This window comes from Eleutherodactylus coqui, chromosome 5, assembly GCF_035609145.1.
Source record: "Eleutherodactylus coqui strain aEleCoq1 chromosome 5, aEleCoq1.hap1, whole genome shotgun sequence".
NCBI lineage: Eukaryota > Metazoa > Chordata > Amphibia > Anura > Eleutherodactylidae > Eleutherodactylus > Eleutherodactylus coqui.
This window is the reverse complement of record NC_089841.1, coordinates 68,876,740-69,132,495: the sequence shown is the minus strand read 5'-3', so window position 1 is coordinate 69,132,495 and position 255,756 is coordinate 68,876,740. Positions and strand designations below refer to the sequence as shown.

At 46.2% G+C, this 255,756-nt stretch overlaps 1 protein-coding gene across 1 annotated transcript; it reads left to right on the top strand.

The window, feature by feature from the left end:
* Nucleotides 1-51,419: 51,419 nt before the first annotated feature.
* On the top strand, nt 51,420-227,874 carry LOC136627523 (von Willebrand factor A domain-containing protein 5A-like). Its single transcript, XM_066602705.1, has 25 exons — nt 51,420-51,456; nt 60,812-60,888; nt 93,789-93,991; nt 105,704-105,926; nt 108,208-108,377; nt 113,470-113,605; nt 116,474-116,643; nt 116,810-116,898; nt 117,155-117,299; nt 118,670-118,749; nt 125,691-125,805; nt 127,466-127,624; nt 127,853-127,956; nt 130,665-130,873; nt 138,663-138,749; nt 143,030-143,047; nt 149,982-149,996; nt 179,382-179,414; nt 179,993-180,013; nt 202,312-202,353; nt 219,801-219,842; nt 220,425-220,445; nt 224,610-224,755; nt 225,484-225,610; nt 226,999-227,874. Exons 2-25 carry the CDS (start codon nt 60,825-60,827, stop codon nt 227,076-227,078), a joined length of 2,499 nt encoding a protein of 832 aa, XP_066458802.1. The 5' UTR covers nt 51,420-51,456; nt 60,812-60,824; the 3' UTR covers nt 227,079-227,874.
* The last annotated feature ends 27,882 nt before the right edge of the window (nt 227,875-255,756 follow it).

The window sequence follows — 255,756 nt, the reverse complement described above, 5'->3', positions numbered from 1 at the left end:
CAAAGTAACCAAACAGGCCTCTGCACCCAATACATAGATGTATGAGGCATCAGCATATAGTAAATGCAGTATTGCATGTGGCAATAAATGTACGCCACATATGGCAGTGGTGTTGTAGTCTTACCTTGCACTCTGCTTGCATACACAGCACTCATAGTAGTAAAGTGGTCACCGAAGATTACGTCACTTCTAGCACAGCCAGTTGACATATGTGCTCAAGGAGAGGTGTCCTGTGCAACCGGCATCACATAAAAGACGCTATACTAAGCAACAGTGAGTGCAGCAGCCACATGATGTGCCCCATATAGCAAAAAAGGAATATTCCATGGCTGCTTTCACCTCGCTGGAAAATCAAACATATTCAGGTGGTAGTCTCTTCTGAAATTCTCTAATGGTTTTCCCAACATATTGATGCCACATTTACAGGAGTCAAATAAACCACTGGAGAACTACTGATAAGGCCGAACAACGATTTTTAGGTTCTGAATTTAACAATCAGCTACTAGTGCACGATGGCTGCACGTTTAGAGGCATCGATGATCGCTTAAACGATTGCTTTTTAGCGATTTTTTAGTGATCATCACTCTGTGTAAATGGGCCTTTAGCAATAGATGGATGGGAGAGATAGATATGAGAGAGATAATTATGATAGATAGACAGGAGATAGATAGATAGATAGATAGATAGATAGATAGATAGATAGATAGATAGATAGATAGATAGATAGATAGATAGATAGATAGATAGATAGATAGATAGATAGATAGATAGATAGATAGATAGATAGATAGATAGATAGATAGATAGATAGATTAAGGACTGTGGATGTGGAACCACTGTATCAACCTACCGGGTAGATGAAAATCTGATCCAGCACGGCTAACAGCCAACTCCAGTGTGGGAGGTAAGATACCAGATGAACAGCCCCATATACGGATGGAAACTAGGGAAGGTTTCTTGCTCTGGAACTGATAACTAGGAGAGGAAAACCCCTGCCTATAAAAGGAGCACTTGCCCCAATAAGGACGGCCGCACAGTCTTCCTCTACGAAGAATATTTTTGCCTCTGGACCAACATTGTATGAAAATAGGCTAAACTATATATAATGTATTGCATAACTTTTGTTAAAAAAAATTGTAGGGAGATTGGGGGAAAAAAAATTCTGCAATTTGTTTTTTGCATTTCATTTTTATGGTGTTCAGCGTGCAGAATAAATAATGTGACAACATTATTTTCTGAGTCAGCACGATTCCGGTGATACCAAGTTTATACAGTTTTTTTAAGTTTTTGCTATTTTTGTACATTTAAAACATTTTTTTTTCTTAAAGGTTTGTTTTTGTGTCGCCACATTCCAAGAGCCATATTAATTAACAAAATCTGTAATTCCAGCATGTTTTTTATTTTTCACTGCATTCTCTGAGCAGTATGAATAATATATGAAAGTAATTCTACAGGCCAGTACGATTATGCCAATACCAAATTGTAATAGTTTTTTAATTTTTCGCTACTTTTTCACAGCTTCAGGGCATATACAGACATCCATATAGCGGCCAGGTTTTCACGTCCAGCCATACATGCTGTCCCTCTCTGTAGGGGGAGGAGTCGGGATGTTCCGGGAGCAGTGCACTGAGCTCCTGCCCCCTCTCCGCCCCTCGCCACTATTTTCAATGGGAGGGGTTAGGGCAGAACTTAGCTCAACCCCTGTCTTGCCTCTCCCATTGCAAACAGTGGTGAGGGTCAGAGAGGAGGTGGAGAGAGGGTGGAGAGAGGGCGGGAGCTCATTGAACTGCTCCCGGACCGACCTGCCTCCTCCCCCTGCAGAGAGGGACAGCGTATATTGGCCAGACGTGAAAACTTAGCCAATATACGGACATTTGAATAAGCCCTAAAAATAAAAAAGATTCTTTTTTTTATCGTTGCATTCAAAGACCCCTAGCATTTTTTTTTTTTTTGTCAATGGAGCTGTGTAAGGGCTCATGTCCACGGGGAAAATATGATTTAGGATCCGCAGCGGATCTCCCGCATGCGGATCCGCATCCCATAGGGATGCATTGACCACCCGCGGGTACATAAATACCCGCGGATCGTCAATAAAAGTGATTTTAAAAAAAATGGAGCATGAAAAAATCTGGACCATGCTCCATTTTCATGCGGGTCTCCCGCGGGGACGGCTCCCGCGGGCTTCTATTGAAGCCTATGGAAGCCGTCCGGATCCGCGGGAGACCTAAAATAGGAATTTAAAGCATTTACTCACCCGCAGCGGGCCGCGAAGCTCTGCTCTTCCTCACGGCCGCATCTCCCTTGCTTCGGCTCGGCGGATGTGCCCGGCGCATGCGCGCGGCACGTCGACGACGTGCCGGCGACGTGCCGCCGGCGTCAGGAATTCATCCGCCGGCCGAAAATGAAGATCCGGCCGTGAGGAACAGCTGACCTTCGCCGCCCGCGCCGGATAGGTAAATGCTTTTAAATTGCTATTTTCGGCGCTCATGTCCGCGGGGCAGGAGGGACCCGCTGCAGATTCTCCATTGAGAATCTGCAGCGGATCTGATTTTCCCCGTGGACATGAGCCCTAAGGGTTTTTACTTTGCGTGATGAGTTGTACTTTATATTAGTACAACTCATTCAAACACTCCATTATATCCCCTCTGCTTAAAAAACCAACCCTGGACCCGACTGATGCTGCCAACTACCGACTCGTCTCAAACCTCCATTTATCTCCAAATTACTGGAACGCCTGGTCTACTCCCGCCTTACTCGCTTTCTCTCTGACAACTCGCTCCTCGACCCCCTCCAGTCTGGTTTCCGCTCTCTACACTCGACCGAAACTGCCCTTACAAAAGTAACAAATGACCTGATGACTGCAAAGTCGAGAGGTGATTACTCCCTACTAATCCTCCTTGACCTGTCTGCTGCATTTGACACTGTCGACCACAATCTCCTTCTCACTATGCTCCACTCTATTGGTCTAAAGGATACTGCTCTCTCCTGGTTCTCTTCCTACCTCTCTGACCGCTCTTTCAGTGTTTCCTTTGCTGGTTCTATCTCTGCTCCACTTCCTCTCGCTGTTGAGATACCCCAGGGCTCGGTCCTTGGTCCCCTTCTTTTCTCTATCTATACTGCCCCAATTGGACAAACCATCCACAAATTTGGCCTCCAATACCATCTCTACGCTGATGACACCCAACTATACACCTCCTCTCGTGAGATCTCTGGACCATTCCTCCAAAATATCACCGACTGTCTGTCTGCTGTCTCTAACACTATGTCCTCCCTTTTTCTCAAACTAAACCTCTCTAAAACTGACCTCCTTGTCATTCCACCTTCTAACCGACCTCCCCTCAACATCTCCATTCCAGTGTCTGGCACCATCATAACCCCCAGACGGCATGCCCGATGCGTTGGGGTCACACTGGACTCTGACCTCTCCTTTGCCCCCCATATCCAATCTCTGGCCCAAACATGCCACATGCACCTCAGAAATATTGCTAAAATACGTCCGTTCCTAACCACGGATACGCTAAAGACGCTCGTGGTTGCCCTCATCCACTCCCGGCTTGACTACTGCAACTCGCTACTCAATGGCCTCCCCCGCACTAGACTCGCTCCACTCCAATCCATACTAAATGCAGCAGCTAGACTCATTTTTCTATCCAGTCGTTATTCAGACGCCTCTGCATTATGCCAGTCGCTGCATTGGCTGCCCATCCACTGCAGAACTAAATTTAAACTCCTCTACCTCACTCACAAAGCTCTGCATGGCGCTACACCACCATACATCGCCTCCCTACTGTCAGTACACCACCCAGCCTGCTCACTCCGATCGGCTAACACACTCAAATACCCCTGTAATACGAACCTCACATGCTCGCCTACAGGACTTCACCAGAGCAGCACCCATCCTCTGGAACGCTCTACCCCAAGGCATCCGGACAATTCCCGATGCACGATATTTTAGACGTGCCTTAAAAACGCACCTCTTCAGGGAAGCATACGAAATTTCCTGACCTAGTCCCTCGCCCCTCCCTATGGTGCCCCACCCTGTTTGCCTTCTAATAAATGATCTGTAGATGAAATTTCCTATTGCCTGTGTTCCCCAACCACTGCACCTCCTGTAACACCCTCAACCCATTTGTGTCTAACCCAATGTATCTCACATTGTAATTGTTGCAATTGTTGTATTGTTTTGCATTTATCCATGCCTGAAAGCGCTGCGGAATAAGTTGGCGCTATACAAATAAAGATTATTATTATTATTACCATTTGTTGATCTGTGCAGCATTTTGATTACTTTCTATTCCATTTTTTGTATGGTGAGATAAATTAGCTATTTTTGCCACATTTTAATTTTTTTTCCCATGCTGTGCACCCTGCAGATTAACCCCTTCCCACTCCAGGGCATAAATTTACGTCCTGCAGAGTCGGGGTATGTATGAAGAGAGATTGTGGTGTGACCTCTCTTCATACAGCGTGGGCGTCACCCGTGGGCAATAACTGCAATCGTACAGCATTGCATCATACTGCAGGAGCGATCAAAGCAACGCTAGTTATGGTCCCCCAGGGGGGCTTAAAAAAAAATAAAATCAATAAAGTTTTACTAATTGTTAAAAAAGAAAAAAGTAATAAAAGTTTATATCCCCCCTTTTGCCATATCTATAATACAAAAATCTGAAAGAAAAACACATATTTGGTATCGCCGCGTCTGTAAAAGTCCGATCTATCAAAGTAGTGCATTATTTATCCCAGATGGTGCATGTTCTCCGAAAAAAAAAATAAAGAAGGCCAGAAATGCACTTTTTCAGTTACCCAGTTTCCCAGAAAAAAAGCTATCAAAAAATCGTATGTATTCCGAATTGGCACTAATGTAAACTACAGGACATCCTGCAAAAAAATGAGCCCTCGCACAACTACGTCGACAGAACATAAAATAAAAAGTTATTGTGCGCAGAAGATGGCAAAATAATTTTTTAAAATTAAATATCTTTGAAAAAAAAATACCAGTACTACAGCAAAAACAACTATACATGTTTGGTATCATAGTAATCGTTCTGACCCATAGAATAAAGTTATCGTGTCATTTTTGCTGCAGTTTGTGCGCCGTAGAAACAAGACGCACTGAAAGATGCTGCAATGTCATTTTTTTTTTCATTTTACTCCACTTTTAAAAAGTTTTTCAGTACATTATATGGTACTTTAAATAGCACCATTGAAAAATACGATTCGTCCCGCAAAAAACAAGCTCTCATGCAACGACGTCGATGAATAAATAAAGGAGTTACGATTTTTTAAAAGGGGGGAGGAAAAAACGAAAAGGAAAAAAAGGGGCCGTGTAATTAAATGGTTAAATAATGTACTAACTTTCTTCTCTGGGTCATTACAAACGCAGGGATACAACATACGTAATTTTATTTTCAATTTTTGCGTTGTTATAATTTTTTTACTGTTTTTTTTTTTCTTTACTTTTTTAAAATTTTGGTCCCTTTAGGGGACTTGCATAATACTTTTTTTATTCTTCTAAGAGGCATAGCAGTGTATTAGACAGGCTATGATGTTCAAACAGAGTCTGAGCGTCATAGCCTAAGTTGGCAGACCCAGAGGCTGTATTAAATCCTTTTGGTGCCACAGAGGCCCATCAGGACCCCTAATCACATTGCGGGGGTCTGATGGTGACAGCCCTTTACATGCTGCGGCCGCGGCATGTAAAGGGTTAAAGAGCAGAGATTGGAGGTTTTCTCCGTTCTTTGCTGTAAGAGCTGGTGCCCGGCTATACTCTGACAGAGGGAGCCCCCTCCCTCTGTTAGCCCTTTACATGCTGCGGTTGCACAGACTGTGGCATGTAAAGGGTTAAACAGCAAAAATCTGAGATTTTCTCCATTCTGCGCTGTAAGAGCTGATGCCTGGCTATCCTCTGACAGCCGAGAACCAGCTCTCCCTACCACGGGGATTATCGGCTGGCTTTTGACAAGCCAATGGTCTCTGTGGCAACCTGTAAACAAAGCAGTGCAAGAGTTTAAAAAAAAGAAGCGGGAAGTTGCCGGCAGATCGGTTCTATCTTCCTGCTTCTTTTTTAAAGTCCTACACTGTTCTCTGTGGGTCTGTGCAGGCAGAGCATAATGCCACAGCTTATGGCATTGTGTTCTGCAGGTCCTATAGTGAAACATAGCCCGGAAATCTTCCGGGCTATATCACTATGGACAGTGGAGCTCGTCTCAGAAAATTTCCGGGCGTGCCACTGAAGGGGTTAGTGGAATTCTATAAAATAACGGTTCATGTTCACCAAGAAATCAATTGCAAGTTAATCCATGTAGACCCAAAATCAGACATAAGACCGCATCAACAGGTGGAATATTCACAATTATTTATAACTAGAGATGAGCGAACGTACTCGTTTTGAGTAATTACTCGATCGAGCACCGTGATTTTTGAGTACTTCCGTACTCGGGTGAAAAGATTCGGGGGGCGCCGGGGGGCGGGGGGAGGCGTGGCGGAGCGGGGGGTAGCAGCGGGGAACAGGGGGGAGCCCTCTTTCTCTCCCTCTCCCCTCCACTACCCGCTGCAACCCCCCACTCACCCACAGCGCCCCCCGAATCTTTTCGCCCGAGTACGGAAGTACTCGAAAATCGCGGCGCTCGGGTGAAAAAGGGGCGTGGCCGAGTAGGTTCGCTCATCTCTATTTATAACCCAATAATCGCTCGCTGCACATGTCATGTGTGAAGACACAGCTGCTTAGATAGTACTGTCACAGCTATGTTCACATATAGCATCCTTGAAGAGGAGTAAGGAGAGGAGAATAAGGAGGATAGCCTTGCAGCACTTGGGTCCTAGGTTCAAATCTGACCAAGGACAACATCTACATGAAGTTTGTGTGTTGTGTTTTTTCTTCTCCTTCTTCTGCTGAGGACAAGGAAGAAGGCAGAAGAAGCATGATGGCTCAGCAGTTAGCAGTGTTGCTTTGCAGCACTGAGGTCCTGGGTTCAAATCTGACCAATGACAATATTGGTGTGGAATTCGTTTTTCTTCTCTGAGGAAGAGGAAGATGGCTGTAGAAGCATTGCAGCTCACTAGTAAGTACTGTTGCCTTGCATTGCTGAGTCCAAATCAGATATTATTCTTAGTTGGATTTGAACCTAGGAGGCTGGGACCCCAGCACTGCAGAGCAACAGTGCTAACCACAAAGAAGAGAAGGTAGAGGAAATTTTAGTGGGCTTGGCTGAGATGAACTGCCTATGGTTTGGGTTCGCACAAACCGAGTATTTAGTATAGCAGCAAAGTACACAAGATTTTAACAAATCACATCCATACATTGTGAAAAAAGTCATGGCATGTTAGTTTCTCCTGTCGATTTTCACAATGCATGACTTTGCTCACTGCACACAGAGTCCCCAATCCTTACAGAGCACAGACGTACAGGGCATCCAGAGTCCACAGTCCCTGCAGATCTTTGCATCCTAGACCACCCACAGTTGGCCGTCCATACAGAGTATAGCATGCTCAGTCTGTGCAGAGTGTTGCATCTAATTACACTCAAAGTCCAAAGTTCAAGCAAAACACTGCATCCCAGTGCACCTAGAGACCAGAGATTGGAGCTCCCAGAAGGTAATTTGCATATTCCCAGTGCAATCTGGGAAGAACAAAGAGTCACTGTGAGTGGAACGATTGCTGGGTTCAGCTGCTCAGATGACATCGCCAGACCAAAGTTTGGAGCTTCTGGAAGAAGTTTGTAAGTGGACATAAACATGGAAGGTGAGTGGAGCCATATGGTCGCTGCAATGTATGCTATATGTTTACAGACCTACCAGAGGAAAAGTCAAACTTCACCTGCCAGAAATGCAAGCTTGTGTCTCTACTGGAGGAAAAGGTTCAAAATCTTCAGGAGTGAATAGCTATATTGAAACTCATTAAGTAAGGATTTCCTTGACAGAACAGAAATGCCTTTTCAGAAAATTAAAGGAGAAGAAATGTTCAGTGTACCTACAGAAGCAGAGGAATGGAAGCACTGGCGTAACTATAGGGGATGCAGTTGCACCCAGGCCCAGGGGGCTTATAAGGCTTCTCTTCTCCATATAGGGAGACCAGTACTATGAATAAAACATTGGGGGCCCTGTTACAGGTTTTGCTTTGGGGCCCAAGAGCTTCAAGTTACGCCTCTGAATTAGGTGGTTAGGAGACGTTGGAGGGCCACAAGATAAACTTTTGCACCCGGGCCCATGAGCCTTTAGCTACACCCCTGATATGGAAGCATGTGACCCAAAGAAGGAGGAGAACCAGGAGTCAGTCAACACCCATACTGCTCAGGAATCGGTACCAGGCTCTCACGCAGGAGAGCAATGAGGAGGAACAGCAAGAAATGACTGGCCAGGAACAAAACAACACACTTCTTCTATTTCCGTTTAGTCGGGCCGACTCTCGGACAACTTATGGAGCAGCCCTCTGCACACAGTTTAGTTTTGCACTACTTCTTTCAGTTCGATTATTTGCATGCTGGGATATCCTTGCCATCTTGGAACCATATTCAGTTAGGCACTCTTAGGGTCTGCGATTTACCTCAGACTCTTCGTCAGGCTACATTCACACAACTGATAGCTAGTTGCGCACTCTGTCCGTGAGCTGTGCGGGACGCCACACATTTCATTCTTGTGTGAGACTCCCGAAAATAGGACATGCAGTGATCTCTCAGCCCCGGACCATCTGTCTAAATGAAATGTGAATGAACTCACTCAGATGAATGGCTTCATATTCCATATGAGTTCTGACCGTGTCGGACACAGAAAAAACTGTTGGGGGAATATCGCACATATGAATGCACCCTTAGGACGCTTTCACGCGGCTCTGAAACACGCATGAGATTTGTGCATTGTGAGAACTCATGTGGGGTTCATATTCGTTGCAAGACGCACAAATCTCGCACAAATATGAACCGCATTCTTTTGAATGGAGTCATACACATGAGCGATGTTTTCCCGCACCGAAAAAAATTGCGGCATGTTCTATCTTTGCGCGTTCCTTGGAACGCATCGCCCAATGTTTTCAATGGGACAGTAAAACACATTGCACGGTGTGTGATATCAGGCGAGTGCGATGTGAGGTTTCCAATTCAAAATAATGGGAAACACTTGCCGATCTCCTGACATGGCTGAAAGTTGCACCGGAGGATCGCTACTTTACTGAAGTGATGGGAGGCGTTTGACAGGAAAACGCAAGCTGTGTTATCGTTCGCCGTGTGTAGGTAGATTTACTGTACACCTGTCTGGGATTCGCCATCTTACAGGAGTAAGCAATTCATCTCTCACGTCTTCTGATTTACGGCCCCCTTTATATACGGCTTTTTCACACAGGCGAGAATCCCGCATAAATTTTGTGCATTGTGAGAGACGCACAAAACTCGCGTGAATGTGAAATCCATTCTTTTGAATGAACTCATTCACATGAGCAACATTTTCCCTTACAGCGATGCTGCAAGGATTAAAATTCCAGCATTTTCTGTCTTTTGGTGTTCCATCGGAATAGCTCGCTTATTGTTTTCTATGGGACATTAGAAGACGTTACATCCCATGCGATGTGCATGTGAGTGCAATGTGAGGTTTCCCATTGAAATCAATGGGAAACACTTGCGATCCTCTGAGGCGTGTGAAACATGCGCAAGAGGATCGCAATCTTATAGAAGCGATGCAAGGAGCTTTTGAATTAAAAACACCTCGCATCAGCCTTAAAAACACGTGTTGGCAAGCGCAAAATCAGGCCGTTTCTTGGCCCAATATCATACTCGCCCATGTGAATGTAGCCTTAAGCAGCAATGAAGATGGAACTGGCCATCTGCTGTTATAGCCATCAGGGCTGCCTTGTGTGAATTTAGCCTCAGGACCCCCACACACAGGTGTTACGTAAACGCCTAAAAATAGAACATGCACCGCTCGAAAATTGTAGCGCTGAAAAGCGCGATCGAGCGGCTGTCTATGGCTGTGTGAGCAGTCCTATTGAAATGGGAGCGTCGTACCGCGAAAGTTCTGCACTAATCGCGGTAAAGAGCGCCTGTGTAAGACACATTCATCTTTCTCTTGTGCCATCTCCCTCTCCTTAGATGACACATAAATGGACCCTGCAGATGCATCACAAGAGACCACTTACAAAGTGACCAGATTTTCCCAGGGTCAAAGCAGGACAAAGGGGTGTGGTCAGGGGCGCGGCTTATCGCAACATGATTTTTTTTACCTTCGTCACTATAAAAAGTACAGGGCCTTTTCCAAAAAGACAGTAAATTTGCAGCATTTCTGTATCTGAAAAAACGTTAAAATACGTATCATTGCTGAGGATCCGCAGCCTATTTCCTATGATGCAGCGCTCGCCTCACCTCCTCCAAAGGCTTCCCACTGTCAGCGCTCCCCAGCTGCCAATTCCCAGTGGCCCATAAAGGCATCACCTGACCAGCGACACCTGACCAGTGACACCTGACCAGCCGCTGGGAATCGGAAGACGGGGAGCGCTGACAGCAGGAAGCCTACAGAGGAGGTGAGGGGGAGCGCCGCATAGGATGACATCAGCTGTGGGTACATGACTAATTTCCAGTCACAATCTGCACCAATCGTACAGATTTTGACTTGTTTTTTTTAGATGCAGAAGTTGCTGCAGACATTCGGAGGCATTTGCACCATTTACAAACATCTCCTAAGTCAGCTCAAGGTACGCTGCCACATGCAGAGTGGTCTAAGTAGTAATAGTGTCCCCTATATCAGCCCCAGCAATAATATTGACCCGCACAATGGTCCAGTAGTAATAGCGCTCCCCTAAATCAGCCCCAGCAATAATAGTGCCCCCAACAGTAGCCCCAAAATATTAGCGCTCCCCTAAGACCCATATACTTACCCTCCTCCTGGTCTTCACAACGCCATCGCTCCTCTCAGCGCAGCTGTCAGCTGAGGTGTGTGCGCCTGCAGCAGCGCCTCCTCCTCTCTCCTACCCTTTCTTGTGTAACCAAACATGAGAGGTGAGGGGAGGAAGATCCTGGAAGCACACACTGCCATCACTGTGTGTATCCGGCCCGCAGCGCTGCAGAGTGATTACCAGCTGGTAAGTCCGGAAAGTGGGACAAATGGCTGTCGCAGTGGAAAGTAGGAAACAGGGTTCCAATGCGGGACTGTCCTGCCTAAATCAGGACGCCTGGTCACCTTACTGCTTGTGATGTCACATCCCCCGGCCTAGTGTGGAAGGTGGAACCTCCAGCAGAGGGCCCTTTCCTGGAGCCTTGGCCTGCTTTCCCTCTCATCCCCCAGGCAGAGTAGAGGCTGCTGTCAGGAGCTCCTAACACACATCTACTCAGCAGGACCGTCACAGCACAGACGGCTTAGATACACTTATCATCATATTATACTGTAGGTTTAGAAACACTTGCCTTACAGATAGTATCACACATCATAGGATTAGATACTCAGCACAGTATCGCACATGACAGGATTAGATGCACAGGCTCACCAGCACAGTATCATACATGACAGGATTAGTTACACAGGCTCAGCAGCACAGTATCACACATGACAGGATTAGATACACAGGCTCAGCAGCACACTAGAGCACATTTATTACTGATGCTGTGCCAGATTCCTGGTGTAGTTTGCACCTTTTTGGTGCAATCATTGTAGACAAATTCACTATTGATTTGCCCCCAAAAGAACAGGGGGAAGGGGGAGAGGTGTGAGTGGAGCTAAGTTTTTAGAGAGTTGCAAAATCTGTTGCCATCTCGCCCCAGTAGCCGGCGGTGTACAAAGTGTCTCCACATCTAGACATGCGGTGTTTAATCATGCAACACATTTATCAGCATTGTGCGACATTTGTTGCATCTTTAACATGATTTAACTCTGTAGAGGCTAATGGCTGCATAATTTCATTATGGTAATTACTGGACAATGGCATGGTGAAAGATGTGTGTTTTATAACTTCAGCCTAATATAAAGTTCCACAGCAGCCTCTAAGAGTTAAAGTCACAATATTATATGTATACTTGTATTCATTATTGTGTGTTTCCCCAGCTCTACCACCCCTATACCGACCCCCCCCCCCCCCACACACACACACACACTGAAACTTCTCAAACAAAGACTGCCACCTACACTGAAATTCCTTCAGCTCGACCGCATGCTGAGAGGACAAAGTCCACACTACACTGGACTTGAGAGAAGGTGGGGAGGGAGGCGGGAAATTCTATATGACCCAGCGAATAAGAATATGTATACGTTACTGATGTAATCTGTTAAACGCCCATAAAGGGCAGGTATTATGTGTTTCAATAAAACCTGAGGCTCTGGGATTGTAACTTCAGGGAGAGCTGGTTGAGATTCAAGGCTGATGACTTGTGTCCAATTGGTTTCTTTCATTATGTGTGCACACTATACAATTAGGAAGCTACAGAATACCCCGAAACCTGCTGGAGGAAAATATGATCCAGTTCAATTGGCGTCTCCTGGGTGAGCGAGTAGGTTGTGATTTCTTCATTCTGGAATGATACAGAGATCGGCAGATAACACGCAGAACTCAGGGGCCCGAAAATCTACAGAACACGGTAAGATTGCTTTATGTTAATCTACCGATGTGAGCTAACTTCTAACTGTTAATCTGCCCATATCTAATCCAGAGTGATAAATCACTGAAAGGCAGGTAATATAGTTCTGTCTACTCGAAAAATATCACCTGTCTAGGGGTATTCTGTATGCTGTGATTGTTGTGTCTGAGACGGTTAAAGATTGTGTATACAAGACCAAGAGACAGATTCTGTGAGGGTTAATGTGTCAGAAGGGCGGACTTGGCTGTATAAACCTGAGGGAGCGCGCCCGGGGCACACTCTCCTATGTAATAGTGCACGATTTTGTGCTAATACACTTGGAGAGCGAGGCCAGGAAAATTTAAAATAGGCGCATGCACTTGTATGATCGAGCGTGTTATGTTCTCATATGTAAAAAGGGATACGCGGAGAATTATAGCCGTGGTGTGTGTCGGCTGGATACTCCAGAGGTCTTTATCACTGAATATAATAGTCAGTCTTTGTGTATAGTCAAAAGTCTTGTTTAAAGAATGTGCAGTGTTTGTTACTGGGGGGTTTTACTGATAAGAGAGTGGGCTGATGTTAAGCCACTGAGCATTCCCTGGTTAACCGGTCTGTTCCTTTTGTTTTGTGTTTATAGAGTTAATTTGCATTGTGATTTGCAAGCATTTGAAAAAGGCAGATTTTACAAGGGGACACTATTGTGTCCAGAAATTTCAAATAGGATAGAATAAGCAGGCAGAATAGAATATGGGATAGATCTAGGTTGTTTGGAGAATGGCGGGAAAAAAACGTAAGCAAAGATAAGGATCAGGAAAGTTGCTAAAAGAAAGAAATGTTGGGTTAAAGACAGATAAGCAGGAAGCCCTAGCAGAAAGAAAGGTGTTTTAGATTGCTAGGAGGTGGTATAATGTAGGAAAGGGATTCAAGAGGAGAGAGTGTAGTGGGGGATGTGTATTGCCTGTATCATGAACAATGTAATGCCTTTGTGTTGACTATAGCCCATCCCTATAATGGCGGCCGCACTTGCAATGTTTAAAACCCCCACATAGTGTGACTCTGCAGCAAGTGTGGTGAACCCTGCCCCCATCCTGAAATTACTTCCCTCCATGTGCTCACTTTCAGGGTGTGTGACATTACTTCCGGCCATTCCAATCCGGGACAGGACTGAGCCCCGCCCCTTCCTCCTCCAGCAGCCATCTTGCCTCACCTGGGAGATTTGTAGCCCCGCCCCTTTCTGCCTCTGGCGGCCATCTTGCTGCATATGGGAGGCCTACATTCCCCAATGCCACTGTATCCAGTGCTAACATCATGATTGTCTGAAGTAAGATCTTGTTTGACCAGACTTTGCTACACTCCAAAATGTGGCCACCTTGGATGTGTGATAAGTTCAGGGAAACAAACCTTTGCTCTTTGTGAAGATGCAGATTAGGGCATATTAGATGACTAAGCTGGTTTATAGTGTATAGAAGATTGGAGTTGATGCATGGGGGACAGAGGCCAGGGACCCATGAGCAGGGGACACCCTCTCATAGTGTGTTTCCAGGGGCTCTGTTTTCCGCTGCCTGCTTCTCCAATGGATGTTCAGACAGATGATGTTAAGGTAGGCTCCTACAGATGGAATAATTTCCCTACAGTCACCCAGCAAACCTTTTCACGCAATTTGCCAAAGTAGTCTTGGTTTTTATGTGAGAAAGAGGGACTTAATTGCTCAGAGTAGGATGTCAATTCATCCGCATTCTTTAGTTTTTTTCCTTATGTCTTTGTATATTCTAGTGTCAGTCTATACCAAAAATATAATTTTATTCAGACAGGATAGTGAAAGTTAAATGGTGAAATTCCCAGGATACTATTTCACTGGGTGACTGTAAATTTTGCTTGTTTTGCGCCCCCTTGTGTTAGAAATGCTAACTGCGACCTGAAAATAAAAAGATCTAAAGGATATTTTCGCTCAGACTTTGCTGCATACAATGTCACCTTGACCTACAAAGTGCTTGTTTTTGTGCCTCTTGGTTTCCTTTTTCAACGTTGTACTAGTTTGAACGCGACTACTCCTTTTTCAATTGAGTATTCTGGTTCAAAAGGGGGGAGGCATAGGTGATCTAGGTCATAGGTGATCTAGGTGTTGTAGATCAGCTATTGGGTTTTTAAAAAAAATAAATGAAATAAAATAAAAAGGAAATAAATGATTTTGTGCTACAAGATTCTGATCCATGTGAAATAGAACATCAACATGATTATTTAGTACTGATACAGTAAGAAACTGCAGGTATGCAAACAGTTACCGGAATCTCTGTTGATAATGCATATATTGAGCTTTTTGCAGATGATACCAGGGTGAGGATTGACGACTCCACATCGGATATGCAGTGGTCACACAACAAGATGTCCTAGAAGCAGAAGCTCTGCTTCCGCATGTCTCAGCACAAGAAGCGGAATTGAAGGCCCTCACTGAGGCGTGTAGAGTGGCGAAAGGTAACGCAGCAACCCTTTACACTGACTCCTGGTATGCATTTGGCATAGCTCATGATTACGGCCCAATATGGAAGGTGTGAGGGTTATGAACATATTAATTTATATATGTATGTATCTTTGATATACGTTTCCGGAGGCTGTAGGCCTAAATTGTACACTCTATTCTGTGTCCTATGAAAAGCTCTGCTAAATGCTTGTACATTTAGGTTAGTACTTAATTACATTAAGTAGAGGTGTAATCTTAAATGTCCATCATGTCTCCAAGAGCTTGTTTATCTCGTTACACTGATCAAAAGGTTGTATGGAATGCTTTGTTTTTGACTGCTGTCTAGGTAGGGCATGTGATTAAAATGTAGAGTGTGATGATAATCAGGGTACCAGACACGATATCTACATACAAACAAATAAAGCATAGTTTATAGAGAAGACACAATTATTTACCAGTAAAACAGGTCAACCTCTGTAACACTAGCCTACTGATACGCCTACTATTTTCTGTATAGGAATAAGACAATGTACACAATAAACTCAGATTGCTCTAAGACACGACCGTGATGCCTGTGTCTATTGCTTTCTCATGGTGGCCGCCATAACCACCTCTGATTTGGAGCCCCACAGCATATTAACGTAACATGGATTTATCCCTAACAGTAATTGGCGCCCAACGTGGGGCTTGATGGAACAAGAGGACCACCTACACCTCGAACCCCCCCGGACCCAGATGGGATAAGGAGCCACTCGGAACCACGGATTGACAAAAACTGCGCAGTAAGGTAAGGTTTTATCTTGCCACAATCTATCCGTGCTTCCTGGCTGCTCCTTTCCTGTCCGAGGGGTAAGAAGTGCATGCCTCTTATAAAATCTTCAAGCTTTTAAGAATCCATATGGTGGGCTGAATATGCTGTGCGGGTGTTTAACTGTTATTGTCTTTATTTGTTACTTTGCATGGTCAGTGTACAGAATATGAAACCCTCTTGCCGATCTCTGGAAGGCATGGTATAAATTGTACCAGGGAAGCCTAAAATTTTCAGGGGATAAAATCCCTGATGGGAGCCTCTTATAGGTATAAGAGAAGAAGTTGAGACGGGGGGGAAATAAGCAGGGTTGGGAAGTACCGACACTTTTAGACAAGTGAGGAAGTACTGACACTTAAAAAGTAGTAACTGACATGCAAATGTTTTTGTCTTTATAAATGGAAGGACCTGTATGAGAGTTAGACTGTGTTATATGGTGTATACTGTCCGGTAACCAGAAACGAAATGAAGCAAAAATGACCAAATGCTGAGCCAGACCACAGGGGGTGGAGCTAGGTGATGTAAGGAGATGGGAGGGAAGAACAATAGGAACAGGTCTTGCTCCACCCTACACACAGTCCAGCCTAGGTGAAAAGTGTGTCTCCATTTTAAGTGGATGTTGGTGTATATATATGTATATTGTGGTAATGTATAGAGTGAAGGTCACTCTTAGACTCCATGTTAAGTCTCTCACTTGAACAAATGGAGTGACCAAAGGAGGGGCATCTAATTTTATTCCTGAGACTAGTTGTTTGAGATAATAGCCCAGGATTACCACAGTGCATATATGTATATACAGATTCGTGGAATATGTGGAATTCAAAAATATTGAGTTGTGTTAATTTGAATATTATTGAATTTAGATATTAATATGAGATAATTGTGTACTTGAAACACCTGATAAGTACTTTAGTCAAATTAATAACAAAAGTTCTATTTAAAGTGTAATTCATTTTCAATGAACAACAGTATTTTATTTGAAGAGTGTATAAAGAAAATAATAATAATAATAAGCCTCTTGGTGTACATAAGCCGCCAGCCATTAGTGATACTGCTGGTAAAGAGGATAAGGTGTAAAAGAATGCACAGAAAATAGTGAAACAAACAATTGTTTTATGTGTGTGAAAGAATAAAAACAATAAGCCTCTTGGTGTACATAAACCGCCAGCCATGGGCAATACTGCTGGTAAAGAGGATAAGGTGTGAAAGATAGCTAAAGAAATTGGCAAATGAATATTGGTCCCCATCCCACTTATTAGGGTCCCAATCAACTACAGTATGAACCTTTTATAGTGTCTAACTCTCTTTAAAGCGTAATTTGAACTAAGTCTTGCTCCTTGCAGCAATACATAAATGGCGCTGTGAACAGGATTACGCAGAGAGTAATACACTAGTTTGTTTTAAAGGAAAATTTTGATAAACTGATAGTTGAAGAATTTCTTGTGATAATCGGGCTTAGTGTGAAAATGTCGCTGTTTAAGAAAATCCGCAATAGTACGAAAATGTCGGTAACTAAGAACAAAGAAGTGTCCGATGAATTGTTAATTATGCCAGGGTGGAATAAAGCCCCCTATAATATATTGGCCGCTGAGTGGTCGCAGTGTGGTGAATATCAGTATGTGGGTAGAAATGGGCATAAGTTGTATTGTGTTTGTCATTGGGTAGCCTATTCTGAGCGAATTGTGTAAAAACCGCGGTACTAAGAGTTTTTCTTATCTATACATAATTCGCTCATTATTGGAAGTCTGGTGTACAGTAAATACAATCCCAATTTCTACTTCACATATTATCAGTCCGTATAGGAATGAATAAAACCCCCCTTAGTGAGTGTGAATTTGCAGTTTTTGTAAGGTGGGGGCAAGTGTATTACACTCTAAGTTCATTTTGAATAGTCAGCCCAGGTTATTTGCACAATAGAAGATGCTTACAGGCAGTGGAACCAGTTATACAGCTATTTGTCTGGAGAAGTTTCTGTGTTCTATAGAAGATAAGATACATTTCAAAGGGTGGAGTACTGGGCTTTAGAAGACCTACTTGTCTTTGCAAAGAAATGTGAATTAAGAATTGGTTATATTTGGCTGCACAGGAAAAGCCCGTATGTTGTATTATATTAAATATATATATACTGTTCAATAGCTAAAAATGAAATGAGAAAAGAATTCAAAGATGTTCTCTCATTGTCGGGTCAGTTCCCTCTTCCATCTTCACCCCCTCCTTCATCTCAATTCCAACCGTCTCCTCCTCACCCTATGCCAAGTCATCCACTCCAAGGTCAAACATTGGACTGGAGGGATGGACCTGCTGGCATTGTCGACAACAGAACCCGGATTGGAGAGAGAGCTGCCCTGCTTGCGGAGCTCCTCGGCACAAACCGGTTATGCCTATGCTCACTAGATCCTAGGCTAGTGAGTGGAAGCATGAGGACAAGAAGGAGATGCAGGGAGCGGAGGGTGGAATAGGAGCAGATGTAAAACAGGGAAGGCAGTGGGAACGATAATCTAAAATTATGTGAAAAACTATTGTGGCACAGATTAGGATTAAATTAATCATAGAGAATTGAGAAGTGGTAAAATATTTTTAATTTGTCTGGAACATTGGGAAAAAGAAAAACAAAAATTTGAGAGAATCCTCCTTGTCTCTTTCTAATATCACACAAAGAGAAGGAAGAAAGTGTAAAACAATTCTATGCCCGCCTTCAACAACGTTTGTCAGATCTGGGGTATAGGGGCATAGAAAAGATGGGCAAACATGTACTTAGTATGGCCTTTGTAGAAGGTCTATTGGAATCCCTAAGGTCATAGATAATAAACCAGAGTGGAGACAGTCTGAATCTCCGGCCCTTTTTTTTTTTTTCAGACAAAAGGGCATTTATGTAAAGCTAAAAAAAAAATAAATAAAAATGCTTGGACAAGTTCTGGCACCAAGGGTGCGCAGAATTCTCCAAACATGTACAACCAGGCATTCCAGTCTGTCCTGCAGGCTTGGACTCCGTCTGAGGGGACTGTGCTGTTGCAATATGTTAATGACCTTCCGCTTTGTGCTGAGAATCTGAAACATGTCAATCTGCATCCATTTCTCTTCTAAAAAAAAAATTTTTTTTTTAGCAGAAAATGGCTGCAAGGCTTAAAAAGGAAAAATTACAGCTTTGTAAACAAAAGGTTGTTCTCTAGCTCAAGAAGGCAGACATCTCACAGAACGACGCAGGGCTGCAGTTCAAGCCATTTCTGTATCTTCTTCTGCTGCCAAAGCTTCGCACCTTTTTGGGACTTGTCTCATACTGCCGTCCCTGGCCTTTCATGCGACAGCAGTATTGACGCAAAAACATGGAGGACGTCCACGGTCACTTGGGTATTACTCCATGAGATTGGATCCGGTAGCCCGAGGAGCCCCCTCCTGTGTCTGTGCGGTGGCAGCAGTACAAGTAATGGTTGACAAGTCTTCTGAGTTGGTCCTGAACTACCCCCCCTAGTGGTTCTCACCCCTCATGACATCCAGAGTATACTCACTCAAGTGCAACCTAAACATCTGTCTCTAGCTCGTCAAATAAGGTTGCAATGTGCTTTGCTCATGCCCCCCCTTTAATATTTCTTTTCAATGGTGAACCCGGCTACTCTTCTTCCAATCGAGTATCCTGTTTCAAATGGGGGAGGGGGAGGCATAGGTGATCAAATGGGGGAGGGGGATGCATAGGTGATCTATGTATTACAGATCAGCTATTTTTAAAAATTTTTGCAAATAAGAACGTGATCTATTTGGAATAGAATATCAGCATGATTGTCTAGCATTGATGCAACAAGAAAGTTTAAGTTTTAAAGAGTTATTGAAACCCCTTGTTAATACATATTTTGAGTTGTTTTTTTTTATAGATGGTACCAGGGTGATTGACAACTCCACACCAGATATGCAGTGTTCACACAACAAGATCTCTAAAAGCAGAATGCCTCCGCATGTCTCAGCACAAGAAGCGGAACTGAAGGCCCTCACTGAGGCGTGTAGAGTGACAGAAGGTAACCATTTACACTGACTCCTGGTATGTATTCGGCATAGATCATGGTTACGGCCCAATATGGAAGGCCAGACATTTTTAAACTTCTGTAGGACAACCTATTGAGAATGGTGTAGCAGTACAGAACCTTATGAAAGCCCTACTCCTACCAGACAAAGTAGCAATCCTGAAGGTGAAAGCTCATACTAAAGCCAACAGTGCAGAAGCAAAAGGCAACGCCCTAGCAGACTTCAGCGCAGACAGCGGCCCTCAAGCCGTGGAAGAAAGAAGAAAAGAAGATACTGACCGCACAAGTCAGAGACTATGATTTGAACTTTGATAAAAATATGAACATTGATGTACTAAAGACATTACAGTCACAAGCCAGCAAAGAAGAAAAAGATAAATGGACTAATATGGGAGCAGTAGAACAGGGTGGCGTATGGCAAACAGTCAGTAACTTGCCTACCACGATCCCTGTACCCCATGATGGCCCAGCTGATCCATGGAAAGACTCACCTATCGAAGGCAGCTATGTTACCTACGCTTGAGAGAGAAAGGGTTGCCCCCTGGGTTCTTTGTAGCTGCTACATCATTTGTCCAGTTTTGCATGAGCTATGCCGTAAGCAACAGGGTAGAAGTAAATTGACCACAAAGGCACTTGCCAGGACCACTCTACCCATTTCAGGGATTGCAAATTGACGACATTCAGCTCCCACGTGTTGGGAAGTATGAATATGTGCTTGTTGTTGTTGATGTTTTTCAGGTTGGAGGCGTACCCTGTTACAAAAGTAAATGAGCAGGTAACCGAAAAGAAGCTCATGAATAAGGTAATCTGCAGATACGGGGTACCAGAGGTAATCGAGTCAGATAGAGGTACACATTTCACAGGTGAAATAATGCAACACTTCATGTCTGCCCTGGGTAACTCCCAGGCATTTGACACCCCCTTATCATCCACAAAGAGCCAGAAAACAATTGTGCATTATAATATTTCTCTTCAGGCAATGAAACCCTGCACCAGAGGAAAACGAAAATGGTATGATACCCTATTAGGGGGAATTGGTACAGGTGTAGGGGTTCTGAACTCTATAGATTTAGAGGTGATGAAGAATAAAATGGCTGGGGTAGGACAGGATGTTTCTAGATTGATAAATGTTCAGGCACAATGCATGCCTTCCTTGTTCCTCCCCCGATGTCTTGCATTAGGATATGATAAGGATGTATTAACGCTTTTTAATCTGGTTTTGCGGTTGAAAAGGATTTGTTTGTAAATATGAGTAAATTCATGAACTATACACAATGTAGCCTGCAATATGTATATATGATTCACGAGAGGGATAAAGCGGTCAGATGTGATGACAAATAATGAAAAATTGTGGAGAAATATTCTCAATAATGTAATTCCAGTAGCATCTTGGATACGGCCCGGGGCTGATGGTGTAGAATGCTCTGATGAGTATAGCACTGGGGAAATGATTTTATGATGTAAAGGACACAAGCCTGATGTGTAAGTTTGTAGTACTACCTGTGGTGTTCGGACCGCCTCTATATGCTTTACAATATTGGTTGCCCAAGTTCACAGGTATGATGATTTATAGTGAAAATAAAACCCATGGTATAGAGAACTGTGAAGAAACACTGGATGGCCTAGCATGCGGACGGAGTACAGCCGCATATATGCCATGTTTCCAGCAGCCTTCAATCAGCATATGTGATTGGACGGTGTTACCTGCTTCTTCTATATGCTGATAGAAGTTGGCCCCCAATATGTATATATTCTTTGTTGCCAACCGAACTGGAACCACCAGTATGTATAATCTCACCACTCCATTGTCTGGATGTATACAGAACATGTCGGTGATACATTGATTTACAGAAACTTACACATTTTTGCCAGATGCTGAAGCAACATTAAGGTACTACTGGTACCCAGATGCTATCCCTATGTCAACTCTGACTGTATCCTTGGGTAGAATTGTAAGACTAATGATAGATACTGAACACCTTTAAAAACATTTGGATGTTACTAACCTCTCCCTTTCGGAATTAGAAAAATATATGGGTAGGAGATAAGCTAGTCAGCCTAGGTACTAAGATCCAGGTAGACACAGAGTATAACTGGTATGATATTTTTTTTTACTGAATGGTCACCTATTGCAGGAAAGATGATGGATTTTATGTTTCACCCTTTACTAATACTGTTTCTTTTGTTCATTCTTTTGAGTGTTTGCAATTTATGGACATTCTGTGGGATACGGAGACAAGCAAATTATCTGGAATCGCTCCCTCTACGATATCGTTAAAACAGTCATACGTAAAAGAGCAACAACAGTGGGGATCCGGCGAAGAGGATAGAAAGACCGGCAGGGGTGACTTAGCACCCTTGATAGTACCACTACAAAGGCTCTTTTCAAGATGGACTGTTTCAAAATGGGGGATTGTGAGGGTTATGAACATATTAATTTATATATGTATGTATCTTTGATATACGTTTCCGGAGGCTGTAGGCCTAAATTGTACACTCTATTCTGTGTCCTATGAAAAGCTCTGCTAAATGCTTGTACATTTAGGTTAGTACTTAATTACATTAAGTAGAGGTGTAATCTTAAATGTCCATCATGTCTCCAAGAGCTTGTTTATCTCGTTACACTGATCAAAAGGTTGTATGGAATGCTTTGTTTTTGACTGCTGTCTAGGTAGGGCATGTGATTAAAATGTAGAGTTTGATGATAATCAGGGTACCAGACACGATGTCTACATACAAACAAATAAAGCATAGTTTATAGAGAAGACACAATTATTTACCAGTAAAACAGGTCAACCTCTGTAACACTAGCCTACTGATACGCCTACTATTTTCTGTATAAGAATAAGACAATGTACACAATAAACTCAGATTGCTCTAAGACACGACCGTGATGCCTGTGTCTATTGCTTTCTCATGGTGGCCGCCATAACCACCTCTGATTTGGAGCCCCACAGCATATTAACGTAACATGGATTTATCCCTAACAGAAGGCCAGACAGTTTTTTACCTTAGCAGGACAACCAATTGAGAATGGTGCAGCGGTGCAGAGTCTCATGGAGGCCCTACTACTACCTGACAATGGAGAGCTCACACCGATTCCTACACTAGAGAAGCGGGAGACGACACCCTCGCCGACAGCACAGCAAAGGCAGCGGCTCTCAAGCCGTGGAAGAAAGACGAAAAGATACTGACAGCATGAGTCAGAGACAAACTTTGGACATTGACAAAATTTGGACTTTGATATGCTAAAGACTTTACAGTTACAAGCTAGCAAGGAAAGAAAGGATAAATGGACTAAAATGGGAGCAGCAGAAACAGAACAGCGTATGGTAAACAGTCAACAGCACTTGCCTACCACAGTTCCTGTATCCCATGATGGCCCAGCTGACGCACGGAAAGACCCACCTAGTAAAGCAGCAATGACGTCAATGCTTGAAAGAGGACCAGCAACTCCTGGGTTCTCCGTAGCTGCTGCATCATTTGTCCAGTTTAGCATGATCTATGCCATAGGTGAGACAGGGCAGAAGTAAATTTGCCACATCACACTTGCCTAGACCACTCTACCCATTTCAGGGATTGCAAATTGACTACATTCAGCTCCCACTTGTTGGGAAGTATGAATATGTGCTTGTTGTTGTTGATGTTTTTGCAGGTTGGAGGCCTACCCTGTTACCAAGGCAAACAAGTAGGTAACCGCAAAGAAGCTCATGAACGAGGTAAACTGTGAATATGGGGTACCAGAAGTGATTCAGAGTCAGACAGAGGTACAAACTTAGCAGGTGAATGTAACATGTCATGTCTGCTCTGGGTGTATCCCAGGCCTTTTACACACTCTACCACCCTTAGAGTAGTGGAAAGGTGGAGAGACTTAGTGGCACGCTAAAAAACAGGTTCCCACAGGGCGGATTTGCCGCGGTTTTGACGCAAGAGACAAGGCCAGTGGTCAATATTGTATGCCCAAAATTTACCGGGTCCTCAGGCATCACTGCATTAAAAACAGTTATGCAAATCACTACATTGGCTCAGGAAAACTTCCAGAAATCATTGTCTGTGAACACAGTTCACTGTGCAATCAACAAATGAAAGTTAAAGCTATATCATGCAAAGAAGATGCCATATATCAAGAAGCACCAGCATCTTCTGTGGGCCAAAGCTAATTTAAAATGGACTGAGGCAAAATGGAAGACTGTTCTATGGTCAGATGAATCACAATTTAAAATTATTTCTGGAAACCATGGATGCTGTGTCCTACAGACTGAAAAGAAGAGGGACCATCCAGCTTATTAGCGCACAATTCAAAAGCCTGCATCTCTGATTGTACGGTGTTGCATTAGTGTCAATAGTGCATTATGGCATGGGCAGCTTACATATTTTGAAAGACACTATCAATGCTGAGCAGTATATAGAGGTATTGGAACACATATGCTCCTATCCAGACTTCTCTTCCAGGGAAGACCTTATATATTTCAGCAAGACAATGCTAAACCATATAATGCATCCATCACAACAGCATAGCTTTGTAGAAGAGTCTGGGTGCTAAACTGGCTTGACTGCATTCCAGACCTTTCACCAATAGAAAACATATGGCATTCTCTTTTCTTATTTTTTACTAGCTAATTACCCGGCATTGCCTGTGTATTTTTTTTTTTAGCTTGGCTCATTTCTGTGTGGTACATAGTGGCTCAGTGCTAGTGGTAAGCTGTGTGATAGTTGGAGCAGAGGAGGAGGTCGCCTGTGTAATAGATTAGTGTATGATGAGGTGGAGGTAGTCTGTGTAATATAAGAATGTGAAATTAAAACCATATGCTCAAGTGCTATTCCGCCATTCCACCCCCATCCCCCCAGGGGGTAGTGGGGCTGTGTTATCCCCACCAAATTTGTCCCCATGGGATGAGTTATATATGTACCAAGTTTGGTTGAAATTGCTCCAGGCGTTAATGCGTTATGGTGGCACATACACACATACATACATCCTTTTTTATATATATAGATTTACATTTTCCACAGTATCGCAGCTTTTATGGAATTGTGGTTGTGTATATGCATAGGTATGGTACAATACATGCAGTATACAGTATACTATATTCACGGAAGTAAGGTTCATGCAGTAATATATATATATATATATATATATATATATATATATATACGCAGGAACAGTAAATACAATCTATATTCACATTATATACAATAAGTACAGTATGTACTGGGAAGTATATTGTAGTATAGACATGGAAGTTTAGTCCACGCAATTTATAGTATCCTACATACAGAGGTATAGTATACACAGAATAGTATATACATTGCATTCTCAATCCCTCCTATGTCACCGTTAGGTTCAGTATTACTTTATTTGCTCACATGGGAGTATGTGTGATTCCTCTGACAATTCTCCTGTTAGAAACCGATGGGCATAGACAGGAAAAACTGTTTGCCTGTGGGTTAATATTGTCAATGACCCATTAAAGAAATGCAGGTGCTTTATGGTCAGTAAGTGCAGTAACCCACAAGAAACGCCCTTCAGTTACTATTATAGTGCCGCTCACCGCTCCTGCATTTCACTTATTTCATACATATGGAAAACCTTGTATACATTACCTACATAAATATTTGCATGCCTACTGCCATGAATAGTGCGGCCTACGTGTGTGCAGGTGGAGACATTCATGTATTTGGTCATTTAGCCTCACATGACGTCTCCATGATAACAGTACATCTTACGGGATGTGATCAGAATCTCTTGATAGTGCAGCCTCAGATCTCACAGTGAGGCTTTATTCACCCAAGTGTAAATCGGCCGCCATCTTCACAGCCAGCTCATATATGCTACCATCTGATGCATAGGATTCCAATGCATCTAATCAGACAGGCATATTCCCGCGGCGTAAAAGTGACCAGCCAGCCAATATAGAACGGAGCTCTTTTATGACGGCCAATAAAGATAGTCCTAGAACTATCTTTCTTGCCGGAATACGGCGGCGGCTGCATAGACTCCTATGGGAGCCTATAACAGCTGCCAGAGAATGAGGGTGAGAGGAAGTTTAGCAGTCATTGCCCACTTGTAGAGCCCTTGAGCAGCTAAGACCACAGAGAACCCCCACAAATGACCCCATTTTGAAAACTAGACAGGTTAACAAATTCATCTAGGGGTGTAATGCATATTTTGACCCCCACAGTTTTTGAATGAATCTAAGCAAAGCAAAAGGGAAAAATTACGATTTACATTTTTTTGGCAATCTTGTCATTTTAAAAACAGTTTTTTGTACAGCACACATATCAATGAAGACTTTCACCCCAAAATGGATACCCCCGTTTGTCCTGTGTTCAGAAACATACCCATTATGACCCTAATCTTCTATCTGTATGTGGGGCTCAAACCAAAAGGAGCAGCCGGTGGCTTTTTATAACAGACATTTTGCTTGAAGGAGTTTTAGGCCCCATAGCCAAGTTGAAGACCCCCTGAGCGGCCAAAACGATGAAGAACCCTACAAGTGACCCCATTGTGAACCTAATCTTCTGTTTGGCTGCACAACGGGGCGAAAACTGAAAGGAGCATTGAAGTTCAACTGTTTTTAACTTTTACATGATCACCATTATCCGTTGGATACCGGCAATCACGTGATCGGAGACCGCTCACCACAGCCCTCGGTTACTGCTCCAGGCTCTCAGCTAACTTTAGTAGTCAGGAGCAAGGAGATTTAAAAATTTTCCAGACCCTCCCTAGCTTCTGCGCTTGCATTCGCCATTTTGCCCACCTGTGCATGCAACGAAGTTGGGTAAAAGGTCAATGGATAAAGATCCCATTAGGGCACATCGTCGAGGGCGGACTCCACAATACAAATACGCCCATGTGCAGGAGGCTTTAGGCAAGTAATTTCACCTCCCTTCATGGATCCGATCCGTAACGGGAGGTGAAATTTTTACTTCTTTTTACTTCTACGTGATTGCAGTTATCCATTGGATAGCGGTGATCACATGACTGGGAACTGTGTACTGCGGCACCTCGTTAAATCTCCAGGCTCTCGGCTGCATTTGGTAGCCAGGAGCAGGGAATTTTTAAATTTCCACTGGCAATCTGCAGCGTTTGGGCATGCGTCTGCCACTTTGGCGACGGGCAAGTGCACAAAAGCCGGGGTAAGGTCTGCGGATAAATCCGGGGGCCTTAGATACGTAATTTCATCCTCCCTCACGGATATGATCCATGAGCGGATATGAAGCATAAGCTTTTTAAACTTTTTTTTTTCACTTTTTCTAAATTTTTTAACTTTTTTTTTAACTTTAAATGATCACTGTTGTCCATTGGATGACAGTGATTACGTCACCGGGAACCGCATACAGTAGTGACATCTCTATGCTCCCGGCTACATATGGTAGCCAGGAGCAGAGGGATTTTAAATTTGCCGGGGCACAAGCCCCTCTGGGCACGTCATACATCAGGCGCACATGCTTAGAAGGGGACTTCAGGTCCCAAAAGAGAGGGACATTGCGGAGGACCGGAGTGAGTATTTCACCTCCCCTCATGGATCGAATCCATGAGGGGAGGTGAAATACTCACTCCGGTCCTCCACGATGTCCCGTTTTTTTGGGACCTGAAGTCCCCTTCTAAGCATGCGTGCCTGAGGTGAAACTTTAACTTTATTTGACTTTTTCAAACATTTCAATGATCACCGCTATCCACTCAGTAACTAGGAGCCAGGCAATTTCAAATGTCCCACGTTTATCTCCTCTTCTGCGCATGCACTGCCATTTTTCCTTTGGCGCGCATGCGTAGAAGACCACAGAGGGTCTGTTGCGGACCAGATCGTGAGACATCATGGAGGAGGGAGGTGATAAGTTTCAGCTCCCCTCATGGATGCGATCCGTGAGGGGAGCTGAAACTCTAACTTTTAAAACTTTTTATTTACTTTAATCGGTGCTATTCGTTCGCATTGCCGGGGGGAGGGGGCTCCCCGCGGCCCCCCCATGACAGCTCCATGTTGTCAGGCACCTCAGAGAACCATCAGCGTGGAGCTGTCATGTCCACAGCCCACGTGGCTTTAATCCAAAGAGGATGCATGTTTTTACGTACTCTAGGATTAAAGCCCACTTAGCTAGGATGTAAAAACACTACCCGTCACTAAGGTGTTAAAGGGGTTTTCCGGGCAAAAACTTCTGACAACTTATGCTGAGCATAGGTTAGCAACAGTTAATCGCTAGGGACCTGCTGCATGGAATCCCCGAAGATCACCTGAAGATGCCAGGTGAACCTACAGCTCCTAATATGACCTGAACAATGGTAAGGATGTGCTGAGAGTTGTAGATTTGCAAACTAGGATGCTGCAGGCCTTACATGTGACTACAATACTGATGTGCTATCAGAGACAGAATATACATTGAGTGACTCACAGGTGAAGTCCTCTGGACTCATCCCTTTTCTTCTCCATCTGCTCCAGGCCTTCATGACTTCTCCCACTAATTCTTTGAAAGCAAGGTTTCCATTGAAAACAAAAGGTAAACAATTGCTGATCTTACTTAAAGATCGCTACTTTACTGAAGAGATGGGAGGTGTTTTTGCCTAAAAAACACCGTGCATCACCGTGAAAATGTACATTGGCCAGCACAATATCAATCCAAGTTTCTTGGCCCAATATCACGCTCGCCTGTGTAAAGCTGGCCTAAGTATATGGCCGCTTTCTGTGATTTTATTTATTTATTTTTTACTCCATATGTTCATCGTGTCAATAAAACAAGTTTAACCCCTTCTTACTGCAGCCCTTGTTTTATTTTTTTTCTACCCATGTTCAAAAAAAATCAGAGCTTTTCTATTTTACCGACAATATAGTCACAATGGTATGATTTAACATACCATATAATGTGTTGAGAAACTTAGAATATTTGAAGTGCATCCAACTGAAAAAAACATAGTTGCACAATTCTATGGTGGGGGTTGGTTTTTACATTGTTCATGGTTCAGTAAAAATGACATTGTTATCTTTATTCTGTGAGTCAGTACGATTACGGTGATACTAAGTTTATGTAGCTTTTATAAAATGTACTACTGTTTAAAAGAAAATACATTTATTAATTTCTGTAATTTTTTTCCTGATAACTTTCTTTTTTTTACATTGATGCTGCTGTGAGAGGGCCCATTTTTTGTGGACTGACCTGTCATTTTGATTGTTACCCTTTTGGGGTACATATGACTTTTTGATTACGTTTTAGATTTTTTTTTGAATTGTGATTGTTCCCAGCAAGAGAAACCAAGTAATCTTGTAGATATGATACCTTTTAAATACATGATGATAACGCCAGCTTTCGAACCAAGCAAGGTTCTGCTTCAGGCTAAAATGAAATAGATTCGAAGAGACATGTGTCAGGGATCTGGGGTCCCGGTACGGGAGTCCCTGAAAACAACCCGCAACCCCTGTCCTTACCTACTTGCCCCCCTGGGCTAAGTCCCAGGGCGACAACTTGGCGACAGTCCCTACACTTACTAGGGAAGCGGGGCACAGGGACCGATACAGACAAACACTGGAAACAAACAAACACAGAGGGGAGTCTGACAGTCTGAGTCTGCAACTGGAGGGTACGCGGTACAAAGGGGTCAGGCAAAGCAAGGTTAGGTCTGAAGTCCGAGGGTAAAGAGTCGGGAGCAAAATCCAAATATGCGGGTGTAGCCTGGAGAAAAACATACACTGGCAATGCTGGAAGGAAACAGACACGTGTAAATGCTGTCAGAACTCCCGCCCAGCAGCTGATTGGGACGGGAGCCTGGCAGCAGCAGAAGCTAATCCACAGTACAAGCGAGCCCGCCCCCAGCACTAGCTGGCTGGGTGGAGATAAAGGACGTGTGCCCGGCTGCCATGGCAACCGGCGGCAGCCTGGAGTGGTCACCAGCAGTGGGGTTCCCCTGCGCTGCAACCCAGCCGCCCAGGTGATAGGACCAGCGGTGCGGGCACGTAGGTCTCGGGAGCCACTGGTCCTGACAGCATGTGAATGTCCCCGAGATCTTTTAGTCCTGTTGTGTTGAAGATTTGTATCCTGTCCGCGGTCTGTACATGTGAGCAGGTCTTATAGATCCTTACATTATAGGGATAAGTTCCTTTTTGTGTTTCAGAGGGCCATGTACTCCTGACTATAAATTCCCTCAATTTTGGAGGTTGCCTATAACACAGAAGGGGAGTCTGGGAATATGGTTTTCAGATGGTCATCCTTGTGTAGGGCATGGTGGAGTTTTTTTTTTTGCTTTTTTTCCATCAGAATCCTGATCAGGACATTTAAGTGCCACTATCTGAATGAAGCTGAAACGGAATGATGAACAAGAAGCAACGTTCAGTCTGGGCATGCATTTACACTGAATGATAACACTGGCCGACAAAAAAAAATATTTTGAAATGCTTACATAACTTCATGAGTCAAATCTTACTAATTTTGGGATGAGAAAAACGAATATGACAAAGAAATTTTTTTATTAGCTCTAGTTTCTGATATACAATAGGTGGAACTATGTTATTTTAACCGATTAAGAGAAAATGAAACATTTTAATTTCATATGCAAACAACATTGAAAGTGCATTTGAAATTTTTTTTAATGACAGTTACATTCTAAAAGTTCTAAATAGAGATGAGCGAACGCGTTCGTCCGAGCTTGATATTCGTGCGAATATTAGGGTGTTCGGGATGTTCGTTATTCGTAACGAACACCATGCGGTGTTCTGGTTACTTTCACTTCCTTCCCTGAGACGTTAGCGCGCTTTTCTGGCCAATTGAAAGACAGGGAAGGCATTACAACTTCCCCCTGCAACGTTTAAGCCCTATACCACCCCCCTGCTGTGAGTGGCTGGCGAGATCAGGTGTTCGCCTAATATAAAAGTCGGCCCCTCCCGCGGCTCGCCTCAGATGCGGTGTGAGTTAGATGAGGGACAGTGCTGTTTATACCGGAGCTGCTGTAGGGAAAGAATTGGTAGTTAGTGTAGGCTTCAAGACCCCCCAAAGGTCCTTATTAGGGCCACTGATAGCTGTGTGTTGGCTGCTGTTAGCAGTGGCATTTTTTTTTTCTCAAAATCGGCTCTGCAGAGCGTTGCACCTGGCATTAGGGACAGAAGTGCTGCATAGGCAGGGAGAGTGTTAGGAGTGAGTGTAGCCTTCAAGAACCTCAACGGTCCTTTCTAGGGCCATATTTATCCGTGTGCAGTACTGTGCTGGCTGCTGTTAGCTGTGCTGCATTTTTTTTGGGCTTCTCAAAATCGCCTCTGCAGAGCATTCCACCCTCCATTGATACTGCAGGGAAAGAATTGTATAGGCAGGGCCACAACACAGTTATTATTCATAGAATATACGCAGTGCTGCCTTTTGGTGGAAAAACAAGTGGAAACAAATCTATTTGTCCAGCCTGTGTCCGTCCTAAGGGCGGTGGACACGTGTGAGCTGCGTGAAGAACAGTGCTAAATCATACGCACCCAGCTACGCTTTACTGCTGGCTTCGCCATTTGCTTTCCTTAATTGGGAAAAAAAATACCTGCTCTGCCAGAGTTATAATAACTCTGCTACCCTCACGTTCTGTGACACATAAGCAGGGACACAGCACAGTTATTAAACTTCTCATGTTCATTGAATATACGCAGTGCTGCCTTTTGGTGGGAAAAAACTGAAAACAAATCTATTTGTCCAGCCTCTGGCCGTCCTAACGCCTGTGGACACGTGTGAGCTGCGTGAAAAACATTGCTAAATCATACGCACCCAGCTACGCTTTACTGCTGGCTTCGCCATTTGCTTTCCTTAATTGGGAAAAAAAATACCTGCTCTGCCAGAGTTATAATAACTCTGCTACCCTCACGTTCTGTGACACATAAGCAGGAACACAGCACAGTTATTAAACTTCTCATGTTCATTGAATATACGCAGTGCTGCCTTTTGGTGGGAAAAAACTGAAAACAAATCTATTTGTCCAGCCTCTGGCCGTCCTAACGCCTGTGGACACGTGTGAGCTGCGTGAAAAACATTGCTAAATCATACGCACCCAGCTACGCTTTACTGCTGGCTTCGCCATTTGCTTTCCTTAATTGGGAAAAAAAATACCTGCTCTGCCAGAGTTATAATAACTCTGCTACCCTCACGTTCTGTGACACATAAGCAGGGACACAGCACAGTTATTAAACTTCTCATGTTCATTGAATATACGCAGTGCTGCCTTTTGGTGGGAAAAAACTGAAAACAAATCTATTTGTCCAGCCTCTGGCCGTCCTAACGCCTGTGGACACGTGTGAGCTGCGTGAAAAACATTGCTAAATCATACGCACCCAGCTACGCTTTACTGCTGGCTTCGCCATTTGCTTTCCTTAATTGGGAAAAAAAATACCTGCTCTGCCAGAGTTATAATAACTCTGCTACCCTCACGTTCTGTGACACATAAGCAGGGACACAGCACAGTTATTAAACTTCTCATGTTCATTGAATATACGCAGTGCTGCCTTTTGGTGGGAAAAAACTGAAAACAAATCTATTTGTCCAGCCTCTGGCCGTCCTAACGCCTGTGGACACGTGTGAGCTGCGTGAAAAACATTGCTAAATCATACGCACCCAGCTACGCTTTACTGCTGGCTTCGCCATTTGCTTTCCTTAATTGGGAAAAAAAATACCTGCTCTGCCAGAGTTATAATAACTCTGCTACCCTCACGTTCTGTGACACATTAGCAGGGACACAGCACAGTTATTAAACTTAGATTATTCATTCACTAGAGGCAGTGGGGCCTTTCGTTTTCCAAAAAGGGCAAAAATTATATTTGGCCTGCAGTCTTGCGCCAATTTATTTCCTGCCTGTGAAATCAAATCACTGGTAATACAGCATGCTGAGGGGTAGGGGTAGGCCTAGAGGACGTGGACGCGGCCGAGGACGCGGAGGGCCAAGTCAGGGTGTGGGCACAGGCCGAGCTCCTGATCCCGGTGTGTCGCAGCCGACTGCTGCGCGATTAGGAGAGAGGCACGTTTCTGGCGTCCCCACATTCATCGCCCAATTAATGGGTCCACGCGGGAGACGGTTATTAGAAAATGAGCAGTGTGAGCAGGTCCTGTCCTGGATGGCAGAAAGTGCTTCGAGCAACCTATCGTCAACACGCAGTTCTGCGCCGTCCACTGCTGCAAATCCGAATCCTCTGTCTGCTGCTCCTCCTTCCTCCCAGCCTCCTCACTCCACTACAATGACACCTGCTCAGGAGCGGGAACACTCCCAGGAACTGTTCTCGGGCCCCTGCTCAGATTGGGCAGCAGCGGTTCCTCTCCCACCAGAGGAGTTTATAGTCACTGATGCCCAACCATTCGAAAGTTCCCGGGGTCCGGGGGATGAGGCTGGGGACTTCCGCCAACTGTCTCAACAACTTTCTGTGGGTGAGGAGGACGATGACGATCAGACACAGTTGTCTTGCAGTGAGGTAGTAGTAAGGGCAGTAAGTCCGAGGGAGCAGCGCACAGAGGATTCGGAGGAAGAGCAGCAGGACGATGAGGTGACTGACCCCACCTGGTGTGCAACGCTTACTCAGGAGGACAGGTCTTCAGAGGGGGAGTCAAGGGCATCAGCAGGGCAGGTTGCAAGAGGCAGTGCGGTGGCCAGGGCCAGGGGTAGAGGCAGGGCCAGACCGAATAATCCACCAAGTGTTTCCCAAAGCGCCCCCTCGCGCCATGCCACCCTGCAGAGGCCGAGGTGCTCTAAGGTCTGGCAGTTTTTCACAGAGACGCCTGACGACCGACGAACAGTGGTGTGCAACCTTTGTTGCGCAAAGCTCAGCCGGGGAGCCAACACCAACAGCCTCACCACCACCACCATGCGCAGACATATGATGGCCAAGCACCCCACAAGGTGGGACGAAGGCCGTTCAGCGCCTCCGGTTTGCACCCCTGCCTCTCCCCCTGTGCCCCAACCTGCCACTGAGATGCAACCCCCCTCTCAGGACACAGGCACTACCGCCTCATGGCCTGCACCCACACCCTCATCTCCGCTGTCCTCGGCCCCATCCAGCAGTGTAGTTCAGCGCACCGTCCAGCCGTCGCTTGCGCAAGTGTTCGAGCGCAAGCGCAAGTACGCCGCCACGCACCCGCACGCTCAAACGTTAACCGTCCGCATCGCAAAATTCATCAGCCTTGAGATGCTGCCGTATAGGGTTGTGGAAACGGAGTCCTTCAAAAGTATCATGGAGGCGGCGGCCCCGCGCTACTCAGTTCCTAGTCACCACTACTTTTCCGATGTGCCGTCCCAGCCCTGCACGACCACGTCTCCCGCAACATTGTACGCGCCCTCACCAACGCGGTTACTGCCACGGTCCACTTAACTACGGACACGTGGACAAGCACAGGCGGGCAGGGCCACTACATCTCCCTGACGGCACATTGGGTGAATTTAGTGGAGGCTGGGACAGAGTCAGAGCCTGGGACCGCTCACGTCCTACCCACCCCCAGAATTGCGGGCCCCAGCTCGGTGCTGGTATCTGCGGAGGTGTATGCTTCCTCCACTAAAGCACCCTCCTCCTCCTCCTCTTCCTCTGTCTCGCAATCAAGATGTGTTAGCAGCAGCATGTCACCAGCAGTCGGTGTCGCGCGGTGTGGCAGCACAGCGGTGGGCAAGCGTCAGCAGGCCGTGCTGAAACTACTCAGCTTAGGCGATAAGAGGCACACGGCCCACGAACTGCTGCAGGGTCTGACACAGCAGACCGACCGCTGGCTTGCGCCGCTGAGCCTCCAACCGGGCATGGTCGTGTGTGACAACGGCCGTAACCTGGTGGCGGCTCTGCAGCTCGGCAGCCTCACGCACGTGCCATGCCTGGCCCACGTCTTTAATTTGGTGGTTCAGCGCTTTCTGAAAAGCTACCCACGCTTGTCAGACCTGCTCGTAAAGGCGCGCCGGCTCTGCGCACATTTCCGCAAGTCCCACACGGACGCTGCCACCCTGCGCACCCTGCAACATCACTTTAAGCTGCCAGTGCACCGACTGCTGTGCGACGTGCCCACACGGTGGAACTCTACGCTCCACATGTTGGCCAGGCTCTATGAACAACGGAGAGCTATAGTCGAATACCAACTCCAACATGGGCGGCGCAGTGGGAGTCAGCCTCCTCAATTCCTTTCAGAAGAGTGGGCCTGGTTGGCAGACATCTGCCATGTCCTTGGTAATTTTGAGGAGTCTACCCAGGTGGTGAGCGGCGATGCTACAATCATTAGCGTCACCATTCCTCTGCTATGCATCTTGAGAAATTCCCTGCAAACCATAAAGGCAGCTGCTTTGCGCTCGGAAACGGGGGCGGGGGAAGACAGTATGCCGCTGGATAGTCAGGGCACCCTCCTGTCTATTTCTCAGTGCGTACAGGAGGAGGAGGAGGAGCATGAGGAGGAGAAAGAGGAGGGGGAAGAGACAGCTTGGGCCGCTGCTGACGGTACACCGGCTGATTGCCTGTCATCCTTTCAGCGTGTATGGCCTGAGGAGGAGGAGGAGGAGGAGGAGGATCCTGAAAGTGATCTTCCTAGTGAAGACAGCCATGTGTTGCGTACAGGTACCCTGGCACACATGGCTGACTTCATGTTAGGATGCCTTTCTCGTGACCCTCGCGTTGCACGCATTCTGGCCACGACGGATTACTGGGTGTACACACTGCTCGATCCACGGTATAAGGAGAACCTGCCCACTCTGATTCCCGAAGAGGAAAGGGGTTCGAGAGTGTTGCTATACCACAGGACCCTTGCGGACAAGCTGATGGTAAAATTCCCAGCCGACAGCGCTAGTGGCAGAAGGCGCAGTACCGAGGGCAAGGTAGCAGGGGAGGTGCGGAGATCGAGCAGCATGTACATCCCAGGCAGTGCAACAGTCTTTAAGGGCCTGGCCAGCTTTATGGCTCCCCACCAAGACTATGTCACCGCTCCCCAGTCACGGCTGAGTCGGCGGGAGCACTGTAAAAGGATGGTGAGGGAGTACGTAGCGGATCGCACGACCATCCTTGGTGACGCCTCTGCCCCCTACAACTACTGGGTGTCGAAGCTGGACACGTGGCCTGAACTAGCGCTGTATGCCCTTGAGGTGCTTGCTTGTCCTGCGGCTAGTGTCTTGTCGGAAAGGGTGTTTAGTGCGGCTGGGGGAATCATCACAGATAAGCGTAGCCGCTTGTCAACCGACAGTGCCGACAGGCTAACACTCATCAAGATGAACAAAGGCTGGATTTCCCCCGACTTCTGTTCTCCACCAGCGGACAGCAGCGATACGTAAGCAATACGTAGGCTGCACCCGCGGATGGAAGCTACGTTCTCTCTCACCATCCAAAACGGGGACATTTCTGCTTCATCAATCTGTGTCTAATATTCCTCCTCCTCCTCCTGCTCCTCCTCCTGAAACCTCACGTAATCACGCTGAACGGGCAATTTTTCTTAGGGCCACAAGGCTCACTCAAATAATTTTTCTTAACAATTTTTATAAGTTTCAATGCGCTTAAAAGCGTTGGAACTTTAACTTGAACCAATTTTTCGTTACACTGGGCTGCCTACAGGCCTAGTTACCACTTAAGCCACATTAACCATTGCTTACATGGAACGAAGACTGCGCTCCCGCTATACTGCTGCTTCAGAATTGTTACTGGGGCCTGTCTTGAGTGCTACTATTGCTTACATGGAACGAAGACTGCGCTCCCGCTATACTGCTGCTTCAGAATTGTTACTGGGGCCTGTCTTGAGTGCTACTATTGCTTACATGGAACGAAGACTGCGCTCCCGCTATACTGCTGCTTCAGAATTGTTACTGGGGCCTGTCTTGAGTGCTACTATTGCTTACATGGAACGAAGACTGCGCTCCCGCTATACTGCTGCTTCAGAATTGTTACTGGGGCCTGTCTTGAGTGCTACTATTGCTTACATGGAACGAAGACTGCGCTCCCGCTATACTGCTGCTTCAGAATTGTTACTGGGGCCTGTCTTGAGTGCTACTATTGCTTACATGGAACGAAGACTGCGCTCCCGCTATACTGCTGCTTCAGAATTGTTACTGGGGCCTGTCTTGAGTGCTACTATTGCTTACATGGAACGAAGACTGCGCTCCCGCTATACTGCTGCTTCAGAATTGTTACTGGGGCCTGTCTTGAGTGCTACTATTGCTGACATGGAACGGACACGTGGAGAGGACACGTAGTGCCTCAAAAACATCCCCCTCCTCCTCCAACAGGGAAAACATTGTTGGCAAATGCCTTTGCATTGGTTCGTCTGGTGGCAGTCCAACAATTTCACCTTTACCGACACTACAAGAGAGCCCCCCCACCATCCCCCCGCCACGGCCTACTTAATCCTGGCCACATTCCGAAAACCAACAAAATACAACCGTGCTACTAGGTCCGCAGTCACCACCACATTACCACCAACGCGGTTACTGTTAAGGTGCATATTACCAGTCTGACTGGGGCATGCAGACACCTTGACAGAATGAATAGTGTGTGGCACATAGGTTCCCCATTGCTATGCCCACGTGTGCAGCTCCTGATGGCGGTGGCACAGGATTCTATTTCTCATTGCTTCTGTACAGCATTGTGGGCTATCGCTCCCCAACTTTTAAAGAGGGTCGCTGCCTAGCCGTGCCAACCTCTGCAGTGTGTGCCTGCGGTCCCTCGTCATGGCAGACGCAATTCTAAATAGACATGAGCGTGGTGTGGCATGAGGGCAGCTGAAGGCTGCCCAGGGACACTTTGGTGTGCGCTGTGGGGGGGAGGGGGGGCGGTTGGGCAGCATGTAACCCAGGAGAAGTGTCAGTGGAGTGTCATGCAGGCAGTGATTGTGCTTTGTTGGAGGTAGTGTGGTGCTTAGCTAAGGTATGCCATGCTAATGAGCGCTTTTCAGAAGTAAAAGTTGTTGGGAGGGGGGGGGCCCACTCTTGCCGCTATTGTGGCTTAATAGTGGGACCTGTGAACTTAGGATGCAGCCCAACATGTAGCCCCTCGCCTGCCCTATCCGTCACTGTGTCATTCCCATCACTTTCCTGAATTGCCCAGATTTTCACACATGAAAACCTTAGCGAGCATCGGCGAAATACAAAAATGTTCTGGTCGCCCATTGACTTCAATGGGGTTCGTTGTTCGAAACGAACCCTCGAGCATCACGGGAAGTTCGTTACGAATAACGAACACCCGAACATTTTGGTGTTCGCTCATCTCTAGTTCTAAATTGATGGAAGAATTCCTGGCAGGTGGTTCGGTGTGAAGAGAATCATGTGGTGATTTCTTTTGGCTTGCCTCTTGTAAGTGAGTTTCGGAGCATCCCTACACACAGACCAGCAGTAATCCGCAAGCATTGCTTCATTCCAACGGTCCTGATATCTTAGTTCCATTACTGAAATATCATGGTGGAATCTTTCTCCGTATTCATCACTGACAGCTGCACAACTAGGAGGGGAAAAAAGTCTAGGTGGGAGTGGAGAAAATGAATTTTAAGAGACATGTTGCATCCAAGTTGATGGTATTTTTCCAGAAGTACTGTCACCAACTGAGTGTAGTTATCATCTCTTCTGTTGTCTAAGAATCCATGAATAACTCCCTTTAAGGCTTGCCAAACTTCCTATTCTTTTCCCTCCAAAACTTGGTCAAACGCAGGATCCTTTACAAATTGTCGGCTTGGGGGCTCAACAAAAAAGCTTTCTTAACCTTTGCATCACTCAATCTAGGAAATTTGTCTCTTAAGTACTTAAATGCCTGTCCTTCCTGGTTCATACCTTTGATAACATTTTTCATTAAACCCAGTTTTATATGAAGGGGTGGAAAAAGAACGTCTTTTGGGCCCACAAGAAGCTCAGCAATGACATTTTTCTTGGTAGAGTCAAGATTTCTTGCAGGCCAGTCCGCTTGAATGTAATGTGATTTCCTATCCCTACTGTCCCACATACATAAAAAGCAATAGTAGTTAGTGTACCCAAGTTGCATTCCTAAGCGTACAGCGATGACTTTTAGATTACCACAGATTTTCCACTTGTGTTCAGCATATTTGATTGAGTCGAGGAGGGCTGGCATGTTTTCATAAGTCTCCTTCATGTGAACTGCATGACCAACAGGAACAGAAGGAAGACGGTTGTCGTTGTGAAGTAATACAGCTTTTAATCTAAGCTTGGAGGAGTCTATGAATGGCCTCCATTCAGTTAAATCATGGTTCAAATTCAAACATTTCATCAAGCCATTAAAGTCGCAGCAAACAACCAGATTGTTTTTCCTCTCAAAAAAGGCAGCAGATCCATCTGACGTTCTCTGTACTGTGAGACCCTGACATCAGGTTGGAGAAGAGTCCATTGCTGTAGTCTTGACCCCAGAAGTTGCACCTTCTCCTTTGACATGTCAAGGTCTCGAATGAGATCACTCAATTCCGCTTGACTTAGTCTGTGCGGTGTATCATCTTTTACCTCAAAGTCAGGGTCATTGGATGTGGAAGGCTTGTTGAGTTCTTCTTTTTCCACACTTTCTTGATTTTCTACTCTAAGCTCATAATGTTAGGATGGAGTAGGAACTGGTAAACTATCTGAATGTGGAATAGGACGAATAGCAGATGGAAGATTCGGGTATAGAACGGTCCCTGTTTTCTTCATTGACAATCCTGCCTTTATAGACAAAGTCAAGCAGAAATAGCAGTCATCTGTATGGTTTGTAGGCTCCCGCCAAACCATAGGCACAGCAAAAGCCGTAGATAGTATTTTTCAGCCATTCTCGTTGATTAACTAAACAAGAGTTGCAACATATATGTGGAGCCCATGACTCATCCTGGTCCCCTACTTTCATACCAAAATAACGATAATGGGCAGTCTTCACAAGAGGCACTCCAAAACCAGAAATTCTGAAAAAAAGAAACACTATGAAACTCAGTTATAGCAACATTTATTATGTTTATAACCTACAAACATATGGAGAACATTGTGTTATATCAGTTGAGAGGTGTGACAACTCCTCTTCCCCAAAAAATTCCCACAAAATAAAAATGTAAACTTTAAAAAATTACACGCCACTGTATCTCCAAAGCAAGTGCTCATCGGTCATTTTTATGGTGATTTTTGAATTCAGCAGATGGAAATACATAAGAATACGCTAATTTTGAGCACGAAACAAAATCATCGTTGGGCAGTGTAATCACTCCGATTCCGCATCTAGCGGGAATCTAAACAATTTATTGGCCCATGTAAAAGGGTCATAACTAGAGATGAGCGACCACCAAAATGCTCGGGTGCTCGTTGCTCGAGTCGAACTTTCCGCGATGCTCGAGAGTTTGTTTCGAGTAACAAACACCATTGAAGTCAATGGGCGACTCGAGGATTTTTGTATATGACTGGTGCTCTGCTTAGGTTTTCACTTGTGAAAATCTGGAAAACCTACGAAAGTGATGGAAACGCCACAGAAACGGATAGGGCAGGCCAGGGGCAACGTGCAGGGCTGCATCTCAGGTTCCCAGGTCTCACTATTAAGCCACAATAGCGGCAAGAGTGGGCTCCCCCCCTAACAATTTTTACTTCGGACAAACCCTCATTAGCAAGGCACACCTTAACTAAGCACCACACTACCTCCAACCAAGCACAATTACTGCCTGCGGGACACACCCCTGCCTCTTCTCCTGGGTTACATGCTGCCCAACCCCCCACATGACCCTGCGTCCGCAGCGCACACAAAAGTGTCCCTGCGCAGCCTTCAGCTGCCCTCATGCCACACGCTGGCCTCATAGCCACACCACCCTCATGTCTATTTATAAGTGCGTCTGCCATGAGGAGGAACCGGAGGCACACACTGCAGAGGGTTGGAAGGGCCAGGCAACGACCCTCTTTAAATGGGGGTGCGATAGCCCACAATGCTGTTGAGAATCGATGATAAATTGATGTATGATCATCATTCCAATCCCATGGCACCTCCGTCGCAAAATTGTCAGGAGCCGCAAACGTGGGCATAAAGGGGACTCAGGTGTCAGCCCAGCACTTCTACACATCTCCATAATACAGCAATACTCTGTGTGGGAAGCACGTGAGTGGGCCCAGGGTCAGGCTCGGTCCCAGCCTCCATCTTGTGTGACCCAAGGTGCCGCGAGTCACATAGCAATGGGGAATCTATGTGTCCACTCACTACTCATTCTGTTTGGGTGCCGGATACCTCATCGACAACGCAAGGGGAAAGCCATCTGCACTCTGCACCCTACCCAAGTCTGTCAGTGTTTTGGGGACAGACAGGTAAAACACCTCTATGGGAAGTCTGTGTGCACCTGCAGCATGGGTGGGTCCAAGGAACTTAAAAACAGTACACATAAAGAAAATCAGAGTGCCCAAACATGGCAGACTTTCACTGCGCCGAGGACATAGGCCTCTGCACAAACCCTCAGCAATCGCGGGCATAGAGCAGACTCCGATGCTAGCGTAGCTGTGAACGTCTCATTAGCGCTGTATCGCTCCTCTTGTTTGTCCCAATGCAGTGCCCCGGATAGCTGTGGTAACGTGAGAGAAAATACATGTTGGCTTCGGCCCACACTCCATGCCCTAGTCAGTCTATTTTTTTTTATAGTGCCAGGCAGGTACAACACCGCTATGGGAAGTCTGTGTGCACCCACAGCATGGGTGGGTCCCTGGAACCCACCGACGGTACATAAAGAAATCCCATTGCAGTGCCCCGGATAGCTGAGCTAACATGAGATTAAGTACAAGTTGGCTTCGGCCCACACTGCATGCCCTAGTCAGTCTGGGTTTTTTTCATAATGCCAGGCAAGTACAACTGCGCTATGGGAAGTCTGTGTGGACCCACAGCATGGGTGGGTCCCAGGAAGCCACTGACGGTACATAAATTAATCCCATTGCAGTGCCCCGGATAGCTGAGCTAACGTCAGATAAAATACAGGTTGGCTTCGGCCCACACTGCATGCCCTAGTCAGGCTGGGTTTTTTGGGGGGGCCAGATACGTAGAACACCGCGATGGGAAAACTTAGTGCACCCATACTATGCACAGACCCCTGTAATATTCCTGTAGCAAAGGTATAAGCTGACCCCACTAACAGTTATGTTGCAGAAGGCTAGGTAGACGCCAGTAACATTTCTGTAGTTACAGTATAGACAGACCCCAGTAACATTTCCGTAGCAGCAGTATAGGCAGAGCCCAGTATTAGTAACATTTCAGTAGTAACAGTATAGACAGACCCCAGTAACATTTCCGTAGCAGCAGTATAGGCAGAGCGCAGTATTAGTTACATTTCAGTAGTAACAGTATAGACAGACCCCAGTAACATTTTAATTGCAGAAGTATACACAGACCCCAGAAACATTTATGTAGCAGCAGTATTGGCAGACCCCTGTAACATTTCTGCAGCTGAAGTATAGGCAGACCCCTGTAACGTTAATGCAGTTACGCTCCTTTCCTTTGGCCCAAACAAGTTTCTCTGATAACTGTGGTAACACGAGAGAAAATACATGATGCGCATTGCTGATCCCCTGACCCCAAGCGGGAGGAGGTGGCATTACAAGGCCAAGACACCATGACCAAAGCGAAAGCATTTGCCAAGAATGTTTTCATTGTTGGAGGAGGAGGAGAGGGAGGGTTTAGAGGAGGTGGCATAGACCGCCGCAGATACCAGAGCCAAGCGGCGGTGGACGTACGCTGTGTGGGAAGTTGACGGGACGCACAGAGCGGTGTAAAAAATTACGCAATTATTGGCCTGCACTTGCAGTATCACAGCGGTACTGTAACGCACACTGTAGGCCCAAAAAATTATACGCTGGCCTGCAGCAAGGCCTAGCTGGCTAATAGTGAGCCACTACAAGTCACAGCAGCCAGAACAGTAATGCACACGGTGACAGGTAGCCGTAAGCAGGAGCTTTTTTGGGGTACTTGTTGACAGGATTCTACACTAGCACTGTCCCTGCCTCACCAGTACTGCCCCTATACTCTGCATAATTGGCTGCAGACTGAGAACGCAATAGTCTGCACAGCCGAAGATGAAAAAAAAAAAATTGGTGCAAAACTGCTCCCCGCAGCCACAACAGTAATGCACACGGTCATAGATAGCCCTAAGCAGGAGCTTTTTGGGGGTACTTGTTGACAGGATTCTACACGAGCACTGTCCCTGCCTCACCAATACTTCCCCTATACTCTGTATAATTGGCTGCAGACTGAGAACGCAATAGTCTGCAGAGCCCAAGATGAAAAAAAAAAAAATCATGCAAAACTGCTCCCAGCAGCCACAACAGTAATGCACACGGTAAGATGTGGCCCTTAGAAGGACCGTTGGGGTTCTTGCAGACGCAAACAGTAGCCTAACACTCTCCCTATAGCACCAGCAGGACTCTCCCTAATCTCTGCCAGTGTGTGTCTGAGGCGAGCAGCGGGTGGGACTGCCTTATATACTCGGCGGTCACTTGATCTCGCCAGCCACTCACTGAAGGTGGGTGGGATAGGGCTGGAATGTCACAGGAGGAAGTTGTAATGCCTTCCCTGCATGTCTATTGGCCAGAAAATGACGCAAAACATGCAGGGAAGGAAATGGAATTGACTCGAGTACCGTGTGGTGCTCGTCATGAGTAACGAGCGTCTTGAGTACCCTAATACTCGAGCGAGCATCAATCTCGGACGAGTGTGCTCGCTCATCTCTACTATTTATCTGTTTTGTTCTTTTTTCCTTTTTTTTTTCTCAACTTTTTCTTTCTTTCCCTCCTTCTTTCTGTTTCCTTTTTGTTTTCGGTTTGATTTATTTTCACAGTTTTTGTTTTTCATTTCCGTGTTACCTTTCCCTCCTTTTTTTAACCCTGGTGTCTTGGATGTGGAGCTTGGCTGTATATATTATAGTGTTAAAAGGGTTTGGCACTAGAGATGAGCGAACGTACTCGTCCGAGCTTGATATTCGTGCGAATATTAGGGTGTTCGGGATGCTCGTTACTCGTAACGAGTACCACGCGGTGTTCCGGTTACTTTCAGTTTCCTCTCTGAGACGTTAGCGCGCTTTTCTGGCCAATTGAAAGACAGGGAAGGCATTACAACTTCCCCCTGTGACGTTCAAGCCCTATACCACCCCCTGCTGTGAGTGGCTGGGGAGATCTGATGTCACCCGAGTATAAAAGTCGGCCCCTCCCGCGGCTCGCCACACATGCCTTGTGAGTTAGCTGAGGGAAAGTACAATTGTGCTGGTGCTGCTGTAGGGAGAGCGTTAGGAGTCAGTGTAGGCTTCAAGAACCCCAACGGTCCTTCTCAGGGCCACATCTACCTGTGTGCAGGCTGCTGCTAGCAGTGTTTTTTTTTTTTTTTTTCTCAAAATCGGTATTAGGGACAGAAGTGGTGCTTAGGCAGGGAGAGTGTTAGGAGTGAGTGTAGCCTTCAAGAACCTCAACGGTCCTTTCTAGGGCCAAATTTAACCGTGTGCAGTACTGTGCTGGCTGCTGTTAGCAGTGTTGCATTTTTTTTTTTTTCTAAAAATCGTCTGTGCAGAGCATTGCACCCTCCATTGATACTACAGGGACAGGATTGTGTAGGCAGGGCCACAACACAGTTACTGTTCATTGAATATACGCAGTGGGTCCTTCCCTTTGCAAAAAAGGACAAAAAATTATATTTGGCCAGCCTGTGTCAGTCCTAAGGTCTCCGTGTACGTGTGTGCTGCGTGGACAACGTACAAAAATCAGACGCAACCAGCTACGGTTTACTGCAGGCTTGCGCCATTGTCTTTCCTGACTGGCAAATACCTGCTCTGCTAGAGTTAATAACTCTGCTACACTATAGTTGTGTGACACTTTTTGAGGGCCACACCACAGATATTAAACTTCTTGTTCATTGAATATACGCAGTGGGGGCTTCCCTTTGCAAAAAAGGAAAAGAAATTATATTTGGCCTGCCTGTGTCAGTCCTAAGGTCTCCGTGTACGTGTGTGCTGCGCGGACAACGTACAAAAATCAGACGCAACCAGCTACGGTTGAGTGTAGCCTTGCGCCAATTTCTTTCCTGCCTGGGAAATCAAATCACTGGTAATACAGCATGCTGAGGGGTAGGGGTAGGCCTAGAGGATGTGTACGCGGCCGAGGACGCGGAGGGCCAAGTGAGGGTGTGGGCAAAGGCCGAGCCAGTGCGGTGGCCAGGGGTAGAGGCAGGGCCAGACCGAATAATACACCAACTGTTTCCCAAAGCTCCCCCTCGCGCCATGCCACCCTGCACAGGTCAAGGTGCTCTACGGTGTGGCAGTTTTTCACAGAGACGCCTGACGACCGACGAACAGTGGTGTGCAACCTTTGTCGCGCCAAGATCAGCTGGGGAGGCACCACCAACAGCATGCGCAGGCATATGATGGCCAAGCACCCCACAAGGTGGGACGATGCCCGTTCACCGCCTCCGGTTTGCACCACTGCCTCTCCCCCTGTGCCCCAACCTGCCACTGAGATCCAACCCCCCTCTGAGGACACAGGCACTACCGTCTCCTGGCCTGCACCCACACCCTCACCTCCGCTGTCCTCGGCCCCATCCAGCAATGTCTCTCAGCGCAGCGTCCAGACGTCGCTAGTGCCACAGTTTGAGCGCAAGCGCAACTACGACGCCACGCACCCGCACGCTCAAGCGTTAAACGTGCACATTGCAAAATTGATCAGCCTACAGATGCTGCCGTATAGGCTTGTGGAAACGGAGGCTTTCAAAAGCATGATGGCGGCGGCTGCCCCGCGCTACTCGGTTCCCAGTCGCCACTACTTTTCCCGATGTGCCGTCCCAGCCCTGCACGACCCCGTCTCCCGCAACATTGTACGCGCCCTCACCAAAGCGGTTACTGCCAAGGTCCACTTAACAACGGACACGTGGACAAGCACAGGCGGGCAGGGCCACTATATCTCCCTGACGGCACATTGGGTGAATTTAGTGGAGGCTGGGACAGAGTCAGAGCCTGGGACCGCTCACGTCCTACCCACCCCCAGAATTGCGTGCCCCAGCTCGGTGGTGGTATCTGCGGCGGTGTATGCTTCCTCCACTAAAGCACCTTCCTCCTCCTCCTCCTCCAACGCAACCTCTGTCTCGCAATCAAGATGTGTCAGCAGCACGTCGCCAGCAGTCGGTGTCACGCGGCGTGGCAGCACAGCGGTGGGCAAGCGTCAGCAGGCCGTGCTGAAACTACTCAGCTTAGGAGAGAAGAGGCACACGGCCCACGAACTGCTGCAGGGTCTGACAGAGCAGACCGACCACTGGCTTGCGCCGCTGAGCCTCCAACCGGGCATGGTCGTGTGTGACAACGGCCGTAAGCTGGTGGCGGCTCTGCAGCTCGGCAGCCTCACGCACGTGCCATGCCTGGCCCATGTCTTTAATTTGGTGGTTCAGCGCTTTCTGAAAAGCTACCCCCACTTGTCATACCTGCTCGGAAAGGTGCGCCAGCTCTGCGCACATTTCCGCAAATCCCACACGCACGCTGCCACCCTGCGGACACTGCAACATAGGTTTAATCTGCCAGTGCACCGACTGCTGTGCGACGTGCCCACACAGTGGAACTCTACGCTCCACATATTGGCCAGACTCTATGAGCAGCGTAGAGCTATAGTGGAATACCAACTCCAACTTGCGCGGCGCAGTGGGAGTCAGCCTCCTCAATTATTTACAGAAGAGTGGCCCTGGTTGGCAGCCATCTGCCAGGTCCTTGGAAAATTTGAGGAGTCTACCCAGGTGGTGAGCGGCGATGCTGCAATCATTAGCGTCACCATTCCTCTGCTATGCATCTTGAGAAGTTCCCTGCAAAGCATAAAGGCAGACGCTTTGCGCTCGGAAACAGAGCCGGGGGAAGACAGTATGTCGCTGGATAGTCAGAGCACCCGCCTGTCTATATCTCAGCGCGTTGAGGAGGAGGAGGAGGAGCATGAGGAGGATGAGGAGGAGGGGGAAGAGACAGCTTGGCCCACTGGTGAGGGTACACATGCTGCTGGGCTGTCATCCTTTCAGCGTGTATGGCCTGAGGAGGAGGAAGAGGAGGAGGAGGAGGATCCTGAAAGTGATCTTCCTAGTGAAGACAGCCATGTGTTGCGTACAGGTACCCTGGCACACATGGCTGACTTCATGTTAGGATGCCTTTCTCGTGACCCTCGCGTTACACGCATTCTGGCCACTACGGATTACTGGGTGTACACACTGCTCGACCCACGCTATAAGGAGAACCTTCCCACTCTCATTCCCGAAGAGGAAAGGGGTTCGAGAGTGTTGCTATACCACAGGGCGCTGGTGGACAAACTGATGGTAAACTTCCCATCCGACAGCGCTAGTGGCAGAAGGCGCAGTTCCGAGGGCCAGGTAGCAGGGGAGGCGCAGAGATCAGGCAGCATGTACAGCGCAGGCAGGGGAACATTCTCCAAGGCCTTTGCCAGCTTTATGGCTCCCCAGCAAGACTGTGTCACCGCTCCCCAGTCAAGGCTGAGTCGGCGGGAGCACTGTAAAAGGATGGTGAGGGAGTACGTAGCCGATCGCACGACCGTCCTCCGTGACGCCTCTGCCCCCTACAACTACTGGGTGTCGAAGCTGGACACGTGGCCTGAACTCGCGCTGTATGCCCTGGAGGTGCTTGCTTGTCCTGCGGCTAGCGTCTTGTCAGAGGGGGTGTTTAGTGTGGCTGGGGGAATCATCACGGATAAGCGTACCCACCTGTCAAACGACAGTGCCGACAGGCTAACACTCATCAAGATGAACAAAGCCTGGATTTCCCCAGACTTCTCTTCTCCACCAGCGGACAGCAGCGATACCTAAGCAATACGTAGGCTGCACCCGCGGATGGAAGCTACGTTCTCTCTCACCATCCAAAACGGGGACATTTCTGCTTCATCAATCTGTGTCTAATATTCCTCTTCCTCCTCCTGCTCCTCCTCCTGAAACCTCACGTAATCACGCTGAACGGGCAATTTTTCTTAGGGCCACAAGGCTCACTCATAATTTTTCTAAACAATTTTTATATGTTTCAATGCTCTTAAAAGCGTTGAAACTTTAACTTGAACCAATTTTTCGTTAAACTGGGCTGCCTCCAGGCCTAGTTACCACTTAAGCCACATTAACCAAAGCGATTAATGGGTTTCACCTGCCATCTTGGTTGGGCATGGCCAATTTTTTGGATGTACATTAGTACTGTTGATACAGCAATTTTTGTGGGCCCTCGCCTACAGTGTAATCAAATGAATTTTTAGCCCACCTGCATTACAGCTGACGTTTCATCCGCTGTGTTGGGCAATGCAATGGGATATTTTTGTGTATCGCCGGTGGGTTCCAGGGAGCCACCCATGCTGTAGGTGCACACGGAGTTTAACCTAAATCTGTCCACTTGTAAAGAACCCCAGTCTGACTGGGGCATGCAGTGTGGGCCGAAGCCCACCTGCATTAAGCACGACATTACTACCTCAGCTGTGTTGGGCAATGCAATGGGATATTTCTATGTACCGCCGGTGGCTTCCTGGCACCCACCCATGCTGTGGGTCCACAGGGAATTATAAATGCATCTGTTTCCACTTGTAAAGAACCCCAGTCTGACTGGGGCATGCAGTGTGGGCCGAAGCCCACCTGCATTAAGCACGACATTACTACCTCAGCTGTGTTAGGCAATGCAATGGGATATTTTTATGTACCGCCGGTGGGTTCCAGGGAGCCACCCATGCTGTGGGTCCACAGGGACTTCACAATAGGGAGTTGTACCTGCCTGTGTCTATGAATTAAAAACCGCGGTCTGACTGGGGCATGCAGACACCTTGACAGAATGAATAGTGTGTGGCACATAGGTTCCCCATTGCTATGCCCACGTGTGCAGCTCCTGATGGCGGTGGCCCAGGATTCTATTTCTCATTGCTTCTGTACAGCATTGTGGGCTATCGCCCTGCCCCTTTTAAAGAGGGTCGCTGCCTAGCCGTGCCAACCCTCTGCAGTGTGTGCCTGCGGTTCCTCGTCATGGCAGACGCACTTCTAAATAGACATGAGGGTGGTGTTGCATGAGGGCTGCTGAAGGCTGCGCAGGGACACTTTGGTGTGCGCTGTGGGGGGGAGGGGGGGGTTGGGCAGCATGTAACCCAGGAGAAGTGGCAGCGGAGTGTCATGCAGGCAGTGATTGTGCTTTGTTGTAGCTAGTGTGGTGCTTAGCTAAGGTATGCCATGCTAATGAGGGCTTTTCAGAAGTAAAAGTTTTTGGGAGGGGGGGGGGCCCACTCTTGCCGCTATTGTGGCTTAATAGTGGGACCTGTGAACTTGAGATGCAGCCCAACATGTAGCCCCTCGCCTGCCCTATCCGTTGCTGTGTCGTTCCCATCACTTTCTTGAATTGCCCAGATTTTCACACAAGGAAACCTTAGCGAGCATCGGCGAAATACAAAAATGCTCTGGTCGCCCATTGACTTCAATGGGGTTCGTTACTCGAAACGAACCCTCGAGCATCGCGAAAAGTTTGTCCCGAGTAACGAGCACCCGAGCATTTTGGTGCTCGCTCATCTCTATTTGGCACCCATTCATCACATTTAATTAACTGTATAGTGGGCTAGGTCAGGTAAAATGAGTAGCACTCGCCAAGATTTTTATGCCTTATAGTGGCAATCATGTTCGGCTTCTAGATTATGCTGGTCCTGTATATGGGATCGCGTTGTCTGACAAGCGCAAGTGCAGACAACCACTCATCACCATGACAATCTATGCTCAGGTTTGAGTGAGCGGACCAGCCTGCCGCGCAAGCGCAGACCGGACTCCTTTCGGAGAGTACTTCCTCCCTCATCTTCCTGCCTCTAACGTCACAGCCGCAGTGGCATTGCGGGAAGGTGGTTATTATTACAACACGTCACTGGGGGTTTGTCTCTCTTCACGCCCACATGAGACATCGCATGTATTAGGTTGTATCCCGCACAGACGCAGCAATGCTTGCTGCACGCCGGAGCGTCCTCAGATAACGCAGGGGGTTAATGAAATCATTTTGAAGGGGCAGTGAATACACCTGGAGCCCGATCCGGTCCCACCAATCGATGGGTCTACCTCATTTTGCTATGGTAATTATCTACGACCATGTGTTGTGTTTTGTCCTTGTCTATTGGTGAAGGGGGTGTAACTTTTTGCTATATATTGTTATGTGCGGATACCTGTCTCATTAACTTGACAAAGACCACAGCACAACAATGGTCGAAACGTTGTTGATGTGACTATGGGCAGAATAAAGGTTTGCATATAAAGAATTTCCCTGGATGCTGCTCCGTCTTCATTCCATTTGGTTTGTGTTGGCGTCCGGTCTTGTGGATCCAGATCCGGCATTAGGAGCGTGCATACTTCACCCTGCAATTTCCTCCCTCATTTGTTTTAAGAGGTACAGTGTGTGCTGTTGACCAACCATTTACGTAAACACTGTACACATGACAGGATTAGATACACAGGCTCAGTATCACACATAAGATGAGATACACTGGTTCAGTAGTACAGTATCACACATGACAGGATTAGATACGGAGACTCAGCAGCACAGTATCACACATGACAGGATTGGATACACAGGCTCACAGCACAGTATCACACATGACAGGATTAGATACACAGGCTCAGCAGCACAGTATCACACATGACAGGTTTAGATACACAGGCTCAGCAGCACAGTATCACACATGACAGGATTAGATACACAGGCTCAGCAGCACAGTATCACACATGACAGGATTAGATACACAGGCTCACAGCACAGTATCACACATGACAGGATTAGATACACAGGCTCAGCAGCACAGTATCGTACATGACAGGATTAGATACACAGGCTCAGCAGCACAGTATCGTACATGACAGGATTAGATACACAGGTTCAGTAGTCCAATAGAGCACATTTATTACTGATGCTGTGCCAGATTTCTGGTGTAATTTGCACTATTTATCTGCATCCAAAAGAACAGATGTTACGCCTGTTCACTTTTCAGAAGTGTCTGGGGAAGGGGGCGAGGTGTGAGCGGAGTGAAGTTTTTAGAGACATTTATCATCTGACTTTTTAAAAAGTTGCAAAATGTGCTGCCATCTCCCCCCAGTAGCCGGTGGTGTACAAAGTGTCTCCACATCTAGACATGCGATGTTTAATCATGCTACACATTTATCAGCATTGTGCGACATTTGATACATTTGTTGCATCTTTAACTTGAAGAAGGGAAGAAAAGCTGCCAGAAAGCGGGTGTAAAACATCTCCTGATGGTAAATACCCGCAGTATTCCTGCAGATTATCACAGTTCACGGCTCCGTACAGTATCATATTGTAGGATATGGTGTAAAACATCTCCTGATGATAAATACCCGCAGTATTCCTGCAGATTATCACAGTTCACGGCTCCGTACAGTATCATATTGTAGGATATGGTGTAAAACATCTCCTGATGATAAATACCCGCAGTATTCCTGCAGATTATCACAGTTCACGGCTCCATACAGTATCATATTGTAGGATATGGTGTAAAACATCTCCTGATGATAAATACCCGCAGTATTCCTGCAGATTATCACAGTTCACGGCTCCTTACAGTATCATATTGCTGGATATCCCGGTGATTGATGGCCGGCTGATGTGTTCTGTGCCCGCAGGCTGCAGAGCTGCTGGGAATCTGCCACCGACACTCCCATCATCTATGACAAGGCAGCCTCCTCCTATATACAAGCTTACGGGGAAGTAACAGAAACAAATCCGGAACGAATTACACAGAAGAGGCAGACGCACTGAGAAGACTGAGGTAATGTACATGTAACAGTATATGTATATATTGTATAGCGCATGTACTAGTATAGAGAATATATATAAATAAATACAGTACAAATAGTATACAGTACAAATATACAGGAAAATGTAGTATACAGTATAGTGTATATATAATAGGCATAGTACATGCAGCATACAGTAAATGTACACTCAGTGGACCCTTTATTTGAGTCCCGCCCTTTCATGATTGGAGCATTGCAAGATGAGATCACATGACAAGTTTTCTGTGGATCAGTTTCTGAAATCTTATTGATGAAAGTGGTCAGAGGAGGATGTTAAGAATGGTTCTGCTGAAGAGCCAGTGCACAGTCCAAGCAAACTACAGCCGTTTATAAGACTGGTCCACTTTTTAAAGCATCTTACACACAACTTGTCATTTCTTAGCACTGATGGCTATAACAGCAGACCAGTTCCATCTTCATTGCTGCCTCCGGCTAACTGCACGTGGTGAGCATGATATCAGGGTGAGAAACTTGGCCCAATATCACACTCGTTAACTTGTCTTATACCCACAGATAAGAGGCGATTTTTCAGGCAAAATCTCCTAGCATCCCTTCTGTGAAAAAATTGGCAGTGTTTCCCATTGATTTCAATTGGAAACCTCACATCGCACGGCATGCGAGAGCCATATAATGCATTTTAGGTCCCATTAACATCAATGGGTCTTGAGTTCCAAGGAATGTAGAAAAATAGAACATGCCACAATTTTTTACCTCGCTGCATCACAGTGAGGGAAAACATCGCTCATGTGTATGATCCATTCAGAAGTATGGAGTTCATATTCTCACGAGTTTTGTGTGTCTCACAACGCACAAAACTCATGCCTGATTCTCAGCTTTGTGAAGCCAGCCTAACCTTTTACAGCACAGCGCTAAACACTGTACAATGTTTTCATTCATCTCATAGGGGCTGTTCACACAAGGCTGAAAATGCAGAGTCTTCAACGTGGCACTTTGACAGTGTTGCATGTTATATTTTTGGCCGTTTTCAGCCCTGCGTTGCCGATTGAAATGAATGGGCAGCAGTTGAAAATGCAGCACAACTTGGTATCGTGCTTTTGGCAGCAATAAACACCCGAGCTGCACTTCATGAGTCAATAAAATCAATACTCACCTTACAGGTGATGTCACTGTCCCCGGCGGCACTCTCGGGACTTGTCAGCCGACAGGGGGACTTTCATAATGACAGGGATTCAAAATCCCCACCTCCAGCAAGAGATTGCTCTGATTGGCTGAGTGACAGCCGGCTGAGCCAATCAGAGCCAGCGCTGGATGCGTCCAATCACAGTCATTCATTCAGACGACCGTATACCGGCTGGGTTTGTATGCCCGGCCGATATACGGTGTCCCTCTGTGCAGGGGGAGGAGGCTAGAAGAGTCGAGAGCAGTGCACGGAGCCCCCCCCCCCCCGTCCTCCCTCCGCCCCCTGCCAATATTTGCAATGGGAGGGGCGGGACGGGGCATTTGCATTATGAATTCCTCTGATGTTCTGTATTACTTTATTTGCTCACATGGGAGGATGTGTGATTCCTCTGACAATTCTCCTGTTAGAAACTAATGGGCATAGACAGGAAAAACTGTTTGCCTGTGAGTTAATATTGTCAATGACCCATTAAAGAAATGCAGGTGATTTATAACCAGGAGGTGCCATAACCCACAACAAACGCCCTTCAGTTACTATCATAGTGCCGCTCACCGCTCCTGCATTTCACTTATTTCATACATATGGAAAACCTTGTGTACATTACCTACATAAATATTTGCAAGCTTACTGCCGTGAATAGTGCGGGCTCCGTGTGTGCAGGTGGAGACATTCATGTATTTGGTCATTTAGCCTCACATGACATCTCCATGATAACAGTACATCTTACGGGATGTGATCAGACTCTATTAGTAGTGCAGCCTCAGGCTTTGTGCGTGTAATATCAAGTGATCAAATCTCACAGTGATGGTCCATTCAGATGGGCAACAGAGTCGTGTCCTACATTCTCAGGCACAACTCACAAAGCACTCAAACACCCCACCCATGTGCTATGCGTGGTGCGAGAAATTGCATATCTGCATGTTCTATTGTGCGAGACTACCACAGAAATAGCACGCGCTGCGTTCTTCCCATTTTGCAGCATTGTTGCGAGAAAAAAATCCACCACATGAAAACACCCGTTGTAAATAATCAGCTGTATTTTTGTGAGTTCTTTGTGTATCTTGCAATGCACAAAGCTTGCACAATTTTTTCACCAATGTGAAGTCTCCCTAAGGCCCCTTTCGCACGACCGAGAAAAATTGCATGAGATTTGTGTGTTGTGAGATGCACAAATCTCGCACGAATATGAACCCCATATAAATTAACGTTTTTTTCTCTGCATTACAGTGCGGGGAAAAATTGTGGCATGTCCTATCTTTGGACGTTCCCTCGGAATGCCTCGTTCATTGTATTCAATAATAAAATACCTGATGGTTTTCCATGCTGTGCCTCACAGTTTGGATGATGACATGCCATTGGACGGCGTGTGAGAGAACGACATGGTGAACAAACACCTGAGTTCTCTATGGAATCGGCGGATGCAGAAGAACCCATGTAATTTGGCATCTGTGTCCAGTGATTCCAAGAGAGGAGGCAGAGTCTGATTTGGTGGACATTGTTTTCTGTCAGCCGAACGGACACTTTGTCCAGACTTGTCCACATTACAGATCTCGGTCTGAAAGGCTACGTGGCCTGGAGGTTGGAGGGAAGGTTCCCGTGGGCCTGTATGTCATCTGGATATCATCCTCCAGCCTGGACCTTCCATACGAGATCTTTTCTGCTTATGGAAAAAATTTTGTTACAGTGTTCTTAGATTGATGAGCTGGGATTAATTGATTCATCATGAAGTGGTCAAATGCATGAGTTTAGGGGTACCCAATTCTAGTGTCTGCTATTGACACCACTTCCTTGTCACAGAAAGTTTTGATATATTGTGTCCCAGATGTATGTATTAAAATTGGAGGATAGATACACCAACTGACCAACGGCGAAGGAATCCGAGATGGTGCGTTTATTATCATCACCCTTTAACATAACTCTCCTGGCCTGTTCTAAATTTTGTCGGACCTCACCCCAAACCTCTTGTAGCTTGGCAATTCTAGCATCAGCTGCGGGGTTCTCAGAAACAGAAGAACCCCGCAACGAACATCTGGGGTGATAACCCACATTACAGAAAAACGGCGAGGTACTGGATGTGGAATTGCAATGGTTATTAATAGCAAATTCTGCCAACGCCAAAAACTCTGCCCACTGCTGTTGCCGATCGCTCACGTAGAGCGATTTTGGTTCATGCGTTCTGTCTTTCCATTGGATTCAGGGGAAAAGGCCGTAGAGAATGATAACCCCACCCCCAAGTTCTAACAGAACGCACGCCAAAAACGGGCCACAAATTGTACCACCCGATCAGACACTACATCATTGGGGATGCCATGCAACCGTACCACTTCCTCAATGAAAATGGACGTCAATTCAGGAGCCGACGGTAATCTCTTCAATGGAACAAAATGAGCCATCTTAGAAAAACGGTCAACTACCACGCATATTACCGAATATCCTTGAGAAACAGGTAAGTCGTTAATAAAATCCATGGATAAGTGTGACCATGGTCTGGATGGAACAGGTAGTGGCAGTATAGGCCCCTCAGGGTGTCTCCTCCTACTCTTTCCACGAGCGCAGATGGTACAGGCCTCCACAAAACTCCTGACATCCTGGGCCATCCGTGGCCACCAGTACAAACGTCTGCATAATTCTAACATACTATGGATTTCCAGGTGACCCACTATGACGTATGTATGGACCTCCTCCAGTATCTGCAACTGCCAGGCACTGAGTACGAAAAGGTTCCCTTCTGGAAGAGAAACTGGGGCGTCAGCCTGAGCCGCCAAAATCTGGTTGGATATGTCTGACGTCAATGCCGCCACCACTATCCCAGGTGGCAAGATCCCCTCAGAGTGGGAATCTTCCTGCTCGGGAGCTCCAAAACTGTGAGATAAAGCATCAGTCCTGACGTTCTTAGACCCTGGGATATATGTAACGACAAAATTAAAGCATGAGAACAATAAGGCCCACCGGGCTTGTCGCGCATTAAGACGCTTGGTGGACTCTAGGTATATCAAATTTTTATGATCAGTAAATACTGTAACTTGATGCTTAGCTCCTTCCAGAAAATGTCTCCACTCCTCAAATGCCCATTTGATGGCCAATAATTCTCTATTGCCAATATCATAGTTTCTTTCCGCCGGACCGAATTTCCTGGAAGAGAAAGCACACAGCTGTTATTTGGCAAGAGAGCCTTGTGACAAAACCGCACCCACCCCATGTTCGGACGCGTCTACCTCCACCATGAAAGGCAGGTTAAGATTAGGTTTTATCAATACAGGGGTTCATGAGAATGCCGCCTTCAGACCTACAAAAGCCTCTATTGCCTGAGGTTACCAATTAACTAAATCAGCGCCCTTCTTGGTTAGGTCCATCAATGGTTTAGCCACCACGAAAAAATTCCTGATAAACTTACGGTAAAAATTTGCGAAACCGAGAAAGTGCTGCAGAGCCTTTAGACTGGTCGGTTGGCACCATTCAGTTATGGCGAGGTCCTTATCGGAATCCATCTAAATGGTGGAATGGTAGAACTGACACTTCTCCAATTTGGCAAATAATTTATTGTCTCGAAGACGGATTCTAATTAGCTTGTAAGCTTCCCTCAAATCGAGCATGGAGAACCATCTAGCCCCCATAACCTGATTAAGTAAATCGGGAATCAATGGAAGCGAATATTGATTCTTTACAGTAATCATATTTAACGCCCGATAATCAATACAAGGCCAAAGACTAACATCCTTCTCCTAGAAAAGGAACAGTCCGGCCCCAGCAGGAGACTCTGAATGGCGTATATGGCCCTCGCCCAAACTCTCAGTTAGATACTCTTTCATAGTGTCCCGTTCTGGCACAGTAACATTGTAAATACCCCCTTTAGGAATCTTACTTCCAGGAGGAGATCAATCTTGCAATCCCACTCCCTATGAGGGGGGAAAAACTTCTGAAAGTTGTTTGGAAAATACATCTGCGAATCCTTCTAAATACTTAGGTAGGCTGACCACCTCACAACCAGAGGAATGCAACTGGACAGTTGTCAAATGGTCTTGGCATCCGATACCCCACTGTATCAACTCGGAAGCTGCCCATTCGATAACGGAATTATGTAACTGCAACCATGTAGCCCCAAAACAACATCAACCGATAAATCTTCAATCACCAAAAATGTACAGATCTCTGTATGTAGAGCTCCCACCGAAAATCTTAGTTCCAGTGTAATCTTCTTTATCAAATCTGCGGCCAGCAGGGTGGCATCAATTCTAGAGACCTGTATATTGGGATTTAAATCTAGCAACTCAGAAGCTATTGACTTGACAAACTCGGAATTCATAAAATTAACTGCCGCCCCTGAGTCGACAAAAGCATGACCAGAAATGATGCAGGAGCCCAACAACATAGAGCAGGGGAGAAGCAACTTGGAAAAACCCGGAAGTACCTGAGCTCCTAGGCGATCCTTCTGGAGATTGTCTCGGAGCAGAAGTTTTCCTGCTACTGTCTCTGGTCACAGGTGGCGACACGATGTCCAGGGTCCCTGCAGTAGAAGCACAACCTGTTTCTTTGTCTGAAGGCCCGACGCTCAGATACTGACAGATATCCCAGTTCCATCTTCTCAATCTGGTTAGCAGGGGAACTGAGGTGTGGCTCTTTACAGGCCAAGGTGAGACTTTCCGATCTAGTGACCCCCTCTGGCCCTCAGCCGCCAGTCAGCTCGTACTGCTAACGTCATTGCTGTCTCTAACGTCTTAGGCTCCAGATGACCCAACAACAATTCTTTACTGACTCAGAGAGCCTGGTCAAAAAAATGTCCTTTAAGGCTCGATCATTTCACCCAGACTCTACACAAAGCTGTCGAAATTTCGAACAAAACTCCTCAGCCATCATTTTACCTTGAAGCAGGCTCAATAATTTAGAAACTGCATACCCTGCACGATCTGGCTCATCGTATACCTGACCTCAGGCAGAGAAGAAGGCATCCACCGACTGACGAGAGGGGGAATCTGATGGTAAAGAAAGTCCAATTCTGTGGGTCCCCTCTTAGTCTGGAAATAACAATTCCAACCCTCTGATGTTCTGACCCAGAGGATTGTGTCCGAAAACGAAAATATAGTCTGCATCCCTCACGGAACGCAAAGAATGCCTTATGGTCACCGGAAAAGAAGCCAGGTAAAGTCGCCTTGGGTTCACAAACAGACATGGGTCCCTGTGATACCATTGCCGGAGTCTTTGCCACCGCCTGCTCCTCGTGCGAGAGACAAGTCAACAAATCTTGTACTACCTTCGTTAATTTTATGCACCTGATTTATAACCACAGTAACTGCCTCCATGATGAACAGATACTCGGGGTCAATCTTCTACCCCAAATCTTTGTATGGCCAGTGGTTCTGTCAGGGCTGGTTAGGAATGAGTGACAGGAAGTCCCTACAACCAACCCTCTCCCCTGTCCCTACCTACTCGCCCCCTGGGCTTACACCCAGGGCGACAACTGGGTGGCAGTCCCTACTCTGCACTGAAGGAACCCCGGGAACAGGGACAGGAGAGACCAACTAACCAGAAGACAGAAAATAACAAAACTCCAAGTCAAAACTAAGAGAGTCAATAAGCACCAAAGAACTATCAAGGAATCCAGAGGGAGACAATAGGTCAGAGTAAACCGGGTCCGAGTACAGGAGCGAGCAACCTGAGTAAATGTTAGCTGGAGAACAATTAGCAACCACTCGCAGGGACTGACAGTGTCTGCAGAGATAAATACCCAAAACCCAGCCTAGGTCGGGGTGGAGCCTGGTTACGTACCAGCTGGTAATGCATGAAGTCAGGCCCTCCTCCAGCCATGCCCCCTAACAGGGGAACGCCGAGCCCGGCCGCCAAGGCCCCGCCCAGCAGCGCCGTGCACCCCACACCTGACATCGGCCCGGACACCAACCACCCCAAGCGACTCCCGGGCGGCAGTGCCGCGCACCACCACTGGCGACCACAAGTCCCCTCCTGACAACTTCCATGTATTAAAATTGGTTTATTTCACACCAAGACTATTAGGGATCTCATGGGATCCCTCCTGACACAAGTGGTGTTGGGCTTCCCTTGATTGCAGTTGCATAACCCAGTGGTGGATTGAGAAAAGGGGGATATTATTAAATGGAATCCTTCATGTAGTCGAGACTTTTTGTCCATGAAGGTATTTGCTGTTTAGGTGGTTGATGTACCTGCCTTCATACAGGAGTTTGTGAGGAGGGAGTGGACAGGGTACCACCTCATGGAGAAGGGGATTGTTCCATTGGGCTTATCCCAGGCTGTAGGTTACCCAAAAGCCGTAGGTACACTCTAACAGTTCCTTAAAGACAGTCCCTTAAAGATTATATCCAGGACAGTCTAAAAAACAGGGCATATTCGTCCTTCTCACTCTCTATTTGCCACTAGCTCTTCTTTGCAAAGAAAAAGGATGGGGGCTTGCGTCCTTTTTTGGATTTCAGGGAATTAAATAAAGATCCGTACCCATTGCCAATCATACTCAATCTTTTTAGTCGGCGAAGGGGTGCCAGTTGGTTTACTAAGTTAGATTTACATGGTGCTTATAATTTAATTAGGGTAGTGGGGGGGGGGGGGGGGGGATAAATGGAAAACTGCTTTTAACACACTCTAGAGGGACATTTTGAAAACTTGATTATGCCTTTTGGTCTGACTAATGCGCCTGTGGTATTTCACACTTTGATAAATGAAGTTCACTTTGTATTAGTGTATCTGGTCCATAGTCTTATTTTTCCTCCAGATTTTCATGTTGCATGTTCGTCTGGTACTTCAGGTGGGCTCATCCTCCGCTCATTTTCCTAATAGAGGGGCTGGTCTTTGTAGTGATGATGTGCCAGCCTAACTTGGGCGGGGGATGGTAAAGCCACCAACGTTAAGCCTCCAACAAGCCACCGCAAAATCGCACTGCCTGGAGGGCTCCAACATGGTGCTGGCAATGCATGTGTGGTCTCCTGTCTCCCTTCCTCGGCCATGGCTCTAGCTGGTGGAGAGGAAGCTTGTGCAGCAGTGCTACTACACTTTTCAGACAGTTGCTGGCGAGTGCCAGTCTCCTCTTACTCCCCTATCCTCCTTCTAGTCAGGTACCAAAGCAGGGCTTAAACTTCTGGCTGACAACTGCACTAACAGCGACTATATGCTGCTCCAATAAGTAAGGGGGTAATGCTACTAGTTGTATGAGGGCTTTGATTTTTTTCTTCAAGGACACCATTTTGGGATGCACATCCCTTAGTGTTTTTCTACTATTTGTTTTTCAGTGGGAGGGGCAATATTAGTAAATCTGCTATTTGCTTTTGGCTCTTATTTTATGTGTGTGTTTTATGGCATCCACCATGCCATATAAATAGCATAACTTTATTCTTCTGGTTGTTTTGATTACGGTAACTCAACTTCAAAAAAACTTCTGACATGTCATAGTGAATTGTCAGAACTGTTCAGTGTGGCGGTTTAGGTGGTGAGATCTTCACCAATTGCTAAAATAAATGGGCAGAAGCACTAAACCGAGTGCTTTGCCCAATCGGCTGTTATCAGCAACTGGTGTATGCACTCCATACACTCTCTCTGGAGCTTCTACATTACTCCAAGCAGGGCAGAGCACTACTGCCATACATTTTGGCAAACTGTGGGGTTTCAGCACCTTCACCCCCATTAATGAAGATTTCTAACATGTTAAAAGGTACATGCTATGTCAGAAGGTTTTTTACACAATGGTATGGCTAACAGGCCTCTGGGGGCCCTAGAACACTGATCTCAATTTTGTATCGTGGCCCTTGTAAGTGATAGAGAGAAAAACCAAATTGCAAATTCAATAGGGCCGCTGCTGTAACTGAAGTAAGGAAAGCATACTCGAAGTGGCCTTCTGCTACAATAGGGGCAGATCATCCCGAGAGTCAACCACTGGATCAGTATTTTTGACTACTCTGTAGAGGAAAATTAATGTATGCCAATACTTATGGGCCCAGCATGTACCAAAAAGACTTGTATAGTGAGTGTATGGGGCCTATGGATGTTTGGCGTGTTCGCCTGAAGTATTTTTTTGTTTTGATTAATACTTCTGGCTTTGTTGCACATAAGATGACCCACTGAATATATCATTTAAATTTTCCTCTGCTCATATCATGAAGCTCTAAGATAGTGAACTGATGAAGCACAGATAGATATCCTGATGACTGTTGTTTCATATCTCCTAATAGAACAAGAACAAAGATGTCATTCCCTCCATGTTGTCCTCCATGTTGTGGTCTCATCGTGGTTGAGTCCAAAAAGCCAGGTGAGATAATTGTTCCTGTTTTTGCTTATAAGCAAATTGTATAATATGTGAGTCAGCAGTCTTTGATGAACCAGCTCGCTAAGACCTAGTCTCTTCATGTATTCTATGTAATTAGGGGATTTATGGAGAGATCAGCTTATTTAGCCATTCATGTGCCATTTAAACTCCCACCCAGAATGCTTTGCTCAGAAGAATGTTGTAGAGCCTCACAATGCTGAAAGTAACTCTAAGAAGCCTGGGAGGAAGAGGTGAAGAGAATCCATACATGTCTTTTCAGTGGATATGGCCTTGGATAACATGTATCATTCTTTCATCATACAGTATCAACTCCTCTTCGTGAATCTCCCTTTCGGGAATACAAGTTTACCTTGAGGAAATCCAGTTGGTATAGGAAGTCCTGGGAAAAAGTATGCAAATTATTTCTTCTCCATAAAGAAGAAAACTGTCTCTCTAGTGTCAAGTATCTACTGTATAGGCCAAGGAGATGTCCCAGAGACCCTAACCTGTGCAAGGCCCCTCACACGGAAGAAGCTCTGTACAGGGCGTAAGTCTCTAGGTAGTGTACCCCAAAGCTAAGCTGAAGGTGTTCTAGCCTTAATTCATTCAGTATATAAGAAGCCTCTAATATCACTTTCTGATCATTATATAAATTTGGCAATTGCACTCAAGCCAAATGTTCATAAAGTTCTTCACAATCCAGACTTAACTTAGAAACATATAGGTTTTTAAAATTAGTAAAAAAAAAAAAAAAAGCACCTTCTTTATAACTGGAGAAATATCAGGCCTTCTCAATGATTTACTTTAATTCCAGAAGCCAAAACACAACCCTCTGCTTCCCTTTCCTCAAAGACCTTTCACTTCATAAAAAGACACTTTTTTTATGAAACACCTTTCAGATTATCCGCAAGTTGAGACTCCGCCCATTTCCCATTTATTTTTGGCTAATTAATGGGATAATATATATTTTTGATCTTCATCTAAAGCTTGTAGCTGAATTTGTCCTCATGACCTCTATTTAGAATTGTGTAAGCTAATCTTCTGTATATACTAGTATAAATGCCTTCATAGCATCCCATACTAGAGACACTGAGCAAGAGCCAATACTAATCTGAAAAAATTCCAAGAGAGCCTCCTCTGTTCTAGCATTACCATCAAGCAGGTTCAACCAAAACGGATTTAACCTCAACTCTATCAAACCCAAATCCCCCACCATTCATAATCAATGACAAAAGAATGCTCAGACACAGTCCATGGTAGATATTCTACTCTTTGAACCACCAGCGTACCACTAGAGGGAAAGCTTATGCAAAGGAGCTAGATTGTGTTTGTAAATTGATTTTGCAGCTGTATGCAGCACGGTTTAGGTATGTGTACGGAGGGGGGCGCCGCGAGTTGAACTTTTGCACCCAAGATCCTGAGCCTTTAGCTAGGCCCCTGCTATGACCAGAAGGAAGCATAGATGGAGTACCTATTGTGAGGTCTATTCTAGTAAGTGTATTATGTGAACTAGAATAACAAGAGTATTGTTGAACTTCTGGATTTCTCAACCTCCACAGATCACATAAACCTAATTCCACTAATAAATGCGTGAAAGTAGTTTTCACAGATGTAAACATTGAAGAGGCTGCAGCATTCACACAAACATGGCAGTTCCCTTCAATCAGCTGATTGGTGGAGGTCACCAATGGCATCCTCCCATCAACCAGATCTTGGAGGGTCGAATAGGTTGGCATCAGAGATGAGCGAGTGTACTTGGTAAGGACAGATACTCGAGCGAGTATCGTCTTTACCGAGTACCTGCCTGTTCGTCCGCAAAGATTCGGGTGCCGACGGGGGTGAGCGCTGTGTTGGGAGCGAGCAGGAGGGAGCGGGGGGGAGAGAGAGAGAGATTACCCCCGCCAGCACCCGAATCTTTGTGAGCCTGCAGGTACTCGGTAAGGACGATACTCGCTCGAGTATTTGTCTGTACCGAATACGCTCGCTCATCTCTAGTTGGCATGGTTTAGAAGTTGGATAACCACTGTAATATAACACTTTGCAGTTTTATATGTATCTGTACCTAACCAGCATATATTTACGTTATATTGCCAACTTTATGTATAATAATAATCTTTATTTATATAGCGCCAACATATTCCACAGCACTTACAATACAGGGAAAATACCACAAGACAACGGTTACATGAAGTAATCAATTGATGGAAGCAGTAGGGGTGAGGGTCCTGCTCCGACGAGCTTACACACTACAAATAATGGGGTGATACAGAAGGTAAAGAGGCTGGAGATGTGCACGGTATGGCGAGGCGGAGAGTAAGGGATGCTATACACATGTATATGTACTCTACGCAATTATAAACAAATAAACCGTTCAAGATTTCACTCTAACTTACTAGCTACACTACTACACATACAATCATTTACCCAGAAAAATATTCTAGCAACTGCAGCTCTTCCCTAGTAATTAGCAGCATTACTAGCCTTTAGCCTGCCGCACACTACAACTATGGCATTTTCCTATCACTAGCTAACACACTACACAATCTATCAAACTAGACCTTATCAAACATAGCAATTTTCCCAAATTTAGCAGGTTAACTGTGCCAACCCTTCTTATAAGGCATGGTGGCTGAGCCCAGGCCTCCTTGACTCAAACACTAATCAGGCTCCTCTACCACCTCACATGGTCACACCGCCAAACTCTCCTGTTTAATGCTTCTTTTATCCCCTTCCTAACAGGGTTCTGACACAATGCTCAGTGCCACAACATTCACTACCAGATTAGCGTCAGGCTCTGCATAGTGCTCGGTACCTCCTTCTCATGTAAACTGGAGGCCAGGAAAGTGTTTTTCTAGTGTCCAGCGATACTGGCAGCACGTAGTATAAATAAAGACAAATGGCTAGGTTGAATAAAGAAAAATAATGTTCTCGTCCCACTACCTCTTTTAACGACATCCAGTTCTCCTGCTCATGTGCATAGCCTTACATTAATGAATATTGAACTTCATTTGCCATTTTTCTACCCAAGCCCTCAGTGTATCTAGTTCCATTTGCAGCCATATATTGTCCTCTGTAGTATTAATTATCTTGTCTAATTTTTTATAGATTGCAAATATTGATATATTACTGTGCAGTCCCTCTATCAGGTCATTAATAAATATATTGAACAGAATGGGGCCCAAAACTGAACTCTTTGGCATCCCTCTAGCAGTGGTATGAACCATTTATTACCACCCTCTTCTTTCTATCGACAAGCCATTTATTTACCCAGCTACACATGTTTCCACCCAGAAACCCCTTGAATATTTTTTCAATTATTCAAGTGAGACTTACTGGCCTGTAGTTACCAGGCTCTCTTCCTGACCCCTTTTTGTATATTGGAACCATATTGGCAACACACTAATCTAGTGGTACAACCCTGGTCTCAATAGAGTCCCTAAACATAAGAAATAGCAGTCTGTCTATCACATCACTTAGTTCCCTTGGAACCCATGGGTGGATTCCATCTGGACCCGTCAATTTGACGTTTTTAATCTTTTTTTATGTTTCAAAAGTATTTATTGAAAGAAAATTTAGCTGCCCTAAATGGGTTCCAATGCTGTCACATGCCCTAAAGCACAGGTTGGAGTCCTCAGGGTAGATGGCATATATGCGAGCTGACACCATATAGGCTCTATGTAACACCTTTAAGGAAGTCTCAGTAAAGGCCATTTAGACACAATGATCATCTCTCAAAATTTGTTATAATGATCAAAAGCGAGCGATGGTTTTGCTTTTAAAGACGGACGTTTTACCCAACAAAAATCATTGGAAAATAGACATAGCGGCCGGCATTTCAGTCGTTAGATTATCGTTGTGTAGCGTTTGTGTTAAACGATATTGAGTGATAGTTTGTTTGAAAGGTGTGGGCATTTAGTGAAGGGGAAAAAAGAGCTTCTTTGTATCGACTCGTGAAAATCGTTGGCGCGCTTATCTTGTCTTTAAAAAAAGCCGAGCTGCTTAGCAGCGACAGAAAGAAACTAGATGTCTAATATAAAAGTAAAAAAAGACACCAATTATAGGTGATCTGTGTTAAGGAATTGTGAAAGAGTTATATGTAAAAGACCAGGTGGAACAAACTATAGTATTTTTGTCATTGGACTGTAAATAATCTCTTGGTCATCTATGTCAAAAATACATGTAGTTTTGTGTATTGATGTATTAGCGACCTTAAAGGATCTGTGGTTGTGTTTAGGGAAAAACATAGGTTTTGTAAATTGACCTTTAAAAAATTCTGTACATGTCAAGTTTGCTAATTAGAAAAAATAATTAAACAATGGCTAGTGTAGGGTTTTCCCAGCTATGGCATTGAAAAAAAGACAGCTGAATGTACACCCCGCCAAACAATTAACCCCTTAACGACGGCCCCATCGGGAAACTACGTCCTCAGAAAGTGGGCCTTAATCCTAGAGGACGTAGTTTTATGCATCCTCTTTGGATTGATGCCCACTGGCCTGAGGACGTGACAGCTCCATGCTGTCGGTGCCCGCAGGTAGCCGACAGCATGGAGCTGTCATCCCAGGATTCGGGCAGTCCCCCCCGGCATTGCGATCGGCGCTATGCAATGGATAGCGCCGATCGCAAAAAAGCAAAGAAAAGTGCGTAAAAAGTTAGATATTCAGCTGCTATGATGGATCGGATCCATCACGGCAGCTGAAAATACTCACACGGCTTGTCGGCGGTGTCCCCCGGAGATCTGGTCCTCCCGGACCCGCCGGCGGCCTTCTGCGCATGCGCGCCTGACGATGACGTCACGCGCACGCGCAGAAGCCCGGGTGTCCCCGGCAAATTTAAAATCTCCTGGCTCCCGGCTCCTGAAGGTAGCCGGGAACCAGGAGGTGTTACCGGGGACCACTGTGAGCGGTCCCCGGGCCCGCGATCACCGCTATCCATTGCGATAGCGGTGATCGCGAAAAAGTTTAAAAAGTAAAACAAAAGTAAAGTTTCACCTCCCCTCATGGATCGGATCCATGAGGGGAGGTGAAGATACTCACCCCCGGTCCTCTGCGATGTCCCGATGTCCCGGGACCCGAAATCCCCGTCTGCGCATGCGCGCCCGATGATTGACATCGGGCGCGTGCACAGAGGGGCTCGAGCCCCGGGAAATTCAAAATTGCTCTGCTCCTGGCTGCCATGTGTAGCCAAGAGCAGAGGGATGTCACCAGGGACATGATCACTGTCATCCAATGGATGACAGTGATCATGTAAAGTAAAAAAAAAAGTGCAAAAAGTAAAAAAAAAAAAAAAGTGCAAAAAGTAAAAAAAAAGTTTTAAAAAGTTAAAAAAAAGCTTGCGTTTCATCTCCCCCCACGGATCATATCCGTGAGGGAGGATGAAATGACGTACCTAAGGCCTGCGTATTTATCCGCGGACCTCAACCCAGCTTCTGCGCACGCGCCCGTCACCAATGTGGCAGGCGCATGCGCAAAAGCCGTGGTTTTTTTAAATCTCCCTGCTCCTGGCTACAAAACTTAGCCGAGAGCCTGGAGATTTCACGGGGGCCGCGGTGAGCAGTTCCTGATCACGTGTTCGCCGTTATCCAAAGAATAATGGCGATCACGTATAAAGTTAAAAAAAGGTGAAGCTTCATCTCCCCTCACTGATGCGATCGGTGAGAGGAGATAAAATTTTTTACCGGAGGCCTCCATATTTGCACCCCGACGCAATCTTCTTCCGTGAACTTTCCCGTATTCTGCGCATGCGACCGCTGGCAAAACACCGGACACATGCGCAGGAGTCGGGGAGCCCAGGAAACTTAATATCTCCTTGCTCTCGGCGACCAACGGTCACCGAGAGCCTGGAGCAGTGACGGGTGTCACGTGAAAAAATGGTAGCGATCTACCTTTGGCTGGTCTCACATGACCGGATAGGAATTACGGATTCCGCATGCGTTTGATTAGCGGTAATACGCAGATCAATCGCATTGGATTACACAATTCCGCTCACATTAGTGGGCTGGAATTGCGTAATCCACTCGCAGAAAAGAGAACGCAGCAGGTTCTATTTTACTGTGGATATCGGCAACATAGAGCCCATTGTGCTCCATGGTCATGGATATACCCGCAGCCCATACGCAACTACGTTGTATACGGGCTGCGGGTACCCGCGTCATCGCTAAGCGACGGTGCGGGAAATACAAACAACAACAAAAAAAAGGTGTACTGCGCATGACCGCCTGTGTGAGTAGGCAGTTATGCGCAGTACATTACGCGGCCGTACTCAGGGTCACAGCCGGGCTCACAGCCGGGATCCACCTACGGCTGTGTGAGCCCGGCGTTATTCAGACCGCTACCTGTAATACGCAATTTACAAGAAGCCCCGGGAACGCTCGCCTTCCTGCAGTTCCAGGAGCAGCTTGTTGAGCGCCTTCTGTGTGTGAGACCGCTGCACCTCATCAAGCTTATGGAGACTCACAGAGCGCCACTTTTTACACCCCATCCCCGCCACTGAGGTCAAAAAATGACTCCCAAAAAGCATGAGAGGAGGGGGGATACACGGTTTTATTGCCCCATGTGCCCATCCCAACCAGCCTCCATAATTACCCGTCTTTGGAAATACTACACAGTTCACATTATTACTTTTATCTAAGATTTGGGGAACGCCGAAAAGGGTGCGGAGGGGGGGGGGGATTTTAGGGAGTCAATTTTTATTCCGTACAAATGAGCAATGGGGCCTGGGATTTATTCAGTTATGCCCTGCAATCCAGCGGGCATTCCCTCCATTACAGGCCTTGCCATGTTTCCTGTAAGTAGATTAGGGCCACAATGGGTATGTTTTTGAACACGGGACAAACGGGGGTATCCATTTTGGGGTTAAGGTCTTCATTCCTATGTAAACTGTACAAAAAAAAAAGTTTTTAAATTGACAAAATTGCCAAAAAAATGAAAATTGTATTTTTTTTCTTCTGCTTTGCTGAAATTTATTCAAATACTGTGTGGTCAAAATACGCAGTACACCCCTAGATGAATTCGTTAAGGGGTCTAGTTTTTAAAATGGGGATATTTGTGGGGGTCTTTATAGTTTTGGACGCTCAATGACTCTATAAGTGGGCAATGGGGCCTGGAATTTATTCCGTTGTACCCTAAAATCCAACGGGTGCTCCTTCCATTATAGGCCTAGCCATGCGTCCTTTAAGTAGATTAGGGCCACAAGGGGTATGGTTCTGAACACGGGACAAACAGGGGTATCCATTTTGGGGTGAAAGTCTTCATCCCTATGTGTGCTGTACAAAAAAAACTGTTTTTAAATTGATACAACTGCCAAAAAAATGAAAATTGTAATTTTTTTCCTACTGCTTTGCTTAGATTTATTCAAAAATTGTAGGGTAAAAATACACAGTACACCCCTAGATAAATTCGTTAGGGGGTCTAGTTTTCAAAATGGGATCATTTGTGGGGGTTCTCTGTCGTTTTGGCCGCTCAAGGGCTCTACAAGTGTGCAATGGGGTCTAAATCACCTTCATGCTAAATTTCTGTTCTGAAAGCCACCGACTACTCCTTTCATTTTGCGCCCCATTGTGCATCCAGACAAAAGATTAGGGCCACAATGGGTATGTCTCTGAACACGGGACAAACAGGGGTATCCACTTTGGGGTGCAAGTCTTCATTCATGTGTGTGCTGTACCAAAAAAGCAGTTTTTAAAACGACAGAATTGCCAAAAAAACGAAAATCACAATTTTTTCCTTTTGCTTTGCTTCAATTCATTCAAAAACTGTGGGCTCAAAATGGTCAGTACACCCCTAGATAAATTCATTAAGGGGTCTAGTTTTTAAAATGGGGTCACTTGTGGAGGTTCTCTTTGATTTTGGCCGCTCAAGAGCTCTACAAAAGTGCTATGGGCCTAAAACTCCTTCAAGGAAAATCTATGTTCTTAAAGCCACCGACTACTCCTTTCGTTTTGGGCCCCATTGTGCATCCAGACATAAGATTAGGGCCACAATGGGTATGTCTCTGAACACGGGAGAAACAGGGGTATCCATTTTGGGATGAAAGGCTTCATTCATGCGTGTGCTGTACAAAAAAAGCTGTTTTTAAAATGACAGAATTGACAAAAAAATGAAAATCACAATTTTTTCCTTTTGCTTGGCTTGAATTCATTCAAAAACTGTGTGGTCAAAATGGTCAGTACACCCCTAGATTAATTCGTTAAGGGGTCTAGTTTTCAAAATGGGGTCACTTGTGGGGGTTCTCTTTGGTTTTGGCCACTCAAGAGCTCTACAAAAGTGCTATGGGGCCTAAAACGCCTTCAAGCAAAATTTATGTTCTGAAAGACACCGACTACTCCTTTCATTTTGGCTCCCGTTATGCATCCAGACATAAGATTAGGGCCACAATGGGTATGTTTCTGAACACGGGAGAAATGGGGGTATCCATTTTGGTGTGTAAATCCTCATTTTCATGGGCTCTATAGGAAAAAAATATGTCTTTAATATGACATATTTGCAAAAATATGAAATTTTATTTTTTGTCCCCTAAATTGAACTAATTCCTGAAAAGAACTGGTGGGGTCAAAATACTCATGACACCCCTCAGTGAATACACTAAGGGGTGTAGTTTTTAAAATGGGGTCATTTGTGGGTGTATCTATTATTCTGACACTTATGAGCCTCTGCAAACTTGGCTTGGTGCAGGAAAACAAAGTGCTCCTCAAAATGCTGAAAAGTAATGTTAAATTTGTACATCCTCTAAATGGTTAAAAAAAACACAAAAGTTTTTCAAGTGTGCATTCAGAATAAAGTAAACAGATGGAAATACATATCTTATCAAAAATTTGTACAGTATGTTTGGACATATTTGAGATATTACGGTTGAAAATGTGAAAAAATGACAATTTTTTCTAAATTTTTCCAATATTGGTACTTTTAATAAATATACACAAATTATATCGGTCTCTTTTTACAATCTAAATGAAGTACAACATGTGGCGAAAAAACAATGTCAGAATCACTGGGATATGTAAAGCCTTTACGGAGTTATGCCACGTTGAACGACGCATGTCAGATTTCCAAAATTTGGCTCCGTCACTAAGGCGCAAACAGGCTTCGTCACTAAGGGGTTAAACACTCCCATCAAATCGCTGAATGGCTGAACGAATGGCATTTAAACCAAACGAAAAGCGAACTGTCGAGCGATGGATTTTAAACAGACTGAAAAACAACGATGAACGAATAGGTAACGAAAAATGCACGATGGGCGCACATTTACACACAATGATTATCGCTCAAAAGACGGCTTTGTGCGAATCTTGAGCGATAATCGTTCTGTCTAAATGGGCTTTAAGACTAACTTGCCAGCTGTTTTTGCTTAGACTCTCTCTGCAATGACACCATCTTTCTACTGTTAAGGAGGCATTTAAATCTGATTCCCATTGAATCGTGTAAGGTAATTTGTCTTGTTCTGATTTATTCAGTGTGTTATAGAGATGTGACAACGTGCCTGGGTAAATTGGACAATATTTGCAGAGTGCCTCTAGTGGGTTCATTTCAACCTTAGTCTCTGGGGGAACCAAGGAGGACCAAAAGTTGAATACTTGGATAATTCTCCAGCACTCTGTTTGGGGTGGCTGGAAATGGTTTCTGAAGGCAGAAAGTGAAGTAGCCTACCATGGAGCAAGAATTCACTTAGTGTAGTTATTTTATTAAACTGCCACCAGGTGAAGCTTGAGGTATCAAATCCTAGAGGGAATGCTGGGTTTGACAGGAGTGAGGTCAGAGGAGATGGTCCTGAATGACAAGTCAACTTGAATCGCGCCCATAGCAAAATGGTGAAAAATAAAAGAGGAGCTGACATTCTGAGGCTAGTTGGGAGGATGGCCTTGGTCCAGAACAGGGTTGGCCAACTATGGGGACGTAATTGTATGTTTCTATGGCGACCCATAGAGGGTAGGTAGTCCCTGGCTGCATAAATTGGTGGGATTTGGGCTAAACCAGCTGCCTTATAGTAATTAAGGAGATTAGGAACAGATAGTCCACCTGATCTTTGTGGAGAAACATGATGTTCTTTGATATTCTAAATAGGTATAATATCCTAATAATGGTAAAAGCACAATTTTTATACTGTGAATCCGGCCTATCCAGGAGAGGTAAGGGCACCCCACTTTATTAGGTATTGTATAAGCTTTTGGAAAAGGGGTTCGTAATTCCATTTATAAATAGAAACTATATTGTTTGTTAATCTGATTTCAAGATAGGATCATTATTGTGGGCGGATGTGGAATTGGAAATTTATATCAATGAGTTTTTGAATGTGTGGCGGAACATTACAATGACATATGTCGGATTTTGATTGGTTTATTTTGACACCGGATGCCCTTTTAAAGCTCCCCAAAACTGACAACAGATTAGGGAGAGAGGTTAAGAGTTTTGTTGGTGTCAGGAAGAGGTCATTGGCAAAGAGACTGAGTTTTGAATTTTTAGAATCCACAGGGACCCCAAATATGTTAGGGTTTTCATGTATGGCTATAGCTAGGGGTTCTATTGCCAGCGCAAACATGACTGGAGAAAGTGGGCAACCTTGCCTAGTGCCTCTTCATATATTAACAGGAGTAGGCCTGGTAGAGGGGATTTTAAGAAAAGCTATAGGTTTAGGAAAGGCCCCCCCAAATCCCATTCGATGAAAGACAAGTTGTAGGTATGATCAAAATAGACTGTCAAATGCTTTCTCAATGTTGAGTGTGAGAACTGTTAACAGTGTTTTTTGGAGATTTGCTATGTGGATTAGTTTCAGTATTTTGCAAACATTATCGAGTGCCTGTCTGCCTGGGATAAACCCCACTTGATCACGGTGTATAAGTGAAGGGAGGAGTTTATTAAGTCTGAAAGCCATGATGGATGTGAGGAGTTTGAGGTCAATATTAAGAAGGGATATGGGCCTATAATTAAATGGGATTGTAGGGTCCTTCCCAGGTTTTGGTATAATCGTTATGAGAGCTTGTAATAAATTTGGGTGAATTTGGCCTTGTTGTAGAATATGATTGTATAATTCAACCAGATGTGGGATTAATATAGGAGCAAATTTCTTGAAGTACAAGCTAGTGTAGCCGTCCGGTCCAGGGGCTTTACCTCTTGAGTCGTTTAATCAACTTCTTCTATAGGGACATCCAAGTTAAGGTCTGAAAGGGCAGAGTCTGATGGTCTAGGGAGGTTAAGTTAGGAAAGAAAGGTGTTTGTCAGGGCATCATAGGCAGACTTGTGTGCTGTGTAGAGTTTCTGATAATATTGGTGTAAATTTGAGTACATTTTGTCTGGGTTGGAGATGAGAGCGCCTGCTCGGGTTCGGATCTTATGTATAGTATTGAGTGTTTGCCTCTTCCTTAGTTTACGCGCTAAAAGGCGGTCCGGCTTGTTTGCATATTGGTAGTACATAGATTGTGTCCAGGCTAATGCCTTTTCTGTTTTGTGAGTTAAGATGACATTTAACTCTAACCAGAATAATCCGAAAGAGGAAGCTGACTGTGAGAAACGTTTTTAGCCTTTATTTATTACGTGCCATATATCAGTAAAACTTCAGATGCAACCAGTACCTTGGTTACCTTGCTACTGCAAAAAAAACCACTTCCTTAAAAGACGTGCAACTAAAAACCACTGACAGTTAACTCTACTCTATTCTTTATTGTGCATACATATCAACCCTTCTCCTTCTAAATAAAAAGCACCTACATAACAGCCCTAATCCAAAACTACGTATGATACTTTGATAGAAAAATATTAATAAAAAGTAAATACTGTATATACTCGAGTATAAGCCTAGTTTTTCAGCACATTTTTTTTTGTGCTGAAAAAGCCCCCCTTGGCTTATACTCGAGTCAGTGAAGGCTTTAAAAAAAACAAACTCCATACTTCCCTCCCAGCCGGCGTCTGTGTCTCCGGCGGCGGTGCGGCAGGCTGCTTGAATTCTCTCCGCTGTCATCTTCCGCCGTCCTCTTTGCTCGGCACAGTCATCCCCCGCCGTCAGCACTGCGTAAGTAGGAGCTGTGATTGGATTGAGCACTGGCCAATCACAGCCGGTGCTCAATCATTCACAGCCAATCCAGCTGCTTTAGAATTCTCCCTGCTCAGCTTTCAAATCCCCTGCTGTCAGTGTTGTGTAAGTAAGCGCTGTGATTGGATCGAGCGCCAGCTGTGATTGGCTGACGCTCAATCCAATTACAGCGCTTGCTTACACAGCATTAACAGAGCCAAGCAGAGAGGACAGTGGGGGATTACAGCAGGGAGAACTCAGGCAGCTTGTCACACAGACGGCGGCTGGGAGGGGAGTATGGAGGGTATTTTTTTTACCTAGTATATACTCGAGTATAGCTCAGCTTATACTCGAGTCAATAAGTTTTCCCAGTTTTTTGTGGGGAAATTTATTGTCTTGGCTTATACTCGGGTCGGCTAATACTCGAGTATATACGGTAAATATGGATGAATAAATAAATCTATAATTAACATCAAATTCCATATTTGTAATCAAATAGAGTATATAATAAGTATAAAGTGAACACAGATAAATAGGAATAAATAAACACATTATTGATGTCATAATTAATTAATAGTATATGGTAAAGTATGAAATAAATGCAAAAATAGATAAAACTTCACATTCATATCACACTCATAAATATGAATATATGATTTTATAATAATTCATCATAGAATAATTCTGAAATTATCAAAATAGAAAAAATGTCTACATATATTTAGCAAAAAAAAACCCAAACATATATCATTAATAAATCCGATTTCATATATAAACCTTTTGGGAACCGTGTGTCTAATGTGAGTATCCAAAAGGCTTCCTGTTTAAGAAACTGATCTTGACCGATTCTCAATTTCCTGATATTCCGTGCTTTTTCGATTCCGTAAAAGGAGAAATTATCCACATTGCCCTCATGCTCTTCAACGAAATACTTAACTGCACCTGAGCTACAATATATTTAAGTTTGCATATGGTACACTCGATGACATAGATTACATTAGACGAATCGCAATTAATAAAATCTCTTATCAAAACGTTATTTGTATTATTACTATAACTAAAGCTGAGTGTTTTATGTGCCTTATTGCATGCCCCACAACTCTGTCTGCCATATTTAAAAAACTTTGAAATCAAACCACTGTGAATTAAATTTTGGGGGGTTTTAACCCCTTTCCGCTCCAGGGCATAAGTTTACGTCCTGGCAGCAGGGTACTTCATAAGTGATCTCACGCTATTCCGCAGCGGGAGTCGGCTGTCAGTGATAGCTGCAACAATGGGGGTGCATCGGAGATGTGCCCCCCGCTGTTAACCTCTTCCCTGCCACGATCTATGTAGATGGCGGCATGGGAAGGGTTCACAGAGGGAGTACGCTCTCTTTGAAGATGCCGGGCTCTCTCGATATAATCGCAGAGAGCCCGGCTGGTTGCCATGGCAACAGGATGCCAGATACCGGCATCCTGTATTACCATAGCCTGTAATCGCTGTATAAGCGATAAGGCATTTGCAGGGCAGTAGCCCTGCAAATGCCTTATCACAGCGATCATCAGTGCTGTGCTGTACGTCCCCCAGAGGGACACAAATAGTGTAACAAAAACGATAATAAAAATGAACAAAAAAGAAAAATGTAAAAACCAACCTTTTTTTTGCTTTTTCTCATATTAGCATAAAAAATTTTTTTTTTAATTAAAATCCCACATATTTGGTATTGTCGCATCCATAACGATGCGTACAATAAGTTGCACATGCTTTTGACTCTACACGGAAAAAATTGTTAAAAAAAATGCTAAAAACTGAGGCAAAATGCTAATTTGTAGCGTTTTGCCTCCCTAAGAACGCAATAAAAGTGATCAAAAAAGCCGTATGTACCCCAGCATGGTACCAATAAAAACTACAGCTCGTCTTGCAAAAAATAAGCCCTCACATAGCTCCGTACATAGAAAAATAAAAAATTTACAGGAATTTTGGTATCATTGTAATCGTACCGACCAACAGAAAAAAAATTATTATGTCATTTATGCTGCATGATTAACACTGTAAAAAAAAATCTATGGCAGAATTGATGCGTTTTCTCTCCCTGTTATCATAAAAAAATAATAAAAGTTTTACAATATAGTCAATGTACCCAAAAATCCAAAAATAACACCATCAAAAACTACAGTTCGCTACGCAAAAAACAAGCCCCTATACGGCCGGGTTGACGGAAAAATAAAAAAGCTATGGCTTTTGAAAAATGGAGATGAAAAGCCGCCAAAAACCGTTGTGTCCTTAAGCCCAAAATAGGCCATGTCCTTAAGGGGTTAAATAGACTGGGTGATAAAATATTACCCAAATTTTTATTCTTTCTTGCAAAGCAAAGGACTCCCTTTTCTAGTATATTATTGAGAGTATCGTCCTGCTTAAGAGTAGGTAGACATTGTAAAAACTGTTTTTTGATTTCATAAGGCCTCGGTCACACAGACGTTTTAGGTCCGATTTGCAGACGCGCTTGCGATCTGCAGATTTATAGACCCAATGCAAAGCAATGGGATCGGTCACATGTCCGTTTTTGATGCGGATGTGCCGATAATTTTAGGACACACCGATTCGCAGAACGAATGTAACTGCATTCTGCGCAAATCGGTGCTTGTATATGCGCTCAATGGGGCCGGCGGCAGCAGCGCCGACCCCATTGAGAACATATACTATGGCAGAGAAGAACAATGTTCTCCCATTGAAGTCAATGGAGCCGCGAATACAGACGGCTCCATTGAAAGCAATGGGCTGCCGGCAAGCGCTGGAGGAATTTTCGGGGAAGGGCTTAAAATATAAGCCCTTCCCTGAAAACCATCCTGAAAATGTGTAAAAATAAAAAAAAAAGTATACTCACCTTTTTCCTGCAGCTGGAGTTCAGCCGCGTCCGGCCGGCAGTTCTCCTGAACTGCTCACTGTAGTATTCAGCAGACGGGGATTTAAAATTCCCGCCTGCTGAATGGACTGCCTCTGATTGGTCACAGTCCTCACCAATCAGAGGCAGCTCTCACTCACCCATTCATGAATTTATGAAGCCCTTAAATGCCCCAGTCAGTTCTGACAACGGCATTTAAATCCCCCGAACAATGTTTGGGGGTACCGTATGGCCCTCCCGTAGTGAGATCAGGAGGCTGGAATCGGCACATGTGACGGGGGCGGAGCTACGCGATGACGCGTACAAGGGGGCGGAGCCAGAATGCCGCTCGTGCCGGGCCGAAGAGATGGGAGAAGACCCTTCTGCGCAAGCGCATCTAATCAGGAGATTAGACGCTGAAATTAGACGGAGCCATGGAGACGGGGACGCCAGCGCAGGGAAGGTAAGTGAATAACTTCTGTATGGCTAATATTTAATGCATGATGTATATTACAAAATGCATTAATATGGCCATACAGAAGTACTTAACCCCACTTGCTTTCGCGAGACAACCCCTTTAAGTTGAAAATATTTTTCTATTTCCTGTTTAATAGAGGTAGTTAGTTATGGGTTAGTTAGTTGAGATTAATTGAGCCTCCAACTATTTGGAATGCAAGTGTGAGGAGTAAAAAGAAATTCCGAGAGCACTGCATCGTCGTCAGACCACACACACATTATATGGCAGAGAAGGACAAAAGTGGCAATAATATGGAATGTGTAAGAATCCAATCCAATCTGGAGTGATGCCTGTGAGCTGGGGAAAAATACATAAAACCTTTACTCCGTGGGTTGAACTCTCGCCAGGTATCAGCTAATGTGAGCGTCTGAAATGCTGTAGTCAATACTATAGTTTGGGCTTTAGCTCTGGACAGTGGGGTAACGGATGTAGAATCAATAGTTGGATTAATGGGGAAATTAATGTCCCTACACCAGATCAGCCTGCAATATTCTAGTGGTAACAATTTCTCACACATGGTCAGGAAAAACTCAATGGGTGATACGTTAGGGGCATACGTATTGACTAGAGATGAGCGAACGTGTTCGTCCGAGCTTGATATTCGTGCGAATATTAGGGTGTTCGGGATGTTCGTTATTCGTAACGAACACCATGCGGTGTTCGGGTTACTTTCATTTCCTTCCCTGAGACGTTAGCGCGCTTTTCTGGCCAATTGAAAGACAGGGAAGGCATTACAACTTCCTCCTGTGTTGTTCCAGCCCTATACCACCCCCCTGCTGTGAGTGGCTGGGGTGATCAGGTGTCCGCCGAATATAAAAGTCGGCCCTTCCCGCAGCTCGCCTCAGATGCCTTGTGAGTTAGATGAGGGACAGTGCTGTTTGTACCGGAGCTGCTGTAGGGAAAGAATTGGCAGTTAGTGTAGGCTTCAAGACCCCCAAAGGTCCTTATTAGGGCCACTGATAGCTGTGTGTTGGCTGCTGTTAGCAGTGGCAATTTTTTTTTTTCTCAAAATCGCCTCTGCAGAGCGTTGCACCCGGCATTAGGGACAGAAGTGTTGCATAGGCAGGGAGAGTGTTAGGAGTGAGTGTAGCCTTCAAGAACCTCAACGGTCCTTTCTAGGGCCATATTTAACCGTGTGCAGTACTGTGCTGGCTGCTGTTAGCTGTGCTGCATATTTTTTTTCTTCAGACGCACCCAGCTACGTTTTACTCCTGGCTTTGCCATTTGCTTTCCTTAATTGGGAAAAAAAATACCTGCTCTGCCAGAGTTATAATAACTCTGCTACCCTCAAGTTCTGTGCCACATTAGCAGGGCCACAGCACAGTTATTAAACTTCTCATGTTCATTGAATATACGCAGTGCTGCCTTTTGGTGGAAAAAAACTGAAAAAAATTCTATTTGTCCTGCCTCTGTCCGTCCTAAGGGCTGTGGACACGTGTCGGCTGCGTGTGCAACGTTTAAAAATCTGACGCACCCAGCTACGTTTTACTGCTGGCTTCGCCATTTGCTTTCCTTAATTGGGAAAAAAATACCTGCTCTGCCAGAGTTATAATAACTCTGCTACCCTCAAGTTCTGTGCCACATTAGCAGGGCCACAGCACAGTTATTAAACTTCTCATGTTCATTGAATATACGCAGTGCTGCTTTTTGGTGGAAAAAAACTGAAAAAAATTCTATTTGTCCTGCCTCTGTCCGTCCTAAGGGCTGTGGACACGTGTCGGCTGCATGTGCAACGTTTAAAAATCTGACGCACCCAGCTACGTTTTACTGCTGGCTTCGCCATTTGCTTTCCTTAATTGGGAAAAAAAATACCTGCTCTGCCAGAGTTATAATAACTCTGCTACCCTCAAGTTCTGTGCCACATTAGCAGGGCCACAGCACAGTTATTAAACTTCTCATGTTCATTGAATATACGCAGTGCTGCCTTTTGGTGGAAAAAAACTGAAAAAAATTCTATTTGTCCTGCCTCTGTCCGTCCTAAGGGCGGTGGACACGTGTCGGCTGCGTGTGCAACGTTTAAAAATCAGACGCACCCAGCTACGTTTTACTCCTGGCTTCGCCATTTCCTTTCCTTAATTGGGAAAAAAATACCTGCTCTGCCAGAGTTATAATAACTCTGCTACCCTCACGTTCTGTGACACATTAGCAGGGCCACAGCACAGTTATTAAACTTCTCATGTTCATTGAATATACGCAGTGCTGCCTTTTGGTGGAAAAAAACTGAAAAAAATTCTATTTGTCCTGCCTCTGTCCGTCCTAAGGGCGGTGGACACGTGTCGGCTGCGTGTGCAACGTTTAAAAATCTGACGCACCCAGCTACGTTTTACTGCTGGCTCCGCCATTTGCTTTCCTTAATTGGGAAAAAAATACCTGCTCTGCCAGAGTTATAATAACTCTGCTACCCTCAAGTTCTGTGACACATTAGCAGGGCCACAGCACAGTTATTAAACTTAGATTATTCATTCACTAGAGGCAGTGGGGCCTTTCGTTTTCAAAAAAGGGAAAAAATTATATTTGGCCTGCAGTCTTGCGCCAATTTATTTCCTGCCTGTGAAATCAAATCACTGGTAATACAGCATGCTGAGGGGTAGGGGTAGGCCTAGAGGACGTGGACGCGGCCGAGGACGCGGAGGGCCAAGTCAGGGTGTGGGCACAGGCCGAGCTCCTGATCCAGGTGTGTCGCAGCCGACTGCTGCGCGATTAGGAGAGAGGCACGTTTCTGGCGTCCCCACATTCATCGCCCAATTAATGGGTCCACGCGGGAGACGGTTATTAGAAAATGAGTAGTGTGAGCAGGTCCTGTCCTGGATGGCAGAAAGTGCTTCGAGCAACCTATCGTCAACCCGCAGTTCTGCGCCGTCCACTGCTGCAAATCCGAATCCTCTGTCTGCTGCTCCTCCTTCCTCCCAGCCTCCTCACTCCACTACAATGACACCTGCTCAGGAGCGGGAACACTCCCAGGAACTGTTCTCGGGCCCCTGCTTAGATTGGGCAGCAGCGGTTCCTCTCCCACCAGAGGAGTTTATCGTCACTGATGCCCAACCATTCGAAAGTTCCCGGGGTCCGGGGGAAGAGGCTGGGGACTTCCGCCAACTGTCTCAACAACTTTCTGTGGGTGAGGAGGACGATGACGATCAGACACAGTTGTCTTGCAGTGAGGTAGTAGTAAGGGCAGTAAGTCCAAGGGAGCAGCGCACAGAGGATTCGGAGGAAGAGCAGCAGGACGATGAGGTGACTGACCCCACCTGGTGTGCAACGCTTACTCAGGAGGACAGGTCTTCAGAGGGGGAGTCAAGGGCATCAGCAGGGCAGGTTGCAAGAGGCAGTGCGGTGGCCAGGGGTAGAGGCAGGGCCAGACCGAATAATCCACCAACTGTTTCCCAAAGCGCCCCCTCGCGCCATGCCACCCTGCAGAGGCCGAGGTGCTCTAAGGTCTGGCAGTTTTTCACAGAGACGCCTGACGACCGACGAACAGTGGTGTGCAACCTTTCTCGCGCAAAGCTCAGCCGGGGAGCCAACACCAACAGCCTCACCACCACCACCATGCGCAGACATATGATGGCCAAGCACCCCACAAGGTGGGACGAAGGCCGTTCAGCGCCTCCGGTTTGCACCCCTGCCTCTCCCCCTGTGCCCCAACCTGCCACTGAGATGCAACCCCCCTCTCAGGACACAGGCACTACCGCCTCATGGCCTGCACCCACACCCTCATCTCCGCTGTCCTCGGCCCCATCCAGCAGTGTAGTTCAGCGCACCGTCCAGCCGTCGCTTGCGCAACTGTTGGAGCGCAAGCGCAAGTATGCCGCCACGCACCCGCACGCTCAAACGTTAACCTTCCGCATAGCAAAATTCATCAGCCTTGAGATGCTGCCGTATAGGGTTGTGGAAACTGAGTCCTTCAAAAGTATCATGGAGGCGGCGGCCCCGCGCTACTCAGTTCCCAGTCGCCACTACTTTTCCCGATGTGCCGTCCCAGCCCTGCACGACCACGTCTCCCGCAACATTGTACGCGCCCTCACCAACGCGGTTACTGCCAAGGTCCACTTAACAACGGACACGTGGACAAGCACAGGCGGGCAGGGCCACTACATCTCCCTGACGGCACATTGGGTGAATTTAGTGGAGGCTGGGACAGAGTCAGAGCCTGGGACCGCTCACGTCCTACCCATCCCCAGAATTGCGGGCCCCAGCTCGGTGGTGGTATCTGCGAAGGTGTATGCTTCCTCCACTAAAGCACCCTCCTCCTCCTCCTCTGTCTCGCAATCAAGATGTGTTAGCAGCAGCATGTCGCCAGCAGTCGGTGTCGCGCGGTGTGGCAGCACAGCGGTGGGCAAGCGTCAGCAGGCCGTGCTGAAACTACTCAGCTTAGGCGATAAGAGGCACACGGCCCACGAACTGCTGCAGGGTCTGACACAGCAGACCGACCGCTGGCTTGCGCCGCTGAGCCTCCAACCGGGCATGGTCGTGTGTGACAACGGCCGTAACCTGGTGGCGGCTCTGCAGCTCGGCAGCCTCAGGCACGTGCCATGCCTGGCCCACGTCTTTAATTTGGTGGTTTAGCGCTTTCTGAAAAGCTACCCACGCTTGTCAGACCTGCTCGTAAAGGCGCGCCGGCTCTGCGCACATTTCCGCAAGTCCCACACGGACGCTGCCACCCTGCGCACCCTGCAACATCACTTTAAGCTGCCAGTGCACTCCAACATGGGCGGCGCAGTGGGAGTCAGCCTCCTCAATTCCTTTCAGAAGAGTGGGCCTGGTTGGCAGACATCTGCCATGTCCTTGGTAATTTTGAGGAGTCTACCCAGGTGGTGAGCGGCGATGCTACAATCATTAGCGTCACCATTCCTCTGCTATGCATCTTGAGAAATTCCCTGCAAACCATAAAGGCAGGTGCTTTGCGCTCGGAAACGGGGGCGGGGGAAGACAGTATGCCGCTGGATAGTCAGGGCACCCTCCTGTCTATTTCTCAGCGCGTACAGGAGGAGGAGCATGAGGAGGATGAGGAGGAGGGGGAAGAGACAGCTTGGCCCGCTGCTGACGGTACACCGGCTGATTGCCTGTCATCCTTTCAGCGTGTATGGCCTGAGGAGGAGGAGGAGGAGGAGGAGGATCCTGAAAGTGATCTTCCTAGTGAAGACAGCCATGTGTTGCGTACAGGTACCCTGGCACACATGGCTGACTTCATGTTAGGATGCCTTTCTCGTGACCCTCGCGTTGCACGCATTCTGGCCACGACGGATTACTGGGTGTACACACTGCTCGACCCACGCTATAAGGAGAACCTGCCCACTCTCATTCCCGAAGAGGAAAGGGGTTCGAGAGTGTTGCTATACCACAGGACCCTTGCGGACAAGCTGATGGTAAAATTCCCAGCCGACAGCGCTAGTGGCAGAAGGCGCAGTACCGAGGGCAAGGTAGCAGGGGAGGTGCGGAGATCGAGCAGCATGTACATCCCAGGCAGTGCAACAGTCTTTAAGGGCCTGGACAGCTTTATGGCTCCCCACCAAGACTGTGTCACCGCTCCCCAGTCAAGGCTGAGTCGGCGGGAGCACTGTAAAAGGATGGTGAGGGAGTACGTAGCCGATCGCACGACCGTCCTCCGTGACGCCTCTGCCACCTACAACTACTGGGTGTCGAAGCTGGACACATGGCCTGAACTAGCGCTGTATGCCCTGGAGGTGCTTGCTTGTCCTGCGGCTAGCGTCTTGTCGGAGAGGGTGTTTAGTGCGGCTGGGGGAATCATCACAGATAAGCGTAGCCGCTTGTCAACCGACAGTGCCGACAGGCTAACACTCATCAAGATGAACAAAGGCTGGATTTCCCCAGACTTCTGTTCTCCACCAGCGGACAGCAGCGATACGTAAGCAATACGTAGGCTGCACCCGCGGATGGAAGCTACGTTCTCTCTCACCATCCAAAACGGGGACATTTCTGCTTCATCAATCTGTGTCTAATATTCCTCCTCCTCCTCCTGCTCCTCCTCCTGAAACCTCACGTAATCACGCTGAACGGGCAATTTTTATTAGGGCCACAAGGCTCACTCAAATAATTTTTCTGAACAATTTTTATAAGTTTCAATGCGCTTAAAAGCGTTGGAACTTTAACTTGAACCAATTTTTCGTTACACTGGGCTGCCTCCAGGCCTAGTTACCACTTAAGCCACATTAACCAAAGCGATTAATGGGTTTCACCTGCCATCTTGGTTGGGCATGGCCAATTTTTACTGAGGTACATTAGTACTGTTGGTACACCAATTTTTTGGGGCCCTCACCTACAGTGTAATCATAGCAATTTGTATGTTCTTCGCCTGCACTCATGGTACAGAAAGGTGTGTGGGGTTGGCCTACACTTTAGCTACATAAATGTAACTTGGGCCTTGGCTATACTAAGGCTACTGAAATGGAACTAAGACTGCGCTCCCACTATACTGCTGCTTCAGAATTGTTACTGGGGCCTATCTTGAGTGCTACTATTGCTGACATGGAACGAAGACTGCGCTCCCGCTATACTGCTGCTTCGGAATTGTTACTGGGGCCTATCTTGAGTGCTACTATTGCTGACATGGAACGAAGACTGCGCTCCCGCTATACTGCTGCTTCGGAATTGTTACTGGGGCCTGTCTTGAGTGCTACTATTGCTGACATGGAACGAAGACTGCGCTCCTCCTATAATGCTGCTAGTGATATGTTAGTGGGGCCTGTCCTAATGCTACGGCTGAAATGTTACGAATTCTGGGCTCTGCCTATACCGCTGCTAATGGTATGTCTCTGGGGTGTGGAAACAGAGGCTTCACAAAGACATGATGGCGGCGAGGCCATTTCCCACCAACGCGGTTACTGTTAAGGTGCATATAACCACGGACACGTGGAGAGGACACGTAGTGCCTCAAAAACATCCCCCTCCTCCTCCAACAGGGAAAACATTCTTGGCAAATGCCTTTGCATTGGTTCGTCTGGTGGCAGTCCAAGAATTTCACCTTTACCGACACAACAAGAGAGCCCCCCCAACATCCCCCCGCCACGGCCCACTTAATCCTGGCCGCATTCCGAAAACCAACAAAATACAACCGTGCTACTAGGTCCGCAGTCACCACCACATTACCACCAACGCGGTTACTGTTAAGGTGCATATAACCACGGACACGTGGAGAGGACACGTAGTGCCTCAAAAACATCCCCCTCCTCCTCCAACAGGGAAAACATTATTGGCAAATGCCTTTGCATTGGTTCGTCTGGTGGCAGTCCAAGAATTTCACCTTTACCGACACAACAAGAGAGCCCCCCCACCATCCCCCCGCCACGGCCCACTTAATCCTGGCCGCATTCCGAAAACCAACAAAATACAACCGTGCTACTAGGTCCGCAGTCACCACCACATTACCACCAACGCGGTTACTGTTAAGGTACATATTACCATTCTGACTGGGGCATGCAGACACCTTGACAGAATGAATAGTGTGTGGCACATAGGTTCCCCATTGCTATGCCCACGTGTGCAGCTCCTGATGGCGGTGGCACAGGATTCTATTTCTCATTGCTTCTGTACAGCATTGTGGGCTATCGCCCCGCCCCTTTTAAAGAGGGTCGCTGCCTAGCCGTGCCAACCCTCTGCAGTGTGTGCCTGCGGTTCCTCCTCATGGCAGACGCACTTCTAAATAGACATGAGGGTGGTGTGGCATGAGGGCAGCTGAAGGCTGCGCAGGGACACTTTGGTGTGCGCTGTGGGGGGGAGGGGGGGGGCGGTTGGTCAGCATGTAACCCAGGAGAAGTGGCAGCGGAGTGTCATCCAGGCAGTGATTGTGCTTTGTTGTAGCTAGTGTGGTGCTTAGCAAAGGTATGCCATGCTAATGAGGGCTTTTCAGAAGTAAAAGTTGTTGGGAGGGGGGGGGCCCACTCTTGCCCGTATTGTGGCTTAATAGTGGGACCTGTGAACTTGAGATGCAGCCCAACATGTAGCCCCTCGCCTGCCCTATCCGTTTCTGTGTCATTCCCATCACTTTCTTGAATTGCCCAGATTTTCACACATGAAAACCTTAGCGAGCATCGGCGAAATACAAAAATGCTCTGGTCGCCCATTGACTTCAATGGGGTTCGTTATTCGAAACGAACCCTCGAACATCGCGGGAAGTTCGTTTCGAATAACGAACACCCGAACATTTTGGTGTTCGCTCATCTCTAGTATTGACTATACATAGTTTTTCGTTATATAGGTCACCTATTAGTATTAAGTATCGACCCTATTCAACCGTTATGACCCTGTTCAACTGTTACATTGTATAGTGGGGGGTTGTGAACAAATATTGACCCTCCCCTTTAACTTGTGACAAACTGAGAATCATAGTGGGATTGGTACTGGGAGTTAAAGGGTTTTGGGGCGGGAATCTTGCGAGAAGTGCGACTCTTGTATACAAATGATGTCAGGTATGTGCTTCTCATAATCAAGGAAGGCCTTCCTACGCTTGATCGGGGAGTTAAATCACATCACTTATAATTCTACACATGGGGACTATTTAGGGTGACCATTCTAAATTTTGGATCAGGAGGGTTTAGAATACAAACCTGCTCTACATGACTATGTTCTTTTCTAGACAAAACCAGCACTGGCTCTTCAATGGATTGTAACTAACACAGGCAAATGGGCAAAAAACTGTTATGGGAGCAAAAAAACTAAAGGTTAATAGGGTGCAAAGTGGACCTATCTAGAGGGCCAAGTTAAATTGCATTTGTGTGGAGAGCAACATGGTGTACATATTGGTGATCATAATCTTAAACACAACATATTTAGAATTTTTTTCAGTGCATAAGGGTACTATAACCCTCAATTATAACAGGTACATTCAGTACCAATCAGAGAAGAATGATCATATCTTGCCTTAGACGGGACCTCTCATACTGGACACAGAGTTGAACCCCTGGCTCTGTCCCAGGGAGAGGGGAAAAGTTCCTGGCTGCAGATAGAATCATATCCCTTGACTTTGGGTAGTGGAGCTTGAGGATAATGTCTGTCTAGATTTGTGTTGCAGGGTTTGGTCAAGGCTCTATGGATGTGGTCCATTCGGAATAAGTTGATGTCCGTCTGTGGGAGGAAGGCTTGGAATAAATTTAATGCTGCGTCTTTTAGTGCGGTAAAGCATTCGACAAGGCCTCTTATTCTCATGTTAGCTCTCCTAGAATGGTTCTCTAGATCCTCCAGTTTTAGCTCCAGTAACTCCATTTTAGATTGGTTCTCATTGATTCAGGCCTGATCTGCATCTAGAGTAGCAATAACCTCATCAGTCTTTGTCTCGATAAAGATAAGTTGAGATAAATCCCGTACTTCTTTTGAGATTTCGGGCATGCCTGATGAAGTTCCTTTTTGAAAAACAAACTGATATTCTCATATAAGGTTTTCACATCAAGACTTTGGGCAGGGTCCGCATTGTCCTGTAAGTTCGATGGTGTCTCATAATGAGCTGGTGTGGGGGAGGAAGGATCTTGTTCCATCATATTTGTTAGTGACTGTGAACGGAATATGTCTCGATAGTCTGTGTAGAACTGTGAGATGAGGAGTCCCTCTGTTTTCAGTTTTTTGGCATATTTGGGCATCTTCTCCCCCAGCTCAGCTGTACCCTCCCCATTGAGATGCAGCCTGTCCCTATGGTAGAGCATGAAGCCGACAGCAAACTTAGCCCAGTTCTTCAGGAACCTAAACCCCTCTTGCTTATACTGACTCTGGATCCACTTGTTTACCTCCCTAATCTCCTCCTACCTTTCTGGTGTGGCTTAAGGTACAGGTAGTATTTCCGAGAAATGGCAGAGCTTTACCACACAGCCTCTATCCTCCTTAGACTGTTTGACTGGCACTTCCATGGAAAGTCTAAACAATGTATTAAACTAGAAATGGACTTTGTTGGAACTTTTCTAAAATTGCTGCCTTGGATTTCGCCCTCAGCCAGACCACACAATAATGTTAAATGTTCCCTCCTCACCCCTGATCTCCTCATCAAATGGGATAAGATTACTGCAAAAAACATCTTATTCAGAAATAAAGGCCCTCTAACTCCATGAGGGATTAACGGGGTGGTCTGAGTCAGACGACACTAGAATCCACCAGATTTTGAACAGAAATAGGACCCCTTCCTTCACTGAACTTAAAAACCTGCACCCAGAAGTCTCACTCTCATGGTTCTCATACATGCAACTTTCACATTTTCTCAACACCAACATATCCAACTCTGCATTTATAGCTCCACTGATTCCATTTGCGACTCTATTCTCTAAAAATTTGCCTCTGATCAGATGCCTCTCACAAACTTATAGCTGCTTGATCGAGGGTCTATCCTCTCAGGACCCGGTCTTTAGGAATGCATGGGAAGATGGGCTTGCTACAACCATAACATCAGAAGAGTGAAGAAAAGCATTTATACTGTTTCAAAAGTTGCCCATGGCCTGTAAAGTCCAGGAAAAGAATTATAAGCTAATAACAAGGTGGTCTCCATGCACTGCTACATCATGTATATCCATCTATCTCACCAAGCTGCTGGAACTATGCTGCACATGTGGTGGGACTGTCCTTCACTTGGACCATTCTAGAACATAGTGTTCTCCACCAGAACAAAAGTTACCAGACGATCTATTATAGCATCCCCTCAGATTGCCCTCCTCTCCATCCTTCCATGATTCACCCCATCAATAAACAGCATGTGCTGTTATCCCCAGATATTGGAAGACTCCACAAACACCCAGTACCCTTGAATGGATCCAAATAGGTTATCAGTAGAGATGAGCGAGTATACTCGGTAAAGGCAATTGCTCGAGCGAGCATTGCCTTTATCGAGTACCTGCCCGCTCGAGATGAAACGTTCGGGTGCCGGTGCGGGGGAGCGGTGAGCAGCTCCCTGCCCGCTGCTGGCACCCGAACATTTCATCTCGAGCGGGCAGGTACTCGATAAAGGCAATGCTCGCTCGAGCAATTGCCTTTACCGAGTATACTCGCTCATTTATAGTTATCAGGACAGCGCCTCTGCCAATGGTATAAGATAGATTTTGTGAAACGTAAATTTACGGGAAAAGGACTCACCTGGCGTCAATGGCGCAACCTGCCTGAAATGATTAGCTATTACGCCTCAGGTCCAAGTGAACAAGAAGGAGGAGCCAGTGATCAAAGACACACCGTGTTTTGGAGCCATCCAAAGGAGTGTGTTGCAAGTAGAATTCTGAGCTATCTAATATCTCGGGCAAGAACAAGAGAAGTAGTGGTTTAACCTCTTAGTGACGAAGCCTGTTTGCGCCTTAGTGACGGAGCCAAATTTTGGAAATCTGACATGCGTCGTTAAACGTAGCATAACTCCGTAAAGGCTTTACATATCCAAGGGATTCTGACATTGTTTTTTCGCAGCATGTTGTACTTCATTTTGGTTGTAAAAAAAGACCAATATAATTTGTGTATATTTATTAAAAGCGCCAAAATTGGGAAAATTTTGAAAAAATTGTCATTTTTTTTTACATTTTCAACTGTAATATCTCAAATATGTCCAAACATACTGTACAAATTTTTGATAAGATATATATTTCCATCTGTTTACTTTGTTCTGAATGCACATTTGAAAAACTTGTGTTTTTTTTAACCATTTAGATGACGTACAAATTTAACATTACTTTTCAGCATTTTGAGGAACACTTTGTTTTCCTGCACCAAGCCAAGTTTGCAAAGGCTCATGAGTGTCAGAATAATAGATACCCCCCCAAATGACCCCATTTTAAAAACTACACCCCTTAATGTATCCACTGAGGGGTGACATGAGTATTTTGACCCCACCGTTTTTCTTCAGGAATTAATTAAATTTAGAGGAGAAAAAATAAAATTTCATATTTTTGCAAATATGTCATTTTAAAGACATATATTTTTTTCCTATAGTGCCCATGAAAATGAGGATTTATACCCCAAAATGGATACCCCCGTTTCTCCCATGTTCAGAAACATACCCATTGTGGCCCTAATCTTATGTCTGGATGCACAACGGGGCCAAAAATTAAAGGAGTAGTCAGTGTCTTTCAGAACTGAAATTTTGCTTGAAGGCGTTTTAGGCCCCATAGCACTTTTGTAGAGCTCTTGAGCGGCCAAAACCAAAGAGAACCCCCACAAATGACCCCATTTTAAAAACTAGACCCCTTAACGAATTTATCTAGGGGTGTACTACCTATTTTGACCCCACAGTTTTTGAATGAATTCTAGCAAAGCAAAAGGAAAAAATTGTGATTTTCGTTTTTTTGTCAATTCTGTCATTTAAAAACAGCTTTTTTTGTACAGCACACATATGAATGAAGACTTGCACCCCAAAATGGATACCCCTATTTCTCCCGTGTTCAGAGACATACCCATTGTGGCCCTAATCTTATGTCTGGATGCACAATGGGGCCCAAAATGAAAGGAGTAGTCGGTGCTTTTCAGAACATAAATTTTCCTTGAAGGCGTTTTAGGCCCCATAGCACATTTGTAGGCCTCTTGAGCGGCCAAAACCAAAGAGAAGCCCCACAAGTGACCCCATTTTGAAAACTAGACCCATTAACGAATTTATCTAGGGGTGTACTGTGTATTTTTACCCCACAGTTTTTGAATGAATTCAAGCAAAGCAAAGGGGGAAAAAATGTGATTTTCGTTTCTTTGGCAATTCAATCATTTTAAAAACTGCTTTTTTTGTACAGCACACACATGAATGAAGACTTGCACCCCAAAATAAATACCCCTGTTTCTCCCGTGTTTAGAGACATACCCATTGTGGCCCTAATCTTTTGTCTGGATGCACAACGGGGCCCAAAATAAAAGGAGTAATCGGTGGCTTTCAGAACTGAAATTTAGCATGAAAGTGATTTAGGCCCCATTGCCCACTTGTAGAGCCCTTGAACGGCCAAAACCAAAGAGAACCCAAACAAATGATCCCATTTTAAAAACTAGACCCCTTATCGAATTTATCTAGGGGTGTACTGTGTATTTTTACCCTACAATTTTTGAATAAATCTAAACAAAGCAGTAGGAAAAAAATTACAATTTTCATTTTTTTGGCAGTTGTATCAATTTATAAACTTTTTTTTTTGTACAGCACACATAGGAATGAAGACTTTCACCCCAAAATAGATACCCCTGTTTGTATCGTGTTCAGAACCATACCCTTGTGGCCCTAATCTACTTAAAGGACACATGGCTAGGCCTATAATGGAAGGAGCACCTGTTGGATTTCAGGGTACAACGGAATAAATTCCAGGCCCCATCGCCCACTTATAGAGCCATTGAGCATCTAAAACGATAAAGAACCCCCTCAAATGACCCCATTTTAAAAACTAGACCCCTTAACGAATTCATCTAGGGGTGTACTGCGTATTTTGACCCCACAGTATTTGAATGAATCTAAGCAAAGCAGAAGGAAAAAATTACAATTTTCATTTTTTTGGCAATTTTGTCAATTTAAAAACCGTTTTTTTTGTACAGTGTACATATGAATGAAGACATTCACCCCAAAATGGATACCCCCATTTGTCCCGTGTTCAGAAACATTCCCGTTGTGGCCCTAATCTAATTATAGGACACATGGCAAGGCCTATAATGGAGGGAACACCCGTTGGATTGCAGGGCACAACTGAATAAATTCCGGGCCCCATTGCCCACTTGTACGGAATAAAAATTGACACCTTAAAAAATCCTCCCCCCCACACACTCAGACACTCCGCACCCTTTTCGGCGTTCCCCAAATCTTAGATAAAAGTAATAATGTGAACTGTGTAGTATTTCCGAAGACAGAGGTAACTACGGAGGCTGGCTGGGATGGGCCCATGGGGCAATAAAACCGTATATCCCCCCCTCCTCTCATGCTTTTTGGGGGTATTTCGTGACCTCAGTAGCGGGTATGGGGTGTAAAAAGTGGCACTCTGTGAGTCTCCGTAAGCCTGCTGAGGTGCGGCGGTCTCGTACAGAAGATGCTCAACAAGCTGCTCTTGGAACTGTAGGAAGGCAAGCATTCCAGGGGCTTCTTGTAAATTACGTATTACAGGTAGCGATCTGAATAACGCCAGGCTCACACGGCCGTAGGTGGAATCCGCTTGCGGAGGCCCACAGCGGATTTCAGCTGTGAGCCGGCCATGACCCTGCGTACGGCCATGTAATGTACTGCGCATAACTGCCTACTCACACAGGCGGTCATGCGCAGTACATTTTTTTTTGTTGTTTGTATTTCCCGCACCGTCACTTAGCGATGACGTGGGTACCCGCAGCCCGTATACAACGTAGTTGCGTATGGGCAGCGAGTATATCCGCGACCACGGAGCACAATGGGCTCTATGCTGCGGATATCCGCGGTAAAATAGAACATGATGCGTTCTCTTTTCTGCGAGTGGATTACACAATTCCGACCCACTAATGTGAGCAGAACTGTGTAATCCAATGCGATTGATCTGCATATTACCGCGGATCAGACGCATGCAGAATCCGTAATTCCTATCCGGTCATGTGAGACCGGCCAAAGCTAGATCGCTACCTTTTTTCACGTGACCGGGGACCGCTCAACGAGGCCACTCGTCACTGCTCCAGGCTCTCGGCGACCGTTGGTCGCTGGGAGCAAGGAGATTTTAAATTTCATGTGCTCCCTGACTCCTGCGCATGTGTCCGGTATTTTGCTGGCGGTCGCATGCGCAGAATACAGGAAAGTTCACGCATGAGGATCGCGTCGGGGTGCAAATACGGAAGCCTCCGTTAAAAAGATCGCATCGGTGAGGGGAGATGAAGCTTCACCTTTTTTTTTAACTTTTACGTGATCGCCATTATCCATTGAATAACGGCGAACACGTGACCAGGAACCGCTCACCGCGGCCCCCCGTGAAATCTCCAGGCTCTCGGCTAAATTTTGTAGCCAGGAGCAGGGAGATTTTAAATTACGCTGGCAATCCACAGCTTTTGCGCATGCGTCCGCCACTTTGGCGACGGGCGCGTGCACAGAAGCTGGGGTAAGGTCCGCGTATAAATCCGCGGGCCTTAGGTACGTCATTTCATCCTCCCTCACGGATATGATCCGTGGGGGGTGATGAGATGTAAGATTTTTTAACTTTTTTAAAACTTTTTAAAACTTTTTTTTTTTTTACACTTTTTTTTTACTTTACATGATCACTGTCATCCATTGGATGACAGTGATCATGTCCCTGGTGACATCCCTCTGCTCCGGGCTACACATGGCAGCCTGGAGCAGAGGAATTTTAAATTTCCCGGTGCTCGAGCCCCTCTGTGCACGCGCCCGATGTCAATCATCGGGCGCACATGCGCAGAGGGGGACTTCGGGTCCCAGAACATCGGGACACCACTGAGGACCGGGGGTGAATATTTTCACCTCCCCTCATGGATCTGATCCATGAGGGGAGGTGAAACGGACACTTTTTTAAAAACTTTTTTAAACTTTTTCGCGATCGCCGCTATCCAATGAATAGCATCGATCGCGGGCCCGGTAACACCTCCTGGCTCCCGGCTACCTTCAGGAGCCGGGAGCCAGGAGATTTTGAACTTGCCGGGGGCTCCCGGGCTTCTGCGCATGCGAGTGACGTCATCGTCTGGCGCGCATGCGCAGAAGACTGCCGGCGGGTCCGGGGGGGATCAGATTCATCGGGGGCAGCGCGGAGAAGGCAGGTGAGCATTTTCAGCTGCCCTGATGGATCCAATCCATCAGGGCAGCTCAATCTTTACTTTTTTTCACACTTTTATTTACTTTTTTGCCATCGGCGCTACCCATTGGATAGTGCCGATCGCAATGCCAGGGGGACTGCCCGCATCCTGGGATGACAGCTCCATGCTGTCGGCTACCTGCGGGCACCGACAGCATGGAGCTGTCACGTCCTCAGGCAAGTGGGCATTAATCCAAAGAGGACGCATAAAACTACGTCCTCTAGGATTAAAGACCACTTTCTGAGGACGTAGTTTCCCGATGGGGCAGTCGTTAAGAGGTTAAGAAAAGTTCTCCTGTGCTCAGGGTTCAAATTGACCAGTATTATGACGTTGAAGTGACACTTACTTAAGAGAGGGGGTCCGGGTGGATACTCATAGACACCCCCCTTACAAAGTCTAAAGTGACGGTGATATAAATAGATAGTGGAGGAGTCCAGACAAAAAAGGATATGAATAAAATCAAATTTATTGGTAAAACCAGCACATAGTTGCAGACACATAGAGATAAAAAGGTCAGACGCAACATGTTTCGGAGTCTATAATAACTCCTTTCTAGGGTACCTCCCAATTCCATCCTCTGATAGGTGTCTGCTATTTTTTGTTACATTTTATTTATTTATTTTATTCCTCTCCCTCAACCACGCTCTCCTCACTCTTTCTTTCTCTGGCTACTTTCTGATAAATTTTACTTCTAAGTTAACAATACTAAACCTACTTAGAGTTCAATATGGTTACTTTAAAATCTGGAAGTAAGTTACTAACTCCTTTTAGGATGTTAACGGGATGCTTAGTTATCTCTCTAATTTTAATAACCACCGAAAAAACGATCCATAGATCATGCAATGTGAAAGTTAAAATTGCTGATTTCATAAGTTCTAGGAAATTTTTCCCATCCTTTGGCAGTATCATGAAAAAATTAATAAGAAATGTATAAAATATGTTTTGAAATTACATAAGAAAATGTTAAGGTTACCGTTTTTACACATTTATATGGTCCTGCAAGACCGTTCTGCTATTGCTTATTTTATAATATTCGCAAAACATTTATAAAAACTGATTAAACATAAAATAACACATAACATGTGAACAGAAGCAATTAAAGTAGAACACCCTCCACTTTGAAAGTATATAAGAAAGTTGAAGAACTTTTATATTCTCCAATAATTAAGCTTTATTCACATAAAACCAAACACCCCTTTCACAGATTAAACATTATTATTGTAGTAAAAGTGAACATCTGTAAAAAAAAAAAAAAGTTTCCGTCTAAAAGAGTCCCAAGTAGCTATGCATAGACCTACCTCGGCTTTGAATAGAACAAAAATGTACAAATCCAACAACAATGCAGTAATTTAATACAATGCACAACGTGTATAATGAGGGTGACTATAGTAAATAACACAGCATGAAGGCCAAGACAAACAAACAAACTTAACTCAGTTTGGACCTATCTTTCTAGTGGATTTGCGCGTGCACCGATGTATTTAAGCCCTAACAAAAAAAAAGCTAAACCATTGATGGGTCAGAATGAAACCATCTAATCTGAAGACCCCATACATTTCATTAGCGATACAAATGAGGTCTTCACAGGGTCAGCCAGGGCTCTTGGACTACAGAGTCATAGTAAGCTCTATATCTGCCCCACCCATGATTTAACTAATTCGGGACACTTCTCACACACAAACAATTTTATGGGGAATGCAATATATACGTACATGTGAACTTGCCCTTTTTGTATATGTAACATGTACTCGATCCCATCAAGAACATCATTGACCAGATGTAAACATGCGAGGTTTGTTCAGGTGGATGAAGCACATCTAATTTCTTCACTTTCTTTGGAACAATTAGTTCCTCTCAAAGGGATCTCCGTTGATGTCCAGGTGAAAGGCTTCGTGGCTGATGTTTCTGCGACGCTCAAGTACAAGAATGAGGAGGAGAAGGCACTGGAGGCCATCTTTGTGTTCCCCATGGATGAAGACTCCGCTGTCTACACCTTTGAGGCCACAGTGGGGGGAAAGACCATCGTAGCCGATCTCCAGGAAAAGAAAAAGGTAAATTCTTGGTGTTTCTGAACTTATAACCTTGACAAACAAAGCTCATGTTTGAACTAGAGCCCTATGGTTCTGAGAAGCATGGTGTAGGCTTAAAGTAAACCATGAAAATTGCTTTGCAAATGAAATTAATTGTCAAGGACTCGTATGTTATCAGGGATCTAGGCTGCAAATAAATTGGTCAGTATTTAAGTTCAGACTGCTGCTATTGATGAAATTGTTTCATGCACAAGGTGAACAATTGGGCAGAAAATCATGTACTGGTTGATCCTCACACGGTTATACCACGTAGAGAGAAAATATCTGCTTTCTGCTGAACCACATGACCCGGGTATAACGGAGTTGTCGCTGCTATGACCTTCCCTTACCATTTCCCCACCTACCATTCGCCGCACAAACCACCGACACCATCTGTTGGATAAATTTGGCCACAGCAGCCATTTTATTATCACAAACAACATTAATACATTTAAACTTATTTCACCCCCCAACCTCAATAATAACAATATCCCTCAAATGTAAACCTGGAAGAGGACCTTGGAGCCCACCCCCTGTCTCTACCACATCCTGCCGCCTCACACCAACAAGCGGATAGCTGTCCCGGCCACCCGCCGCAACTTGGCTGACTCAGGCGACGCTATCCCCGAACCTTTTCTAACTTTTCCTCCCGCCGCAGGTCGGCAGACTCGGGAGACCGACGACACTCTCCCTTAACCTCCGGCCGCCGTCTCTTACCGACCCCGAGGCCGGCTAGCCACCCCTGGCTAGCCTCTCCCCCCGACTATCAGGGCTCCGCCCTGTAACCCCAGAGGCGACAGGCCACAAATTACGGCAAAGGAGGGGAAAAGGGGGCTATGTAGCCCCTGCCATTCCCCCACTACCTTCTATACGGGCTCCAAGGATCCCTCTCCCTCCCCCGCTGTTATGACAAGATCTCCTTCTCCTGACCCCCACCTCCCCCCTCTTGCTTCCTCTAGGGCGGGCGGGCGGGTGGGACTCTTTTGCTTGCTTCTCCTCTTCTTTTCGCTGCTCTGGGCCTCTCCCGTGCTTCTGCTCCTTTTATAGTACCTCCCGGTTGAGGCCCCGCCCCCTCCCAGAAACCACTGCGCCCGATGACGCCTCTCCTCCCCGTTAACCCTTTCATGCCTGCCTACCGCCCTGCGGGCTTCCGGCTCCGGCGGTTCTTGACCCGGGTATAACGGAGTTGTCGCTGCTATGACCTTCCCTTACCATTTCCCCACCTACCATTCGCCGCACAAACCACCGACACCATCTGTTGGATAAATTTGGCCACAGCAGCCATTTTATTATCACAAACAACATTAATACATTTAAACTTATTTCACCCCCCAACCTCAATAATAACAATATCCCTCAAATGTAAACCTGGAAGAGGACCTTGGAGCCCACCCCCTGTCTCTACCACATCCTGCCGCCTCACACCAACAAGGGGATAGCTGTCCCGGCCACCCGCCGCAACTTGGCTGACTCAGGCGACGCTATCCCCGAACCTTTTCTAACTTTTCCTCCCGCCGCAGGTCGGCAGACTCGGGAGACCGACGACACTCTCCCTTAACCTCCGGCCGCCGTTTCTTACCGACCCCGAGGCCGGCTAGCCACCCCTGGCTAGCCTCTCCCCCCGACTATCAGGGCTCCGCCCTGTAACCCCGGAGGCGACAGGCCACAAATTACGGCAAAGGAGGGGAAAAGGGGGCTATGTAGCCCCTGCCATTCCCCCACTACCTTCTATACGGGCTCCAAGGATCCCTCTCCCTCCCCCGCCACAGCAAGCGAGGCTCGACCCCCTTGAGCCTGCGCCGCCCTCCACACCAACAGCGCGCGCTCAATGCCCTCTTGCAAGCCCTCCATCCATAAGTCCATCCCGATCTCATTCAGATGGACGCCATCTGGCCTCCAATAGTTGCCAATACCTTTCTCCAGGTCTATGTGCCGCACCGATATTCCCCCTTTTTCCCCCACAAATCGCGAGACTTCTTTATTTAGCTTCACTCTCGCTCTGTTTTGGCCCTTTTCTGAAAGCGCCCCCCTCCACACTTTCCTCGGCACCACTTCGGACCAAACCACCACTACACCCGGGTATGACGCTTGTAACCTAAGGAAGTCATACCGAATGTCCCTCGATAGGTCCCTAAATCTCCTCTTTCCCAAGTCATTCCCCCCCGCATGTATCACCAATACGTCCGGTGCCCTATCCCATCTCACCCTCCTTTCCACCTCCTCTAAAACAGTGCCCCACGACAAGCCTCTAATCCCCAACCACCTAATTAGTGCTTCACTCTTCGGGAACCTTAATTGTCTACCGTTGGCCCGCACCCCCGCTCTCTCCGCCCCCCAGAATACATATGAATGGCCCAAGATCCATACTAAGGCTGGGTGACCATCTGCAAAACAAAAACAACGATACAATTTGTTAACAACTGCCCCTATATGTCCCCCCCCCCCCCCCCCACCCCTAGGCTTAAAGCAGGTGGGGGCGTACATAGGATTCAAAACGTCCTGACTCCCAACGACCTATTCTCTTTATCGCCTCCACTCCCATGCCCCTTACTGACGCCTCCGTTGCTGCTCCCACCCTAAATGAGTGTGTCCCAAACTGCTCTTTGTCAAACCCCGCTACCCCCAATGCCTGCTTAAATATTGCTATGAATTGAAAACGGGATAAGAATTGGCCATTCTCATGGCGCAACAAGGGGCCTGACCGAGATTCTAACCCTCCACTATACTGCTCCCATGTCCTCCTAGGGCACATAAAGGCCCCTGGCACCTCGCCTAGCTGGATTACCTGTCCCCGGCCCTGCTGGTCCGTCTTAGATCGACGAATCCGCAACTCCAACCTCCCTTCTATCACCCTTACGTCCCCTACCTGCAACCCGTCCCCGGAAGTCCTGCTGGGAGACACCAACTCATTTATCCTAAATGCCCCGAAAAATGCCAGTGAAAAGGCTACCCTGAACAACCGCCTCTCAGACTCACTCCCGCACACAATGTCCAATGCTCTACCCAATTTCTCCAAGACGTCAAAGGAAACCGGCCGCCTAGTGTCTAAACTCCCCCTACCTTTCCTTAAACCCTTTACTGCCTGTTTTACCAAAAAATTTTTTGTCACATCCCCCACCCCCCTTAACTTAAAACCAAATGCTATACCCGCTATAAATTGATTAACTTGTGCCACTGACCTCCCCAATTCCGCGCTTCTCCCCAACCAGCTCAACAGCAGGCCTACTGTATCGTCCTCTGAATGTGCCCCCCCCCTTTCCTCAACCATTCCTCCCACTCCCGCCATGCTGCGCCATACGCTGCCCTAGTTCGCCGAGCCAGTGACCGCTCTATCAGGCCCCCCACTGCTCGCTTACCACGTTCCAGATTTGATCCGGGCATTCTCTCCCCACCAGCTGTGCACCCGGCGCCAGTGTCCGGAACCGCTCCCACTGAAACCGAGAGAGAGCATCCGCAATTGAATTTTCGACACCTGGAACGTGAGCCGCCACTACCCACATATTCAATGACAATGCTTGGAGCACTAACTGACGCAGCAAGTTTACCACAGGGGGGGATGATGCCGAAAGGCTGTTAATTACCTGCACCACCCCCATGTTATCGCAGTGGAATTTTACTTTTTTATCACGGAAGTGGTCACCCCACAGCGTGATGGCCACCACTATTGGGAATAGCTCCAATAGCACTAAGTTCCGTACCAATCCTTGTTGCTTCCACCGCTCCGGCCATTCCCCCGCGCACCATCTACCCTGAAAATAGGCCCCGAACCCTGCACTCCCTGCCGCATCAGTATATAGCTCCCAGTCCACATTATTGCTGACCTCACCTATGATTACCGACCTGCCATTATATTTTTCAAGGAAGGTGGACCACACTGCAAGATCTGCCTTGTGACTGGCCCCCAAACGGATAAAATGGTGTGGTGCGCGAATCCCCGCCATTGCTGACGCCAACCGTCTACAAAACACCCGGCCCATGGGCATGATCCTGCAGGCAAAGTTCAGCTTGCCTAACAGTGACTGCAGCCCCCTTAGCGTGATCTTTTTTCCTCTCTGCGCCGCGCGTACTTACTCTCGTAAGTCACACAACTTATTTTCTGGTAAACGACACACCATTGCCACTGAATCAATGGTGATGCCCAGAAAACTTAGACATGTAGTGGGCCCCTCCGTCTTGTCGGGTGCTAACGGCACCCCGAACCGCCTCGCCACCCACTGTAAGGTGCCCAGCAAGTTCGCACAAACAGGCGATCCCCCGGGCCCCACACACAAAAAATCATCCAGGTAATGAATGATCGACTGCACAGCCGCCGTATCCTTCACCACCCATTCTACAAATGAACTAAATGCTTCGAAGTATGCACATGAGATGGAACATCCCATGGGTAAACAACGATCTGCAAAATAACTCCCTTCCCAAAAAACACCCCAACAACCTAACGCTTTCCTGTGCTACCGGGAGCAGGCGAAAAGCCGACTCAACGTCAGCCTTCGCCATCAATGCTCCTTTCCCGTACTTTCTAATCCACTGAAGCGCCGCATCGAACGACGTATACACCACCGAACATAGCTCAGGGTCTATTCCGTCGTTCACTGATGCGCCCCTTGGATACGATAAGTGGTGAATCAGCCGGAATTTATTCGGCTCCTTCTTTGGAACCACTCCCAAAGGAGACACCACGAAATCTTGCACCGGCGGTTCTTTAAACGGCCCCGCCATGCGCCCCAAACTCACTTCCTTTTTTAACTTCTCCGTCACCACCCCAGGATAATCTAACGCCGATCGCAAGTTTTTCAACGAAAAGGGGACCCCATGTAACGGGGGCGGGATGTGAAAACCATCCCTAAAACCCCTAAAAAGCAACTCCGCCTTCTCTCTATCAGGGTATCTATTTAGATGAGGTACCATCTCTTCCAGAATCACCGGGGTCATCCCTTTTTGTAAAACCGCCGGGACCCTTTCCTTTCCCTTTTTTGAAACATTTCGACGCCCCGTGGGACCCTGCGCTACAATGGGAGCAGGCATGGCGAAACTTGCAGGTTGCACCGAACTTGCACTGCCCCTCATTGTATTGCCAACAGTACCCAGGCCTACTTCCCCCCGCTGAGCTCCCCTGACCCCCTGCCGAACTAGAGGCCAGGCCGAACGACCCGGCACCGCCCTGAAAGGGCTGTCCAAATCGCGCGGGGGCCATTACTCTCAACCATAATCCAATGTCTTTGTGCTCCCATCTGATAGATGGGCGCACCGCCTTACGCTGCCTGAACTGCTCATCATAGCGCAGCCAGGTCTGCCCCCCGTATACCCTATATGCCTCACCTATTGAGTCCATATAGCAAAAAAGGCCGGAACAATTTTCCGGCGCTTTTTCGCCTATCACGCTCGCTAAAATGGCAAACGCCTGCAGCCAATTAGCGAACGTCTGGGGGATCAGGCGCCATCTCCTCTTCTCCTCCTCCTCTTTCTTAAACTCCGTTCTTTTCCCCTTGTCCAAATTGAATTTTTCCAAGGGGAGGAGGGAGAATATCTCAACATATTCATCCTTCCAAATCTTTTCCCTCACCTCTTTTTTGAGATGGGCCCCCAGCGGTCCCTCAAAGCAGACGTATACTTCGCCTTTTGCTTTGTCATCTAGCCGTATACCCTCCCCATCCTTTTCTGTCTGTACCGCCACTGTAACCCCTGCTGCTGCCCCTACCTCCGTGGTACCCCCCATGGCCCCCGCTTGGAGGCTTTCCCCGGTGACTTGTGAGGCCCCTACGGGCCCCCGCTCCGCCAACGGGGGGGTTGCATGGATCCCATCGCCTGTCCTACCCCAGTCCCCCCAGCAAGCGGTCCTACCATGCTGGATGACGCACTGCACGGCGAGCTCCATGCTGCGACAGGCGACGGGTTGTGGCCCCCCCCCCCTGCCTTCTCAAGAAATCTAACATAAGCCCCAGCAATGCACCTGCCTCGCCGCCTACCCCCGGTGTGGTTCCTGTCGCTGCGCTACCCCCCGCCACTTGCGCAACGCTATTCCCCACATGCGCTGCGCGGCTAACATTGCTGGACATACTGTACAAAGAGCTTAACTCACCTGGCTGCGTAGGGGCTGTGAACCCACCAGCCGCCGAACCTCCCGATTGATCTCCTTCGCCGTGCTGCGACCGTTCTGCCGGAACCGCAACCGCCTCCGTTCTTCTTGGCCCCGCTTGACCGTGGGTCACCTCTGTCGATGTCCACCACCTTCCTGATGCGCTCGCCGTCAGACCCAGAGATGTTCCAGGCCGCCCCACACCTGACCCGCTGCAAGGCTGCTCTCGTCCTGCAGAGCCGCCACCTCCTCTCCCTCTGCTCTTTGCATTCAGGTTAGCGTTTGGCCCCGCCCCCCTCTCAGCACGGGGCCTCACGCTGTCTGCCGCACTCCTCCGTTTCACGGGAGTTCTCCCCGCCTTGCTCCCCCTGCCTGTCGGTGTTGCCGGGGGGAGCCTACTACGCGGGGGGGCCGGGGAGAGACTCCGCATCCTCTGCCTGCGTGAGGGACCGTGCTCGGGGCTCAATCTCTCTGGCGCACGGGCCCTCCGCGGCCTAAGCTCTTTTGCGTGCCCCGCTGGTGCTGCCGCCGCCGGCCCCGCACCCCTGGTTGACCTCCTTCCTTCCACCCGATCTGCTTCCGCCATCTCCGCGTTTCCTGCCGCCACTTCTTGTGTTGCTGCCGCTGCCACGTTGGTATCAATCGCTGAGGATCCTGCCGCTGCACCGAGCGCTTCGTCCGAAAGCTCTAAGAGCCACTCCAGACCCCTTTCTTCTGCCGCTGCCCGGATTCTGGAAAGGACCGCCTCCATCTCTTCAGGTACTGCGATCTTCGGGCGCTTCCTTGCTGCTTTCGCTGCTGGCTCTCCTCTTCTTCCTGCTTCACTGCTCAGGACGGAGTCTTCCTGCTCTGCCGCTGTCCGGGGTCCCACGTGACTTCCGGTGCTTCGGGTAAGCCGCGCGTCCTCTGCCCTCTTCGCCGTCTGCCGATCGCCGCCCCGGCTTGCTCTTCTCACCGCTCTTCACCCGCCGCCTTCAGCCGCTGATCCCGCTTCTCCGTCACTCCTTCCGCACCTGCCGTTCCTGCTGCCGACTCGCCGCTCCTGCTTCAGCGCTCGCCGACCCTCTTCCGCGCTCGCCGCTCCTCTTCAGCGCTCGCCGCTCCACTTCAGCGCTCGCCGCCCTTCTTCAGCGCTTGCCGCTTCCCTTTCGCACTCGCCGCTCCTCTTCAGCGCACGCCGCTCCTCTTCAGCGCTCGCCGCTCCTCTTCAGCGCTCGCCGCTCCTCTTCAGCGCTCCCGATGCTCGCTCTTTGCTTCGTGCTCTTTTGCTTGCTTCTCCTCTTCTTTTCGCCGCTCTGGGCCTCTCCCGTGCTTCTGCTCCTTTTATAGTACCTCCCGGTTGAGGCCCCGCCCCCTCCCAGAAACCACTGCACCCGATGACGCCTCTCCTCCCCGTTAACCCTTTCATGCCTGCCTCCCGCCTACCGCCCTGCGGGCTTCCGGCTCCGGCGGTTCTTAAGGTAAGGCCTCATGTCCACAGGCGGATTGGTTTCCACATGCAGATTTCTGTAGCGGAAGACCTCTGGAAACTATTTGCAGGAGATCACGGATATAATGGTTTTTCCACATGGAGATACTCGAAAGCACTGCGCAACCCCACCTCCCAGCCTTTTCCCCACCTCCCTAATTCATTTTAACCTTCAAATCTGCAGTGCATTCGCAATTGTATTTGTGTATGTACTGCGGATTGTCCGCACCCATTGACTTTTATTGAGCCTGTCCACACGGAATCCGCACTGAAATGGAGCATGCTGCGATTTGTTTCCTGCACCAAACAGTCCGCAAATCAAATCTGCATGCTTAAGTTCAATGCTTCCCTATGGGCACTTTGAATTGCGGATCTTTGCACTCTGCAAATCAAATCCACCCGTGAACATTCGACCTAAGTCTGATTCTGCACAAGGTGAAATTGCTGCGGAATTTCCATGTCATTTACAGTAGCAGCAAAGTGTATGAGATTTTGAAAATCTAGTCTACATGTTGCAGAAAACTTCTGCACAAAACCCACACGGAAATTGACATGTAGTGCGGAATTTAATTTTGCAGCATGTCGATTGTATCGTCATTTACTCTGCAAAATTCACTTCTTGTCAATGAAGGGCGGATTCTCCATAAATACTCAATAAACCCTGCAGCAAAATCCGACTCAAATGGTTTGGGTTTTGGGGCAGACTTCCTGATGCTGATTTGCTGCAGAATCTCCGCTGCGGACCTGCCATAAATGTGAACAAGATGCTATATGTCATGGAGAGGGTTGGGTACAACAGGGGGTTAGTACTGTAATTGTGTGACAGGTGTAAATATGCCTTCCCTGTATGTTTGCAGTCTATTCTAGTAGCTGTGTAACCTGTACTGTACTTCTGTATAATTGTAGTGTTACAGTTCTCTGTTTAGATATAAGGAATATACTGTATTAGGGTGACCATATTTTCCCAGGGTCAAAGCGGGCTAGATGGGTGTGGTCAGGGGGCGGGGCTTATCACTCCATATGATTTTACATTTGCAGTTATAAAAAGTACAGGACCGCTTCAAAAAAGACGGAGCAAATTCTGCAGCATTTCTGCATCCAAAAAACAGTCAAAATTCATACCGTCGGTGCAGATTTTGACTGGAAATCAGCCGCGTACCCACAACTGACTTCATACTATGCAGCGCTCCCCTTCACCTTCTCTGAAGGCTTCCCGCTGTCAGCACTCACCGACTTTCGGTTCCCAGCAGCGTGTAGTGGCCTCACCTGACTAGCAGCGCCACACCTGACCAGGCCGCTGGGAACTGGAAATTGAGAAGCGCTGACAGTGGGAAGCCTACAGAGGAAGTAAGGGGAGTGCCACATAGTATGAAATAAGCTGTGGATATTGACCCCCACAGTAGGCCATCTATGACGAATATACTTACCTCCTCGTCATCAACTTGCAGAACCAAGGAGGAAAGGTCAGGGAATATGGGATGAAAGATCCCATATGCACACACTGCCATCAGTGTGTGCATCCAGCCTCAGTGCCACTGAGTGATTACCAGTCGGGGAGCTGGGGCACCCCGGCTGGTGATCACTTTAATGTTGACCTTTGCATCCAGAAAGTGGAAAAAATGGCTGTTCTGCTTGGGACCCTGGGGAAGGCAGGGACACAGAGTCCCAAAGCGGGACCGTCCCACCTAAATTAGGACATCTGATTACCTTATATTAGTACATGATACATATGACTGTGTGTACTGAGCATGCTCCCACAGCCCAACATGGAAGAATGATCCAGAACTCAGGGGAAGGAAGGGCTTGGTGTTCACAGGAAGGAGCGGCTGTGAGGAGCTGCTCTGGAGATGACAGTTGGTGTGGACCCCATGAGTGTTACCACGGTAGCCTGCTCCAGGCAGGAGTAAGGAATAGGCCCAAGTAGGTAGTAAGAATTTCCTCCAAGAAGCGCTGTGAATGTGCAAGATAGTGAGTGATTGTCTGCCCTCGGGCCTAGTGAGAGGCCTGGAAATACAGTTCAGCAGAGTGAGGTGCAGTACAGGTGCTGCACTGTATATTACAACCATATAACCAACAAAGGGGTTGTCTGGTTACTATTAATGTTTTAAAATTAGGGCCCAATGGATTAAAACATTAAAATAAATGGTACTTGCCTGTCCCCAGCCCTGGCAAAACAGCACTGTAGCCCTGTGATCTCCTGGTCTCTATTAACAGCATAAGTCGGGTGATCCCTATCTGCCGATCAGAGGCCGCAGCATCACTGCCTGTTCTTCTGATCTACAGCGCTCACACCCTGGGCGTCATGGTGCCAGGAGTTACGAACATACAGGCTCCATATCTTATCCTGTGGCACATTTGCCCACAGATATTGCAACTGAGCCTCTCGTTCCTGCACAGTCATAGGCTGCCAAAGCTGCCAAAGCTGGCGTTCCAGTGAGTCCCATTAATACTCAATGAGCAATTAAATGTGTTGACCAGGCAGGCCAAGAAAGCATAGCAACATGACAGAGGAATTTTTATGGAACCCTTGCTTTACGTAAGAGTATTATCCTGCTGAAAAATGCCAGTTGGAAGCCCTACCGTGAAGGCAACACATGTAGCAGCAGGATTTCCAGCACATTTCATTGAGCTGTTATTGTCACTGGACTGCAATGGCTCCCCAGATCATCACACCAGCAGTCAGGGCAGTGTGTCACTCCACAGCTAAGCAGGATTGATGTTCTTACCACGAGGTCTCCATATTTGAACATTTCCGTCGTTGGATACCCAAAAGAACCTGGAATCATTACTAAAGACGATATGGTTGCAGTCCACAGTAGTCTGAGTTACGCATTCATGACACCACTGCAAAGGAAGGTGATGGTGTGGGAGTGCAGATGGCAGGACACATAATGGACACAATGACATCAAATGTCCTTCTGCTAAGTGGCTGGAAATGGTCTGGGTAGAGACAGGGTTCTGAGATCAGTAATTGGTAATCTATAAGTACTACTAAACGTAGTCCAGATTTACATATAAATATATGTTTTTAAGATTAAATAAAGTAAAACAAATAAAAAGTTCTAAGACAAAGTCCTTATTTAGTCATCTGTCTGGCTACTCACTTCTGTGTGAAGGTCATTTGCAGCTTTTGCTCATTCTTTAGGCCTTGTAATCTTCTGAACAAAATATGTGCTTTATGTAAGAAGATTAAGGCAATACAAACAAGAGAGACAAGATGGTGTTCAACTGATAATATAGTTTCTCTTACATAACGATGATGTCACCTGTCTGTGGATGGTGGGCAACAAAACAGTTGGAGCAGCTGTTTCTTGCTAGGTGATCGGACAATCCTTTCCATTGGTGGTCTTTCGAGGGCATCCTGAGCCCTTTTGCCTTATGTGCATGCTTGCACACATCCACTATTCCCAACACCTCCTAAGAGTCTGGACAGAACGGCCCGGGTTGCGAGCAATTTGTTGATACAACTATCCAACTACTCATATTCCAATAATGCACTCCCTCTCTCAAACTGTTAACTGAGGAAACTCCTCTCTGTGTCGTAGAGGTGTCTAGAGGTCAACAAGCTCTGCAGAAGCAGAAAAAGAGGTTCACTACACACAAGTAGCCTCTGTGAGCCTTTCTATAGGCCAGAGGTGGAACTATTTTAAGGCCTCAGGTGATAAGACCGTTCACCTAATCACGCCACAAATCTAATCATTTGCATATCTGCCTGAGATGTAACTGCATACCTAGTTTTGCAGCAAAATGACAACTCCTTCTAGGTACTTGATTTTCTTTATGACAAGGAGTGTATGTGTACTCTACTGTACATAAATAGTTGAGTCGCTTTGAAAATATATTGTGTTACTTGAACTGATTTGGAGTTAAGCTCTGTATTTTAACTTGAAGCCAAAGTTACAATTCTGCTGTTTGCTATTGGAAACAAGACACACCCCAAATGGCTCATCTGAGCTTCCATAATGTGGAACATTTCCTTCATTACGTAACTGGTATAAAGAAACCACTTCCCATAGTGCAAATCTCCAAACAATATCTGTGCAGACACTGAACCAGCAGGGATTGCCACATTCAGCAATCATTATTTAATATATCCTGGATAACAGATCCTGATGTTTTATCTCATAGCCCTCCTTTTCTCTTTCTCTAGGCTCACAAGACCTATGATGAGGCCATCAAACAAGGCCAGCAGGCTTTTCTGCTGGAAGAAGATGAGAGCTCAGCTGATGTTTTCAGCTGCAACGTTGGGAACCTACCGCCTGGTCAAGAGGCTGCAGTGACCTTAAAATATGTGCGGGAGCTTCCAGTCGAGGCAGATGGAGCTGTTCGTTTTGTACTTCCTGCTATACTGAACCCTAGGTACACCCCAAAAGGTAACGCTGTCAAATATCAACTAGGGTTCGAAAAAAGGTTCATGCTTTTTGTTATCCTAGACATACATGCCAATACCATTCAAATGTATCCTGTTTATCACCGAGGCAATAAGTTCCCAATGGGACTGAATATGGATCACCGGTGGGAACCAATAAAGATAAAACATAACTTTCATTAATAAAAGATATTAAAAGAACTGCGTAAATGGATCTATATTATGATTTACTATGCACTAGTATGGAGGTTGGTAGTCGTGGACATATGGAAACTGTAGCGTTACAAGACAGTTGAGCTATAGGCTCTATGAATGCTCGCTATACGCTTATCATAGTCTGCCACTTTAATATAAAGTGTAGTGATTGTGTCACACTATTACACTCAGCGCTGAGTCAAAGCTAGCGGCAGAGAGTGTTCATTAGTTGCACAGAGTTGTCTCGTCTTCTGATAGATATGGCAACCATTCAATACAACTAGATTATATACTAGCTGGCCAGAGCTGTGGGTATAACCACACTCCACTGCTCCTAGGCTAATGATAAGGAAGCCACACACTATTCAAGAGAGGTATATGAATGGTTAATATTCCCCTCGATTGATGTGCTAGTCCACTAAAAAAAAAACAACCAAACACCACTGAAGATAGATAATGTTATTTGTATGGGTCACTGCAATTGTTTGCTATCTTGTGACCTTTTCATACAGATCTTGCTCAATAGGTAGACCTAGTCCATGCAATTGATAATAACGCATGAAGGGTCACTCCTAATAGAAGGGAGGAATGAACAAGTATAGTTTTAAATGTTCATTCTTTCCCCTTTTCCTGACACCACCAACGCGTTTCTGCAATGGGGTAAAGTCACTGCTTCATCAGGGTGGTTTAAACGTACGAGCAGATGCAAGAGCAGCATGGACTAGGTCTACCTATTGAGCAAGATCTGTATGAAAAGGTCACAAGATAGCAAACAATTGCAGTGACCCATACAAATAACATTATCTATCTTCAGTGGTGTTTGGTTTTTTTTTTTTTTTAGTGGACTAGCACATCAATCGAGGGGAATATTAACCATTCATATACCTCTCTTGAATAGTGTGTGGCTTCCTTATCATTAGCCTAGGAGCAGTGGAGTGTGGTTATACCCACAGCTCTGGCCAGCTAGTATATAATCTAGTTGTATTAAATGGTTGCCATATCTATCAGAAGACGAGACAACTCTGTGCAACTAATGAACACTCTCTGCCGCTAGCTTTGACTCAGCGCTGAGTGTAATAGTGTGACACAATCACTACACTTTATATTAAAGTGGCAGACTATGATAAGCGTATAGCGAGCATTCATAGAGCCTATAGCTCAACTGTCTTGTAACGCTACAGTTTCCATATGTCCACGACTACCAACCTCCATACTAGTGCATATTAAATCATAATATAGATCCATTTACGCAGTTCTTTTAATATCTTTTATTAATAAAAGTTACGTTTTATCTTTATTGGTTCCCACCGGTGATCCACAAATGTATCCTGTGAACCATATGACTTTGTCCTAAAAGGATTAGTGAAGATGTGTCAAGGATGATGAAAAATGAGGATTATCAATGCTGACAAAACTCAGTGGTGAATGATCACAAGGATGATGATGATGATGATGATGATAGAAACCAATGATGAGAGGAAGGATGATTGATTTCAGCAATGATGGATGAGTAGGATGATGGTAGTAAATGATGGTGTAAGTATGATCATAGAGGATTATAAATTATGTTGATGGATGATAGAAAATGACAATTAGGAGAGCAGATGATGATACATAAGAAGGATAATTAATTATGGTAATGGTGGATAAATTAGGCATAATACAGTAGATGATGGTCTAAGAATGTCCAAAGATGGTGAAGTTGGATGGTAATATGTGATGGTCCTTGGTGAAACGTATAATAGAAAAGCAGGGTGAAGGCTGGGGAGGCTAGATAATAGTGATGGATGATGATAGATGAGGGGGATAATTGATTTAATCAATCGTGGACAATAGTGATGGAGTAGGTGATGTGCATAGGTGATGATGATGGATGATATGTGGTCTACTGGATGAACGGGGTAATAAAAATGACAATGAACATGGAAAATGAGGCTAGAAGGTAACAATGGTTGATTGCATACAGATGTCATAGTGAATGATGGGTGATGATGGTGGATGATGATACATAGCAATAATCACATTATCTTCTGGTCTATCAGACCAATTTACTTTTCCTGGTTTTCTCCTTTTTCATCATTCCCAAACAGAACATGATGTGAGTGTGACTGCCACCCGTCCACAGGTGCCTATTGAAGAGATCCCATACAGCCTGAGTCTGAGCGCTCATTTCCAGTCTGCTTACGGCATTGCCAAGATAGTATCCAACTGTGATATCAGCCCTGTGGAGTACACTAATGAGGACAAGACCACAGCCAAGGTGTGGACTGGATAAATCTTTAGCAAATGTGTGGCATGATACAAAAAGTAATGCTGTTTTACATTTTTGTTTGTGCTACTATAACCTTAAACTAGGGAAGGGGGAAAGGGCAACAAGAGAGATGAGGGGGGGAGACAGTGGAGATAGAGTTCTGGGATCAAGAAAGGAAAATGGGGGTCGAGTGGAGGGAGGTGTTAGTACAGATAGAACTAACAAAACAGCTAATAGAATCATAAGTAGCATAATGAATACAAAACCGCAACCATATAAACTGTATGGCAATGAATGCAAGAAATCTAATCAGTAAAGTTGGTGAGCTTGAAGTGAGAATGTCTGAAGTAAACTACGATATAGTAGGCATATCGGAAACATGGCTTGATGAAGAATGCGATTGGGCGATGAATTTACAGGGTTGCAACCTCTGGGGACCATGGAAGGGTCCATGGAAAACTGAAAAGGGGAGGTGTATGTCTTTATGTTAAATACTACTTAATCCTGAGACAACAAGAAGATATAAGTGTAGAAGATGAACACATAGAATCTTTATGCATAGAAGTGCAGGGAGGGAAGACTTATAAAATCCTTATGGGAGTTTTTTACAGGCCACATAATATAACAGAAGAAGCTGAATACTTATTACTAAGAGAAATAGAAGAGGTGTCAAACTGAAATGAAGTAATTACTATAGTTTAATAATTACCTAGATATAATTTGGGAAAATGAAACCTGCAGATCTCACAATGGTGATAAGTTCTTGAGAATAATTAAAGATAACTACCTTGCCCAACTTAGGGTGCATTCACACGAACGTATATCGGCTCGGTTTTCACGCCGAGCCGATATACGTCCTCCTCATCTGCAGCAGGGAGGAGCCTGGAAGAGCCAGAAGCAGGAACTGAGGCTCCCGCCCCCTCTCTGCCTCCTCTCCGCCCCTCTGCACTATTTTCAATGAGAGGAGGCGGGACGGGGGCGGGGCTAAGGTCCGTGAATTAGCCCCGCCCCTGCCCCGCCTCTCCCCATTGCAAATAGTGCAGAGAGGTGGAGAGCAGGCAGAGAGGGGGCGGGAGCTCAGTTCTTGCTCCTGGCTCTTCCAGCCCCCCCCCCCCCCGTGCACATGAGGTTGACTTATATCGGCTCGACGTGAAAACCGAGCCGATATACATTCGTGTGAATGCACCCTTATATGGGAGCCAGCTAGAGGAAGGGCCCTTCTGGACTTATTACCCAAAAGAAAGAACAGAATCATGGGGGTGCAGGTTGAGGTACACTTGGGAAATAGTGACCACAATATCATTAACTTCCAGTTGTCATGCAATAGGAAACCTTATCAGCGAGCGACAAAAGAACTGGACTATAGTAAAGCAAAATTTGATCAGCTTAGAATTACTCTCGGCAACATTAAATCGGACAATGTCCTCAAAAATAACAGTACACATGACAAATTGAAGAAGTTAAAAACATCCTAAATACCTCAAGTGAGCAGGTTATACCCTTCAAAAATAAAGAAAACTACGAATAAAAGGAAACCAATGTGGCTCAGAAACACTGTAAGGGTGCCTTTCCACTAGCGTTTTTTTAACGTTGCGTTTTTTTCACGCGATTGTCAATGGGACTTTCTAATGTTAAAAACGCATTGCATAAAAATTGCAAGTTGGTGCTTTGCGATTTTTGTGCAATGCGTTTTTAACTTAGAAAGTCCCATTGACAATCGCGTGAAAAATATCGCTGCGTTAAAAAAATGCTAGTGGAAAGGCACCCTAAGCGTGCCTACCCACTACAGTTCTTTTTCACTGCGAAATTTGCAGCGTTTTTTTTTTCCAGGGATCTATGGGACTTCTTAATGTTAAAATTGCGATCGCGCAAAATCGCAATTTACCATGAAATCGCATGAAAAAGAAAGCATTTAAATTACTAAAACAAGAAGGCAGTAGAGAAGCGCTAAAAACAAATGGGGAAAAAAACAACATATGTAAGGAAAAGATCACAGCTGCCAAGGAGGAGGCAGTGAGACTGATTTCCAAAGAGAGCAAAAATAACCCTAAATAATTTCAATTATATAAATGGTAAAAGGATTTGTACTGAGAGCACTGGCCCTTTAACAAATAATGCAGGAGAAACCAATGAGGATGATGGGGGGGAAGGTGAATCTATTAAGTAGTTTATTCTCAAGTATATTCATGTGAGAAATGTAAAAAGGAACCCCACTAAATATCACCTGCTTAATGCAGGAGGAAGTACACAGCCGGCTAAAAAAGATTAAAATCAACAAATCGCCGTGCCTAGATAGAATCCACCCAAGGGCTCTAAGAGAGTTAAATGACGTGACAGACAAACCGCTATTTCTTATATTTAAAGGGGTTGTCTCACGCCGAAACGTGTTTTTTTTTTTTCAATAGGCCCCCCGTTCGGCGCGAGACAAACACAAGGGATGGGTTAAAAAAAAAAAACGTTTAGTACTTACCCGAATCCCCGCTCTGCGGCGACTTCTTACTTACCTTACCAAGATGGCCACCGGGATCTTCACCCACGATGCACCGCGGGTCTTCTGTGCGGTCCATTGCCGATTCCAGACTCCTGATTGGCTGGAATCGGCACACGTGACGGGGCGGAGCTACGAGGACCAGCTCTCCGGCACGAGCGGCCTCATTCACCACAGAGAAGACCGCACAGCGCAAGCGCGTCTAAAAAAGCAAGAAGACATCAGAATTAGACGGATCCATGGCGACGGGGACGCTAGCAACGGAGCAGGTAAGTGAATAACTTCTGTATGGCTCACAATTAATGCACGATGTATATTACAAAGTGTATTAATATGGCCATACAGAAGTGTATGACCCCACTTGATTTCATGAGACAACCCCTTTAAGATCAGGGTTGTACCACTGGATTGGCGCATTGCCAATGTGGTTCCAATATACAAAAAGGGGTCAAGAAGAGAGCCTGGTAACTACAGGCCAGTAAGTCTCACTTCAATAATTGGAAAAATATTTGAGGGATTTCTGAGAGACGCCACCCTAGAATACCTCAAGGAAAATAATGGTATACCTCCTCATCAGCATGGGTTCATGAGGGATTGATCATGTGAAACCAACTTGTTGAAGTAAGTTCTAGGCTGGGCCTTGGAGAGTCTATTGATCTGGTACATCTAGATTTTTGTAAAGTATTTGACACCATGCTGCATAAAAGGTTAATATGTAAAATGAGACAGCTCGGTCTGGGCGGAAACATGCAGCTGGGTAAACAACTGGCTTGGATATAGAAAACAGAGGGTGGTAATAAATGGTTCGTACTTTGATTGGGCCACCATTGCTAGTGGGGTGCTAGAGTGTTCAGTACTAGGCCCATTCTGTCCAATATATTTATCAATGACCTGATAGAGGGACTGCACAGTAAAATATCAATATTTGCAGACGATACAAAATAATACAAGATAATTAATACAACGGAGGACAATATACGGCTGCAAATGGACCTAGATACTCTGGGGGCTTGGGTATAAAAATGGCAAATGAAGTTCAACGTCGATAAATGTAAGGTTATGCACATGGGCAGGAGAAAGGGATGTCACCAATATACACTAAATGGGGTGCTGCTAGGGAAAAATGATATGGAAAAAGACCTGGGGGTACAAGTTGACTGTAGACTTAATTGGAGCAACCAATGCCAGTCAGCTGCTGTAAAGGCAAATAAAGTTTTGGGGTGCATTAAGAGGTATAGGGGCGAGGGATGAGAATACTGTTCTTCCACTATATAAGGCACTTGTCAGGCCCCACATTGAATACTGTGTACTGTTCTGGACACTGATGCTCAGGGAAGACATTGCAGTGCTTGAGGGGGTTCAAAGAAGGGCAACTAAATTAATCAATGGAATGGGGTGACTGGAATACCCAGAGAGGCAATTGCGATTATTCACCCTAAAAAAAAAAAGATACTTGAGGGGTGACCAAATAACCATGTATAAATACACTAGGGGACAATACAAGGATCTCTCCCATGATCTGTTTATTCCCAGGACTGCAACGGTAACAAGAGGGCATCCTCTACGTTTAGAGGAAAGCAGGTTTCATCACCAACACAGAAGGGGGTTCTTTACTATAAGAGTAGTCAGACTGTGGAATTCTCTGCCTGAGGGCGTGGTAATGGCAAAATCGATGAGTACATGGATTTATACAGCTCTCACTAAACTTAGTCTTCAGATCACTCCTAAGCTCCCTGTAGTGGTGGCTGAAGGCTGATATAAGTTTATCATGCAACTCAGCATCCTACTGATGGCAGCAGGAACACCGAATTCTGTCATGTAATGATATGACTGTGAAGGAAAACAGAATTATAGATCTATTTACTCTAGTTACTGCCAAAAGAATAGAAACACTTTATGAATGAGATTCCAAAATTAAAATCTCAACATCTTCCGACTTATTAAACTGATATACATTTGTAATTTTTTTCTCTGCTCATAAAAGTGCAGAGGAGTCTTACAAGTAAGCAAGTACTAACTATTAAGCTGCAGTGTGTCCAGGCAGATACTGAACTCATTCTTTATGTTACCAGGATAGTGATTACTCTGGGATAAACTGACCCAGCATGGACCATGGCTGCAGTTATATGGACACTATGGCAGGCTCCTAGTTAAACTTGAGTGGGTTCAAAGGTGGAGCGGACTACAATATCCACAGCAGTTATCAAAATTACAGTGATATAGATTAGAAAAGAGACGGCCAAGGGGCGACCTAATAACTATGTATAAGTATACTGTATCTGGGATCAATACAAAGATCTCTCCCGTCACCATTTCTACTCAGGACTGTAGCTATAAGGCTTCATTTAGAATGCATCTTGCAGCCCGTCTATGGCGTTCATCCCAGGGTTCTGTCTGAAATGCTAAAATCGCATTCAGATGGAACCACAGGTTTACATAACTAAAGAGAGTTTTTGTATGTGTTTTAGCAGGTTTCTGTTAGTTTCCAGCATTCGGTAGCTACTGTAGTTGGCTTTATCATAGGAACATTATAACATGTAATATTATAAGAGAACTGCATATCTCTAGTAGTGAATGTGATTTATTTTATGGTGTGTCTTCAAATATTTCCAGGTATCACTGGCTGAGGGACACAAGTTTCAGCGTGACGTTGAGCTCCTTGCTTATTACTCAGGGATAAACAAACCAAGTGTGACTGTGGAGGCCGGGCAGGTATCTTCTGATGCTGCCAAGGAGCCAGAACCATCAGGTGACTCATATGCATTGTACCATGACCCTATTCTGCCCTAAATGCTATTTTCTACGAGGGTGAAATTCTGTTCCAGATGTCGGTCGAGATCCCTGAAAATGAGATTCGGATGGAACCCTGGGAAAAAAACCATATACTTGCATTTGTCACACGAAGACCAATAAGATCCACTTTTGATAAAGTTCCCATTATATTAAAATATGTTGTATTTAAAGGATAGAACAGCATAGCTGATTACATTATTCAATCCTCCAAATATAATGCAAACAAATGGAAACATTGTGAAATGGAGACCTAATTGGTTGTCTTCGTTGGACAAATGAAATTCTTTGGTTCTTTCCAGGGATTCTATCTGAATCCTGTTTTCAGGAATTTAGAAGAAAGCCAGAGACAAAACCTCTGGACATGACGAGAGCCCAGGATTAGAAACACAAGTTAATATTCGTGTAGATATGATAGCTTTTACTGGATAACAAAATAAAAGGAATGATGATACTATCATCAGCTGGTTTGGCAAACTTTCTAGCAAGGTAAACAATTGTTGCTCCTCAGTCCAAGTGCTGAAAGTAGCAGATTGTCATTTATCGTATCTAAAATTCCTAAAACGATGACATCAGCCAATCAAATCTCCCTTCAGAGCATCCAATGCATGATGTAGGAGTACTAAGTTGCTGAAACAAGTTTTTAATTCTATTTTCAGGATGAAGGGTGTACTGTACAGACAGATCTTCTACAGCTAGATTGGGATGTGTTATTAGTGCTAAACCCAGTCATCACTTAGGGAATTGTATTGATCTTGATCTCCTTTATGGACAAAAGCTATGTTCTTTCGTGAACCACAAATCCAAGTCATACCTTTAACATCAACCATTGCACCCTCACTATTTGGTTGTGGCACTAGCTCAGTGCTAGCAAACCCGTAACTAGCTTTTGGTGGAAAGGGACATTGCCTTATATAGTCTCTGCCACCAGGTCCAGCTAAGTAACACTACAAACCTATGCCTATGTATTCGTATGCTGTTGTGAAGCAATCAACATGAAACTCCTCACCAATAAGGGCATCTGAGGCTCGACCTCCTCAGCACCATATTGGTTGGGCATAGCCATTGCACCAGAGAACCTCAAAGGCATTACAAATGATCAGTAATCAAGCACAGGATGTCAGCACAGAACAGTATTGTCTTACTCTCTTGACCTGCAGAGAATTGCCATGCGACCAGAGGTCCTGCAGCAGTACAGATCCTGGCAAATATACAATCATGAAACAAGATAGTTTAATAATAATAATCTTTATTTGTATAGCACCAACTTATTCCGCAGCGTTTTCAGGCATGGGATAAATGCAAAACAATACAACAATTACAATGTGAGGTACATTTGGTTTGAAACAAATGGGTCGGCGGTGGTACATGAGGTGCAAGGAGGTGAGGGGGGTGGGTAGGAGCGAGGCATGGGGAACACAGGCAGTAGGGAATTTCATGTGGAAATCAGTTATTAGAAGGCAAACGGGGAAGAGGCGGTAAGGAGGTGCTAGGGTAGAGGTCGTATGCGATAGGCAGGGTGGAAGGTGTGGGGAGCCATAGGGAGGGGTGGGGGACTAGGTCAGGGGATTCAGTATGCTTCCCTGAAGAGGTGCGTTTTTAAGGCACGTCTGAAATTTCATCGGAAATTATCCGGATGCCTTGGGGTAGAGTGTTCAAGAGGATGGGTGCTGCTCTGGTGAAGTTCGTATTACAGGGGTGTTTAGTCTGAGTGTGTTAGCTGATCGGAGTGAGCGGGGTGGGTGGTGTACTGACAGGAGGGAGGCGATGTATGGTGGCGCGGCGCCATGTAGAGCTTTGTGAGTGAGGTAGAGGAATTTAAATTTAGTTCTGCAGTGGATGAGCAGCCAATGCAGTAACTGGCATAGTGCAGAGGCGGCTGAGTAACGGCTGGATAGAAAAATGAGCCTAACTGCCGCATTTAGTATAGATTGGAGTTGAGCAAGTCTAGAGTGGGGGAGGCCGATGAGTAGCGAGTTGCAGTGGTCAAGCCTGGAGTGGATGAGGGCAACCACGAGTGTCTTTAGCGTGTCTGTGGTGAGGAACGGCCGTATTTTAGCAATATTTCTGAGGTGCATGTGGCATGTTTGGGCCAGAGATTGGATATGGGGGATAAAGGAGAGGTCAGAGTCCAGTGTGACCCCAAGGCAGCGGGCATGCCGTTGGGAGGTTGTTTTATTCAAATGGTGGCTTTTATGCCAATTACAACTTTTATAATGAAGAAAGCCTGGAAACAATCAGTATGCCAACAAATATCCCTACAACAACCTATCACAGATGTCCTCAACTTTACAGACTGAACTTTTTTTCACAGAAAGCATGAGATGTTCAAGGAGCTGTTTTGAAATGTTTTCCCTTATTAATGTGGTTTCTGAAAGAGACTGTCGTTTTTCAAAACTAACTTTCATATACTTTAATGGAGAATGACTACAAAGAGGATCTCTCACTCGGGAGGACCCGTCCTGCCTTGTATTACATGGACAACTCAATGATGTGAACATATACTGTATAATGCTTAGTTCCCATAAGGTGGCGCTGTAGCAAAAGTGAACACCAATTGCCAGGTTTCCACTTAGATTTCAGTTAATTGTTGGAGGTCACAGGAGCAGGAGACTTTGTGATTAGCTTGTTGTCATAGGTTCCTTCAAACTTGTAAAGATTGCCCAAAGCAGGCTACTTTAATTTTAATGGTTTTATTGACAGGACATGCCAAAACACATGACATTCCTCCTATATTTCCGCATTTGAATATGTCCATACATGAAGACTGTGCCTTGTTTCTTCTGTTGTACGCAACTAATTGATTTCTTGTTTCCCTATTCTGTAGGATCTTTGATCACCGAGTCTGTTGCCATGTTGAACTTTTATCCCAGTTTCCCAGCTGGACAGGAACAGACAAACTGTGGGGAATTTATCTTTGTGGTGGACCGGTCTGGGAGTATGGAGTGTCCAATGAACTCAGAGCCAAATGCGCCACAACGTATTCAAAGTGCTAAGGTTGGTGAGCTGATTCCAGGGGACCAATGGGAGAGAACACCTACTTAGTAGCCATTTTGAATGGTTTATCATATAATCCACACGCTTTATTTACTAGAGGGGACATACAGTGTTCTATTCCTTTAATCTATCAAGTCACCCAGTTTTCTCTGTGTTTCTTATGCAGGAGACCCTGGTCCTTCTATTGAAGAGTTTGCCTCTCGGTTGTTACTTTAATATCTTTGGCTTTGGTTCAGATTTTGAATCCATCTTCATGTAAGTTTAATATGAATGTTTTTAGTATCACATTTGTGCATTTATACATTTTTGTAAACTTTTGGGGAAATGTTAAATTGTGCTTTTTATCACTTTTATACAGTAACACTGATCTTGGTAGCTTTTCATCATGCGAATTCTCATTTTGATGCTCCACCCATAAATTCTTGAGCCATAAGACAATCTAGTGCTTCAAATTTTGCTCTGTTATTTCATTATTTATCAGTTTATTACTTCGCTTATTTTTGTTCTTCAGGGAGAGTAAGGAGTATACACAACAATCCATGGAAGAAGCTGTTAAAAAGGTCAATGAGATGAAAGCTGACTTGGGAGGAACAGAAATCCTGCAACCCTTAAAGAAAATCTATAAAACTGCTGGGATGCCAGACCACCCAAGACAGGTTAGTCATTCAAACAATCTGAGAACCTGTTTGGGTTTTATATGTGAGTGCTGGAACTGCTGTATTACACTTTGTCTACTCAATAACCAGGTATCTGTATAGGTTACATTTAATATGTACAGCTGTACAGGGACCCAACAGACAAGACAGTCCACCAGTATCTTCAAAAATGTATAATAGTGTGTCCTAGTGTCTGTTATGTTACATTATGATATTAGGGTCTACAAACCTTCCCATTGATCTCAATCTATAATTGAGATCTTTACTAGAGATGAGCGAACGTACTCGTTTAGGGCAATTACTTGATCGAGCATCGCTTTTTTCGAGTAACTGCCTAATCGGGCGAAAAGATTCGGGGGGCGCCGGGGGTGAGCGGTGGGGTTGCGCGGGGGAGTGGGGGAAGGGGGAAGAGAGAGAGCCAACTCCCCCCTGTTCCCCATTGCTAACCACTGCTCCACCTCCCACCCTCCCCCCGGCGCCCCCCCCCCGAATCTTTTCGCCCGAGTAGGCAGTTACTCGAAAAAAGCGATGCTCGATCGAGTAATTGCCCTAAACGAGCACGTTCGCTCATCTCTAATCTGTACGTATAGAGTAAAACCATCTTTCTGCACGGCCAAGCAGCTCTTTTGGACTCTGTGAATACAACAGTATTCCTTTGAAGAAGCAGTGATTACAAGGGAGATTACTTCTGTATATATGACATCTGATGGAGCATGTAATTATTTCTCTCTGTTAGATTGTTTGTATGAAATTTAGGGCATAGAGAGGTCTCATAGCAGCCTCATTTTGGCTCCATACAAAATGAAGCCATAATACAGCTGTGTGCCTAACCTCTTAGATTGTGGGTCTTTAGACCCTTCCTGATATCCCTGCAACCTCTTAGATGCTGTGGTCAAAGCTGACCATGGAATGCAAGTGGCTATACAGAGGAGGGGACAAGGTGTTATGGGATGACACAATATATTACAATACAAATGGATTGCTGAGTATTGTACAAGCCATCAAGAGATCACATGTTCAAACTCCTTTTGTATATGTAATGAAAAGTTTATTTTAAAAAAAACCCAACTTTTTTTTTTTTTTTAAACATAAAAAAGTATGAATAATCCTCCACCCAAATCAAAATAATACAAAGGCTATGTTCACATTACATGAATGGAACCTTACTTGGATGGGGAAAAGGGATTTCTCACTTGTTTTTTCCCTCCGTTTTTTAATTTAGCATTACAAGGAACTTCTAGTCAGTATACAATAGGGAAGAATTTCTAATTTTATTGGGGTAATTTAAAAAAAAGAATTGAACAACATACAGATTAATTTTGCCATTCTATGATAACTTTTCACTATTTTTTTATTTATGATTTTTTAAGGTTTTTCTTTTCACGGATGGAGAGGTTGGAAACACAAAAGAAGTGGTCAATGAAGTCCAGAAAAATTCTGATAACCACCGGTAATACTAACGACCCTCTCATGTTACTGTTTCAATCTGCATGCCTTTTCTCCCAAATGCAGTGACTGCCAACCTTTTTTCAAACATTAAAGGAATTGTCCGAGTTATAACATCTCAGTAAAATCCCTTCCCCACTGAGTAACATAACTAATAATGATATACTCACCTCTCGCCGCTCCCACTGTGTCCTGCACCAGTGCACAATCCCACCATCTGGTCTGTTTACACCTGCAGTCCTGTCCCATTCATGGGACATCACAGGGGCTTCAATAATTAACACAGCTCAGCAATCAATCGGGAGACGGGAGAGGTGAGTATATCACTATCTGTTACTCAGTGAGAAAGCGGTTTTACCGAGATGTTAAAACTCGAACAACTCCCTTAATTAACCCTGGAATCTTTTTTTTCTTTTCCTCCCAACTCATTGGACCAATAGCCTTAATCCCACCTCAAAGAAGACTTGTAAAATAACAACCATTATTATAGCCTCACAAAGATTGTGCTGTGACTGACCCACCATCAAGTATCTTTGTACAGGCAGAAATCCTACATTTCTTAAGACAAAGATGACAGCTCATGTGGATGCTGTCTTCCGACAAACACCTGACCAGGTCCACACTATTATTCATCTTGCTGTTTCTTTGCTGTAATCACTATATAGCTCCTGGTGTTCAACCCGCTACCTGGTGGTGGATAGGTTGATTAAACAGCTGATTCTAGAGGTGTACATTATATAACTATAATGGCCCATGCATATTTCTCTAGTGAAACAATACATGACAAATCAATGGATAATGTAGTGCATTATCCACGAAGGCCCAATGATTTTATACAGTTTCCTTATTATTTCATCCCTAGTTGATTACCTGTAACCAAATATTTCTGGTCCTTCAATGGTGAATAAAAGAAAATTATTTCCAGAGGCCAGTTACCTGGCAACTAAAACCACAAGAAATTGGGCCAAATACAGGCCGATCAGCTAACATTGCTCTTGGTTGGTCATGGTTTTGAGGTCAGAGTGGAGCACAAACACTAAAATAGATGAAAAATGATTGATAAATTCATGATCATCACTAGAGATGAGCGAGCACCAAAATGCTCGGGTGCTCGTTACTCGGGACGAAAATTTTGCGATGCTCGAGGGTTCGTTTCAAGTAACGAACCCCATTGAAGCCAATGGGCGACCCGAGCATTTTTGTATATCGCCGATGCTCGCTAAGGTTTCCTTGTGTGAAAATCTGGGCAATTCAAGAAAGTGATGGGAACGACACAGCAACGGATAGGGCAGGCGAGGGGCTACATGTTGGGCTGCATCTCAAGTTCCCAGGTCCCACTATTAAGCCACAATAGCGGCAAGAGTGCCCCCCCCCCTCTCCCAACAATTTTTACTTCTGAAAAGCCCTCATTAGCAATGCATACCTTACCTTAGCTAAGCACCACACTACCTCCAACAAAGCACAATCACTGCCTGCATGACACTCCGCTGCCACTTCTCCTGGGTTACATGCTGCCCAACCGCCCCCCCGCATGACCCAGTGTCCGCAGCGCACACCAAAGTGTCCCTGCGCAGCCTTCAGCTGCCCTGATGCCACACCACCCTCATGTCTATTTATAAGTGCGTCTGCCATGAGGAGGAACCGCAGGCACACACTGCAGAGGGTTGGCACGGCTAGACAGCGACCCTCTTTAAAAGGGGCAGGACGATAGCCCACAATGCTGTACAGAAGCAATGAGAAATATAATCGTGTGCCACCGCCATCAGGAGCTGCACACGTGGGCATAGCAATGGGGAACCTATGTGCCACACACTATTCATTCTGTCAAGGTGTCTGCCCCAGTCAGACCGCGTTTTTTTATAAATAGTCACAGGTAGGTACAACTCCGCAATGGGAATTCCGTGTGTACCACAGCATGGGTGGCTCCCTGGAACCCACCCGCTGTACATAAATGTATCCTATTGCAGTGCCCTGGACAGCAGAGCTAACGTCAGATTAAATGCAGGTGGGCTTCGGCCCACACTGCATGCCCCAACCTGACCGGGGTTTTTAATTCATAGACACAGGCAGGTACAACTCCCTATTGTGAAGTCCCTGTGGACCGACAGCATGGGTGGGTGCCAGGAAGCCACCGGTGGCACATAAATATATCCCATTGCATTGCCCATCACAGCTGAGGTAATGTCATGTTTAATGCAGGTGGGCTTCGGCCCGCACTGCATGCCCCAGTCAGACTGGGGTTCTTTAGAAGTGGACACATGCAGTTACAACTCCGTGTGGACCGACAGCATGGGTGGGTGCCAGGAAGCCACCGGCGGTACATAAATATATCCCATTGCATTGCCCATCACAGCTGAGGTAATGTCATGTTTAATGCAGGTGGGCTTCGGCCCACACTGCATGCCCCAGTCAGACTGGGGTTCTTTAGAAGTGGACACATGCAGTTACAACTCCGTGTGGACCGACAGCATGGGTGGGTACCAGGAAGCCACCGGCGGTACATAAATATATCCCATTGCAGTGCCCAGCACAGCTGAGGTAACTTCAGCTTTAATGCAGGTGGGCAAAAAATTAATTGGATTACACTGTAGGCGAGGGCCCCAAAAAATTGGTGTGCCAACAGTACTAATGTACCTCAGAAAAATTGCCCATGCCCAACCAAGAGGGCAGGTGAAACCCATTAATCGCTTTGGTTAATGTGGCTTAATTTGTAACTAGGCCTGGAGGCAGCCCAGTTAAAATAAAAATTGGTTCAGGTGCAAGTTTCAACGCTTTAATGAGCATTGAAACGTATAAACATTGTTTACAAAAATTATATGACTGAGCCTTGTGGGCCTAAGAAAAATTGCCCGTTCGGCGTGATTACGTGAGGTTTCAGGAGGAGGAGCAGGAGGAGGAGGAGGAGGATGAATAGAATACACAGATTGATGAAGCAAAAGGTCCCTGTTTTTGATGGTGATAGAGAACGATGCCTCCATCCGCAGGTGCAGCCTACGTATTGCTTAGGTATCGCTTCTGCCCGCTGGTGGAGAAGAGAAGTCTGGGGAACTCCAGGCTTTGTACATCTTGATGAGTGTAAGCCTGTCGGCACTGTCGGTTGACAGGCGGGTACGCTTATCCGTGATGATTCCCCCAGCCGCACTAAACACCCTCTCTGACAAGACGCTAGCCGCAGGACAAGCAAGCACCTCCAGGGCATACAGCACGAGTTCAGGCCACGTGTCCAGCTTCGACACCCAGTAGTTGTAGGGGGCAGAGGCGTCACCGAGGACGGTCGTGCGATCAGCTACGTACTCCCTCACCATCCTTTTACAGTGCTCCCGCCAACTCAGCCTTGACTGGGGACCGGTGACACAGTCTTCCTGGGGAGCCAGAAAGCTGGCAAAGGCCTTGGATAATGGTCCCCTGCCTGCGCTGTACATGCTGCCTGATCTCTGCGCATCCCCTGCTACCTGGCCCTCGGAACTGCGCCTTCTGCCACTAGCGCTGTCGGATGGGAATGTTACCATCAGTTTGTCCGCCAGGGTCCTGTGGTATAGCATCACTCTCGAACCCCTTTCCTCTTCGGATATGAGAGTGGAAAGGTTCTCCTTATACCGTGGGTCGAGCAGTGTGTACACCCAGTAATCCGTAGTGGCCAGAATGCGTGTAACGCGAGGGTCTCGAGAAAGGCATCCTAACATGAAGTCAGCCATGTGTGCCAGGGTACCTGTACGCAACACATGGCTGTCCTCACTAGGAAGATCACTTTCAGGGTCCTCCTCCTCCTCCTCCTCAGGCCATACACGCTGAAAAAATGACAGGCAAGCAGCATGGGTACCGTCAGCAGTGGGCCAAGCTGTCTCTTCCCCCTCCTCCTCATGCTCCTCCCCCTCCTCCTCCTCCTCAACACGCTGAGATATAGACAGGAGGGTGCGCTGACTATCCAGCGACATACTGTCTTCCCCCGCCTCCGTTTCCGAGTGCAAAGCGTCTGCCTTTACGCTTTGCAGGGAACTTCTCAAGAGGCATAGCAGAGGAATGGTGACGGTAATGATTGCAGCATCCCCGCTCACCATCTGGGTAGACTCCTCAAAGTTTCCAAGGATCTGGCAGATGGCTGCCAACCAGGCCCACTCTTCTGTAAAGAATTGAGGAGGCTGACTCCCACTACGCCGCCCATGTTGGAGTTGGTATTCCACTATAGCTCTATGCTGCTCATAGAGCCTGGCCAACATGTGGAGCGTAGAGTTCCACCGTGTGGGCACGTCGCACAGCAGTCGGTAAACTGGCAGATGAAACCGATGTTGCAGGGTCCGCAGGGTGGCAGCGTCCGTCTTGGACTTGCGGAAATGTGCGCCGACCTGGCGCACCTTTCCGAGCAGGTATGACAAGTGTGGGTAGCTTTTCAGAAAGCGCTGAACCACCAAATTAAACACATGGGCCAGGCATGGCACGTGCGTGAGGCTGCCGAGCTGCAGAGCCGCCACCAGGTTACGGCCATTGTCACACACGACCATGCCCGGTTGGAGGCTCAGCGGCGAAAGCCAGCGGTCGGTCTGCTCTGTCAGACCCTGCAGCAGTTTGTGGGCCGTGTGTCTCTTCTCTCCTAAGCTGAGTAGTTTCAGCACGGCCTGCTGACGCTTGCCCACCGCTGTGCTGCCACGCCGCGCGACACCGACTGCTGGCGACGTGCTGCTGCTGCTGACACATCTTGATTGCGAGACAGAGGTTGCGTTGGAGGAGGAGGAGGAGGGTGGTTTAGTGGAGGAAGCATACACCGCCGCAGATACCAGCACCGAGCTGGGGCCCGCAATTCTGGGGGTGGGTAGGACGTGAGTGGTCTCAGGCTCTGACTCAGTCCCAGCCTCCACTAAATTCACCCAATGTGCCGTCAGGGAGATATAGTGGCCCTGCCCGCCTGTGCTTGTCCACGTGTCCGTTGTTAAGTGGACCTTGGCAGTAACCGCGTTGGTGAGGGCGCGTACAATGTTGCGGGAGACGTGGTCGTGCAGGGCTGGGACGGCACATCGGGAAAAGTAGTGGCGACTGGGAACCGAGTAGCGCGGGGCCGCCGCCGCCATCATGCTTTTGAAAGCCTCCGTTTCCACAAGCCTATACGGCAGCATCTCCAGGCTGATCAATTTGGTTATGTGCACATTTAACGCTTGAGCGTGCGGGTGCGTGGCGGCGTACTTGCGCTTGCGCTCAAACAGTTGCGCTAGCGACGCCTGGACGCTGCGCTGAGAGACATTGCTGGATGGGGCCGAGGACAGCGGAGGTGAGGGTGTGGGTGCAGGCCAGGAGACGGTAGTGCCTGTGTCCTCAGAGGGGGGTTGGATCTCAGTGGCAGGTTGGGGCACAGGGGGAGAGGCAGTGGTGCAAACCGGAGGCGGTGAACGGCCTTTGTCCCACCTTGTTGGGTTCTTGGCCATCATATGCCTGCGCATGCTGGTGGTGGTGAGGCTGGGGGTGGTGGCTCCCCAGCTGATCTTGGCGCGACAAAGGTTGCACACCACTGTTCGTCGGTCGTCAGGCGTCTCTGTGAAAAACTGCCACACCGTAGAGCACCTTGGCCTCTGCAGGGTGGCATGGCGCGAGGGGGCGCTTTGGGAAACAGTTGGTGGATTATTCGGTCTGGCCCTGCCTCTACCCCTGGCTACCGCACTGGCTCGGCCTGTGCCCACACCCTGACGTGGGCCTCCACGTCCCCGTCCACGTCCTCTAGGCCTACCCCTACCCCTCAGCATGCTGTATTACCAGTAGTGCAGAAACAGAACGCTGTAATTAAATGTGCCGCTTATTGGCCTGTGGTTGGAGGCTGACTTCGCTTACGGAACGCACAGCAGAGCCAGGAAAGAATTTTGCGCAAGCCTGCTGTAACACTTAGCTGGCTGCGTATGAATTAGGACAACTATCCCCAGCAGAGACCCAGTACACTGAGGACGGTCACAGGCAGCCCAAATAGATTTTTTTCCCCAAATGTTTTTGGAAAGGCCCACTGCCTATATACACTAAATATGTCTTCTGTCCCTGCCTCACCACTACTGGCCCTGGACTATGTGAAATTACCGCAGAGTCAGACAGTATCACTGTGGACAGGAATACAGCGGTGATGTAACAGGCAACACAGAGCCAGGAAATAATTTTGCGGAAGCCTGCTGTAACACTTAGCTGGCTGCGTATGAATTAGGACAACTACCCCCAGCAGAGACCCAGTACACTGAGGACGGTCACAGGCAGCCCAAATAGATTTTTTTTCCCAAATGTTTTTGGAAAGGCCCACTGCCTATATACACTAAATATGTCTTCTGTCCCTGCCTCACCACTACTGGCCCTGGACTATGTAAAATTACAGCAGGACGCAATGCTCTGCACGGCCGATATACAAAAAAAGTGCAACACTGCAAAAAGCAGCCTCCACACTACTGCACACGGTTAGATGTGGCCCTAAGAAGGACCGTTGGGGTTCTTGAAGCCTACAATAACTCCTAACGCTCTCCCTATAGCAGCTCCAGCAAGACAGCACTTTCCCTGATCTCTGTCAGAATGCATCTGTGGCGAGCCGCGGGAGGGGCCGATTTATATATTCAGGTGACACCTGATTTTGCCAGCCACTCACTGCAGGGGGGTGGTATAGGGCTCGAACGTCACAGGGGGAAGTTGTAATGCCTTCCCTGTCTTTCTATTGGCCAGAAAAGCGCGCTAACGTCTCAGAGATGAAAGTGAAAGTAACTCGAACATCGCGTGGTGCTCGCCTCTAGTAACGAGCATTTCGAACACGCTAATACTCGAACGAGCATCAAGCTTGGACGAGTACGTTCGCTCATCTCTAATCATCACCATTATACACTTTGCATTGCATTTTACAATAACATACTAAAGTCCCGGGGTAAATTCCTTTTTGTATGGGTCAATTATATGATTTATTACATTGTGACCTTCATATTCTTGATTTCTGTGTAGATGCTTCACATTTGGGATTGGTGAAGGAGCCTCCACATCCCTCATCAAGGGCATGGCCAGAGCAGGAGGTGGAATATTTGAGTTCATCACTGGCAAAGACAGAATGCAGACCAAGGTGAGTGTCGGTCTTCTCTGTTGGACTCTTTCCTCCTTGACTTTCTGGTATTGTTGTCATTAACATGAACACTCTGTTTGATCCTAATCAGGATTGTATCTGGTACAAAAGGCATTAGGGATGAGCGAGTATACTTGGTAAAGCACTACTCGCTCGAGTAATGTGCTTTAGACGAGTATCTCCCTGCTCGTCCCTGAAGATTAGGGAGCCGCCGCAGCTGACAGGTGAGTTGCGGCGGGGAGCAGGGGAGAGCGGGCGGGAGAGAGAGATCTTCCCGCTCTCCCCCGCAGCTCCCCGCCCCGTGGCGGCCCCTGAATCTTCAGGGACGAGCAGGGAGATACTCATCTAAAGCACATTACTCGAACGAGTAGTGCTTTAGCGAGTATATTCGCTCATCCCTAAAAGGCATCTCTTCGGTATTTGTTCACATATGCCCTTTTACTGATGAACATCCCAATAATAAAAGATATGGTTGTACAGATAAACCCAACCAATAGAGCGGTAATGACATCTTGGATATGGAAATCCAATTGTTTTAAGAAATAAATTACAAAACTTTTTTAATCTACTAGGTTCTTTGGGATCGGAAATGTTCCAAATAAGGATTGCATCTGATACAACAGGCATCTTTTTACTATTTGTCCACATATCCCTTTTTACTGATTAACCCGTTAAGAACCAGGGCGTTTTGGGATTTTTTTTTCCATCAGCTACCAAAATTATTTTAGCTACATACTTTTTTATGTGATACATAGGGCTATTTTTTTTCTTTTTTCGCTGAATTTTTTTTCCTTTTTTTTTTTTTTTTTTTTTAAATTTGGCATAAAAAGCTAAAAAATGTTGGTTTTCTTTTAAAATTTATAGTTTTTTTTTTAAATTAGTAAATGTAAGCTGAAATGAATGGGAATGAGTTCCTCATTTTGTTTTGGATGTTTTTGATATATAATTTGTATAGTTCTGGATTACAGGCCGCATGTGGCGACGGTTTTGATTAGAGTCAGCGGTGGGTCATTTTCTTTTTTTATGTATTTTTATTTTATTCTGTAATTTACTCATTTTTGTAACTATTCTTTTTACCATCTATATTCCCCATGAAGTCATATAAGATCTTTGGGAGTCGTTTATTGGGGTTTTTTTTACGTTTCCATTATAGCTGGAGCATACATAGGAACCCAAGTTACAGGGAAAAACATTCTCCTGTAGTGACCATAATCACTAACAGAGCTTATCTGGGTCTGTTAGGACCCCGCAGCTCTTCTGTGACAAAAGGCACCCAGCGGTCACGCAATACTTTCACTTTCATTCTTTAGTACATAGCGCTCATTGAGCATGATGTAGCTTTGAAAAGAGAAGATAGAAGCAGTCAAGAACTGCTTCTCCCTTCTCCTCTGGGTCCTTGGCTGTGTCTGACAGCTGAAGACCCAACCTCCTCCTGATTGCAGGTGCAGAGGCTTTAATCCCACACCATACTTATGCGGGGATTAAAGCTCAGGACCAAGTGCTGTATATTTACCGCACTTAGTCCTTAAGAGGTTAAGATCCCAACAACATAAAATATGGTCGTACAGATTAACCCAACTAACAAAGCGGTAATGACATTTTGGATATGGAAGTCCAATTGTTTTAAGAAATAAATTACAAAACTTTTTTCTTCTACTAGGTTCTTCGGGCTCTGAAATGTTCTTTACAGCCCATTGTGAAGAATGTCTCACTGACTTGGTCCCTTCCTTCTGGCATGGAAGCCATTCTCCTGTCTAAAGTCCCTACCGCCATCTTCCACGGTCAAAAGGTCATTATCTATGCCCAACTGAAAGGAAAGGTACGTATTATCAAGTCCAAGAGTCCAAACCCCAAACACTCCACTCATAAAACCTCACCATTATCTCAACTTACTTATCCCTAAGCCTTATCTCCCCCCCCCCCCTCCCCTTTTATATCTGTTGGGCCTATAAATAGTGTTCACAGCCTCTTGTCCACTTGACTATGTTCATGTTTTATTGCATAACACCATTGGCAAGTCATTAAAGCTTACCTTTCCATTTCCTAGGTTGAGACTGAAGCGGAGGGGGAGGTTTGCCTGCAGTACAATTTTAAGGATGAACTTTTAAAAAACACCATTTGTTTCCCTCTTAAAGTTGAGAAAGTTGAAAGGTAATTTATTTATATGGAACAGTTCACATGGAATCGCAAGAAACCTAGATAGTAATGGGGTAATGGGGCAACATAAAGAATTAAATCCAGCAGTGCATTTTGGGGGAAAATAACGTGAACATTAACAACCTGACTTACAGATTTAACATCCCCGCTGTGTGTTCGGCTAGGGTTGTTAAGGGTGTCCGTAATACTGTATTACAGCTCTCATTCTTCATCAGTTTGATCATACAGTGCCTCCATCCGAACCTTCTGCAGGCTTGTGACCATGGTGCAGGTTAGACTCCTCCACTTGTGATCAATTTGGGAAAACTCCTAAAACTTATCTAAACTTTTTAGTAGAAAATGATTGTCAATCAAAGCAAACTGCGACTTTATGGTTTCCCCTCTTCTTGGTAAATGTACTAACAGATGAAAACAGTTTGGCAAGTTATGTAACATTCACCATGTGCATAAGATAAACTGTAAGCTCCTTTAAACCCCCAGATAACCTGTACCCTATATAGCGGGGCTTATCAGCTTCATGCAATCAGTTATAAAGGGATGTGGAGGATCCCTGGCTTTAAGGTTGGTTTAACCCATAAATTTATACAAAATCTTTTATTCAGGTGATCCACGTTGTCAGTGGACAGGTAGATGCGTCTGTCAGTTATCTCAGCCCCAGCTGCGCTGAACACCCTTTCTGATAGCACATGGGCAGCGGGGCAGGCAAGCACCTCAGAAGCATGTTGTGCAAGCTCTGGCCACTTGTTTTTTTAAAATCTTATCCACAAGCTGCAGAAATAATCCGCACAAACCCTGTGCGGTAACTGTCATGTGGTGTGTTATTCCTTCCTTCCTGCAGCATGTCAATTTTATCGCAGTTTCCGATGCAGAATTGTCTTCTTAATGAGGGGATGAATTCCGCACAGAAATATGCGTTAAAATCCGCTTTAAAACCACCAAATGGTATGGGTTTTAAGGCAGGCTTTCCAATCCTGATCTGCAGTGGAATGCTTGCTGCAGGCTTTGTGTTGCAAACCAGCCCTTGTGCTGCAAATCAGCCCCATGTGGACCCAGCTTCCAGGCCTCCCCTACCTTCTCCTTCTCTTCACTCACTCCTCCTCCTCCTTGACATGTCACAAACCAGCAGATCTCAGCAGCAGGTGTTCATACTCCGCACAAGATAAGCCTGAAAGTCTGTTCATTCATCTGAATCTAGATGTTCCTGCAACAGCACATGGACTTCCGAAAGCCCCATTCAGATGAATCAGGCAGTTGCAGTAATTTCTATATTACATCTGTCATGTTTGAATATAACCAAACAGTGAATTGTTGACTGATAAAATTAATAACTCTTTGTTGTCCTGCCTCTTGATAGTAAGCCTGGTTTCTTTCTGGAAGAATTATATATAATGTCCATGCTGACAACAAACCAAGACACAGATTTACCCAACTTCTAAGGCCTTAGTCACACGGGCGTTTTTTCCCGCGATTTGCGGATCGCATGACGGATGCGCATCCGCAAGTCGCGTGACCGGGGCCGAAAAATCGCCCGAAAATACTGCTCCTAGCCGCGTTTCAATAGAAACGGGCCAGAGCTGTCCAGCACATTGAATTCAATGGAGCCGGCAATACAGCCGGCTCCATTGAAAGCAATGCGCTGCGGGCGATCGCGGGATGAATTGTCGGGAACGGCTTAAATATATAAGCCCTTCCCTGCAATTCATCCAGAAATGTGTAAAAAAAAATAAAAAAAAATATATATATATATATATATATATATATACTCACCTTGTCCCGGCAGACGGAGTTCAGTCGCGGCCAGCGGCAGTTCTCCTGAACTGCTCTCTCTAGTATTCAGCAGCCGGGGATTTAAAATCCCCGCCTGCTGAATGAGCTGCCTCTGATTGGTCAGGCTGTGACCAATCAGAGGCAGCTCTCACTCACACCAATTCATGAATAGGTGACTGAGAGCTGCCCCTGATTGGCCCTGCGCTGAGCCAATCAGAGGCAGCACTCACTCACCCATTCATGAATTCATGAATGGGTGTGAGTGAGAGCTGCCTCTGATTGGTCAGGCTGTGACCAATCAGAGGCAGCTCATTCAGCAGGCGGGGATTTTAAATCCCCGGCTGCTGAATACTAGAGAGAGCAGTTCAGGAGAACTGCCGCCGGCCGCGGCTGAACTCCGTCTGCCGGGACCAGGTGAGTATATATATATATATATATATATATATATATATATATTTATATTATATATATATAATATATATTTTATTTTTACACATTTCTGGATGAATTGCAGGGAAGGGCTTATATATTTAAGCCCTTCCCGACAATTCATTCCGCGATCGCCGGCAGCCCATTGCTTTCAATGGAGCCGGCTGTATTGCCGGCTCCATTGAATTCAATGGGCAAACATTGTTCTTCTCTGCCACAGCTGTTACAGCTGTGGAAGAGAAGAATGATTTGTCTACTATATGTTCTCAATGGGGTCGGCGCTGCTGCTGCCGGCCCCATTGAGCGCATATAGAGAAGAGAACAGGAATCGCAGATAGGTGCGATCTGCGATTTCTGTTCTATAATTTATCGGACGAGCGCATAAAAAGCGCTCATGTGTCCGATACCATTGCAAAGCAATGGTTTTATAAAATTAGCAGACACATGCGCAAATCGCGGCAAAAAACGCCCGTGTGACTAAGGCCTAATTCCCTTTCTTCCCCCAGACCCACCATCCATAGGCTGGCAGCCAAGTCTCTGATCTCAGAGCTGGAAAGTGGAACGGACTCAAAGTCTGAGGAGGTGAAGAAGAAAATCGTGGAGACCAGTCTGCAGTCTAGGGTCATCTCCTCGCTCACTGCCTTTGTAGCTGTTAATAAGGACACCAAGACTCCAGTGGAAGGTCCTCCAATCCAAAGAGACATCCCCACTCCAGGTACTGAACTGTTTACTGTCTAACTTACACCAGGATCTGTAGTAATGATGCCATGTAAAAATATTAATTATAACATACAGTAAATCCTCATAATATGATGGCATGGTGCATGGTATATTTTCAACTGTAATATGTCATATGTGCAAACATACTGTACAAATTTTTCATAAGACATATATTTCCATTTGTTTATTTTATTCTGGAAGCACATTTGAAAAACTTGTTACTTTTCTTTTAACTATTTAGGAGACGTACAAATTTAACATTAATTATTACAATTTTGAGGAACATTTTGTTTACCTACAACAAGCCAAGATTGCAAAGGCTCATAAGTATCAGAATGATAGATACCCCCACAAATGACTCCATTTTCAAAAATACACTCCTAAATGTATTCACTGAGGGCTGTCATGAGTAAAAATGAGGATTTGCACCCAAAATGGATACCCCTGTCTCTCCTGTGTTCAGAAATCTTGGCCCTAATCTTATCTCTTTATGCACAACAGGGCCCAAACCGAAAGGAGCAGCCGGTGGCATCCAGAACAGAAATTTTGCTTGAAGGCGTTTCAGGGCCTATTGCACACTTGTAGTGCCCTTGAGCGGCCAAAATGATAGAGAACCCCTAAAATTACCCCATTTTAAAAATTAGACACTTGACAAATTCATCTAGGGGTGTACTGCATATTTTGACCCCACAATTTTTGAATTAATCTAAGCAAAGCAGAAGGAAAAAAAATATGATTTTAATTTTTTTGGCAATTGTGTCATTTTAAAAAGAGTTTTTTCTACAGCACACATATGAATGAAGTCTTGCACCCCAAAATGGATATCCCTATTTCTCCTGTGTTCAGAAACATACTCATTGTATCCCTAATCCGCTGACTGGACACATGGCTTGGCCTATAATGGATGCAGCACCCTATTAGGCATTCCCTAAATCTTAGATAAAAGTATTAATATTAAACTGTGGTACTTACGGAGGCCTAGTTGGAATGGGTACAAGAGGCAATAAAACCCAGGATCCCTCCTCCTCCCATGCTTGCTGCAAACCCAACACTTTTTACGGGGGTATTTTTTTGACCTCAGTGGCAGGGATGGGATGTAACAAGTAGCGCTCTGTGAACCTTCACACCTCCTTAGACTGCTGAGGTGCGGCGGTCTCACACAGAAGGCGCTCAACAAGCTACTCCTGGAACGGCAGGGGACTTTTTGTAAATTACGTAGGCATTACAGGTAGCAATCTGAATAAGGTAGATCACTACCTTTTTATACCACTTTACGATCACTGCTTCAGGCTCTCGGCTACCTTTGGTAGCTGGGAGCAAGGAGCTGTCATGCTCCCTGAAACCGCAGCTTTATGCTACAGGGCCGAACTGTTTTCACAGCCCTGTAGAATAAAGCCAAGACACTTAGGACTTATCAGTCTTTGCATAATAGGAGCAGCCATGGCAGTGCTTACTATATATTAGAAATGAACAAAATTGATATTCAAAATCTGCACCGCAGGTTAGTTTTGCTATGGATTTTGTTTCGATTTTTTTTCTGCAGCATGTGGATGAGATTTGTTTAACCCTTAGCTGCCCAGAAACAGTTCCTGCAAATGGGTGTACATTTGTGTCGTGGGGTTGGCACGGGCTCATAAGCTGCAACAGTGGGGATCCATGAGACACTGTTCCCCATTGTTAACACCTTACATACTGCACTCAATATTGATCACAGCATGTAAAGGGTTCACACAGAGGGAGGGTGCTTCTTCTGTGATGTCATCAGCCCTCTGCCATGTAATTGCTGAGGACAGAGGGGTGTGGCCATGGCAACCAGTCAAAAGTCAATGGTGTGCAGATTTGTCATGGCCTGTGATAGCTATTGTAAGCAGTAGTGCATCGCAGTAAAGAAGTACTGCAATGCATTATCAGAGAGGTCATAGGATCACAGGTTTGAGTTCCGTACAGGGACATAAAAAAATTAAAGGAAAAAAACTGAAAAAAGTCACTTGTTTTACTCACGCTTCCCTCTTTCTTTAACAAAATATATATAAAAACTAGAGATAAGCGAATGTACCCGTTTAGGGCGATTTCGCAATCGAGCATCGCTTTTTTCGAGTAACTGACTACTCGGGCGATAAGATTCGAGGGGCCCGGGGGGGAACGGGGGGTTGAAGGGGGGGGGGGGTGAGAGAGAGAGAGCTCCCCCCCTGTTCCCCATTGCTACCCCCCACTCCACCGCGCCGCCCTCCGAATCTTTTCACCCGAGTAGTCAGTTACTCGAAATAAGCAATGCTCGATTGCGAAATCGCCCTGAACGAGTACGTTCGCTCATCTCTAATAAAAACCTGTTTGGTATGATCGCATCTGTAATGACCTGTACGATATATTGAACATGCTTTTTACCATGCACCGCAAAAAAAAGGCTAAAAATTGAGCCAAAGAGTTTTTTTGTTTTGCTCTTTGTCTCCCAAAGAAACTTAATAGAAGTGATACAAAAGCCATATGTACCCCAAAATACCACTAATAGAAACTACAGCTCATTACAAAGCACACAGATCTCTGTCAATGGAAAAATGAAAGTTATGAGACTTTGAATCCAGCGATTCAAAAAAAATTCTATATATATTTTCCAAATGTTTTATGCAAACTAGAAAAACCTACATACATATAATATAGGTATCATTGTAATCCTACCAACCCCGTAGAAAAAATGCATTCTATCATTTATGCTGCTTGATTAGCTCTGTAAAAAATGGCAGAATTAGTTGTTTTTTTTCCTGCTCTGAAAAAAAATTAATAAGTTATGCTATTAGTATACGTACCCCCAAAATGGTGCCAATTAAAACTACAGCTTGTTATACAAAAAGCAAGCCTTCATTTGGTCACGTCGACGGAAAAATAAAAACGTTATAGCTTTTGAAATGTGAAGATAAAAATCCCCCAAAAATCGTTGCATACTTATGGCCACAATAGGCTGTGTCCCTAAGGGGTTAATCTCACCCATTTCCCTGCTACGGTACTATAAATGCTGCAGATCTTCCATGTGGAATTTACTCATGGAAAATCTGCAGCTGACCCACGTTAACATAGTAGGCTGAAAAACGAATTGTGGCCGTCCAGTTTAGCCTCTTATCCTGCAATGTTGATCAGAGAAAGACAAAAAAAATCCTCATGAGGTAGAAGTCAATTTTTCTCATTTTAGGGGAGGGAAAATTTCTTCATGACTCCAATCTGGCAATCAGAAAAATCCCTGACTTACCGACCTCTCTACAGTAATCAGTAACTATAACATGTAGTATTGTAACGCTCAAGAAAAGCATCCAGGCCCTCTATAGTGAGTTCACCATCACCACATCCTCAGGCAGATAGTGTTAGGTATAGGGTTACCGCTGGGGGCGCTGGCAGCCGGCGGTCGCGCTCTGCTCCTCCTAGCACCGCGGGTGTCAGGGCGGCTCTGGACGAGGTTCCCCCATGTTGGTGGTTGCCCATTCCCGGCGGCGCGTGCCCCTCCATGCTCGGGGATGCACTCACTCTTGCCAGCTGTGTGGCTCTCTGTATAGTACACAGCCCATGGAGAGCCAGTCTTATCATCTCTCCTATAGGCGTGTCACCTTTCCCCGCCCTGTCTGGGCGGGGACTTTCACATATAAGGCTGCTGAGTGCTAGCAGAGGTTGACAGGGTTTAGTTAGACTTAGCTCTGCTAGCACCCGCATATACTGTTCTCATCTGTTCTGTGCTTTGACCCATTTATGCCTTTGACTCTGTTCCTGTCTTGCTCCTTTTGTACTGCGCATGTGCCTCCCTGGTTTGACTCTGTTTTCCCTGACTACTCTCTGTGTTACCCTCTGTTGTTTTGCTCTTGGTAGGTTTTGACCCGGCTTGTTTGACCATTTGTCTTCTGTCCCTCACTCTTGGGATCCCTGTCATTAGGTCAGAGCAGGGACTGCCACCCAATTGTTGCCCTGGGGCTTAGCCCAGGGGGACAAATGGATAAGGATACGGGAGTGGACTGATTGTTGGGACCCCCTTCTGGTCGGCTGCTCCCTACCAGCCGTAACAGAAACACTGGCCCAAACGATTTTGGGTTTTTCTCTCAGACCTGCCCTGTTGAGTCCAGATATGGAGGCTGTATCCGCTCTGGCAAACCAGGTGCAAGCCCTAACTGGTTTGGTGCAGGATCTGTCAGCTCGACTTCAGCAGCAGGAACAAACCGCTACCAGAGCTCCACCGGCTGCCCTTGTGGTTCCAGGAGCATGTTGTGAGCGTAAGGCCACCATGCCAGACTTCTTTTCAGATGACCGCAGAGCCTTCTTTTCTTTCCGGGAGGGTTGCAAGTTATACTTTAGTTTGCGACCCCACTCGTCTGGGTCTGAACACCAGAGAATGGGCTTGATTATCTCACGGTTGAGGGGTGATCCTCAAAATTGGGCGTTTTCGTTGCCTCTCGACTCACCACCCTGTCAGTCCGTCAAAGTTTTTTTTTCGGCCCCTGGTCAAATATATGATGAACCCGATAGGGCAGGGTATCCTGTCAGTAAGCTGTTAAAGCTTCGCCAGGATAGATGCTCAACGGAAGAATATTGTTCACAGTTCCGTCAGTTTTGCGTTGAGTCCTGGTGGAATGACAGTGCTTTAAATGATTTGTTTCTGACTGGATTGTCTGAGGCGGTACAAGATTTGTTGTTGTCACATCCAGAACCGGAGACGTTAGATCAAGCTATGACCTTGTCAGTTAGGGCGGACCGACGACTTAGAGCCAGACGCAACCCTCAGCACAGAGTACCTGCTGCTCCTCCAGGGAACCAGGCCCAGGCCTCACCTACCAAAGACGCAGAACCTATGGAACTAGGCTCCATGTCCCCACAGGAGCGTAAGGAGTATCGGCTCAAGCATCGGTTATACCTTTACTGTGGAGATCCAGGTCACCGGGTCGCCACCTGCCACAAGAGACAGCTGCAGGAAAACTCCTAAGTGATGACCGGAGTGATCACCTAGGAGCTCAGGTACTTCCGGTACATGGTTTCGGTTCCGGTTCATTCAGTTAGTGAGGAGGTTGTGTTACCTAACTATATTGAGGGTTTTGAGGACGTGTTTTCTAAACAACTGTCTGAAGCGTTACCCCCAACGGAAGTGGGATTGAAAGATAGACCGAACGGGAGGCTATGAAGGAATACATCACTTCAGATGTCGCCTGCGGGGGCAGGTTTGTTTTTCGTGGAAAAAAAGGATGGTGGTCTCCGGCCATGTGTTGATTATAGGGCCCTGAATAAGATTACTATCAAGAACCAATGCTCTCTACTCTTGATCCCGGATCTCCTAAATCAGATTGTGGGGGCCAAGAGGTTCTCCAAACTCGCCCTCAAGGGAGCCTATAATCTGATTTGCGTCAGAGAGGGAGACGAGTGGAAGACTGCTTTTAATACATCGCTAGGAAACATTTCGAATGTTTAGTCATGCCGTTTGGGTTATGTAATGTCCTAACAGTTTTTCAGGGCTTTATGAACACCATTCTTCATGATTTGTTGGGAAGGTTCATAGTCATATATCTCGACGACATTTTGGTCTTTTCTCCTGATTGGGAGTCCCATGTCGAGTATTTGTGTACTGACTTGTCACGTCTCCAGGAACATCACTTGTTTGCTAAGCTGGAGAAATGTCTGTTTGGGGTACAGGAGATCTCGTTTTTAGGTTATGTCATTTCTCCTTCAGCCATACGTATGGATTCGGACAAGGTTAGGGCCATTACCGAATGGGTGCAGCCCACCAATTTAAAGGCTTGCAATGCTTTTTGGGCTTTGCTAATTTTTATCGAAAATTTATCAAGAATTTTTCGATAGTGGCCAAACCCTTGACCGACCTTACTAAGAAGGGAGCAGAGATTGACTCCTGGTCTCTGGAGGCTGTAGAAGCTTGCGTACTTCTCAAGAGGGCCTTCTCTACAGTGCCGATTCTGGTTCAGCCTGATCTGAACCACCCATTCATCACTGAGGTCGATGCCTCGGAACAAGGAGTAGGGGCGGTTCTCTCCCAGGAATCATCAGGTCGGGCCGGTCTCCAACCTTGTGCCTTTTTTTTCTAAGAAACTTAACCAGGCAGAACGCAATTATGATATTGGTAATAGGGAATTGTTAGCTATAAAATGGGCTTTCGAAGAAGGGAGATACCTCCTTGGGGGGGGCCTGGCACCCTATTACGGTCCTTACGGACCATAAGAATTTGGTTTATTTGGAATCTGCTAAGCGCCTTAACGCCCGGCAGGCACGCTCAGCTCTGTTTTTCACGCATTTCAATTTTGTTGTTACTTATGTGCCTAGATCTAAGAACGTGAAGGCAGATGACCTGTCGTGCAGTTTGGGGGCCCTGAGGTGGACGATTTTCAGCCAGAGTGTATTTTGCTCCGGGTGCTGTGGTTGCAGCTCTGACATCTGACTTCTCCACTTAACTCCTGGCAGCCCAACAGGCAGTTCCCGAGGATCTCCCAGAAGGGAGGTTGTTCGTTTCTAGTGTACTACGTCTCCTTGTGGTGGAGGAAATCTATTCGTCTGTTCTGGCTGGTCATCCAGGGGTCCGAGGGACATTTGAACTGTGTGCCCGGTTGTATTGGTGGCCGCAGATGTCTCAGGATGTCAAGGAGTTTGTTAGGTCATGCTCCACTTGCGCCCGGAGTAAGAGTGTACGTAGACGGTCTGATGGGCCGCTTCTCCCTCTTACTGTTCCAGATAGACCATAGTCCCATCTGTCAATGGACTTTATTACGGATTTACCCATGTCTCAGGGCTGTTCTGTTATTCTGGTGGTGGTTGACAGGTTTTCTAAAATGGGCCATTTTATACCCTTGAAGAAGCTTCCCTCAGCACCAGAGTTAGCCATCATATTTATCAAGGAGATTGTATGTCTTCATGGTGTTCGGATTGAAATAGTTTCTGACCAAGGAGTGCAATTTGTTGCCCGGTTCTGGCAGGCTTTCTGTAGGTGCTTGGGAATCGGGTTGTCTTACTCCTCTGCCTTTGACCCCGAAACCAATGGACAGACCGAACGTATGAACCAGGAGATTGTGCAATATCTCAGAATGTATGTAAGTGACCAGCAGAATCTTTGGGCTGACTATTTGGCGCTGCCCGCGTTTGCCATAAACAATTGCACTAGTTCTGCGTCGGGTGTTTCTCCTTTCTTCTGCAATTCTGGGCGCCACCCCTGTTTTTCTGTCTCGTTCCCCCTCCTCTTCCAACAATCCGTCAGCAGACACGCTTGTGCAGAACTTGCAGGAGGTGTGGGGCAAGGTGCGTAGTAACTTGGAGCATTCGCGGGTGGTGAAGCAGGGAAGGAGCATGAGCCAACATATAGTTTCAGAACCATTTGCCGTGGGCCAGTTGGTGTATCTGTCTTTTAAGAATTTGAAATTAAAAGTACCCTCACTAAAGCTAGTTCCTCGGCTCGTGGGGCCGTTTTCAGTCACCTGAGTTATTAACCCCATGGCATATGAGTTGGCCCTGCCAGACTCGTGGAAGGTCCATAGGATTTTTTACAAGTCGCTGCTTAAGAGATACGTCCCTCTAGTGTTAATCCTTGTTCAACAGCCTGATGCTTAACTACAATGTTTGGGATCTGTCAGTCACAGAAACCTATTACAAGGAATGGCTGAATCTTGTGACGATCTTTAAGCTTTGGCAGTATTGTCTCAACACAGGGATCTTCTGAGAGTTCTGCAAAGTGGTAGTGATACTGTATACCCTGCACTCCTGTGAGACTGGTGCTGAGGAGTTTGACAATTTTTAACATTGTTTTCCTTCTATTTCCCCAGGTTTCATGTATGGCGCTGCAATGCCAGCAATGTTTCATGGCCCAGTAGGTATGGCCTGTTATATGTCCCAGCCACAAATGATCATGGGTAAGTTGTCACTTCTATGAATTGCTTTCTAGAATGTCTTTATCACTGACATCTACTATGGTGCCCACTACAGGGAAATTGAGTGACTGTTCTTCAGCCTGCTACATCTGTAATTCATTATCAAGAAGTTACACCAAAATGTCTGAAAATGATGAGAAAATAGTGTAGCGGTGGGTTTCACTATTTATACAAGCAGTATTTTCAGCATCGCAGAGCAGGGATGCACCTACCTTTTATGCTGCCTGAACAGTGACATGGCATTGCACCACTATAAGGTAGTCATGAGGGGATTTGGAACATTCACAGATAGCAAAGAAAAAACTGTTTAACTTTTATGTTTGTATGTTAAGGAAATCTGTATAATACAATTTCAGCGTCCGAGGAGTGGGCCCACAGCGGGGTAGAGAAAGCCTTGTCACGAGGCCCTACCATGTCCTCCCCTGGGGGTATCCAAGTTACTGCTGGGGGAGTTTCACAGGGTAACCCAATACACGGCTTACTTTAAGCCCTTTTGTCACTCGTGACACCACCGTTCCATTCTCTGCTGTGAATCAAGAAAGTTGGAAAAAAGTAGTCCACACACAGGGATAATGTTATGAGCAAAATCGGGAATGGTCGGTCAAGCTCCTTTACTTGCAGAAAAACTATTTGCAGTCCACACTTTACAAAAGCCAGCAGGGTAATGGTGCAAAACACAACAGTGGTGTGTGAGGGAGGATTCACAGGTTGACAGACGAGTCCACAGTCCTAGTTATCTGTGGGGTTCTATTCCCAGCCACTCTCCTTTTCTCTCCAGCTCTCTACCGCACACGCACATTTGGAAAAGGGCATTCAGTGCTACATGGCGGCTCCTCTCTCTCTTACTAAGAGAGCACTGGCACATCCAGGGTAGGTTGGTCCCAGGCCAAGCAGAAGGGAATCATTCAGCTTCTTCCATTCTGTCCACACACAGACCTATCTGTGTCTTTGGGGTTCACTCCCTTACAGACTAGGCTCCCTCGTGCTGGCTCTCAGCCATCTGCTAGACTGCTTACTCACGAACTCCTGCCAGAAGATTAGCAGACTAACTTGCTAACTTCCTTGCACTCAATTTGCAAACACATATAGGAATCATAGAATGGTAGCGTTAGAAGAGATCTCCAGGATCATTGGGTTCAACCCCCTGCTCAATGCAGGAGTCACTAAATCATCCCAGACAGATGTCTGTCTAGCCTCTGTTTGAAAACTTCCATTGAAGTTGAACTCACCACCTCCCGTGGTAACCTGTTCCACTCATTGATCGCCCTCACTGTCAGAAAGTTTTTGTCTAATCTGTGTCTCCTCCCTTTCTGTTTCATTCCATTACTTCTAGTCTTTCCTTGTGCAAATGAGAATAGGGAATAGGGCTGACCCCTCTGCACTGTGACAGCCCTTCAGATATTTGTAGGCAGCTATTAAGTCTCCTCTCAGTCTTTTTTTTGGCAAACCAAACCTTCTCAGATCCTTTAACCGTTCCTTATAGGACATGATTTGCAGACCGCTCTCCATCTTGGTAACTCTTCTCTGAACTTGCTGCAGTTTGTCTGTCTTTTTTAAATTGGGGTGCCCAGAACTGGATACAGTATTCCAGATGAGGTCTGACTACGGAAGAGTAGAGGGGATAATGACCTCACGTGATTTAGACTCTATGCTTCTCTTAATACATCCCAGAATTGTTTGCCTTTTTTGCTGCTACATCACACTGTTGACTCATATTCAGCCTGTGATCTATTAGTATACCCAAGTCTTTTTCACATGTGCTGCTGCTTAGCCCAATTCCTCCCATTCTGTATGTGCTTTTTTCATTTTTCTTGCCCATATGTAGGAACTTGTATTTCTCCTTGTTGAATACCATTCTGTTAGTCTCCGCCTACTGTTCAAGCTTTTCTAGATCTTTTTGAATCTTCTCTCCCTTCTCTAGTGTTAACTATCCCTCCTAGCTTTGTGTCATCTGCAAATTTGAACAGCTTCTTCTCAATTCCCTGCTCCAGATCATTTATAAAAATGTTGAAAAACACTGAGCCCAGGACAGAGCCTTATAGTACCTCACTTATGGTACCTCACATGATAGTCTTCCAATTGGATGTGCAGCCATTTATGACTACTCTTTGAGTATGATCACTCAACCAGTTGCGAATCCACCTAACAGTTGCCTTGTCAATCCCATATTTGGTCATTTTCTTAAATAAGGATGGTATGAGATACTTTGTCACATGCTTTACTAAAGTCAAGATATACTATATCTACCGCATTTCCCTGATCAGCCCAGTCCGTGATTCTGTCATGGAAGGAAATTAGAGTAGTCTGAAATGACTTGTTTGTTACAAACCCATACTTGCTCTGGTTAATTGCTCCATTTTCATCCAAGTACTTGCATACATGCTGTTTAATAATTTGTTCAAGGATCTTTCCCAGTATGGAAGTCAGGCTCACAGGACTGTAGTTTCCTGGATCCACCTTCTTCCCTTTTTTGAAGATGGGGACAACATTTGCCCTTTTCCAATCTTCTGGGACCCTTCCTGTACTGCAGGAATTTTCAAAGATTATGGCGAGTGGTTCAGCAATTACTTCTGCTGCTTCCTTCAGTATCCTAGGATGTACTTCATCTGGACTAGAGATGAGCGAACGTGTTCGGCCCCGCCCCTTTTCGCCCGAACACCGAACTTTGCGAGGACTTCCGTGCTCGGGCGAAAAAAGTTCGGGGGTCGCCGTGGCAGCGCGGGGGGGGTGCGGCGGGGAGTGGGGGGGGAGAGGGAGAGAGAGAGGGCTCCCCCCTGTTCCCCGCTGCTGCCGCCCGCGCCGCCGCGCCTCTCCCCGCCCCCCGGCGCCCCCCGAATCTTTACGCGCGAACACTGAAGTCCTCGGAAAAGCCGGTGTTCGGGTGCGTAAGTACTCGTTAAGAACACGTTCGCTCATCTCTAATCTGGACCTTGAGACTTGAATTTATTTAAGTTAGCTAAGTTTCCTGAGTCCATCCCCTTTCTTTTTTTGAAAATAGGAACAACATTTGCCCTCAGTTGATGTTACATTAACAAACTGAGAGAAAACAGATACAAAATAGGAATTTAAAAGTTCGGCCTTCTGAACATCATGTTTAACCAATTCACATTTTCATCCTTCAAACTTCCTATAGCATCTTTATCCTTTCTTTTGCTTTTGACATACCCCTAAAATCATTTTTTATTGCTTTTGGCCTCTATTGCAAGCCTCAATTCATTATTAGCTTTTCTGACACTTGCCCTACAGTTTCTGTAGACCGCGTTATATTCTTCTTTAGATTTTCCCCCCCTCTTTCCATTTGATAAACATATTTTTCGTCCTTTTTAACATGTGTGCAAGTTCTGTGTTCATCCATCCTGGTTTCATTAAATGCTTCCCATTCTTCCTTCTTTTAGGGATTGTTAATGATTGTGCTTCGAGAATCTCATTTTGCAATATTTCCCATCCTTCTTGGACATTTCTGTCCTTAAAAACATCCAGCCTTTAGATCTTTCCTAGCCTCTTTCAGAGTTCATTAAAAGCTGTTTTTCAATGAATGACAGCTGAGCGCTGTCTCTGATTGGTCATAGTGCTAAGTCAAACAGAGGCAGTGCTTTCAGTGGGCGGGAATTTTTAAATCCCCGGCCAGAAGAAATGCTTCAGAAGAGTGCCAGGGAGCCAGGGAGAAGACGCATTGGAGCCCCAATAGCGCAGCTAGGTGACGTATATATATTTTTCTATTTTTTTACAGCAGCTAGAGCTTATTTTCAGGGAAGGGCTTATATTTCAAGCCATTCCCCAAAAAATCCTGTGTGGGCTGCCTGCATCCTATTGCTTTTAATGGGGTGGCAGCAGCGCAGGCCCCATTTAAAGCAATTGGAGACCATTGCGGTTCCCTGCCATAGCTGTGACAGCTGTGGCAGGGAATTCCTTCATCCAAAACTGCTGGAAGTTAATATGCTACAACTACAGGTCTAGTCTATTGTACAAATATGGGTATAATCTTTTCTATTTGGACTTAGGTGGGTTTCAATATTTCCAAAAATGTTATCCAGGATCAAATTGATCATAACATTGAAGACAGATGTAGCAGAGCTGAATTTGTCATCTGGCTGTATTTTTTATGCATTGCAATAATCCATTCACTTCCACTCTTATTTTTATTTTATATACCTGAATTTACTCTGCAGTTCTTCCTTGTGATTGTTCCTAGAATGGACATTAATAACTGGTGTATTGACTCTTGTTCTCCAACTTCTCATCATTTGCTTTTCTGTTCACAGCTTCAAGGCCCACTCCAGGTACAGTATAGTTCCATATATTCTGCTCAGGTTATCCTCTTGAATCCCTTCTTCTGTGTGAATTCAGCATACTGTAAGATATGCTTTAACCCCTTGAGTGGCACGCCTGGAAATTTTCCGGGACGAGCTCCTCTGCCCATAGTGACATAGCCTGGAAGATTTCCGGGCTATGTATCACTATGGGAGCTGCAGAGCACAATGCCACAAGCTGTGACAGTGTGCTCTGCCTGCACAGACCCACAGAGAACAAAGCAAGGGCTTTGAAAAACCAGCAGAAGATATTGCCGATATGTCGGCAACCTCCTGCTTTGTTTACAGGTTGCCATAGAGACCATCGGCTTGTCAGAAGCAAGCTGATGGTCTCTGTGGCAGGGAGAGCTGGTGCTTGGCTGTCAGAGGACAGCTAGGTACTAGCTCTTATAGCAGAGATCAGAGAAAACCTCCGATCTCTGCTGTGTTAACCCTTTACATGCTGCAGTCTATGTGACTTCAGCATGTAAAGGGCTGTCACTACAGCATGTAAAGGGCTGTCACCATCGGACCCCGGAATGTGATCAGGGGGTCCTGATGGGTCCCTGTGGAAGTCCCCTAAAGGGACAAAAAATTAAAATAAAAATAAAAAATTTAAAAAAAAAAAAAGTTAAAAAATTATAAAAAGAAATAAAAACACTTGTCTCCCTTTACTTTGTAAAAAATCAAAAATACAATCACACATGTGGTATCCATGTGCGTCGTAATGACCAAGAGAAGGAAGCTAATACATTATTTAACCCCTTACTGACATGGCCCCTTTTTTTCTTTTTTCCCCATTTCTTTTTTTCCTCCCCCGTTTAAAAAAATCACAACTTGTCCCGCAAAAAACAAGCCCTTATACGGCCATGTCAATGGAAAAATGAAAAAGTTATGGCTCTTGAGACGCAACTGCAAAATTAGTTGAAATTCAATGATTAGACCATTTTAAAAAACCTGCCCTGGTGGGCACGACAGGGTGGTAGGAAACCCGCCACTCAAGGGGTTAATACAGAGGTGGTACAGCTCCGACTTCTGGGGTCCCCACAGATCATAAAATGGATACCCTGCAATATCACAGTTAACATAGGTATGAGCAGGTGTAGTATAGCCAGGCAAAGAAAGCTCTTGGATGAGCAGTATAGCTTATTTAAAAGAGGTTTTCCAGGAAGAATACTATTGATGACCTATCATCAGAATAGGTCATTAATAGTTGATTGGCTGGGGTCCATCGCTCGGGATTTTGACCAATCGGCTAATCTGTACTCCAACCTCTGTGAAGTGTCCAGCGCTTGTAATTGCAAGTGCGACTCTCATTGAAATCAATGCGAGCCGTGTCTGCAGTTACAAGCGTCGGCCAGTACAGAGGTCAGAGCAGTGACTTTCACTGCTCCACTTCGACTTCTATGTAATTGTGGCGCTGTCAGCGGGCGCACAGTCAGCTGATTGGTCAGGGTCCTGAGCAACGGATCCCAGCCGATCAAGTATTGATCTCATCAATAGTGTTCTCTCTGAAAACCCCTTTAAGCTTTTGGGATGGGTTGCAAAGTTATATCTCTGCTTACTATACAATCTGTAAGTGCAGTAATTGTGCACCCACTGTTGTATGTGCCACCATAGTTGTGTCATGACATCTGTGCATCTACCTGTTGCAGAAACGTTGTCTGGATAAATTTATATCTACGGATGTGATTATTGTATAATTCTGAACGTAAGCACAGGCGAGTAACTAAAGTTGTAGTGCAGTCAGGGACCAAGTGAGAAAATAGGTGCATCATGATGTGCAGCTCAGTGCAGTCCTATGGATGTGTCCATCACTCAATTGTTGTCCAGGACTAAGATAAGAACCTCCATCACATCAGGAATCACCAGATTTTCTTTTTGGATTCCAAGAGAAGTGATTACAGGAAGGACTACAGGTCCCTCCCGTTATCATCTCTTTTCATACTGTAAGAAATTAAAATCCATTCCTGCTGCAGCGCGCCCAGCAGCACGCCAGTGAGGGGCATCCTCAGCTCTTATTCATCACTGGGAGCATACTATGGGCATAAGTGGGCAAAGATCACTCTACATGATTTATGGATCCAGGACATTTCATCTTTTCTTCCTGTCATTATCATCTGCTTTTCTTTCGGGGGGGTGCAGAAGCTGGCAGGTTCAGTTATACTGTATTATAAAGGGAATATTTCATGCATTTCATTTAAGTTTCATGTAATATTAAATACTCTTGTATAAAACAAAAAAAAGTAATATGGAGGTGATACCTTTATTAGCTACCCAGAAAATTAGATTACAAACTTTTGAAACCACATATGGTTTCGTCTTCAGACTATAGCCAGATTAAAAGACAGCTGGTATACAGCTGTGCGCTCCGAGCAGGGTATGCAGAACACAGCTGGAGCGCTATCTTTTTCATACTCCAGCTGTGTTCTCCGAGCTGGATACCAGCTGAAACAATAGTATCAGCAGTATTCCGCTGAGAACTCAGCGCGCGGCACTGATAAGACCCATAGTTGTCTTTTAGCTTGCTGAAAGACAACGATGATCGAATTGTTAATGAAATCTGCACGCTGGCACACTCACCTCCATTTAGAGTAAACGGGCAGTTGTTCACAGATGAATGATTTCATGTTTACACAAGCCGATCAGTGTTTGATTCTTATACCTGCATAAACTGAATGGCAAATGAATTTTCATTCATTGTTAAGTCACTGACAGTGTTTACACTGACTGATTATTGTTCACTTTTCCACAATCCAGCGATAAAATGAATTAATTGTTCTGGGTAAAAAGGCCCCCAATGTCTGGACAGTCATATCAATTGAATTTCCCATATCCAGCGATAAGCTGAATGATGATCCGGACATGTTAAAGGGTCCTCAGAGTGTACAGGAAGTGATGGAGTATAGATCCTCCCCAAATATTAGGTAGTGACAGGGAAGCTGCAGAGCCCTATCTGGGGGTAATATTGTTACTATCCTGCCTTCTCTACTCTTCCATCAGTACAATTGAGTTGTCATTAGCTCAGCTCTCCTTACTAAGAAAAAAATTTCACAGTTCATGCAGAAAAGCTGAGAAGTGAACTACAGACAATAGGAAATTGCTATAGTGGCCAGTGTGAAAACTGCAGTAGTGCAAGATTTCTTTATGTAGATAAATGTTTAAAAAACATGACTGTATTAACAAATTAATCTATAATGAAAACCTGACGCAAATAAGATTTCATTTTCTGATGACAGATTCCCTTCAGAGGACATTTTCTTCTTTGCAGTAACTTATAACACTTCGTATTACTAGGACACTTTACCAATATCCTAAACAGCTGAGTTGTATTCTCATTGATATTTTCCCTGCACAGTGCCACTTCTGACCAGCTGTTGTGTAGAGCACCACAATAGGGCACTATTCTAGTCAATTGGGCTGAGTTGTAAAATCGTAGAACAGAGTTAGAAGGGACCTCCAGCGTCATCGGGTCCAACCCCCTGCTCAATGCAGGATTCACTAAATCATCCCAGACAGATGTCTGTCCAGCCTTTGTTTGAACACTTCCATTGAAGGAGAACTCACCACCTCCCGTGGTAACCTGTTCCACTCATTGATCATCCTTAATGTCAGAATGTTTTATCTAATATCTAATGTGTCCTTCTCCCTTTCAGTTTCATCCCATTGCTTCTAGTCTTTCCTTGTGCAAAAGGGTGGATCCCTCCACACTGTGACAGCCCTTCAGATATTTGTAGACAGCTATTGTCTCCTCTCAGCCTTCTTTTTTGCAAGCTAAACATTCCCAGATCCTTTAACCGTTCCTCATAGGACATGATTTGCAGACCGCTCACCATCCTTGTAGCTTCTCTCTGAACTTGCTCCAGTTTGTCTGTCTTTTTTAAAGTGGGGTGCCCAGAACTGGACACAGTATTCCAGATGAGATCTGAGTAAGGAAGAGTAGAGGCAGATAATTATCTCTTGTGATCTAGGCTCTATGCTTGTCTTAAGAATTGTGCGAGCCTTTTTTGCTGCTGCATCTTACTGTTAACTCATGTTCAGACTGTAATCTATTAGTATACCCAAGTTTTTTCACATGTGCTGCTTAGCTCAATTCCTCCCATTCTGTTTTTTTTTTCCCCCTTTTTCTTGCCCAGATGTAGGACCTTGTATTTATCCTTGTTAAATACCATTCTGTTAGTCACCACCTACTGTTCAAGCTTTTCTAGATCTTTTTGAATCCTCTCTCCCTCTTTCCTAGTGTTAGCTATCCCTCCTAGCTTTGTGTCATCTGCAAACTTGATTAGTTTCCCTCCTCCAGATCATTTATAAAAAATGTTGGAAAAACACTGGGCCTAGGACAGAGCCTTGTGGTACCCCACTTGATACATTCTTCCCATTGAATGTGCAGCTATTTATGATCATTCTTTGAGTACAATCACTCAACCAGTTGCTTTGTCCATCCCATAATTGGTCATTTTTTTCAATAAGGATGGTATGAGATACTTTGACAAATGCTTTACTGAAGTCAAGATATACTATATCCACCGCATTTTCCCAATCAACCCAGTCGGTGGTTCTGTCATAGAAGAAAATTAGATTAGTCCCATGCTGGCTCTAGTTAATTGCTCCATTCTCATCGAAGCACTTGCATACATGCTGTTTAATAATTTGATCAAAGATCTTTCCCACTATAGAAGTCAGGCTCACAGGCCTGTAGCTTCCTGCGTCCATGTTATTCCCTTTTTTGAAGATGGGGACAACATTTGCCCTTTTCCAATCTAAGGGATAGGGACATAAATTGCCCTATACTTTCTGCAGACTGCATTATATTTTTCTTTACCAAATGGAAAGCGGGGGGAATATTTAAACATATTTTTCTTCCCTTTGAGCATGTAAGTTCTGTGTTGATCCCTCCAGGTATCTTTAAATGCTTCCCATTTTTCCTTCTTTTAGGGATTGTTAACAATTGTGCTTTGAAAATCTAATTTCACAATACTTTCCATCCTTCCTTTGGACATTTCTGTTCTTAAGAACATCCAGACATTGGATCCTTATCCTCTTTTTGAGTCCATTAAAAGCTGCCTTTCTGAAATCCAACCTTGAGCTCTGAGTTTTCTCAGGTCTTCCTCCCCTTGTTCTCCAAAATTCAATGATAGCGTGGTCACTGCCTCCTAAGGTCCCAACCACTCTTCCTTCCTCAACCATTTACTACATGTTGGTAAGAATTGGATCCAAGATAGCAGATCCCCTTGTTTTATCTTCTAACTTTTGGGAGATAAAGTTGTCAGCAAGAGCGGATAAGAATTTGTTGCATCCATTACTTTTACCTGAGATTCCCAACAAATGTCTGCATGGTTAAAAATCTCCCATGATCACTATGTCATGCTTTTTTGAGAGCTTGGCCATGTGATGTAGAAAGAGTTCATCAATCTCTTCTGCTTGTCTAGGTGGCCTATAGTAAATGCCTACAATGGTGTCCTTTCTGTTCTCTCCTTGTATTCTTACCTAAATAGTTTCTACAGAACTCCCATGCTCTGAAGCTTCAATCTCTGTGGAGATGTATGCTTTCATAACATACAACACAACACCTCCTCCCCTTGTAATTCCTTTGCAGCTAAAGAGCTGCTCTTCCTTACTAGTGCTGTGGTGCTTTTGCTTTAGGGATTCAGGGGGGTTCCCAGCAGTTGAACACCACAGTCAGTAATATATGGCATATCTTAGTGTAGTGACAGTAGTAATAGTTTTGTAAGAAAGAGAGTTAACAAAAGAAAAGTCACTTAATTTGTCAAAACTTGCACTAACTATATTAAGATAAATCAAACGACATAATATTTGATGCAACTCACTGCCTCTCAGTCACACTCCTTTGTATATTTTTGGCTATTGTACACTGATATTTTGTTCCAAACAATGGAGCTAGTCAGCAATATATTTTGCGCAGCCATAGTGAGTTGTTTAGTTGTGTCCTTTTGATGGATCCACCTGTTATGTCATAGAAGATTATAAATGGCCCATGGCAATCTTCTAATGCACGTTCTACCACTTTTTTGGTGCAATTTTTCCAGAAAGGTCTCCTAAGTTCACCATATAGTGGATAACAGGAATGGTAACAAAAAACGTAAAGATTAGAATATAAAACGTGATTTATCGATCGCATCGCAGTGTGATAGGTTATAATGGGAGGTGTACTCAGATCCCATGTTGGCACTGCGTATACAGTATTAGGCCTCATTCAGACGAGCGCTGTTTTCGCGCTGCTAAGCTGCAAGCTCCATAAAGTCGCCCATTCACACGATCTGAGGCGCTTGCTCTGTGCTTTCAAGGCTCCCATAGGAGCCTATGGAAAACACGCAGCAAAGATAGGGCATGTCCTATCTTTGCACTCACCTCAGAACTGACATGCGAGTTTGCACTCGCATGTCCTATCTTTGTTAGACACGCTGATTCAGCGCGTCTAACAATCGTCCATGCGAACGCTTCTATAGGAACCTATTGGTTCCTATAAAAGTTCGTTCTGAGTGCTGCTTAGCAACGCTAAAAACACGCTCATGTGAATGAGCCCTTAGGGTAGGATCACATGTAGCAGTAACCATGTAAATGGATAGTGTGGTCATAAATCAGCAATGCTCGCTAAGTGTAGACTTACTATTAGCTAATTTTTCTTATAAGAATCACCTGTAATTAGCCCTGGAAGGAGTCTTCCCCCATTTACAACTGCAGACAATGACAAGGTAAGTCCACCACCTATCAGCTAAAAATGGAGGCAATCAAAAGAAATCTGGATCATGCAGAGAATTCTGCGGAGTGACAAACAGAAAACAAATTCATCTCCAATGTACTTTTAGCAATAAATTCTATCATATTCCTTAGTTATTTAACTTGTAAAGTGAACATAGACTTGTAGTGTCACAGCTCTAATTCTCTTTCTATTTTTTCTTAACAGCTTACTTGATGTCTGGTATGTAAAGCTAATTCTCTTTTTTTTTTCTTCACCTAATAGCTTTCATGATGATGACCAGTTCATGTTTGTCTGGTTTGCAAAACATTATCTTCTGCTTTACCTTATTATGGAGAACAGATGGGATGTTATAGGAAGTGTACACACTATCACCATCCTATATTGTAATGACCCAACATACTCATCACCTAAGACATGTTCAAGTATCACCCTCAAAACCTACTACAGTCATTACTCGCTACCATTCATTCCCAAACTCATGATGACCATCATCAACCAACACCATAACTGCCAAATACAATCGCAATCTGCATTGATAGGACCCACTACCATCCTCCTCCAACAATCAGCACCATCCTCACCCAACACCAGTCTGATCTAACAAGAGCCCTTCAGTAATTTACATCTGTGTATTGTGTCAGGCACTAGAACTCAGATGCTGCCATTCACTTAAAGGGGTTGTCCCGCGGCAACAAGTGGGGTTATGCACTTCTGTATGGCCATATTAATGCACTTTGTAATGTACATCGTGCATTAAATATGAGCCATACAGAAGTTATTGACTTACCTGCTCCGTTGCTGGCGTCCCCGTTGCCATGGTGCCGTCTAACTTCAGCGTCTAATCGCCCGATTAGACGCGCTTGCGCAGATGGGTCTTTTCCCTTCGGCTCGGTCCGGCAGCAGCGGCGTTCTGGCTCTGCCCCCTTGTATGTGTCATCGCGTAGCTCCGCCCCGTCACATGTGCCGATTCCAGCCAATCGGGAGTCTGGAATCGGCACATGTGACGGGGGCAGAGCTACGCGATGATGCAAACAAGGGGGCGGAGCCAGAACACCGCTGCTGCCGGACCGAGCCGAAGGGAAAAGACCCATCTGCGCAAGCGCGTCTAATCGGGCGATTAGACGCTGAAGTTAGACGGCACCATGGCAACGGGGACGCCAGCAACGGAGCAGGTAAGTCAATAACTTCTGTATGGCTCATATTTAATGCACGATGTATATTACAAAGTGCATTAATATGGCCATACAGAAGTGCATAACCCCACTTGCTGCCGCGGGACAACCCCTTTAAAAGGGTGTTATGGTTAGTGGAGGAAAGTACAAGTTTTCACCCATTTACTGGATGCGTGAAAGCTGGTAGATCAGTGGAGGTCCAACATCTGAGACCCCTACCAATCCTGAAGACGGGTGACCCATACCCTCGCTATTTTGCAATGCAGGATCCCTTCCTTCTATTTTGTAAATATATCAGCCACTGTTTGAGCGTGCATGGTAGTGACACCATTCAGTTCAATGAGGAAGACAGTTGTGCAAATGTCAAACTTTTACTATATACCCTGTTAGGCCTGATTTGTCAAAAAGAGAGAAACTGTTGTTGGCCATAGTAACCGATCCCAGTACAGATGTAATTATTGCAGAGCAGTTTATAAAAAGAAAGCTGCACTGTGATTGGTTGCTATAGGCAATAAAGACAGTTTTTATGTTAGACAGTTTTGATAAATGAGGCCCACTGTTTGTGCAGTTTGCTCCATAGTAAGGCTCACTACCTAAATATTGCATAACATTTGTGAATAAAGTCTGAAACATTAAAGATTATAGAACACGGGGGCCCAGCATTCACTTCAGAACAGTCCTGTCTACACTCCTTTTTTTGCCCAAAGGACACACCTTTCACCACTCCTTAAACCCAGCAATGACGCTTTTAACTGAAATGGGCTTACCACCCATCCGGGATCAATTCTGTCTTTTTCTTCACACAGAGATTGGCAAAGCTGTGAAGTCAGACGCCAACATTTATTTATCTCCGTTCTCTCAAGGACAGGAGGTCATTGACCAAAGCTCCCTCAGCTCTTCTGTCCTACTCTCTGCTCAAGATTTACTCAGTTCAGAATCAGTCTTCCCTTTTATCAGATGGCCCACTCTCTCTGGTTTGATTCAGCTGAATTTCTCCTCAGCTGGTTCTCTTTCAGCACCTGTCATCTCTCCTCCGCTTACACACACAGATCCTGAATGGATCCCCCCATTAGCTGTCCTCAGCTTATACACACAGATCCTGAATGGATCCCCCATTAGCTCTCCTCTGCTTAAACACACACAGATCCTGATTGTCTCTCTCCATTAGCTCTCCTCTGCTTATGCACACACAGATCCCCCCCCCCCCCCCCCCCCCCCTCCTCATTAGTTCTCCTCTTCTTACAAGCACAGATCCTGACTGGCTCTTTCTATTAGCCCTCTTCCACTTTCACACACAGATCCTGACTGTCTCTCTCCATTAGTTCTCCTCTGCCTACACACAGATCCTGACTTGCTCTTCCCATTAGCCCTCCTCTGCCTAGACACAGATCCTGACTGGCTCTTCCCATTAGCCCTTCTCCACTTACACACACATATCCTGACTGTCTCTCCCTATTAGCTGTCCTCTGCTTACACACATGGACTCTGACTTGCTTCTTCTGCTTTCGGTTTTGCACATAGGAGCACTTATCACTCTCTTATTTGCTCTCTGTGTCTCATTTTGGTTTCACTTCCACATCACAGCAACTTGTCTCTCTATGGCAGCAACCAGGTCCTCAAGAGAGCCTCCCAGCGTAGCGACCGAGACGCAGGACACAACACTAAGGAGATGGCAGGAGTAGTAGTTAGGAATGTCACGGTGGCTCTACCATCTCCTCCCTTGAGGGACGCGTGTGACCCTTTGCCAAGGCCCTAACAGCCCTCTTCAGGCCAACACTGGTGGTGAGATTTACCTCTATATGGGGTTGTCACAGGTGATGCCATTTTAGTCAGTCATCCCATATAGGTATTACATGTGGATTTCAGAGATGCTATCTCCTAAATAATTAATAACATCTATGTGGAACATTTGGAAGGGACCGATGTGAAGAGAAAAAAATCACATGATCTATTTTTTGTATTTAAATAGAAAAATTTCCCCCGCGCTCTTGGGTTCCAGCAGAGATGAAGGACACAATGTCCATAAATAATTTTAAATGATTTATTAGTTCTTTTGCTACGCGTTTCTGCGGGATTACCCGCTCTCTTCAGGCATAACATTACACAGCACAGTACACTTTTTTATATACACGCTAATAGCTCACGGAAGTGCTCAGACGCCGGCTTTCGGAGCCGCCCTCTGCTTCATGTGAAATAACACGTCATTAATCAGTAACCCTTTATATACTATCAAGTTTCTCTATTTCTAAAAAGTAGCAGAAAAAAACTGCTATTTAAAAGTCCGTTCGACTTGCTTATACTATTCGTTATCTATTACATTCCACAAATTTAAAACCATAAATTATCTATATCAATAAATAATTACTACAATTTTATTCTAAAATTAGAGATATTACTTTAAACGAATTAACAATAAATCACATTTTCCCAATTTCTCTGTTATATAAATTCTATAAAACCATCATTCATTTTTTCTCATAAATAGACCCATTATGTTGTAAACGACATATTTTTTATAAAAAATTATCTAAATAATTCATAAATGAATTCTAAAATTGTTATTTGCTTAAAAGATTCCATTTTAAAAAATTCCATTTCTATTACACTAATATTTCTATTGATTATGTCCTCTATTTATTATATTTCTATGTATATCAACTCATGTTTTATCGTAACATTAACCCTTTATGATTAACTCTTTATATCTCTCATCTCCTCTCATTCTATTTAGTCCCTTTAAATCAGATTTTTTCTCAGATTTTTTTAGATTTTTTTAGATTTTTTCTAACACTTCATTTAGCCCTGTTGGTTGCAGGGTTTGGAGTTTGTATATCCAAAACATTTCTTTCCGTTTTAGCTCATTAATTGATTTGCTTATTATCTGCTCAATTGGTGTAATTTTCAATGTTCTCGATTGGCATTTGTGTTGTTCTGCAAAATGCCTAGATACACTGTGTTTTGTGTATCCTCGTTTGATGTTATATTTATGATTAGCCAATCTGGCACGGATGGCATTTTTAGTTCTTCCGATGTATTTTAACCCGCATTCACATATCAAACGAGGATACACAAAACACAGTGTATCTAGGCATTTTGCAGAACAACACAAATGCCAATCGAGAACATTGAAAATTACACCAATTGAGCAGATAATAAGCAAATCAATTAATGAGCTAAAACGGAAAGAAATGTTTTGGATATACAAACTCCAAACCCTGCAACCAACAGGGCTAAATGAAGTGTTAGAAAAAATCTAAAAAAATCTAAAAAAATCTGAGAAAAAATCTGATTTAAAGGGACTAAATAGAATGAGAGGAGATGAGAGATATAAAGAGTTAATCATAAAGGGTTAATGTTACGATAAAACATGAGTTGATATACATAGAAATATAATAAATAGAGGACATAATCAATAGAAATATTAGTGTAATAGAAATGGAATTTTTTAAAATGGAATCTTTTAAGCAAATAACAATTTTAGAATTCATTTATGAATTATTTAGATAATTTTTTATAAAAAATATGTCGTTTACAACATAATGGGTCTATTTATGAGAAAAAATGAATGATGGTTTTATAGAATTTATATAACAGAGAAATTGGGAAAATGTGATTTATTGTTAATTCGTTTAAAGTAATATCTCTAATTTTAGAATAAAATTGTAGTAATTATTTATTGATATAGATAATTTATGGTTTTAAATTTGTGGAATGTAATAGATAACGAATAGTATAAGCAAGTCGAACGGACTTTTAAATAGCAGTTTTTTTCTGCTACTTTTTAGAAATAGAGAAACTTGATAGTATATAAAGGGTTACTGATTAATGACGTGTTATTTCACATGAAGCAGAGGGCGGCTCCGAAAGCCGGCGTCTGAGCACTTCCGTGAGCTATTAGCGTGTATATAAAAAAGTGTACTGTGCTGTGTAATGTTATGCCTGAAGAGAGCGGGTAAGCCCGCAGAAACGCGTAGCAAAAGAACTAATAAATCATTTAAAATTATTTATGGCCATTGTGTCCTTCATCTCTGCTGGAACCCAAGAGCGCGGGGGAAATTTTTCTATTTAAATACAAGCTGTTGCACAAATATCCGGTCACGGCTGTTAATCCCAAAGACGCTCTCCGGTGATCTGGATTCGGGACTCCAGAGACGCTACAAGCAAACTCGGATATAAGGTGCCGGTCAATCTCCCTAACAGGAGTTTTGGCCGTGCACCAGGTGAGTACAAAAAAAGTATCTCACACTTCTTTGAAATCGTTTTGTGCGAGTAAGGCGCTGATTCCTGTTTTGTTTTATGATCTATTTTTTCTTTTTTTTTCTTCTTACTTTTCAGAAGACTACGACGACTATTCAGACATGTATGTTAATTCTCCGGGTGTTAAGTTCTGTTTTTCTGAACTATGTTATTATCATCACATAAACTATTGAAGAAAAGTGTGCTAGTATATAGATGGGTGCCGTTTTGGCTCGCACTGGGGAGTTTAGGCTGGGTTTAGGTGTTATTTTTGCAGCTGTTTTGCTGTGTATTTTGGGGAAAACTTTAGCTTCCCATCCATCAATATACTATTGTGTTCCCCGTGTGAAAATATTATAAAATACTGTATGACACAGCTTAAAGGGGTTTCTCAGGACTGAAACATTAGTAATCTATATATATAAAATTGAATGTATGCGTGTCTGCATGTCTGCCTGTGTGTGTGTTTGTCCTTTATGCGCTACTACACCATTCATCCGATCGCCATGAAACTTTGGGAAGTTGTTAAGTACACTCCTGGGAAGATTATAGGCATAGTACAACTATCCTACGATAAATGGCGCGCGTGCGAGCGTCGTCGACACTTACGCACCCCCCCCCACGTAGATCGTTCGATTTCCATCACTGCCACTAATTCTCTCACTTCCCAATGTCGTACAAACATGAAATTTGGCACGAGCATTGATTATGTCATAAATAGGACAAGTTAATGGGTCCCAACTCCATTATTCAATTCTAAGCGCCAAAGAATTAGCGTCCAAATTTTACGTACGGAATCTAATTTTCTCGCTTCCCAATGTCATAGAAACGTGAAATTTGGCACGGGCATTGAATATGTCATAAATAGGAAACGCTAATCGGTGTAACTCCATTATTCAATTCTATGCGCCAAAGAATTAGCGTCCAAATTTTACGTACGGAATCTAATTTTCTCGCTTTCCGGTGTCATAGAAACGTGAAATTTGGCACGAGCATTGATTATGTCATAAATAGGAAAAGCTAATGGGTCCCAACTCGATTATTCAATTCTATGCGCAAAAGAATTAGCGTCCAAATTTTACGTACGGAATCGAATTCTCTCGCTTCCCAATGTAATAGAAACTCGAAATTTGACACGAGCATTGATTATGTCATAAATAGGAAAAGCTAATCGGTCCCAACTCGATTATTCAATTCTAGGCGCAAAAGAATTGGCGTCCAAATTTTACGTACGGAATCTAATTTTCTCGCTTCCCAATGTCATAGAAACTTGAAATTTGGCACGAGCATTGATTATGTCATAAATAGGAAAAGTTAATGGGTCCCAACTCGATTATTCAATTTTAAGCGCAAAACAATTGGCGTCCAAATTTTACGTACGGAATCTAATTTTCTCGCTTCCCGATGTAATAGAAACTTGAAATTTGGCACGAGCATTGATTATGTCATAAATAGGAAAAGTTAATGGGAAGTTGTTGAGTACACTCCTGGGAAGATTACTGGCATAGTATATCTATCCTACGATAGGTGGCGCGCGCGCATGCGAGCGTCGTCGACAGTTGTGCCCCCCCAGACAAAGATCGTTTGATTTCCATCTCAAGCACAAAAGCAAAAGGCATTACGAACAACGGGATGCGTGTTCAACTACAAAATGATGCATCCGCCGAACGTATCACAAGACAATTCCTGGATATTGAGAATGCTGAGGTAAAATAAAAGCTGCGCTGTGATTGATTGCTATATATTATACCGCTGAGGTAAAATGAATGCTGCGCTGTGATTCATTGCTATTTTTTATATTGCTGAGTCAGAATAAAAGTTGCGCTGTGCTTGGTTGTTATTTCTCTTACTGCTGACGTAACATGAAAGCTGCCCTGTGATTGGGTGTTATATATTATAAAGCTGAGGTAACATGAAAGCTGCGCTGTGATTGGTTGTTATATATTATACCACTAAGGTAACCTAAAAAAGCTGCGCTGTGATTGGTTGTTATCTAGGTATATAAAAATGAATGTATGTCTGTCTTCGCAGCAACGCGCGACGGGTAAGCTAGTCTATATATATAAAATTGAATGTATGCGTGTCTGTGTGTCTGTCTGAGTGTGTGTATGTTTGTCCTTTATGCGCTACTACACCATTCATCCAATCGCCATGAAACTTTGGGAAGTTGTTGAGTGCACTCCTGGGAAGATTATAGGCATAGTACAACTATCCTACGATAAATGGCGCGCGTGCGAGTGTCGTCGACAGTTACGTCCCCCCCCCCCACGTAGATCGTTTGATTTCCATCACTGCCACTAATTCTCTCACTTCCCAATGTCGTAGAAACCTGAAATTTGGCACGAGCATTGATTATGTCATAAATAGGAAAAGTTAATGGGTCCCAACTCAATTATTCGATTCTAAGCGCCAAAGAATTAGCGTCTAAATTTTACGTACGGAATCTAATTTTCTCGCTTCCCAATGTCATAGAAACGTGAAATTTGGCACAGGCATTGAATATGTCATAAATAGAAAACGCTAATCGGTCTAACTCCATTATTCAATTCTAAGCGCCAAAGAATTAGCGTCTAAATTTTACGTACGGAATCTAATTTTCTCGCTTCCCAATGTCATAGAAACGTGAAATTTGGCACGGGCATTGAATATGTCATAAATAGAAAACGCTAATCAGTCTAACTCGATTATTCAATTCTAAGCGCCAAAGAATTAGCGTCTAAATTTTACGTACGGAATCTAATTTTCTCGCTTCCCAATGTCATAGAAACGTGAAATTTGGCACGGGCATTGAATATGTCATAAATAGAAAACGCTAATCGGTCTAACTCAATTATTCAATTCTAAGCGCCAAAGAATTAGCGTCCAAATTTTACGTACGGAATCGAATTCTCTCACTTCCTGATGTCATCTATATATATATATATAAAAATGAATGTATGTCTGTCTGTTTTTCCTTTATGCATTACTACACTAGATATATAAAAACGAATGTATGTATGTCTGTCTGTCTTCGCAGCAACGCGCGACGGGTAAGCTAGTATTCTATAAAGCTTATCTGTAACAGCTGTATATGAATATTCATTATTCCGTAACTACCCTACTACTCAATAATAGTCCAAACCAATTTTTTGTCCTGTTGCAGGAACAAATACTGCATAGTGACCATTCAGATAAATGGGCATCCATCAAAAGCATGCCCGGCTCACTGGAGGGTCCCAAGTGGGGTACCCCCTCTATGAATTCTATATATTTAGGGTGACAGGTAGATAGCGGTTGTCCTTATGAGATAACCACTTTAATGTGAAATGCAGTTCTCAAACATTGCAATCTGCTTTTTCATTGGGTTTTCCTTCATGCCAATTATTATTATTGCACAATTATTATACAATTAAGATCTGTCACACAATCCTTTTGTACGACAATGCAATCCCATTATACAATTATTACTATATTATACCACTGGTTCAGGAGTCCCCTATATACAACTCTGCAGATGTTGGCATCTCTACAGAGTTTTGTGCACTTCTGAGAGGTCACATCTAGAACTTGGCACTGTGCCAAGAGCAAAGACTACTCGAAAAAAAGTCAAACTAGCAGAGTAAACTTTTAAATATAGCAAATGGTGTTGAGCCAGACTGAATCGTAAAAGTAACAAATCCTATTTAATGTTGCCTAGAGATATGTCTTTTTTATTTTATTACTGAACTATAGTTATGATAAGGCCCCCACTAGTGCACAATAGAGGATAGTGCAGAAGTAGTTATATCATTTTTATTACAAAACTAGTTCAATTACCTAAATTGCAACACATGGAAATTAGATGTTAAAATTCAGAATAATGATCAACCATCGCACCCTCAAGATCCGTGCAACCTTGGAGATAAGTCACATGAACACATGCATCCCTACTAGAGATGAGCGAGCACCAAAATGCTCGGGTGCTCGTTACTCGAGTCGAACTTCCCGCGATGCTCGAGGGTTCGTTTCGAGTAACGAACCCCATTGAAGTCAATGGGCGACCCAAGCATTTTTGTATGGGACCTATGCTCCGCTAAGGTTTTCATTTGTGAAAATCTGGGAAATTCAAGAAAGTGATGGGAACGACACAGAAACGGATAGGGCAGGCGAGGGGCTACATGTTGGGCAGCATCTCAAGTTCCCAGGTCCCACTATTAAGCCACAATAGCGGCAAGAGTGGCCCCCCCCCCCCAACAATTTTTACTTCTGAAAAACCCTCATTAGCAAGGCACACCTTAGCTAAGCACCACACTACCTCCAACAAAGCACAATCACTGCCTGCATGACACTCCGCTGCCACTTCTCCTGGGTAACATGCTGCCCAACCGCCCATTTCAGTAATAGTAGCAATCAAGACAGGCCAGTGGTAGGCTTTAAGTATTTTGCTTCAATTTTTTAAAATGGTGAGCTGAAAAAGCAGACAGACACCGTATGCAGCGTATATATGTATACTCTTTCTCTCTGGCGGGATGACGGCGATCATGTAACGGACACAGCAGAGCCAGGAAACAATTATGCGCAAGCCTGCTGTAACGCTTAGCTGGGTAATAATGAGCGACTACCACCCCCAGCAGACACGCAGTAAACCGTAGATGGCCACAGGCTTGGCTCCGTAATAATTAGCGACTACTACCCCCAGCAGACACGCAGTAAACTGAACACGGTCACAGGCAGCCCAAAGATTTTTTTTTTCCAATTTTTTTTGAAAAAGCCCACTGCCTATATAGCCAGTATATCTTTTTCCCTGTACCACTGTCCCTGCCTCACCAGTACTGCCCCTATACTCAGTAAAATGACTGCAGACTGAGGACGCTATGGTCTGCACGCCCGATATACAAAAAAAATGTGCAAAACTGCTAAAAGCAGCCTCAACAGTACTGCACACGGTCAGATGTGGCCCTAAGAAGGACCGTTGGGGTTCTTGAAGACGAAGATAACAGCCTAACACTCTCCCTATAGCAGCTACAGCAGGACGGCACTTTCCCTAATGTCTCTCAGCGTGCATCTGTGGCGAGCTGTGGCCGTCCCCAGTTTATATACTCGGGTGTCACCTGATCTCCCCAGCCACTCACTGCAGGGGGGTGGGATAGGGCTGGAACTTCACAGGAGGAAGTTGTAATGCCTTCCCTGTGTTTCTATTGGCCAGAAAACGGCGCAAACTTTTCTGGGAAGAAAATGGAAGTGACTCGAACACCGCGCGGTGCTCATCTCGAGTAACGAGCATCTCGAGTACCCTAATACTTGAACGAGCATCAAGCTCGGACGAGTACGCTCGCTCATCTCTAATCCCTACACATTTGAACTGGAATGTTATTGAATTCCTCAGTGAGAGCCAGCTTCAATTCGTCGACTGTTGAAATTGGAAGCGTGTACGCTTTATGTAATTATAACGACGAGTGTTGTGGACTGATGTGGCCAAGTTCCATGTGTCCGAAGGCGGTACCAGACACAACTGTCTTTATTGGTGATCAGAAAACCCTGAAATGACAATTATCCTGGTGTGGTGCTCTGGGCAGGAATTTTGCATCAGGGATTGATGGGCCCATTCTTCTTTTTTGAGGGATCTGTGACAGCAAATAGTTACTTGGGATCTGCTTCACCACTGTTTATCCCATCACCCAGGACTGGGATATTTTCAACAGCATGTGGTGGCCGCGGGATGGGGCCCCAGCTTATTATTCACTCTGTAATTGTGACTGGTTAGATGAGATGTTTCCAGAATGTTGGATAGGCAGATGTGGGCCAGTGGAGTTTTTGAATCTCTAACCAGGAAGCGCTGACTGAAAACTACAAGCAAGTGCCGGAGCTGCAGAGGGGAAGTGCGCCGGAGTGATGTAGTATTTTGGGGTTTTTCTTAACCCCTTGATGACGCGGCCCCTTTTTCTTTTTCCATTTTAGTTTTTTCCTCCCCCCCCTTCAAAAAATTCGTAACTCCTTTATTTATCCATCGATGTCGCTGTATGAGGGCTTGTTTTTTTGCGGGACGAGTTGTATTTTTGAATGGTGCTATTTAGAGATGAGCGAACGTGCTCGGCCCTGCCCCTTTTTCGCCCGAGTACCGCGATTTTCGAGTACTTCCGTACTCGGGCGAAAAAATTCGGGGGGCGCCGTGGCGGCGCGGGGGGTTGCAGCGGGGAGTGGGGGGGGAGAGGGAGAGAGAGAGGGCTCCCCCCTGTTCCCCGCTGCTACCCCCCGCACCGCCGCGCCTCTCCCCGCCCCCCCCAAATCCTTACGCGCGAGTACTGAAGTACTCGAAAATGGCGGTACTCGGGTGCGTAAGTACTCATTACGAGTACGTTCGCTCATCTCTAGTGCTATTTAAAGTACCATATAATGTACTGAAAAACTTTTAAAAAATTGTAAGTGGAGTAAAATGAAAAAAAAAACGACATTTCGCCATCTTTTAGTGCGCCTTGTTTTTACGGCGCACAAACAGCAACAAAAGCGACATCCTAACTTTACTCTATGGGTCGGTACGATTACTGTGATACCACACTTGTATAGGTTTTTTCTTACCATACTACTTTTTTTTTTTTTTTTTCAAAGACATTTATTTTTCAAAGCCCTTCTCTAAAAATTCCTGTGGAAGTTGCCTGCATGCCATTGCTTTTAATGGGGCGGCAGCAGCATCGGCCCCATGTAAAGCAACTGGAGACCACTGCGGTCCTCTGCCACAGCTGTGACAGCTATGGCAGGGGATTCCTTCATCCAAAACTGCTGGAAGTTAATGTGCTACAACTACATGTCTAGTTTATTGTACAAATATGGGTATAGTTGTGTCATGGCATCTGTGCATCTACCTGTTGCAGAAACGTTGTCTGGATAAATTTATATCTACGGATGTGATTATTGTATAATTCTAAACTTAAGCACAGGTGAGTAACTAAAGTTGTAGTGTATCCAGGGACCAGGTGAGAAAATAGGTGCATCATGATGTGCAGCTCAGTGCAGTCCTATGGATGTGTCCATCACTCAGCTGTTGTCCAGGACTAAGATAAGAACCTCCATCACATCAGGAATCACCAGATTTTCTTTTTGGATTCCAAGAGAAGTGATTACAGGAAGGACTACAGGTCCCTCCCGTTATCATCTCTTTTCATACTGTAAGAAATATAAAATCCATTCCTGCTGCAGAGCGCCCAACTCCTGCTCGTGACAGTGCCAGTGAGGGGCATCCTCAGCTTATTCATCACTGGGAGCATACTATGGGCATAAGTGGGCAAAGATCACTCTACATGATTTATGGATCCAGGACATTTCATCGTTTGTTCTTGTCATTATCATCTGCTTTTCTTTCAGGGGGGGGGGGGGGGTGCAGAAGCTGGAAGGTTCAGTTATACTATATCATAAAGGGAATATTTCATGCATTTCATTTTAGTTTCATGTAATATTAAATACTCTTGTATAAAACAAAAAAAAGTAATATGGAGGTGATTCCTTTATTAGCTACCCAGAAAATTAGATGTACAAACTTTTGAAACCACGTAAGGTTTCTTCTTCAGGCTATAGCCAGATTAAAAGACAGCTAGTATACAGCTGTGCGCTCCGAGCAGGGTATGCAGAACACAGCTGGAGCGCTATCTTTTTCATACTCCAGCTGTGTTCTCCGAGCTGGATACTAGCTAAAACAATAGTATCAGCAGTATTCCGCTGAGAACTCGGCGAGCGGCACTGACAAGACCCATAATTGTCTTGCTGAAAGACAACGATGAGCGAATCGTTAACGAAATCTGCACGCTGGCCATGCGTTAGACACCACGATTATCGCTCAAAAGACAACTTTTGGAGCGAATTTTGAGCAATGATCATTGTGTCTAAATGGGTCTTTAGAGTCCTTTTATTTGGGACGATTGTCAGAACGTTCAATCGTTCAGTGAATGGAGGCAGATTGCTTCCAGGCACATACCTCCATTCAGAGTAAACGGGCAGTTGTTCACAGATGAATGATTGCATGTTTACTAGAGATGAGCGAGCACCAAAATGCTCGGGTGCTCATTGCTCGAGTCGAACTTTCCGCGATGCTCGAGAGTTCGTTTCGAGTAACAAACCCCATTGAAGTCAATGGGAGACTCGAGCATTTTTGTATATGACCCATCCTCCGCTAAGGTTTTCATTTGTGAAAATCTGGAAAACCCAAGAAAGTGATGGAAACGACACAGAAACGGATAGGGCAGGCGAGGGGCAACATGCTGGGCTGCATCTCAGGCTCCCAGGTCCCACTATTAAGCCACAATAGCGGCAAGAGTGGCCCCCCCCCCCCCCCTAACAATTTTTACTTCGGACGAACCCTCATTAGCAAGGCACACCTTAGCTAAGCACCACACTACCTCCAACAAAGCACAATCACTGCCTGCGGGACACACCGCTGCCTCTTCTCCTGGGTTACATGCTGCCCAGCCCCCCACACGACCCTGCGTCCACAGCGCACACAAAAGTGTCCCTGCGCAGCCTTCAGCTGCCCTCATGCCACACGCTGGCCTCATAGCCACACCACCCTTATGTCTATTTATAAGTGCATCTGCCATGAGGAGGAACCGGAGGCACACACTGCAAAGGGTTGGCAGGGCCATGCAGCGACCCTCTTTAAAAGGGGTGGGGCGATAGATCACAATGCTGTACAGAAGCAATGAGAAATCCAATCCTGTGCCACCTCCATCAGGAGCTGCACACGTGGGCATAGCAATGGGGAATCCATGTGCCACACAGTATTCATTCTGTCAAGGTGTCGCATAGCTCAATCGACACCGCAAGGGGAAAGCCATCTGCACTCTGCCCCCTACCCAAGTCAGTCAGTGTCTTTGTGCCAGACAGGTCAAACACCGCGATGGGAACTAAGTGGGCACCAACAGCATAGGTGGGTCCTAGGCAACCCAAGACATGAACAATTAATAAATCTGAGCGGCCAAACATGGCAGACTTGCACCGCACCGACGACATAGGCCTCGGCCCACAGCTTCAGCAATCGTAGGCAGGAAGTGGACTTTCACTGCACCCAGGACATAGGCCTCTGCACAAAGCCTCAGCAATCGTGGGCCTAGAGCAGACTCCAATGCTAGCGTAGCTGTGCACGTCTCATTAGCGCTGTATTGCTCCTCTACTTTGTCCCAATGCAGTGCCCCCGGATATAGAGCTAACGTCAGATGAAATACAAGTGGGCTTCGGCCCACACTGCATGCCCCAGTCAGACTGGGGTTTTTTAAAAGTAGACACAGGCAGGTACAACTCCCCTATGTGAAGTCCCTGTGGACCCACAGCATGGGTGGCTCCCTGGAACCCACCGGCGGTACATAAATAAATCCCATTGCAGTGCCCTGCACAGCTGAGCTAACGTCAGATTAAATACAGGTGGGCTTTGAACCACACTGCATGCCCCAGTCAGACTGGGTTTTTTTTATAAGTTGACACAGGCAGGTACAACTCCCCTATGTGAATTGCGTGTGCACCCACAGCATGGGTGGGTCCCAGGAAGCCACCGGCGGTACATAAATAAATCCCATTGCAGTGCCCTGGACAGCAGAGCTAACGTCAGATAAAATACAGGTGGGCTTCGGCCCACACTGCATGCCCCAGTCAGTCTGGGATAGTTTTTATAAATAGACACAGACAGGTACAACTCCCCTATGTGAAGTCCGTGTGGACCCACAGCATGGGTGGCTCCCTGGAACCCACCGGCGGTACATAAATAAATCCCATTGCAGTGCCCCACACAGCTGAGCGAACGTCAGATTAAATACAGGTGGGCTTTGGCTCACACTGCATGCCCCAGTCAGACTGGGGTTTTTTATAAGTAGACACAGGCAGGTACAACTCCCCTATGTGAAGTCCCTGTGGACCCACAGCATGGGTGGTTCCCTGGAACCCACCGGCGGTACATAAATAAATCCCATTGCAGTGCCCTGCACAGCTGAGGTAACGTCAGATTAAATACAGGTGGGCTTTGGCCCACCCTGCATGCCCTAGTCAGTCTTGGTTAGGTTTTTTTGGGCCATGTACGTTGAACACCGCGATGGGAACACTTAGTGCAACCCATAGTATGCACAGACCCCTGTAATAGTCCTGTAGCAAAGGTATAAGCTGACCCCACTAACAGTTATGTTGCAGAAGTCTAGGGAGACCTTATTAACACTTCTGTAGTAAAACGAGAATTTGTAGAGAAAGCAGTTCTTTGGATTTTGCACTCGATATCACCTGTCTTCTCGGATAATCTGGACGAAACCGCTACCCTATATCCAGGGTACGGTTGCGTCTGGGGTAAGTCCCTTCACTTATTTTATTTCAGAAAAGTGCCATTTCTCTCCACCCTACATTGGAGCGCCATTAATCTCATTTTTTTGTTTTACTTCTGTAGTAATAGTATAGACGGACCCCAGTAACATTTCAGTAGCAGCAGTATAGGCAGAGCCCAGTATCAGTTACATTTCAGTAGTAACAGTATCGACAGACCCCTGTAACATTTCCGTTACAGTAGTTTGGACAGAGCCCAGTATTAGTGAGATTTCAGTAGTAAGAGTATAGACAGATAGACAACACCTATGTGGAAAAGCTAGTATTTTCTGAGACAAGAGAGGGGCATTTGATTGCAATGAAAAGGATATTCAAGGTACTGAAAGTCTGCACTCCTCCTCATCTCAAGCTGAAATATGGAAAGGCTTCATTCATATGTTTTCTGTTGTCCATTTCAAAGTGTTAGCAAATAGCAATCCAAGTTTCCGGCTACTACCACGGATCTTTCTTAGGAATTACCAAAGATGATCACAAGTAAATGCCTCATCATCGGTCAGTCCAAAATCATTCAGGCAGTATGTGGTTCTCAGCTGGCCTGCTTCCACCAAGGATTGGTGCCTGCAGCTACTCTGTCCCTTGCCCTGCAGGTATGCTGTGTTCTATAGTCACCTGTATTCCGACCTCCGCTGTACACTTATCTTTGGACTTAGCAGTACCAACAAGTTGGAAGCCACCATTGCTCTACCAGTCAGCTGAAAGCTTCAGCTAGGGATAACTGACTACTACCGCTGTTTTATTTAGTTGGTTTTCGGAATGTGGCCAGGATTAAGTGGGCCGTGGCGGGAGGGTGGTGGAGGGGCTTTCTCATTGTGTCGTTTAAGGTGAAATTCTTGGATTGCTGCCAGACGGACCACTGCGAAAGCATTTGCCAAAAATGTTTTCATTGTTGGAGGAGGAGGGTGATGTTTTTGAGGCAGTACGTGTCCTGTCCATGTGTCTGTGGTTATATGCACCTTCCCAGTAACCGCGTTGGTGGAAAATTGTTGCGACTGTGGACCTAGTAGCGTGGTTTTATTTAGTTGGTTTTTGGAATGTGGCCAGGGTGAGGTTGTGGAGTGTGGACATAGTAGCGCGGTTTTATTTAGTTGGTTTTCGGAATGTGGCCAGGATTAAGTTGTGGAGTGTGGACCTATTAGCGCGGTTTTATTTAGTTGGTTTTTGGAATGTGGCCAGGATTAAGTGGGCCGTGGCGGGGGTTGGTGGTGGGGGGCTTTCTTATTGTGTCGTTTAAGGTGAAATTCTTGGACTGCCGCCAGATGGACCACTGCGAAAGCATTTGCCAAGAATGTTTTCATAGTTGGAGGAGGAGGGGGATGTTTTTGAGGCAGTATGTGTCCTGTCCACGTGTCCGTGGTTATATGCACCTTCCCAGTAACCGCGTAGCTGAAAAATTGTCGCGCCTGGGGACCTAGTAGTGCGGCCTCGCCACCATCATGTCTTTGGGAAGCCTCCATTTCCACAACCCTGTAACATAGCAGTAGCAGCAGTAGGCAGAGCCCAGAATTAGTAACATTTCAGTGGTAAGAGTATGGACAGACCCCAGTAACATTTCATTGGCAGCAGTAGGCACAGGCCCCAGTAACATTTCATTTGCAGCAGTATAAACAGAACCCAGTAACATTTCAGTAGTATCAGTTGTGACATGCCCCAGTAACATTTCAGTTCCAGCAGTGCAGACAGACCCCAGTAACATTTCATTGGCAGCAGTAGGGACAGACCCCAGTAACATTTCAGTAGTATCAGTTGCGACAGGCCCCAGTAACATTTCAGTTCCAGCAGTGCAGACAGACCCCAGTAACATTTCATTTGCAGCAGTATAGATAGACCCCAGTAACATTTCAGTAGTATAAGTTTAGACAGACCCCAGTAACAGTTCAGTAGTAACAGTAGGGATAGACCCCAGTAACATTTCATTTGCAGCAGTATAGATAGACCCCAGTAACATTTCAGTAGTATAAGTTTAGACAGACCCCAGTAACAGTTCAGTAGTAACAGTAGGAATAGACCCCAGTAACATTTCATTTGCAGCAGTATAGATAGACCCCAGTAACATTTCATTTGCAGCTGTATAGACAGACCCCTGTAACATTTCAGTAGTCTAAGTATAGACAGACCCAGTAATAGTTCAGTACTAACAGTAGGGAGAGACCCCAGTAACATTTCATTGGCAGCAGTAGGACAGACCCCAGTAACATTTCAGTAGCAACAGTATAGACAGATCCCTGTAACATTTACGTAGAAGCAATATAGGGAGAGCTCAGTATTTGTAACATTTCAGTAGTAGCAGTATAGACAGGCCCCAGTAACATTTCCATAGAAGCAGTATGGGCAGAGCCCAGTATTAATAACATTACAGTAGTACCAGTATACACAAACCAAGGTAACATTTCAGTAGCAGAAGTATCGGCAGACCGAAGTTACATTTCTGTTGCAGAAGTATAGTCAGACCCCTCTAGCATTACTATGGCAGAAGTATAGGTAGGCAGAACAGAGTTACATTTCTGTAACAAAAGTGTAGGCCAATCCCAGACACATTGGTGTACCATGAGTGCAGCCGAAGCCCATAAAATTACTTGGATTACATTCTAGGCGAGAGCGCAAAAAATTGGTGTACCGACAGTACAAATGTACCCCAGAAAAATTGCCCATGCCCAACCCAGAGGGCAGGTGAAATCCAATAATCGCTTTGGTTACTGTGGCTTAATTTGTAACTAGGCCTGGAGGCAGTCCAGTTAAAATAAAAATTGGTTCAGGTGGAAGTTTCAATGCTTTAATGAGAATTGAAACATATAAATGTAAAAATATTGTTTACAAAAGTTATATGAGCCTTTTGGGCCACAGAAAAATTGCCCGTTCGGGGTGATTATCTGAGGTAGCAGGAGGAGCACGAATATCATACACAGATTGAAAAAAGGTAAAGGTCCCCATTTTTTTAGGTGATAGAGAACAAGGCTTGCATCCGCAGTTGCAGCGAAAATAATCTTTAGGTACCACTGCTGTCTGCTGGTGGAGAAGAGAAGTCTGGGGAAATCCAGGCTTTGTTCATCCTTATGAGTGTAAGCCTGTCGGCACTGTCAGTTGACAGGCGGGTATGCTTATCCGTGATGATTCCCCCAGCTGCACTAAACACCCTCTCTGACAAGACACTAGCCGCAGGGCAAGCCAGCACCTCCAGGGCATACAGCGCAAGTTCGTGCCACGTGTCCAGCTTTGACACCCAGTAGTTGTACGGAGCAGAGGCATCACGGAGGACGGTGGTACGATCGGCTACGTACTCTCTCACCATCTTTTTACAGTGCTCCCTCCGACTTAGCCTTGACTGGGGAGTGGTGACACAGTCTTGCTGGGGAGCCATAAAGCGGGCAAAGGCCTTGGAGAGTGTTCCCCTGCCTGTGCTGAACATGCTGCCTGATCTCCACGCCTCCCCTTCTACTTGGCCCTCGGAACTGCACCTTCTGCCACTAGCGCTGTCGGATGGGAAGTTTACCATCAGTTTGTCCACCAGGGCCCTGTGGTATAGCATCACTCTCGAACCCCTTTCCTCTTCGGGAATGAGAGTAGAAAGGTTCTCCTTATACCGTGGGTCAAGCAGTGTGTACACCCAGTAATCCGTAGTGGCCAGAATGCGTGTAACGCGAGGGTCACGAGAAAGGCATCCTAACATGAAGTCAGCCATGTCTGCCAGGGTACCTGTACGCAACACATGGCTGTCCTCACTAGGAAGATTACTTTGAGGATCCTCCTCCTCCTCCTCCACAGGCCATACACGCTGAATGGATGAGAGGCAAGCAGCATGGGTACCCTCTGCAGTGGGCCCAGCTGTCTTCTCCTCCTCCTCAGGCTCCTCCCCCCTCCTCCTCCTCAACGCGTTGAGATATAGACATGAGGGTGCTCTGACGATCCAGCGACATACTGTCTTCCCCTGACTCTGTTTCCGACCGCAAAGCGTCAGCCTTTATGCTTTGCAGGGAACTTCTCAACAGGCATAGCAGAGGAATGGTGACGCTAATGATTGCAGCATCCCCGCTCACCATCTGGGTAGACTCCTCAAAGTTTCCAAGGACCTGGCAGATGTCTGCCATCCAGGCCAACTCCTCGGTAAAGAATTGGGGAGGCCGACTCCCACTACGCCGCCCATGTTGGAGTTGGTATTCCACTATAGCTCTACGCTGCTCATACAGCCGGGACAACATGTGGAGCGTAAAGTTCCACCGTGTGGGCACGTCGTAAAGCAGTTGGTGCACTGGCAGATTAAACCGATGTTGCAGGGTCCGCAGGGTGGCAGCGTCCGTGTTGGACTTGCGGAAATGTGCGCTGACCCAGCGCACCTTGCCGAGGAGGTCTGACAAGTGTGGGTAGCCTTTCAGAAACCACTGAACCACCAAATTAAAGACGTGGGCCAGGCATGGCACGTGCGTGAGGCTGCCGTGCTGCAGAGCCGCCACCAGGTTACGACCGTTGTCACACACGACCATGCCCGGTTGGAGGCTCAGCGGCGAAAGCCAGTGGTCGGTCTGCTCTGTCAGACCATGCAACAGTTCGTGGGCCGTGTGCCTCTTCTCTCCTAAGCTGAGTAGTTTCAGCACGGCCTGCTGACGCTTGCCCACCGCTGTGCTGCCGCGCCGCGCGACACTGACTGCTGCCGACGTGCTGCTGCAGACACATCTGGATTGCGAGGCAGAGGTTGCGTAGGAGGAGAAGGAGGAGGAAGGTTTAGTGGAGGTGGCATACACCGCCGCAGATACCAGCACCGATCTGGGGCCCGCAATTCTGGGGGTGGGTAGGACGTGAGCGGTCCCAGGCTCTGACTCGGTCCCAGCCTCCACTAAATTCACCCAATGTGCCGTCAGGGAGATATAGTGGCCCTGCCGCCTGTACTTGTCCACGTGTCCGTTATTAAGTGGACCTTGCCAGTAACCGCGTTGGTGAGGGCGCGTACAATGTTGCGGGAGACGTGGTCGTGCAGGGCTGGGACGGCACACCGTGAAAAATAGTGGTGACTGGGGATAGAGTAGCGCGGGGCCGCCGCCGCCATAATGTTTTGGAAAGCCTCAGTTTCCACAAGCCTGTAGGGAAGCATCTCCAGGCTGATCAATTTGGCTATGTGGACATTTAAAGCTTAAGCGTGCGGGTGCGTGGCGGCGTATTTATGCTTTCGCTCCAACGACTCTCTTAGCGACAGCTGGACGCTGCGCTGAGAGACATTGCTGGATGGGGCCGAGGACAGCGGAGGTGAGGGTGTGGGTCCAGGCCAGGAGACGCTCATGCCTGTGTCGTGAGAGGTGGGTTGGATCTCAGTGGCAGGTTGGGGCCCAGGGGGAGAGGCAGTGGTGCAACCCGGAGGCGGCGAACGGCCTTCGTCCCACCTTGTGGGGTGCTTGGCCATCATATGCCTGCGCATGCTGGTGGTGGTGGCTCCCTGGCTGATCTTGGCGTGACAAAGGTTGCACACCACTGTTCGTTGGTCGTCCGCGGTCTCGGTGAAAAACTCCCACACCTTTAAGCAACTTGGCCTCTGCACGGTGGCTTGGTGCGCGGGAGTGCTTTGGGAAACAGCTGGTGGATTATTCGCTCTGGCCCTGCCTCTACCCCTGGCCACCCCACTGCCTCTTCCAACCTGTCCTGCGGCTGCAATTGCCTCCCCCTCTGAAGACCGGTCCTCCGTTGGCTTATCACACCAGGTGGGGTCAGTCACCTCATTGTCCAGCGGCTCTTCCTCAGAATCTTCTGTACGCTCCTCCCTCGGACTTACTGCCCTTACTAATGCCTCACTGATAGACAACTGTGTCTCATCGTCCTCCTCACCCACTGAAAGCTCTTGAGACAGTTGCCGGAAGTCCCAGCCTCATCCCCCGGACCCCGGGAACTTTCCAAAGGTTGGGCATCGGTCACGACAAACTCCTCCGGTGGGAGAGGAACCATTGTTGCCCAATCTGGGCAGGGGCCCGAGAACAGTTCCTGGGAGTCTGCCTGCTCCTCAGAATGTGTCATTTTCATGGAGTGAGGAGGCTGGGAGGAAGGAGGAGCAGCAGCCAGAGGATTCAGAGTTGTAGCAGTGGACGGCGTAGAAGACTGGGTGGTCGATAGATTGCTGGATGCACTTTCTGCCATCCACGACAGAACCTGCTCACACTGCTCGTTTTTTAATAAAGGTCTACGACGTGGACCCAAAAATTGTGATATGAAGCTGGGGACCCCAGAAACTTTCCTCTCTCCTACTCCCGCAGCAGCCGGCTGTGATTCACCTGGACCAGGAACTCTGCCTATACCCACACCCTCACTTGGAACTCTGCGTCCTCGTCCGCGTTCACGTCCACGTCCTCTAGCCCTACCCCTACCCCTCAGCATGGTGAATTATGAATAGAGCAGACACACAGCAGTGTAATAAATTTTTGAATTCTTATTGGCGTGCAGTTGGAGTGAGACAGCGCTTATGTAACGCAAACTGCAGCCAAAAAAAAAATTATTCAGAAGACTGCAAGCACGCCTAACTGTGCAATATGCAATACTGATACTCCTGAGCTCACACCAGCCACGCAGTGAAATGCAGAGTCACAGCTAGCCGTAAGGATTTTCCTTCTTTTTTTATTTGGTAATTTTTGTACAATGCAATGCAATGCAGGCTAGATTGCGCCAATGTGAGTTTCGCTCTATGGGGGTTTGTCACCGTGCGTGCAGTTTGCAGCAGACACACGGCGGTGTAAAAAATGTTTGAATTCTTATTGGCCTGCAGTTGGAGTGAGACAGCGCAAACTGCAGCCAGGAAAACAATTATTCGGAAGACTGCAATCACGCCTAGCTGTGCAATAATGAGGTACTACAACTACCAGCAGCCACGGAGTTAAATGCAGACGGTCACAGATAGCCCTAAACAGGTGCTTTTTTGGGGTACTTGTTGACAGGATTCTACAGTAACACTGTCCCTGCCTCACCAATACTGCCCCTATACTCTGTAGAATTGGCTGCAGACTGAGAGTGCAATATTCTTCAGAGCCCAAGATGAAAGAAGAAATTTGGTGCAAAGCTGCTCCTAGCAGCAACTGAAATTCACACGGTAAGATGTGGCCCTAAGAAGCACCTATGGGGTTCTTGTACACTACCCACTGTCCCTGCCTGACCAATACTGCCCCTATACTACGTAGTACACACTGCAGCCTGAGAACGCTATAGCTGTAATGGGGCTGCACGTCCAATATAAAAAAAATATATATTGTGCAAAACTGCTCCCAGCACCCACAACAGTAGTGCACTGGGTGAGCTGTGGCCCTAAGTAGGACCGTTGGGGTTCTTGCAGACGCTAACACTCTCCCTATAGCAGCAGCAGCACTGTCCCTAATCTCTGCCAGCGTGTGTTTGAGGCGAGCCGCAGGCGGGACCGCTTTAAATACTCGGGGGTCACTTGATCTCGCCAGCCACTCACTGCAGGGGGGTGGGATAGGGCTGGAACGTCACAGGAGGAAGTGGTAATGCCTTCCCTGCATGTCTATTGGCCAGAAAATGGCACCAACATTTCAGGGAAGTAAATGTTATTGACCCGAGTAACGCGTGGTGCTCGGCACGAGTAACAAGCATCTTGAACACCCTAATACTCGAGCGAGCATCAAGCTCGGACGAGTGTGCTCGCTCATCTCTAATGTTTACACAAGCCGATCAGTGTTTGATTCTTATACTTGCATAACTGAATGGCAAATGAATTTTCATTCATTGTTAAGTCACTGACAGTGTTTACACTGACTGATTTTTGTTCATTTTTCCACAATCCAGCGATAAAATGAATTAATTGTTCTGGGTAAAAAGGTCCCCGATGTCTGGACAGTCATATCGTTTGAATTTCCCATATCCAGCGATAAGCTAAATGATGATCGGGACAAGTTAAAGGGTCCTTAGTGTACAGGAAGGGATGGAGTATAGATCCTCCCCAAATATTAGGTAGTGACAGGGAAGCTGCAGACCCCTATCTGGGGGTAATATTGTTACTATCCTGCCTTCTCTACTCTTCCTTCAGTACAATTGAGCTGTCATTAGCTCAGCTCTCCTTACTAAGAAAGAAATTTCACAGTTCATGCAGAAAAGCTGAGAAGTGAACTACAGACAATAGGAAATTGCTATAGTGGCCAGTGTGAAAACTGCAGTAGTGCAAGATTTCTTTATGTAGATAAACGTATAAAAACATGACTGTATTAACAAATTAATTTATAATGAAAACCTGACGCAAATAAGATTTCATTTTCTGATGACAAATTCCCTTCAGAGGAGATTTGCAGTAACTTATTACACTTTGTATTAGTAGGACACTCTACCAATATCCTAAACAGCAGAGCTGTATTCTCATTGATATTTTTCCTGCACAGTGCCACTTCTGACCAGCTGTTGTGTAGAGCAGGGGTCCCAACCACCGGTCCGCGGACCGGGGCCGGGCCGTTAGGTGTCTAGCACCAGTCTGTGGCACCGCCGGGAACTTTTCTTCTCAACACAAGGCCCGCGTGCCGAATCCGGCCCGCTGCCTCGTGTTATGTGGCGCGCGGCGTGCTGACGCCGCTCACCACTGAAGCGATTACCAGCGGGGGCGCCGCAGCTCCCCGCTGGTAATCGCGCTGATCCCGGCGCACGCTGACCTCAGTGTGCAGCCAGGATCCTCCTCCCCGAGTCCCCTTTTCATTAGTTCCGCAGGAGAGGACTCGGGGAGGAAGCGTGCCGGGCTACACACTGATGTCAGGGCAAGCAGAGAGAGAGCGATGCTGACAGCAGGGAGGAGGTAAGTATATGGGTTGGGAGGGTGCTTATTACTAGGGGGGCTGTTTATTTCGGTGGGGTGGCTGCTTACTACTGGGGGGGACTGCCTATTACTGAGGGGGGCTGCTTGTTACTGGGGTGGGGGGCTGCTTATTACTGGGGTGGGGGGCTGCTTATTACTGGGGTGGGGGGCTGCTTACTACTGGGGGTGGGGCTGCTTACTGCTGGGGGGGCTGCCTATTACTGGGAGGGGCTGCTAATTACTGGGGGGCTGTCTATTACTGAGGGGTGGGGGCTGCCTGTTACTGGGGGCGGGCTGCTTATTACTGGGGGGGCTGCCTATTACTGGTGGGGGGCCTGCTTATTTCTGGGGGTGGGGGCTACTTATTACAGGGGGAGGGGCTGCTTACTGCTGGGGGGCTGCATATTACTGGGGGGGTGCTTATTACTGGGGGGCTGCTTATTACAGGGGGGGCTGCTTACTACTGGGGGGGGCTGCTTACTGCTGGGGGGGCTGCGTATTACTGGGGGGCTGCGTATTACTGGGGGGGCTGCTAATTACTGGGGGGGCTGCTAATTACTGGGGGGTGCCTGTTACTGGGGGGGGCTGCCTATTACTGGTGGGGGGCCTGCTTATTACTGGGGTGGGGGCTACTTATTACAGGGGGAGGGGCTGCTAATTACTGGGGGGGCTGGTTATTACTGGGGGGGTGCTTATTACTGGGGGCAGCTGACTATTAGTGGGGGGGAGAGATAAATTGTATGCTGCCCTATGTGTGTGCTGGGGGGGAGATAAATTAATGTGTGTGCTGCCAGGCGGGGGGGGGGGGAATATATTATACTGCCCTATGTGTGTACTGCCAGGACATTCTAAATCAGGGGTCCCCAACCACCGGTCCGCGGACCGGGGCCGGGCCATTAGTTGTTTGGCGCCGGTCCGCGGCACCGCTGATGCGATTACCAGCGGGGGCGCCGCAGCTCCACGTTGGTAATCGCGCTGATCCCGGCGCACACTGACGTCAGTGTGCAGCCAGGATCCTCCTCCCCGAGTCCCCTTTTCATTAGTTCCGCAGGGGAGGACTCGGGGAGGAAGCGTGCCGGGCTACACACTGACGTCAGGGCAAGCAGAGAGAGAGCGACGCTGACAGCAGGGAGGAGGTAAGCATATGGGTTGGGGGGGGGTGCTTATTACCAGGAGGGGCTGCTTACTACTGGGGGGGACTGCCTATTACTGAGGGGTGGGGGCTGCCTGTTACTGTGGGGGCTGCCTGTTACTGTGGGGGCTGCCTGTTATTGGGGAGGCTGCTTATTACTGGGGTGGGGGGCTGCTTATTACTTTGGGGGACTGCTTATTACTGGGGGGGCTGCTTACTGCTGGGGGGCTGCGTATTACTGGGGGGGCTGCCTATTACTGGTGGGGGGGCTGACTATTACTGGTGGGGGGGCTGCCTATTACTGGGGGTGGGGGCTACTTATTACTGGGGGTGGGGGCTACTTATTACAGGGGAAGGGGCTGCTAATTACTGGGGGAGGGGCTGGTTATTACTGGGGGGGGAGATGAATTATATGCTGCCCTATGTGTGTGCTTGGGGGGGAAATAAATTATACGCTGCCCTATGTGTGTGCTGGGGGTGGGAGATGAATTATATGCTGCCTATGTGTGTGCTTGGGGGGTGGGAATAAAATTATATGCTGAACTGTGTGTGTGCTGGGGGGGGGGAGATGAATTATATGCTACCTTATGTGTGTGCTTGGGGGGGGAAATAAAATTATATGCTGCCCTATGTGTGTGCTTGGGGGGGGGAGATAAATTATATGCTGCCCTATATGTGTGCTGGGGGGGGAGTTAAAAATATATGCTGCCCTATGTGTGTGCTGGGGGGGGAGATAAATTGTATGCTGCCCTATGTGTGTGCTGGGGGGGTAGGGAGATAAATTATATGCTGCCCTATGCGTGTGCTGGGGGGGGAGATAAATTATATGCTGCCCTATGTGTGTGCTGGGGGGGGGGAGAGACCACTGGTGTAGAGCACCACAATAGGGCACTATTCTAGTCAATTGGGCTGAGCCCTTCAGTAATTTACATCTGTGTATTGTGTCAGGCACTAGAGCTCAGATGCTGCCATTCACTTAAAGGGGTGTTACGGTTAGTGGAGGAAAGTACATGTTTTCACCCATTCACTGGATGCATGAAAACTGGTAGATCAGTCGAGGTCCAACATCTGAGACCCCCACCGATCCTGAAGACGGGTGACCCATACTCTCGCTATTTTGTGCATGCATGGTAGTGACACCATTCAGTTCAATGAGGAAGACAGTTGTGCAAATATCAAACTTTTACTAAATACCCTGTGGGCCTGATTTGTCAAAAAGAGAAAAAAACTGTTGTTGTTGGCCATAGTAACCGATCCCAGTACAGCTGTAATTATTGCAGACCAGTTTATAAAAAGAAAGCTGCACTGTGATTGGTTGCTATGGGCAATAAAGACAGTTTTTATGTTAGACAGTTTTGATAAATGAGGCCCACTGTTTGTGCAGTTCGCTCCATAGTAAGGCTCACTACCTAAACATTGCATAACATTTGTGAATAAAGTCCGAAACATTAAAGATTATAGAACACGGGGGCCCAGCATTCACTTCAGAACAGTCCTGTCTACACTCCTGTTTTTGCCCAAAAGGACACACCTTTCACCACTCCTCAAACCCAGCAATGACGCTTGAACTGGATACCGCAGTTTTTAACTGAAATGGCCTTACCACCCATCCGGGATCAATTCTGTCTTTTTCTTCACACAGAGATTGGCAAAGCTGTGGAGTCAGACGCCAACATTTATTGGTCTCCGTTCTCTCAAGGACAGGAGGTCATTGACCAAAGCTCCCTCAGCTCTTCTGCCCTACTCTCTGCTCAAGATTTACTCAGTTCAGGATCAGTCTTCCCTTTTATCAGATGGCCCACTCTCTCTGGTTTGATTAAGCTGAATTTCTCCTCAGCTGGTTCTCTTTCAGCACCTGTCATCTCTCCTCCGCTTATACACACAGATCCTGAATGGATCCCCCCATTAGCTGTCCTCAGCTTATGCACACAGATCCTGGCTGGATCCCCCCCATTAGCTCTCCTCTTCTTACAAGCACAGATCCTGACTGGCTCTTCCTATTAGCCCTCTTCCACTTACACACAAAGATCCTTACTGTCTCTCTCCATTAGCTCTCCTCTGCCTACACACATATCCTGACTGTCTCTCCCCATTAGCTGTCCTCTGCTTACACACATGGACTCTGACTTGCTTCTTCTGCTTTCGGTTTTGCACATAGGAGCACTTATCACTCTCTTATTTGCTCTGTGTCTCATTTTGGTTTCACTTCCCCATCACAGCAACTTGTCTCTCTATGGCAGCAACCAGGTCCTCGAGAGGGCCTCCCAGTGTAGCGACCGAGACGCAGGGCACAACACTAAGGAGATGGCAGGAGTAGTAGTTAGGGATGTCACGGTGGCTCTACCAACTCCTCCCTTGAAGGACCCGTGTGACCCTTTGCAGAGGCCCTGACAGCCCCCTTCAGGCCAACACCGGTGGTGAGATTTACCTCTATACGGGGTTGTCACAGCTGATGCCAGACACACACACGGGTAAATCTTAGAACACACAGTTGCTGGGAATGGGTAGCAACCAGAACTTTACTTGAAGCTTTCCAACAGGTGAATTTACAGGCAGCTTGTTGGTAAAGTACACGCCAGTGCATGAAACAGTTGAGGTCAGGGAAGAGAACACAGGATAATATCAGGCCCACAGTCCAAGTTATCTGTGCAGCACCGCTCCTGGAAAGCAGAACACTCCAGAGGAGGGAAAAGAGATACTCCACTGAATACTCATACCTTTCTTCCAGACACCGCATGGCAGACTTCACTTATTCCTTAGGGATTCCTTATTATGCCTTAGGGAGATGAGGTCTTGGGAAAAAAGTTGATAGCTCTCTTCCATTCTTCACCACATGTAGTTTTAAGGTACCTACAGGTGGCTGGTAATCCCTTTTACAACAAGAACCCAAGAAGCACTCAGAAGAAGAACCTGAAGAACTCTCTCTTGCATACCTTGTAAGCACATATATCACCCAACGTCACGTGACAAGACAAAATTGTTACATTTCCAGACATAACCCAGACATTCGTAGACAGTAATCTCTTGCTCACTGCAGCTGTGCAATGCACATAACTAGTGACAGGACAATCTGCACAGTGCATCCACAGTGAGAACAAGACATTTGAGACAAATACAAGACAGTTATGGAGGGGCTAGATACATAGACTTCAGACCACTACACCAGCACTTAAACGATCTTGGTCTCTGGATTCCGGTTAGCTGGTTCTCTTTCGTGATCATCTCCCACTTTCTGTAGCTTTCTACAGGCAGATCCTGCATGGATCTTCGTCATCATGTATACATGCTGGCCACTAAATGTTTCTTCTGTCTCAACTTGTCTCTGTTCACAAGAGCTCTTTTCTTGTCTCTGTTCTGTATTCGGCCCTTTTAGGCTGCCTGTCCACGGGCATTCTTGCATTGCATTAGTAACGGCTATAATCCGTTAGACATAATAGCTTTGCTATGGAAAGCGCAGCCCTCTGTCCATGAACAGAAAATCATAGCGATTCTCCACTCGCAGGATTCAAATCGCGGCATGCCGCGATTCTCTGCGGTAATCCTATCTGTCAGATAGGCTCACTGCAGAGGACTGACAGCTCTCCCCCCTTATCGCCCACGGCAGAATATCGCTAGCGATATTTCGCAACGGCCGTGGACAGGGGGCCTAACTCTCGGTCACGAAGCTGCCCTCTTCTCTGATCTCTTCTGGACCCCACTCTCTCTTTCAGCAACACCAAGGAGCGCCCTACTTCAATTTGCTCACTGTGTGTCACATCAACACTTCATCTGCACAATGCCCGCTGCACAGACCTTTACACGTCCCCCTTAACTGGCAGGCTTCTGATTACTCTGCCCCCAATTCTTTTGCCATTTTAGTCAGTCATCCCATATAGGTATTACATGTGGATTTCAGAGATGCTATCTCCTAAATAATAACATCTATGTGGAACATTTGGAAGAGACCGATGTGAAGAAAAAAAATCACATGATCTATTTTTTCTTTTTTTTTCCTTCTTACTTTTCAGAAAGCGGGCCGATGGATTATATTTCTCCGGGTGGTAAGTTCTGTTTTTCTGAACTATGTTATTATCATCACATAAACTGTTGAAGAAAAGTGTGCTAGTATATAGATGGGTGCCGTTTTGGCTCGCACTGGGGAGTTTAGGCTGGGTTTAGGTGTTATTTTTGCAGTTGTTTTGCTGTGTATTTTGGGGAAAACTTTAGCTTCCCATCCAACAATATACTATTCTGCGTGCCCCATGTGAAAATATTATAAAATACTGTATGACACAGCTTAAAGGGGTTTCTCAGGATTGAAACATTACTAATCTGCTATAAAGCTTATCTGTAACAGCTGTATATGAATATTCATTATTCCGTAACCACGCTACTACTCAATAATAGTCCAAACCAATTTTTTGTCCTGTTGCAGGAAAAAATACTGCATAGTGACCATTCAGATAAATGGACATCCATTAAAAGCATGCCCGGCTCACTGGAGGGTCCCAAGTGGGGTACCCCCTCTATGAATTATATATATTTAGGGTGACAGGTAGATAGCGGTTGTCCTTATGAGATAACCACTTTAATGTGAAATGCAGTTCTCAAACATTGCAATCTGCTTTTCTTTTCACAGCTCTGGATTGCTTACCTGTAGGTAGGTATGATTCCATTTATCCTCATTGGGTTTTCCTTCATTCCAATTATTATTATTGCACAATTATTATACAATTATGATCGGTCACACAATCCTTTTGTACAACAATGCAATCCTATTATACAATTATTACTATATTATACCAGTGGTTCAGGAGTCCCCTGTCAGAACCTGTAACTCTCGGGGCCGCCGTGCCCGCACCACCGGTCCTGCCACCCGGGCTACAGGAGTGCGGCGTAGGGGAGCCCCGGTTCTGGTGATCTCCCCGGGCCGCTGTAAGACTGGTCGCCGCCGGGTTGCTAGGGAGGCAGCTGGTGCTTCTAGTCACTTGACTACCAGGCTGGCTTCCCTAGTAACGGTCTGTGCTGCAAGACTGGGGGCGTGCCCCCAGCACCTCCCTGATTAGCCCTGCTGCTGTCAGGCTCCCCGCCCCAATCAGCTTCTGGGGCGGGAGCACTGACAGCATTTAAATATGTGTGTTTTCCTGTCAGGCGTTGCCAGTGTTAGTTTGGTTCTCCAGCTGCACCCGCGTTTATCCTGACTGCTCTTGTGACCTCGGCTTTTCTGACACCTGCTTTTGGACTTGACTACGTTTTGCCTGACCCCTCTGTACTGCGTACCCTCTTGTTGCCTACCCGGATTGTCTGACCATTCTACCGTTGTTTGTCTCAGTGTCTGTTTGTCTCCCGTGTCCCGCTTCCCTAGTGAGGGTAGGGACCGTCGCCCAGTTGTCGCCCTGGGGGTTAGCCCAGGGGGGCAAGTAGGCAGGGACAGGGGTTGCGGGATATCTCAGGGACCCCCATATCCCGGACACTGTCCTGACAGTAACACTGGCCGAACGAAGGTCAGACCCTTGCATCCGCCCGGCGACTTTGAGCCCCTCGATGGAGGCCGTGGCGGCTGTAGCGAACCAGGTCCAGGTCCTTACGACCCTTGCCCAGGACCTAACCGCCCGCTTGCAGCCACGGGAGCAAGTGGCAGCTGCAGGCCCCATGCAGCCCCCGTCCGCTCCAGGAACAATGTCAGAACCTCGAGCCACGCTTCCGGATTGCTTCTCCGGAGAGAGAGATCAGTTTTTTGCATTTAGGGAGAGCTGCAAGCTCTACTTTGATCTCCGCCCCCACTCCTCTGGTACTGAATACCAGAAAGTGGGAATCGTAATTACCCGCCTGAGGGGAGAGCCCCAAAATTGGGCTTTCTCGCTACCAGCTGGCTCTCCAGCCCGACTATCCCTTGACGCCTTTTTTTCCGCCCTGGGTCAAATTTATGACGAACCCGACCGGGCGGGCTACGCAGTCTCCAAACTTCTGGCCCTGCGCCAGGGTTGTAAGATGGCGGAGGACTACTGTTCCCAATTTCGTCAACATTGTACGGAATCCCGGTGGAACGATGCCGCCCTAAAAGACTTATTTTTGACCGGCCTGTCTGAGGGTCTCAAGGACCTACTTGTGGCCCACCCAGAGCCTAGAACTCTGGAGCAAGCCATGTCGCTGGCTATTCGAGCCGACCGACGTTTGAGGGCCAGACACGCCGCTCGGACCACCCCACTCCCCACGTCTACTTCTTCGACTGACCCGACCTTTTACCCTCCCACCACCGAGGCCATGGAGCTGGGAGCCATGACCCCCAAGCAACGACGGGAACACCGCCTGAAGAAGAACCTCTGCTTCTACTGTGGGGAGCCGGGTCACCGCATTGCTACCTGCGCTAAGAAGCCACGGCAGGAAGAACTCCCGCTCCTAGGCAGTTGTCGGGGGGACTGTCTAGGAGCCAAGGTACTCCCTGTGTTGTCCAAGATGTTAGTGCCTTGCACCCTAGAATTTCATGCTTTCCACCGTACTGGGCAAGCCTTTGTTGATTCTGGGGCTGCGGCTAATTTCGTTAACTTTAATTTCGTTGCTCAACTGTCCGGAGTTTTGTTACGTTTAGAGACTCCGATTCTGGTTTCAGGAGTGGACTCCACTCCATTGCAAGCAGGGGTGGTTAATCTGGTTACCCCTGAAGTAAGGTTTACGATAGGAGCCTTACACGTGGAAACCTGCACCTTTCTAGTGATGAGAGATTTGTCTGTGGACGTCGTCCTAGGCCTCCCCTGGCTCCGGGAGCACAACCCGGTAGTAAATTGGGACACGTTGGAACTGGTAAGGTGGGGTCCCCGCTGTGTCAACCACCTTTGTGCGGTGAAGGTGGGAATCTCCACCTGCGAGGGGAGCCCCCTACCAGAATACCTCTCCGAGTTTTCTGACGTGTTCTCCAAACAATTATCTGAAGCTCTGCCCCCTCATAGGGAATGGGACTGTAAAATAGACTTGATTCCTGGGGCCAAACTTCCTAAGGGCCGCATTTATAACGTTACGGTCCCAGAGAGAGAATCCATGAGGGACTACATCCACGACAGTCTGGCCAAGGGGCACATCCGGCCCTCAGAATCCCCGGTGGGTGCCGGGTTTTTCTTCGTTGAGAAGAAGGATGGGGGTCTCCGGCCCTGTATTGACTATAGAGAGCTAAATAAAATCACAGTCCGAAACCAGTATGCTCTTCCACTCATTCCTGACCTCCTCAACCAGGTCGCTGGTGCCCGATGGTTTTCCAAACTTGATCTCAGGGGAGCATACAACCTCATCCGCATTCGGGAAGGGGATGAGTGGAAAACCGCCTTCAATACGCCCCTCGGGCATTTTGAATACCTAGTTATGCCTTTTGGATTGTGTAACGCCCCCGCCATTTTTCAGGGGTACATGAACTCAGTGTTTCAGGATATCATGGGGGTGTTCGTGGTTGTATATCTAGACGACATTTTGATTTTTTCCTCCGACTTGCCGAGTCACCATACTCACGTTCAGACTGTGCTAGCTCGACTCAGACATAACAAGCTGTTTGCTAAACTCGAGAAATGTGTTTTCGAGGTACAAAAGATATCATTTTTGGGGTATATCATCACGCCATGCGACTTCCAGATGGATCCTGAAAAGGTGAAGGCCATCACGGAGTGGGCCCAGCCAGGGTCGTTGAAAGCCCTTCAACGCTTCCTCGGCTTCGCCAACTACTATCGCAAATTCATTAAAGACTTCTCCGTGGTGGCTAAACCTCTAACGGACCTCACCAGAAAGGGGGCAGATGTGAGGACCTGGTCTTCTGAGGCTCTGAGGGCCTTCGATACCCTAAAGGCGGCGTTCTCTTCTGCACCTGTCCTAGTACAACCGGATCTGTCCAGCCCTTTTGTGGTGGAGGTAGATGCCTCTGAGTTTGGTGTGGGAGCGGTACTGTCCCAAGGTCCCTCCACTCTCACCAACCTTAGACCGTGTGCCTATTTTTCTAGGAAGTTTTCTTCCACCGAACGGAACTATGATATAGGCAACCGGGAATTGCTGGCGATTAAGTGGGCTTTCGAAGAGTGGAGGCATTTTTTGGAAGGAGCCCATCACCAGATCACGGTACTCACAGACCATAAAAACCTCACCTATCTAGATTCCGCTAAGAGGTTAAATGCTCGGCAAGCCCGCTGGGCCTTGTTTTTCTCTCGGTTCAATTTTATTGTTACCTATAGACCCGGTTCTAAGAATGTCAAGGCTGATGCCCTGTCTAGGAGTTTTGGTTCTCCGGAACCTTCCGAGCCGGAGCCTGAGAGCATTCTCTCCCCTGGGGTGGTCCTCGCTGCTGTCTCCTCCGACCTTTCACCTCTCATTCACGCCGCTCAACAATCTGCTCCTGAAGCCCTTCCGGAAGGTAAATTATTTGTCCCGTTGTCACTGAGATTGAAAGTGTTAGAGGAGACACATGCTTCAGTCCTAGCTGGACACCCCGGCATCAGGGGTACTCTGGAGTTAGCGGCCAGACTCTATTGGTGGCCGCACATGGCCAAGGATGTACGGGTATTTGTGTCCGCGTGCCCGGTTTGCGCAAGGGGGAAGAATCTCAGGAGACGTCCTGAGGGGCCTCTTCTGCCCTTGCCCATTCCGTCCAGGCCATGGTCCCATTTGTCCATGGATTTTATTACTGATCTGCCATCCTCGCTGGGGAATACGGTCATTTGGGTAATAGTTGACCGTTTCTCTAAAATGTCTCATTTTGTTCCGCTTGGCAAGTTGCCTAACGCCAAACTTTTGTCTGAGATGTTCATCAAGGAGATTGTTCGGTTACATGGGATCCCCGAGGATATTGTGTCAGATAGAGGGGTTCAGTTCGTCGCTCGCTTCTGGCGAGCCTTCTGTAAAAATCTAAACGTTAATTTGTCCTTTTCCTCCGCTTTCCATCCCGAGAGTAACGGACAAACGGAACGGATGAATCAAGAACTTATCCAGTATCTGCGACTGTTTGTCTCTGATAACCAGTATCAGTGGGCCAACTACTTACCTCTCGCCGAATTTGCTATTAACAACCATGGTAACTCGTCGACCCAACTATCACCTTTTTTTTGTAACTATGGGTTTCATCCCCGGTTCTCGCTTTCTACTCCTTTTGTCTCGAACAATCCGGCCGCTGACATATCCGCTGAAGAACTGTGCACAGTTTGGGCCCAGGTTCGTAAGAACCTTCAGGGTTCCCAAGAGAAACTGCGTAAATACGCAAATAAAAGACGTACTATCTCTGCACCTTTTGTGGTCGGGGAGCAGGTTTTATTATCATCCAAGAATCTGAGACTTAAGGTTCCCTCCCTGAAACTTGCTCCCCGGTTCATTGGCCCATTTACGGTTTCTCAGGTTATCAACCCGGTGTCATATAAGTTGGCACTTCCTGACCCCTGGAAGGTCCACAAGGTTTTTCACAAGAACTTGCTTAAGAAGTATGTGACTCCAGTTCTCCCCACCCAGAACCCGCCTCCTCCCTCTCTGGTACAGGGGGAACTGGAGTATGAAGTAGAAAGGCTTGTGGATGCCCGACGGGTTAGAGGTGGGCTGCAGTACCTGGTCCACTGGAGAGGATTTGGCCCTGAGGATAGGACGTGGGTCCCTGCCAGGGACGTTCATGCGCCACGCCTAGTCCAGTCATTCCACAGGGCTTTCCCGCTTAAGCCCGCACCGGGCCATGGGGGTCCGGTGTCCCCCCGTAGAAGGGGGGGTACTGTCAGAACCTGTAACTCTCGGGGCCGCCGTGCCCGCACCACCGGTCCTGCCACCCGGGCTACAGGAGTGCGGCGTAGGGGAGCCCCGGTTCTGGTGATCTCCCCGGGCCGCTGTAAGACTGGTCGCCGCCGGGTTGCTAGGGAGGCAGCTGGTGCTTCTAGTCACTTGACTACCAGGCTGGCTTCCCTAGTAACGGTCTGTGCTGCAAGACTGGGGGCGTGCCCCCAGCACCTCCCTGATTAGCCCTGCTGCTGTCAGGCTCCCCGCCCCAATCAGCTTCTGGGGCGGGAGCACTGACAGCATTTAAATATGTGTGTTTTCCTGTCAGGCGTTGCCAGTGTTAGTTTGGTTCTCCAGCTGCACCCGCGTTTATCCTGACTGCTCTTGTGACCTCGGCTTTTCTGACACCTGCTTTTGGACTTGACTACGTTTTGCCTGACCCCTCTGTACTGCGTACCCTCTTGTTGCCTACCCGGATTGTCTGACCATTCTACCGTTGTTTGTCTCAGTGTCTGTTTGTCTCCCGTGTCCCGCTTCCCTAGTGAGGGTAGGGACCGTCGCCCAGTTGTCGCCCTGGGGGTTAGCCCAGGGGGGCAAGTAGGCAGGGACAGGGGTTGCGGGATATCTCAGGGACCCCCATATCCCGGACACTGTCCTGACATCCCCTATATACAACTCTGCAGATGTTGGCAGCTCTACAGACTTTTGCGCACTTCTGAGAGGTCACATCTAGACCTTGGCACTGTGCCAAGAGCAAAGACTACTCGAAAAAAAAAGTCAAACTAGCAGAGTAAACTTTTAAATATAGCAAATGGTGTTGAGCCAGACAGAATGGTGAAAGTAACAAATCCTAGTGCACAATAGAGGATAGTGCAGAAGTAGTTATATCATTTTTATTACAAAACTAGTTCAATTACCTAAATTGTAACACATGGAAATTATAATTTAAAATTCAGAAAGTACATCTGATGTTTGTTTTTGACATAATGATCAACCATCGCACCCTCAAGATCGGTGCAACCTTGGAGATAAGTCACATGAACACATGTATCCCTACACATTTGAACTGGGATGTTATTGAATTCCTCAGTGAGAGCCAGCTTCAATTCATTGACTGTTGAAATTGGAAGCGTGTACGCTTTATGTAATTACAACGACGAGTGTTGTGGACTGATGTGGCCAAGTTCCATGTGTCCGAAGGCGGTACCAGACACAACTGTCTTTAGTGGTGATCAGAAAACCCTGAAATGACAATTATCCTGGTGTGGTGGTCTGGGCAGGAATTTTGCATCAGGGATTGATGCGCCCATTCTCCTTTTTTTTTTTTTTTGAGCGATCTGGGACAGGAAATAGTTACTTGGATCTGCTTCACCACTGTTTATCCTATCACCCAGGACTGGGATATTTTCAACAGCATGTGGTGGCCGCGGGATGGGGCCCCCTCTTATTATGCACTCTGTGTTCGTGACTGGTTAGATGAGATGTTTCCAGAATGTTGGATAGGCAGATGTGGGCCAGTAGACTGGCCAGCTCGCTCCACAGATCTTACACCACCTGACTTTATCCTATTGGGAAATGTTAAGAATAAAGTTTACACACATCCCATTTCAACAGTCAATAAATTGAAGCTTGCTATCAATGAGGAATTCAATAACATTCCAGTTCAAATATGTAGGACGCATGTGATCATGTGACTTATCGTCTCCAAGCTTGCATCGATCTTGAAAGGGTTCTGTCAGCTAAAATAAATCAATACTTACCTATTCCTCACCCTGTCAGTCTTCTTACTGCATCCCGGATGATTTTTCTGTCTTCTGCAGTCCCCCTGGAATCACGTCACCTCCAGACAGCTGGATCCTCTTCTTACTGTGACATTATGTCCATTCTCGTCATTCTGATTCCTGCAGGTCAGTGAAGGTTACGTCACTAGTGATGTAGCGCTCACTGCCTACCAGGGAATGCCGACTCCTAGGCCGTGCTATTGCTGAGACTGTGCATGCGCGTTGTCTTGTGGCAATAGTATATGAACACTTGCGGCAAGACAGCGCGCATGCACAATTTCAGCAATTGCCCGGCATTCCCTGCTAGGTAGTAAACGCTACGTCAATAGTGACATAACGCACAGTGACGCGCCGTAAGGAGACTGACGAGAATGGACGTTCCAAAACAGGAACAAGAGGAGCCGCCTGGCTTGCGGTAATGTTACCCGAGAGACTGGAGGAGCCAGGAGAATATCGGTGAGGAGAAGATGCAGTAAGAAGACTGACGGGGAAGGAATAGGTAAGTATTGATTTTTTTCTAATGACAAAGCCCCTTCAAGGCTGCGATGGTTGATCATTATGTCAAAAATAGACATTGGATGTCCTTTCTGAATGTTTCATTTTAATTTGCATTTGTTACAATATAGGTTACTGACTGGTTTTGTACTTGCTTTACATTAAAGCCTCTCTCACACAGGCGCCAGCAATATAGCCAAGAGAAAATCGCAGTGATGGTGCATCTGTGTGTTCTGTGCGATATCGCTGCGTTTTCTGATGGCGATATCACAATTATGTGTTGCTACAAAGTCGCGTGACCTTGTAGCGCTCTTTTGCTGTGATTTACTGGTGGTCTTGATATATAAGCCCTACCTCGATCATAAGCCCTGTCTGCAATTTTAAAAAACACAATGTATCACGTAACAGGCAATGTCTGCTCAGTCAATCACTGCAGCGCTTGCTGAACCAATCAAAGCTAGTGCTTCCTGGAAGCAGAGTTTTTGAATCTCTGACCAGGAAGCGCTGACTGAAAACTACAAGCAAGTGCCGGAGCTGCAGAGGGGAAGTGCGCTGGAGTGGACAGCGCCTGATTGGTGATGCAGTATTTTGGGGGGGGAGATTAACCCCTTAATGACGCGGCCCCTTTTTCTTTTTCCATTTTCGTTTTTTCCTCCCCCCCCTTCAAAAAATTTGTAACTCCTTTATTTATCCATCGGCGTCGCTGTATGAGGGCTTGTTTTTGGCGGGACGAGTTGTATTTTTCAATGGTGCTATTTAAAGTACCATATAATGTATTGAAAAACTTTAAAAAAATTCTAAGTGGAGTAAAATGAAAAAAAAAACGACATTTCGCCATCTTTTAGTGGTCTTGTTTATACGGCGCACAAACGGCAACAAAAGCGACATGCTAACTTTATTCTATGGGTCGGTACGAATACTACAATACCAAACTTGTATAGGTTTTTTTCTTAATATACTACTCTTGCCAACTGGAGGTACAGTATAGTTCCATATATTCTGCTCAGGTTATCCTCTTGAATTCCTTCTTCTGTGTCAATTCAGCATACTGTGAGATATGCTTTAATAGAGAGGTGGTACAGCTCCGACTTCTGGGATGCCCACAGAGCATAAAATGAATACCTTGCAATATCATAGTTAACATAGGTATGAGCAGATGTAGTATAGCCGGGCAAAAAAAGCTCTTGGATGAGCAGTATAGCTTATTTAAAAGAGGTTTTCCAGGAAGAATACTATTGATGATCTATCATCAGAATAGGTCATTAATAGTTGATTGGCTGGGGTCCGTCACTCGGGGTTTTGACCAATCCGCTAATCTGTACTCCAACCTCTGTGAAGTGTCCAACGCTTGTAATTGCAAGTGCGACTCTCATTGAAATCAACGCGAGCCGTGTCGGCAGTTACAAGCGTCGGCCAGTACACAGGGGTCAAAGCAGAGACTTCCGCTGCTTCCACTCCAACTTCTATGTAATTGTGGTGTTGTCAGCGGGCGCACAGTCAGCTGATCGGTCAGGGTCCTGAGCAACGGATCCCAGCCGATCAAGTATTGTTGACCTATCCCGAGGATAGGTCATCAATAGTGTTCTCTCTGAAAACCCCTTTAAGCTTTTGGGATGGGTTGCAAAGTTATATCTCTGCTTACTATACAATCTGTAAGTGCAGTAATTGTGCACCCAGTGTTGTATGTGCCACCATAGTTGTGTCATGACATCTGTACATCTACCTGTTGCAGAAACGTTGTCTGGATAAATTTATATCTATGGATGTGATTATTGTATAATTCTGAACTTAAGCAGAGTTGAGTAACTAAAGTTGTAGTGCAGTCAGGGACCAAGTGAGAAAATAGGTGCATCATGATGTGCAGCTCAGAGCAGTCCTATGGATGTGTCCATCACTCAGCTGTTGTCCGGGCCTAAGATAAGAACCTCCATCACATCAGGAATCGCCAGATTTTCTTTTTGGATTCAAAGAGAAGTGATTACAGGAAGGACTACAGGTCCATTCTCCGTTATCATCTCTTTTCATACTGTAAGAAATTAAAATTCATTCCTGCTGCAGAGCGCCCAGCAGCACGCCAGTGAGGGGCATCCTCAGCTTATTCATCACTGGGAGCATACGATGGGCATAAGTGGGCAAAGATCACTCTACATGATTTATGGATCCAGGACATTTCATCTTTTGTTCCTGTCATTATCATCTGCTTTTCTTTCAGGGGGGGGGGGGGTGCAGAAGCTGAAAGGTTCAGTTATACTGTACCATAAAGGGAATATTTCATGCATTTCATTTTAGTTTCATGTAATATTAAATACTCTTGTATAAAACAAAAAAGTAATATGGAGATGATACCTTTATACCCCAGTAACATTTCAGTAGTATCAGTTGCGACAGGCCCCAGTAACAGTTCAGTTCCAGCAGTGCAGACAGACCCCAGTAACATTTCATTGGCAGCAGTAGGACAGACCCCAGTAACATTTCAGTAGCAACAATATAGACAGACCCCTGTAACATTTACGTAGAAGCAGTATAGGGAGAGCCCAGTATTTGTAACATTTCAGTAGTGACAGTACAGACAGACCCCAGTAACATTTCCGTAGAAGCAGTATGGGCAAAGCAGCAGATTAACATTTCTGTTGCAGCAGTATAGGGAGAGCACAGTATTTGTAACATTTCAGTACTTGCAGTATAGACAGACCCCAGTAACATTTCCGTAGAAGCTGTATAGGGAGAGCCCAGTATTTGTAACATTTCAGTAGTAGCAGTATAGACAGACCCCAGTAACATTTACGTAGAAGCAGTATAGGTAGAGCCCAGTATTAGTTGCATTTCAGTAGTAGCAGTATAGACAGGCCCCAGTAACATTTCCGTAGAAGCAGTATAGGCAAAGCAGCAGATTAACATTTCCGTTGCAGGAGGATAGGGAGAGCACAGTATTTGTAACATTTCAGTACTTGCAGTATAGACAGGCCCGTAACATTTACGTAGAAGCAGTATAGGGAGAGCCCAGTATTTGTAACATTTCAGTAGTAGTAGTATAGACAGGTTCCAGTATCATTTCCGTAGAAGCAGTATGGGCAGAGCCCAGTATTAGTTACTTTTCAGTAGTAGCAGTATAGACAGGCCCCAGTAACATTTCCGTGGAAGCAGTATGGGCAGAGCCCAGTATTAATAACATTACAGTAGTAACTATATACACAAACCAAGGTAACATTTCTGTTGCAGAAGTATAGTCAGACCCCTCTAGCATTACTGTGGCAGAAGTATAGCTAGGCAGAACAGAGTTACATTTCTGTAACAAAAGTGTAGGCCAACCCCAGACACATTGGTGTACCATGAGTGCAGGTGAAGCCCATAAAAATTACTTGGATTACATTGCAGGTGAGGGCCCAAAAAATTGGTGTACCGACAGTACAAATGTACCCCAGAAAAATTGCCCATGCCCAACCCAGAGGGCAGGTGAAACCCATTAATCGCTTAGCTTACTGTGGCTTAATATGTAACTAGGCCTGGAGTCTGCCCAGTTAAAATAAAAATTGGTTCAGGTGGAAGTTTCAATGCTTTAATGAGAATTGAAACGTATAATTATTGTTTACAAAAGTTATATGAGCCTTTTGGGCCACAGAAAAATTCCCCGTTTGGGGTGATTACGTGAGGTTTCAGGAGGAGGAGCAGGAGGAGGAGAACGAATATCATACACAGATTGACAAAGGTAAAGGTCCCCATTTTTTAAGGTGATAGAGAACAATGCTTGCATCCGCGGTTGCAGCGAAAAAAATCTTTGGGTACCGCTGGTGGAGAAGAGAAGTCTGGGGAAATCCAGGCTTTGTTCATCTTTATGAGTGTTAGCCTGTCGGCACTGTCAGTTGACAGGCGGGTACGCTTATCCGTGATGATTCCCCCAGCTGCACTTAACACCCTCTCTGACAAGACGCTAGCCGCAGGGCAAGCCAGCACCTCCAGGGCATACAGCGCGAGTTTGTGACACGTGTCCAGCTTTGACACCCAGTAGTTGTACAGAGCAGAGGCGTCACGGAGGATGGTAGTACGATCGTCTGCGTACTCCCTCACCATCTTTTTACAGTGCTCCCTCCGACTCAACCTTGACTGGGGAGTGGTGAGTCTTGCTGGGGAGCCATAAAGCTGACAAAGGCCTTGGAGAGTGTTCCCCTGCCTGCGCTGAACATGCTGCCTGATCTCCGCGTCTCCCCTTCTCCTTGGCCCTCGGAACTGCGCCTTCTGCCACTAGCGCTGTTGGATGGGAAGTTTACCATCAGTTTGTCCACCAGGGCCCTGTGGTATTGCATCACTCTCGAACCCCTTTCCTCTTCGGGAATGAGAGTGGAAAGGTTCTCCTTATACCGTGGGTCGAGCAGTGTGTACACCCAGTAATCCGTAGTGGCCAGAATGCGTCTAACGCGAGGGTCACGAGAAAGGCATCCTAGGATGAAGTCAGCCATGTGTGCCAGGGTACCTGTACGCAAAACATGGCTGTCTTCACTAGGAAGATCACTTTGAGGATGATCCTCCTACTCCTCCACAGGCCATACATGCTGAATGGATGAGAGGCAAGCAGCATGGGTACCCTCTGCAGTGGGCCCGGCTGTCTCTTCCCCCTCCTCAGGCTCCACCCCCTCCTCCTCCTCAACGCGCTGAGATATAGACATGAGGGTGCTCTGACTATCCAGCGACATACTGTCTTCCCCTGCCTCCGTTTCCGACTGCAAAGCGTCAGTCTTTATGCTTTACAGGAAACTTCTCAACAGGCATAGCAGGGGAATGGTGACGCTAATGATTGCAGCATCGCCGCTCACCATCTGGGTAGACTCCTCAAAGTTTCCAAGGACCTGGCAGATATCTGCCATCCAGGCCCACTCCTCGGTAAACAATTGAGGAGGCTGACTCCCACTACGCTGCCCATGTTGGAGCTGGTATTCCACTATAGCTCTACGCTGCTCATACAGCCGGGACATGTGAAGCGTAGAGTTCCACCGTGTGGGCACGTCGCAAAGCAGTCGGTGCACTGGCAGATTAAACCGATGTTGCAGGGTGCGTAGGGTGGCAGCGTCCGTGTTGGACTTGCAGAAATGTGCGCTGACCTGACGCACCTTGCCGAGCAGGTCTGACAAGTGTGGGTAGCCTTTTAGAAACCGCTGAACCACCAAATTAAAGACGTGGGCCAGGCATAGCACGTGCGTGAGGCTGCCGAGCTGCAGAGCCGCCACCAGGTTACGGCCGTTGTCACATATGACCATGCCCGGTTGGAGGCTCAGCGGCGAAAGCCAGCGGTTGGTCTGCTCTGTCAGACCATGCAACAGTTCGTGGGCCATGTGCCTCTTCTCTCCTAAGCTGAGTAGTTTCAGCACGGCCTGCTGATGCTTGCCCACCGCTGTGCTGCCGCGCGACACCGACTGCTGGTGACGTGCTGCTGCTGACACATCTGGATTGCGAGGCAGAGGTTGTGGAGGAGGAAGGTTTAGTGGAGGTGGCATACACCGCCGCAGATACCACCACCGATCTGGGGCCCGCAATTCTAGGGGTGGGTAGGACGTGAGCGGTCCCAGGCTCTGACTCGGTCCCAGCCTCCACTAAATTCACCCAATGTGCCATCAGGGAGATATAGTGGCCCTGCCCACCTGTGCTTGTCCACGTGTCCGTTGTTAAGTGGACCTTGCCAGTAACCGCGTTGGTGAGGGCGCGTACAATGTTGCGTTAGACATGGTCGTGTAGGGCTGGGACGGCACAGCGTGAAAAATAGTGGCGACTGGGGACAGAGTAGCGCGGGGCCGCCGCCGCCATCATGTTTTGGAAAGCCTCAGTTTCCACAAGCCTGTAGGTGAGCATCTCCAGGCTGATCAATTTGGCTCTGTGGACATTTAAAGCTTGAGCGTGCGGGGCGGCGTATTTGCGCTTTCGCTCCAATGATACTCTTAGCGACAGCTGGATGCTGCGCTGAGAGACATTGCTGGATGGGGCCGAGGACAGCGGAGGTGAGGGTGTGGGTCCAGGCCAGGAGAAGCTCGTGCCTGTGTCGTGAGAGGTGGGTTGGATCTCAGTGGCAGGTTGGGGCCCAGGGGGAGAGGCAGTGGCGCAACCCGGATGTGGTGAACGGCCTTCGTCCCACCTTGTGGGGTGCTTGGCCATCATATGCCTGCGCATGCTGGTGGTGGTGAGACTGGTGGTGCTGGCTCCACGGCTGATCTTGGCGCGACAAAGGTTGCACACCACTGTTCGTCGGTCATCCACGGTCTTAGTGAAAAACTCCCACACCTTTTGAGCACCTTGGCCTCTGCACGGTGGCTTGGCGCGAGGGGGTGCTTTGGGAAACAGCTGGTGGATTATTCGCTCTGGCCCTGCCTCTACCCCTGGCCACGCCACTGCCTCTTCCAACCTGTCCTGCAGCTACAATTGCCTCCCCCTCTGAAGACCTGTCCTCAGTTGGCTTATCCTACTAGGTGGGGTCAGTCACCTCATCGTCCAGCGGCTCTTCCTCCGAATCCTCTGTGCGCTCCTCCCTCGGACTTACTGCCCTTACTACTGCCTCACTGATAGACAACTGTGTCTCATCGTCATCGTCCTTCTCACCCACTGAAAGCTCTTGAGACAGGTTCCGGAAGTCCCCAGCCTCATCCCCTGGACCCCGGGAACTTTCCAAAGGTTGGGCATCGGTCACAACAAACTCCTCCGGTGGGAGAGGAACCATTGTTGCCCAATCTGGGCAGGGGCCCGAGAATAGTGCCTGGGAGTCTGCCTGCTCCCCAGAATGTGTCATTTCATGGAGTGAGGAGGCTGGGAGGAAGGAGGAGCAGCAGCCAGAGGATTCAGAGTTGCAGCAGTGGACAGCGTAGAAGGCTGGGTGGTCGATAGATTGCTGGATGCACTTTCTGCCATCCACGGCAGGATCGGCTCACACTGCTCGTCTTTTAATAAAGGTCTACGACGTGGACCCAAAAATTGTGATATGAAGCTGGGGACCCCAGAAACTTTCCTCTCTCCTACTCCCGCAGCAGCCGGCTGTGATTCACCTGGACCAGGAACTCGGCCTATACCCACACCCTCACTTGGAACTCCGCGTCCTCGCCCTCGTCCATGTCCTCTAGCCCTACCCCTACCCCTCAGCATGGTGGATTACGAATAGAGCAGACACACAGCAGTGTAAAAAATGTTTGAATTCTTATTGGCGTACAGTTGGAGTGAGACAGCGCTTATGTAACGCAAACTGTAGCCAGGAAAAAAATTATTCAGAAGACTGCAAGCACGCCTAGCTGTGCAATATGCAATACTGATACTCCTGAGCTCACACCAGCCACGCAGTGAAATGCAGAGAGTCACAGCTAGCCGTAAGGATTTTCCTTTTTTTTTTTTTGGTAATTTTAGTGCAATGCAATGCAGGCTAGATTGCGCCAATGTGAGTTTCCCTGTATGGGGGTCTGTCACCGTGCGTGTAGTTTACAGCAAACACACAGCGGTGTAAGAAATTTTGGAATTCTTATTGGCCTGCAGTTGGAGTGAGACAGCGCAAACTGCAGCCAGGAAAAAAATTATCCGGAAGACTGCAAGCACGCCTAGCTGTGCAATAATGAGGTACTACAACTACCAGCATCCACGGAGTTAAATGCAGACGGTCACAGCCCTAAACAGGTGCTTTTTTGGGGTTCTTCAAGACAGGATTCCACACTATCACTGTACCTGCCTCACCAATACTTCCCCTATACTCTGTAGAATTGGCTGCAGACTGAGAGCGCAATAGCCTGCAGAGCCCAAGATGAATGAAAAAATTTGGTGCAAAGCTGCTCCTAGCAGCAACAACTGAAATTCACACGGTAAGATGTGGCCCTAAGAAGCACCGTTGGGGTTCTTGTACACTACCCACTGTCCCTGCCTGACCAATACTGCCCCTATACTACGTAGTACAGACTGCAGCCTGAGAACGCTATAGCTGTAATGGGGCTGCACACTCGATATAAAAAAAAAATATATATTGTGCAAAACTGCTCCCAGCACCCACAGCAGTAGTGTACTAGGTGAGCTGTGGCCCTAAGAAGGACCGTTGTGGTTCTTGCAGATGCTAACACTCTCCCTATATCAGCAGCAGCACTGTCCCTAATCTCTGCCAGTGTGTGTCTGAGGCGAGCAGCGGGCGGCGCCACTCACTGCAGGGCGGTGGGATAGGGCTGGAACGTCACAGGAGGAAGTTGTAATGCCTTCCCTGCATGTCTATTGTCCAGAAAATGGCGCTAACATTTCAGGGAAGTAAATGGAATTGAGTCGAGTTCCGTGTGGTGCTCGTCTCGAGTAACGAGCATCTCGAACACCCTAATACTCGAACGAGCATCAAGCTCGGACGAGTATGCTCGCTCATCTCTAATGTTTACACAAGCCGATCAGTGTTTGATTCTTATACCTGCATAAACTGAATGGCAAATGAATTTTCATTCATTGTTAAGTCACTGACAGTGTTTACACTGACTGATTATTGTTCACTTTTGCACAATCCAGCGATAAAATGGATTAATTGTTCTGGGTAAAAAGGCCCCCGATGTCTGGACAGTCATATCGTTTGAATTTCTAATATCCAGCTTATCGCTGATCCGGAGAAGTTAAAGGGTCCTTAGAGTGTACAGGAAGTGATGGAGCATAGATCCTCCCCAAATATTAGGTAGTGACAGGGAAGCTGCAGACCCCTATCTGGGGGTAATATTGTTACTATCCTGCCTTCTCTACTCTTCCATCAGTACAATTGAGCTGTCATTAGCTCAGCTCTCTTTACTAAGAAAGAAATTTCACAGTTCATACAGAAAAGCTGAGAAGTGAACTACAGACAATAGGAAATTGCTTTAGTGGCCAGTGTGAAAACTGCAGTAGTGCATGATTTCTTTATGTAGATAAATCTATAAAAACATGACTGTATTAACAAATTAATTTATAATGAAAACCTGACGCAAATAAGATTTCATTTTCTGAAGACAGATTCCCTTCAGAGGACATTTTCTTTTTTGCAGTAACTTATAACACTTCGTATTAGTAGGACACTCTACCAATATCCTGAACAGCAGAGCTGCATTCTCATTGATATTTTCCCTGCACAGTGCCACTTATGACCAGCTGTTGTGTAGAGCAGTGGTCCCCAACCACCAGTCCGCGGACCAGGGACGGGCCGTTAGGTGTTTAGCACCAGTCCGCGGCGCCGCCGGGAACTTTTCTTCTCAACACAAGGCGACACCGCTCACCACTGAAGCGATTACCAGCGGGGGCGCCGCAGCTTAGCGCTGGTTATCGCGCTGATCCCGGCGCACACTGACGTCAGTGTGCAGCCAGGATCCTCCTCCCTGAGTCCCCTTTTCATTAGTTCCGCAGAAGAGGACTCTGAGAGGAAGCGTGCCGGGCTACACACTGACGTCAGGGCAAGCAGAGAGAGAGCGACGCTGACAGCAGGGAGGAGGTAAGTATTAAGGTTGGGGGGGTGCTTATTACTAGCGGGGGCTATTTATTTCTGGGGGGGGCTGCTTACTACTGGGGGGGACTGCCTATTACTGAGGGGGCTACTTACTACTGGTGGGCGCTGCAGCTCCGCACTGGTAATCGCGCTGAACCCGGCGCACACTGACGTCAGTGTGCAGCCAGGATCCTCCTCCCCGAGTCCCTTTTTCATTAGTTCCGCAGGAGATGACTCGGGGAGGAAGCGTGCCGGGCTACACACTGACATCAGGGCAAGCAGAGAGAGAGCAACGCTGACAGCAGGGAGGAGGTAAGTATATGGGTTGGGGGGGTGCTTATTACTAGGGGGGGCTGTTTATTTCTGGGGGGGCTGCTTACTACTGGGGGTGACTGCCTATTACTGAGGGGTGGGGGCTGCCTGTTACTGGGGAGGCTGCTTATTACTGGGGTGGGGGCTGCTTATTACTGGGGAGGTGCTGCTTACTGCTGGGGGGCTGCTTATTACTGGAGGGGGCTGCTTATTACTGGGGGGGGGCTGCCTATTACTGGTGGCGGGGCCTGCTTATTACTGGTGAGGGGCCTGCTTATTACTGGGGGTGGGGGCTACTTATTACAGGGGGAGGGGCTGCTAATTACTGGGGGGGCTGGTTATTAGTGGGGGGTGCTTATTACTGGGGGGGCTGTCTATTACTGGGGGGGAGATGAATTATATGCTGCCCTATGTGTGTGCTGGGGGGGAGATGAATTATATGCTGCCCTATGTGTGTGCTTGGGGGGGGGAGATAAATTATATGCTGCCCTATGTGTGTGCTGGGGGGGGTGAGATAAATTATATGCTGCCCTATGTGTGTGCTGGGGGTGGAGATAAATTATATGCTGCCCTATGTGTGTGCTGGGGGGGGAGATAAATTATATGCTGCCCTATGTGTGTGCTGCCAGGCCGGGGGATATATTATACTGCCCTATGTATGTACTGCCAGGACATTCAAAATCAGGGGTCCCCAACCACCGGGGCCGGGCCGTTAGGTGTTTAGCGCCAGTCCGCGGCACTGCCAGGAACTTTTCTTCTCAACACAACGCCCGCGGGCCGAATCCGGCCCACTGCCTCGTGTCATGTGGCCCGCGGCGTGCCGTCGCCGCTCACCACTGAAGCAATCACCAGCGGGGGCACCGCAGCTCCCCGCTGGTAATCGCGCTGCCCCCGGCACACACTGACGTCAGTGTGCAGCCAGGATCCTCCTCCCTGAGTCCCCTTTTCATTAGTTCCGCAGGAGAGGACTCGGGGAGGAAGCGTTCCGGGCTACACACTGACGTCAGGGCAAGCAGAGAGAGAGCAACACTGACAGCAGGGAGGAGGTAAGTATATGGGTTGGGGGGGTGCTTATTACTAGCGGGGGCTATTTATTTCTGGGGGGGGGCTGCTTACTGGGGGGGGACTGCCTATTACTGAGGGGGCTGCTTACTACTGGGGGGGGGCTGCTTTCTACTGGAGGGGCTGCTTATTACTGGGGGGCTGCCTATTACTGAGGGGTGGGGGCTGCCTGTTACTGGGGGGGCTGCTAATTACTGGGGGGGGGGCTGGTTATTACTGGGGGGGTGCTTATTACTGGGGGAGCCTGTCTATTACTCTATATGCTGCCCTATGTGTGTGCTGGGGGGGTGAGATAAATTATATGCTGCCCTATTTGTGTCCTGGGGGGGGGAGATAAATTATATGCTGCCCTATGTGTGTGCTGGGGGGGAGATAAATTAAATGCTGCCCTATGTGTGTGCTGGGGGGGGGGTTAAATTATATGCTGCCCTATTAAATAAGTATGCACTAAACTCCAACCCCCCTCATAACCCCGCTCCATATAACCAAAGCCCCACCCATGTCCCTCCCAACCCTGCTGGGCCTGGTAAAAAAGGTCTTGCTTGAAGCCGGTTCCTGGTGCCAAAAAGGTTGGAGACCACTGGTGTAGAGCACTACAATAGGGCACTATTCTAGTCAATTGGGCTGAGCCCTTCAGTAATTTACATCTGTGTATTGTGTCCGGCACTAGAACTCAGATGCTGCCATTCACTTAAAGGGGTGTTACGGTTAGTGGAGGAAAGTACAAGTTTTCACCCATTTACTGGATGCGTGAAAACTGGTAGATCAGTCGAGGTCCAACATCTGAGACCCCCACCGATCCTGAAGACAGGTGACCCATACCCTCTGTATTTTGCAATGCAGGATCCCTTCCTTCTATTTCATTAATATATCAGCCACTGTTTGTGCGTGCATGGTAGTGGCACCATTCAGTTCAATGAGGAAGACAGTTGTGCAAATATCAAACTTTTACTAAATACCCTGTGGGCCTGATTTGTCAAAAAAAAGAGAAAAACTGTTGTTGTTGGCCATAGTAACCGATCCCAGTACAGATGTAATTATTGCAGAGCAATTTATAAAAAGAAAGCTGCGCTGTGATTGGTTGCTATAGGCAATAAAGACAGTTTTTATGTTAGACAGTTTTGATAAATGAGGCCCACTGTTTGTGCAGTTTGCTCCATAGTAAGGCTCACTACTTAAACATTGCATAACATTTGTGAATAAAGTCCGAAACATTAAATATTATAAAACACGGGGGCCCAGCATTCACTTCAGAACAGTCCTGTCTACACTCCTTTTTTTGCCCAAAAGGACACACCTTTCACCACTCATCAACCCCAGAAATGACGCTTGAACTGGATACCGCAGTTTTTAACTGAAATGGCCTTACCACCCATCTGGGATCAACTCAGTCTTTTTCTTCACACAGAGATTGGCAAAGCTGTGGAGTCAGACGCCAACATTTATTGGTCCCCGTTCTCTCAAGGACAGGAGGTCATTGACCAAAGCTCCCTCAGCTCTTCTGCCCTACTCTCTGCTCAAGATTTACTCAGTTCAGGATCAGTCTTCCCTTTTATCAGATGGCCCACTCTCTCTGGTTTGATTCAGCTGAATTTCTCCTCAGCTGGTTCTCTTTCACCACCTGTCATCTCTCCCCGCTTACACACACAGATCCTGAATGGATCCCCCCATTAGCTGTCCTCTGCTTATACACACACACAGATCCTGGCTGGATCAACCCATTAGCTCTCCTCTTCTTACAAGCACAGATCCTGACTGGTTCTTCCTATTAGCCCTCTTCCACTTACACACACAGATCCTTACTGTCTCTCTCCATTAGCTCTCCTCTGCCTACACACAGATCCTGACTGGCTCTTCCCATTGGCCCTCCTCTGCCTACACACAGATCCTGACTGGCTCTTCCCATTAGCCCTCCTCTGCCTACACACAGATCCTGACTGGCTCTTCCCATTAGCCCTCCTCTGCCTACACACAGGTCCTGACTGGCTCTTCCCATTAGCCCTCCTCTGCCTACACACAGATCCTGACTGGCTCTTCCCATTGGCCCTCCTCTGCCTACACACAGATCCTGACTGGCTCTTCGCATTAGCCCTCCTCTGCCTACACACAGATCCTGACTGGCTCTTCCCATTAGCCCTCCTCTGCCTACACACATATCCTGACTGGCTCTTCCCATTAGCCCTCCTCCACTTACACACACAAATCCTGACTGTCTCTCTCCATTAGCTCTCCTTTGCCTACACACATATCCTGACTGTCTCTCCCCATTAGCTGTCCTCCGCTTACACACATGGACTCTGACTTGCTTCTTCTGCTTTCGGTTTTGCACATAGGAGCACTTATCACTCTCTTATTTGCTCTGTGTCTCATTTTGGTTTCACTTCCACATCACAGCAACTTGTCTCTCTATGGCAGCAACCAGGTCCTCGAGAGGGCCTCCCAGTGTAGCGACCGAGACGCAGGGCACAACACTAAGGAGATGGCAGGAGTAGTATTTAGGGATGTCACGGTGGCTCTACCAACTCCTCCCTTGAGGGGCCCGTGTGACCCTTTGCCAAGGCCCTAACAGCCCCCTTCAGGCCAACACTGGTGGTGAGATTTACCTCTATACGGGGTTGTCACAGGTGATGCCAGACACACACACGGGTAAATCTTAGAACACACAGTTGCTGGGAATGGGCAGCAACCGGAACTTTACTTGAAGCTTTACCAACAAGCTGCCTGTAAATTCACCTGTTGGAAAGTACACGCCAGTGCAGGAAACAGTTGAGGCCAGGGAGGAGAACACAGGATAATATCAGGCCCACAGTCCAAGTTATCTGTGCAGCACCACTCCTGGAAAGCAGAACACTCCAGAGGGAGGAAAAAGAGATACTCCACTGAACACTCATACCTTTCTTCCAGACACTGCATGGCAGACTTCACTTATTTATGCCTTAGGGAGATGAGGTCTTGGGGAAAAAAGTCGATAGCTCTCTTCCATTCTTCACCACATGTAAGTGGTAAGTAACTGGCACTCCCTCTCACAAGAACCCAAGAAGCACTCAGAAGAAGAACCTGAAGAACTCTCTCTTGCACACCTTGTAAGCACATATATCACCCAACGTCATGTGACAAGACAAAATTGTTACATTTCCAGATATTCGTAAACAGTAATCTCTTGCTCACTGCAGCTGTGCAATACACATAACTAGTGACAGGACAATCTGCGCAGTGCATCCACAGTGAGAACATGACATGTGAGACAAATACAAGACAGTTATGGAGGGTCTAGATACATAGACTTCAGGCCACTACACCAGCACTTAAACGATCTTGGTCTCTGGATTCCGGTTTGCTGGTTCTCTTTCGTGATCATCTCCCACTTTCTGTAGCTTTCTACAGGCAGATCCTGCATGGATCTTCGTCATCATGTATACATTCTGGCCACTAAATGTTTCTTCTGTCTCAACTTGTCTCTGTTCACAAGAGCTCTTTTCTTGTCTCTGTTCTGTATTCGGCCCTTTTAGGCTGCCTGTCCATGGGCATTCTTACATTGTATTACTAACGGCTATAATCCGTTAGACATAATAGCTTTGCTATGGAAAGCGCAGCCCTCTGTCCATGAACAGAAAATCATAGCGATTCTCCACTCACAGGATTCAAATCGCAGCATGCCGCGATTTGCCGCAATTCTCCGCTGTGAGTCTATCTGTCAGATAGGCTCACTGCAGAGAACTGACAGCTCTCCCCCCTCATCGCCCGCAGCAGAATATCGCTAGCGATATTTCACAACGGCTGTGGACAGGGGGCCTAACTCTCAGTCACAAAGCTGCCCTCTTCTTCTTTGATCTCTTCTGGACCCCACTCTCTCTTTCAGCAACACAAAGGAGCGCCCTCCTTCAATTTGCTCACTGTGTGTCACATCAACACTTCATCTGCACAATGCCCGCTGCACAGACCTTTACACGTCCCCCTTAACTGGCAGGCTTCTGATTACTCTGCCCCCGATTCTTTTGCCATTTTAGTCAGTCATCCCATATAGGTATTACATGTGGATTTCAGAGATGCTATCTCCTAAATAATAACATCTATGTGGAACATTTGGAAGGGACCGATGTGAAGAAAAAAAATCACATGATCTATTTTTTCTTTTTTTTCCTTCTTACTTTTCAGAAGGCTTCGCAGACGGTTCAATGAGGAATTATACTTCTCTGGGTGCGTAAGTTCTGCTTATTTGAACTATGTTATTATCATCACATAAACTGTTGAAGAAAAGTGTGCTAGTATATAGATGGGTGCCGTTTTGGCTCGCACTGGGGAGTTTAGGCTGGGTTTAGGTGTTATTTTTGCAGCTGTTTTGCTGTGTATTTTGGGGAAAACTTCAGCTTCCCATCCAACAATATACTATTCTGTGTGCCCCATGTGAAAATATTATAAAATACTGTATGACACAGCTTAAAGGGGTTTCTCAGGACTGAAACATTACTAATATTCTATAAAGCTTACCTGTAACAGCTGTATATGAATATTCATTATTCCATAACTACACTACTACTCAATAATAGTCCAAATCAATTTTTTGTCCTGTTGCAGGAAAAAATACTGCATAGTGACCATTCAGATAAATGGACATCCATCAAAAGCATGCCTGGCTCACTGGAGGGTCCCAAGTGGGGTACCCCTCTATGAATTCTATATATTTAAGGTGACAGGTAGATAGCGGTTGTCCTTATGAGATAACCACTTTAATGTGAAATGCAGTTCTCAAACATTGCAATCTTCCTTTCTTTTCACAGCCATGGATTGCTCACCTGATTCCATTTATTCTCATTGGGTTTTCCTTCATTCCAATTATTATTATTGCACAATTATACAATTATGATCGGTCACACAATCCATTTGTACGACAATGCAATCCTATTATACAATTATTACTATATTATACCAGTGGTTCAGGAGTCCCCTATATACAACTCTGCAGATGTTGGCAGCTCTACAGACTTTTGTGCACTTCTGAGAGGTCACATCTAGAACTTGGCACTGTGCCAAGAGCAAAGACTACTCGAAAAAAAAAGTCAAACTAGCAGAGTAAACTTTTAAATATAGCAAATGGTGTTGAGCCAGACTGAATGGTGAAAATAACAAATCCTATTTAATATCGCCTAGAGATATGTCTTTTTTTATTTTATTGCTGAACTATAGGTATGATAAGGCCCCCACTAGTGCACAATAGAGGATAGTGCAGAAGTAGTTATATCATTTTTATTACAAAACTAGTTCAATTACCTAAATTGCAACACATGGAAATTATAATTTAAAATTCAGAAAGTACATCTGATGTTTGTTTTTGACATAATGATCAACCATCGCACCCTCAAGATCGGTGCAACCTTGGAGATAAGTCACATGAACACATGCATCCCTACACATTTGAACTGGAATGTTATTGAATTCCTCAGTGAGAGCCAGCTTCAATTCATTGACTGTTGAAATTGGAAGCGTGTACGCTTTATGTAATTACAACGACGAGTGCTGTGGACTGATGTGGCCAAGTTCCATGTGTCCGAAGGCGGTACCAGACACAACTGTCTTTATTGGTGATCAGAAAACCCTGAAATGACAATTATCCTGGTGTGGTGCTCTGGGCAGGAATTTTGCATCAGGGATTGATGGGCCCATTCTCCTTTTTTTTTTTTTTTTTGAGGGATCTGGGACAGGAAATAGTTACTTGGATCTGCTTCACCACTGTTTATCCGATCACCCAGGACTGGGATATTTTCAACAACATCTGGTGGCCGCGGGATGGGGCCCCAGCTTATTATTCACTCTGTGTTTGTGACTGGTTAGATGAGACGTTTCCAGAATGTTGGATAGGCAGATGTGGGCCAGTAGACTGGCCAGCTCGCTCCACAGATCTTACACCACCTGACTTTATCCTATTGGGAAATGTTAAGAATAAAGTTTACACACATCCCATTTCAACAGTCAATGAATTGAAGCTTGCTATCAATGAGGAATTCAATAACATTCCAGTTCAAATATGTAGGACGCATGTGATCATGTGACTTATCGTCTCCAAGCTTGCATCGATCTTGAAAGGGTTCTGTCAGCTAAAATAAATAAATACTTACCTATTCCTCACCCTGTCAGTCTTCTTACTGCATCCCGGATGATTTTTCTGTCTTCTGCAGTCCCCCTGGAATCACGTCACCTCCAGACAGCTGGATCCTCTTCTTACTGTGACATTATGTCCATTCTCGTCATTCTGATTCCTGCAGGTCAGTGAAGGTTACGTCACTAGTGATGTAGCGCTCACTGCCTACCAGGGAATGCCGACTCCAAGGCCGTGCTATTGCTGAGACTGCGCATGCGCGTTGTCTTGTGGCAATAGTATATGAACACTTGCGGCAAGACAGCGCACATGCACAATTTCAGCAATTGCCCGGCATTCCCTGCTAGGTAGTAAACGCTACGTCAATAGTGACATAACGCACAGTGACGCACCGTAAGGAGACTGACGAGAATGGACGTTCCAAAACAGGAACAAGAGGAGCCGTCTGGCTTGTGGTAATGTTACCCGAGAGATTGGAGGAGCCAGGAGAATATTAGTGAGAAGAAGATGCAGTAAGAAGACTGACAGGGAAGGAATAGGTAAGTATTGTTTTTTTTCTAATGACAAAGCCCCTTCAAGGCTGCGATGGTTGATCATTATGTCAAAAATAGACATTGGATGTCCTTTCTGAATGTTTCATTTTAATTTGCATTTGTTACAATATAGGTTACTGACTGGTTTTGTACTTGCATTACATTAAGGCCTCTCTCACACAGGTGCCAGCAATATAGCCAAGAGAAAATCGCAGTGATGGTGCATCTGTGTTCTGTGCAATATCGCTGCGTTTTCTGACAGTGATATCACAATTATGTGTTGCTACAAAGTCGTGTGACCTTGTAGCGCTCTTTTGCTGTGATTTACAGGTGGTCTTGATATATAAGCCCTGCCTCGATCATAAGCCCTGTCTGCAATTTTAAAAAACACAATGTATCACGTAACAGGCAATGTCTGCCCAGTCAATGGCTGTGATTGGCTGAGCCGCGGCACTCGAGAACCAATCACTGCAGCGCTTGCTGAACCAATCAAAGCTAGTGCTTCCTGGAAGCAGAGTTTTTGAATCTCTGACCAGGAAGCGCTGACTGAAAACTACAAGCAAGTGCCGGAGCTGCAGAGGGGAAGTGCGCTGGAGTGGACAGCGCCTGATAGGTGATGTAGTATTTTGGGGTTTTTTTAACCCCTTAATGACGTGGCCCCTTTTTCTTTTTCCATTTTCGTTTTTTCCTCCCCCCCTTCAAAAAATTTGTAACTCCTTTATTTATCCATCGGCGTCGCTGTATGAGGGCTTGTTTTTGGCGGGACGAGTTGTATTTTTCAATGGTGCTATTTAAAGTACCATATAATGAATTGAAAAACTTTAAAAAAATTCTAAGTGGAGTAAAATGAAAAAAAAAACGACATTTCGCCATCTTTTAGTCCGTCTTGTTTCTACGGCGCACAAACGGCAACAAAAGCGACATGCTAACTTTATTCTATGGGTCGGTACGAATACTACGATACCAAACTTGTATAGGTTTTTTTCTTAATATACTACTCTTGCCAACTGGAGGTACAGTATAGTTCCATATATTCTGCTCAGGTTATCCTCTTGAATTCCTTCTTCTGTGTCAATTCAGCATACTGTGAAATATGCTTTAATAGAGAGGTGGTACAGCTCCGACTTCTGGGATGCCCACAGAGCATAAAATGAATACCCTGCAATATCATAGTTAACATAGGTATGAGCAGGTGTAGTATAGCCGGGCAAAGAAGGCTCTTGGATGAGCAGTATAGCTTATTTAAAAGAGGTTTTCCAGGAAGAATACTATTGATGATCTATCATCAGAATAGGTCATTAATAGTTGATTGGCTGGGGTCCGTCACTCGGGGTTTTGACCAATCAGCTAATCTGTGCTCCAACCTCTGAAGTGTGCAGCGCTTGTAATTGCAAGTGCGACTCTCATTTAAATCAACGCGAGCCGTGTCGGCAGTTACAAGCGTCGGCCAGTACACAGGGGTCAAAGCAGAGACTTCCGCTGCTTCCACTCCAACTTCTATGTAATTGTGGTGTTGTCAGCGGGCGCACAGTCAGCTGATCGGTCAGGGTCCTGAGCAACGGATCCCAGCCGATCAAGTATTGTTGACCTATCCCGAGGATAGGTCATCAATAGTGTTCTCTCTGAAAACCCCTTTAAGCTTTTGGGATGGGTTACAAAGTTATATCTCTGCTTACTATACAATCTGTAAGTGCAGTAATTGTGCACCCACTGTTGTATGTGCCACCATAGTTGTGTCATGACATCTGTACATCTACCTGTTGCAGAAACGTTGTCTGGATAAATTTATATCTATGGATGTGATTATTGTATAATTCTGAACTTAAGCAGAGTTGAGTAACTAAAGTTGTAGTGCAGTCAGGGACCAAGTGAGAAAATAGGTGCATCATGATGTGCAGCTCAGAGCAGTCCTATGGATGTGTCCATCACTCAACTGTTGTCTGGGCCTAAGATAAGAACCTCCATCACATCAGGAATCGCCAGATTTTCTTTTTGGATTCAAAGAGAAGTGATTACAGGAAGGACTACAGGTCCATTCTCCATTATCATCTCTTTTCATACTGTAAGAAATTAAAATTCATTCCTGCTGCAGAGCGCCAAGCTCCTACTGGTGGCAGTGCCAGTGAGGAGCATCCTCAGCTTATTCATCACTGGGAGCATACGATGGGCATAAGTGGGCAAAGATCACTCTACATGATTTATGGATCCAGGACATTTCATCTTTTGTTCCTGTCATTATCACCTGCTTTTCTTTCGGGGGGGGGGGGGGGGGGTGCAGAAGCTGGAAGGTTCAGTTATACTGTACCATAAAGGGAATATTTCATGCATTTCATTTTAGTTTCATGTAATATTAAATACTCTTGTATAAAACAAAAAAGTAATATGGAGATGATACCTTTATACCCCAGTAACATTTCAGTAGTATCAGTTGCGACAGGCCCCAGTAACATTTCAGTTCCAGCAGTGCAGACAGACCCCAGTAACATTTCATTGGCAGCAGTAGGACAGACCCCAGTAACATTTCAGTAGCAACAGTATAGACAGACCCCTGTAACATTTACGTAGAAGCAGTATAGGGAGAGCCCAGTATTTGTAACATTTCAGTAGTGGCAGTACAGACAGGCCCCAGTAACATTTCCGTAGAAGCAGTATGGGCAAAGCAGCAGATTAACATTTCTGTTGCAGCAGTATTGGGAGAGCACAGTATTTGTAACATTTCAGTACTTGCAGTATAGACAGACCCCAGTAACATTTACGTTGAAGCAGTATAGGGAGAGCCCAGTTTTACTTACATTTCAGTAGTAGCAGTACAGACAGACCCCAGTAACATTTCCGTAGAAGCAGTATAGGGAGAGCCCAGTATTTGTAACATTTCAGTAGTAGCAGTATAGACAGACCCCAGTAACATTTACGTAGAAGCAGTATAGGTAGAGCCCAGTATTAGTTACATTTCAGTAGTAGCAGTATAGACAGGCCCCAGTAACATTTCCGTAGAAGCAGTATAGGCAAAGCAGCAGATTAACATTTCCGTTGCAGGAGGATAGGGAGAGGACAGTATTTGTAACATTTCAGTACTTGCAGTATAGGCAGGCCCGTAACATTTACGTAGAAGCAGTATAGGGAGAGCCCAGTATTTGTAACATTTCAGTAGTAGTAGTATAGACAGGTTCCAGTATCATTTCCGTAGAAGCAGTATGGGCAGAGCCCAGTATTAGTTACTTTTCAGTAGTAGCAGTATAGACAGGCCCCAGTAACATTTCCGTGGAAGCAGTATGGGCAGAGCCCAGTATTAGTAACATTACAGTAGTAACTATATACACAAACCAAGGTAACATTTCTGTTGCAGAAGTATAGTCAGACCCCTCTAGCATTACTGTGGCAGAAGTATAGGTAGGCAGAACAGAGTTACATTTCTGTAACAAAAGTGTAGGCCAACCCCAGACACATTGGTGTACCATGAGTGTAGGCGAAGCCCATAAAAATTACTTGGATTACATTGCAGGCGAGGGCCCAAAAAATTGGTGTACCGACAGTACAAATGTACCCCAGAAAAATTGCCCATGCCCAACCCAGAGGGCAGGTGAAACCCATTAATCGCTTAGCTTACTGTGGCTTAATATGTAACTAGGCCTGGAGGCAGCCCAGTTAAAATAAAAATTGGTTCAGGTGGAAGTTTCAATGCTTTAATGAGAATTGAAACGTATAATTATTGTTTACAAAAGTTATATGAGCCTTTTGGGCCACAGAAAAATTCCCCGTTTGGGGTGATTACGTGAGGTTTCAGGAGGAGGAGCAGGAGGAGGAGAACGAATATCATACACAGATTGACAAAGGTAAAGGTCCCCATTTTTTAAGGTGATAGAGAACAATGCTTGCATCCGCGGTTGCAGCGAAAAAAATCTTTGGGTACCGCTGGTGGAGAAGAGAAGTCTGGGGAAATCCAGGCTTTGTTCATCTTTATGAGTGTAAGCCTGTCGGCACTGTCAGTTGACAGGCGGGTACGCTTATCCGTGATGATTCCCCCAGCTGCACTAAACACCCTCTCTGACAAGACACTAGCCGCAGGGCAAGCCAGCACCTCCAGGGCATACAGCGCGAGTTTGTGACACGTGTCCAGCTTTGACACCCAGTAGTTGTACGGAGCAGAGGCGTCACGGAGGACAGTAGTACGATCGTCTGCGTACTCCCTCACCATCTTTTTACAGTGCTCCCTCCGACTCAACCTTGACTGGGGAGTGGTGACAGTCTTGCTGGGGAGCCATAAAGCTGACAAAGGCCTTGGAGAGTGTTCCCCTGCCTGCGCTGAACATGCTGCCTGATCTCCGCGCCTCCCCTTCTCCTTGGCCCTCGGAACTGCGCCTTCTGCCACTAGCGCTGTTGGATGGGAAGTTTACCATCAGTTTGTCCACCAGGGGCCGGTGGTATTGCATCACTCTCGAACCCCTTTCCTCTTCGGGAATGAGAGTGGAAAGGTTCTCCTTATACCGTGGGTCGAGCAGTGTGTACACCCAGTAATCCGTAGTGGCCAGAATGCGTCTAACGCGAGGGTCACGAGAAAGGCATCCTAGCATGAAGTCAGCCATGTGTGCCAGGGTACCTGTACGCAACACATGGCTGTCTTCACTAGGAAGATCACTTTGAGGATGATCCTCCTTCTCCTCCACAGGCCATACATGCTGAATGGATGAGAGGCAAGCAGCATGGGTACCCTCTGCAGTGGGCCCAGCTGTCTCTTCCCCCTCCTCAGGCTCCTCCCCCTCCTCCTCCTCAACGCGCTGAGATATAGACATGAGGGTGCTCTGACTATCCAGCGACATACTGTCTTCCCCTGCCTCCGTTTCCGACTGCAAAGCGTCAGCCTTTATGCTTTGCAGGAAACTTCTCAACAGGCATAGCAGGGGAATGGTGACGCTAATGATTGCAGCATCGCCGCTCACCATCTGGGTAGACTCCTCAAAGTTTCCAAGGACCTGGCAGATATCTGCCATCCAGGCCCACTCCTCGGTAAAGAATTGAGGAGGCTGACTCCCACTACGCTGCCCATGTTGAAGCTGGTATTCCACTATAGCTCTACGCTGCTCATACAGCCGGGACATGTGAAGCGTAGAGTTCCACCGTGTGGGCACGTCGCAAAGCAGTCGGTGCACTGGCAGATTAAACCGATGTTGCAGGGTGCGTAGGGTGGCAGCGTCCGTGTTGAACTTGCTGAAATGTGCGCTGACCTGACGCACCTTGCCGAGCAGGTCTGACAAGTGTGGGTAGCCTTTCAGAAACCGCTGAACCACCAAATTAAAGACGTGGGCCAGGCATGGCACGTGCGTGAGGCTGCTGAGCTGCAGAACCGCCACCAGGTTACGGCCGTTGTCACATATGACCATGCCCGATTGGAGGCTCAGCGGCGAAAGCCAGCGGTTGGTCTACTCTGTCAGACCATGCAACAGTTCGTGGGCCATGTGCCTCTTCTCTCCTAAGCTGAGTAGTTTCAGCACGGCCTGCTGATGCTTGCCCACCGCTGTGCTGCCGCGCGACACCGACTGCTGGCGACGTGCTGCTGCTGACACATCTGGATTGCGAGGCAGAGGTTGCGGAGGAGGAGGAAGGTTTAGTGGAGGTGGCATACACCGCCGCAGATACCACCACCGATCTGGGGCCCGCAATTCTAGGGGTGGGTAGGACGTGAGCGGTCCCAGGCTCTGACTCGGTCCCAGCCTCCACTAAATTCACCCAATGTGCCATCAGGGAGATATAGTGGCCCTGCCCGCCTGTGCTTGTCCACGTGTCCGTTGTTAAGTGGACCTTGCCAGTAACCGCGTTGGTGAGGGCGCGTACAATGTTGCGTGAGACATGGTCGTGTAGGGCTGGGACGGCACAACGTGAAAAATAGTGGCGACTCGGGACAGAGTAGCGCGGAGCCGCCGCCGCCATCATGTTTTGGAAAGCCTCAGTTTCCACAAGCCTGTAGGTGAGCATCTCCAGGCTGATCAATTTGGCTCTGTGGACATTTAAAGCTTGAGCGTGCGGGGCGGCGTATTTGCGCTTTCGCTCCAATGATACTCTTAGCGACAGCTGGATGCTGCGCTGAGAGACATTGCTGGATGGGGCCGAGGACAGCGGAGGTGAGGGTGTGGGTCCAGGCCAGGAGAAGCTCGTGCCTGTGTCGTGAGAGGTGGGTTGGATCTCAGTGGCAGATAGGGGCCCAGGGGGAGAGGCAGTGGCGCAACCCGGAGGTGGTGAACGGCCTTCGTCCCACCTTGTGGGGTGCTTGGTCATCATATGCCTGCGCATGCTGGTGGTGGTGAGACTGGTGGTGGTGGCTCCACGGCTGATCTTGGCGCGACAAAGGTTGCACACCACTGTTCGTCGGTCATCCACGGTCTTAGTGAAAAACTCCCACACCTTTTGAGCACCTTGGCCTCTGCACGGTGGCTTGGCACGAGGGGGTGCTTTGGGAAACAGTTGGTGGATTATTCGCTCTGGCCCTGCCTCTACCCCTGGCCACGCCACTGCCTCTTCCAACCTGTCCTGCAGCTACAATTGCCTCTCCCTCTGAAGACCTGTCCTCAGTTGGCTTATCACACTAGGTGGGGTCAGTCACCTCATCGTCCAGCGGCTCTTCCTCCGAATCCTCTGTGCGCTCCTCCCTCGGAATTACTGCCCTTACTACTGCCTCACTGATAGACAACTGTGTCTCATCGTCATCGTCCTTCTCACCCACTGAAAGCTCTTGAGACAGGTTCCGGAAGTCCCCAGCCTCATCCCCTGGACCCCGGGAACTTTCCAAAGGTTGGGCATCGGTCACGACAAACTCCTCCGGTGGGAGAGGAACCATTGTTGCCCAATCTGGGCAGGGGCCCGAGAATAGTGCCTGGGAGTCTGCCTGCTCCCCAGAATGTGTCATTTCATGGAGTGAGGAGGCTGGGAGGAAGGAGGAGCAGCAGCCAGAGGATTCAGAGTTGCAGCAGTGGACAGCGTAGGACCGGCTCACTCTGCTCGTTTTTTAATAAAGGTCTACGACGTGGACCCAAAAATTGTGATATGAAGCTGGGGACCCCAGAAACTTTCCTCTCTCCTACTCCCGCAGCAGCCGGCTGTGATTCACCTGGACCAGGAACTCGGCCTATACCCACACCCTCACTTGGAACTCCGCGTCCTCGCCCGCGTCCATGTCCTCTAGCCCTACCCCTACCCCTCAGCATGGTGGATTACGAATAGAGCAGACACACAGCAGTGTAAAAAATGTTTGAATTCTTATTGGCGTGCAGTTGGAGTGAGACAGCGCTTATGTAACGCAAACTGTAGCCAGGAAAAAAATTATTCAGAAGACTGCAAGCACGCCTAGCTGTGCAATATGCAATACTGATACTCCTGAGCTCACACCAGCCACGCAGTGAAATGCAGAGAGTAAGGATTTTCCTTTTTTATTTTTTGGTAATTTTAGTGCAATGCAATGCAGGCTAGATTGCGCCAATGTGAGTTTCCCTGTATGGGGGTCTGTCACCGTGCGTGTAGTTTACAGCAAACACACAGCGGTGTAAAAAATTTTGGAATTCTTATTGGCCTGCAGTTGGAGTGAGACAGCGCAAACTGCAGCCAGGAAAAAAATTATTCGGAAGACTGCAAGCACGCCTAGCTGTGCAATAATGAGGTACTACAACTACCAGCATCCACGGAGTTAAATGCAGACCGTCACAGCCCTAAACAGGTGCTTTTTTGGGGTTCTTCAAGACAGGATTCCACACTATCACTGTACCTGCCTCACCAATACTTCCCCTATACTCTGTAGAATTGGCTGCAGACTGAGAGCGCAATAGCCTGCAGAGCCCAAGATGAATGAAAAAATTTGGTGCAAAGCTGCTCCTAGCAGCAACAACTGAAATTCACACGGTAAGATGTGGCCCTAAGAAGCACCGTTGGGGCTCTTGTACACTACCCACTGTCCCTGCCTGACCAATACTGCCCCTATACTACGTAGTACAGACTGCAGCCTGAGAACGCTATAGCTGTAATGGGGCTGCACACTCGATATAAAAAAAATATATATATTGTGCAAAACTGCTCCCAGCACCCACAGCAGTAGTGTACTAGGTGAGCTGTGGCCCTAAGAAGGACCGTTGTGGTTCTTGCAGATGCTAACACTCTCCCTATATCAGCAGCAGCACTGTCCCTAATCTCTGCCAGTGTGTGTCTAAGGCGAGCAGCGGGCGGCGCCACTCACTGCAGGGCGGTGGGATAGGGCTGGAACATCACAGGAGGAAGTTGTAATGCCTTCCCTGCATGTCTATTGTCCAGAAAATGGCGCTAACATTTCAGGGAAGTAAATGGAATTGAGTCGAGTTCCGCGTGGTGCTCGTCTCGAGTAACGAGCATCTCGAACACCCTAATACTCGAACGAGCATCAAGCTCGGACGAGTATGCTCGCTCATCTCTAATGTTTACACAAGCCAATCAGTGTTTGATTCTTATACCTGCATAAACTGAATGGCAAATGAATTTTCATTCATTGTTAAGTCACTGACAGTGTTTACACTGACTGATTATTGTTCACTTTTCCACAATCCAGCGATAAAATGGATTAATTGTTCTGGGTAAAAAGGCCCCCGATGTCTGGACAGTCATATCGTTTGAATTTCTAATATCCAGCTTATCGCTGATCCGGAGAAGTTAAAGGGTCCTTAGAGTGTACAGGAAGTGATGGAGCATAGATCCTCCCCAAATATTCAGTAGTGACAGGGAAGCTGCAGAGCCTTATCTGGGGGTAATATTGTTACTATCCTGCCTTCTCTACTCTTCCATCAGTACAATTGAGCTGTCATTAGCTCAGCGCTCTTTACTAAGAAAGAAATTTCACAGTTCATACAGAAAAGCTGAGAAGTGAACTACAGACAATAGGAAATTGCTTTAGTGGCCAGTGTGATAACTGCAGTAGTGCAAGATTTCTTTATGTAGATAAATCTATAAAAACATGACTGTATTAACAAATTAATTTATAATGAAAACCTGACGCAAATAAGATTTCATTTTCTGAAGACAGATTCCCTTCAGAGGACATTTTCTTTTTTGCAGTAACTTATAACACTTCATATTAGTAAGACACTCTACCAATATCCTGAACAGCAGAGCTGCATTCTCATTGATATTTTCCCTGCACAGTGCCACTTATGACCAGCTGTTGTGTAGAGCAGGGGTCCCAAACCACCAGTCCGCGGACCAGGGACGGGCCGTTAGGTGTTCAGCACCAGTCCGCGGTGCCGCCGGGAACTTTTCTTCTCAACACAAGGCGACACCGCTCACCACTGAAGCGATTACCAGTGGGGGCGCCGCAGCTTCGCGCTGGTTATCGCGCTGATCCCGGTATATAGGTTGGGGGGGTGCTTATTACTAGCGGGGGCTATTTATTTCTGGGGGGGGCTGCTTACTACTGGGGGGGACTGCCTATTACTGAGGGGGCTACTTACTACTGGGGGGCGCCGCAGCTCCGCACTGGTAATCGCGCTGAACCCGGCGCACACTGACGTCAGTGTGCAGCCAGGATCCTCCTCCCCGAGTCCCTTTTTCATTAGTTCCGCAGGAGATGACTCGGGGAGAAAGCGTGTCGGGCTACACACTGACATCAGGGCAAGCAGAGAGAGAGCAACGCTGACAGCAGGAAGGAGGTAAGTATATGGGTTGGGGGGGTGCTTTTTACTAGGGGGGGCTGTTTATTTCTGGGGGGGCTGCTTACTACTGGTGGGGACTGCCTATTACTGAGGGGTGGGGGCTGCCTGTTACTGGGGAGGCTGCTTATTACTGGGGTGGGGGGCTGCTTATTACTGGGGAGGTGCTGCTTACTGCTGGGGGGCTGCTTATTACTGGAGGGGGCTGCTTATTACTGGGGGGGGGGGCTGCCTATTACTGGTGGCGGGGCCTGCTTATTACTGGTGAGGGGCCTGCTTATTACTGGGGGTGGGGGCTACTAATTACAGGGGGAGGGGCTGCTAATTACTGGGGGGCTGGTTATTAGTGGGGGGTGCGTATTACTGGGGGGGCTGTCTATTACTGGGGGGGAGATGAATTATATGCTGCCCTATGTGTGTGCTGGGGGGGAGATGAATTATATGCTGCCCTATGTGTGTGCTTGGGGGGGGGAGATAAATTATATGCTGCCCTATGTGTGTGCTGGGGGGGCTGAGATAAATTATATGCTGCCCTATGTGTGTGCTGGGGGGGCTGAGATAAATTATATGCTGCCCTATGTGTGTGCTGGGGGGGGAGATAAGTTATATGCTGCCCTATGTGTGTGCTGGGGGGGAGATAAATTATATGCTGCCCTATGTGTGTGCTGCCAGGCGGGGGGATATATTATACTGCCCTATGTGTACTGCCAGGACATTCAAAATCAGGGGTCCCCAACCACCGGGGCCGGGCTGTTAGGTGTTTAGCGCCGGTCCGCGGCACTGCCAGGAACTTTTCTTCTCAACACAACGCCCGCGGGCCGAATCCGGCCCGCTGCCTCGTGTTATGTGGCCCGCGGTGTGCCGACGCCGCTCACCACTGAAGCGATCACCAGCGGGGGCGCCGCAGCTCCCCGCTGGTGATCGCGCTGACCCCGGCACACACTGACGTCAGTGTGCAGCCAGGATCCTCCTCCCTGAGTCCCCTTTTCATTAGTTCCGCAAGAGAGGACTCGGGGAGGAAGCGTTCTGGGCTACACACTGACGTCAGGGCAAGCAGAGAGAGAGCAACGCTGACAGCAGGGAGGAGGTAAGTATATGGGTTGGGGGGGGTGCTTATTACTAGCGGGGGCTATTTATTTCTTGGGGGGGCTGCTTACTACTGGGGGGGGCTGCCTATTACTGAGGGGGCTGCTTACTACTGGGGGGGGGCTGCTTATTACTGGGGGGCTGCCTATTACTGAGGGGTGGGGGCTGCCTGTTACTGGGGGGGCTGCTAATTACTGGGGGGGGGCTGGTTATTACTGGGGGGGTGCTTATTACTGGGGGAGCCTGTCTATTACTGGGGGGAGAGATGAATTATATGCTGCCCTATGTGTGTGCTGGGGGGGTGAGATAAATTATATGCTGCCCTATTTGTGTGCTGGAGGGGGAGATAAATTATATGCTGCCCTATGTGTGTGCTGGGGGGGGGAGATAAATGAAATGCTGCCCTATGTGTGTGCTGGGGGGCGGGGGAGATAAATTATATGCTGCCCTATTAAATAAGTATGCACTAAACTCCAACCCCCCTCATAACCCCGCCCCATATAACCAAAGCCCCACCCATGTCCCTCCCAACCCTGCCGAGCCTGGTAAAAAAGGTCTTGCTTGAAGCCGGTTCCTGGTGCCAAAAAGGTTGGGGACCACTGGTGTAGAGCACTACAATAGGGCACTATTCTAGTCAATTGGGCTGAGCCCTTCAGTAATTTACATCTGTGTATTGTGTCGGGCACTAGAACTCAGATGCTGCCATTCACTTAAAGGGGTGTTACGGTTAGTGGAGGAAAGTACAAGTTTTCACCCATTTACTGGATGCGTGAAAACTGGTAGATCAGTCGAGGTCCAACATCTGAGACCCCCACCGATCCTGAAGACAGGTGACCCATATCCTCCCTATTTTGCAATGCAGGATCCCTTCCTTCTATTTCATTAATATATCAGCCACTGTTTGTGCGTGCATGGTAGTGGCACCATTCAGTTCAATGAGGAAGACAGTTGTGCAAATATCAAACTTTTACTAAATACCCTGTGGGCCTGATTTGTCAAAAAAAAAAGAGAAAAACTGTTGTTGTTGGCCATAGTAACCGATCCCAGTACAGATGTAATTATTGCAGAGCAATTTATAAAAAGAAAGCTGCGCTGTGATTGGTTGCTATAGGCAATAAAGACAGTTTTTATGTTAGACAGTTTTGATAAATGAGGCCCACTGTTTGTGCAGTTTGCTCCATAGTAAGGCTCACTACTTAAACATTGCATAACATTTGTGAATAAAGTCCGAAACATTAAATATTATAAAACACGGGGGCCCAGCATTCACTTCAGAACAGTCCTGTCTACACTCCTTTTTTGCCCAAAAGGACACACCTTTCACCACTCATCAACCCCAGAAATGACGCTTGAACTGGATACCGCAGTTTTTAACTGAAATGGCCTTACCACCCATCTGGGATCAACTCAGTCTTTTTCTTCACACAGAGATTGGCAAAGCTGTGGAGTCAGACGCCAACATTTATTGGTCCCCGTTCTCTCAAGGACAGGAGGTCATTGACCAAAGCTCCCTCAGCTCTTCTGCCCTACTCTCTGCTCAAGATTTACTCAGTTCAGGATCAGTCTTCCCTTTTATCAGATGGCCCACTCTCTCTGGTTTGATTCAGCTGAATTTCTCCTCAGCTGGTTCTCTTTCAGCACCTGTCATCTCTCCCCGCTTACACACACAGATCCTGAATGGATCCCCCCATTAGCTGTCCTCTGCTTATACACACACACAGATCCTGGCTGGATCAACCCATTAGCTCTCCTCTTCTTACAAGCACAGATCCTGACTGGCTCTTCCTATTAGCCCTCTTCCACTTACACACACAGATCCTTACTGTCTCTCTCCATTAGCTCTCTTCTGCCTACACACTGGTCCTGACTGGCTCTTCCCATTAGCCCTCCTCTGCCTACACACAGATCCTGACTGGCTCTTCCCATTGGCCCTCCTCTGCCTACACACAGATCCTGACTGGCTCTTCCCATTGGCCCTCCTCTGCCTACACACAGATCCTGACTGGCTCTTCGCATTAGCCCTCCTCTGCCTACACACAGATCCTGACTGGCTCTTCCCATTAGCCCTCCTCTGCCTACACACAGATCCTGACTAGCTCTTCCCATTAGCCCTCCTCTGCCTACACACAGATCCTCACTGGCTCTTCCCATTAGCCCTCCGCTGCCAACACACAGATCCTGACTGACTCTTCCCATTGGCCCTCCTCTGCCTACACACAGATCCTTACTGGCTCTTCCTATTAGCCCTCCTCTGCCTACACACATATCCTGACTGGCTCTTCCCATTAGCCCTCCTCCACTTACACACACAAATCCTGACTGTCTCTCTCCATTAGCTCTCCTTTGCCTACACACATATCCTGACTGTCTCTCCCTATTAGCTGTCCTCCGCTTACACACATGGACTCTGACTTGCTTCTTCTGCTTTCGGTTTTGCACATAGGAGCACTTATCACTCTCTTATTTGCTCTGTGTCTCATTTTGGTTTCACTTCCACATCACAGCAACTTGTCTCTCTATGGCAGCAACCAGGTCCTCGAGAGGGCCTCCCAGTGTAGCGACCGAGACGCAGGGCACAACACTAAGGAGATGGCAGGAGTAGTATTTAGGGATGTCACGGTGGCTCTACCAACTCCTCCCTTGAGGGGCCCGTGTGACCCTTTGCCAAGGCCCTAACAGCCCCCTTCAGGCCAACACTGGTGGTGAGATTTATCTCTATACGGGGTTGTCACAGGTGATGTCAGACACACACACGGGTAAATCTTAGAACACACAGTTGCTGGGAATGGGCAGCAACCGGAACTTTACTTGAAGCTTTACCAACAAGCTGCCTGTAAATTCACCTGTTGGAAAGTACACGCCAGTGCAGGAAACAGTTGAGGCCAGGGAGGAGAACACAGGATAATATCAGGCCCACAGTCCAAGTTATCTGTACAGCACCGCTCCTGGACAGCAGAACACTCCAGAGGAGGAAAAAGAGATACTCCACTGAACACTCATACCTTTCTTCTAGACACTGCATGGCAGACTTCACTTATTTATGCCTTAGGGAGATGAGGTCTTGGGGAAAAAAGTCGATAGCTCTCTTCTATTCTTCACCACATGTAGGTTGAAGGTACCTACAGGTGGCTGGCACTCCCTCTCACAACAAGAACCCAAGAAGCACTCAGAAGAAGAACCTGAAGAACTCTCTCTTGCACACCTTGTAAGCACATATATCACCCAACGTCATGTGACAAGACAAAATTGTTACATTTCCAGATATTCGTAAACAGTAATCTCTTGCTCACTGCAGCTGTGCAATACACATAACTAGTGACAGGACAATCTGCGCAGTGCATCCACAGTGAAAACATGACATGTGAGACAAATACAAGACAGTTATGGAGGGGCTAGATACATAGACTTCAGGCCACTACACCAGCACTTAAACGATCTTGGTCTCTGGATTCCGGTTAGCTGGTTCTCTTTCGTGATCATCTCCCACTTTCTGTAGCTTTCTACAGGCAGATCCTGCATGGATCTTCGTCTTCATGTATACATGCTGGCCACTAAATGTTTCTTCTGTCTCAACTTGTCTCTGTTCACAAGAGCTCTTTTCTTGTCTCTGTTCTGTATTCGGCCCTTTTAGGCTGCCTGTCCATGGGCATTCTTACATTGTATTACTAACGGCTATAATCCGTTAGACATAATAGCTTTGCTATGGAAAGCGCAGCCCTCTGTCCATGAACAGAAAATCATAGCGATTCTCCACTCACAGGATTCAAATCGCAGCATGCCGCGATTTGCCGCAATTCTCCGCTGTGAGTCTATCTGTCAGATAGGCTCACTGCAGAGAACTGACAGCTCTCCCCCCTCATCGCCCGCAGCAGAATATCGCTAGCGATATTTCACAACGGCCGTGGACAGGGGGCCTAACTCTCAGTCACGAAGCTGCCCTCTTCTTCTTTGATCTCTTCTGGACCTCACTCTCTCTTTCAGCAACACAAAGGAGCGCCCTCCTTCAATTTGCTCACTGTGTGTCACATCAACACTTCATCTGCACAGCGCCCGCTGCACAGACCTTTACACGTCCCCCTTAACTGGCAGGCTTCTGATTACTCTGCCCCCGATTCTTTTGCCATTTTAGTCAGTCATCCCATATAGGTATTACATGTGGATTTCAGAGATGCTATCTCCTAAATAATAACATCTATGTGGAACATTTGGAAGGGACCGATGTGAAGAAAAAAAAACCACATGATCTATTTTTTCTTTTTTTTCCTTCTTACTTTTCAGAAGGCTTCGCAGACGGTTCAATGAGGAATTATACTTCTCTGGGTGCGTAAGTTCTGTTTATTTGAACTATGTTATTATCATCACATAAACTGTTGAAGAAAAGTGTGCTAGTATATAGATGGGTGCCGTTTTGGCTCGCACTGGGGAGTTTAGGCTGGTTTTAGGTGTTATTTTTGCAGTTGTTTTGCTGTGTATTTTGGGGAAAACTTTAGTTTCCCATCCAACAATATACTATTCTGCGTGCCCCATGTGAAAATATTATAAAATACTGTATGACACAGCTTAAAGGGGTTTCTCAGGACTGAAACATTACTAATATTCTATAAAGCTTACCTGTAACAGCTGTATATGAATATTCATTATTCCATAACTACCCTACTACTCAATAATAGTCCAAACCAATTTTTTGTCCTGTTGCAGGAAAAAATACTGCATAGTGACCATTCAGATAAATGGACATCCATCAAAAGCATGCCCGGCTCACTAGAGGGTCCCAAGTGGGGTACCCCCTCTATGAATTCTATATATTTAGGGTGACAGGTAGATAGCGGTTGTCCTTATGAGATAACCACTTTAATGTGAAATGCAGTTCTCAAACATTGCAATCTGCTTTTCTTTTCACAGCTCTGGATTGCTTACCTGTAGGTAGGTATGATTCCATTTATCCTCATTGGGTTTTCCTTCATTCCAATTATTATTATTGCACAATTATACAATTATGATCGGTCACACAATCCATTTGTACGACAATGCAATCCTATTATACAATTATTACTATATTATACCTGTGGTTCAGGAGTCCCCTATATACAACTCTGCAGATGTTGGCAGCTCTACAGAGTTTTGTGCACTTCTGAGAGGTCACTTCTAGACCTTGGCACTGTGCCAAGAGCAAAGACTACTCGAAAAAAAGTCAAACTAGCAGAGTAAACTTTTAAATATAGCAAATGGTGTTGAGCCAGACTGAATGGTGAAAGTAACAAATCCTATTTAATATCGCCTAGAGATATGTCTTTTTTATTTTAATACTGAACTATAGTTATGATAAGGCCCCCACTAGTGCACAATAGAGGATAGTGCAGAAGTAGTTATATCATTTTTATTACAAAACTAGTTCAATTACCTAAATTGCAACACATGGAAATTATAATTTAAAATTCAGAAAGTACATCTAATGTTTGTTTTTGACATAATGATCAACCATCGCACCCTCAAGATCGGTGCAACCTTGGAGATAAGTCATATGAACACATGTATCCCTACACATTTGAACTGGGATGTTATTGAGAACCAGCTTCAATTCATTGACTGTTGAAATTGGAAGCGTGTACGCTTTATGTAATTACAACGACGAGTGCTGTGGACTGATGTGGCCAAGTTCCATGTGTTCGAAGGCGGTACCAGACACAACTGTCTTTATTGGTGATCAGAAAACCCTGAAATGACAATTATCCTGGTGTGGTGGTCTGGGCAGGAATTTTGCATCCGGGATTGATGGGCCCATTCTTCTTCTTTTTTGTTGAGGGATCTGTGACAAGAAATAGTTACTTGGATCTGCTTCACCACACTGTTTATCCTATCAGCCAGGACTGGGATATTTTCAACAGCATGTGGTGGCCGCGGGATGGGGCCCCCGCTTATTATTCACTCTGTGTTCCTGACTGGTTAGATGAGATGTTTCCAGAATGTTGGATAGGCATATGTGGGCCAGTGGACTGTCCAGCTCGCTCCACAGATCTTACACCACCTGACTTTTTCCTATTGGGAAATGTTAAGGATAAAGTTTACACACATCCCATTTCAACAGTCAATGAATTGAAGCTGGCTCTCACTGAGGAATTCAATAACATTCCAGTTCAAATATGTAGGACGCATGTTATCATGTGACTTATTGTCTCCAAGCTTGCATCGATCTTGAAAGGGTTCTGTCAGCTAAAATAAATCAATACTTACCTATTCCTCACCCAGTCAGTCTTCTTACTGCATCTTCTCCCGGACGATTTTTTTTTCCCTGTCTTCTGCAGTCCCCCCGGAATCACGTCACCTCCAGACGGCTGGATCCTCTTCTTCCTGTGACATTATGTCCATTCTCGTCATTCTGATTCCTGCAGGTCAGTGAAGGTTACGTCACTAGTGACGTAGCGCTCACTGCCTACCAGGGAATGCCGACTCCTAGGCCGTGCTATTGCTGAGAGTGCGCATGCGCGTTGTCTTGTGGCAATAGTATATGAACACTTGCGGCAAGACAGCGCACATGCACAATTTCAGCAATTGCTCGGCATTCCCTGCTAGGTAGTAAACGCTACGTCAATAGTGACATAGCATACAGTGACGCGCCGTAAGGAGACTGACGAGAATGGACGTTCCAAAACAGGAACAAGAGGAGCCGCCTGGCTTGTGGTAATGTTACCCGAGAAATTGGAGGAGCCAGGAGAATATCGGTGAGGAGAAGATGCAGTTAGAAGACTGACGGGGAAGGAATAGGTAAGTATTGATTTTTTTCTAATGACAAAGCCCCTTTAAGGCTGCGATGGTTGATCATTATGTCAAAAATAGACATTGGATGTCCTTTCTGAATGTTTCATTTTAATTTGCATTCTTTACAATTTAGGTTACTGACTGGTTTTGTACTTGCATTACATTAAGGCCTCTCTCACACAGGCGCCAGCAATATAGCCAAGAGAAAATCGCAGTGATGGTGCATCCGTGTTCTGTGCGATATCGCTGCGTTTTCTGACGGCGATATCACAATTATGTGTTGCTACAAAGTCGCGTGACCTTGTAGCGCTCTTTTGCTGTGATTTACAGGTGGTCTTGATATATAAGCCCTACCTCGATCATAAGCCCTGGCTGCAATTTTAAAAAACACAATGTATCACGTAACAGGCAATGTCTGCTCAGTCAATAACTGTGATTGGCTGAGCCGCGGCACTCGAGAACCAATCACTGCAGCGCCTGATGAACCAATCAAAGCTAGTGCTTCCTGGAAGCAGAGTTTTTCAATCTCTGACCAGGAAGCGCTGACTGAAAGCTACAAGCAAGTGCTGGAGCTGCAGAGGGGAAGTGCGCTGGAGTGGACAGCGCCTAATTGATGATATAGTATTTTGGGGGGGTTTTTAACCCCTTAATGACGCGGCCCCTTTTTCTTTTTCCATTTTCGTTTTTTCCTCCCCCCCTTCAAAAAATTCGTAACTCCTTTATTTACCATCAACGTCGCTGTATGAAGGCTTGTTTTTTGAGCGACGAGTTGTATTTTTCAATGGTGCTATTTAAAGTACCATATAATGTACTGAAAAACTTTTTAAAAATTCTAAGTGGAGTAAAATAAAAAAAAAAACGACATTTTGCCATCTTTTAGTGTGCCTTGTTTCTACGGCGCACAAACGGCAACAAAAGCAACATAACTTTATTCTATGGGTCCGTACAATTGCTACGATACCAAACTTGTATAGGTTTTTTCTTACTATACTACTCTTTTTTTTTCAAAGACATTTAATTTTTTTCAATTATTTTCTGCGGTCATTTTGTGCGCGCAATAACCTTTTTATTTTTCCGTCGACGTAGTTGAGCAAGGGCTCATTTTTTGCGGGAGTTCCTCTAGTTTCCGATAACATCAATTTGGAGTACATACGACTTTTTGATCGCTTTTATTGTGCTTTTTCTGGGAGACAGGGTAAGTAAAAAAGTGCATTTCTGGCGTACTTTACCTTTTTTTTTTCGGACGACTTTCACCGTGCAGGAAAAATAATGTGCTACTTTGATAGATTGGACTTTTATGGATGCGGCGATACCAAATACATATTTTTATTTTATTATTTAGATTTTTTAAATAATAGATATGGCAAAAGGGGGGTGATTTAAACGTTTATAACTTTTTTTTTTTTTTTTTTTTTTTAACAATTAAAAAAACTTTATTGATTTTTTTTTTTACTTTACTTTGAAGTCCCTCTGGGGGACTTTAACATGCGATGCTTTGATTGCTCCTGCAGTATGACGTAATGCTATAGCATTACGTCATACTGCAATTTAACAGGCAGTCTATCAAGCCCCCCTACGGGGATGGCTTGATATGCAGTCTGGTAAGGCAGCCCTGGGGCCTTTCATTAGGCCCCCGGCTGCCATGACACCTGCACAGCTCCCCTGATCTCACCACGGGGTGGGGGGGGGCATGCGGGACCCAACAGCGGCATTTAAATGGCTAATAGCCGCGAACGGCCGATCGTGGCTATTGCAGCTGACGTCCGCACTGTATGAAGAGAGGTTGCCACGCAACCTCTCTTCATACATACTCCGCCGCTCCATGACGTAGCGGTACGTCATGGAGAGGGAACGGATTAAAGGCAGATAGGGCTTACTTTAGGGACAAACAGTAAAATCTGTACTGTAAAATTTGCTTTGCACCGCACGAAAACATTTTGTCGCCCATGTAAAAGCTGGCTAAAAATGATATAACTGCTTCTGCTCCACCCTGTAGTTCATATGCTGTACATAGTGTATTTAACTCCCCTCTACATCGTAGTAGCTAAGCTCTGAGGGAGATCTCTTTACATGCTTTCTGACTGTTTCCAATAGCAATCAGAATTGTGACTGCAGCTCTGGAGTATAATAAAAGCTATAACTCGGATTCAGTACCAGATAAGTAATATAATGTATTTACAAAGGGACACAATGTTACCTGTAGATTACCTCTATATGTAAAGTGTGAGTGCAGGTTATTGATAGTTCAGAAATCTTCACCACATAATTCTTATTACTTTAAGTCTAATGTTATTAACTGTATTCTCCTGTGTTTTACTTGTGGTGAATGTATAGATACAGCTGCCGTTGCGGAAACCTCAACTTTTGTCAGATTAATTTCCCTTCAAAATGCTGACGGTTCCTGGAATCTCAACCCTGAATTCTCCTCTATCCTGGGTATATCTCAGCAGGACATCAGTAACAAGAATCCAGATCAGGTATGATTGATGTTGTATGGAAATAATTAATCAGTGTCTAATACGTTCTGCAACCTTCAATTATACTTTCCGTTTTAGCCCCTTGGCAACATCTACCATCCATGTACGGTGGATGTGCACAGGGTTTATATGGAGTGAGCCTGGGAGCTGATCCCGCTCCATACACTGAGAGTCTTGGCCATCTGACTGATAATGTCCAGTGGAACAGCTGTGATTGGAGATAATTTCAATTGTAGCCATTACCATTTAGAGTCCTCATTCATTGTTTAGTTTCTGTATGCAGAAAACTGAATGATGGATTGGCACATGTAAACAGGCAGTCAGTCGTTCATTTATAAACGACTGCCTGTTTACTGTGAATGGGGGCGGGCGGGCTCTGCCTTCATTCAATAGCAATGATCATTTCTGTGTAAATACATAGGAATGCTCATCACTGGGACGACCTGTTGGGCATCATCACCCGACAGGTTGTCTTGTGTAAAAGGGACCTAGGTGAGCCCCCTTTTCTATATCTGTTATCACCATAATTACAGGGGACCTATTGTCTTCAAAATCTTGCAGCAAGTTGTAAGCATTACTTGAGCGATAAGATTTCAACTTCAGATGTGTTTCTCATAATTTCCTGTACCTTCCTTGGATCACAGATAGTTTTTTCTTGTGTCCTCCAATCTAATGACCTGCAATGTACCTGAAATAATATATATTCCTATTTATACTTTCCTCATTAGAATATGGAATCATCAGTGTGGGCGACAGTCCTGGCGCTGATCTGGCTCCACGCATCTTGTCTAGACCAGAAAGAGGAATGGGAATTACTGGAGTATAAGGCCATGTCCTGGCTTAAGGCCAAAGCAGGTAAGTTCCTGATTAGTGTTGAGCAAAATTTTCAAAAGTTTGATTCAGTCCGTTTGTCAACATATGACAGAATGTTTTAGATATTCTGTACTAGTTTTAGGTGTATCGGTGAAGTTCCAGTACAGTTCAACTAATTTTAAGCTTACTAAACTGTCTACAAACCATAAGACTCCTCCCACTCCATCATAATAACAGTGGCTCAGTGGTTAGCACATTTGTATTGTAGCACTAGGGTCCTACTCGTAGGTTCAAATCTGACTGACGGCATAAAGCTAGGAGGGATGGCTAACACTGGAGAAGAGAGAGAAGATTCAAAAAAATCTAGATAAGCTTGAACAGTAAGTGACAACTAACAGGATGGTATTTAACAAAGAGAAATACTACACCTAGGCAAGAAGAATGAAAAAAAAAACAGAATGGGAGGAATTGAGCTAAGCAGCAGCACATGTAGGTATACTAATAAATTACAGACTGAACTTGAGTCAACCGTGTGATGCAGTAGCAAAAAGAGGCAAACCTGATTGTGGGAATAAACACATAGAGTTTAGATCACATGAGGTAAGTATTCCCCTCTACTCTTCCTAAGACCTGGGTCACGTGAGCGTAATTTAATTGCATATTGGATGCCCAAATGTACATGCGCATAATACGCATTTAATAGAGTCAATGAAAGTACATTCACACATTTGTGTATATTCGTTGCGTATAAAATGTGCTTAAAAAGGAATGCAGCATGTTCTATTTTACCGCCTATTATATACAATAGAACCCTATTGTTCTTTATGGTGTGTACGAAAACGCTGTAATACACAATTACATTGCATATGTACGGCGTTTTTATGCATGCCGTTAGGAGACAGGAGTTAAAAGTAAAAAAGGGAACCAGGAAGCCAGTGCATGACAGCATGCATGAGATACGTTGTCATGCGCCTTCATATGTGATCACAAACACATGTTTATGCATCCGGTAGAAAATATGATGGTAATTTCCTTGTTATTGGCAGGATCGTTTTTTCTCTACTGTTCCATAGATGCAAAGGGGGAAGAGATTTATCAACATTACTGTTTGCAAAGTTACTTAATATTATATGTTAGATGTATAGGAACTACAGATGAGTGAATCTTTGAGTATTTTCTGGACACAATTTTGCAGAAGGGAGATATTTCATATTGCCAAGCTGTATTTGCTCCATGTAAGACCAGGGAAACCAAAATATTAATCCATACTTCAACATTTCAACTTAGATTACCTTACATGTGATAAATATGGCTCCATAATACACTGTTCTTCTTGTAGTGAAGGCCCTTGAGGTCCTTGCTTTGATCAGTCAGTTGTGAGATATCTAATATTATTTGTGTCTCACAGGGAACGTCTCCTATTTTTGCAGGTTCCTCTCTGGATCAGTTTGTCAGAGCTGGGAATGAGCTGCTGAAATCATCTGTGGATCCTAAAGTGTTTGGCCTGTGAGAGGAAGAATAAAGATGGCAGGAGGCTTCTCCTCCTAAATCCTGGAATATTGCCCCCCTCCAGAATGTCGCTGCTTCTCATCTTTGTTCTGAAATAATTTGGTCTAATAAGATCTCTGTGCCTTATTACTTTTCATATAGGATATGTAAGCGTAACCTAGCAGCTGTTTGTGCATATTATCCCCTAGGATTAACAAAATTCACTTGACTTTTGCACATTATCCCTCAGGGTCAATATAGTTCACTTAAAAGACTGGTCAAAAGCAGAACAGGTTGGCTAGAACTTGCTTGTAAGGGGAATGTGGAATGAACTAATATATGAAATGTCATAAAAGACCTTCACTGTGATTTGAAACAAAATCCTGGAAAAAATGCTGAGCTGGATAATGGTTATCTCTACTTTGCATTCCTCTATATAAACTGTACAACAATAAACATGCTTCCGAAGAGCTTAGAAGCATCACTTGAGTGTTTCTTACTGTGTTCTTATCCGATGCATCACATAATCAATTAGGCATACCTGATTGGTAAGGCTATGATACCCTTTTAGCATAACCTAAATTGAATGAATATTCCAACATTCTTGATGGAGAACATCTGGAATGTTCTAAGAACTGTCAAGATCTCTGGACGGTAGGCACCAGACAAACTAAAAACCGCAGTATGACCCTTGTTTCTTAGACATGTTTTTTTCTGCTGTCTTGAGAAAAGTACAATCCTCTGTTTCTATTCCACTTGCTAAACTATCAATCAGTATATTCAGTGTACTTTGTGTGAATAAATAGACAATGTCCGGACTGTGTTTGTAGTGTTTGTTTGTCACACAAGCCAGACCAAAAGAATCTTAACGTTTTATATACAATGGTCCAAAATTTCCAGAATTAGAGGCTAAGGAATTATCTGCAAAGTCTCAGTTAGATTAGTGTCGTTTTGGGAAAGACTGTATTGCCCATCTGGGATGGGCAATCGAAGAACTGTCCTGGGGACAGAGAAATGACTGCATGGTCACGAGTAATAACTCTGGTAAAGGGAAAAGGCGGGTATGCCCAAAACTGTCTGTCTTGATGTTGAGGGAAAAAAGGTTTAAAAGCGAATGTGAAGGCTGGATAACTGATCATGGATTCACTTTGTATAGGAGTCCCTGTTTAGAAAGATGTGAGATTGTAGTCAGAGCATGTAGAAATTAAAAAATAAAATGGTCAAATCATTTATACACTTAGGAGTGCCTGCATATAGAGTGCATTCCGGAGAAATTCTGTGTGAGTTGGTACAAGTCTGTGATATTGCTGCACAAGAGGTGGGATATAATTTTGCTGGATCTAATCACTAATAAGGATGAATGCAGAGGGCCGGGTCGGATCCCGCTGCGAGAATTCTCGCAGCAGGATGCGACCTGTGCCCCTGCAGTGACATGCGCAGAGCAGAACCGGCGTGTCAGCGGTGATGTTTCTTTGCGGGCCTCTGTGAGGCTCACACAGAAATAGGACATGCTGTGATTTGTTTACCGCGTGAATTTTCACGTAGCCAAATCATGGTTGTCTGCATAGGATTGCATAAACCAATGTAATCCTATGGCAGCATGCACGGGTGGAAATTCTGCGGGAAATCTCACCGCAGAATTTCTGCCCGTGTGCATTCATCTTAATGTGGATTTGTTAACACCACCTTAACACAGACCAGCCTAGCAGAGAAGAGGTTTATCTGTATTTGTATGGAATGTACGTGCATTAGTGAGTAAGTGCGTATGTATGTAAATATATTGTAGGCAGTTAAAGGGTGAAGTTGTGGATGGAGTATATCTCCTTTCCAAAGTCTTAGTCTGGACAGGGTGGAGATCCAGTCCATAACTTCACCCAGGTTCCCAACTCAGCTGTAGGCACTGACCCCATTACTGGGGCATAAAAGGCTGCAGGAGTCAGTGTCTGACAGCCTGAGGAGGAAACCCTCTGAGCACCCTGCGTGGTGCAGCATTTCACCTGTTATATTGCATGGACTTTTGTGTTTTCTGTTTTGCTGCCTGTCAAGCTGAGGAAGGAGCAACACCTCACTGCAAGGACCTGAGCACCCTGCGTTTTGTTGTTTTGAGAGGAATTCTCTATTTTGCTTTGTGCGTGTGTGTGTGTGTGTGTGTTATATATATATATATATATATATATATATATATATATATATATATAATTAGAGATGAGCGAACGTGTCCGTTACGGACACATCCGCACCCGGACACCGGCTTTAGCGAACACTGCAGTGTTCGCGCGTAAGTGTCCGGGTGCCGCCGGGGGGCGGGGAGATGCGCGGCGGCGCGGGCGGCAGTAGCGGGGAACAGGGGGGAGCCCTCTCTCTCTCCCTCTCCCCCCCACTCCCCGCCGCACCCCCCCGCGCTGCCACGGCGGCCCCCGAACTTTTTCGCCCGAACACCGAGGTGTTCGCAAAGTTCGGTGTTCGGGCGAAAAAGGGGCGGGGCCGAACGTGTTCGCTCATCTCTATATATAATACATTTATTATATTCTGGATGTGTGCACAAAGTACATGGTATATTCAATATATTGGGTTTTACTTATTTGAATACTATTGAATTATAATGGTAAAACAATAATGAGATAATTGTGTACTTGACAAACCTGATAAGTACTTTACAAACAGAATCAAATTAATCACAAGGGTTTACTTAAAGCGTATTACATTGACGCAAAAAAAAAATCTTCCTAGATTGAGAGAGACCTGCCCAGTCAACCTATTAGGAGCAGACATACTTAAAGCGATACAAGTGACAATCGAGTATACTCCAAATGGTATCAGGGTGACTAGCCCTCTAACTAGCGAACAGTTAATTACCATTTGTGTTGTGCTTACTGTTACAGTTTCTCAGGAAAATGTATCTCCTTACATCAAAATTCTTGCATCGGTGACAGAGATATTGTAGACAAGGGACAAAATGGATGCTGGATGTCTGCCTGTCACTACAGTGGACATGAAATTCAAACCTAGCATGCAGCCACCCAACATCTGGCAATACCCTTTGAGGCCTACCTTGAAAAGAGGATTATAATGGATTGATATTTCCCTTACAGCAGTCCATTGTTTCCCGTGAAGAAAAAGGTTGTCAAAGGACAACCTCAAAACTTTCTCATGGTTGACAATTGTGACAGCACTAATTGCTCATAAATCAGGAACACCCCACAAGTGCCAAATCCACAAATGTTGTCACAAGAACCAGCCAGCTCCACCTTTTTCACAGTGGTGAATCTCACAAATGCTTTCTTCAGTGTACTCCTACAAGAAGGTGCCCATATCTTATTCGCTTTCACGCATCACGGCAAGAAATATTGATGGTATGTGCTGACACAGGGAGCAACCAACTTCCCAGGGCAGCACTCTGAGGCCCTACAAATAATTCTGCAAAACTGTGCCACAAAATATCCAAGCACCTTACAGCTGCAATATGTTCATGATTTGCTTTTGTGTAATGCAACACTATTGAACAGTATTTGGATGAAACGATCAGTCCGTTACATTTTCTTGCTGAGAATGGCAAGGCATTCAAGTCCATTTTCAGCTTTGCAAACCCACAGTCGTCTTCCTAGGCCATTGCATTTCATTGGGTACCAAGAACATTACTACTGACAGAATTCAGGCAGTTCAGGTTATGCCACTCCCCAGAAACCCCTGGAACTGCGCACTTCCATTGGATTGGTAGGATATTGTAGAGCATGCATACCCCAAGCCTCCAGCCTTCTGCGAGCCTTCTATGACTGCCTGTCACTCACATATCACAATTAAAAGATGCACTGTTCTTAATCTATCTTCATTACTTCCACTGAATTCAGAACAGGGGAAATAGGAACAGAAGATGAACATTAAATGCATGATTTGAATAGAGTTAATAAAAAATGAGACCAGGGGTCTTGAAAATGTTGTTAAAATCCCCATTACTAATGCGGATTTTGAGTTTTTTATAGATAGTTCCAGATACTATGAAAATGGACAAGTAAAAACTGGCTATGCAGTGGTAACCAACAATGAGGTAACTGCACAAAACCACTCCCCTTTGGTAAGTCTGCTCAGGAGGCTGAGCTCATGGCACCTGCTAAAGGTAAAATTGTAATGTCTCCACTAATTTTGTTGAATCATCAGGTAAACCAATCCGGACTGCAGAAACAGTATCTCTGTTGTACAAGGCTTTAGCACTCTCCAAACAGGTAGCCATCATCAGGGTTCATGCTCATAATAAGGTGACTACTCTTGAGACCCTAGGCAACCGGAGAATAGAAACAGCAGTCAAAGCAGCAGCCTGTCTCCACTTGAATGTCCGTTAACCTGGTTGCAACAGAACTGGGCATCGATATCTCTCTGCTGTGTATTTTACAGCAATGGGCCTCAAAGGGAGAAAAAGAGGAGTGGCACAAAAAGGGTACAGAGCTGGATGATGAGAATGGAGTCTGGAAGAAAGGTAAATATACCAGTGCCACCCCCAAACTCTCTACTCTACGATGCCACAGTTGAGCCACGGACCAACTTATCAGTCAAAGGAGGTAATGTGTGGTGTTGGGTCTTCTGTTTGGATTGCCTCAGGGTTCAACAATGCTGTGACCAGGTTAGTGCAGGGATGCATAACTTGCACTCGACACAACCCAAGCAAAGTTGCTAACGAATCGCCTCACTGTACTCAAAGGTCAGACTACCAAATCCAGTGATTGCAGATTAACTACATATAACTGCCTAAGGTAGGTTTGTGGGAGTTTGTGTTGGTTTGCATAGACCTCTTCTCAGGTTAGCTGGAAGAGGTACACATTTTATTGGCCAAATACTTCAAGAGAGGGTTAGGAATTTCTCAAGCATTTCACACTCCTTATTCACCACAGAGTAGTGGTAAGGTAAAAAGATTAAATGGCACCTTGAAATTGAAAATACAGAAAGCCATGGAGGAGACAGGCGAACCATGGCCATAGCATCTACCATTAGCTCTCTACTCAATAAGAACCATGCTTAATAGAAATACCAGGCTGTGTCTGTATGAAGTTATTTTTAGTAGGACCCCTGTAACAGGTCTATATTTTCCTCAACACCTACAGGCCCAGCATGGGGATCTTACCTCCTATGCGAGTGCTCCAGATTAGAAATTGACTGCTACTCCTAAATGTCTTTTCCTCAAGTCCAGATCCAGATATAAAAGAGGGGTCGCATAACTTGCTTCTTCTACACTAGGCTGTACTCAGAAGACATGTGAGAAAAAGTTTGATAGTCCATACCAGATCCAGTTGACAACTTCCATTTCTGTCAAATTGCAACGAAAGGACACCTGGATACATGCCAGCCATTGTAAAAAGGTTTTGGCTCAAGAGTCTTCGAAATACTTGGAAGGCTTTTTCTACTGTCATGGACAATCTTCAGTATATAGAGGGACTCTGTGAGGTGCTAAATGAAGATTGGGACAATAAGTTTGATAAGCATCATGAGATTACTGTAAAGGCTTTTGATTAAACAGAGGAACTTTGAAAAAAAAACCAAAACTAAATACTCACCTCCCAGGCAGCGTCTGTGTCCCCGGCGGTGCGGCAAGCTGCTAGAATCCTCCGCCATGTCCTCTCTGCTCGGCTCTGTCATCCCCCATCATCAGGCTGTGATTGGCTGTGAAAGATTGGGTGTCGGCTGGGATTGGCCGGCGCTCGATCCAATCACAGCGCTTCCTTCCACAGCACTGACGGCAGGGGATTTGAAAGCCGAGCATGGAGATGACAGCGGGGAGAATTCTAAAGCAGAGGTGAGTTTTTTCAGATCTGTGAGGGAGGATGAAACTTTAACTTTATGTAACTTTTTTAAACTTCTAACCGATCGCCCTTATCCATTGGATAACAGTGATCGCGTGACTGGGGGTCGCGCACCTCAGCGCCCAGTGACAGCTTAAGACTCTTGGCTACCTCTGGTAGCAGGGACCTATTGCATACATAGACGCCGGGGCTTTACTCTACAGGCTCGGGGGGGGGGGGGGGGGGGTTTACGGCCCTGTAGATTAAAGCCCAGACACCCAGGATGTGAAAACATGTATGGGTGGTCACTAAGGAGTTAAAGTCAGCGATCAACAACCACGAACAAGTATAATGAAAAGTTCTACATCCTCCAAATAAGTTTGGGGGAAATTTACTAAGCAGCAAAAGAACTAGTTACAAGGTCATACTGTTCTCATGTAAATCACCAATACATATACTGTAGGAGAGGGTGATGAGTAAAATTAACCCCTTCAGTGGCAGGTTTATTATTGCCATGTCATGCCTCACAGGGCAGTTTTTTTTAAAAATAAGAGTCAACAATGCAATTTAATCTTCAAGTATTTATTAAGGAATGCAACAATCACATTGCAACATTTTTTTGTAATGAAAGAATACATTATAACAATTTTGGAAAATAATTTCCAAATTTTGGAGGAAGGAGATTTTGCGGGCGTGCCAGTAAAGGGGTTAAAACTTTACTTTTATTCTGCCCTAAATAAAATATATGATGCTAATAGGACCAAACAGTAGCTAAGATACAGTTGTCCCAAAATGCAGCAAAATAAAGTAAAATATTGGGGGGCAATAGGGTGAGCGGGATGGACATATGTCTTTTTGGGCCTTACTTACTATGTTATTATGTTCCAGGAAAGAAACCAGAGCACTATAAGTATTAAAACCGTCTTATCAGATGTTGCAGAGACGGTGAATAGATATGCTATTTCCTGATGCCAGTAGCGAAGCAAGGGTTCGTATCTCTGGGGAGAAAGAAGACAGTGTGGTCCCTTGGCACAACTATTCCTAGATATCCCAATAGTCTAAATTGCCCTAAGTAGATAAGATGGAGCGATTCACCTGAAAAGAGACCCAAAGAGACCCTGCTTCTATGAGACCCTAAAGAGGGTCCTAACAATTCATAGTACACAGTAAAGTTCCAACATGTTTTGCCCAATAAAGCACTCCTCAGGGGACGAGTCTGAATAGAGTTCTAAATACAGTAAATAATTGCAGCCACATACTGCTGCTTGGGGTGAACCTCTCTGATTTTTAGCCCCATCACAGTGATGCAGCAAAGTAATCAAACAGGCCTCTGCACCCAATACATAGATGTATGAGGCATCAGCATATAGTAAATGCAGTATTGCATGTGGCAATAAATGTATGCCACATATGGCAGTGGTGTTGTAGTCTTACCTTGCACTCCGCTTGCATACACAGCACTCCTAGAAGTAAAGTTGTCACCGAAGATTACGTCACTTCTAGCACAGCCAGTTGACATATGTGCTCAAGGAGAGGTGTCCTGTGCAACCGGCATCACATAAAAGACGCTATACTAAGCAACAGTGAGTGCAGCAGCCACATGATGTGCCCCATATAGCAAAAAAGGAATATTCCATGGCTGCTTTCACCTCGCTGGAAAATCAAACATATTTAGGTGGTAGTCTCATCTGAAACTCTCTAATGGTTTCCCAACATATTGATGCCACATTTACAGGAGCCAAATAAACCACTGGAGAACTACTGATAAGGCCGAACAACGATTTTTAGGTTCTGAATTTAACAATCAGCTACCAGTGCACGAAAAGTGCACGATGGCTGCACGTTTAGAGGCATCGATGATCGCTTAAACGATTGCTTTTTAGCGAATTTTTTAGTGATCATCACTCTGTGTAAATGGGCCTTTAGCAATAGATGGATGGGAGAGATAGTTATGAGAGAGATAATTATGATAGATAGATAGATAGATAGATAGATAGATAGATAGATAGATAGATAGATAGATAGATAGAGAGAAAGGACTATGGATGTGGAACCACTGTATCAACCTACCGGGTAGGTGAAAATCCGATCCAGCATGGCTAACAGCCAACTCCAGTGTGGGAGGTAAGATACCAGATGAACAGCCCCATATACGGATAGAAACTAGGGAAGGTTTCTTGCTCTGGAACTGATAACTAGGAGAGGAAAACCCCTGCGTAAAAACGGAGCACTTGCCCCGATAAGGACGGCCACACAGTCTTCCTCTACGAAGAATTTTTTTGCCTCTGGACCAACATTGTATGAAAATGGGCTAAACTATATATAATGTATTGCATAACTTTTGTAAAAAAAATTTGTAGGGAGATTGGGGGGAAAAAAAAAATTCTGCAATTTGTTTTTTGGATTTCATTTTTATGGTGTTCAGCGTGCAGAATAAATAATGTGATAACATTATTTTCTGAGTCAACACGATTCCGGCGATACTAAATTTATACAGTTTTTTTATGTTTTGCTATTTTTGTACATTTAAAACATTTTTTTTTCTTAAAGGTTTGCTTTTGTGTCGCCACATTCCAAGAGCCATATTAATTAACAAAATCTGTAATTCCAGCATGTTTTTTATTTTTCACTGCATTCTCTGAGCAGTATGAATATGAAAGTAATTCTACAGGCCAGTACGATTATGCCAATACCAAATTGTAATAGTTTTTTACTTTTTCGCTACTTTTTCACAGTTTCAGGGCTTATACAGACATCCATATAGCGGCCAGGTTTTCACGTCCGGCCGTACACGCTGTCCCTCTCTGCAGGGGGAGGAGGCGGGATGTTCCGGGAGCAGTGCCCTGAGCTCCTGCCCCCTCTCCGCCCCTCGCCACTATTTTCAATGGGAGGGGTTGGGGCAGAACTTAGCTCAACCCCTGTCCTGCCTCTCCCATTGCAAACAGTGGTGAGAGTCAGAGAGGAGGTGGAGAGAGGGTGGAGAGGGGGCAGGAGCTCATTGAACTGCTCCCGGACTGACCCGCTCCCTCCCCCTGCAGAGAGGGACAGCATATATTGGCCAGACGTGAAAACCCAGCCAATATACGGACATTTGAATAAGCCCTAAAAAAAAATAAAATAAAAAGATTATTTTTTCTATCGTTGCATTCAAAGACCCCTAGCATTTAAATTTTTTTTTATCAATGGAGCTGTGTAAGGGTTTTTACTTTGCGGGATGAGTTGTACTTATGAGTATTAGTACCATATGTTGATCTGTGCAGCATTTTGATCACTTTCTATTCCATTTTTTGTATGGTGAGATACATTAGCTAATTTTGCCACGTTTTCAATTTTTTTCCCATGCCGTGCACCCTGAAGATTAACCCCTTCCCACTCCAGGGCGTAAATTTACGTCCTGCAGAGTCAGGGTATGTATGAAGAGAGATTGTGGCGTGACCTCTCTTCATACAGCGTGGGCATCACCCGTGGGCAATAACTGCAATCGTACAGCATTGCATCATACTGCAGGAGCGAACAAAGCAATGCTAGTTATGGTCCCCCAGGGGGGCTTAAAAAAAATAAAATCAATAAAGTTTTACTAATTGTAAAAAAAGAAAAAAGTAATAAAAGTTTATATCCCCATATCTATAATACAAAAATCTGAAAAAAAAATACATATTTGGTATCGCCGCGTCTGTAAAAGTCCGATTTATCAAAGTAGTGCATTATTTACCCCACATGGTGCATGTTGTCTGAAAAATAAAATAAAGAACGCCAGAAATGCACTTTTTCAGTCACCCTGTTTCCCAGAAAAAAATGCAATAAAAAGCTATCAAAAAATCGTATGTATCCCGAATTGGCACGAATGTAAACTACAGGACATCCTGCATAAAAATGAGCCCTCGCACAACTACGTCGACGGAACATAAAATAAAAAGTTATTGTGCGCAGAAGATGGTAAAATAATGTTTTAAAATTAAATATCTTTGAAAAAAAAATACAAGTACTACAGCAAAAACAACTATACATGTTAGGTATCATAGTAATCGTACTAACCCATAGAATAAAGTTATCATGTCATTTTTGTTGCAGTTTGTGCGCCGTAGAAACAAGACGCACTGAAAGATGCTGGAATGTCATTTTTTTCATTTTACTCCACTCAGGAGGCTGGAATCGGCACATGTGATGGGGGCGGAGCTACGCGATGATGCGTACAAGGGGGCGGAGCCAAAACGCTGCTGCTGCCGAGCGGAGCCGAAGGGAGAAGACCCATCTGCGCAAGCGCGTCTAAAAAAGCAAGAAGACACCGAAATTAGATGGAGCCATGGAGACGGGGACGCCAGCAACGGAGCAGGTAAGTGAATAACTTCTGTATGGCTCATATTTAATGCACGATGTATATTACAAAGTGCATTAATATGGCCATACAGAAGTGTATAACCCCACTTGCTTTCGCGAGACAACCCCTTTAAGTACTTAAATGCCTGTCTTTCCTGGTTCATACCTTTGATAACATTTTTCATTAACCCCAGTTTTATATGAAGGGGTGGAAGAAGAATGTCTTTTGGGCCCACAAGAAGCTTAGCAATGACATTTTTCTTGGTAGAGTCAAGATTTCTTGCAGGCCAGTCCGCTTTAATGTAATGTGATTTCCTATCCCTACTGTCCCACATACATAAAAAGCAATAGTAGTTAGTGTACCCCAGTGGCATTCCTAAGAGTACAGCAATGATTTTTAGATTACCACAGATTTTCCACTTGTGTTCAGCATATTTGATTGAGTCAAGGAGGGCTGGCATGTTTTCATAAGTCTCCTTCATGTGAACTGCATGACCAACAGGAACAGAAGGAAGACGTTTGTCATTGTGACGTAATACAGCTTTTAATCTAAGCTTGGAGGAGTCTATGAATAGCCTCTATTCAGTTACATCATGGTTCAAATTCAAACATTTCATCAAGCCATTAAAGTCGCAGCAAACAACCAGATTGTTTTTCCTCTCGAAAAAGGCAGCAGATCCCTCTGACGTTCTCTGCACTGTGAGACCCTGACATCAGGTTGGAGAAGATTCCATTGCTGTAGTCTTGACCCTAGAAGTTACGCCTTCTCCTTTGACATGTCAAGGTCTCGAATGAGATCACTCAATTCCGTTTGACTTAGTCTGTGCGGTGTATCATCTTTTACCTCAAAGTCAGGGTCATTGGATGTGGAAGGCTTGTTGAGTTCTTCTTTTTCCACACTTTCTTGATTTTCTACTTCAAGCTCATAATGTTAGGATGGAGTAGGAACTGGTAAACTATCTGAATGTGGAATAGGTCGAATAGCAGATGGAAGATTCGGGTATAGAACGGTCCCTGTTTTCTTCATTGACAATCCTGCCTTTATAGACAGAGTCAAGCAGAAATAGCAGTCATCTGTATGGTTTGTAGGCTCCCGTCAAACCATAGGCACAGCAAAAGCCATAGATTGTATTTTTCAGCCATTCTCGTTGATTAACTGAACAAGAGTACCAACATATATGTGGAGCCCATGACTTATCCTGGTCCCCTACTTTCATACCAAAATAACGATAATGGGCAGTCTTCACAAGAGGCGTCACATTGCGTTTCTGGGACAAAAATGTTCTTTCACCACAAATGTAACAGAAATAATTCACTAGATTTACAAATTTTTGTGGCATTTTGATATAACAAATTTTACACTTCAAAAGCACTCCAAAACCAGAAATTCGGAAAAAAAGAAAAACAGAAACACTATGAAACTCAGTTATAGCAACATTTATTATGTTTATAACCTACAAACATATGGAGAACATTGTGTTATATCAGTTGAGAGGTATGACAACTCCTCTTCCCAAAAAAATTCCCACAAAATAAAAAAGAAAACTTTAAAAAATTACACGCCACTGTATCTCCAAAGCAAGTGCTCATCGGTCATTTTTATGGTGATTTTTGAATTCAGCAGATGGAAATGGAAATACATAAAAATACGCTAATGTTGAGCCGGAAACAAAATCATCGTTGGGCAGTGTAATCATTCCGATTCCGCATCTAGCGGGAATCTAAACAATTTATTGGCCCATGTAAAAGGGTCCTAACTAGAGATGAGCGAGCACCAAAATGCTCGGGTGCTCGTTGCTCGAGTTGAACTTTCCGCAATGCTCGAAAGTTCGTTTCGAATAACGAACCCCATTGAAGTCATTGGGCGACTCAAGCATTTTTATATATGACTGACACTCCGCTTAGGTTTTCACTTGTGAAAATCTGGAAAACCTACGAAAGTGATGGAAACGCCACAGAAACGGATATGGCAGGCCAGGGGCAACATGAAGGGCTGCATCTCAGGCTCCCAGGTCTCACTATTAAGCCACAATAGCATCAAGAGTATGCCCCCCTTAACAATTTTTACTTCGGACAAACCCTCATTAGCAAGGCACACCTTAGCTAAGCACCACACTACCTCCAACCAAGCACAGTCACTGCCTGCGGGACATGCTGCCCAACCCACCGCACGACCCTGCATCCGCAGCGCACACAAAAGTGTCCCTACGCAGCCTTCAGCTGCCTTCATGCCACACGCTCGCTTCATAGCCACACCACCCTCATGTCTATTTATAAGTGCGTTTGCGATGAGGAGCAACCGGAGGCACACATTGCAGAGGGTTGGCAGGGCCAGGTAGCGACCCTCTTTACAGGGGGGGCAATAGCCCACAATGCTGTTGAGAATCGATGAGAAATTGACGTTTGATCTTCATTAGAGATGAGTGAGCACCATAATGCTCGGGTGCTCGCTACTCGGGATGAAATTTCCGCGATGCTCGAGGGTTCGTTTCGAATAACGAACCCCATTGAAGTCAATGGGCGACCCGAGCATTTTTGTATATCGCCGATGCTCGCTAAGGTTTCCATTTGTGAAAATCTGGGCAATTCAAGAAAGTGATGGGAACGACACAGCAACGGATAGGGCAGGCGAGGGGCTACATGTTGGGCTGCATCTCAAGTTCCCAGGTCCCACTATTAAGCCACAATAGCGGCAAGAGTGCCCCCCCCAACTATTTTTACTTCTGAAAAGCCCTCATTAGCAATGCATACCTTAGCTAAGCACCACACTACCTCCAACAAAGCACAATCACTGCCTGCATGACACTCCGCTGCCACTTCTCCTGGGTTACATGCTGCCCAACACCCCCCCCCCCCGCACGACCCAGTGTCCACAGCGCACACGAAAGTGTCCCTGCGCAGCCTTCAGCTGCCCTCATGCCACGCCACACTCATGTCTATTTATGAGTGCGTCTGCCATGAGGAGGAACCGCAGGCACACACTGCAGAGGGTTGGCACGGCTAGGCAGCGACCCTCTTTAAAAAGGGCGGGGCGATAGCCCACAATGCTGTACAGAAGCAATGAGAAATATAATCCTGTGCCACCGCCATCAGGAGCTGCACACGTGGGCATAGCAATGGGGAACCTATGTGCCACACACTATTCATTCTGTCAAGGTGTCTGCATGCCCCAGTCAGACCGCGTTTTTTTATAAATAGTCACAGGCAGGTACAACTCCGCAATGGGAATTCTGTGTGCTCCCACAGCATGGGTGGCTCCCTGGAACCCACCGGCTGTACATGTCAGGGTAAATTCTAAGTACAGCACCAATCAGGCCCACCCCAATGTCCCGCTGTCGACGTTAAAGAAGAAACACCACACACGGAAGTCTGGTATAGCTCCTCACACGGGAAAAAACAACTGCGCTGCCCTTTATTACAGATTACATGAGATCTTATACCCTTTGGTCTCATCACTAGCAATGGGTGATGGGCTCATTGGCTAAAATTCACAGCATAACCATATATGGGAAGTCCGGATTTCCGGCCTGAGACAGTGAAAGTTATGTACGTAGTTGAACAGTCTTCATCTAGATATGGCGCTTCTGGGAAAACGGCCAAGCACACGGCCTTGTGTCTGGTTCTTCTTTGCTGTACATTTTGTCTTCGCCTGGCAAGGCCTTTGGAATATCTGGTATAAGGCGAAGTATTAAGTTTTTTCATAGAGTTAGTACATATGAGAATAAAGTTAGTATACATATAAAAAGAAAGGCACATAACTATATCTATATAAATGTATATATTCCAGTGTTTTCTTTTCTACCTACAAGGATATATATATTTCCTTCTCAAACCCCCCTAAAAACTTAATACGGAGACCAAGCACCAGGCCTTGCACTCTCCCTCGGTCGCCTCTCCCTTGCGTCAGGGTTTCCCCACTGCTCATAAGTCCCTACTCCTAGGAGGGGGGGATCCCTACCTCACCTCAGAAGGAGGCCATGGATTCCCTGGGCTTATTTCCGGGCATCCATACCCTCTATCTGTACAAGTTAACACTCCACAGGGTGTGCCCTCGCTCGAACCTAAGGTCTTCTGCACTATCCCTAGGCAAATGGGAATTCCACTAACAGTCCATCTTAGGAGATCGGGGCAGGCGCAGTACTAGTACATTTCTCCATTCTTCTGGTAACGTACGTGGTTGGCATTATCGGAACTGGCTCTTCATCTTTTTCAAACAAGGGAAATGTTGGTGTCACATTGTCCAGTCCCTTACTCAGACTCTTTTTGATCAAAGGGATAATACACCTAATACACATACAGGAAGTTACATACCCCACCACTTTCTGCTAAAATTATATCCAGGGCCACTCTATTTTGGAACGCCATGGATGCAGTGGGCCCTAACTGGTCAGCTAACCCTTTCAAAGCATCCCTGGTGTAGTTTACAAACCTCTGCTGATTGTAATAGATATAATTCATCCAATCTACATTATTATTAACAGTGACAATAGCAAATAAGGACTCAAAACCTGCTTTCTACAATTAAATTCATCTGGCACCCCCCTTGGCACTCCTATTGCATCTATGTATACATGTGGATCAAAGTTACCACCTGGAGCGTCAACCTCTCACCCTCAGTGTAGTCTTCATATTGCACATTTGATTGTATTAATTTGTTCTGAAACAGGGGGCTAGTGTACAGTAGTCAAGTGTGTGTGTTAGAGGAATTGTACCACATTATAGCATGTAAAGGATATGCAGGATCATTAGTTCTTTCAGTGCGAAGTGTGGATCCAAGTGGGCTTTCCTTCGAGCTTGACTGCAGTTGGGGTGGTAAGCAACATCTGGTAAGGACCTTTAAACAGGGTCTCTCTCTCAAACTTTTTCACATAGACCCTGTCACCTGGTTTCAGATAGTGACACTCATCTGTAGGACCTGGGAGAAAAGCAGAGACTGCAGAATGCATTATTGACAATTCCTTTGAGAGGGCTATGACTAAATTAACAAGAAAATCATTCCCCAAACTCTGATACTGTGGCATGTACCCTCCTGGGAAAAAGAAAAACTAATGGAAGACACTCAATTCAAGATTTGCCCGTTTCCTCTATTGTCTTTTAGATCTACTTTCCTACTACTCCGCGGATGGTAGGGTGTGTGTAAAGCCTGGAATATACCCAAAGCAGACATGATGTGTTGCATTATTTTACCTGTGACATTTGTACCTTTGTTTGGCTCAATTACTTCCGGTACCCCGTATCTGCAGATTACCTCATTCATGAGCTTCTGTGCGGTTACCTGCTTATTTACTTTGGTAACAGGGTAGGTCTCCGACCTGAAAAGAAATCAACAACAACAAGCACATATTCATGCTTCCCAACAAGTGGGAGCTGAATGTAGCCAATTTGCAATCCCTGAAATGGGTAGAGTGGTCTAGGCAAGTGTGATGTGGCAAATTTACTTCTGCCCTGTTGCTTACGGCAAAGATCATGCAAAATTGGACAAATGATGCAGCAGCTACAGAAAACCCAGGAGCCACCTGTCCTCGTTCAAGCATCGACATCATTGCCGCTTTAAGAGGTGCGTCTTTCTGTGCGTCAGCTGGGCCATCATGGGGCACAGGGACTGTGGTAGGCAAGTGCTGTTGACTGTTCGCCATACGCTGTCCCTTTTTAGTCCATTTTTTCCTTTTCTTCCTTGCTGGCTTGTAACTGTAAAGTCTTTAGCATATCAAAGTCCAAAGTTTTTATCAAAGTCCAAATTTTTATCAAAGTCCAAGTTTTTATCAAAGTCCAAGTTTTTATCAAAGTCCAAGTTTTTATCAAAGTCCAAGTTTATTGTTAAAGTCCAAAGTTATTGTTAAATTCTTCTTTTCTTCTTTCTTCCACGGCTTGAGGGCCGCTGCCTTTGCTGTGTGGTCTGTGATGGCGTTGCCTCTTGCTTCTCCGGTGTAGGAATTGGTGTGAGCTCTCTACTTTATCAGGTAGAAGTAGGGCCTCCATGAGACTGCTGCATCATTCTTAATTGGCTGTCCTGCTGAGGTAAAAAACTGTCTGGCCTTCCATGTTGGGCCGTAATCATGAGCTATGCCAAATGCATACCGGGAGTCAGTGTAAATGTTTGCCGTCTTACTTTTGCCACTCTACACGCCTCAGTGACGGCCTTTTTAGTTCTTGTACTGCGACATGCGGAGGCATTCTGCTTTTAGGACATCTTGTTGTGTAACCACTGCATATCCAGTGTGGAGTCGTCAATCACCCTGGTATCATCTATAAAAAACAACTCAAAATATGCATTGTTAACAAGGGCTTTCAGTAACTTTTTAAAACTTAAATTTTCTTGTTGCATCAATGCTAGACAATCAGGCTGATATTCTATTTCAAAAAGATCAGAACCTTGTTGCAAAAAATTTTAAAAATTTAAAAATGGCTTGCAAAAAATTTAAAAATGGCTGATTTGCAATACCTAGATCACCTATGCCTTCTCCTCCCCCCCTTTGAACCAGGGTACTCAATTGTAAGAATAGTAGCCGGGTTCAAGTTAGTACAACATTGTAAAAAGATTTGATGGATGCAGATAAGGCCTGTAAGATGTCAGCACCAATAACAGAGACATGAGTTACATCAGGGCAGAATAATCTACAAACACCTATTAATATTGAAATGTAATATTCCTTTAAGCAGATTCATTATTAGTCTGATCCTGCCTGCAATGTCTTATCAAATTTGAGAGAGAAGAAAAAAAAACAAAAAAAACTTTTACTAGCTGCTCAAGATCCTCACCCCCTCCCTTGTGGACAAGAGGGATGAAACATTACGTACTATTACATCATCTAGCTCCACCCCCTCGATACTGGTCGCTTGCTTCTTTTTTCAAACCTTCATTTAAGCTCTACAGTCTAAGCATCCACATCTCAAACAAGCAAAGTCCCATGCATGGGGGGGGACCCCCATCCCTAGTCAATATCTACATCACACATTTGAACACTGGTCACTAACTCTCATCCATCCATGCGCTCAAGTCTGCTCCGTCACCCCCTATTGAAGGTGTACCAGTATATACAGATGCACAGACAAAAAAAAGTTTGATAAACATACATACATCAGCTGAAAAACACCGAGGTGAATGCTATAATGTTATAAAGTACATGATTCTATTGAGATGAGATTGTGAATGAGCGCTATCTTTGACAAATTATGTGAAAAAAGTTTGCTGAGTGACTGAGACATTCTATCTTTCTTATTTACTGAAACTATTATATGCTGTATTAAACGCTAAAGTGTTTTAGAATCTGTGGGTATTTTCAGCCCCCCTTGTCTTTCTTTCTCTGTATTTGACCCTGAACAAAAAGTGAAGTCTGAAAGCCCCCACCTTTGTAAAATATCTGTTATCTCTCTACGAATATGAAACACAGACTGAATAAGTTGTTTTAGTTTAACTATTCCCTGCATTTGAACTCATAAATAACACATATGCTGGGACCTTGCAACATTCATTTTAAACCCCTGTATAAGTAAGAATATATCTTAGAAATTGCTATATTTCCTGCCTACTAAGACAGTATTAATTAAATTCATTTCAAGCCTCCATTCCATTTAAGCAAGCAAAGATATTATCCAGGGTCAGTATTGCATTTTCTCTGCTTTGTTATCGCTTGACCTTGAAAACTAAACACAAGTTGCAGCTTTAAGTAAACAAATCTTCTCTTCTAAAAGCAAGCTCAGTTAACCATTTGCACACACATATATATATATATATATACATATATATATATATCTATATCTACCTAGTATTATACACCTTTAAACAAATAATGTGTACATGCTTAACTTTCTCTGACTGTCTCTCTCTCCTCCTCACTCCAGCACTTTCTAGCAAACCCTGGTCTTTCAAGGCGCCTCTTGGTCCTAAAGACCTCCTCCCAGACACCATGCTGTAATCTACCGTGCGGGTCGATGTCACACATTTTCATAAGTTTTCTTACATTTTACAAATTGGGACTCTCCTCCACCAATTGATCCGCATGGCGGCAGCCCTTGAGGGGCTCTGTCTTCTTTAATAAGGTCTTTTGCATATTAGAACAACAACAACAACAATAATAATAACATGCTCCATAGAGTGCATCCCTCTTAATTCCAAATTGTCAGCCCCTTATATACCGGCAAAACAACCGAGGGTCCCTTCTCCTATGGAACCAGCCTCATAGAATGCATCTCTCTGAAATCAAATCGTTAGCCCCATATATAAGGCAAAACAACCGAGAGTCCCTTCTCCTATGAAGCCTGTCTCACAAAATGCATCCCTCTTAAATCAAATCGTTAGCCTGGGATATATATATATGGCAAAACAACCGAAGGGTCCCTTCTCTTATGAAACCTGTCTCACAAAATGCATCCCTCTTAAATCAAATCGTTAGCCTGGGATATATATATATATATGGCAAAACAACCGAGGGTCCCTTCTCTTATGAAACCTGTCTCACAAAATGCATCCCTCTTAAATCAAATCGATGCATCCCTCTTAAATTCAAATTGTTAGCCCCTTATATACTGGAAAAACAACCGAGGGTCCCTTCTCTTGTGAGACTAAATGAAAAGAAAGAGAAAAAAAATTCTGCAGATACAACAAACAATCTCCACTATCGTTAAAAACACTACGGACTTCAAAGTACAAATAGACTACAGACTAGTTTCTGGGTGAGCGATTGGTGCGCATATCACGGTCAGTGGTCCATGACGGCAAACCCGAAGCCCACACGAGTTACCGTGTAGAACTCTTAACCCAACCCATCCGGTCACAAAACACAGATAGTCCCTCCTGCTGCAAGACTCGCAGTGTAAAACACAACATAAATATATGCTGGTCTTACCTGGAGTTCTGTGAGTTTATCAGGCTCGGTTTGCAGCAGGACGGCTTCCCCGTGGCGTGGATCCGGGTGGATTGCGTTGCACGGCTCCGGTTTTGTCGCCCCAGTTCGTTGCGCCAAATTGTCAGGGTAAATTCTAAGTACAGCACCAATCAGGCCCACCCCAATGTCCCGCTGTTGACGTTAAAGAAGAAACACCACACACGGAAGTCTGGTATAGCTCCTCACACGGGAAAAAACAACTGCGCTGCCCTTTATTACAGATTACATGAGATCTTATACCCTTTGGTCTCATCACTAGCAATGGGTGATGGGCTCATTGGCTAAAATTCACAGCATAACCATATATGGGAAGTCCGGATTTCCGGCCTGAGACAGTGAAAGTTATGTACGTAGTTGAACAGTCTTCATCTAGATATGGCGCTTCTGGGAAAACGGCCAAGCACACGGCCTTGTGTCTGGTTCTTCTTTGCTGTACATTTTGTCTTCGCCTGGCAAGGCCTTTGGAATATCTGGTATAAGGCAAAGTATTAAGTTTTTTCATAGAGTTAGTACATATGAGAATAAAGTTAGTATACATATAAAAAGAAAGGCACATAACTATATCTATATAAATGTATATATTCCAGTGTTTTCTTTTCTACCTACAAGGATATATATATTTCCTTCTCATACATAAATGTATCCCATTGCAGTGCCCTGGACAGCAGAGCTAACGTCAGATTAAATGCAGGTGGGCTTCGGCCCACACTGCATGCCCCAGTCAGACTGGGGTTCTTTAGAAGTGGACACATGCAGTTACAACTTCGTGTGGACCGACAGCATGGGTGGGTCCCAGGAAGCCACCGGCGGTACATAAATATATCCCATTGCAGTGCCCAGCACAGCTGAGGTAATGTCAGGTTTAATGCAGGTGGGCTAAAAATTAATAGGATTACACTGTAGGCGAGGGCCCAAAAAAATTGGTGTACCAACAGTACTAATGTACCTCAGAAAAATTGCCCATGCCCAACCAAGAGGGCAGGTGAAACCCATTAATCGCTTTGGTTAATGTGGCTTAATTTATAACTAGGCCTGGAGGCAGCCCAGTTACAATAAAAATTGGTTCAGGTGCAAGTTTCAACGCTTTAATGAGCATTGAAACGTATAAAAATTGTTTACAAAAATTATATGACTGAGCCTTGTGGGCCTAAGAAAAATTGCCCGTTCGGCGTGATTACGTGAGGTTTCAGGAGGAGGAGCAGGAGGAGGAGGATGAATATAATACACAGATTGATGCAGCTAAAAGGTCCCCGTTTTTGATGGTGATAGAGAACGATGCTTCCATCCGCGGGTGCAGCCTACGTATTGCTTAGGTATCGCTGATGTCCGCTGGTGGAGAAGAGAAGTCTGGGGAAATCCAGGCTTTGTTCATCTTGATGAGTGTAAGCCTGTCGGCACTGTCGGTTGACAGGCGGGTACGCTTATCCGTGATGATTCCCCCAGCCGCACTAAACACCCTCTCTGACAAGGCGCTAGCCGCAGGACAAGCAAGCACCTCCAGGGCATACAGCGCGAGTTCAGGCCACGTGTCCAGCTTCGACACCCAGTAGTTGTAGGGGGCAGAGGCGTCACGGAGGACGGTCGTGCGATCGGCTATGTACTCCCTCACCATCCTTTTACAATGCTCCCGCCGACTCAGCCTTGACTGGGGAGCGGTGACACAGTCTTGCTGGGGAGCCAGAAAGCTGTCAAAGGCCTTAGAGAGTGTTCCCCTGCCTGTGCTATGCATGCTGCCTGATCTCCGCGCCTCCCCTGCTACCTGGCCCCCGGAACTGCGCCTTCTGCCACTAGCGCTGTCGGATGGGAATTTTACCATCAGCTTGTCCGCCAGGGTCCTCTGGTATAGCATCACTCTCGAACCCCTTTCCTCTTCGGGTATGAGAGTGGAAAGGTTCTTCTCATACCGTGGGTCAAGCAGTGTGTACACCCAGTAATCCGTAGTGGCCAGAATGCGTGTAACGCGAGGGTCACGAGAAAGGCATGCTAACATGAAGTCAGCCATGTGTGCCAGGGTACCTGTACGCAACACATGGCTGTCCACACTAGGAAGATCACTTTCAGGATCCTCCTCCTCCTCCTCAGGCCATAAACGCTGAAAGGATGACAGGCAAGCAGCATGGGTACCCTCAGCAGTGGGCCAAGCTGTCTCTTCCCCCTCATCCTCATCCTCCTCATGCTCCTCCTCCTCCTCAACGCGCTGAGATATAGACAGGAGGGTGCTCTGACTATCCAGCAACATACTGTCTTCCCCCGCCTCCGTTTCCGAGCGCAAAGCGTCTGCCTTTATGCTTTGCAGGGAACTTCTCAAGAGGCATAGCAGAGGAATGGTGACGCTAATGATTGCAGCATCGCCGCTCACCATCTGGGTAGACTCCTCAAAGTTTCCAAGGACCTGGCAGATGTCTGCCAACCAGGCCCACTCTTCTGTAAAGAATTGATGAGGCTGATTCCCACTACGCCGCCCATGTTGGAGTTGGTATTCCACTATAGCTCTACGCTGCTCATAGAGCCTGGCCAACGTGGAGCGTAGAGTTCCACCGTGTGGGCACGTCGCACAGCAGTCGGTGCACTGGCAGATTAAACCGATGTTGCAGGGTGCGCAGGGTGGCAACGTCCATGTGGGACTTGCGGAAATGTGCGCTGAGCCGGTGCACCTTTCCGAGCAGATCTGACAAGCGTGGGTAGCTTTTCAGAAAGCGCTGAACCACCAAATTAAAGACGTGGGCCAGGCATGGCACGTGCGTGAGGCTGCCGAGCTGCAGAGCCGCCACCAGGTTACGGCCGTTGTCACACACGACCATGCCCGGTTGGAGGCTCAGCGGCGCAAGCCAGCGGTCGGTCTGCTCTGTCAGACCCTGCAGCAGTTCGTGGGCCATGTGCCTCTTCTCTCCTAAGCTGAGTAGTTTCAGCACGGCCTGCTGACGCTTGCCCACCGCTGTGCTGCCACGCCGCGCAACACTGACTGCTGGTGACGTGCTGCTGCTGCTGACACATCTTGATTGCGAGACAGAGGTTGCGTTGGAGGAGGAGGAGGAGGGTGGTTTAGTGGAGGAAGCATACACCGCCGCAGATACCAGCACCGAGCTGGGGCCCGCAATTCTGGGGGTGGGTAGGACGTGAGCGGTCCCAGGCTCTGACTCTGTCCCAGCCTCCACTAAATTCACCCAATGTGCCGTCAGGGAGATATAGTGGCCCTACCCGCCTGTGCTTGTCCACGTGTCCGTTGTTAAGTGGACCTTGCCAGTAACTGCGTTGGTGAGGGCGCGTACAATGTTGCGGGAGACGTGGTCGTGCAGGGCTGGGACGGCACATCAGGAAAAGTAGTGGCGACTGGGAACCGAGTAGCGCGGGGCCGCCGCCGCCATCATGCTTTTGAAAGCCTCCGTTTCCACAAGCCTATACGGCAGCATCTCCAGGCTGATCAATTTGGCTATGTGCACGTTTAACGCTTGAGCGTGCGGGTGCGTGGCGGCGTACTTGCGCTTGCGCTCAAACACTTGCGCTAGCGACGGCTGGACGGTGCGCTGAGAGACATTGGTGGATGGGGCCGAGGACAGCGGAGGTGAGGGTGTGGGTGCAGGCCAGGAGACGGTAGTGCCTGTGTCCTGAGAGGGGGGTTGGATCTCAGTGGCAGGTTGGGGCACAGGGGGAGAGGCAGTGGTGCAAACCGGAGGCGCTGAACGGCCTTCGTCCCACCTTGTGGGGTGCTTGGCCATCATATGTCTGCGCATGCTGGTGGTGGTGAGGCTGGTGGTGGTGGCTCCCTGGCTGTTCTTGGCGCGACAAAGGTTGCACACCACTGTTCGTCGGTCGTCTGCACTCTCAGTGAAAAACTGCCAGACCTTTGAGCACCTCGGCCTCTGTAGGGTGGTATGGCGCGAGGGGGCGCTTTGGGAAACAGTTGGTGGATTATTCGGTCTGGCCCTGCCTCTACCCCTGGCCACCGCACTGCCTTTTCCAACCTGCCCTGCTGCTGCACTTGCCTCCCCCTCTGAAGACCTGTCCTCAGTAGGCTTAGCAAACCAGGTGGGGTCAGTCACCTCATCGTCCAGCTGCTCTTCCTCCGAATCCTCTGTGCGCTCCTCCCTCGGACTTACTCCAATTACTACTACCTGAGTGATAGACAACTGTGTCTCATCGTCATCGTCCTCCTCACCCACTGAAAGCTCTTGAGACAGTTGCCGGAAGTCCCCAGCCTCATCCCCCGGACCCCGGGAACTTTCCAAAGGTTGGGCATCGGTCACGAGAAACTCCTCCGGTGGGAGAGGAACCATTGCTGCCCATTCTGGGCAGGGGCCCGAGAACAGTTCCTGGGAGTCTGCCTGCTCCTCAGAATGTGTCATTGTAATGGAGTGAGGAGGCTGGGAGGAAGGAGAAGCAGCAGTCAGAGAATTCAGAGTTGCAGCAGTGGACGGCGTAGAATTCTGGGTGGTCGCTAGATTGCTGGATGCACTTTCTGCCATCCATGACAGGACCTGCTCACACTGCTCATTTGCTAATAAAGGTCTACCGCGTGGACCCATTAATTGTGAGATTAATCTGGGGACGCCAGAAACGTGCCTCTCTCGTAATCCCGCAGCAGTCGGCTGCGAAACACCTGGATCAGGATCTTGGCTTGTGCCCACACCCTGACTTGGGCCTCCGCGTCCTCGCCCGCGTCCACGTCCTCTAGGCCTACCCCTACCTCTCAGCATGGTGTATTACGAGTAGAGCAGAAACAGAACGCTGTAATTAAATGTGCCGCTTATTGGCTTGTGGTTGGAGGCTGACTTCGCTTACGGAACGCACAGCAGAGCCAGGAAAGAATTTTGCGCACGCCTGCAGTGAGACGTAGGTGCGTAGGACTGAGATAGTGGAATCCACAGCGCAGAAGCAGTCAAGTGGCCAGACGCCACTAGTAGGCCTTAAGTATTTTGCTTCTATTTTTTGAACGGCAGAGCTGAGACAGTAGACAGATACTGTAGGCAGCGTATATATGTATACTGTTTCAATGCGGACAGGATGACGACGGTGATGTTACGGGCACCGCAGAGCCAGGAAACACTTTTGCGCACGCCTGCAGTGAGACGTAGGTGCGTAGGACTGAGATAGTGGAATTCACAGCGCAGAAGCAGTCAAGTTGGCAAACGCCACTAGTAGGCCTTAAGTATTTTGCTTCTATTTTTTGAACGGCAGAGCTGCTACAGTACACAGATACTGTAGGCAGCGTATATATGTATACTGTTTTAATGTGGACAGGATGACAACGGTGATGTTACGGGCACCGCAGAGCCAGGAAACACTTTTGCGCACGCCTGCAGTGAGACGTAGGTGCGTAGGACTGAGATAGTGGAATTCACAGCGCAAAAACAGTCAAGTTGGCAAATGCCACTAGTAGGCCTTAAGTATTTTGCTTCTATGTTTTGAACGGCAGAGCTCAGGCAGTAGACAGATACTGTAGGCAGCGTATATATGTATACTGTTTCAATGTGGACAGGATGACGACGGTGATGTTACGGGCACCGCAGAGCAAGGAAACACTTTTGCGCACGCCTGCAGTGAGACGTAGGTGCGTAGGACTGAGATAGTGGAATTCACAGCGCAGAAGCAGTCAAGTTGGCAAACGCCACTAGTAGGCCTTAAGTATTTTGCTTCTATTTTTTGAACGGCAGAGCTGCTACAGTACACAGATACTGTAGGCAGCGTATATATGTATACTGTTTCAATGTGGACAGGATGACGACGGTGATGTTACGGGCACCGCTGAGCAAGGAAACACTTTTGCGCACGCCTGCAGTGAGACGTAGGTGCGTATGACTGAGCTAGTGGAATTCACAGCGCAGAAGCAGTCAAGTTGGCAAACGCCACTAGTAGGCCTTAAGTATTTTGCTTCTATGTTTTGAACGGCAGAGCTCAGACAGTAGACAGATACTGTAGGCAGCGTATATATGTATACTGTTTCAATGTGGACAGGATGACGACGGTGATGTTACGGGCACCGCAGAGCCAGGAAACACTTTTGCGCACGCCTGCAGTGAGACATAGGTGCGTAGGACTGAGATAGTGGAATTCACAACGCAGAAGCAGTCAAGTTGGCAAACGCCTCTAGTAGGCCTTAAGTATTTTGCTTCTATTTTTTGAACGGCAGAGCTGCTACAGTACACAGATACTGTAGGCAGCGTATATATGTATACTGTTTCAATGTGGACAGGATGACGACGGTGATGTTACGGGCACCGCAGAGCCAGGAAACACTTTTGCGCACGCCTGCAGTGAGATGTAGGTGCGTATGACTGAGCTAGTGGAATTCACAGCGCAGAAGCAGTCAAGTTGGCAAACGCCACTAGTAGGCCTTAAAGGGGTGGTCTCGCGAAACAAAGTGGGGTTATACACTTCCGTATGGCCATATTAATGCACTTTGTAATATACATCGTGCATTAAATATGAGCCATACAGAAGTTATTCCACTTACCTGCTCCGTTGCTAGCGTCCCCGTCGCCATGGTGCCGTCTAAATTCGCCGGCAGCTTGCTTTTTTAGACGCGCTTGCGCAGTCCGGTCTTCTCCATTCAGCATGAGCCGCTTCAGTGTGCTCCCCGCTACAGCTCTTCTGCGCATGCGCAGACGAGCTGTCACTGCTCGGGAGCGCGCTGGAGCGGCCATTCTGTACCTTCCTCTGTTAGAGGAAGGTGCAGAGCTGCCGAGCTGTCCGGAGAAGCCGCCCAGCTGTCCCGCCGTCCAGCTGTCCTGGTAAGTGATGGGCCGGGGGGGCTGCCGCTGCGCCGGGGGGGGCTGCCGCTGCGCCGGGGGGGCTGTCGCTGCGCCGGGGGGGGGGCTGTGGGCTGTCGCTGCGCCGGGGGGGGGGGGGGGCTGTCGCTGGGCCGGGGGGGGGGCTGTCACTGCGCCGGGGGGGGCTGTCGCTGCGCCGGGGGGGGGCTGTCGCTGCGCCGGGGGAACTAGCGCTGGGCCGGGGGGGGCTGCCGCTGTGATGGGGGAACTAGCGCTAGGCCGGGGGGCTGCCGCTGTGATGGGGGGGGCTGTCGCTGCGCCGGGGGGGGGGGGCTGTCGCTGCGCCGGGGGAACTAGCGCTGGGCCGGGGGGGGGGGCTGTCGCTGGGCCGGGGGGGCAGACAGATACTGTAGGCAGCGTATATATGTATACTGTTTCAATGTGGACAGGATGACGACGGTGATGTTACGGGCACCGCAGAGCCAGGAAACACTTTTGCGCAAGTCTGCTGTAACGTTTAGCTGCGCATTAATTAGGACTACTACCCCCAGCAGACACGCAGTACACTGGGGACGGTCACAGGCAGCCCAAATACAGTTTTTTTCCCAAAATTTGTTTGAAAAAGCCCACTGCCTATATAGCCTGTATATCTCTTGTATATCCAGGTATATATATATCCTGGTATACAGGATGCACCTGTATATCGCATCCTGTATACCAGGATGCGATGACCTATGTCCGTCACTATGGCCGTCCAGACTTATTCATTACCTTTACGTGTAACCCAAAATGGACAGAAATTACAGAAGCTCTACTGCCCAGGCAGAAACCCCAGCATCGCCATGACATCACAAGTTTTCCATCTTAAAGTTAAAAAGATCATGAGTTTGTTAACCAAAGGGAGTCTTTTTGGAAAGCCCAGATGTTACATGTATTCTGTCGAATGGCAGAAACGTGGTCTCCCTCACATTCATATTTTGTTATGGCTTGAAAATGCAATCACACCAGACCGGATTGACAATATAATTTGTGCAGAGATACCAAATCCAAAAGAAGATCCTATTCTGTACAACATTGTTAAACGTAATATGATACATGGGCCATGTGGAAACTTCAACACACATTCCCAGTGCATAAAGGATGGCAAGTGCTCCAAGAGGTACCCCAAGTCATTTCTCAGTGCGACCCAGACTGGTGATGATGGGTATCCGAAGTACAGAAGAAGATCGCCAAGTGAGGGTGGGTTTACAGTAACTATTGAGAAGGGACTTGGGTACTTGATAACAGCTGGGTAGTTCCTTTTAATCCTGTTCTTCTCCGCACCTTTAATGCACACATCAATGTTAAGTACTGCAATTCTGTCAAATCCATTAAATATATTTGCAAGTATGTGAATAAAGGTAGTGATCAGGCCACATTTGCAGTGGAGAATGAATGTGATGAAATAAACATATACCAGACAGGTCTATATACTAGCAGTTCTGAAGCCATTTGGCGTATTTTTTCTTTTCAAATCCATGAAAGATTCCCTTCAGTAATGCACCTTGCGGTTCATCTGGAAAATGGGCAAAGAGTCTATTTTACTGCAGATAATGCAATAGATAAAATTAACACCCCTTCAAAACCTACTCTTATAGGATTTTTTGAACTGTGTAAGGTTGATGGCTTTGCAAGAACCCTCCTATACCACGAAGTTCCTTCATTCTATTTATGGAAAAAATATAGATTTGTTCGAAGAAAACAAGGAACATGTGTTATCGGATATCCAGGAGTGAAAAAAGACACAGTTCTTGGTAGAGTTTATACAGTGCATCCAAATAACTCTGAATGTTACCATTTGCGACTACTACTGCATGAGGTTCAGGGCCCCACATCTTTCAGTCATCTAAAAACTGTTGACGGTGTGCTTCATCTAACATTCCAATCAGCATGTAAGTCACTCGGTTTACTTGAGGATGACAGTCATTGGAACAAAACATTGGAAGATGCAGCTTTGTCTGATTCAGCAGTTAGGTTGAGAGAATGGTTTGCCATCATGGTGGTCTTTTGTCAGGTGTCTGAGCCATTGCTGTTGTGGGAGACTCAAAGACAATTTCTCTGAGGATATCGTGCGGCAAGTGCAGAGACATAATCAAGAAATAAACATACAAAATAAAGAGCATATTTATAACAAGACCTTGATTTTGCTGGAAGACATCATTCTGTCTTTGGGAGGTCGAACCTTACAAGAGTATAGCTTACCAGAATCAATACGAACTGATGACATTTTGGAAAACCGAGAATATCTGAAGCAAATTAATTACGATGTTGCAATACTGAAAGATACAGTGACAAAACATGAAGCATGCCTTACTGATGACCAAAAGATTGTCTACCATAAAGTACTACAAAGTGTTGAGTCTAATTCAAACAAAGTCTTCTTTTTGGATGCATCAGGAGGAACTGGAAAAACCTATTTGATAAATTTGTTGTTGGCCAAAGTAAGGAGCACAAAAAACATTGCAATTGCTGTAGCATCCTCAGGCATTGCTGCTACACTACTACAGGGAGGAAAAACATCACATGCCACCTTCAAGCTGCCATTAAATTTAAGTCGAGTTGAAGCCCCAGTCTGCAGTATTTCAAAGCAGAGCGACTTTGCACGAGTACTCCAAGACTGTAAACTTATAGTGTGGGATGAATGTACAATGTTGCATAAAGCCAGAATAGAGGCAGTTGACCGCACTCTTCAAGATCTCCGTAACAGCAACAAACTTATGGGAGGAGTCACAGTGTTGTTCTCAGGAGACTTCAGGAAACTTTACCTGTCATGCCCCGAGGTACTCGTGCTGATGAGGTCAATGCTTGCCTCAAGAGTTCTTTTCTTTGGCCAAAAGTAGAAAAATTATCTCTTTCTACAAATATGAGGTTTCATCTGAGGGGTGACATCAATGCTGGCGAATTTGCTGATCTTCTGTTAAAAATAGGCAATGGAGATCTTAACAACATCCATAGCATCCTTAAAGGGGTTGTCCCGCGCCGAA

Coding starts and splice junctions, on each gene's coding strand:
- LOC136627523 (XM_066602705.1), top strand. CDS start 60,825: ATGTCATTCCCTCCATGTTGTCCTCCATGTTGTGGTCTCATCGTGGTT. Junction 108,378..113,469: donor AGGACAAGACCACAGCCAAG/GTGTGGACTGGA, acceptor AAATATTTCCAG/GTATCACTGGCTGAGGGACA. Junction 113,606..116,473: donor CAAGGAGCCAGAACCATCAG/GTGACTCATATG, acceptor CCTATTCTGTAG/GATCTTTGATCACCGAGTCT.